General features: G+C 38.2%; 2 protein-coding genes across 4 annotated transcripts; one reads left to right on the top strand and one right to left on the bottom strand.

The window, feature by feature from the left end:
• Window positions 1-28,484: 28,484 nt before the first annotated feature.
• Window positions 28,485-96,379, bottom strand: cog6 (component of oligomeric golgi complex 6). The gene is made up of 19 exons (XM_026282690.1): window positions 96,178-96,379; window positions 94,199-94,342; window positions 93,240-93,311; window positions 92,970-93,028; window positions 61,745-61,856; window positions 61,342-61,424; window positions 61,116-61,186; window positions 60,736-60,829; window positions 48,361-48,489; window positions 45,638-45,729; window positions 44,460-44,524; window positions 43,675-43,766; window positions 43,358-43,475; window positions 42,000-42,131; window positions 41,428-41,595; window positions 41,207-41,314; window positions 34,198-34,251; window positions 33,786-33,865; window positions 28,485-29,197 (listed from the first exon to the last, which is right to left on the bottom strand). The coding sequence occupies exons 1-19, from the start codon at window positions 96,319-96,321 to the stop codon at window positions 29,050-29,052; spliced, it is 1,965 nt and encodes a 654-aa protein (XP_026138475.1). The 5' UTR covers window positions 96,322-96,379; the 3' UTR covers window positions 28,485-29,049.
• Window positions 96,380-99,613: 3,234 nt separating this feature from the next.
• Window positions 99,614-229,262, top strand: LOC113115249 (LHFPL tetraspan subfamily member 6 protein). 3 transcript variants are annotated; one of them, XM_026282688.1, is made up of 4 exons: window positions 99,614-99,800; window positions 101,121-101,679; window positions 211,391-211,489; window positions 228,355-229,262. In XM_026282688.1, the coding sequence occupies exons 2-4, from the start codon at window positions 101,295-101,297 to the stop codon at window positions 228,471-228,473; spliced, it is 603 nt and encodes a 200-aa protein (XP_026138473.1). In that variant the 5' UTR covers window positions 99,614-99,800; window positions 101,121-101,294; the 3' UTR covers window positions 228,474-229,262. The 3 variants fall into 3 exon arrangements, with proteins under 3 accessions (XP_026138473.1, XP_026138472.1, XP_026138474.1); XM_026282687.1 differs by having other exon boundaries at window positions 99,614-99,936; XM_026282689.1 differs by lacking the exons at window positions 211,391-211,489; window positions 228,355-229,262 and adding an exon at window positions 105,848-106,712 and having other exon boundaries at window positions 99,614-99,936.
• Window positions 229,263-244,584: the final 15,322 nt, after the last annotated feature.

Raw genomic sequence — 244,584 nt, 5'->3', positions numbered from 1 at the left:
AATCTGCCCCAAACTTCACATGTTTGATGAGACTCCTGTCTGAACAGTTTGACACGACCATATTCAGTTATAGTCATAGCGCACCTATTGGCAACAGGAAGTGACATATTTTACGCTGCGACAAACTACTCCTAGAAATTTTTGACATCAATGTCTTTTTTGTCGTCAGTCTAATCTAAAGGCCTGTAAGATGTTAAATTGAGAAGATCTTGAGTTTTCGTTAAAGGGCGTGTCCATGGCGCCATGTCAAAGTTCGATGTCTCGCCATGGGAGTAGAAGTTGTTGTAACTCAGTCATAAAATATTAGATCTTGCCCAAACTTCAAATGTTTGATAAGAGTCCTGACCTGAACACATCTGGAGGCTAATATTCCATTGGGTGTGGCAAAATGGCTCGATAGCGCCACCTATACATTTTCAATGGAGTGCGCCTCGAGCTACATGTCATGTACATGTACGAAAATCGGTTAACATATGTAACACACCAATAGCTACAAAAAAGTCTCCTGGTACGAAATCCGAATCCCAACAGGAAGTCGGTTATTTTAATTTTCCCTGCAAAATTGGTGTTGTTTTTGTCATTTTCAGGGGTTGTATTTTAACGAACTCCTCCTAGAGATTTATTCAGATCAACACCAAACTTGGTCAGTGTAATCTAAAGCCCTTTGCGATGTTAAATTGCGAAGGAATTGAGGTTTCGTTAAAGGGCGTGTCCATGGCGGCCTGACAAATTTCGATGATTCGCCATGAAAAATGATGGTGCTATAACTCACACATACAATGTCCAATCTGCCCCAAACTTCACATTTTTGATAAGACTCTTCACCTGAACAGATCTACATGCCAATATTCAGTTATAGTCATAGCGCCACCTATTGGCAACTGGAAGTGACATATTTTACACTGAGACAAACTACTCCTAGAAATTTTATGACATCAATGTCTTTTTTGTGGTCAGTCTAATCTAAAGACCTGTGTGATGTTTAGTTGTGAAGATCTTGAGTTTTTGTTAAAAGGCATGTCCATGTCGCCATGACGAAGTTCGATGTCTCGCCATGGGAATAAAAGATGTTATAACTCAGGCATAAAATGTCCGATCTTGCCCAAACTTCACATGTGTGATAAGGGTCCTGGCTTGAACACATCTGAAGGCCAATATTCCATTATAACGATAGCGCCACCTGCTGGCAACAGGAAGATTGGCACACATATGGAATAAACTTTGATATATTGCACTTATATTTATGAGTTTAAATGCATATTTCTCAACGTTCACCTTTTTACTAAAGCCACACGATGGCGGTGAGCCCGGGTGCGAGGGCCCGTTCATCGCTGCTTGCAGCTTTAATTATTATTATTATTCCGCTTCTCCAAAATGAATCGCATTTTTGAGGGCCTAAACATGCTCAAAAAGTCACCAAATTTTGCACACTCCTCCGAACTGGCGAAAATTTACGTCTGATATGGGTTTCAGAAGTGGGCGTGGTAAAATGGCTCGACAGCGCCACCTATACACGTTCAGCGGTGTGCGCCTCGAGCTACATTTCACGTACATGTATGAAAATCGGTACACACATGTAACACATCAATACCTACAAAAAAGACTCTTGGAGCAAAATTCTAAACCCAACAGGAAGTCGGTTATTTTTAATATTATGAGCAAATTTTGTGTCATTTTTGCCATTTCCATGCGTTGTATTTTAACGAACTCCTCCTAGAGATTTCTTCAAATCAACACCAAATTTGGTATGCCTAATCTAAAGGCCTTTGCGATGTTAAATTGCGAAGATTTTGAGTTTTCGTTGAAGGGCGTGTCCGTGGCGGCCTGGCGAATTTCGATGACTCGCCATGAAAAATGAAGTTGCTATAGCTCAGACATATAATGTCCAATCTGCCCCAAACTTCACATGGTTGATAAGACTCTGGAACAGAATAGATTGACATGCCCATATGCAGTTATAGTCATAGCGCCACCTATTGGCAACAGGAAGTGTCATATTTTATGCTGCGAAGAACTACTCCTAGAAATTTTATGACATCAATGTCTTTTTTGTGGTCAGTCTAATCTAAAGGCCTGTGCGATGTTAAGTTGTGAAGATCTTGAGTTTTCGTTAAAAGGCGTGTCCATGGCGCCGTCACGAAGTTCGATGTCTCGCCATGGGAATAAAAGATGTTATAACTAAGGCATAAAATGTCCGATCTTCCCCAAACTGCACATGTGTGATAAGAGTCCTGGCCTGGACACATCTGAAGGCCAAAATTCCATCAGGTTTGGCAAATGGCTCGATAGCGCCACCTATACACTTTCAACAGAGTGCGCCTCGAGCTATGTTTCACGTACATGTACAAAAATCAGTATACACATGTAACACAGCAATACCTACAAAAAAGTCTCTTGGCACGAAATCCGAATCCCAACAGGAAGTCGGTTATTTAGAATTTTCTCTGCAAAATTGGCGTTGTTTTTGCCATTTTCAGGGGTTGTACTTTAACGAACTCCTCCTAGAGATTTATTCAGATCAACAACAAACTTGGTCAGTGTAATCTTAAGCCCTTTGCAATGTTAAATTGCGCAGATCTTTAGATTTCGTTAAAGGGCGTGTCCATGGCGGCCTGACAAATTTCGATGTTTCGCCATGAAAAAGAAAGTTGCTGTAACTCAGACATACAATGTCCAATCTGCCCCAAACTTCACATGTTAGATAAAACTTCTGCCCTTAACAGATCTACATGCCCACATTCAGTTATAGTCATAGCGCCACCTATTGGCAACAGGAAGTGACATGTTTTACGCTGCGACAAACTACTCCTATAATTTTTTTGAGATTAACATATATTTTGTGGTCAGTCTAATCTAAAGGCCTGTGCAATGTTAACTTTTGGAGATCTTGAGTTTTTGTTAAAGGGCGTTTCCATGGCGCCATGACAAAATTTGATGTCTTGCCACAGCAAGAGAAGTTGTTGTAACTCAAGCATAAAATGTTCAATCTTCCCCAAACTTCACATGTTTGATAAGAGTCCTGGCCTGAACACATCTGAAGGCCAATATTCCATTATAATGATAGCGCCACCTGCTGGCAACGGTAAGATTGGCACATATATGGGATATACTTTGATATATTCCACTTATATTTAGGACATTAAATGCATATTTCTCAACGTTCACCTTTTTACTAAAGCCACACTATGGCGGTGAGACCGGGTGCGAGGGACCGTTCATCGCTGCTTGCAGCTTTAATTATTATTATTCTTCTTCTTCTTCTTCTTCTCCCGAATGAATCGCATTTTTGAGGGCTTTAACATGCTCAAAAAGTCATGAAACTTTGCACACTCGTCAAACCTGGTGAAAATTTTCGTCTGATATAGGATTCAGAAGAGGGTGTGGCAAAATGGCTCGACAGCGCCACCTATACCAAGAAAATCAACAGCCTTCCAGCTATGTTTCACGTACATGCACGAAAATTGGCACACATATGTAACACACCAATACCTACAAAAAAGACTCTTGGAGCGAAATTCTAAACCCAACAGGAAGTCGGTTATTTTTAATATTATGAGCATATTTTGTGTAATTTTTGTCATTTCCATGTGTTGTATTTTAACGAACTCCTCCTAGAGAGTTCTTCAAATCAACACCAAATTTGGTATGCCTAATCTAAAGGCCTTTGCGATGTTAAATTGCGAAGATCCTGACTTTTCGTTGAAGGGCGTGTCCGTGGCGGCCTGGCGAATTTCGATGATTCGCCATGAAAAATGAAGTTCCTATAACTCACACATACAATGACCAATCTGCCCCAAACTTCACATGTTTGATGAGACTCCGAACCTGAACAGATTGACATGCCCATATTCAGTTATAGTCATAGCGCCACCTATTGGCAACAGGAAGTGACATATTTTACGCTGCGACGAACTACTCCTAGAAATTTTATGACATCAATGTCTTTTTTGTGGTCAGTCTAATCTAAAGGCCTGTACGATGTTCAGTTGTGAAGATCTTGAGTTTTCGTTAAAAGGCTTGTTCATGGCGCCGCGACGAAGTTCGATGTCTCGCCATGGGAATAAAAGATGTTATAACTCAGATATAAAATGTCCGATCTTCCCCAAACTTCACATGTGTGATAAGAGTCCTGGCCTGAACAGATCTGCAGGCCAATATTCCACCGGGTGTGGCAGAACAGCTCTATAGCGCCACCTGTACACTTTCAACGGAGTGCGCCTCGAGCTATGTTTCACGTACATGTACAAAAATTGGTATACACATGTAACACTCCAATACCTACAAAAAAGTCTCTTGGTACGAAATCCGGATCCCAACAGGAAGTCGGTTATTTTGAATTTTCCCTTCAAAATTGGTGTTGTTTTTGCCATTTTCAGGGGTTGTACTTTAACGAACTCCTCCTAGAGATTTATTCAGATCAACACCAAACTTGGTCAGTGTAATCTAAAGCCCTTTGCGATAATAAATTGCGAAGGACTTGAGGTTTCGTTAAAGGGCGGGTCCATGGCGGCCTGACAAATTTCGATGTTTCGCCATGAAAAAGGAAGTTGCTGTAACTCAGACATACAATGTCCAATCTGCCCCAAACTTCACATGTTGGATAAGACTCTTGACCTGAACAGATCTACATGCCAATATTCAGTTATAGTCATAGCGCCACCTATTGGCAACAGGAAGTTACATATTTTACACTGCGACAAACTACTCCTAGAAATTTTATGACATCAATGTCTTTTTTGTGGTCAGTCTAATCTAAATACCTGTGTGATGTTTAGTTGTGAAGATCTTGAGTTTTTGTTAAAAGGTGTGTTCATGGCGCCGTGATGAAGTTCGATGTCTCGCCATGGGAATAAAAGATGTTATAACTCAGGCATAAAATGTCCGATCTTGCCCAAACTTCACTTGTGTGATAAGGGTCCTGGCCTGAACAGATCTGAAGGCCAATATTCCATCGAGTGTGGCAAAATGGCTCGATAGCGCCACCTATACACTTTCAACGGAGTGCGTATACACTTTAAACGGAGTACGCCTCAAGCTATGTTTCACATACATGTACAAAAATCGGTACACACATGTAACACACCAATATCTACGAAAAAGTCTCTTGGTACGAAATCCGAATCCCAACAGGAAGTCAGTTATTTCGAATTTTCTCTGCAAAATTAGTGTTGTTTTGGCCATTTTCAGGGGTTGTACTTTAACGAACTCCTCCTAGATATTTATTCAGATCAACACCAAACTTGGTCAGTGTAATCTAAAGCCTTTTGCGATCTTAAATTGCGAAGATCTTGAGGTTTCGTTAAAGGGCGTGTCCATGGCGGCCTGACAAATTTCGATGTTTCGCCATGAAGTAGGATGTTGTTGTAACTCAGGCATAAAATGTCCAATCCTCCCCAAACCTCACATGTTCGATAAATGTCCTGCCCTGAACACATCTGAAGGCCAATATTCCATTATAATGATAGCGCCACCTGCTGGCAACAGGAAGATTGGCACATATATGGAATAAACATTGATATATTCTACTTATATTTATGAGTTTAAACGCATATTTCTCACCGTTCACCTATTAACTAAAGCCACTCGCTGTCGGTGAGCCCGGGTGCGAGGGCCCGTTCATCGCTGCTTGCAGCTTTAATTATTATTATTATTATTATTCTTCTTCTTCTTCTCCCGAATGAATCGCATTTTTGAGGGCTTTAACATGCTCAAAAAGTCATGAAACTTTGCACATGCGTCAAACCTGGTGAAAATTTTCGTCTGATATAGGATTCAGAAGAGGGTGTGGCAAAATGGCTCGACAGCGCCACCTATACCAAGAAAATCAACAGCCTTCCAGCTATGTTTCACGTACATGCACGAAAATTGGCACACATATGTAACACACCAATACCTACAAAAAAGACTCTTGGAGCGAAATTCTAAACCCAACAGGAAGTCGGTTATTTTTAATATTATGAGCATATTTTGTGTAATTTTGGTCATTTCCATGTGTTGTATTTTAACGAACTCCTCCTAGAGAGTTCTTCAAATCAACACCAAATTTGGTATGCCTAATCTAAAGGCCTTTGTGATGTTAAATTGCGAAGATCTTGAGTTTTCGTTGAAGGGCGTGTCCGTGGCGGCCTGGCGAATTTCGATGATTCGCCATGAAAAATGAAGTTGCTATAACTCACACATACAATGTCCAATCCGCCCCAAACTTCACATGTTTGATGAGACTCCGAACCTGAACAGATTGACATGCCCATAGTCAGTTATAGTCATAGCGCCACCTATTGGCAACAGGAAGTGACATATTTTACGCTGCGACGAACTACTCCTAGAAATTTTATGACATCAATGTATTTTTTGTGGTCAGTCTAATCTAAAGGCCTGTGCCATGTTCAGTTGTGAAGATCTTGAGTTTTCGTTAAAAGGCTTGTTCATGGCGCCACGACGAAGTTCGATGTCTCGCCATGGGAATAAAAGATGTTATAACTCAGGCATAAAATGTCAGATCTTCCCCAAACTTCACATGTGTGATAAGAGTCCTGGCTTGAACAGATCTGCAGGCCAATATTCCACCGGGTGTGGCAGAATGGCTCGATAGCGCCACCTATACACTTTAAACGGAGTGCGCCTCGAGCTATGTTTCACGTACATGTACAAAAATTGGTACACACATGTAACACTCCAATACCTACAAAAAAGTCTCTTGGTATGAAATCCGGATCCCAACAGGAAGTCGGTTATTTAGAATTTTCCCTTCAAAATTGGTGTTGTTTTTGCCATTTTTAGGGGTTGTACTTTAACGAACTCCTCCTAGAGATTTATTCAGATCAACACCAAACTTGGTCAGTGTAATCTAAAGCCCTTTGCGATAATAAATTCTGAAGGACTTGAGGTTTCGTTAAAGGGCGGGTCCATGGCGGCCTGACAAATTTCGATGTTTCGCCATGAAAAAGGAAGTTGCTGTAACTCAGACATACAATGTCCAATCTGCCCCAAACTTCACTTGTTGGATAAGACTCTTGACCTGAACAGATCTACATGCCAATATTCAGTTATAGTCATAGCACCACCTATTGGCAACAGGAAGTTACATATTTTACACTGCGACAAACTACTCCTAGAAATTTTATGACATCAATGTCTTTTTTGTGGTCAGTCTAATCTAAAGACCTGTGTGATGTTTAGTTGTGAAGATCTTGAGTTTTTGTTAAAAGGTGTGTCCATGGCGCCGTGATGAAGTTCGATGTCTCGCCATCGGAATAAAAGATGTTATAACTCAGGCATAAAATGTCCGATCTTGCCCAAATTTCACTTGTGTGATAAGGGTCCTGGCCTAAACAGATCTGAAGGCCAATATTCCATCGAGTGTGGCAAAATGGCTCGATAGCGCCACCTATACACTTTCAACGGAGTGCGCCTCGAGCTATGTTTCACGTACATGTACAAAAATCGGTACACACATGTAACACACCAATATCTACAAAAAAGTCTCTTGGTACGAAATCCGAATCCCAACAGGAAGTCGGTTATTTTGAATTTTCTCTGCAAAATTGGCGTTGTTTTTGCCATTTTCAGGGGTTGTACTTTAACGAACTCCTCCTAGAGATTTATTCAGATCAACACCAAACTTGGTCAGTGTAATCTAAAGCCATTTGCGATGTTAAATTGCGAAGGACTTGAGGTTTCGTGAAAGGGCGGGTCCATGGCGGCCTGACAAATTTCAATGTTTCGCCATGAAAAAGGAAGTTGCTGTAACTCAGACATACAATGTCCAATCTGCCCCAAACTTCACATGTTGGATAAGACTCTTGACCTGAACAGATCTACATGCCAATATTCAGTTATAGTCATAGCGCCACCTATTGGAAACAGGAAGTTACATATCTTACACTGCGACAAACTACTCCTAGAAATTTTATGACATCAATGTCTTTTTTGTGGTCAGTCTAATCTAAAGACCTGTGTGATGTTTAGTTGTGAAGATCTTGAGTTTTTGTTAAAAGGTGTGTCCATGGCGCCGTGATGAAGTTCGATGTCTCGCCATAGGAATAAAAGATGTTATAACTCAGGCATAAAATGTCCGATCTTGCCCAAACTTCACTTGTGTGATAAGGGTCCTGGCCTGAACAGATCTGAAGGCCAATATTCCATCGAGTGTGGCAAAATGGCTCGATAGTGCCACCTATACACTTTCAACGGAGTGCGTATACACTTTAAACGGAGTGCGCCTCGAGCTATGTTTCACGTACATGTACAAAAATCGGTACACACATGTAACACACCAATATCTACAAAAAAGTATCTTGGTACGAAATCCGAATCCCAACAGGAAGTCCGTTATTTCGAATTTTCTCTGCAAAATTAGTGTTGTTTTGGCCATTTTCAGGGGTTGTACTTCAACAAACTCCTCCTAGATATTTATTCAGATCAACACCAAACTTGGTCAGTGTAATCTAAAGCCTTTTGCAATCTGAAATTGAGAAGATCTTGAGATTTCGCTAAAGGACGTGTCCATGGCGGTCTGACAAATTTCGATGTTTCGCCATGAAATAGGATGTTGTTGTAACTCAGGCATAAAATGTCCAATCCTCCCCAAACCTCACATGTTCGATAAAAGTCCTGCCCTGAACACATCTGAAGGCCAATATTCCATTATAATGATAGCACCACCTGCTGGCAACAGGAAGATTGGCACATATATGGAATAAACATTGATATATTCTACTTATATTTATGAGTTTAAACGCATATTTCTCACCGTTCACCTATTAACTAAAGCCACTCGCTGCCGGTGAGCCCGGGTGCGAGGGCCCGTTCATCGCTGCTTGCAGCTTTAATTTTAATTATATTTTCAATTAATTAAGGGCTAATCCAATATTTATTTTTATTGTAATTAATGATCAAAAACAAATTGTGCGATAGATTGTTTATGAAGTAAAAGCACTATACAATAGGGATATCAAAAAAAGTAAAAAAAAAAAAAAAAATGTATAAAACGTTGTTAAAAGTTAGTGAAATTTTCCCAGGTTCAGTGTAACCAATAATACTAGGTAACAATTTAATATTAATAAATATAATATCCGACCATTATTTAAATATGTATATGTGGTAATGTATTTAGACAATATGTAATTCATATTTAATTAATATATTAACAAATACTGTTTTTATAATATATTTATCCTATTATTATTATGTGAAATAGTTTTTACATCTCACCTCACACTTTATGCCGACCCACACACACACACGCACGCACACACGCACACACACGCACGCACGCACGCACACACACACACACACACACACACACACACACACACACAGAGAAAGAGGTGATGAATGCATGGGAAAAACATAGACAGAGACAGGGAATCAATCAGCTCCTCTAATGACTGTGCTCCCATGAACCTAATCAAAGATTTGTACATCTAATTGCTGTCAAGTCAGAGCTTGCCACCTGCTACGCTGTACAGCACATGTGATTTCCTCCTCTATCAGGAGCTTTCCAAACCAGGCCATCAGCGCCTGGTTAGAAAGAAAATACAACACAACCTATAGCGGGTGGCTTTTTTGAATGAATGAATTAATGAAAATTTTATATCCTCAGTTTTGTAATGCAATACATAGTTACATGCTGCTATTCATCATATTTTTGTAGTTTTTTGGTCAAGCAGTTTGACTGTAGATTAACTTGGCTTTTCCCACAAAGACTTTGTAAAGCCGGGGATCATTGTGCCCCCTGATCAGCTGCATTAGCATTATACAAGCTGAGTGAATGACAATATTACATTCACTATTACAAATGTTATAAAAAGTACTAAACAGCTTTACATAACCTGATTTAAGATTACCGTAATAAGGAATAAGATTGCACAGAATGTCCTGTAATGAATTAACCCAGGATGCACCTGTGGTGTTCTGAGTGGACTATTTAAGATCCAGTAGCCTCAAAGAAGAGGTGTCTGCATTCTCCTGTCCACACACACACACTGTCCCTCTCTCATCAGTCTGCTTTAATTAACACGGCCTGCCTTTGGCTCGCTGAATCCAGGCCACAGTAAGAGAGCCGTGGCCAGGTCTCGAGAGCTTTGAGCCCTTGAGCTGAAATACTAACCCCTCATTAGCCTCATAGTGTTACGCCTGTGGTCTGGAGCAGAGAATAGGCAGGTTACATCTATCCATCCATCCATCTCTCTATCTATCTATCATCTGTCCGTCCATCCATGCATCCATGCATCCATCCATCCATCCATCTCTGCCTGTCTGTCTGTCTATCTATCTATCTATCTATTTTACTAATGAGTATTTTCAATACTGTATTTTAAAAATTAATGTGTACAAATATCATTCAGTTATATATTTAGGATACATAAAATTACATAAACACTAAATTTAATAGGATAAAGGTAAGCATACAATAAAAAGCTAGATGTGAACATAAAAATAATTAATAAAAGTACATTAAATTAATGTTCACCACCATTTCAGTAACAGAATGCCATGAAACGCAATACATCATCTAAGGTGTGGTGTAAGAAAAAAAATAAAATAAAAATAAGAACAGACATGTACTTAGAGATAAACAGGCATATAAAATGAGATTTAAGAAAGAAGCTAGGTCCATCTGTCTTGAGTCAAAGTCAATTAATCATTCCCCAAAATAAAGATGATGCGAGTTACTCATTTCAAACCAAGTTAAACATCTCCACCTACAACTATAGTGTGGAAACCTTTCTGTCAACATCTAATCCATTTGATGTTACAGTAAACAATATAAAATACTGTACAGAGGTCTGACTTAGCCTGATTGCTCTAGTAAATATAGAGTTCAATAGTTATAGGCTACTACAAGACAAAAGCCTTGATAGATTCCAGCGGGATTTGGATTCGCTTCAGATCAACAAGTCTGAGCAGGATACTTTGTACTGTATCTCTTGGGAGGTATGTGAGAAGTGATCCTGTCCTGGTCCGCATCTGTGATCAGGTTAAAAAAAATAGCTTGAGGGCTGGTTGGGTGACAGTAAAAAGTGGCACTGACTTCTTAATCTGGTTTCTGAAAAACTTGTATGAAAAAAATGAGTGTTAGCGAACACATATTATGGTTAGCACTACGGTTAATAAAGGTTAAATTGCATGATCCTTATTAATTGCTGACTTTTCCAAATCAAATCATGATAGATTAATTAAAGCCCTGCTTCCCAACAAAAGTTCAGCTGCACTCTAAAAATATTCATTTACTGAAATTAAATCAACTGTTAGTAAGACTAGTACATATATTTTGGTCAACTAGTCATGTTTCATCACTCAAGTAAATGAATGAGTTGTGAAATGGCAGCGGTGATTCCCCAGAATTTTACGTCAGCACAACGTCATAGGACTCTATAATCCAAAATCTGAGTAATAATTTCTAGTATATAAAATGAGGAACATAACAGTTTAGGTCACAGAGACTGAGAATGACTAGTTTAGTACATGACAACCTGAGTAGCCAATACACTCTCATGGAAATTTGCAACTATGTTTGTAAAATCTCATTGTTAGCACTAAAGGTTACGTCTGCGGTGGACCTTAAAGCTTAGTTTCATAAGTTTATAAATAATAAAAAAAAAACTGATAATAATAATATAAAATCAGCAACTATATACAGCAGTCAAGATTGTGTTGAACCAGCAGCAGATTAATAGTTCTCTTGCCTTGCTGATATATAATTTTAGTTTATGAGTTTTCTAATGAGACACAGAAATGTTAAAAATGTATTATTAGTAGTAGTAGTATTATTAATAGAAAATGTTACTGTTCATTTGAAAAATTATTAAAGAATTGATGTGGGCTTACAGTAATTTAAGTCAATTACACAGTAATTTTAGTCAATGACCAAACATCTAATGTTCTATACAAATTCTTAAATTATATATTTACAGCTGAGATATATATTTTTTTTATCCTTAAATACATGTTAATTATATTAACTATATTAATTTTTAAAGACAGAGGTACAATTTTTGTATAATTTATTCACAGCTTAATAAAATTCTTAAATATACATTTATGGCTGAGATAGAATTTCTAATCTGTAGGAAATTTTTTATTCTAATAATTATACTTATTTAAAAACGGACCCACAGTTGGTTCACAGTTTAATTATTATTATTATTATTATTTTTTACAATATATTTACAGGTGATTTACTAAAAAAAGTGCAGTATTCAGCTCTTGTCTTTCTATAGCGTTGCCTTTGGTTTTACATTCTCAGTAATCGTTCTTGGTTTCGAGACCCTAATGCTCCTGATGGCTGCAGTTGGTGTACTATAATTTGATTTGCACGAAAAAAAAAGCATCTGTTAAAATGGCAAGTAATTATACGAGTCGTGATGGCAATTATGCAATCAGCAGCGTTCTCTTCTCATTTCGTGACAGCAGATGAGATCTGGGCAGTCACATCACTGACTCACTTGCTCGGTGGACCATCTGATCAACAGTTTCTATAACGACCAGAAAGCAGGACTAAATATGAATCTGGACTGGTCTCTCTTCATATGATTCATAGCCACAGTACATGACCACAACAAAGCTCTAAAAGAGCTGCTGCTTTAGAAAAGTGTATGAATGTAATTATTAATCTTGCATAAAAACTATTATCAAATCAAAATGTCATTTTAAATAGATATATAAAATAGATCAAATTTTCTCATTTTAATTTCTAATATTATACAAAACACATATTTCTTATAAAATATACTTAAATATATATTTTTTTAAATACATCATATAAAATATCCAAATCATTTGAATGATTAGTAAAGATGAAATAGACATACAATTAAATTACATTTTTTACATTATTATTTTTTTAAATATACAAAAATATAATAAACTCTTTCTTATGAATTACTAAACAGTGATAAAAGTTATATACAGTGAACAACTGAGCATGAATATCACTTTTTCCAAAATATTTTTTTCCCCCAGTTTTCATTTACAAGTGTACCATAGTGGAACAATTGATATTTGCTTACCAAGCTTATTTTCAAAACCAGCTTGGAGCATGTTTGCCAGCTCACAGGACTCACGGCCAAAAGTTAGTGGAGATCTGTCGCTGCTGAATGGCAGGAAATGACCTCAAGAGAGCTTTTCCTGAGTAACAGTAACTTAAAACAATACGAAGCATTTCTTAGCCAGTAAATGGCCATGTTTTTCCGAACGGACACTTAAAACTGTTTATTTTTCAACCTGTTTCGAAGCGGCCACCGAGTTCATTTGATATTGTGAAGAAGACCAGCTGAACTCTCTCAGGCCAAAAATCGAAAAAGGAATCCATAATACGCCCACAGATTGATAGCCATAAAAACACATCCCACCGTGAGTACCGATGGAGGCTCGTAACCTCAGTGTGTTGAGACAGCTGCTCTGATGACTTGGACTCTCAACAGGTTGCATGATTCATCTTGTGAGTCAGGACTCGAGACTTAATCTTCATCCGTGTGTGATTCACCCACGGCCATTCATTTACATGGCTGTCCAAAGCAGAGCAGGCAAAGGAACAAAACGAGGAGTCATGTAGAGCGTGAGATAGTCTTTTCACAGCGGCGGTGGACAGTAACCTGCTGTAATGGCTTTGCTTATTGTCTTTGCTCTGCTCTTCTTAGGGAAGTCTGTGAATGTAGCTTTTGTTCAATAGACCATTATTGATGCTACGCCAGGAAAGAAATGTGGGATTTCCATAGCATTAGCGTATGCATTTATGTGGTCATTTTAGAGAGCATTTGATTGGGCCTCACTTTGTATTCTCTTTGTATTTGGTTCATAAAAAAAAGATTTTTTCAACTTTGAATCTATACTATTAAATCTAAATTTTGATTTCTTTTATATCAGGGGTTTAGTTTATTTCAGTTAGTTCCCTTCCCCATTACAAACAGTACTCTGTATGTGGCAAATTTTCAGTGTTTTCCAGCCATGACTTGCCTAACCTGAAATTTGTTGAATCATTTCTAGTCTGCTTTTGTTACATGACTTAAAGCAGCAGACCACAACATCTTTATCTACAGTTTTTAAACTGTATAAATACTGTTCTTGAATTACATATTCTGTCTCTGGTTGTTTTCGTATGGTTTCCAATGTTTATAAAATCCAAAAAGTTAAATAAGAGTAATGGTAAACAGCATATTCAACCACCCAGAAATCTCCACAGACACTTTTCTGTAAAAAAAAATTCCAAAGTTCAGTTAAAGCTCTATTATATAATTAAGTATAATAAGTATAATATTAGTTTAGAAAATGTAGAACATTTAAAAGGGAAAAATCAGTAAAGTTTTAAATTAAGTTTTTTATGTCACTTTTTATCTAATGTTTTACATAATATTATTTATATTACATATTAAAATTATTTAAATGTCATATTTAAACGCAAAATATAATTCGTAAATAAACCAACAAATAAATAATTGTATACATTTTATTTGATTTTATTATTATCATTTTATAGCTCTGTTTTTGAGTTCAAAAATTACATTATTACACATTTATAAATATATTGTTTTATATACAAAATATATTATATTTTTCATGACTTTTATGACATTTTATTATCCCAAGAACGTCCTGCAATGTGCTATCATGACCTGGAAGAAATTGAGCTACAGAAACTATTAAAAAGACAATGCATTTATTCTAATTTATGTATTCATTTTTAAATATATTCTATGGCATCAAATAAATATTAAATTACTTTTCCAAACTTGGTGTACCCAAACAGTCCAGCAACATTTTATAAATATCATCATCATCATCATCATCATCATCCTCATCACTACAGTGTTTCTCAACCTGAGGATCACTGATACAGCACTATTATGTTGCCTTCATAGAAAAGTAAACGGCAAAAATTGGGGCATCCATCATAAGCAGCTCTTTTATTCGAGTCAATCCTAATGGAATTACCCTCACCAGAATCTTTGTGTTTGTACCATTCTGTGGGTTAGTCAAAATCCTGGCCTGCAAACAGCCTTCAGTCACACCCTCCCTGGCTGTGGAAAGCAGTCTCAGAACTTTGACTGGTTAAGTCTGGTTCCTCTTGCCACCAACCATTCAGCACCTCCCAGTGCTAGTCTGGACGTGTGTGTGTGACAAAATCCCAACATGCATCTAGTGCACAAAAGCCACGCCACTCCTCCAGTGAGTCATACAAACCTCTTGGGCCTCTGGATTATGGTGCATGCGGTGAAGATATCCGTGCATATTTCACTGTATTATGGCTTTGGTATTGAAATGCAGAATGTCAACACAATCGTAAGAAGAATTGGCTGATTTGACAAGCTGACATTTAACTAAAAGCTCTGATCCACCACACCCAGCCCTGAAAACAATTGCAAAGATCACAAGGAGGAAGTCTATTTATGATCAAAGTGTTTTAGTCATTTCATGAAGGCTCTATAAGTCTCTCCCTAAAGGGTAACCAGCCTTTAAGAGAGAAAGAGAGCTAGCTGGTTCGGAGCAGTCCCTCTTCACGTGGGCCTGAGGGTGAAGGGTATTAGGGGAGAGGTGATTGACAACTGTTGCTCCGGGTTACTGAGTAACCAGGGCGATTGCCTCCCTTTTAAAGGCCTCTACGGTAGTGCTTGTGCATTCACCCATCCTACTCTTCTAACCTCAGCCTTTCTGTCTTTCCTTAATTCAGTTGGTCAGCACCCCACTGAGTGCTCTAACCCTACTAATGACCAAAGAAACAGGTTTCATGATAAATGATTCAGTATCAGAGAGGGGAAATGGTTCTAAAACATGTTCCCCTTCCTTCTGTTTTGTCGTCTCTGCTCTGTTTATTGATTGACCTTGACACCCACAAGACGCAGCACAACAATTTACCTCACCTGTCATGACCCTGAGATATAGATTTACACCAGCGAGCTATTGACAAGGGGAACGGACTTCTGCGTGAAAAAACAGAAAACAGAGTATAAAGGATGAAGCTGTGTACAGTAGTTGTACTTGTAGTTATTGTTGTAATGACAGGAATAGTCGCTTAAATTCTATATGGAATAAAAAGGTTGAACAAGTCATAGATTTAAAAAAAATCTACTTTTATATTGATTTCATTTTTACATAAAATTACTGATATGTGTGTGACCAAGGGACCACAAAACCAGTCTTGAGTGTCATTGTTTCAAAATTGAGATTTATACATAATTTGAAAGCTGAATAAATAAGCTTTCCATTGATGTATGGTTTATTAGGACCGAACAATATTTGGCCACAATATTCAGAGGTACAATTATTTGAAAATCTGGAATCTGAGGGAGCAAAATTAATAAACAAATATTGAGTTTTGATATATTTACAGTAGGAATTTTACAAAACATCTTCATGAAACATGATCTTTTCACTTAATATCATAATGAAAAATCTATAATTGGCTATTGCCAAGAATATACCCCAGCGACTGAAAACTGGTTTTGTGGTCCAGGGTCACATATAGGTTACACTTTATTTTGATAGACCACTTTAGACATCTATTAACTATAAGTAACTTTGAACTAATGAACTGTGAACTAATTCTCATTCATTTGAAGCTACATGTCTACTAACTCTCCGAGTAGACTGTTAGATTAGGTTTAGGGTTAGTAGACATATACTTGCCAGTTTCTTCTAGTCAGTATGTTGTATGTTGTGGACCCATCAAATTAAAGAGTTGGAAGATATTAAAGTCTGCTAATACTCTAGTGACTGCTAGTTGATAATTGCAAACTTACTTGCTATTAGTAGAATTTCTAAAGTGGGTTATCAAAATAAAGTGTTACTTTATTTACATAAAGTAAAGTGATCAGAGGGTCACTGCAGTCACCCAGATCCAGTTCGTATCCAGACCAGATGATGGATCAGCACCTAGGAATGACCTTAACAGCCCGGAATGTCAATGGAAAGTAGGACAACTAGATGAGCCCCAGAGACAGATCCCCAGTGAAGACCTTGTCTCCTAAACAGCCAACAGGACAAGGCCACAGGAACCAGATGAGTCCTCTGCACAATGTGACTTTGCTGCAGCCTGGAATTAAACTGCTGGTTTCGTCTGGCCAGAGGAGAACTGGCCCTAGGACGGTTTCTCCCAAAGTTTTTTCTCCATTCTGTCACCAATGGAGTTTTGGTTCCTTATCGCTGTCGCCTCTGGCTTGCTTAGTTGCTTAGTTAATGTCGACTTGATTGCACAGATACTTTTAAAACAGGACTGAGCTGGATGATGACATCACTGAAATCAATGATGAACTGCCTTTAACTGAAAATTGAGTGTTTACTTTTGCCATTTTAGGTTATTGACACACTATATTCCTATTTTATACTTTAAAGTGCTTTGACACAATCTGTATTGTTACAAGCACTATATAAATGAAGGTTACTTGACTAAAAAACTTTATTAAAAAAAAAAAAATCTTAATTTTCTTAAAAATAAAAGCAACATTTTCATATTTAAAATGTATTTAAAATAAAAAACAGAATAACAATATCAAGCGTTAGAAAAAAAAGATCTTTATTGAAAAAGTATTTTAAAAATAGCAGTCTCCTACTGTAAATCCTTATTTTTAATGCTTTTTTTTTTTTATATACTATTTTATTATATTAGTTAAAATGTACAAAAGGTCATGGTTGATATTGTAATACATTATATTTTATTTATCTATTGAATAAAATATATAGACAGTCCTAATATCACCACAATATTAATATTTATAAACCAATTAGTCACTGTTATGGTGAAAGTAACTGTCAACATCATGGTTTTAAAATACCAGACATAAAGTCATGAATGAGTAACCCGACTCTACTATCAGCCCTCTGATGTAGTACACCATGTAATCATGACTCCGGCCAACAGAGATTATGCCGGAGCTCTCAGAGCTGAATATTTACAACTGCGTCACCCCCTTCCTGCCACTCAACAACAAACACAATAACAGCATCACAGAGAGAGAGAGAAAAAAAGCACAACAATGATCCACGACAGAGCCAAAAACAGGGTCTGAAGTGGCACTATTTTGAAATTATGTAAGTGGTTTTGTAAAGGTTCCAGGAATCCGGACAAAGTGTTCACATTAGCTAAGCAAACACAATTCTTTGGAGTCAAAAGCACAATATTTGCACAATAGGACATCGTTGGCATGTTCAGTACAGTAAAAGCATTCTGGGGCAGTGTGAGGGGCGTTCGGCTGTACTGTGCAATGTAGCACTGTATTAACACTGTCTCAGATGTTTCTGCTAAAATTTCTTAGGAGAAATAAAAGGTTCGGGTTTCTTGACCCTTTCGCCTTTGGCTTACTTAGTTGGGGACGCTTGACTGATTGCACAGACACTTTTAGAAGACAGCTGAACTCGATAATGACATCACTGAATGATCAATGAATTGACTTTAACTGGAAAATTGTCCTCTTGCATTATTGACAAACTATTTTCATGTTTGATATTGTAAAGCTGCTTTGACACAATCTTTAAATCACTATATAAATAAAAAAAATGAGGTCATGTCCTCTCAAACGTTTCTCCTACAATGCTTTTATGAGAAGCTTTAATTCATATTGAAATTCATGATTTGCAGGCTTAGCAAAATTGGAGATTGTTCGTAAAAACTTAATGTTTCATCTTTGTCTCAGATGTTTCTCATAAATCCTTTGGGACAACTGAGACATTTGCTGACATATAAGGGTATAGAGCAAGAAAATTAATCTCAATTTGCTTTTTTCAGTGCGTATAGGAGAAGCAAGTGAGATATTAATGATTTGTGATTCTTAACTCTAATGTGTTTATCTAAATGCTAACTGCAAAAACAAAAGTATTTTTCTCCTAAGTAAAAGTAGAGCGTCTATTTTTTGTCCTCAAATTAAAGGGAGATTGAAAACTGTAATATTGACGTGGCACTGAGTGGTCCAAATTAGTTGGAGAGTGTTATAAAAAGTTCCACTCCCATTTAATGTGTCAGAAATGCAGGCAAGGTTTTTTTTTTTTTTTTTTTAACAGCTCCGACCACAAGCGTCTGGCTCTCTGACAGAGCAATGAATAACCACATGAAGAAGAGACCCGAGCGCTCCACTGAGCTTCCCGCTACAGTCTCTGGGACACCATGTCTCTGTTTCATGTTACATTAGATAAGCTTATTTTCTCACTCTCTGGCACTCAGATGTCATTCCTGATGATAATAAAGGGCATAGGTACTGCATCTACTCATTCCCTGTCACCCGCTGGGTACAAGCTGCCTTTTCTTTTGCTGTGTTGCCTTTTGTTTTGCCGATTTTCTTTTTTTATTAAAGTGAAGATTAAGTTGTATTGGTTTTGGGTTTTGAGTATTATTTAATTTTTATGTTCTTTTGTCTTTATTTTTAATATGATCTGTGAGTTTGTGTACATTCGTTACTTTTCTGAAACCATAATAAATGTTTTTGGTGAAATTGCACCTTACTCCACGTCCTTACTATGTATATCCAAATCCGATTCCAAAAAAGTTGGGAAACTGTACAAATTGTGAGTAAAAAAGGAATGGAATAATTTACAGATCTCATAAACTTATATTTTATTCACAATAGAATATAGATAACATATCAAATGTTGAAAGTTAGAAATCTTGAAAGGTCATGCCAATTATTAGCTTATTTTGGATTTCATGAGAGCTACACATTCCAAAAAAGTTGGGACAGGTAGCAATAAGAGGCCGGAAAAGTTAAATATACATATAAGGAACAGTTGGAGGACCAGTTTGCAACTTATAAGGTCAATTGGCAACATGATTGGATATAAAAAGAGCCTCTCAGAGTGGCAGTGTCTCTCAGAAGTCAAGATGGGCAGAGGATTACCAATTGCCCTAATGCTGCGGTGAAAGATAGTGGATCAATATCGGATAGGACTTTCTCCGAGAAAAACTGCAAAGAGTTTGAAGTTATCATCATCTACGGTACATAATATCATCCAAAGATTCAGAGAATCCTGAACAATATCTGTGCGTAAGGGTCAAGGCCGGAAAACCATACTGGATGCCCGTGATTTTCGGGCCCTTAGATGGCACAGCATCACATACAGGAATGATACTGTAATGGAAATCACAACATGGGCTCAGGAATACTTCCAGAAAACATTGTCTGTGAACTGTGCCATTCGCCGTTGCCGGTTAAAACTTTAGAAGTCAAAAAAGAAGCCATATCTAAACATGATCCAGAAGCGCAGGCGTTTTCTCTGTGCCAATGCTCATTTAAAATGGACTATGGCAAAGTGGAAAACTGTTCTGTGGTCAGATTAATCAAAATTGTAAGTTCTTTTTGGAAAACTGGGACACCATGTCATCCGGACTAAAGAGGACAAGGACAACCCAAGTTGTTATCAGCGCTCAGTTCAGAAGCCTGCATCTGATGGTATGGAGTTGCATGAGTGCGTGTGGCATGGGCAGCTCACACATCTGGAAAGGCACCATCAATGCTGAAAGGTATCCAAGTTCTAGAACAACATATGGTCCCATCCAGATGTCGTCTCTTTCAGGGAAAACCTTGCATTTTCCAACATGACAATGCCAGACCACATACTGCATCAATTACAACATTATGGATGCATAAGAAGAAGGATCCAGGTACTGAAATGGCCAGCCTGCAGTCCAGATCTTTCACCCATATTAAACATTCTGTACATCATAACGAGGAAGATGCGACAAAAAGACCTAATACAGTTGAGCAACTAGAAACCTGTATTAGACATTCCTAAACTTGAGCAACTTGTCTCCTCAGTTCCCAGCTGTTTGCAGACTGTTATAAAAAGAAGAGGGGATGCCACACAGTGGTAAACATGGCCTTGTCCCAACTTTTTTCAGATGTGTTGATACCATGAAATTTAAAGGGGGGGGGGGGGGGGGGTGAAATGCTTGTTTTCACTCAATATCCTGTTAATCTTGAGTACCTATAGAGTAGTACTGCATCCTTCATAACTCCAAAAAGTCTTTAGTTTTATTATATTCATAAGAGAAAGATAGTCTGTACCGATTTGTCCCGGAAAAACAAATTTCATGTACTGAAACTGTATATATTTGCTTAGCGGTTTTGGAAAATGACTAAGTTCCACTTTATGTCGTCTTTTTTTTTTTTTTTTTTTTTAAGCTGTACATGTGGAAAGTGCAGTTTGATGATAACATCGCATGTTGTTTGCTCGATGTGCTTACGCGCCGATAGCTAAGTTAACAACACAGAGATATTTGAAGCAGTTTTACTCACCGCATGCGGTTCCAACACACGATCGTGACCCTTTTTCGTTGGGACTGCATTATCCTTAAGAAATAAATGATGTGCAAATCCGGCGTCAAACTGGGCCTTTTTTGTAAAACAAGCATCTTCGAAATGCAGGGAACAAACAAAAACACTTGCACAACTCCGTTGATGCTCTGTAAAAATAAACTCCATCCACTGGTCCCTTAATGATGGTTTTTTTTGGTAATCTGTGCAGGGTTGTCTTGCCCTGGCAACCAAAACCACACTTCTTTTGTGACATTTCGCGACGCTCTCGCTGTGCTCTCAGTGCTCTGCTATACGGGAACGCGCGCTCTTCCGGGGGAAGTGCCCTTAGGACCCATATAAGGAAATTCCGCTCCATCTAACGTCACAACAGAGCCATACTCGAAAAAAACTTTCCGAAGCTTGTGACAAACCGGAAGGAGTATTTTTGGAACAGAAATGCTCCTTCAAACGTACATCTTAATTTTTGAAACTTTGTCCATGTTTAGCATGGGAATCCAACTCTTTAACAGTGTAAAAAACTCAGTATGCATGAAATAGCATTTCACCCCCCCTTTAAAATCAACTTATTTGTCCCTTAAAATTATAAATTTTCTCAGTTTAAACATCTGATATGTCATCTGTGTTGTATTCTGAATAAAATATTGAAATTTGAAGCTTCCACATCACTGCAATCTGTTTTTATTCACAAATTGTAGTGTTTGGAATCGGGTTTGTATATATATATATATATATATATATATATATATATATATATATATATGCATGTATGTATATAAATATGCATGTGTGTGTTATTTTTTTTTAACTACGATTAAACCCATCACTGTCAACATGTCATTCATTGCATTTTGGTGCAATCATAGAGCATTTCAAAAATAATCCTAATTTACCTCAATAGCTAAAACAAGGGGTAATGATGTATATTGATTATCCAAAGCATTCATTATATTTTGATTAATGCAAAAGGGAGGAGACAGGTGCCAAGATTAGCCACAGAATATCAGTCTTAAGAATTTGGCTGCAATGGTTAATTCCCACAGAAAAAGGTTTGAAGAATCATGAAGAATGGGGAAGAACAAGGAGCAATGCACAAATCTATTGAAGGAGATTAAACAAACCTACGATATTGCCTTGGAAACAGATGAGTATTATTGACACAGATAGACTGGTTGTATTTCACTTTAATTAATTAGATATGCAATAGATCAAGATATCAATTGGATTCAGTCTAAAGGATGTCTGACATCATCCAGAGCTCGTGGCAGCCCTGGACAAAGTCCAACACCACTCAGTGATTAACCACTGCATCCTATTGAACAGCTTTATCACATCAAATTGAGCTGGCCTTTCTGTGCACTTCCAAAATCAGTTTGACCCAAATCTTGACTCTCATGCACCATTCCTTATTTGCATACTATTCATGTGTGTAAAAAACGAACAAGAGGGTATGTGGCTAAAGACACAGATTTATGACATTTAAGCCTGACCCAGTCATTTTGACCCAGAAACACATTTTTAATTACATGTACTAAATGAAAATGGTCATATTTTTAGTTTCTGCTTTCTAATGACGTAATTACTATGTTTATGCTCAAAATATTTGTCAATATGTCTTTTAATACAGTGGATGTTATAAAACAATTTTCAGGCATTGTAATGAAAGAGTTAGGAGATTTATTCAAACTTAATTAAAATAAATGAAATTCTAAATTAAATAAAGTCAAATAAATATGCATGAGAGATATACAGTAAGTTGTACTACATCTTTTCAACCCTCTGATATGAATTCATATTGTTTTTGTATAGTAAGAAGAACGATTATTAGTTTGCGTATGCTAAGTGCTGCCAATGGAGGCTAGAACAATCGGTCACACAAATTAAAGATAATAAATTATGTTTATTATTGGAATTTTGTAATAAGAATAATAATAAAAAATACATATATAATTGCATTTCTCCAATTTTAGTATTTTTAAGTGCTTTTGTGTTTTTTTATATTAGTTTGTTTAAAATATTTCTATTTACTGTAGCTTCATTTTTTATTTCCATTTTAGTTTTAATCAATATAGTATTCAGTTACATTTTTCATTCAGTTTTATTTTATTTCAACTTTTTTGAACTAACAAAAAATAAAGTTAATATTTTACTTTTAGTTAAAGGTGCTGTATGTAACATTTCGACTCTACTAAATCATAAAAATACCATAATATGTTTGCATATTTTTAAGAAACATGCTAAATTAGCAAACTTGGTTATCTGAAAAATCAATGCTGCAGTCAGTTATTCTCCTTTGAATGCTGGAATGTTGTTGTTTGTTTTGCTTTGTTAAACCCACCCACTGCAAGTTTAGCAAAATTATATTTCAGTACCCCGGGTTGCCAGTTGGCAATTTCATTCCATTCATCCTCAAGTGCGCTCGTTCCTGTTTGTGTCGTCAATCTGGCAACCTACGTGTGCTACAAGTCTGAGGAGGAGGAGCCGGGTGAATATTTTGAATTTGGACTGCAATACCTAGTTCAACCACTCTGTGTCAATCCTACATATAGCACATTTAACAACGAAAAGCCCACAAACGACTCTGTGACTTCCAATTCAAAATGATAACATCGCATATTGTCTAAGAACACACTCAAAAGTATGTACCTAATGTGAATTGGGACACAGTATGGGGCAAAGTGTTCCAAGCAAACTGAACTCCTGCCAGCTGTATCAGCCAGTTTAATGAATACAGAAACCGGTTCAAATGCAAAGTAGGTCAAAAGGGCAAATGCAGGGCATTTCTGGTTAATTAAGATATCACAGACAGAGAAATGGACGGATGAATGGATTGATGGATATGTCAGCTGTGTGCGCTGAAGTGTTAACCCTAATGGTTCCTCTTACACCTGTCAATGGAACACAACACCTGTTGCACACTGGTGCAGCCGCCATATAACACGTGCTAATGGGAAGGAATGAGCGTGTGTGCGTCTACTTAAATACGGCCATGTGCTTCATTGCACACTGATACATGTGCAAACCCAAACCACCAGCTGGTGTAATACTCATTAACACAGAACACTTTCACCGACATGAGCAGGTATAAATGTTTATAACACAGTTAAGCACTTTTTGCGAACCTTTTAGTGGGAAGTGAAGGTGTAAAAAAACAACTGATAACAGGTGACCAATCAAACGAGTCATGTTTGTAGGTGGTATTTATGTACTTGTTGTTGTAATAACCTGAGTTTGAGTCAAGAGCAGACAATACAAGACCTGGTAACACTTTATTTTAAGGTATCTTTGTTACACATTACATGTACTTACTATTATAATAAAAGTAAATTATGCATAATTAATTACATTCAAGTAACCCTAAGCCAAAACCTAATCCTAACCATATAGTAAGTATAAGTACAGTACATGTAGTTAATTAATATTACTCAGTACTTAAATGTATAATTAGGACACCTTTAAATAAAGTGTAACCCAAGATCTAGACCAAGACTAGATCATCCTAGACCAGACTAAAGGCTCAGTCTCAACAAGGAAAATAACTATAATAATACTTGTAACAATACAGTGTTAAAAGTCATTTTAATTTTGTGAGAATTAAAAAAATATGTATATAATAATTATAATAAGGTTTCATGTTTAAATAAGTTTGAAGGTTTTTAACAGGCTGCAAATCCCTATACAGTTTTTTTGTTGTATATAAAGCAGCCTTATTTTCATGTCACTGATATACTATTATAGTTTTTTTTAATGTTAACGTGATTGTCTCTTTTCCAATATATTATATATTATATATATGTGTGTGTGTGTGTGTGTGTGTGTGTGTGTGTGTGTAAATATATATATATATATATATATATATATATATATATATATATATATATATATATATATATATATAGTAGTATATCAATCCTACGAAAATAATTCTGCTCTATATCCAACAACAATAAACTCTATAGGGGCTTGCAACAAACCACAAAACTCGTCTGCTTACAATATAAGGACTACATCAGCTTTCATTTGCTGCAGTATGTTAGTCTGTGTTGATTGTGGGTTTGGACGGGTTGGGGTGGGGTTAGTCTAGATCTGAATCCAGCAGTATATCCACAGCCATGATGTCATCACATTACAGAGTCCAACACCTCAGTATTGACCCCGCTTAGATAACGTCTTATAGCGTAACATTAAAAAGCATGTATGGTTAAGAGTTATGGCTGTACAGTGCGGCCTGCAGGAACAGACTTAAAATAAACTTAAAGGGATACTCCACCCAAAATGAAAATTTTGTCATTAATCACTAACTCATTAACTATGTCGTTCCAAACCCGTAAAAGCTTTTTCATCTTTGGATCACAATTTAAGATATTTTGGATGAAAACTGGGAGCTTGTGACTGTCCCACAGACTGCCAAATAAATTACACCGTCAAGGTCCAGAAAAGTATGAAAGAAATCGTCAGAATAGTCCATCTGCCATCAGTGGTTCAATGAATTGTTGAAAAAAAGTCTTTATTTTTGTTTTCTTCACATACAGGTATTCTCTTTTCTCGCTTCATAATGTTACGGTTGAATCACAGATTTTTTTAAGCTTTTACAGGTTTGGAATGACATGGGGGTAAGTGATTAATTACAACATTTTCTGTTAATATTCTCTTAAAGCCCAAAGTATTGTTATACATTGGCCAAAACACTTAACACTTAAGTGGACACTTAAGCCACATTCACTCAAAGGGGATTTAAAAATAAAAATAATTATAAGACACCACAGTTGAAATATTTATATATATATATATATATATATATATATATATATATATATATATATATATATATATATTATTGTTTTAAATAAATAATACCATACTTCCCTAGTTGATTAATCACAGTAAATTGATGATGACACTCAACTCTACCTCTCATTCTATCCTGATGATCCGACGGTAGCTACTCACATCTCAGCTTGTCTAACAGACATTTCTTGCTGGATGATGGACCATCACCTTCAACTAAACTGTGCCAAGACAGAACTTCTTGTGGTTCCATCAAACCCATCGTTTCATCACAATTTCAACATCAAGGTATGCACATCAACCATAACTCCTTCAAAAACAGCCAGAAACCTTGGAGTTAAAATTGATGATCAGCTGACTTTCTCTGACCACAAAGCTAAAACTGTCCGGTCCTGCAGATTTGTTTTATTCAACATAAAAAAGATCAGACCCTTTCTTTCAGAACATGCTGCACAACTCTTCCTGCTGCAATGATCTCTTGGAAGGTCTTCCAGCCAGTTCTATCAAACCTGTACAATTAATCCAGAATGCAACAGCAAGATTAAAAATTAATCAGATGAAAAGAATACACGTCACACCTCTGTTTATCAATTTGCACTGGCTACCAATAGCTGCTCGCATAAAATTCAAGGTATTGATCTTTGCCTACAAAACCACCATTGGTTCTGCACCCCTTTAATTCAGACTTATGTGCCCCTTAGAAGCTTGCACTCTGCAAGTGAACATCGCTTGGTTGTGCCAACCCAAAGAAGCACAAAGTCACTTTTATGGACTTTTAAATTAAATGTTCCCTCTTGGTGGAATGACCTGCCAAACTCAATCCAAGCAGCTTAGCCATCTTCAAGAATCCGCTTAAAACACATCTCTCCCATCTTTATTTTTGTACTTATAATTACAAAACATACCTGCATGTAAATGCATCTGTAATTAATTTCTGTAATTACATTTGTAGATACAACACTGTTGACCCATACCTTATCCCTAAACCCATGCTTAAACCTACCCATACCACCAAAACTGTCCCAAACCTTACCTATATTCCACCTCAATGGCAGCAAAAATGTTTTGCAATACAATATGAGCACAACAAGTACATTGTATGGGAACCAGATGAGTCCTCTGGACAATTTGACTTTGTTGCAGCCTGGAATTAAACTGCTGGTTTCGCTTGGCCAGAGGAGAACGATGGAGTTTTAGTTCCTTCAACACACAATTTTCCCGTTTAATACTGTAAAGCTGCTTTGACACAATCTGTATTGTAAAAAGTATTGTGTATATATATATATATATATATATATATATATATATATATATATATGTGTGTGTGTTTTATATGTATGTATAAATAAAAAAGGTATACAAATAAAAAAAAATCACATATTTTTTTTTTTTACACTTTATTTTAAGGTGTCCTTGTTACACGTTACATGTACTTACTATAAAAACAATTGAGTATGCATAATTATTAGCAAGTAACCCTAAACCAAACCCTAATCCAAACCATATGCATAATAAGTACATGTAGTTAATTAATATTACTCAATATAAATAAAAAATTACATTTTTTTTTGTCTAAGAGTTCAATATATTGTACCATTTTTATTATTTCACATTTCAGGCTTTCCGGGTAAAATGTACGTGTTACACCACTTTACTTCAGTGTTCGAATACTTTTTGCAACCAATGAATGTAGAAAAAGCATGCACTTTTGAAACCTACTCAAACTGACCCTGCACCACACACAAAATGTTTCCAGTTCAGATGATGTGTTGCAGGTTTAGATGCTGTGCGATAACCAAAACGGGTTTCCGTGCCTCCCACAGATGTGATCTGGGCTAAAAATAGTCATCTATATTCATAACCCATTTCACAGTACACCACAGTGTTGCACTTGTACTTCACTTGACTTTGCTTTTTGCTAGCTGAAAGCCTCAAGCTGAATGTGAGGCAAGTGAGGGGCATCTTAGCTACGGGCACTGCGGGGAGAGTCACTTTAATGTGGCCATGTGACACGCTCAAAATATTCCAGCAGATGAGAGGTCATGTGGCCCCCAGCGACTCTCACACACTAAGTTCACTGTAGTCTCCTCACATCCTAATGGTCTTTCTCTGTCACCCTGTACTTCTGCTAGGCCTTACGATTCTTTCGGCTTCCATTTCAGAACTGGTACAAACTTCTATTAATAGTCTGAGAGTAATACTGCTTTTTTTCTCCACTGTTTTTCAGTGTTCTGCTAAATTTAGTTGACGAATGAGCACTGGCAGGCGTTTTGTAGGCAATTAAATGATGGCGTGACTGCCCATTGGGCCGATGACATGAAAGCACCATTGTCTGAGAGAATGCCTTCAACTTTCTCCCCATTGGTCAACTTCTTCACTGGGTGGCCGCACAATTTCTTTTAACTCACTGCTTCAAAAAAGTTAAGAGGGGAAAAAATGGTGAGACAGACAAGTCTGTGAACTTTTAAGTGTGTATTATAATGCAGTTTAAAAACAAACAAACAAACATTATTTAAAGGGAAGAAAGACAGAGCTGTTTCTGATTACATACTGATGCTGAGTCATATCAGGCGTCTGTGGTGGTGAACGAAAAAAGCCCCCGTGTATATAATGAAATTACTTTATGTATATTTCAGTGCATGTGAATCTGTTTGTGGCAATGAAATGGTCTATAGTTTGCGTCCCTGAGCCTGCAAGTGGAGCTCTCCATTCACATGGCATGGAAAAACAAATATTTTTTTCTCAGTGTGGGCTGTCCTCTCCTCTCCTCTGGGAAACAGCAGCATCCTCAGAGCAACATTTGAGAAATCTAGAAAGATATTTTTTCTGTACATACTCATTATCAATGGAGTGTCTTTGTTTTAACATAATTAACGATTAATAATGATAAACCCCTCCCCATCACCAGACGAGTATTTGAATATGGTCTTGTCTTGTGGCTAGAATCCAGTGTCAGTCTCAGAACACTGAATCCGGAAGCCAAATCCGTGCGTCACAGTTTGTAGGGTGTGCGCGGCACATTTCAGGACAGCAGGGTTTGTACCTGCTGTGGGGTTCTGTGCAGGACAGGCTCTGCATCTTTATAGGCATTTGTAGGGTTGGTGACACATTTGTACACCTCTCCATATGCACGGCACACCAGCTCTGTGGACTGTTTGAAGATCTGCTCCCTGTGAGAAAGAGAGAGAATTATTATGAATACTTTGTTAAATTTACACATTCAATTTGAGTTTACTTATATTAGTTACAGATCACATTACAGTACTCATTTCACACTTTTGATATCATTGTAATTAAATAAAATGGACAACTTCATGAATTTATTGTAGCTGACTACACTTTCATGTATCATGTTAGACACAAGAGTTCCCCAAATAAGAAAATGAGTAGCCATTGAAACCTTTTTACCATACATGGTTAGTAAACAAACCAGTCAAGGCTAACTTGACAAATATATTTTAAATTCTGTGACTGAGCAAACTAAGTGAATCAAAACAAATGACAAATGACTCTAGGAGGACTTTGGTAGTCATAACTTGGTGCCGTTTCCGTTTTTGAGGGTACTTCCGTTGATCTGGATTCTTGGAAACACATCACACACGAATTGCCTGAAAACTACATAAACTGGTCCGAATATTGCTGGATGAGTGAGCAAAGACAGTAGAGCCATAGAAAACACTGATCTGGGTTCAGTTCAGGACTACTGTAACACTGCCCTCTAGAGATGCACTTCTGCTAGTACAGCTACACATATGTATATACTACTAAATAAGCAATTAACATGTCATATACAAATATAACTCATATCAAATTAAGGCTTGGCTTTAAATTTACTCAAATATAAAATGTGTCCTTTACTCATTCTCAAGTTGTACCAACACATCACATTTTTCATTGAAACACAAAATGTCTCTTCCCTGTGACTAAAATTAAAAGAACTGCAAGCTTTACAAAGGCAACCGCAAACACACCATAAAATTATCATAAATGTATTTCATATATCTTCATTTTACACACCGGCCACTTTATAAGGTACATTTTGTCTTTAGAACTTTGCCTTAATGTTTCATGCCATAGATTCAACAAGGTGCTGGAAACATTTCTCAGATATTTTAGCATATATTAACATTATAGCGTCACACAGTTGCACCAGATTTGTTGGCTGCACATCCATGATGCAAATCCCTAGTTCCACCACATCCTAAAGGTGTTCTATTGGATTGAGAACTGTATAGTATATTGAACTCATTGTCATGTTCAAGAAGCCAGTTGAGATTATTTTAGAGTTGAGACATGGTGTGTTATCGTGCTCAAAGTAGCCATCACAAGAAGGGCCAGGAGGTAGAGTCAGAATTTGGTAATGTTCTTTGCTGTCAGGAATGTGGTCTTCTGTTGTGTTGTCCATTCAGAGATGTTCCTCTGCATAGCTTGGTTGTAACGAAGGGTTATTTGAGCTACTGTTGCTATTCTATAAGCTCAACCAGTCTGGCCATTCTGCTCTCACATTAACAAGCCATTTTTGCCCATGCACAGTATCAGCAGGTTCTGAAATCTTCAGACAAGCCCGCCTGGCTTCAACAATGATGATACACTTAAAGTCACTTTGAGTGACTATCACCTTTTTAATCACCTTTCTTCTCCATTCTGATGCTCAATTTGAGCTTCAGCAAATTGTCTTGCCATGTTTGTAGTCAGCAGTTGAACAAGTGTACCTAAAAACCTGGAGCAGCTGTGGCCTAATGGTTAGAGAGTTGGACTTGTAACTAGATGGTCACAGGTTTCGAGTCTGCTGGCAGGAGATGTAGGTTGCGGGGAGAAAGGCACTGAACCCCCACTGGCTCCCCGGGCGCTGGATATATAGCTGCCCACTGCTCCGGGTGTGTGTTCATGGTGTGTTCACTTTCTCACAGCTGTGTGTGTGTGCACTCTTTGATGGGTTAAATGCAGAGCACCAGTTTCGAGTATGGGTTTTTATGACTTTTTTACTTTCAAAAAGTGTCCAGTGAGTGTATATTGCTATATTTCTTCAGAAACCATCTGGGTTTGTACAAGAAATATAGCATTATCAGTGAATAATAGTCATTACTCACTGATAATCTTTCATTCTAGAGAGCTGTTAATCAGTGAGGAACTGGATCAAGATACATCTGATAACAGGATCAGTCAGATCCACAAACAAATCATTTAGAAGAGTTTTGAAAGTGAAAAAATGAAAGTTCAGACATTTGCCAAGTATGGTAACCCATACTCGGAATTGGTCCTCTGCATTTAACCCATCCAAGTGCACACAAACACAGCAGTGAGTAGTGAACACAATGTGAACACACACCCGAAGCAGTGGGCAGCTATATCCAGCACCCGGGGAGCAACTGGGGGTTCATTGCCTTGCTCAAGGGCACTTCAGCCATGGGTACTGAAGGTGGAAGAGAGTGCTGTTCATTCACCCCCCAACAAATCCTGCATGCACCGAGACTTGAACCTGTGACCTTCGGGTTACAAGTCCAACTGTCTAATAATTAGGCCACAGCTGCCCTCCTATTCACAATTGTTGGATTGTGAATTGGATCCAAACAATTCACTATAATACCTGACCCAAAGGAACAATTCCGATATGAATCAGACATGAAAATGCGTATATCAAGATTTTCAGCAAAAATTCCCTTTATGAAGTTTTGAAAGACACAAGTCTGATTAAATAATGGCAGAATTTTTATATTTGTTTGATCTCTTTAACATGAAATGTACAGGACAAAATTGTGTGTGTGCAATTTTTTTTGGTCTTTGTATCTCATGCAGAGTTCAGTCACGTGTGCCATGTTTATGTGTGGGAGAGATAGCTAGAAAGAGAGAGAGAAATGGACCAGGAGATAATTAGTTGTGCCAAGCCTGTGCACGAGTCCATCTCCATTAATAGAGAACATTAACCTGAGGGACAGTGAGTGCTCCTCAAGCCTGTTACATTTCCCAGTAACAATGTGACTCAGTGTGTGTGCTTCTCTACCGCTCAAATAGCAACATCACACTGATGTGCTGATGCTAAAAGCACCAACTACAAGGAAGATGGGGAAACAGAACCATGACAAATGCACGAGAAACCTCTCATGCTCATCGCTGCTTCATTAATGTGATGACGGCTGGATCGATTTTATGGACCAAAACATTATTTGTTTAGGTTGGATGTGACTGAGTAGTCAGAAATCGTGTAGCTAAATGGTAGCTAGTAAACTAATTCATGTGACAAAAAATTCAGACAAGAACAAAACTGTTCAGTTGAGGATTGAAAATGTGATGTGTGCTTTTTACAAAAAAAAAAAAAAAAAAAAAAAAAAAATTAAATATATATATATATATAATTTTTTTTTTCTTTTAAAGGGGCAATATTCTATGCTAGCAATAGACTGAAATTGCCAGTTCCACTTAAGATGAACTTAAAATATTTCACAATAATTTTCGGACTTGGTACTCAGAAAACATTTAGAAAATAATTTGTTGAAAACAGTATTGGTGCTTAATATTTTTTGCAGAAAACCCTTTCGAGATTCTTTTAAGAATAGAATGTTGAAAATAGGGCTGTGCAATTTAGCGATTTCAGCTTCAAACGATTATTAAAATACAATAATCAAGATAAAGGATTATTGCACCCCATTCACACCCTTTCCAGCAGTGGACTTTCGCTCCTCCATAAAAGCCCAATTTCACATGCAAATCATTAAAATCATGCAACTTGACTTTCATAAAATGGGGCGTGCTTGATAATGTTTATGTGATGTTGCATTTTCAAAAGCACTAAAGAGAACTTCCGCTGTTCTATGTATGTGCTCAGAGACGGAACAGAACACAGACAAGAAAGTTGAACAATTAGCTTAAGCTGTGCGCCTAAACAGTCAAATGCACAAAAAAAATGTGTCAAAATGCGGCACTTGGTGATTATTCATGTTAGGGCTGGGCGATATGGCCTAAAAATAAAATCTCAGATTTTATTTTTTTTTAATTCGATTTCCGTAAACCGGCTTTACTGACGAGATGCGCATTAACGATCGGGCTGATCGTGATCGGAGCAGCCCTAATCAAAAGCAAGACAAATGTAACCCCCATTTTCATATTCGGCTGGTGCTGCTACTTAAAAAAATTTGAATTAATTAATTCAATCGATTTTTCGCCCAGGCCTAATTCATTGAAACAGTTGAGAATTAATTTTTAATTTATAGCCTAATAAATTTCTGTAGTAGGCTGTTAGAAGAACATCTCTAAACTCATATAAAGTTAAGCTCATAATCGTGTAAAATAATTGTGATTACAATATTGACCAAAATAATCGTGATTATGATTTTTGCCATAATCGAGCCCCTCATATTCAAATTAAACACAGTTTTTGAAATTGACCTTTACATTTACATTACATTAAGCCATTTACCAAACGTTTTTATCCAAAGTGACTTACAAATGAGGACAATGGAAGAATCAAAATCAACAAAAGAGCAATGATAGCTATGATGATAGCTAGCCAAATAGAGTACACATAATAATTTTTTACAGAAGAAAGAAAGTTATACAAGAACAGACTGACATGGCAGAGATAAAATTTTCATGGAAGCCAACATTTTTTTGTAAACTTTTCATTTTACATTATTCTTGAGCACTGTTTATAAAAGCAGAAAAGTGTGTAATTGTAAAATTGTTTTGAAACAAAATGCTTAATGTTCTTTGAAACTGGCTGTATTATAGACAGAATGTGTGCTAAATGTGAGATGCTCCTACTTGATAGCAGCACTGAGCAGGAAGTTGAGTTGTGGCATCACAAGCGTATCAGGAGAGGCCAAATAACGGTCAAACTGGACCTGTGAGTACAACAGACAAAACAAGAATGCGAAGAAAAGACTTTCATAAAACTCTAAGTACTATTCATAAGGGACCTATTTCATTGATTTGCAATTTTTAACATGAGATGTCTGTGATTTAATCTAAAAATGAATGTGAAATATGATTTCAACATGATTTCACCTTTCCTAGAAAGGTGGTAAAAAGGTCTGAAACCACAATGATCTAAAATCATTTAGCTGAAAAGGCAGTGTGAGGAAAACACAGATATTTTCAATTCAGACCAAATATATGTATTTTTTTTAAATCACAAAAAACATTTGGAAGCATGAATTAATCTGACAGGTCTCACCATGGCTGTTTTTAAGGATGTGCTGTCCATTCCAGGCAGATTGGCCAAGGGACCCTAGGAGGGAGAACACAGCAAACCATAAGTGAAGAATATACGACTACTTTACTTCAACTTTGTGAACTGAGACAGCCTGCAGCACAAACATAACACAAACAAATAAGAGAAAGAACAGGTGCAACAGCTTGAAAACACACAACGTGAGAGATTTCACATTTTAACCAAATCCATAGCTGCTAAATTACACTTGAGATAAAAAAAACAACAACAACATTATTTTAGACGAGAGATAAAACAACAACAAAAAAGCTAAAACAAGTATAGACCGCTTACCAAAGGTCAAATTGTCATTTTGTACATATATTGTACAGTCTGCAACATTACAACACTGAAGATGACAACCCATCCTTGTTTTGCATTATGAATTGAGTTGACACATTCTGTGATGCAGCAATCATTAACTCTTTTGCTAACAAAAATGTGTCAATATTCGCTAATGTGATAACGCCTTTACTTGGTAGAACTGTTCGATATGATTAGCATTAATTATAAATTGTAAAACCAATTATTCACCATTGTCTTTGCTCTAGGATCGTTCAATATACTGGAACAATATTAGGCCATATTATTAAAAAAATATTTATAATTTTTTTTTTTTTTATTGTTTTAGGGTTTTATGTTTTATTTTAATAAATAGTAATGAACATACAGTATATCATATATAATATTGGCCATTATTAGTTAACAGCCATAACAATAAAATACTTATCAACTTTGCAGATTAATATAATACAAATGTAAAATTATTACATTTTACTTTTACCATATTCATTTTTCCACCACTTAATAACAGCAGTAAATATGCAAGGGCATTCATTACACAGATTTTTAATACAATAAAGTTTTAGGCACTCTGAAGTGCTGTAACGCACAACCTCTTGTGAAGTCCGGGTGCTTTATTATAAAAAGAACAATTCTGGTTATGGTTTTAGGAACTTCACATTGTGCCTGACATGCTACTGCAACAGTTTAATGCACAGAGTGTCAAACATCAACACAATCTTTATTTAGTGTCTAGTGGTCCATTTATTGTACACACAATTTGGAGAGTCATAACGTTTTTAAGATGATGCCATCAACATAAAAGACAAAGTTGGCTTTTGAGGGCCAAATTCATGAATCATGTCTGATGTGGGCAGCATGAGCCATATAAAGCAAGACAGGCCATAAAATTAACAGCATGAGTGGACAGAGAAGACATTGATGCAGTAGGCGAGACAGTTGTGCCCTGTGCTGTGGACAGCAGGTGTCCAAAGACGCTTAGTCACACGCCAGCCTTTTACGGGGGTGTGTGATGAGGACAGGCGTGGAAATGCCCAGACTGCACTCCTCTGCCAAGACCCACACAAACCCGTGCTTACTTTCAATGCTTCTGCATTCTCGCCTGTCTTCTGTAATATAACACCTTGCTTAAAGTGCCTGTACATGTCTTAAAAGGTCACAAAGTTTACTGGAATATTTTCACCTGACAGTTTCTCTACTGAACTAAAGAGACAAAGCTGGGTTGTAAACTCAAACACCCATAAAAGAGAGTGTTTCACAAGCTGCAGTAACAACATAAAACAGTAACAATTCAAGTCATGATGAAAGTAGTACATTTTAGTAACAATTTAGTATTTACTTTAAGTGATTTATTAAAGAGAACGGGCTCATTTGTACCAGTTCATAAGCCGAAGAATCATTCATTTAAGAATCTGACTAGACTGGTTTTACGGTTTTTCTGATTTACTAAAATAAATGTCTAAGAGTCTTTCACTTCAGAATTGGACTACATTGGCAGAAGAATGCAGTACATCTACACTGGCTGCACTGTATGTTTCTGATTTCCTAAAAAATCAGCTCAAAAGATTCATTCATTTGAGAATCAGACTACACTGGTTGAGCAGTATATTTCTGAGTCACCAAGACGATTGGATCATAAGAGTCATTTATTCAAGTAATCAGCCCACACTGACTGCACTTACTGTACAGTATGTATTAAAATGGCTTATAAAAACATTCAGAATCATTCACACAGATTGCACTGAATCCACTCTTTCACTAAAATGAAAATTCAGACTACATAAGTTTCAGATTCATTAAAAAATGAAGAAATCAGCTCATGAGAGCCACTCATTGTTCTTCGAAATGGCAAGTAACTTATTCCAATAATCTTTGTTTTATTTACAACAAAAATAAATTTAAACACTGTATAATATGCCATACAATTTTAGAGAGATGCTGAATGCACTTAACATCAGCTGTGTGAAGCCAAATCATTAATGATCAACAACAAAACAAAAATAAATAATGTACTCTTCATAATCCGTAAATGCACAGGTTGCTGTAAATGTGCACAAAGATGTGGACAGGTAATCGTGTTTACAGAATAAGCTCTATTTTGTGTTCTTTTTCAGTCTTAGCCCATTTCCTGCCATGTGATGAATTTGAGTGAAAATCTGCACTATGTGATTTTATTAATGAGTCTCTAACCATAGGGTAACCATGGTAATAAGGCCCAAACAGGAGACTTATAAACAATAGAGACTATTCCTGTGAAATGAGAGAAAGATAATAAGGACATAATGTGCGCTATTAGTGTGTGCATGTGGGATGGAGGTGATATGAAAGGGGAAGATGGCCAAAAATGGTGTTTTGCAAAGATGGAAATGTAAGAAGTTACAATGTCACAAACTTCAAAATACTATTAAATTAATAAGACGCATCATTTTGCATTTTTCCCCCATCTATATCCCCAACTGTGGTATAATAATAATAATAATAATAATAATAATAATAATAATAATAATAACATATAGCCTCTCAAAACTTCTTGATTTAACAAAACAGCTGCAAGAGCATCTGTTCAATAAATAATTACCAGTTATTAATAATAATTATAGATTTGTATTATTCATATTTGGTATTATGTGCATGAAACTAAAAATAATGTAATAAAAATAATGACTGGAAAAAAGTTACAAAATGTATTCTTTCACCATGTAATATTGCTCATTAGACCACTTGATGACAGTTTACATTTACCTTAACAGAAAAATATATCTAATATTTTACAACAGCTTTGAATATCCAATCAGAATATTAATTCAGTCAAATTAAACTTTCTGTTTTGTAACACGCATTTGCTCCTGTGTCCTTGATAAGAAGCAAGAAAAACTCAAAATGTTCAGGCCATCATATAACTGATAATAATAGTAAATCACCTGCTCTGTGGATAATTTCTTTAAAAGCTTTATTTCTGGGTCTTGTGAAACTGTGAATAATTCATATAATTCAGCAGTTTTAGAGCGGGAGACTGAGGAAAGAGAGAGAAGGAGAGTTGTCTGGACTTTAGCATGTCAATCACTGTATTGCTGCAGACAGTTGAAGCCGTTATTAGGGATGGCTCAGTATCACTTTTTCATCTCCAATAATGGTAACAATACAGCAGCTTAGAATATCTGCCAATACCAAAGTTTTGTTTTTATTTTGATCAGTTTCAGAATATCTACCTCATTAAACGTTAACCATATAAGCTGTCCCATGCATGTACCATAGTGCTTGTAGCTGAAGCTAATTTGCAACACTTGTCCCTTATATAAATTACAGTTATAAAAAAGCAAGTAGTACACAAATTTATAATACAAGTACACAAATGTGTATCAACCAAGATACTTTTTTAAAAAAGTATTATAATTTGCTATCGATTTTAAATAGTCAGGCAATGAATTCCAAAATCGTACAATTTTCAGTGAGAGGACAGCCTGAGCAAATTATGTTTTACAATGTATAACTTTACAGTTTCCACTAGAAACTGCTCTAGTGGATCTACTCCTCCCTTGCCATCTTTAAAAAAATGTCGCATAACAGGGGCAAAACTATCTAAACCTTTATATACAAACTTTACATGATGAAAAAAGACAAAGTGAGCAAAGATCAAAATCTAGCATTTACTTGGGATCTGACAATTATGGTATCTTATTTGTTTTCTATATAAAATTTTCAAAGCTCTATTGCAAAGACATTCAACATGATTAATTATGGATTGATTTGTCTGAGCCCTAATAGCTAATCCATATACCATATGTGATATCACCTAATATAACAACAAAAAAAGTATGATCATATGTTAAACAATTTCTTATTATTCTGAAGCTTGTAAGATTTACCTTAATTGTTTTATGCAACTTTTTAAAATGACTTTTAAAATTTAACTGCGAATCTAAAATCATAAAAATATATTTTTCTTCTGATACCTGTTCTATAATCATCTTTTATTCTAACATTTAATGATACATTATATACATTTAAAGCATAATGGACATTCTTTGTCTTTTTAGTATTTAAAGTAAAAAAAGAGGCATCAAGCCAAGCTAATTCCTACCAGATACGTAGAAAACCGTGCCATCAGCATACGTCTGAAGACTTGCATCAGGATACAATTCTGAATGATCATTAATATAAATGCTAAAAAGAATCTGACCCAAAATGGTTCCCTGAGTAATTCCTATATCAATATAATGAGTTACTGACCTCACATTACTAATGATAACACTTTGTTCATTACTTCTTTTTTTTTTTTACTACGAATCAAACAATAACAGACATCTTTTTGATATATTATGCTTTGTTATTTTTGACATTCAATATTATGATTTACAGATTACAGATTGTAATTTTCTTTTTTCAGTTCCAAGAGTACTGCAACAACAAAAATAGATCCTTTATCAAGTGATCGCTTAATATTTTCTAATAATAAGCAAGCAGCTGTTTCTGTGGAATGGTTATGTCTAAAACCAAATTGTAAAGTGAGTGTAAAAGATTATTAGTCTCTACGGGATGCAAAAATTGTTCTGATACAACTAGGGTTGGGAACCTCTTTTCTGTTTTTTTTTTCTTTTTTCTTTTTAAGAACCGGAAATGTGAGCAATTTTGAGGTTTCGTTTCTGAAAACGGTTCTGATGTGACACGTGATCAAGGGCTGTGAGCAGCCTTGCACCAGTGATCTGATGTATCAGCGTTTCCCGTAAAGGATGTCACAAAGCAAATAACATAAATGCTGCCCTGCCTCTTTAATTACTCAACATATTGTTTCAAATGAAGCGCACTCCACCGTGCTGCATTGGGACTTCAACTGTCGAACACATTTCCCTAAACTGTACCTGCACTTGCGCCTTTGATAACTGTGCACATAGTTGTCTGACTGTACATTCCACTAGATTACATTATATTTGTCCCATATTGTCATTAATATACATACTGACTTCAACTTGGACCACTACATAATAGACTGATATTGTTATGCAAGTATGAAGGATAGATTAATTAATGTACAGGTTATTTCAAGGGTGATAAACAAAGTGATAGAAAATATTCATTTTCATGCATTATGTTTAAAAATGTGGAAACCACTCATTGCATCACACCATCTCCTGAATGCATTATTTGTAAAATAGGGGCTTTATGGAGAGTATGTATACATGGTTATACGTATAGTAGCTTATAGTTCATTAATTTAGGGAAATGAACAACTGTCTCAGCCCTCAAGGGACTATTTGACCAACCAGCTTAAACCTGCTTGAAAAGCAAAATGTTATAGACAGTGTAAAAAACATCAACTTTGAAGCACATGCTGATTGGTGGACTAGAATTACTCAATATTACTTACTACTGTACCTTCCAGCAACACTACATTCAATGAAGGTAAAATAGTAAAAAACATAATAGTTCATTTAAAAGGAACTGGAATCGGAACCTGAAAATTTGTATACGGTAATATATGTTGAATTTTGACATTGCCAACTTTTACAATTAAGTTTACAGTAAGTAATATACAGTATTGAGCATTGAGTATTGTGCATTTTTCCATACCACTATTTTTAAATAGTTGTTTAATGATTTTAATGGAACTGGAATCTCGAAATTTTTCTAATGATTCTCAACCCTAGATACAACCCTCTCCAGCACTTTGGAAAGAACTGTAAGAAGACTAACTGGTCTGTAGTTAATAACAGAATCTAAATTCCCAGATTTGAAGATAGGCTTAACCAATGCTTTTTTTTCCCAACTATCAGGGAACTGCTCAGTTCTGATACAAAGATTAATAAGAGTAAAAGGCTTATAAAAAAAAAAAAGTATTTTGTAAATGTTTAATATTGTGTAAATATGGGACTAATGAATAATAGTTAGTAAAGTAAAAATAGTTCATTGCTCTTTAGTTACTGTAGGAATTTATGGTGTGGTCAACAACCATGAAAAAGAAAAAAAAAAAAAATCACTCGTCACAAAATAAAAACTTAAAGTGAAGGCCTAAATATTTCAGGGACCTTATAACAAGTTTTTTTTTTTTATTCCGTGTTAATTTTGCTATATTTTCACATGTAAAACAATGATTCATGATTCCTCTTGTACCACTGTCCGCTTTTGTGCAAAGTCTCCTGATAGTTCTCTCCCAAGTGTTTCCATTATGTCTGAGAATGATTCGGTGTGTTCCGCATCAACTTGGATAGAGTTTTAGCATGTTCACTGTCATAACCAAAATCAGCATGCTGTTTGTTAAACGTGACAACTGCAGTAGGGAGAAGAGTTTCTGGGAACATAAATTTGACAGCTTAATATACTGTCTGTTCCTCAAAATAAAGCTATTGAAATGTCAAGTGATAGTGTTTCAAAAAGGAAAATAGCAGAAACAGTAATGGAAATGCACCTATGGAGATTCTACTGTGAAAGCTCTAACAGATAATAATATCCTTATTTAGCTCAAATCAGTTCAGGATGTCTTCAGAAGGACTAGAATTGTTCTTTTATAATAGTTTTTTTGTTCTTTTTAGAGCATGACAGTAACAACCGTAACACATAGTACTAGATCTTTAATATTGGACTAATATCAACACAGAATATTGGATTGCACATCCCTAGCATCCCTTTGTATTCAAGAAAAACGTAAAGAAACAGTTTTCGTATTCATTCTCACCTGCTCTGCAGTGTACTGCTGGACACAACTGTAAATGTGGCTAAGCCCAGCTCTGGTCAGCACGAAAGATGCCTGCTCATTGATTAGAGTGTCCAAGTGAGCCTCAATCTAGAGTAAGTGGCCAATAAAAATACATACAAATGTATTACATTTTAACTCAGTTTGACTCATCACAATTTAAACTGATCTAGATTATCTTATAATTTTATAATGTAACACACCTGAAACTCAAGCATTTCTAAGCGTTTGTCTGTGAACTCAAAGAGCGCTAATGTGGTCTTCATCATGTATAGGGAGTTCACCATGTAGGTGGCCATATCTGCTGTGCCCAGGTTACTGGCTGATACTGTGCACAGCTGCAGCAATGGGTCAAGGATGCAGGACAATACCTGAGAAACAGCATTGAGGATGATGGGATTAACAAAAAGCAAAAAAAAACAAAAACAAAACAGTGGCATAAATGTTTATGTCTGACATTAACATGAATAGAGTACTCCATGCCTAAATAGAATAGTGTGTAATATTATTAGTCTACTAGTATAGTTTATAATATTGCACATGTATAAACATAAATTCAAATATATTAAGACAACCGATTCATTTCTTGCATGAAACAACAACAAAAATCCACTTCTTCCACAAAATAATTTACATAAATGTAAAGTAAATAACGTTGACAAACAAAAGAGAAACAGTGACCTTTTTTTCTGATACTTTCTTTATATCTGCCAAATTCCAGTCATTAAAAAGGTGGATACATACCGGATTTTTTGCCAAAAAAAAGAAAATTCACCTGTGCAAAGTCAGCCTGACGGGCATCAAGGGGCAGAACTGATGAATCATGGGAGGCCAAAACCTCCCTAAGGAGAGACAGAGTCTGAGTAAGGGAGGCAGTGGGACCCAGATCAGGAGGTGGAAGTTCTACCTGAGAAAACATGAAAACAAGAAGTCCTTTAAAAATCGAAAAAAAAAAAAAAAAAAAAAAAAAAAGTAATACAGTACATATAAATTTCACAGGAAAACTGAAAACGTCTATTGTAAGATGTATTAATATCAGTGTGTTTAAAGAGCATTTTTAACGAAAAAAAAAAAAGTGCATCATGTCACTGACCATCTGAAAACACATTTAGTAACTCCATACATTTTGACCTTTAAGAGCAGTATTTACAATTCAAGACCTTCAAAATCAAGCCAGGCATGTCTGACAGCGAGACTGGCACCTCTGAAAGCTGACTAATAAACAACCTGCTTGCGAACACTAACTAGAGCTCTGCTGCCTCTAATATATCTTATTAGCTCAGACTTGTGTTCCTGGCACCGAGCAGCGTCAGGGAGTGAAACGTAACGTCCTAAGCCTGAGGTGATTTGATTAGTGTGCTGCTAAGGCGATAATTATTTTAGAAGTGTAGAGCAGAGGCCATCTTGTTCTGGTTATTGATCCACTTATCAATGAAGTGTGTTTTTTTTTTTTTTTTACTAGCCTGTTCGTGTTCAAGGATATTTTGGGGATAATTTAAAATCCCTGGTATGAGAATGTGTTTTTTCAGCCTGTTAAAAATCTAATCCAACTGATGAATGAACGTGAGGCACATTTGCGCACATTTGTTATGTTGATCACTACAGAGCTATAGGGGTAAGATGCTGTGATCAGTTAGAGGACCTCAATGCTAGTGTATTCTGGGTTGTATTTAGACAGTTGCTAAAGTGTTTTCATTGGCTGGTAAGGCCAACATTTACTGATTTAATGGTATAAGAGTAGGTAAAAAAAAGTCAGAATTTTTACACATTTTACGATATGTGGGAAAAGTAGAACAAAAGGAGATATTTGAGAAAAAAGTATTGTTTGAATTCTATTATAGCATTTATAAAAATAATTTGTATATTTCAGAATATTTTTATATTTCAAGTTTCAGTAATATTATCTGTTTTTTAAAATCAGTTTTGGTTTTTTGTAAATATCTATATACAAGTTTATTTGAATGTTTTAGTGATTTTAGTACTTGAACTTATATATTTTAGTTAGTTTCCAAGGCAACATTTCTAATTTGTTTAACTTCAGTTTAAGCTTTCCATTTTATTCATGACAGCTTTATTTCAGTTACCTCACAGTTCTAGTTTTATTTAACAAAAACAACATTGAAAGGTACTTACTTTATCCATGAGGCGACTGGCGTGAAGACCAAGGCTGTTGAAGAACATCTTCTTACTGAGCATGTGCATCTCATCAATGGTCATCAACAGAGAGGAAACACTGGTACCCATGATACCACTGAGAGAGAGACTTATGCATTCAGAAAAACTGGAGCATCTTGCAATATGTTATACCTAAAACTGCATCTATATTTTTGGATCTCTGTTCCTCAGTAAAAGAGAAACGATTTGTCTTCCATCAAATGTAGTATAAAAGTATAAAATACAATAAAAAGACAATCAACCCAATAAAGTAATTCGCTGACATGTTTGTGTACCTGATGGTGTGATGGTAGAACTTGAGCAGGTTGGAAAGTTTATACAGAAGAACAGCACCTGGCTCTGCAATAATCACTTGCTCAATTCGCACCTGGTAGAGAGAGAGAAAAAAATATAGAATTATGATTTCATTATTCTCTGTTGAGTAAGTAAAGGGTTTCTTGAAATATAGATCATTCAAATATGTGAACCTGGACCACAAAAAACAGCCAAAGGAAGCACAGGTATATTTGTAGCAATAACCAATAATACATTGTATGGGTCAAAATGATTTTTTTTCTTGTATGCCAAAAATCATTAGTATATTAAGCATAGATCATGTTGGAGAAATTTTGTAAATTTCCAACCGTAAATATATCAAACCATAATTTTTGATTAGAAACATTCAATACTAAGGACTTAATTTGGATAGCTTTAAAAGCGATTTTCTCAATATTTTTATTTTTTTTGCACCCTTAGATTCCAGATTTTCATATAGCTGTATCTTCCCTAAATAATAACAAACAATAACCTTACATTCAATGGAAAGCTTATTTATCCAGATTTCGGGTGATGTTTAAATCTCAATAAAAAAAAAGAAAAGACCCTCATGACTGGTTTTTGACTTTTGTTTTGTCTGATATATGGGACTGAGAAATGTTGCAAGCAGAATTTAAACTTGAGCTAAATCACAATTAAATCACAATTATTAACAAACTGCTGTTATGCCACAGCTTCAGGCTGATATTTTTTGATTTTTTTAAAAGTTGAAATATCAGTCTTTATGACACTGTTTCAATCTCACCTTGAGTGGTCTGCACACTCCTTCAGTGATGTGGCCAACTACTTCCTGCATGTTTTCTTCAACCCCTATACAAACACAGCAGAACAAATTTATCTATAACGCAACTAGATTCAGAACAACAAGTATAACCCCAACATGAGTTTAACCAGTTTAAAATGTGTGTGATATTTTGTATGAAATCTAAGAACTTTCTAACCCTACACGGAGAGAAATGCAACTGAAATGTTCCCAGGCCAAAAAACATAGAAAGGACATCTGTAAAATAGTCCATGTGACATCCATAGTTCAACCATAATTTTACAAAGCTACATTAATATTTTTTTGTGCAAAGTAAAAAAGAAAACAAAAATACTTTATTAAACCATTTTTCTCCCTCGAGAGTTCCTTGTAAGCCTGCGTCACAGTACTCTTGATAAAGGTGGAAGATGGTAACTCCGGGGAGAAGAACAGTTGAATAAAGTCATTATTTTCGTTTGTTTTTTGCGCACAATTTTCTGGGCCTGGGAACATTTCAGTTATATTGCTGTCTATGGAGCATCAAAAAGCTCTTGGATTTCATCAAAAATATCTTAAATTGTGTTCTGAAGATGAACGAAGGCCTTGCAGGTTTGGAACTACATGAGAGTGAATAATTAATAACAGAATTTTAATTTTTGGCTGAACTATCTCTTTAAGGTTTTTGTCACATACAGTTTGGTCCGAAAAAAGGTATACTGTCCATTGTCAATAGCTTAGAGATGTATGAAGCTCATTTCACAAAGAAATGACTTTAACCACTAAGCAACATTCTGATGGTTAGTCAGCAAATCTGCAAGACCAACTTGGCTTCATGTGAAAGTTAAAATCTCACAATTCCTATTCGTTTGGCTAATATGACCACACTTTAACAATGGAGGCAAGACTTCAGCAACTGTACAATGAGTGAATGCATCCCACTTGGTTATGAAGAGAACTTTCTATGAGTGAAAACATTTTCACTTAAATACCTTTAATCTTTAGATGCACAGAAAAAAGTGAAGTGATAAAAAAATGGGGCACTAGTCAAATGTGACATGCCCAAATCTAGACAGATTTGTGCATATTGAAAGCAAACTACTGTAGTTCTGAACAAGAAAAACTCTCTTCCAGTGTATGCACTGTGTTTGTGCATTATGAGATTTAGGTGGAATGACATGTACCTTGCACTGTAACTTGCTTGAGCAAGGCTTCCATGTGCTCCTTCTCCGAGGCTGTGGCTTGGTGGAGCCAGGCCAACATGTCCCCAACATACCTGGTTGGATGATTGTATGTATAAGCATTAACAAAGATAAAAAAGCATGGAAACCCATACACAATATTACTTTACCTCTATAATGGCAATCATAATCATATTTGATTCACAAATTTCGAAGGCCCCTAAATACGTTTTTTCAGACAGTTGTTAAAATGAAATTAAAACGAAGAAGTAAAATGAGAAGAGCCATCTGTGCTCTCTCTTGATGTTGTAGTTTGCTTGCTTTTATCACTTTAGGTTTTCTTATGCACTGGTTCACCAAGTTAAACAAGCCAACCAGACTGATCTCTCTTACCAACTGCTCAAAATGCAACTGCTGCTTCAACATGCTTAAATGGCCAAAAAAACTGATTCAGGGTCCAACTTGTGCAGGCCGTCAAGAACATGCAATATAAACTAAAGCAATATAACCGTTAGCTTGTTGTGTAATGGCCTTAACCATATAACCCAAAGTATATTTAGTTTTTTTACATGTATGCTTGGATATCCACATAGTGCACAAAATGCAAATTTCCTCATCATCATAATACGGCACAGTCAGATCTTCTTAATCATACAAACAGTGGCACAAAAACGGGGAATGCTGTATAAGCAGTCCATGGGCGCCACACATAGCATTTTAGCATTTTTAATGAGTTAAATTTATTTACTATAAACTCATTAAAGGGGTCATATGATACAATTTCAAGTTTTCTTTTCTATTTTCTTTGGAGTTTTACAAGCTGTTCGTGAATAGATAAGATACCTAAAGTTGCAAATCCAAAGAGATATTCTTTAAAAAAAGTTAAGACTCATCCACGCCCTCCTAAAATGGCTCATTTAAACACACCCTCACAGGTCTATGTCACTGAGTGGGAAGAGTTGCATAACACCGCCCAAATGTTCACACAAAGAAAGAAGGCGTAACTTTGATTCTTGCTGTAGTATTGTTATTGTTGCTGCTGCTGCCACCGCCGCCATGTCATGGAGATGCTGTGTGTTTCGTTTTGAAAGCGAAACTACAGTAACTTAGTTTGGTCTTCCAAAAGAGGACACAACTAGAAATCAGTGGTTAAGTTGTATTTACAACACTGTTCCAGAACAGTTTAACCCAAATATTGAGATGTGTGCAGTACATTTTACTGAGGACTGTTTCCTGAATCTGGGAAGGCTGTGCATAAAAGCGGTTTCAATAAAGTGGGGCAATTCCAACTTTGCAAGGACAGTCTGGTGCTTCTGGCTCACAGCCTGTACGGTTTCATATTTAAAGAATTTGTTACTGACGATACCGTGATAAAAGCATAATCAATTAATCGCAAAAATCTTGCCAGAAATCTTCAACTTAGCATGGCAAATTTTCCATGAATTATCTCTATTGGTAAAAATGAAAATAATGCAGATGTTCATTAGTAGTAAACGATGAATAAAAGGCAAATTCATTTTATATATATATATATATATCTGTGTGTGTGTGTGTGTGTGTGTGTTCTACTGTCTGGGGTCCGCCATAGGAGTTAAAGGGGATGTTACTTGACACACTTCCCCCCTTTTTTCCACTTTTTTTTTTTTTTTTTTTACTCCTGATGATTTTGTATCCTGCCATGTGCAAGCTAGGGAATTGTTTTTTGCTCAATGACTTGCAGAAAGTTTCATGTGGGAGTTATTGCTAGGGGCTACTAGAATCCGAGGGTGGGGTGGGTATAACCCTTGGCAAATGTGCAGTTGCGCCCCTACATACATACAATGTACGCTCATGAAAACTACTGAAGACAACAACAACAGACACCCACATGAGTGAGTGCTTGTTTGAGGGAAATAAGAGATACTTGGAACTCTAGTTTAATCAAATACAAAGCCATTTTGAACTCTAGTGCACCTGTTGAGTGCCTGTCTTCATGTGCACATCAAATAGAGTATATTTTGAACATATAATGTGATGGAGACATAATTAAAAAAACAGCTTGGTGCTGAGTTGCACAGTCAGGAACAGAATGGCCAGATTAATAACTATTTGGAGTGTCTTCTAGATTTGTAGTTACATCTAATGGAGTTATAGATTTCCTGAGTTTTGAGGCCATCACACAGTCAGCTATCATTACATTGGCACCATATCCTTTAATACCAGACACCGGGGGAAAGTGCTGTTCTGAGAACCTGCGCTTCCCACTTTTATCGACGTTCTGCCAAGAACCTCATGTTCTCTCCTCAGGTTCCAAACGGAATGGGGGAGGAGGGCGTTCGAAAGCTTGACGGGGTACTGGCCTGGAGCGCGTGTGACAATCTATAGATTTCAACAGCTGACCTTTCGTTGAACCTGCACTAAGTAATTCTCTGAAAGAGGAAGCACTTCCCCTGAAAGAATCAGGTTGGGTTTAATGTGCTTAGACACTGAATTGGATTTTCAGCTTCGGGAGATGTGGCACATAGAAAGCATGGAGGCTTTGTGTGTGAAGATGTTAATCAGCAATGGAGAGGCTTTTAGCTGCTAATAACGGCGTGACCCTCAAAATGACCCCCCAATTATAGTCAGATTGAAGTGATTATTTTTAGCACGCTGAAGTGAAAATGTTATCCATTGTCTTTCCACAAGATTTTAAATGGAATTATTGGATGGGAGGGTTGGGATGTGCACTTGTTATAAGACTCTACCTCATTGGATCATGAGAGTGCATTTCTATGGGCCTTGGGGTGCCACCCGTTCCTCCGCGGGTCAGGGCGTCGATAAAGCCTCGGACAACAGCTGACCGCCGAGCTGTTCCAAACTCATCCAGTGTGTACCTGAGAGAATTAAAACAAAGAGTGATAATTAAATATGAATTCAAGAGAACATGGTTTGTCTGGTTAGCATGGCCCCATTAGCTAATTGGTAGATCTAAATACACACACTGCAGACAAAATGGATCTTTCTGTATGAAAGCTATTTAAAATTAAATGCTTTTCCAAAAAAATATTATTTTTCAAAGCCACATACAATATATACTACTGTTTTACTAATGTCAATGATTTAGCAGTGCCTGAAATAAATAGGTTATAATGTAAGATTAAACTGGTAATAATGTAAAATGTTCCATTCTTTAAAACTTTTTTCTTTGTGATATTATTTTTCAAATTTCGAGTCAAATAAATGCAGTCTAGGTCAGCAAAACAAATTTCTTAAAATAAATAGATACATTAATTTATTATTTATTATTAACATATATCAAGGTTTTCCTGCTTTTTATTCCTATAGTTCTAGCTTATTTAAATGCTTGTTTTGTTAAGTCATCTTAAGGCCCCTTGGCTGAGAACCAGTTCTGTGAGTTCTGAGGTCTCATAAGCAAAAATTGCAAGATTTCAAACCTTGCACTTCTGAGGGTCCTACTGCAGACCTCCTTGAATGACTTCAGAGATGCAACAACTTTGAACACCACAGCACATGCATATGATCATAATCCTAAAATTATTCAGGGCATCCTTAAGACCAACTAGTTGGAAAGACTAGTTGATTTAAAAAAAAAAAATGTCATTTTTTACATCTAGTAACAATAAGATTAAATGGGCCACGAAACAAAACAGACAAAGAGAAAAATACTTTATGTTAGATACACCCAGGGTCACACACACACAGACAAAAACAATGGAGGGCCCCATTGAAGTAAGGAAACGTGGCTGTGTTTTGATCTAAGGGCTGAGAACGGCCCTGTGCAGACTAAACAGCAGTGACCGCAGCAGCCAGAGAAAAAGGGAGGAGGGGAGGGATGTAGAAGTTTGGCATGGATTCCAGGAACTCTGGAGGCCCTGTCCTCTCACTCTTTCTCCTCTGTCCTTGGACTCCCATAGATAAAAAGGGGGAGTGAGAGTGCAGGACAAAAGACAGGGGCACACAAACACAAAGAGAGAGCAAGAGAACAATAAAACATAAAAGTGTGAGAAAAAAAACCCAGAATTGAAATGCACAAGCCATTGTTAAAATGTATGATGGTCCTGTGACACCTTGGTTAACAGTATGTTCTATGAAAAGTGTTACAAATGAAAGAAATACCAAACAGTGAGAGAAACTGAATATTTTGGAACTACTGAAAGATGCTTTCACAGATTGTCGTTATAGGAAGTATTGACAAGGAAATGAGATGAAATATGACAACTGCATAACTTTGCAAATATGTGACACTAAATATTCACTGTCTAATGCAAGGTTTTCCATTAAAATAAACAAATGGCACTGCACAATTATTTAAATTAAAACTGAAATAGCAATATACACTCCATACAGCATACTAACAAAGCAAAATCAAAATTGTCACAATTTCGTAAATTTATTAAAAACAAAAAACTGAAATAAGTACATTGGATATGTATTAATTCCCTAACTAAATATTTAGCTAAAGCACCTTTACTGCCTCAAGCATTTTTTGTTTAATGCGACAAGCTTTGCTCATCAGCATTTGGCAATTATCTACAATTCTTCTCCTCATCTCTTCACCTCTCAGGTCGTGTTGGATGGGGGCAGATGCACAATTTCAGGATTCTCCAGAAATATTTGATTGGGTTCAAACCCAGGCTGTGGCTAGGCCACTCAAGGTCATTCAGAGAGTTGTCTTGTTTTCGTTCAAACATGCTAAGAATTGAGGTTCATCAAACCAAAGAATCTTGTTTCTCAGAGTCTGAGGGTCCTTTGTTGTGTCTTAACTGAAACGAGAATTGAGTCTTGCACCACACTCCATAAATCCTAGATTGGTGGAGTGTTGCAGTGATGTTTGTCCTTCTGTAGATTTTTCCTATCTCCACATATGAACTAGAGTGACCATCTGGTTATTGGTCACCTTACTAACCAAAGCCCTTCTCCATCTGTTGCTCAGTTTGGCCAGGAGGCCAGCTTTAGGAAGAGTCCTGGTTGTTTCAAACTTCTTCCATTAGGGGTAACAGAGACTACATGCTTCTGTGACCTTTCAGTGAAGCAGAATTTTTTATGAACAACCGTGTTTCTGAGCTCTACAGGCACTCCTTGTTACCTCAGAGCTTGATTTTCAATCCTCCAATATGCATCAGCTGTTAGACCTTTTATTACGTCATGTCCGCCATTCCAAATCATACCCATTCAATTGAACTTGAAGTGTAGTATCATCTACAAGCAATATGAATGTTCCTGAGCTAAATTTCAACAGTCCCAGATATGCAATGGAATCATTCGTTTTTTTTTTTTTTTAAATTTGCAAAGACGTTAAAAAAACATCTTGCTTTACCATTATGGTGTATGGAGTGTAGATTGATGTGAAATGTATTTCATTTGGACATTGTCCTGCTGAGAAATAGCTGATAAAATGTAAGAAAAATGTGGTTGTTCAAGATAAATTTTTCATATCCGTCTTATTTGCAATTCAATATCTTAGGACAGAAATAAGGAAGGAGGATAATTTTTTTTTTGATGATGTTCCCTGGCATATTAGCTGTATTTGTTTCAATTTTGTGGTGATAGCATAAATTATCCAAAAGTTACACTATTTTGTAACAAAACAAGCATTTTAAAGGGGTCATATGATGTTGTTAAATATAACATTACTTTGAGTATTTGGTGTAATGAAATGTGTTAATGCAGTATAAGGTTATAAAAAAAAAAAAAAAACATTATTTTCCACATAATATATATTACTGTTGCTCCACTTTGCCCTATCTTTCTGAAACACATACATTTTTACAAAGCTCATCGTCTGAAAAGTGAGATGTGCTCTGATTGGCCAGCTATCCAGTGCATTGTGATTGGCCAAATGTCTCAAGCGTGTGACGGAAATGTTACGCCCCATACCATACTGTGTTGCCGTCTCCGGGCACGATGAGACAAAACCAATAAAACCTATTACAATCTAGGCATTTGTTGCATATAGGCTATGGCTATTTTGTTACAAACTACAAATACTGGCTCATGAAATGTAACAAAATAAAATACAAAATACTGATGTGAAAAATGTATTTAAATAAAATACAAGTAATTAGTATTTTGAAAATACAAAAATACTCCCACAATAATCTTAATATGTCTTTTTTTATTACTGAAAGGTCTATAACACAAATAGTAGCAATAACACAAATATGAGAAATGTGTAAATTCAAAATAAAAATAAAAAAGCAAAATAAAAAAGCATGGGCATTTCTCTAAATCTCAACAGGGCCTGAAATAGCTCCCTCTGACGTAAATGGTATGTATAGCTAAGTTCACATCAATGGTGTGGTAGGCTGCCCTTAATAGCAAAACTTTATTGAAAGGTCAGTAACAGAAATAGTAGCAGTTGCAATTTACACAGCCATAATTCAAATTACTACACACCAAGGAGTAAGCTCTATTAATAAAACATTTAGCCAGAATGAAATCTATTCACTTTAAATCAATTACTTCTTCATAATTACTACAGGAAAATGCACACCATATTCCTTTACTGAATGTACATTAAATTAATGCCTTTAAGCCTACTACAGTAGGCCTATAGCCTGACCTTTAAAATAGGTTTTGAGAGTGGGAGTATATATTATTCTCCCGGGACCCCTACCTCACTAGGTAATCAGCTCATTAGCTCAGATCAGTGGAGAACTAGCGTATTACTGCAGAAAATGTTGGGGATAGTACTCCGGGGGGGGGGATAACAGACCGAGAATTTTCATCGCAAAATCAAAGTTCCATTTTAATCATAATATATATGATTAATCATATTAATCATAATATGTGTGGGTTTGTTTTACGCTCGAGACTCTAACTGCCCTAACCACGTATGCCTTTTCCATAGTAAATTCATGAATTCACATCTATGTATATTTAATACAGTAAGTTTATGCGTATTTGGCATGCTGTCCGGGTGGAGGACTCCAAGCTTGCTTAGCATGGAGCGTTCAGTGGAGTTACGGAAGTCGCTCTGGCGCGGTTTCATAATAGGTATGATGTCCTTTTATTAATGACAACACAGTGCATTGATCTCATAAGGCAGAATTATTTTCTCTATAATGCCTTTCAGTGTGCAATATGTGTGTGTAGACTGTATAATTTTTCACATCACAAAACACTTTACCTTAATGCCGTTTTTAAGAGGAGCAGCACCACTTCTTCTCCTATGTTCAAAACTCATTCTCTTCTTGGAGGGATCTACAGGGTGTCACATGGTTTTCGTGCATCTAACCTGGACATTGCCATTGCCATTCAAAATCGAACCGAAAATATGGCAAAATTATTTACTATGGTGACAAGCATATGGTGATTTTTCTTAAGTATTTAAGTATTTGAAATACTCTAACTACACTCCCTCAAAATATTTTGTTACAAACTACATTTAATTTTTTCCACACCTACAAAATACACTAAAGTAATTAAATACGTATTTAAAATACATCTAATTGAAATACTGCCCATGTCTGCGTGTGGGCTTGATACAGTTTATTTACATTGCAGGGATATGTCATTTTTCTCTCTGTGTTCATTCATTCAAACCAAGTTGTTGTTGTTGCATTGTATTGACGTGGCTTAACTCAAACACTAATCAATCTTAAAACTAATCAATTTACATTTTATTTCTATTGTACAGACAGTTGGACTCTAAACAAAGGAAACTGCTTCCAAAGTATTGTGAGAGACTGACACCTTGTGTTATATATGATGGAATTGCAGTCTATTTCACTGCAGGTAAAAGGTACAGTATACATACCTGAAACACCTTTAGATTTATATTTAGTCATTTAGCAGACACTTTTATCCAATGCAACTTACAAATGAGGACAATGGAAGCAATCAAAATCAACAAAAGAACAATATACAAGTTATTCTGTACTGTGTAATAGTAGCTTGCTATATTATTTTTCTATTATATCTGTTTTCTTTTTATTTGTAATATAATAAAACATATATAACATATATAAAAGCGTCTGCTAAATGCTTAAATTTAATTTTAATTTAATTTAAAATTTAATATAACAAATAAAAAGATATAAAAAGATAATATAACAAAAAAAAACAGATGTAATAGAAAAAGAATAGAGCAAGCTACTATTAGATGCCTTTTTTGGTTTTTGTTAGTTGTACAATAAATAATTAAATAAATAAATAAATATATATATATATATATATATATATATATATATATTAGGGGTGTAACGATACGCGTATTCGTATTGAACCGTTCGGTACGACGCTTTCGGTTCGGTACGCGGTACGCATTATGTATACCGAACGGTTCGTTGGAGTATTTAATTATATTTGAAAAAAAAAAAAAAAAAGAGAGAGAGAAATATAATGATATGCGTTCAACAAGGTAGCCCAATAACCCAAACAATGTAACAGGCAACGCCCCTGACACTCCCGAAGAAGAAAAAAACACCATCTTATATGTTTATGTTAGGCTACTCAGCAGGCGCTCGCTCACTCAGTACGCGCTGAAGGCTCGTTGCAAAATAGCCAATGCGTTTAACAGACTAGAAATGAGAAGATCCTCCAATAACCAACAGGTCTGGTGTTTGGGTGCACTTTGGATTCCCTTTAAGCTATAATGGTGATGGCAAGAGAGTGGTGGATAAAAAAACAACGGTATGTCGCATCTGCAACATGACAGGGTACACCAGCGGGAATACAAAAAAAAAAAAAAAAAAAACCCCAGCGGGAATATCTGGGATATATGCGTCAGTACTATCTGGGAAAAGACGAAAAAAAAGGAGAAACATGCACGCAGCAAACTATCCCTGCAGCATTTAGACACTATAGCTTACAGGGAATCCAACCCAAACACTAGACCTGTTGGTTATTTTAGGATCTTATATTTCTGGTCTGTTAAATGCATTCGACATTTTGCAACGAGCCTTCAGCGCGTGCTGAGTGAGCGAGCGCCTTAGGGGCCGTTCACATATCGTGCCTAAAAACGCTTGGAAAACGCTAAGCGCGTCTTTCTCCTCCTTTCCAAAGCGCTCGGGCAGAAGCGCTCATGAGGCGTCTGTCTTTGCTAAGCAACAATGACGTGCTCTCTCCATGAGATGCGGAAATTTCAGCGAAGGATAAATGGATTTGCAGCTCTAAAAATCGCTTGCAGTAGCTCTGCTACTAAATTTATTTCAAAATTGCAATCCATATACAACTATGATCAGCTGTTCCTTCATCTTGGCTGAGCTCTCAACGTTGTTACGGGAAAGGATGAAGCTGATTGGTTGGTTCTTGTCACATGACCCGCGGTGCGCTTGCGGCATTCTGAAAAGTTGAGATGTTTTTACATTTTGCTGTATCTAAAACGTATCGAACCGAACCGAACCGAACCGTGACATCAGTGTATCGTATCGAACCGAACCGTGAATTTTGTGAACCGTTACACCCCTAATATATATATATATATATATATATATATATATATATAAAATGTTTTTAAGGTAATCGGTTGCAAACTATTTATTTTAGCTACATTTAATAAAAAAAAGTGAAAGTTAGTCAACTAAATTTGTTTATTTAAAAGTATCTTTAAAAAACTGATATTTTATATATTTTTTATTTTTGATACAATCACACCAGTGTGATTAAAATTTTCAGTGCCACATTTAACCATCTGCTAAATTCAAATCTGCATTCGCTGGCTGGCACAGAGCGGGAGACATACACGTTTTTACAGTGCTGCAAATTTGAACCAATAATAAATTTTTCTGTTGTGCTTATGAATACAATGGCATTTCAGATTAGTCATTAATGAATTCCCACTGTTTTGCTAACCGCGCACATTCACTGACTGAATGCTCTCATCAGAAACAACAACGTGCGGATGTACGAATGTAAGAACCAAAAGTAAGATATAAATTTTACACTGTAAACAGCTTTACTGATTACAATGGGAGTTTTTGAGAGTGCTTGAACTCTGAGACTGAAGTAAATGAAAATGTTCTTTGCTCTTTCGGTGTTGTTTGACTCAATATTCAGACTTTGTTAATGCCTTTTAACATAAATCAACAGCTTTCAGTTACATGCTCACTCATGTCTCTGGCGATCTCATTCTCGTTCTGTTCTCGCGATATCACTACACTACAGCTCTCTTTCTGTACAATGAAAGTGTTAAGGGGTACTTAGTAGCAAACCTTAAGTAACTTAAAATGTTTACATACAAATCAGTTATGACACCCATATCTGGTACTTATAAAAGACTGGTTTCTATCCATAGTTAGATTACACTATTAGGCTACTCTGCCCAAACGCAATCTATTAGGGCTGAATTTTGACACAGATTTCACGATTCGATTCTCATTCACAAGCTTGCGATTCAATTCGATTAAAAATTCAATTTGATATAAATTCTTTTGAATATATATAAGGTACAGTATATGGCTGTCACTTTTGAGAAAAAATATTTTTTTAATTTTTAAGACATAAGTGTTCATTGAATCTATTGTAAAATTGATTTTCCATGTCTTAAAAAAAGACGTTTCCTTTTTCAACGTTTCGGCATTAAGTTTCGTGCAGAATAACAAGCAGCAACAGGAGTGCAACATTCTCGAAAAAATACGGGGACGGCTGCCATTCCAAACAAAAACATCATTGCAGCCTTCAACACGGCTGCATTTATGATTTAGGCAATTCAACAATCTCCGAGATTATTTTAAATAATGATCAATCCATTTAAATGGACTTGAGAACAGGCCATGTGTGTTTTTTTATTGAACGTAACCGACACTTAGGCTAGGCGGCACTAGGCAGGCATAATGAAATGTGCAAAAAGGCTAGGGCCATTACAAATTTATTGGACAGGAAAACAAGTCGATCAACATTTTCAGGGTCCAGAGCAGAGCGTTTTTTATTCACTATACATCCTGCTGTTGAGAACACGCGCTCCGACCGCACTGATGTCCCGGGACACTCAAGTACAACTGCGCAAGGTGGGGGTATTACTGCCTATTTTCCATCACAAAAGCCGGTCGCTGTTAGCTTGCAATGGTCCTTTTCATTTCGTGTCTACTGCACCGCGAGACCTCCAGACGCGCGTAAACGCGTCTTTACATTGACTTAACATTGAAATTATTTGCGCCAGACGCTCTATTCACTTTTGGTGTGTACGCAGCACAAGAGGTCGCTTTCAACGTCACTGGGTCTTATAGGCGCGTAAAATTGCTGGTATTTTCTGTCTAGCTTTTGCAACACATACTGCACTTTTCGGAATTCTTTATTTTCTTTTTCTGCTTGTTTATGGGTTTTGTTACATCTATATTTTTTAATTTTTTAATTCTTTTAAAATTATTAGTGTACATATTTGGTTAAAATCGATTCCCTATTTTCATTTTCGAAACTTTTTTGGTTTTGGTTCGAACTAAAAGTGACAGCCCTAGTACAGTACATGCCAAATTTTCTCAAGGGAAAAAAGTCAGTTGGTACTACATTACTAAAATGTTAAAATTTACTGATGTTAAAATTCCACTTGATGTTTTTAAAATAATAATATTATATTGATGTCTTTGCGTGGCTGAAAAACTGATTGAGCGATTACATGAAACAGCTAGGATAAGGATTGTAAAGTTATACTCTCTCTTTTAACTTGCCGGTCACACTTTATTTTAAGGTCCAATTCTCACTATTAAAGCTGCAGAAGGGAACTTTTGATGCTCTAGCGATTAATAAACAGAACTGCTTGTGTCTTGCGGAAGAACATCGTAGCCGGAGCTACTTCTCTCTGTTTATGTCTATGAAGAATCACAAAGGTACAGGGTTAGTCTGCCGCGGTACCCCCGAAGCAATCTAAAATAGTCTGAATATAAACACTTATTATAGGTGCACCCTAGTGATTCAGGACAAGCTAAAAACATGGTTTGGAAAATGGATTCATGGTGTACTCGCTTATTATGTTCATTTTTCTACATTTTGAACGCAAACAAAGTTACGGACCGCAGCTCTGATTGGTTGTTTTTTACCGGGAGCGGATGACTTTCTGCAAATGGCAATAGGACCACTGGGAGGAGCAAAAGGAGCTTGATTTTTTTTCACAGATTATCTGTCTCATATTCTACTGTAAGGACATAATGACAGGTTTAACAATTATGTAAAAATATATTTTTACAAAAGTTCCCTACTGCCGCTTTAACTAACCATTAACTATGATTTTGCCTCAATTAACTCCTGATTTGCTGCTTACTAATAGTTTATAAGGTAGTTGTTAAGTTTAGGGTATTGGGTAGGATTATGGATGTCATGCATTATATGTACTTTATAAGCACTAATAAATAGCCAATATTTTAATAATAGGCATGCTAATAAGTAACTAGTTATTAGTGAGAATTGGACCCTATATTAAAGTGTTACCAACTTGCCCTTAAATGTTTAGTCAAGTCTATATATCTAAAACTGCTATTAATGTGGAGGAGATGATAAGTTCACATGAGCCTCGCGCTGCGGCATCTGTTAACAACCTCAGCATTGCGTGATTATGAGTATATTGTGTATTAGCATGTAGATTAAAATTTCTGTACAGTCTAACATTAATCTCTAAGGGAGCTTTCACACCTCTAGTTCGATTCATTTGGACCGAACCAAGGGCAAACAAAAATACATTGTAGCATTTTTCAGCTTTTTTGGTTCCTTTTCACACCACACTGATTGCTTTGGTCCGTACCCATTAAAACAAACCAAAATGCAGTCACATGACAAACATCTACATCACTCATTGGTAGGGGTGCTCCGATCACGATCAGCCGATCATTAATGCGCATCTCGTCAGTAAAGACGGTTCTCTAATCAGCGGTTAATTCCATCAGGTGCGTGATTTCACATAGAGCAGCTGTTACTACACAGAGCCGTTGTTAATTGAGAAGATGCGCCAAAAAACGCTGAAAATGAAGTGGATTTGCGCATCTTCTCTATTAACAACGGCTCTGTGTAGTAACAGCTGCTCTATGTGAAATCACGCACCTGATGGAATTAACCGCTGATTAGAGAACCGTCTTTACTGACGAGATGCGCATAACGATCGGCCGATCTGATCGGAGCACCCCTACTCATTGGCCATGATGTATTACCTAAACTGCTTTTCGATTGGTCAGAATTTACATGTGGGAAAATTCCAACATAAGAGGAAAAGTCAGAAAACAACACAGAGACAACACAACTGCACAACAACACGACTGCGCGGGCTGGTTTTGTCCCTGGCCTTAATCTATTACATTGTTTGTATACACCACAATATGCAAAAAATATATTTCTATAATGAAGCGCGGATGCGGCTTGAAAACAACGTTCTAATGCACTGCAAACGGCGAGTGGGAATCGCTTGTAACTTCAAGCGGAGGCGTGCATTAATTCTTCTTAACTGACATGCTCATGGTCATCTGACCAAATTTCTATGAGGCTCCGCACCTCTTCCTTACTCCAAGTTTGTCCACGAGCTACCATGCTAAAGTTCAAACTGTCAACAAACACTTCCTCATCCCATAATGCACAACGCAGCTGACTACGGCAGCTGGTTTAGTCCAAAAATGATCAGTACTTTTTGCAGTTGGGTCTGTTCCATGTCGGATCACATTCTCACCACAAACAAACCGCACCAGAGTTTGTTTGAAAGCGTACCGAGACCACCTCTTCAAGCAGGTCTCGGTACGCTTGTTTGGTTCGCTTTTAGTCCGTACCTGAGTGCGACTGCTGCTTTCTCACGTGCCCAATCGAACCGCACCAGAGGGGGAAACGAACTCTGGTACGATTCAACCGAACTAAATGAGGCAGGTGTGAAAGCACCCTAATTGTCATACCATTTGAAATTCTTTTAACCCAAAAAGCTAAACTCCCTTCGAACTGGATCCTGACATGTGATCGCCTGGTAGCCGGGACAAAATCTTTAGGTTTACAGACGTGAAACAATGACAGCAACATACTCAATTTCCTGCGAAAAAAACCTAACCGTACCACTCAAAATATAAAGCATTATTATAAGCTAACCATTGTGAACCGGGCTAAAGACGATAGTTTTGAACACTGGCTGGTTATATACTTGCTCAAATATTGATTTCAGTTCATTTTTAAAGAGGTCGTATGATGCAATTAAAATTTTTCCTTTCTCTTTGGAGTGGAATAAGATCTGTAAAATTGCAAAGACTAAAGTCTCAAATATAAGATATTCTTTATAAAAATTAAGAGTCAACCACGCATTACTAATGTTATTTTTAGAGACTTCATATGACCCCTTAAAAAAAAAAATTGTTACGGACTGCAGCTTTAACAAATAAGCACAAGTCAACCTGCCATACCAAACAAGACCACAGGGAGATGCCAAAGGAGTGCATATAAACTACTATACGAATCTATTCAGTGTCACTAAACACACCAAAACACAAATGAAAAAAATGAAACCAATTCTATTCTAAATTTCAATTTTGAATGTATGGAAACTAAGTGATCTGAAGGCAGATCATCAGTGAACAGTTCCTCTTTCAGAGCAAGTGATCGTATCTGGGATGCACCTACAGTATTTACATAAACACCACTTCTCCAGAACACGCTTCTTCAGCAAGCATCCATTATAAAACACTCACTGTACATTTATTTTGACAACTATGTGAATATACATAGCAGTGCAAGTGTGTTTGCTAGATTCAGTCCGGTGCTGTATGCATTTTCCCGTCAAGCACCACGCCGTTATAATTAGCAAATGTATTGGCGCTCATTTTTGCGCCCATGGGCGTAATGGTTATAGAAAAGGGCTGGCGCAATGCTATTTTATGCAGCTGAAAATAGACTGCGTAATAGACCAACTCAAACCTGGTCTAAAGTCTGGCGCAATGTTTTTTTTCTTTGTTTTTTAAAGAGCATGTTAGTATAGATCAAATTCAACGTTTTATTTAATTTAACGTTTGGGGTCAGTAAGTATGAGTAAAAGTATCGTTTCCAAAAGAACAATAACTGTTTTCAGCATACTACTAATAAGAAACCACCAAATCAGCATTTTAGAATGATTTCACTAAGAAAATGAAATACATCACTGCTGAAAAAAGATGTGTATTGTTATGCTCTATGGGCATTAGAAAAAAGTGTGTTTTGGGACAAGTGTGTTTGTAAGGGACAGAACTCACTTATAAAGAACAGGACGATCCTGGAGAGATTCCATAGCTTGACTCAACACTGGAGAAATATCACATGTTTCCTGAGTCAACCCTCTGCACTCATCTACAGACAAAGAAGACAGACACAGAAACATCTATAAGACATCCTATAATACAAAAACACATAAATACCTTATTACATTTTTTCATTATGCAACTAAAACATAATACTAAAGTAGTACAATAATAATGTAAAACAGGAGTGTCATTAGTCGTTCTGTAAGCTATGAGTCAGTTTTCTGTTTCACATTCTCTGGCAGAAGCAACTGTGCTTATATTTCAGAAACTTCTCGCCTCCGCTGTGTGTGTGTGTGTGTGTGTCTGTGTGTGTGTCCAGAGCACACACTCACTCTGAGCCCAGCGATAGAGCTGCTCGTATGCGGTCTCCTGTAACACAGCCATCTGCTCCATGATCTCCAGCCTGCAGTAAAGCACAGACATCACTAAACATCTACATTCAAAAAGTCAAGAAAGAATCAAGATGGTTCTTATATACAGTATTCTTGTATTTTAATTACATTTCTAATCTATTCTGTTCTATTTAATTCTATTCTATTCTAGTGTATTCTCTCTCACCCTGCCGTTTGCTGGTTAGTCCTCAGTAAGACCTTCACATCTTCATGGATGTTCTTCACACGGTTCAGTGCTGTGAAGAAGTCCTGTACAATACACACACAGTTCAAACTAACATTAGAGATGATTCTGTCTGAACTTATGGGATAATTTAACTTGTGAGTTTTATTGGTGTAATATAACACTACAAGAAAGTTTGAATACTGAGCTGAGAAGCTTTTTTTTTTAATTAAATATCTTGTTTTTTTTGTTTTGTTTTTTTTGGAGGGTGGGGGGGGGGGTTGTTATATTTTAAGATGAATATAATGTTGACAATCAAATCTCATGGTTCATTTATGTGCTTTGGTTATCAACTGAATTTTCATGGCCAATGACCAGCAGTATTTCTATAGGATAACATGGTTACCTCAGTGATGGGACCATCTCGTGCAGAACGTAATGTTGCCATTTCAGTGGCAGACAGCTGGAACTTTGACAGGAATGCCTGGGCCACCTGAGCTCGAACCTCCAACCGTTGACTAAAGAGAGAAGTTTAAATAATCATTTTAATAGGTATAATAATAATAATTTGTGACATTTACATAGCGTTTTTTCAAGGTACTCAAAGCCCTTTACATAGAAAGGGGGAATCTTCCTGGATGAACGCCCCTCCACACACCAGCTTATCGGTGGAGAGGAGACAAAGTGATGAAGTCAATCAGTAGATATGGGGGTGAGTAGTAGGCCATGATGATGGACATGAGGATGGAATGGGTGAATTTGTTCAGGATCAGGATTTTGTACATCCCTACATTTTTTTGAAGGACATCCTGGGACTGACCACAGAAAGTCAGGTCCTCGGTTTAATGTAACATCCAAAAAATGGTGCTTTCTGACAGTATAGAGTCCCCGTCACTATAATAGGGTGCTTGGACCCACACAGACCTCTGGCTGAGCACCACCTGCTGGCCTCACTAGCACTTCTAACAGCAGTGACCTAGATTTCCCAGGACGTCTCTCATCCAGGTTCTGACAAGGCTCAGCCCTGCTTAGCTTCAGTGGGCAAGCAGTCTTGTACTTGAGCGATATGACTGCCTACATTTATGTAAACATATAAATTCAAATAACAGCATACGCTTATACAGAAACAAAGATTTTATTCAAAGCAACTTTCCTGAGCCAACCACAAGATGGCACCAAAGCTCTTGTCAAAACTACAACCCATACTCGCACTTCAAAATAAACATATTACTAGTCTTTCGCCATTCATAACACTATTAGAAAAGAGAACTGTAAAAGGAATTGTAGAACACTAAAACAAGGAAAGATGGCTCGAGGCAACATTATTAGAACAAGAACATCTATAAAGCATGACATCAGAACAATAGCAGTCATGTCCTCAAGAGAGCAACTCTGCTGATTCAGCCCTCTTTCATTTCTTCACTTTCCTCTCACCACTTACCAGCAACTCAGACCATGCATTTATTTTGTGAAGCTGCTTGTAATTAGATACTGTCTCTTAGTGTTAAAGCAATACTAATGAAACAATAAAGTCCTCCATCCCTTTGACCCAAGGTTATTATAGTTCTGCTTTTTTTAAATAGTTTTCAATTTTGCTTTAAATTTTAGTTTTACTTATTTTCATGAATGGTTTTGTTTGTTTTAGTTTAGTTTTTATTTTGCAAACACATTTCTATTTAGTTTTTATTTTATTTAGTTTTAGTAATTATAGTTTAGCAGCTAACAGAACACTTCCAGTGTAGACCAAAGAAAGCAAAGCAAGACATTTATTTTCAGCAAAATGTAATGTTTGCACAGTTTACAGTTAACTTTTGATAAAAATAACAAGGATTTGAGATGCAAAAAAGTACCAAACAAATGCACCTTAAATTTTTTACGTTTGTGGGATTTTTCCCCTTAATTTCAACACCACAAAGTTTATTTTTCAGGGTGACAATGCATTTGCTTTTTCCTGTTTCGGAATTAAATTCGAAATAGTCCCAAACAGGGCTCTGTCGTTTCCTACCTTCTGCCATCATACATGTCTGTCGTATTTATCGGTAAACTGATGTTGCTGTCAGCCTCAGCTAACATCACATGCACAAAGCGCCATCTACAGTTAAATGTATTATACAGCCTGTTTGGTTTTAAACTAAAGCACGTCACGGGATGAAAGCTTATTAATTACAAAAACTAATACTTATTTTTGCTAATTATTTTATTTCAGTTAGTTTTTCTTTAACTGTTGCTAGTTTAGTTTAGTTTTAGTTTTTCATTTATTAAGAATTTTACATTTTATTTCAGTTAACGAAAATCTTATTTAAAAACTGATTTAGTTTTAGTCTTAGTTTCAGTATTCGTTTACGAATATAACCTTGCTTTGTCCTAGTGAGATTTTGAACCTGCAGCGTGCAGCATTTTTGAGCGAATCCATTTGCAATTGGTTCAGTCCATTCAAAGTATTGAAAGGCTTCATCTATTCTGACAGATCCTTATGATAATGTGTTGGATAAAAAATTCCCTATTTTCTAACTTGTTTGGCGAAAGATACAGAGCTGCTTGGTGATGGTGAAAGGGGCATTTTGATGGGTGAAATAAATGTAGTGGATTTCAATGCAATCGAATGCAAAATCTCAGTCTTGTGAGTGAACCTCAAAATTTGTAACGAAACGCAAAACTTTTGCAAAACTTCTGCAAAACATTACAAGTTTTGTGAGTGAATGTGAAAGTTTTATTAATAACACCCAGAGAATGTCCCTCTCTCAGACAGCCGACAATTCAGTTTGTTTAAATTTGTATTGCACTTGAATGGTCAATGCACACAGTTATATCATGTTAAATAAGCCTTTTGCATTTGAAAAACTATGTTTTTTTTTTTTTATCTCAGTTCAGTTGTTCTGTTTGTCCTTAATTAAATTTCAGTCCCTCCAGAAAAACGCGGATTATTTTTGTGATTGTTGCGGGCAAAAATCCTTGATTTTGCGGCAGGTTTTCTTAAAAAATGCGATGGAATATGCAGGATATTTTTGCAATCTTATGCAATGAAATTGCGGGAACTTGCAAAAAACTGCGGTTTGATGAAAATGAGAAAAAAAGGTGACCCCCCCCCCCCAACACCGTTCTCACTAGGCTACTACCTTACTGTAAAGAGTCATTTCTTATGACTTCCTATGATAAGCAAGCATACTAAATCACAGAATATTTAAGTTCTCATTCTGTTTTATTTCAGACCTTAATTAACACATGGCTCAAACTTACAAAACATTGTCAAACAAGTTCTCTAGCTTTACAAAAGGAATATTCAACAACTTCTGTAAAAATTAATACAAATAAAATATACACACAAATATACAAATGCTGTTTTACAGGAATTGCAACGTGCAATCTCTTAGTACTGCTACGTAAATTATTTTATATACTACTTATATACTTGTAACTAATAAACTGTAAGGTTTTGGTACTATTCTGTAACAAAAAAGTACAATCTTACAACTGTAGAGGTGCATCAACTTCTGAATGAAACTACAACAGTCCACTTTGAAAATGAAAGCTAACTGCGTAGCCTCTAACACTGGCCTATCATTCACCATCCTCATCCTCATCCCTCTGTCATAATAATTTGCCCCCACTGTCATGTAAAACACCGGGTAACTGCTTCGTGGGGTCTTTTGCGCTTATTTTTGTTGGCAGATGAGAATGATTTGCGTCCTTCACCCTGGTTTCACCGCGGGCTTCACAGATGATATTCACGTCGCGCAATTACGTCACTTCATAAGGTTATCATTGGAAAATAATGGCGATTTACTTGTGTGAAGTAAACGCAACATTTTTCAACTTTCTGCTAAGATATATTTGACTTTTTTTGCAACGTAAATTATTATTATTATGAAATCATGCTACCTCCACATATTTTGCTTCCTGAAATCGGCAATTTATGCAGCGAAAGTGCGGCGTATTTGAAAAAAATGCAACCCCGCATAAATATGCGGCCTTTGGCTGATTATGCATTAAATCACGCGATCGCATAATTGCGTTTTTCTGGAGGGACTGTAATTTTTGTTTTTACTTTTGATAAAATGCGTTTAGTCGTGTGGGCTTGCTTTGGGATCATACTGCCTGTTTCCAGTGTAAAAGTACATGACATTTGCTTTAGGTCAGGGAAAAGATATGATCTGACCTAAAATATTTGAATAATGAGAAGATATGAAAGGTGTATATTTATTATTATTATATACTAGCTTCTATTATCAAAGCTTTCATTACGGTTTGTTGACTTTAACCAGCAAGGCTAAAATAATTCCCTGTTAAAACTCCACGTAGGCTTAGTGATAGATTTTAGCTTAAAACCTGTGCAGTTAACTAAAAGGTGACAACTTTGAGGCACTGTTTATGTTGAACCTACAATAATTGCATAACTTAATTATCAAATGTGTTATTTTGTTGTTTCTTTTAGAAACTGCATTCAAAATCCATCTGGCTCAAGGTTGAAGGTTTGAATGCCCATGATGACACATATATTACAAATTTTTTAAGACTAAACTACATTTATTTCAGTGGAGTGCAACTGTGGAAAAAATGACTGATAAACGCGCATACAGTTTATTGAACTTATGGCTCAGATGAGCATGGGTGCCTTCATCGGACACCAAGCTGTGAAGGATTGTGTTTTGTCAATCATCCTCTGAATCCTCCTCATGAGCTATTAATGAGAACTGCTGGTGCCAAAAGATCACTGCAGAACCACAGGATGTCACATGAGAAGAAACATCAAAGTGAACTGAAAAAGGGTGAAACCATCCCACAAGTGAAGAAATATAACTATAAAAAAAGCAGAAAGTCACAGATGAAAACCTAGGAGCAGTCTGTAAAGCTCAGGACATAGGCCTATAATTGAAAAGAAAGAAAACTCCTGCCAGGGTGAAGATTTTCAAAAACTCTCAGTGTTATCTTGTAGACAGTGAAACCAGAGATTTTGGCTTGTGAAGTCAGAGCATGTGCAGTTATCTCCGCCTACTGGAAACATTTTTTAGGCTTCTGATTGGCCAATATGGCCGTTACCATTAAGATTATATTGCCATCTTTTGGCTTGGCATGCTCTTGATAGTGCTTCATAGCATGCTTTTGCATTTTCATGTGACCAGAGCTTTTTTTTTTTTTTTTTTTTTTTTTTTTTTTTTAAACAAAAGAATAAAAAACTGTTAAAAAAAAAAAAAAAAAAAAACCTGTGTACGTGTGGACATGGCCTCTGTTTTTGTGTTTGCTTTTGGTCTTGTTTTTCCTCATTCTCTTTTGTTTTAGCTATTGCTTGTTTAGTTACCATAGTACAGTGGTTCCCAACCTTTTTCAGCTCACGGCCCACACCACCACACACATATGTTTGCGCGGCCCACTTCAAAAAAGAATTAACTGGCACCGCTATTGTTGGGTTAATAACTAAGTACTCAGAAGCTAGATTGTTAACTGTATTTATTGAATGAACTAGGGCTGTACGATATGGACAAAAAAAAAAAAAAACTATCGCGATTTATTTGATCAATTTTGCGATTATGACACACACCTAATATGCTTTTACAGTCATAAATGCATTCACGATTAATTTGAAACATATTTCCAAAAGAAAACCAATTAGAGCTTTATCAAAAAGTTGTAACGTCTCTAGAACAGACATAAGTCAAAATTATCACTATAGTAAAGATGTAACAAAATGTATAGACTTTTGTCAAAAAAAAAAAAAAAAAAATCCCTTGTCCAGGGACTTTTTTTTTCTTTTTTGTCATGCATTGTTCATAGAGCTCATTAATTGTAGTGGTGCCTCAGGTGTTTGCAGTGTGCAGTATGTGTATGCGGTCAACAGCGAAAGCACATAAATATAACGCGAAAGCACATTAAAATAATGCACGAGTGTGAATCTCTCTGTTCGCACGCAGATTTCCTTTGCGCTGTCACAAATCCAGACGTGCTTGCTCAGTTACACACTGCTCTGCACGGAGAGAGTGTGCGCACTTAAAACGTGTCTCCTCTCACTTAAACTGCGTCCTGTGCACTCACAACACTCTCTATGCTCATGTGTTAGATATTATTTTCGCACGTTTTTATTTCTAGCCTTTTACCGCGTGCAGTGTGAACACGCTGATCCGTTAACATGGGCTTGGAAAAAAGGCGCATCACAGACAGTATGTGAACCTGGAGTAGGCATATGCCCAGTCTGTTCTGTTCTCGCGCTAGGTGCGTTGCATTCTGATTGGATTGGATAGCATACTACAGGAGGTCATTGCCACGGAAAATCGTGCTATAAAGTGAATTAGAAACGTGCACGCTCAAATCGTCATTTTATGATGATTTCTATTAATCACACAGCCCTAGAATGGACTGGAAATGAACAGAAAATAACTTGGGCTGGCACCGCTCAGCAAAATGGGAAAACCAGATCCAGGCAGAGCTCAGCACCGGATAGATAGTCACCGGAGCAAGCAGTTAGGAGGAAACACAACAGCCATTTATGCATGTTTGAATTTGTTGTTCTGTAGCATATGCAGCAAAAATATCTAAGATAAATTGGTGGTTTATTCTTAAACCAATCAGCGAGCTCGAATAGTGGAAGCATAGTAACAGTTTAATATTTCTTTTTTATTATTTAATTATATATATATGAAATGATGTTATGTTATGACTTAGACATTTTTACATATATTAACAATATTATTTATTTTAATAGTAATTGGCGGCCCACCTGCAATACCACCGTGGACCACAGGTTGAAAACCACTGCCGTAGTATATAGAAAGCATAGGTTGACCCTGAAGACTTTTGCTGTGCAGTGTTAAATATTAATGACAAATGTTAATAATTGAGGCAACACAAAGCAATACAGAGTCACAGCGCACAGCTCCACATAGAGAAGCTCAAAGAAAGCTCAAGGAAAGAGATATTGATGCATTAAATCTGTGCAATAGCATATTGAGCCTTTTCTTTTAACAGTTTTAAATCTCAGTTATTGTGCGCTCTTGGAGAGAGTTTCATCGTCTTGACTGTCGTAAATAAATATGACACACAGTTTGAATGCTGAATGGAGGATGACAGACAGCCGCAGCAAAGAGAAGAGTTTACATGAATTCAATGACTTAAATATTAATCTGTAGTTTCACTGCTATACAATACATACATTTAATAATATTTGTAAGCTTTATGGTGCACCCCAATAACCTTGTTACCACAGATAAATATGGCTGATAAATGATATTATGATTTTTTTTTTTTATGTCTGATCTACTAACGCTGAAATAACCATCCAAAGTGTTCCTCAGGCTAACGCCTCCTTTAATCAAACCTACTGATTATCAAGCACAACATATTACAGAAAATGAGTGAAGACATTAATCAATGCCTCAACCCAGAATAACATCCACAGAAGCCCACAACACAGTGCAGCAGGCTTGCCTACTTATTGACCTTCATTTATTTGCTGTGTATGGGGATATACTAAAGACAAAGACATTTGTGTGGGTTGGTAATAATGTCCCAGCTTAATTAACAGAATCAGATAACGAGCCCTTCTGAATATCAGAATTTTCACTGCAAGTCTTCACTTTCAGAAATATCACTACCAAAGAAAGGGACATCAAATAACAAATGACTTTTAAAATTATCCCTTCAGATACCATGACAACAAAACAACAAATTTTACTAGTGTTGTTAAAAGAGCCGATACTACTTTTTTTTTTTTTTTTTTTTTTTTTTAAGTACCAATGGTACAGAGTACCCGGTTAACCTGGTTCCTGATGCTGAAAGGTGTGGATTGGGCAGGTGAGAAAGCAGCATTCGCACTCGGGTGCGGACTAAAAGCGGACCAAACAAGCATACCGAGACCTGCTTGAAGAGGTGGTCTCGGTACCCTTTCAAACAAACTCTGGAGCGGTTCGTTTGTGGTGAGAATGTGATCCGACCTCGAACAGACCCAACTGCAAAAAGTACTGATCATTTTTGGACTAAACCGGCTGCTGTAGTCAGCTGTGTTGTGCATTATGGGATGAGGAAGTGTTTGTTGACAGTTTGCCCTTTAGCATGGCAGCTCATGGACAAACTTGGAGTAGTGAGGAGGTGCGGAGCCTCATAGAAATTTGGTCAGATGACCATGAGCATGTCAGTTAAGAAGAATTTATGTACGCCTCCGCTGGAAGTTTCGAGCGATTCCCGCCTGCCGTTTGCAGTGCATTAGAACATTGTTTTCAAGCCGCATCCGCGCTTCATTATAGAATTTTTTTTTTTGCATATGGTGGTGTACAAAATCAATGTAACAGATTATGGCCAGGGACAAAAATCAGCCCGCGCAGTCGTGTTGTTGTGTAGTTGTGTTGTCTCTGTGTTGTTTGCTGGCCTCTTTATGTTGGAATTTTACCACACGTAAATTCTGACCAATCGAAAAGCAGTTTCGGAAATACGTCATGGCCAATCAGTGATGTAGATGTTGTCATGTGACTGCATTTTGGTACGTTTCAACTGGTACGGACCAAAGCAATCAGTGTGGTGTGAAAAGGAACCAAAAAAGCTGAAAAATGCTGCAATGTATAATTGTTTGTCCTTGGTTCGGACCAAATGAATCGAACTAGAGATGTGAAAGCACCCTTAAAGACAGACACCCCAGATCAAATGAAAGAATTCAAGCAGGTAAGTTTAATTGTGTTTCCCATACATTGATTTATTTGAGTCAGCCTGCCACAATATCAAAACTGACCATCACAAATAGATTTTCTAAAAGGCTTTGACTTTGCTGAACAGTACATGTCAAAGTCAAAACCCAGTGCGGGTGGAAACCAGCTGTCTTCAGAAAATTATGGATTTCATTTTTATTTCATCTTGCCTGTAATGACTGAGCAGTGTTTGGGAGCGCTGGCTGAGCACTTATTTGATTACAGCTAGGGATGCACGATATATCGGCCATCATATCGATATCAGCCGATAAATGTTAATTTTCCTGTTATCATTATCAAACCGATAAGAGAATTTGGCCGAAATCTTAGAGCCAATAAATAATTGCATTATTTCCTGCAGAGACACTTCAGATGCGCTCTGTTCACCATGATAATTTTTAATTACTTTGAATATCATTGGAAATGCTTCTAAAAGGAAAATACAGTGAACTGCAACATGTGCAGAGCAAGTCTGTCATATTATAATTAGATTATTAGCAACTGTAAAATAATGTAACAGAATTTTTGTTTGCCTGTGTTTTAGTGAATTGTTAAGGGAAGAGCGCATCCACAATGGATCCACATGACTAGCACAGTTAAGTTCGCTTGTGCATTTAGTCTTTTGTGCAATTGTACGTTGTAATATTGTGTTTATTTTATGCATATAAATCAGATTTTACTCATATAGAATGCATTTGGTTAAGCTATAGCCAATAGAGGGTTAATAGAGCACTTCAGTTTGCTGGTGATCATCTTTAGCTCACCGCATGCAGCTGATTATCGGTTATCGGTATCGGCCAAAATTTTCATATCGGTGCATCCCTAATTACAGCCATTACCGGAGAAACCCAACACAAATAGAGTGCAAGACATGTTTTAATAAGTGTGTTTTTGTGTTTTGCTTTGGTACCGATACTGGTATCGAGAACCATGGATTTTCACTGGTATTGGTACCGAATACTGAAATTTTGGTACCGTGACAACACTAAATGTTACAATAATACAATCCATCATATGGGGTGCTGAGAACATCTGAGCACACAAGTCACTGATTGGGACGTGTTATTTAGTTTCCAAAAAAAAAATATTCTCATATTTCTCCACTCAACCGTGGACAATCGTTATAACTGATATAAACAAACTGGCTTCTCAACTGCTTTCTCATCTTTCCTCTAATGATCTTTTTGAGCAACTTCAGTCTAGATTCCGTAAACTCCACAGCACTGAAACAGCGTTAGTTAAGTTCACTAATGACTTGTTAATGGCTTCTGATTCTAGCCGTCTGTCTATGCAGATTCTTGTTGATCTTTCAACACTATAGATCACTCCATTTTAATCACCCGTTTCACTAGTTCACGCTTACATATAATTAGCTGAGGTATGGTATGCGTATTTGGCGTGCTGTCCGGGGAAGGGCTCCGAGCTCGGGAATGGCCCGAACCTAGAGTACCCCCCCTTCCCCATCTATTTATAAAGTGAACTTGAAGTGAGGAAATGGGGTGGAGGAGGGATGCTGATAAACCGTCAATGGATAGAGGTAAGTCAGCGATATTTATACTATTGGATTGATTACTTGATTATGGTCCACCTGTGTTGATTAGGCTAAGTATCTGACGCGCTCCTCCCGAATCTTATTAATAAATTACATTTAGAGACTATCTTTGGACTTTCTGATTTTGCATTAAAGTGGTTTAAGTTCTACCTCTCTGATCGCAAGCAGTTTGTTGTGATGGGTGATTGCAAGTCTGAGGTCGGTGTGGTGCACTCTGGTGTTCCCCAGGGATCAGTTTTGGGCCCTTTAATTTTTACTATTTACATTTTTCCATTTGGCCAACTTTTAAGAACTCTGGGTCTTAACTTTCACTTTTATGCAGATGACACTCAGATCTGAATACATTCAAAACCTAATGTCAATATGCCTGTGTCTCTTCTTTCTCAATGTTTTACTGAGATTAAAAAAATGGATATCTGAAAATGTTCTCTGTCTAAACAGTGACAAGACTGAAGGGATGCTTATTGGTTCACCTCATCAGTTGCGTAAAGCAGAGTGCATAACCTTAAATGTGGATCGCTCTGTTTTATGATTCCAAACTAAACTAAAAAATGATATTTGACACCAATTTAACATTTGAACATAATGTTCATAACACAGTCAAATCATCATTTTTTCATCTCAGAAGCTATGGCAAATTGCGTCAAATGTTGACTTTCTCTGGGGCTGTAAAGTTAATCAACACTATTTTTTTCACGTATTGATTACTGTAACGCTTTGCTGGTAAGTAAATTACAGTTGGTACAAAATTCAGCTGCTAGAATTGTAACTAGGACCAGTTAGGGCTGGGTAAAATAATAGATTTTTCAATTAATCGTTTTTTAAAATGTGGTCGATTCAAAATCGATTCTCAAAGGCCATGAATCGATTTTTTTTTTCATATTTATTTCCGCAGACATTGAATGTAAGATTAGCATTAATCTAATTACAAATCTTCTCCACTAGATGTCACCCTCTTATGTGCCTTTTGCGATGTTACCAACGAACCTGTCATTCATTCATTCAGTGCTTAAAGCAGTGGTTCTCACACACAAAAACTATATTTTACAATTAATTTAATTGTTTACATTAATTGAAAAAAATGTAGGCTACTAAAGAAATATAAGCTATAGCCTAATGTTTTTATGTGAAATTATTTTTTGTTTTTCATCAATTAATTTCATACATGAGCAGACTTACATACAAGCATGCACTTTGGCAAAATTTAATTCAAATAGTCATCAACAGCCATTAGTTCGGTACAAGGGAAAAATAAAATAAATGTGGAGAATGCCAGCGACTAAACACATACAAAAAAAGAATATCGCGGTATCAGTAGTGAAAGAGGATTTTCTGTTTGCCCTGTAACTCACTTGAAGAAGTTCAAGCAAATGGAAACACCATATACTACGCAGCAATTATCCTTAATTGAAGAAATGTTGCAAAACATCTCTTTAGAGAACCTCATATTATTAAATTTGAAAGTGCATTCCATGTTTAAATAATTGATTTAATAACTTAGTAGGGCTGTGCCACTGCCCCTGGTCCAAAATCATATATGGTGGCATGACCTTTTTTTGTTTTGTTTATTTGTTGGATTATTTTGTTCTTAGTCAAGTTAGTTAGTTAAATAGTTTATGTGTGTGTATCTGAATGCTATTTTACATTAATATTACGAGACAATTTCTTTTCTCAAATCTTCACTCATGTTTTGCACATGCTCACAGTTTTTTCAGGGTTTTTAGATGTTTTTTCCTTTGGAACATCAGGGGAAGACAAAGATTTTAGACAAGATGATTTCTGTCCTGCTTGTGTCCCACAGCCTTCAGAATTATCACTTCCTGCCTCTTACTCAGAATGTCTCTCAACACAAGCTAAAGCTTAAATGAGTGATGAAGGTTGTGGATAAACAGTTCTGCCAGGTGTTGGTCTGTTTGCTTGTCCTTAAGTTGGACCTTTTATTGCTGTCGCAAACTCAGTTATGCCATCACAAACAATACGGTATTTGTAGTTATTTTAAATGAAACCGTCAAAAGCAGTCAAACTATAACATTTACTTTTTCACAATGACATTAAAGTACTTCCAACAACTTTGGTACAAATAGAAAAAACAACATCATGTCATGGCACAGCAAGGTTTAAAATGCCAAAAATTGGGGGCTTGTGCGGAAAGACATCATACATAAGCACTGCTGAGTAAATGCATGTTGTAATACTCATCTCTTTTTACAGGTACTTTTGCAACACAATTTTCTCTTTTAATATCAGATGCAGAAAGGTAATCTGGCAGGGTGATCTCCAGATTTAGAAAGCTGCATACCAGCAGGTGTGTATTAATATTTGAGATCCTACTTTTGTCCTCTATGAAAGCTTGACAAGTCATGTCCTGACCTGTCCCTTGCACAGCTGTCCCTCTGGGGTTAAAAAGCAGCCGGACAAGCAGGCACAATCCCATCTGTCTGATGAAAATGTCACTGAGACATGCAATGTCCCTAACAGAACAGTAGGGCAACATAAGCAGAAGGTATAATCTATATTCATAGAATATCAATGTGATTCCATAGGGACAGTGCATTAAAAAATATATATATTTTTAGATGTAAAGTAAGTTCATCCTACACTTTCTATTATTTTGGTTTCTATTATTTTAAAAAACATTTATTGTTATTATTATTATCATTATTAATGTTGAAAAGAGCTGAGAAAATTTTTCAGTTTTTTTAGGGGGAATAAACTGAAAGAACAGCATTGTTTTTACATCTGTTACAGTTATCTATTTGTTACATTTATATTATTTACAACAATCTTTTGAATGGTATAGTATTGTATATTGTTATTGAAACTTCATAATGTTTCACTTGATTATACATTCAGTCAGGAATTATAGTTTGGAAAATGTCTTTGGAAAAAGTCTAAGTAGTAAAATGTTTACACGTTATGTGAAAACTAGTACATGTATATAAACAAATAAAAAGAGACTTACTCCTGTTCTATGATCCAGTGTTAATTTCGTTGACTAAATATTTTCGTCATTATTTTCGTCACGAATATATTTTTGCCGACGAAAACGAAACGAAAACGAAAATAGAAGGCACTGATGGAGACTAAAACTATGACTAAATTGATTGACATTATCGTCAACGAATAAAGGACGAGACGAAAATAGACTGTGACGAAAATCAAATCAGCAGACGGGAGAGATGCGAGGAATGAGCAAAAGAACCAGCAAAAAAGAACAGACTGCATGAGAGAAGAGAACCAATCAGAGCCTGACTTATTGAGACGTGAAGCGAAGGTTTTCAGTTTTTATGAGCTCCCGGGAAGTCGGCATTCGAAGAGGTGATAGGGACTTTAAGCAACAGCCTCTGGTGGAACGGCAACGCCAGAGCCATATAGAGATATATGGCTCTGGGCAACGCCATTCTGGCGTTGTATTGCGCCTGCGCGAATTTAACTGCTACTTTGTGACGTTCTAATTTAACGGTCTACTACGGGAGAACAGCTGATTTGCCAGAGTCGCTACAACGTGAGAGGTTAGGTAAATAAATGTTATGTTTTTAGACTTATTTACATCATACAATATTAAAAACTCCTCTTCTGACAAAAGATTGTCATTTAACGCCAAAAGCAATCCTTCTCTTGCTTTTTTAAATTATATATTTTTTTGGATCTCAATAAATGAATTAATGCTGCGTTGCGCTGTTCTGTTTTACCGTTGCTTAGTGACTTTTACGTTCTTGGCTACAGCGGTGTGACGGCAAACTTCCGGTCGCTGTAGCCGTTCCATTCGCAGCTGTTGCTTAAAGTCCCTACTGTCTAAAAGAGCGACAAAATGTCCACAGCTCACTTCACGTTTGACGACGAACAAAACAAAACAAAGTGTAAAGCACGCAGAGCGCTCATTCGTGGCAAGAACACAACCAATTTGAAAAGACATTTACAGACGAGCCACCCAGACAATTTCTCAAATGTAATTTTACAACGATGTTCTTTTGTTTATTGAGCTAAGCAAAATTGGAATAGTGCAGTGCGTAGATGTTGTAGCATTAAATATTACGAACTGAAAAGTACTGTAAAATAGCCCCTTCTTCAAATTAGATGCGAGCACAATACTAATACGTAATATCATGATAAATACATTTGATTAATACTAATGTTTAGTATATTTTATAATGTTCTACTTGTTGACAATTACACAAATATTTCTATATTAGTCATGTGAAACATGAATGTTCACATCCTATCATTATACATACAAATCTAGCAATATTGTAGTATTTAAAACATACAATATTGCTAGACAAATGAATACCTTATAAAATCTTGTTACTTTTTTTATCCACCTAGCTGCCAACTTATTAAATATTTACTTTAAATGTATGCACTTATTGTTCAGCTCAGCTGTAAGCTTTAAGGTCCTGGACCTAACTTTATGTTTCTTTTATTGATGGTCAATTGGCAGCTAGTTATTGTTTACATTATCATGACAGTGTTTGTTGCTGCATAAAAGCTTTTGAATCGAAATAAAGACACAGTTGTGTTGAAATAAAGTTGAATTTGTGTTTTATATATTTTGGTTAAGTTTGTTTCCTATACCAGCTGTAAAAAATTGTCTAGTAAATCTGTTATTGATTTTAGTCTTATTTTAGTCGACTAAAATACCAAGCAATTTTAGTCGACTAAAATACCAAGCAATTTTAGTCGACTAAAATAAGACTAAAATTAAAACAAATCAGATGACTAAAACTTGACTAAAACTAAAAAGAATTATAGTCAAAAGACTAAGACTAAAACTAAATTAAAATTTCGTGTCAAAATTAACACTGCTATGATCCCTGCTGAATAAAGTGCTTCATTCTTTTTTTTTTCTGAAGAAATCTATTTGTCAAATCCTCAACCACATCACATCTTTTTGGGGTGAATTATGTCTTATTCCTCTCATCGCGAAGCAAACAGTAAAATAAAAAAATCTGAAGAACAGTCTCGCTGCTTTTTCTTCTGTGTGGGCGTATTCAAGCCGCGCGCTTCAGTTTGAAACATTACACTTTCTATTTTTTTTGGTCCACCTAATGATATTCAATCAGTCACAATTTAATTTTTCATAATCTATGATTTCATAATCATAATTTTCATAATCATAATCTAGAGACTACTTTGCTTATGCTATCAGAGCTGTGCAACTGCTCTCTCTATGCAAGTGCACATTGTTAAGGTATATGGGTTGTTTTCCAGAAAAGTTTAATCTCACTGTAATCAGCACAAACTGGGCTATAATAATATGTGAAATGCATGCATGTACATGATTGTATTTTTGAGAAAAAAAATGTTACGCGTGGTAAGGGAAAAACTAAAAATGTTAAATCACTTGAATAAGGCCATAAAACACATACAAAACATTGGTTCTCGGGATTTTTCAGAACTGGAGCTTGTAGCCTATAATTTTTCATTCTAAATTATGTGAAAATCATCTTGTTTACTCACTTACAGAAAACAATATATTGATTTAAATTTTCTAAGACACATTTTGTTGGTAAAAGTCATGCGAGTAGGCGTCAACTATCATGAATATCATTGTGATTTACACCTGAGAAGACAAAAGCCAGCATAATGAGCTGCATAATGAGCCTCTCAGTCAGCTGTGCCACTGTGAGGGAGGAGTTACAAGAAAGAATGTGAGAACAAAATAAATGTATATAATTATATTTGTAGTTTATTTAGAATATATTTAATTATCCCACAACATAATTTAGGAGGATGGATACCCGGAAGCTTGGGAGGAGGTTCTGGAGGAGGATGGATACCCTGGCAGACAGAGACCAGGGGGGCAATGAAGGAGTGAGGAGCCAGGACAGAGACAGGACGGGACCCAAGCCATTGCCATAACAGCAACCCACGGTGGAGCTGATGGTGGGAGGAGCCATGGAGGAGGGATGGCCGCCTACTCCAGGGAGCCAATCAACAGCTCCGGGAGGAGTGGGTGACCAGGCATTTTTGAGGAGCAGGCCCTGGAGGGCACTTTCGAGGAGCAGATATTGGAACTAAGGATGAAGGTGGGCTGGACGGGACCAGCGGAGATGACAGAGAGAGGAGAGGGGGCAGTTTGTTCTCCAGATAGAACTCCCTGCCATACTCAACTCTCTCTCAGACGAGATGCAGGGGGCGGAGCTTCTTTCCGCATTTACAACGTCCATAGCTTGCTCCCGGGTGGGGGCCACTGGGTCAAGAGTGGATCTGCAAGAGTCCACTCCATGAAGGCGGTGAAATCCTCTCGGCATTCAGGCTTGTGTCATAGAAAGCACACAAGGTGTCATCCAGGTAAGTGGTGGTGTAAGCTACGGGCATGTCTCATGTGGTACTCGGGGCGAAGAAGGGGATACATCGGAAAGACAGAAAGAAAAAACACAGAAAAAAAAATGGAGGGGAAACTTGCAATAAACTATATTTTAGTTGGTTCTTCTGTCACACTTTCCCTCTAGGAGAGAATGAGGAACAAGAAAATGCTGAAGATAATACGAAGAACCGTTTAATAATTCAAAGTAGAGAAAGGAAACCAGGACGACCTCCAACAAATATAACCAACAGAGACAGACTGCACAGACAGGAACTTAAATACAAGTATTTGTATTCCAGATCACTTGAGTCTGCCGCATCCCATCCAGGAGCTACAGGTGGAGGTCCCAAACATCTAGATGTGGGTGCCATATGGTGCCGAGCCCATTAGAAAGGAAATCCTGTCATGAGGACCATGATTTTCGAAAAACAGGTCTGGGTGAGCCAGTACAGTGCAAGAACTGTTCCTCATCCTCCCTGACCTTGTACAGTGTCTGTGCAAGAAATCTCACTGGGTGAAACACATACTTGCATAGAGCCCAAGGCCACTGTGTCCATGCCAAGGGGGGGCCTCAGTCACTGAGTAATGCAGCTAGCCATGGGAGGATTCACAGGAAGCAAAAATGTCCTAAGCTTCCCCAAATTGACTCCAGTTCAGCTGGACTGTCTCGGGATGGAGTTGCCCAGAGAATGTGAGCAGTCATGAGAGCACACTGGCTGCATGATTGAGCTCCCCTTGAATGTGGATGGTACGCAGCAACTTAAACTTTTGTGGCATCATAAACCAGCAATATTTTGAAGAGAAAGCTTTTGCATTCAGTAGACCAAACTCTTATTCAGGAAAAAGAGGAAGGGAATTTTGGTTTTTCATGGCATGTCACCATGACAAATATTTCCTGACAGCAGTCCATTACAATACATTCCAGAAAATTGAACCCCATTAGAGTTTCATCAATGTCTATTTCTCTCTCCTCTCCCACCTGTCTGTCTTTGTGTTTCACTCTGTGGATTTAGTCAAACTTTTCTGCTGGATGAGTACATGACATGGTTGATGGCAATGGAGCGTAGAAAAGCCTACTGTCTATCACAGATGTCAGCATCTGTTCTGATTCCAAAATCTGGGGCCGTTCCACAAGGTCATAAATACTCTTGGTTCTCAAACAACAGGACTAATACCTCTTCCAATATCAGATTTGTTTAATCACTCAAATCTCTGAACTTCCGTTTCAGTTCATCTCTTAATCAAAATATGTTGTTCTGAGTCACCACAATGTTTTCTACCTCACTGAAGTCTGTTCCAAAAACCTAATCAGAAAACCTAGTTGAAAACCTACCAATAATAGATATAATAGACATAATAGATACATGCCTGTCATTTGCTCCAAAAGTTAAGTTGCCTTCTAACACCACTCTGTAAGCCAGTTTCTAATGCTGCAACAATATATTGCAGAAAACTCAAGGACAGATAAAACAACTACATGTCCACGTTGAATATATATAGTTCAGTGCTACATATTTTTTACATATTACACTACAACTTAAACATTTAAATTGGAAAGAATTATCAAAAAAAAAAAAAAAAAAAAAAAATAGAAATCCTTATTTAAATTCTGTTCTTTAAGCAAAATCAAAATATCCTTAAAAAATGCTTCCACAAAAATGTTAAGCAACACAACCCTTTTCAACACTGATAGTGATTTAGAAGATGTTTTCTAAAAGGATCATGTGACACTGAAGACATGAGTAATGGCTGCTGAATAGTTGATTCAGCTTATCCCTCAATGGAATAATTTTTTTTTTTTTTTTAGACGTTAAAATAGAACCCTTTTTATTTTCAGTTTAAATAATATTTCACAACTGGTTTTTTGAGCATTTTAAAAAATGCATGGTTGTGTATTTTTGTGTGTATCTGTATAAAGTTTGGACCCTTTATATATGGACACTGGCACAACTTTGATTATTTTAGCTGCTGACTAAAAAATATTCAAGTTACAGTTATATAATAAATATTATCATAAAGTGCACTCCAAGCTTTAATTTGAGGGTATTCTTATCACAATTGGAGGAAAGATCAACTAATTGCAGGTCTTTAATATTTACCTCCCCCATTTTTCAAGGCACCGTAAATAATTGGACATTTGACTCAAAAGCCATTTCATGGACAGATTTGGGCTATTCCTTCATTATTTCTACATCAACTAAGCAGGTAAATGTTCTGGAGTTGATTCTAAGGGTGCCATTTGCATTTCATAGCTGTGGCTCTGAACCAACATCATGCAGTCAAAGGATCTCCCCATGCAGATGAAACAGACAATTGTTAAGCTTCAAAACAAAACAAATAAATTAGAAAGATAGCAGGAACATTAGTAATAGCCAAATCAACAGTTCAGTACATTCTGAGAAAAAACAAAAACCCCACTGGTGAGCTCAGCAATATAAGAAGTCCACGATGTGTACATGTACATACACACACACACGCACGCACACATTTAATTAATGTTTACTTTTCGCAGCTTTTTAAATGCATGTTACAATCCGCTGTTAATCCCGCAATTCCCCGCACCTCCCATTAAACTGAAAACACCCACACAGCCCCAAACCAGTGGACACATAAATGCTGCCTAGAAGGTAGCTGCCCATAGAAAGCCGACAGCAAGGCAGCTCACTGGGTTTGGGAACAGAGTTATTTGTCTCTCTTTGCATCTCATTAGTTCACCACATGGCACACCACAGCCCAGCAGTGTCAATGACCTATCATCCCTCTTTTCAATCACTTCCACCCAAATGACTTTCACTGGAAGCCTCTCGATGGCCATAAACAAGCACATTTCACCAGTGAGGGCCATAAACCTGATCTGTGGGTGGCAGAAAATACAAGATATGCTGAAGCTAGAGCCTCAATGTATCATTCTGTGCCTTTACTTTGTGTCTGTGAATATACCCAAATTGCCCTATAGGATTTGGTTCAACCAAAGAAGTAAACAAGAAACCTAGTCGCATATACCAGAATCCTCTTCTCTCAGTGTCATTAACTTTTGTGTGTTAATGTTGTGGGGAACGAAGCAGGAGATTTTTACCGCGCTAGCCATGTAACTTTGTCTTCTGTCTTCTGGCCATGTGCCTCTCCGCAATTGCGGCAACAGTATTGTGGTGGAGATTTGTCTAATGCCACGGGGTATGTTAGCAACGTGGAGGCAAGGTGGGGAGTCGCAATGACAAGAGTAGTCCGAGCTGTGCACACTCGGCGCATGCAAGAGGCAGATCTAAGATACATGTGCAGGCAGTGTGGGGTGGGTCAATGTGTTGTGCCTTGCAATGAAAGGTACCAACACCATGAAACACTACAATAAATGTCTCCTGGATGGATAGGAAGTCATTATCTCTACAGCAAAATGCCTGCTACACAAATTATTATTATAATTTCTTTTGTCTGCCTTTTATTAGTAATTATTTATTTATCTACTTACCTGACCATTTAGTAGTGTAAAATGTGTTATTGTTTGTGTGTGTTAATGTCCTTGTGATGTGTGCGTCTGTCAGCTAATTAAAAAAAAAAAAATCAACAAAAACCACGAGACAAAAAAAATAATTACATTGTCTCTCATCTTGTCTCGTCATCTCACTCATGATCTGTGCCATACCGTGGTGAGTGAGCTTTTGAACTAAACAGGGCTTGTCTACTTGTGTTTGTGTGTCATATGAATAATATACACTCGCCTAAAGGAATGTTAGGAACACCTGTTCAATTTCTCATAAATGCAATTATCTAATCAACCAAATCACATGGTAGTTGCTTCAATGCATTTAGGGGTGAGGTGCTGGTTGAGACAATCTCCTGAACTCCAAACTGAATGTCTCAATGGGAAAGAAAGGTGATTTGAGCAATTTTGAGCGTGGCTTCGTTGTTGGTTTCAGACGGGCCAGTCTGAGTATTTCACAATCTGCTCAGTTACTGGGATTTACACGCACAACCATTTCTAGGGTTTACAAAGAATGGTGTGAAAAGGGAAAAACATCCAGTATGCGGCAGTCCTGTGGGGGGAAATGCCTTGTTGATGCTAGAGGTCAGAGGAGAATGGGCCGACTGATTCAAGCCGATAGAAGAGCAACTGTGACTGAAATAACCACTTGTTACAACCGCGGTATGCAGCAAATCATTTGTGAAGCCACAACATGCACAACCTTGAGGCGGATGGGCTACAACAGCAGATGACCCCACCGGGTACCACTCATCTCCACTAAAAATAGGAAAGAGAGGCTACAATTTGCATAACCTCACCAAAATTGGACGGTTGAAGACTGGAAAAATGTTGCCTGGTCTAATGAGTCTCGATTTCTGTTGAGACATTCAGATGGTAGAGTCAGAATTAGGCGTAAACAGAATGAGAACATGGATCCATCATGCCTTGTTACCACTGTGCAGGCTGGTGGTGGTGGTGGTGTAATGGTGTGGGGGATGTTTTCTTGGCACATTTTAGGCCCCTTAGTGCCAATTGGGCATTGTTTAAATGCCACGGCTTACCTGAGCATTGTTTCTGACCATCATGTCCATGTCCATCCCTTTATGACCACCACGCACCCATTCTCTGATGGTTACTTCCAGCAGGATAATGCACCATGTCACAAAGCTCGAATCATTTAAAATTGGTTTCTTGAACATGACAATGAGTTCACTGTACTAAAATGGCCCCCACAGTCACCAGATCTCAATACAATTAAACATCTTTGGGATGTGGTGGAACGGGAGCTTCGTGCCCTGGATGTGCATCCCACAAATCTCCATCAACTGCAAGATGCTATCCTATCAATATGGGTCAAAATTTCTAAAGAATGCTTTCAGCACCTTGTTGAATCGATGCCACGTAGAATTAAGGCAGTTCTGAAGGTGAAAGGGGGTTAAACACACTATTAGTATGGCGTTCCTAATAACCCTTTAGGTGAGTGTATATGTGCCCCATACATGGAATCAGAGAGCCTACTATATGTAGTAAATGGAAAATCTCTACAGCAAAAGGCCAACCGCTACATGCATTTGGTTTGTTTCTACCATTTATTAGTAATGATTTAAACAATTTGTTTACTACTTACTAATTACCTGAACATTCAGTATTGTGCAATATAGCATACAGAAAGTGAGGGACATTTTGGGGGGAAATAAGTGCTGCATTTTATCATTTAAACATGAGAGTTTTCATGAAAATTCTATAATCCAAGATGGCCGCCACAATATGACGTCATATTCAAATTATATGGGGGAATGTAATCCTTACATAACTTTTGGTCATCCTTAATATTTCTGCAATTCACAGAATCTATATTTTATAACTTTTAAGATATAGCCTTTTGAAATTAAGATGTCAAAATCGAAAGTTTTAGGAAAAAAACTCTGGCGCCTAAAGGGTTAATACCTTACAACAGAAAATTTGAAGGAGGCCAGGTAGGGGCGGTCATCCCTATGTCTTTTGGGGGATGGGGGGCTATAAAATAAGAAATTAAATTAAAAGGCATATTCAGTAGGGCTGGTAGAATAAAACGATGCATCGCGAATCAAGAAATGATTCAGCATCGATGTCATTAGTGTTTTCATTCGTACCTATCGCTGTTTTCTTTTCTCCTCCTCTCTCTCGCTACTCTCTCTCACTCCAGTTTTTCACAAGTTCATCAAACAACTTTGGTAAGAATATTTCATTAAGCACTGTGAGTAATGGCTTCTCCTGCTATTTTTATTTGCACCTCTTGCCACATGTACAGTTTATCTATCTCTGTCGCTGATGAGGGATTCACATGTGAAAAATGCAGGGAAATTGCTGACAGAGAAGATTTCAGAATTAGAGACACGCATCCAAACTTTAATTGAGTACAATAAAAATGTTAGGGCTCTAGATACGGCTTTGGATGTGTCTAGCTCAGGGATTCCTGTACATTGTTAGGTTCCGGCAGAGCCCCTGAAGCAGGGCAACTGGGTTACAGTGAGGCAGCATAGTCATGGGTCAAAAAACCGCTCTTCTGTTCCGATCAAAACATTAAACAGGTTCTCCCCACTCAGTGATACACCCACTGAGAAACCTGATGAAAGTGCTCTAGTTATTGGCAACTCTATTGTACGGAACATGAATATTGAGACACCAGCCACCATAGTCAAATGTTTACCAGGAGCCATTTAAAAGTGCTGGCTAATGCTAAACGTAAATACAGTAAGATTGTTATTCATGCCGGCACTAAAGATGTTCGACTTCGCCAGTTGGAAATCACTAAAAATAACATTAAAGAGGTGTGTGAACTTGCAAGCATGATGTCAGACACTCTAATATGCTCTGGTCCCCTCCCTGCTTACCGTGGTGATGAGATGCATAGCAGATTGTCATCACTCAATGGCTGGATGTCTAAGTGGGGCCCGCAGAATAACATAGGTTTCATAGTCAATTGAACAAGCTTTTGGGGCAGACCTGACCTGTAGAAAAGAGATGGTCTTCTTCCCTCCTGGGGTGGCGCCACTCTTCTCTCTAGAAATATGGCAAATAGTCTTAGTGTTTATACTTGACTAACTGGGGCCCAGGTCAGGAAGCAGACAAACTGGCTAAACCGACCGTCTGCTAGCTGACTCACGTCACAGAGGTCAGTTAATTCTCAGCACATAGAGACTCTTTCACCTAGATATCACACTATAGAGACTGTGTCTGTTCCCCGAACTAAAAAATACAAAAAATGTCCAAACCAAATTTAATTGAGGTTCAACAAACAAAAAACAGATGCAATACGGATAGACAAATGATAAAGCATGGCTTATTGAATATCAGATCCCTTTCTATGAAAACACTTTTTGCAAATAATATGATCACTGATCAAAATCTAGATGTGCGCTGTTTGAAAGAAACCTGGCTAAAACCTGATGATTACATAATTTTAAATGAGTCCACCCCCCAAGATTACTGTTATAAACATGAGCCGCATCCAAAAGGCAAGGGGGGGGGTGTTGCTTCAATTTATAACAATGTTTTCAGGATTTCTCAGAGGGAAGACTTCAAGTGTAACTCGTTTGAAGTAATGGTGCTTCATATAACATTATCCAGAGAAACAAATGTTAATGATAAATCCCTTGTGATGTTTGTACTGGCTACTGTATACAGGCCACCAGGGCACCATACAGACTCTATTAAAGAGTTTGGTGATTTTACATCTGAGTTAGCTCTGGCTGCAGATAAATTTTTAATAGTTGGTGATTTTAATATCCATGTTGATAATGAAAAAGATGCATTGGGATCAGCATTTATAGACATCAGATATAGATTTCAGTCAGGATTTAGACCATATCATAGTACTGAGATTGCTCTCCTTAGAGTTACAAATGACCTGCATCTAAACGTGGTTGCAATCTCTCTATTAGTTCTATTGGATCTTAGTGCTGCGTTTGACACTATTAAACACAACATTCTTTTGCATAGACTTGAAAACTTTGTTGGCATTAATGGAAGTGCATTAACATGGTTTAAATCGTACTTATATTACCGCCATCAATTCGTAGCAGTGAATGAAGAGGTATCATATCGATCACCGGTGCAGTATGGAGTACCTCAAGGCTCAGTACTGGGGCCACTACTCTTCACACTTTATAGGTTACCCTTGGGAACCTAGGTGTGCTATTTGATAGCAATCTTTCCTTAGAAAGCCACGTTTCTAGAATTTGTAAAACTGCATTTTTTCCATCTCAGAAATATATCTAAATTACAGCCTATGCTCTCAGTGTTAAAAGCAGAAATGTTAATCCATGCATTTATGACCTCAAGGTTAGATTATTGTGATGCTTTATTGGGTGGATGTTCTGCACGCTTAGTAAACAAACAGCTAGTCCAAAATGCAGCAGTGAGAGTTCTTGCTAGAACCAGGAAGTATGACCATATTAGCCTGGTCCTGTCAACACTGCACTGACTCCCTATCAAACATCGTATAGATTTAAAAATATTGCTTATTACTTATAAAGCCCTGAATGGTTTAGCACCTCAGTATTTGAATGAGCTCCTGTTACATTATAATCCTCCACGTCTGCTGCGTTCTCAAAATGTAGGCGATTTGATAATACCTAAAAATATCAAAATCAACTGCGGGCAGTAGATCCTTTTCCTATTTGGCGCCTAAACTCTGGAATAACCTACCTAACATTGTTCGGGAGGATGACACACTCTTGCAGTTTAAATCTACACGCTCTTGCAGTTTAAACCCTAACAATTCACAATTTTTACAATAGTGCTCTCATTATGAAGTTAGCCTATATGACATTAGTTATTAATGTTCTGCATTTCTGTTTTGAGCTGCGTGCTGAAGATAACCAGTAGAGTGACGCATTTGATACGTTTTTAATCAATGGGATTAAACTCATAATTTAATGTAGAAAACTTTGTTATTTATACAACATAACGTTAATATTAGGACTAATATGCTTGCTATCTGCAAAAAGAGCCCGAATGCTCATGAACGTGTCTGTGCGGCTCTGAATGCGAACTCCTTTTGTGGATGCGTTCTTCATGAAACAATGTGCAGAAACACGGCAGCTAAACTCAAAAAATTCAAAGCATTTTATTATAATTGTGTTCTGATTATAATGGTATGGGTGTGACAGTCCAGTCATGGTTAATAATATTCTGCATTGTAGCTTGTCCTGCTTGCACTGTTCCCTGAAGAGATATCACCGTAGTACTTACTACAATGAAGCGCTTGACTCAAAACCAAATGCATTTTATATCAGATTAATAATATATCCACGATACACTGGCTGAAATGGTTTGAAATCACTTGCACCCTACCTCTTGGAGACTTTAATATCCATGTTAATTCTCCCACTAGTCATTATACTACAGAATTATTACAACTTCTTGATACACTCAATCTCAGACAACTTGTGACAGTCCCTACCCATACAAAAGGGCACATACTGGACCTCATTATAACAAATTTTCCTGTTAACAATGTTCATGTACATGATTTAGGCATATCTGATCATAATGCCATATCATTAGACTTTTCATTCCTAACCTCACCCAACAAGCCTAATCACAAAATCTGCTTTCACAAAACAAAAGAAATTAACCCTGAAAGCCTGTCTTACGACCTACAAAACCTGGCCATATCCGCCCATCACTCTTCTCCTGATGCACTTGTCGATCATTACAATACTGGACTGCAAGAGATACTTGATGCCCATGCACCCCTCAAGACACGGACTGTAACATTTACACGCTCTGCTCTGTGGTACACTGGTGTGCTGCGTAGACAAAAGGCGGCTGGGAGGGTCCTTGAGAGACGCTACGTTGCCTCTGGGCTGACTGTCCATAAAACTGCTTATAGAGAGCACCAAAGATCATATTCCAAATTACTCAGCCAGGCACGATCACAATACTATTTCAACATCATTAACAATAATCCAGGAAATTCAAAACAGCTCTTTAAAACAATAAATCATCTTCTCAGTCCACCAACCCTGAGGCAAAATAACAGTACAGACGATCAGTGCAATAAATTCCTTGATTCTTTCACCACAAAAATAACTACCATCCGTTCTAACTTAACACCCAGCAATGTCATTCAATCCATCCCCTCAACCTCAGCACCAACATTCTCTCATTTCATTCTCCCCACACACAGACAGGTTGAGACTCTCATACACAGTATGAGACCCTCAACGTTCTCACTGGACCCCTTTCCCACTGCTCTGATCAAATCAAATATGACTTTCCTAAGCCCTCTCAACACCACCATTATAAACTCTTCCCTGCAATCTGGCCATTTTCCAATCTCTCTGAAAACTGCACTTATCAACCCTCGGCTTAAGAAACCCTCCCTCGATCCTGATGTTTTATCAAATTACTGGCCCATTTCTAACCTCCCATTTCTCTCTAAAGTCACTGAAAAAGTCATTGTCACCCAAATCCACAATCACCTCCACTCACACAGTCTCTATGAAAAATTCCAGTCTGGTTTCCGCTCCGCCCATAGTCAGGGTCACAAACGATCTACTTGTGTCCGCTGACCAGGGCTCTCCATCCCTTCTCCTGCTCTTGGACCTCTCAGCCGCCTTCGACACTGTTGACCACGCCATCCTTCTCCACCGTCTGCAACACTTCATCGGCATTTCACACACAGTATTTCAGTGGTTTCAGTCCTACCTGACTGATAGAGTTGAGTATGTGGCCCTGGGGGGAGCCAGGTCGAGGCCCCACACAGTCACATGTGGAGTGCCTCAGGGTTCGGTCCTCGACCCCACCCTTTTCTCCATTTATATGCTTCCCCTTGGCCACATCATAAGTAGGCATGTATACATCATCACTCCCCACTCTAACTGCCTGCCTGGAGGAGACAAAGTCATTGATGACTGACAACTTCCTTCAGCTAAACAGCTCCAAAACTGAAGGTCTCCTCATTGGGACCCCACACCAACTCTGATCCTCCACCCTGACCATTTACTCATTTGCTGGCCATGACATTTCTCTCACATCCTCTATAACAAACTTGGGGGTTTGATTTGACCCCCACCTATCATTTAACACTCACATCCAACTTATCTGTAAGACTGCATTCTTCCATCTCCGGAACATCTCCAAACTCCGCCCCTCCCTCTCCTTGAGGCTCGACTACTGCAATGCACTCCTCATCGGGATCCCTGCAGAGACTGCAGTACATTCAGAACTGCACTGCCAAGGTTCTGATGAGGGTGCATAAATCTGAGCACATCACACCCATCCTTCATAAACTTCACTGGCTTCCTGTTAAGTTCAGGATTGAGTATAAGATATGTCTCCTGACCTATCAGTGTGTCCGCGGCAGCGCACCAGTGTACCTCCAAGACTAGGGATGGGCGTTTTCCGCAAATATCACATTCGAATATTTGAGCTCACAAAAAACGAATATTCGAATATTCGTTTTATTTAAATTAAGTTTAATAAGACAGACGTTATTTTTCAGCAAAATTTATTGTTTCCGTCATTTTTGAACAAGCTTATACACAATAAGCTTGAACATTGCGCTACATCGTGTTTTGTAGCTGAAAACCTTTAACAATGTGTGCAAACAAACAAAAAAGTTAAGATTAAAAGCAAAAAAAAAAAAGTGAACAAAGAAAAAACTTAAATAAAGCAGCCTGCAGCAATTAGGCTATTGTACAGACCCTAGCCTACATTTAACTTGGAAACTTTTAAACTGTCTGCAAATCTTTTTTTTTCTATTGTTTTACATGTTCTTGTTCATTTGTAAATTGTGAGGTCCCGGAACAAAACGAGGTAACGGATCAGGTATGTAATTTCAGGAGGGAGAGGTAACGGAACATTCGTGCAATCACATTGCTGGACCAGTTTAAGTGATTTTAAGAGCGTGCACCAGCTGCATTTAGGGTCTGTAAGGTCATGAAAATGCCATGCAATTTTAAAACAACAATTTCCAGGCCTAAAAACATTTTGAAAAAGTTGTGGAATTTTATTTTTCAAATCTCTGTGTAATAGTTATATTTAATCAGGTCCTACATTTCTGTTGTTTTAATAATTCTCGCAGCTTTCAAGTTTATAATGAGGTAAATCCCTGCATTTATTCAACATAGCTTGTAGGTTTGAATTACGGCTATCGCAATATACGGGTATTGACGATAACTGTGATATTCAAATACACAATTATCGATATCATGTTAATTTAGTGTATGAGGATATACCGGTATTAGTGATAACCGCAATAATTAAAATGAACAGTTCTCTTATGATGACATCCCTTACGAAAATTAACCATGGTTTTACTACAAATAAAACCAAAAAACCATGGTTACTGTAGTTAAACCATGGTAACCACAAATTAACCATGGTTTTGCTATATTAACCATAGTTTAACCATGGTATTTGTAGTAAATCTGTGGTTTTACAAATGGCAGTCAATACGCCAAAAAACCATGGGTTACTACAGTTTTACTATAATAAAAATGGTTATTTTTCGTAAGGGATAACATGTAAATACTTGGTAACAATACCTGGTTGAGTGCCCAGGTGGCAGTATCGTGCCTTAACTCTGACACCTGTCACACAGGAAGAAGAAGCAGCACTCCCAGCTACTCTGAGGAGAGCTGTGTTCATCAGAGTAAGTTGTTATTATTTTACTAGTCATAGACTGGGAAATATTATATAACCTATTAACAGCGGTTTTCTGTGTTCATATACTTAAGTAAAGGGTGATTATTTTAATAAGTACTGCGTTTTCTTTACTCATCTTATTTTTGTATTTGCAATCAATACAGTGCGTAGTAACACTTTATTTCTTTCTTTGTTGAAATCTATGAACCGTTACACGATTAAAATGGATTTTGAAAAACTGAGCGACCACATTGCTACATTAAACTCTGTAAAATGTTAAGTTGGTCACAGTGCCATGCACTTAATACCTCATCTGTGGTCATTCTTCAATAAGGTTCATTAGTTAACATTAGTTAATTACATTAGTTAACATATATAAATAACATAAATAATAATGAACAATATTTCCACAGCATTTATTAATCTTAGTTCATGTTAATTTCAGCATTGTTTAATTTTCATTGCATTGTTAAAATCACAAGTTGTGTTTGTAAACATTAATGTAATATGAACATTAAATAACTTGATTTTTATTAACATTAACAAAGATTAATAAATTGTGTAATAAATGTATTGTTCATTGTTGATTCATGTTCGTTAATACATTAATGTTAACAAATGGCATCTTATTGTAAAGTGTTACCATTAATATTTATTCATCATACCGTTGAACTTGACAGTATTTTCTCTCTTGTTATTTCATAAGAGCTTCAAAGAAGACGGAGAAAAGCCAGAGTCCTGTGCCCTGCGTTTATCAGTATCAATATTATTGGTAAAAAATAATTTGACTGATATCTTCCCCACCCCAAGGTTTCTACAGATATCACGATATATCGAAATCGTGAATTCTTATGGCCACAATAACCGTGATTTGAAAAATCTAATATCGTGACAGCCCTAGTTTGAATAATAAAATAAATCCACACAAACAAGATTCAATCAGTCATTCGAAACCATAAACTCTCTCGGAGCGCTCTTCTCATCAGCGCATCTTGTCTGCACTTCAGCTTAGTTTTTCTTGTTGTTTAGTAAACTTGGCCAGTGTCTCGTGATATAAACGATAAAGCGCTTATCCACAGGATATTCAAAACTTACAAAAGTATATTGGCTAGATGTTAAATAACGTACTTCTCCAGTCTTCAAACACACAAAGACATAAGCCTTTACAGACATAGTGTTTGAGTAAAGATAATGCTGTACTATTCAAACAGTTATTTGTTTACCCTTGCTTTGCGAATAAGCGGAGATCTGTCTCCTCCAGACTGTGTGCGCGCGTCAATTTGAGTGGAGGCGGGGTGAAGTGATGAGGTTTCGCTTAGAGCTTGAGGATCCAATGGCATTATGAAGTTTTACTGACATCTGGTGGAATACATGGCTCCAGCAAGAACTGTTCCCACTCATTGCCGTTGCACTCACTCACACATTGCCGGTGTCAGAACACCAGATCCTCTTCATCGTTGGTAGTGGCGGCTGCATCCGCGCCACTCTGATAATGAAAATGCTCTGATAATGTTCCAAAAAGAAATTTTTCTTACTTCTCTCATGTTTTCGTTGAGGAACCTGAGACGTTTGTGCCGAGGGTCTAGGGCGGACATGAGAAGAAAACTTTTCCCTGCATTCTCCAAGTAAGCAGTGTTTATTTGTTGCTTGAGATATGCCGCAACAATGTTCTTAAATTCTTTCTTTTTCTGTGATTCTCCACAGCATATTTGAAGCACTGTAAAAGGCCGCACTTCTTATTCATTCATTAATTCTTTTTTGCTTACAGACATTTCCAAATATGCGGTAGAGAATCACAGAAAGTGACCGAATTAGGTTTTATTGTTTTTTTTTTTTTTTTTTTACGGCAAGCAAAAATATAACAGAATTAGAATCATTTATATTTATCGAATAATTACAGCAGAACGAATATTCGAATGTTCGACTTTCTGTGCACACCCCTATCCAAGACCTCATCAATAGGCAAAACCCAACCCAACATCTCCGTTCCACTGATAGCCACCAACTCCAGGTCCCCAAGTCCAAACTCCGCACTATGGGAGATAGGGCCTTCCAGGTGGCTGCGCCTCGACTGTGGAATACCCTCACCAACCACCTAAGGATGCCACAATCTATTGAGGTTTTTAAAAATAATCTAAAGACTCACTTATTTTTTATTGCATTTTCTTAATATAATTCTGTTTTATTGCTGTTTTTGACTGTTTTTATGTTCAGTTTTTTATCTGTGCAGCTGTAGCACTTTGAGATGTGTTCTTCATGTGCAAAGTGCAATATAAATAAAATGTATTATTATTATTATTATTATTATTATTACCTGATTGAAAAATCCAGTCTCTGCCTCTGTCAGTTTTAGTCTTGGTAAAGTTTTAAATCCCTATACAACATAAATCTATAGGGGTGGTTGGGTTTATTCACAAACTTATTATATTAATTTGAAGCTTCTTTCTTGTCAGATTCTTATTCATGGCTTTATCATTATAGGCTGCATATTACCTTTTTGGGAGAAAACCACATGTTCTATGTGAAATCAGACATTTGAGCGCTCACATATAGTCAGAATGTCATAATCATAACAGCCTGCGAATATTCGACTGGGAGATTGGTTGTCGAATCAGGCTCCTCGAATCGAATCGTTGACTATTTGGGGTCATCCCTAGTGGTAGTATATGTTTTTATTCATAAATTGTAAAATATGCCCACTAACGAAGATAAGGTAATGTAAGAAAGTAGTTAGAAGTAGCTTTTGTATTAGATAATTTATAAATTAACTAATAACAATTTTGTGTGTATTTAATTTGCTGTACATTTACCTTTGTATACATGTAATTATACAATCAAATTTGATTGGTCAAGTGGTATTCCATATAAATATTTAGTGCAACAGCATTAGGACTTTTGATGTTTCTTAAATTTATGCCATAAGCAAACACAATCTCTCCAGATCAGCAGATCATTTCTGAAAACCTCCCATCACTCAAACACCTTAGATAATTATATCAGACTCACTTCTCTCCTTGAAGTTTGTTGGTTTTCACAATCAAATCCTGGGTTTGTTCTTTGGCTGCCTGTTGACACAAAACATGGAAGCTGAGTTATGGGAAAAGAGCATGCTGGCCCTTCAACTATATAAATTTTAATTTATTTTTTCAATCCCTTGAAATGCTTTTCAAGCTTTTGAGGTCTGTAATCTTTGGTAGGCTGCTAATAATTCAAGTAAAGAAATTATGATTTTCCAAAAGAGAAATATGCTAAATAAATGCATACATGCATAATTACCTTCAACCTGTTGGTCATTTCTTCACAGCAGGAGCTCATGGCCTGAACATCTTCATGAACGCTCTCTAGTTCCTGAAGCAGAAAGACATACTCAAGTCTTATATTGCAGTAGAAGTTCACTTGTGATGCAAAGGTTGAATGCAAAATGTTTATTGTGTAAACCACCTCAACATCATCATCTTTATATTTATTTAGATGCTTTTTTTTTTTTACAAAGCCACATATCAGCATTATTTTATTATTGTTAATATACAACTATAGCTTTTGTTAATATTTTACATTTGTTATTTTTTTTATAGTTTTTATTTGAATATTAGTTAAAGTCTTGATTCATTGCGTTGTGTGCTTTTTATATATATTTCTCTTTAGCTTTCATTTATATTTATTTATTTCAGTTTTAGTAAATTTAGTATTTCAACTTATCTGTTGTATATTTTAATATATAGTGAAATGTTAGTTTCTGGAGATTTTGATGTATAGGGTGATCAAAAGAACATAATTTGATATATATATTGTAACAATGTAAATGTTTTTATAAGCTCAAATAAGCTATTTATTAAAAAAAACTTATTGCCAACCCAAACCAAATAGTTTCCAGTGTTTGCTAGAGTACAGAAGTGAAATGCATAAATAGACTTTGTAATTTAAATATAATATACCTTATAAGATGTTGACAAGTACTAAAATTACTAAAACTGAAATAAATATAAATGAAAGCTAAATATAAATTTAAAAACAAAAACTTACAAAAAACTCACAACAAAATTAAGACTTCAACTAAAATTAAAATAAAAACTATAAAATATAAACTTTCAAAATATAATAGTATTTTTTGATTATTTAACAGTCTCACAAGCATTTTATGTAATATAACAGGATGATTTTAAATATACATATACATACTGCTTTTTAAATATACACTTTTGAGCTCCTGTATAGAACCGTCATTCTGAATTTACCTCTGTCACTTCTTGAAATATCCGTACAAACTCTTCATTGATGGAAAGGCTGCGTCTCTCTATGTCTCCTCGGAGGTTCCTCCTGGTTCTCAGGCTGTTCTCAGTGAAAAACACAGAGAGAGATTTCAACGCTTCCAGCATCTCCTAGAAAGAAACAAAATAAGGAGATAAGTGAAGAAACTGCATGTTACCTATGAACATCAGAAGACATAACTGCATTTAAAAAATTATAATGCATGTTCTGATCAAAATAATATTACTGCAAACACCTTCACCAATAAATGTACTATAGTAGTACAATGGTACAGTACAGCGATGGTATGGCAATTGTTGGTTGTTCGTTAAAGACTAATGTTCAAAAGCTGATTCTTTTAATAAGAAGTATCCTAAGCTGCATTTATCCAATCAACGATACAGTAAAACAGCAATATCATGAAACATTATTTAAATTTTAAAGAACTGTTTTCTGTTTTATTATAGTTAAAATTTTATTATTCAAAATTATTTAAATATTTTTTTTTTCAGTGTCACATAACCCTTCAGAAATAATTTTAATATGCTGATCTGATGCTGAAGAAACATAAGAAAGTAACTTTACTGACCCTTACCATAGGCTACATTATATGGCACCATGATTTATGTTTGGAAAAAGAAAAAAACATGACATTACCATTGTAACATGTCTAAAAAAAAAAACATCATAATGTCATGCTTCTCCACGTACTAAAAAACCAAAAACAAAACAAACTACAAATATTTTTTCAGACATGAAACACGGAAGTACCATATATTCTTTTAGTACCTTTTATTTTAGTACCATAAAAACACCTAGTACAAGAATTTCAGTACGTTTTACTTAAAAGTATTATAAATGGGTTAGACAAAATTGTTGACAACTGGGAAATATTCAATATTTCTTTATTATTTACTTCCAACCCTCTTACAATAGATTTATGCAACTTTTGATTTTTCCTTCCAAATCTATCATCAGTGGTTTGATAATAGTCAAACCCAGTGATTAATCTGGCCGGGCTAGATGTTGAAGTTCATCCTGGTGCTCAAAATTTCCAGGTTTTATTATCATGGCATCTTTTTTTTCTCAATTTAGCATTAATGTCTGTGATTACATGTTTAGCAATTAGTGTTCTTTCTTGGATGTTGAATTTACATCATTCAATAAATTCAGTTTTGGGGGGAAATCAGGGTCTTCTCTTCAATGTGATTACTGAGGTTTGCTGTCACTTTGCTGCAGTAGTTCTGTGTTGTTCGGGCACAATCCTTATCGTTTAATTTTCACCCACTATTCCTTTATAATGAAGTCTTGCCAAGGTTTTTGTACATAGTCTTAATCGTATTCTTAAAACGAAGTTACAGATGCTCAGGCTAAACGGGCTTCCAAGATATGCCTTTCTTTTTTCTTTTTTTTTTTTTTGGAAGCCTGACAAGTTTCCTATTTCACCCATGGTGTTTACTAAGTACTTCTGAACAACCTTTACTACACGGAAATACAACCTAGAGAATATAGACAATGAAAAGTTATTAAAATATAATAATAAGAATTGAGCCCCTGAAGAGTTACCATGTTATAACATAGACGTGTACCAATGTAGTTTTCTGTTAGGGTTTGACATGCAGAACACCCCACTACTGAAATATATTATTTACCATTATTTTTAATAAAATATAATATCATGGTACATTTTGGCACTTATCCTATCTCTAATTGAGGACGGTTATATCATGCATGTTTGAATCTGAGACACGTTACTGCAAAACATTTTAATGAAAAATTGTATGTGCAATTTAATATAAAAATTAATGACTCGGAAATTATTTATTTATTTGTCGGTCTTATTATTATTATTATTAGTAGTAGTAGTAGTAGTAGTATAAGCATTACTAATTTCGTGCAAACAATCTGTAGTGTCAGGTGCACCACGATCTAAGAAGTTAGCAAATGCGAACAGACTGTCACAAACCTTATCATTGTCCAACCTGGTCTCCAGGATCTTGTTGAGTTTTCTGGATAGAGGGTTGTTGGGCTGTGAGGACGCATTCCCGCTGTTGTTAGAGGTGTTAAGGTTTGAAGCATCAATTGACAGCTCTGCTTTAGTCTCTGCCATTATCAACGTCCACGTCAACCTCCAGGAAGCTGTTTTGAGTAACAAGCAAAAACGTCCCACTGCAACAACCAGAGGTTGACACATTAGTTCCGCGCTTCGAGCTGTTGCCGTTAGCGCAAAAAAAAAAAAAAAAACTAAAATATCCAGAAATTACGGCGTCACCCTTCGAGTGTGTCATTGAAGTGAAATGTTACATGTTCTAATGTTCTAGATAGATAAATCATTATTTAAGCATTTCAGTATATTTGAATAAAACATATCTGGTTTCCAGTGTAGAAGAATTATAATATATATAATATGATAATGACAACGATATAATATAATAATAATTATTATTATATCATTTATATTGTTTATAGTCCATTATTAAATATATTTTAAATAAAACATTTTAGGGTTATTACTTGGTTTAGCAGTTTTATGTTTTTAACTGTATAAATACGTATGTGGGTCAGGTTTTGCATAAATGCAGGGAACAAATATTGTGCATAAAGATAGGATAATATTGTCACCATAAAGGTAAAACCTGAAATTACCTAGGTTGTGGGGAGACTATAATAGAGATGCAGAAAGATTTTCTCAATATAAAAAAGCACATGTAAGCAGTGACAATACTTGCTGTCAGTTTAATTCCCCAACCAATTGCAGCCATAACTGCCGTTAAAATGCAACAAATCACTTCAAACCAGTGCCTTGGCATTAACTTCACCTTGCCAGGGGAAAGGGGAGTTACCTTGACAATGAATAATCACAACAACTACAGATATTGCACCCACAAGGGCAAAAACAATTGAATTTCAACCCATTTCTCTTAAGAGAGATTAAATGGAAAAAGGAGGTGAGTCACAGGGTTACGCTCTCTGTAGTGTTTCTGGATGTGAAGCCTTTGTGAATTATTCACAACTGTGGTCACTCCTCCAGCATGCACCACTTTGCACCAGCATCTCTTGAGCTTTACACATGTTCCTCCATCCTATCAGCCCTACCACAACTCTCCCTAAGCAGCTTTTTAGTCAATGGCTTATTTTGCACTCATTAGTCAAGTCCTAATTTAGTGAATTTATTTTAATTTCTATATGAAAATGTAAATATGTGTAAAATATTATTTGGAAAATAATTTAGTTTCTTACATTTAGTTAAATTATATTTATTGTTTATTTTTGTCACATTATATTATCATGCATTATTTATTATTTACAGTTGGTTAGTTGGTTTAGTATATTGAGTTAGTTTAATCATATCAAAGTTATTTCAATACTATTCTGAGGTTGGACTTTCAAGTCACAAGCAAGTCTTCAAGTCATATCCCAAGTCCTCAGACTTAAAGTTAATGCAAAAATGAAGTGACTAATTAAATGATGATTTTGCATTAGTAATGAACATCTGCTGTTATTAAGAATTACAGAGGATTGGATCTTGATGTTTTATTGGTTAAAATGATGCCACCATCATGGAGATCAGTGTTTGCTTTAGTTTGGCTCTTGACACTTTTAAAAATGTAAGGTAATTTGCTACTAAGCAATTGCAGTGTTTATTTTGCACAGCGAGCATTTGTGCTCAGCTGACTTGAACTTTGAAGTAGTAGATGAGATTATGCTTTCTGTGTATAAGTCATGATGAATGAAGATAATAATTCCTTACATTTATATAGCTTTTCTAGGCACTCGAAGCACTTTACATTGTCAGGGGGTATATCCTCATCCACCACCAGCGTGCAGCATCTACCTGGATAATGCAACGGCAGCCATATTGCGCTAGGACACCCACCACACACCAGCTTACTGGTAGAGAGGAGACAGAGTGTTGAAGCCAATCAGCGGACATGGGGATTGTTAGGAGGCCATGATGGTCAGAGGCCAATGGGGGAATTTAGCCAAGATGCCGAGGTCACACCTCTACTCTTTTCAAAAGACATCCTTGGATTTTTAATGACCACAGAGAGTCAGGACCTCGGTTTAACGTCTCATCTGAATGAGAGTGCATGTTGACAGTATCGTGTCCCCATCACTACACTGGGCACTAGGACCCACACAGACCAAAGGGGGAGCACCCCCTGCTGGCCTCACCAGCACCTCTTCCAGCAGCAACCTAGTTTGCAGGAGGTCTCCCATCCAGGTACTGACCAGGCTCAGCCCCGGTTAGCTTCAGTGGGAAACCAGTTTTGGGTTCCAGGGTGATTGGTTTATCTTTAGTTTATTTACTGCCATTCAATAACTGAACTGATGGAGAAAAAAAAAATAAAAAAAAATAAAAAAAAATAAAGTAAAAAAAATTAAAATAAAAGTTAATTGGATTTAATTTAAATAAGTTCTGTTTTGTTGTAGTAATGTAAACTTAAAATGATTGCGTTTTCTAGTTCCCAGCATGCTTTGCATCAGAAAACAAGGGGGGGGGGGGGGGGGGGAATGTAGAAATTAAGTATTATTTTGTTTGTTTTTACACAAGATTAACATAGAGGGACATAAGTTAGTGCTTAAATGTTGTGTCATATTAGAATTTACAAAGGTTTCTGTTACGTTGGTTTTGTAGTGTTATTGTTGTGGTGAAGAGTAGAGCCTGTGGTTAGGTTGAAGAAGGACAACAAAAGACTAAATTTGAGTGTATTTCCCACATTATATGAGTTTTAAAAAAAGAATTATTCCCTAATTATAAATTGAGAAATATCAATATTTATAAGATAACATTGAGATAATTTAAGGGAACAGGAAATATAATTTTTAACTTAAAACATTCAAAAACACCACTTAAATGTTTTTGTGTAATTGTTAAATCTCTTATTTTTTTTAGTTCTGTGAACTTATTAGGGTTAATAGTGTGATATTAACTTAATTTATTACTTATTTGATTTTACTTTTTTGCCTTTGCCTCAGTAAACTTTTCTATTGACCCCCTAGTACTCCATTGTGTCCCATGGGGGCCCATGAACCCTTGCTTTGAGAGGACTATTTATTTTCTTTTCTTTTTTCTTTCTTTGTATTTTGCTTTTATTCTTATTCTTATTATTATTTTAAATTATTTATTAATTTAATAATATTATTTAATTATAATAATTATATTTTTAACCCATGTAGTCACTGAAAAGCATTAATGTATGATAAATGAACTGCATCTTTTACACCTAGGTATTTATGATCTTTTTTTGGAGGGGGGTCTTTAAGTAAAGACTTTACTTGTCTTTACAGAAACTGATTTCAAAACAAATTTATCATATGAAATATAAACTGGGGTAAAAAGCGTCACAACTAGCCCCGCCGTGATTGAAAGGCAGTAGAGCTGTGGGAGGAGCCTCGAGAGAGTGAGCCAAGAGAGCGCGGCTCGCGCTCGTGTTGTCTCTTAGCTGCCACAGTGCGCTCAGTGCCACGGACAGAGCTCAATATGTCTCGTGTCTTCTGAAATACACTGGGATTATTTTAGCGCTTTCCTGCAGGAGTGACAGTGAAATAAACAGAAAGGCACAAGCAGATCTCATCAGACTTCAAGTAAGGAATTAAATGCATGTTTCTGCGCGCGTACCGCGAGTTGCGCCCGTTCAGCGGACAAAGTTTATTTCTTCTCCACGGTCCCAGGCAGCTGGACCGGAATTTGAAATTAACACACCAGTCAGAATACATCTATGTAAGTTATCACATGAGATGTTTTTATGAATATTTATGGTTTTGCATGATGGCGTCTTTTGCATAGCGTGCATAATGTGTAATAGGACTGTCATGAATTGTCACTAATAATAGTCTGTTGAGATTTGTAGGATTTCTCCCCTTTATCTTCTGTAAATATAAGACGTTTGAGACTTTATAGTAATTTACATTCATATTGTTAATACATACGATTGCATTACATAATTCATAAAATCCTAAAATATAAATACACATATGATATATGAGCACAGCTGATATATCATGCATATTATATCTTATTATAAGAGATTAATATAGTAAAAAGTGAAAATGTGCAACTGTTACCATAAGGAGTTCCAACCCTTAAAATGAGTTTCTATTCAACTTCCTTTATTCAGATTTTTTTAGTCATATCAAATAGAAAAAAATTGAATAGGTGTTACCACATGAAACGTTTATTTTTTTTTCTTTTTCTTTTTCTTTTTCTTTCTTTCTTTCTTTCTTTCTTTCTTTCTTTCTTTCTTTCTTTCTTTCTTTTTAATCTAGTGACCACCTGTAATCTTTTGTGCAAATAGTAGATGTTAGACTTCACAATCAGCTTTTCATGAAAAAATTGGTTGGCAACTTTAAGTAACAATATAACAAATATTAAATTAAACTTCATAAGCTATGTTAGTTTATGTTATAAAACTTTGATTAATATATTTTCATATAATTTTGAACTACAGCTAATCACTAATAACACTTTAGGAATGAAAATGTGAAGCAAAATAATAAAATGAAGTGGCCAGATACATTTGGACACATAATCTAAGCTTAAAAAGTGCACTACTTTTCAGAAGTTTGGGGGCTGTTTGTATAAATCAGCTGTGCTGATTGCAGTAAACTATGACTTTCAGGATCCTTTTATTATTAGGAAGTTCAAATGAATATATATATATATATATATATATATATATATATATATATATATATATATATATATATATATATATATATATGTTACTGTAAATATTGATAAATTTCATCAATTCTTGTTGAATAAAAGTAATAATTTGAATTTGAATGACCCCAGACTTTTGACTGGTAGTGTACAATGCATATATAGTATAGCAGGAATTGTGAATCTAGTGAACCTTTACTGTGAAGACTGAGGGGACAATGTGTTTTATTGCTTCTTCTCAGGGGACTGCACACACAACAGCGGTGAAGAGTGTATGGAGATAGACATCATCTTTCCAGCAAAGCAAAAGGAATTATTATTTTATTATTTTAATGAAATTTTTTTGTGTGTCTGATATCCTCTTTTCCAAACTCTCTTCTGGAATTGTAGCCAATATTTAAAGAAATTTCTCCAGAATGGCATCCAGCCTCACGTGTACGGGTATGATCTGGGCTCTGGTGTCCCTGCTGAGCGCAGCAGCTTCCTGCGTGGGGTTCTTCATGCCCTACTGGCTGCTGGGCTCACAAATGGATAAGCCAGTGTCCTTCGGTACTTTCCGGCGGTGCTCGTACCCAGTTCGGGACGAAGAGAGGCAGGCTACGATCATGCTGGAGCAGTGCGGGCGCTATGCAAGCTTTCAGGGTATCCCTAGTATGGAGTGGCAGATCTGTACAGTCGTGACGGGGGTTGGATGTGGCCTGCTGCTGCTGGTGGCACTCACCGCGGTCATGGGCTGCTGCATATCAGAACTCATCTCCAGAACTGTCGGACGTGCAGCGGGAGGCGTGCAGTTTGTTGGAGGTGAGTAATAGTCTGTTGCCTGACGAGTATATTGGGTGGGTGAATCCTAACAAAGACATGTCCTGGTCACATTTCACTCCATTTTTTTATTTATTTTATTTTAGGTTGAAATATGACCATTTTATGTTAAAGAGTTCTTAAAAATGTTGTGTAACTTGCCCTATAACACCAGTCAGAAATAATAGCCATTATAAGCATTTAAAAAGTTTGGGGTCTGTAAGATTTTTTTTAATGTTTTTGTTAGAAAGTAACAATGTTTTTATGTTGACCAAGGCTGTATATATTTGATCAAAAATACATTAAAAACAGTAATATTGTGAAATATTACAAATACAAAAATCTATTTGAATATATACATACACTGAATACATATATATATATATATATATATATATATATATATATATATATATATATATATATATATATATATATATATATACATTCATACATACATATTTATATATATATATATATATATATATATATATATATATATATATATATATATATAGCTTGCATACTTGCTTCATGCATTATCAAGGTTTGTTTTCATGTGTATGGTATAGTATGAGATTAAAATATCTATGCTAAAATCAACATAAGCATATGTCAGGGTCATTACTGACTGGAACTGATATAATTTTCACGTAATGAATGTTCTTAAGTTACTCATATTCAAATCATAATGGAGAGGTCATCAACTTCAAGCCCCTTTTTCTTTGTCTCTAGTTCAGTGAACATTGATTCCATCCAGTTTAATTCAGGGTGCCTTTGCCTCAGTGAGAGAGAGGGAAGGGAATCTGATTGAGTTTAGACTGGAAGCTGGAGCCTGTAATTCTAAACTCAGTTTGTTAAGTTCTCACCTGCAAGGTGCCTTTTATTTGCTGCTCTGCTAGTCTTAAAGGCTTTTGGCACGTGACAAAGAAGGTTAAATAAATACAGCATGGAGGATCTTTGAATGAAGTTGGCTTTCTAATGCAGTGGCTCAAAGTGTGGAAAATTCTAGTGTGGCTCTTGGTTTCCTGATGTTTAAAATGCTTTATCTTCATTTATCTTTGTCTTCATTAATTCAACCAATTCATCTCATGTTCATTCTCATTAGCTCAGTGTTTGTGCAAACTTACATAGAAACTGCTAATCATTCTTTTTTATGGTCTACATTTAGCCTCATAATGCATATTCATGTTTAAACAAGCATGCACAATTCATTGAAACATAAGCCACACCAAGGTCATTGGTTTGATTTCCAAGGAGTACATGAACTAATAAAAAAGTATAAACTGAATGACATCCAAGTCGCTTTGGATAAAAGTGTCTGCCAAATAAATAATGTAAATGTAAATTAATGCTTCTTATTTTTAACCTTTGCTGCCAATTGCCTGCTTATATTCTGTTATGTGACAACCTCTTACACTATAAATACCACTGAAGATGGATATAATCAAGTTTGCATATATATATATATATATATATATATATATATATATATATATATATATATATATATATATATATATATATATATATATATATATATATATGTGTGTGTGTGTCTCTTTGTTTCCAGTTTCTATTCATATCCAGTTTCAGAAATACAAGGATGTAAATATTACATACTACACTAAAAGTCTCATTTCATATGGCAAAAACTCTGAACTCTGGACAATGCATCTCAAACCAGCAAGCAGAGAAAGTGAGCTGAATATATTCTATGTATATTCTATGTGAATTTTAAAAAGACAGACAAAAAAAATGTTTTGTCGTTTGAAATTCATGAAAATGCAAGAAATTGGCATAAAACTCTTTGCTGTAAAAAAGAAAAGAAAAAAAAGTTTATATAAATAGGCAATTGTGAAATGACTTTTTTTATTATAATGATTTAGTAAATTAAAATATTGTATTTTTGTGTGTTCATGTGCTGTCCTCATATATAAATCCTTTCAGGTTGCCCTAATAGCTGTATAACTGTTCTGACATTAGATTCTCCCCAAAGCTAACAGTGTCAGGGCAGATTTCACCTGATCTCCATTTGGCTACCCAGGTGCGTCATCATTCATTAATGGATGACAGCAGATGTGTTGCTGTCACTTCTAACTAGCAGACAGTGGGATTTGACTTAAGATACCAAGACACAAGGAGGTTACAGAACCGCAGGGCTGCTGAACGCATCACAACCTGCCATGTTACCCATGTTGCACTGCCTTCATCACACAGAGTAATCTAGTTAATCATGGCTTATGCAAGCAAGCATCATGCCCCTTATCAGCAGTTTTTCTCTTACAATCAATAGAAACTGACAACTAGTCATTTGCACATATGAAACTGACTTATGTGGTTTTGCTGGTCTTTAGAGAATGTGAGTAGGACTGAGAAGACATTGTGAATGTTTCTATTCCTATATACTTTGTTAATTTGAAGTAAAAATCTTTGTAATGTTAGCAAAGATTTCTATTTCAAGTGTTGTGTGTGTGTGTGTGTGTGTGTATATATATATATATATATATATATATATATATTTTTTTTTATTTTATTGCATTTGAGAGCAGCGGCTGAAGTGTTGACATAGAACTAGCTGCATGAAGTGTGGCATGAAACTAAAGTATGCAGGACAGAAAAAGAGAAAATGAGCAATATGGAAGGCAGTGGCTCAGTGGTTCATGTCGTTTGTCTACAAACTGGAAGGTTGGTGGTTCAATCCCCGGCTCCACCTGACCAAATGTCGAGGTGTCCTTGAGCAAGACACCTAACCTCAGCTGCTCCCGATGAACTGAATGGTGCCTTGAATGGCTGACACTGCAGTCAGTGTATGAATGAGTGTGTGAATGGGTGAATGTGAGGCAACTTGTAAAGTGCTTTGGATGGCCATGTGGTCTGTTGAAAGCGCTATATAAATGCAGTCCATTTACCAAGGCACCAGACGGGTTAAGAGAATGATGAGTGACCGGGGGATTGGGGGTGGAGAGAGAGAGAGAAACAGTTCCCTGATGTTAAATTACTGGACCACGGCTGTCCTCAACAATTGAGTCCCTTTAATTTCTATTGTGGAGTGTTAATGAGTGCTGTCTGGCAGTGAGCTGAGGGGCTTTGGCGATTGCAGTTCACATTGATTCATCTGATGCCCATTTTACTGATAATGAGTTTGATAAGCCCTTTATGTGTCACCAAAAGCATATTTGATTAGATCCCTCCTCTTGCTCTCTTGTTCAGAAGTTTGTCTTTGTTCTTTCAAAGATTAATTGTGTTTCCTTTTGTGATTTGAAATACTAGAAAGGCCTTCCAGAATTATGCAATTTAATCTCATCTTTTATAAATCATAGATTTCTTGTCATGATCTTGTTGGTAAGAACTGACTTAAGGTTCTTTTATGCACATCAATTATAGATTACTCAAAAATAATATTTTACAAAAACAATCTCTAATTATTATTAATAATAATTATTGAATCACTCCCTTGTTCATAATCAGTGTTGTTATTTTTTGTAGATAAAACTTAAAATAAATAACTATTAAAAATATTGTTTGGTAATTGAAATAAAGCTGAAATAATATTAAATATGAATATTAGATGAAAACCAAAAAATAAATAAATAATAATAATAATAATAATAATAATAATAATAATAATAATAATAATAATAATAATAATAATAAATAATAATAAATAAAAAATAGAATAAATAGAAATATCAAAAACGTAAATATTACAATATATAAATAATAATTACAATTAATAATATAACACTGTATAAATAATAAAACAATACTGTTACAAACCAGTTTTAACTGATTAATCAGTTTAACAGTGAATATAATTTGATCTATTGATTACTCAAATCTATGAAATCGCTCCGATGGCTTAAGATTCAGTCAAATTTTCATTGGCTGCTTATGTGATTAACTGTCTACAAACAAAAAAAAAATTAATTGGAAATTTGATAAGTAAAGGCTCTTTTTTATTATTTATTTGTTTATTATTATGATTTATCTATTTTTTACATACACTTATAATTAATTTTTGTTCTTTATTTAAAATTACCTTTTTATCCCCTGGATTACAAATGTACTGGCATGTGTCCTTTTGCACAGGATAAATATAAACATGCATGGGTAATTGCATTGTTTGTGTGTGTTAATGTGTGTTTGTTTGTCTGTGTGTGTTTGCCAGCTGGAATTGAACCAATTAAACCTATTGGAAAACCTTCTTCAGTCAAACTAATGGACATATTTTTCAGACTCTGCAGTGGATTTGAATTTATTTTAATGTAACATGCATATTACCGAAGAAATGTAATACCATGTTTTTGGAAATATACAATAGTAATTTCATAGTGTTTTTTTAAGTACATTTCAGGGGATCAGAGAACAGAAGTTTTTCCTGCATTGTGTCCTTTTGGCTAAGAGACAATAACTGCTTGTGGTTCCATCAAACCCATCGTTTCATCACAATTTCACTATCCAGTTGGGCACATCAACCATAACTCCTTCAACAACAGACAGAAACATTGGACATATGATTGATGATCATCTGACTTTCTCAGACCCCATTGCCAAAATTTCCCATTCCTGCAGATTTGTTTTATTCAACATCAAGAACTCCTTGTTCAAGCTATTGTTCTGTCCAGGCTGGATTATTCCAATGCTGTCTTGGCAGGACTTCCAGACAGTTCTAACGGACCTTTACAATTAATCCAGATGAGTCCTCTGCACAATCTGACTTTGCTGCAGCCTGGAATTGAACTGCTGGTTTCGTCTGGCCAGAGGAGAACTGGCCCCTCGAGTGAGCCTGGTTTCTTCCAAGGTTTTTTCTCTATTCTGTCACAGATGGAATTTTGGTTCCTTGCTGCTTTCTCCACTGGCTTGCTTAGTTGGCTTGACTTAATGTCCAGTGATTTTGTTGACTTGGTTGCACAGATACTATTTAAACTGAACTGAGCTGGATGATGACATCACTGAATTCAAAGATGAACTGCCTTTAACTGAAAACAAAAAACAAAACAAAAAACAATTGTGTTTACTTTTGACATTTTGCATTATTGACACACTATTTTCCTATTTAATACTGTAAAGTTTTTATTTATTTTTTTTTTTTTTACAATTTGTATTGTTAAAATAACTATATGTGCCCTCTAGAAGCTGCAAGTGAACATTGTTTTACTGTGCCATCCCAAAGAGGCATAAAATCACTTTCACAGACTTTTAAATTAAATATTCCCTCCTGGTGGAATGACCTGCCCAACTGAGTCCGAGCTCTTAGCCATCTTCAAGAATCGGCTTAAAACACACCTCTTCCATCTTTTTTTGCTCTATTCTTTTTCTCTGTTTTCTTTTTATTTATTATATAATAATAATTAATACTTGTTACATGAACTGCATCAAGCTAACTGAGACATGTTATAGCACTTGCATACCATTGCTCTTTTGTTGATTTTGAATTGCTTCCATTGTCCTCATTTGTAAGTTGCTTTGGATAAAAGCTTCTGCTAAATGTAAATGTAAAAGATCTTAGATGAGTCATTGGGAGAACTGTTTGTTGTAAGCAAATTGTTCACCAAAGTAAAAATATTATCCTAAATTTCCCTTTCATGTTTAAAGTTCTTTACCTGTATGTCTGACATCCCTCTTAGACACTTTCTTGATGTTATATTGAAAATTATATATTGATTCATTGTTGGTTGCTTTTATGATTCACACTGTGAAGAATAGCTGACCGTGTACTGTTGGATTAGGGCCAAGTAACTCGTACTGAATAGTTTATTTGTTTGTCAGTCAAAATATACTGAGTCAAATCTGAATAAGAGGCTTTCTGTTGTGAAGTGTACAATCCAGGGCCCAGATCATCTCTGGCAAGACAAAGATGGTGTGGATAGTTGTAGTTATTTTCAACTGGCGAAATTTTGGAGATCCAAGTGGACATGAAGAACTGTAATGTGTTAAGAGCTCAGTCAAGTACTGAGGAGCTAAACCATTTAGAGCGTTGCAGGATTTAAAAATATATGCAGTGTTTAATGGGAAGCCAGTGCAGTGCAGAAATTAATTATTTGCTATGTAGGCCTATGTTTGAAATCAAGGATTAAAATCATATTGTTTTTTTATGAGCAAAACCAGGTTATTTTTTATTTGGTTCTAAAGTTCTGAGGTCTCCTTAGGCCTGTTTTGATTAAATAAAAATGATTGGTTTATTTATTGAGTTACAGAAGTAATTTAAAATGTTATTTGTGTATATAAATATGTGTGTGTGTGTGTGTGTGTGTGTGTGTGTGTGTGTGTGCTCTTGTTTTTGTGACATATCAGGACACATCTCTGTATAATGACATGGGTATGACACAGGTATTACAAGGAGAGGGTGACTTATGAGGACATAACCCATGTCCCCATTTTTCAAAACGCTTATAAATCATACAGAATGAGTTTTTTTGAGAAAGTAAAAATGCACAAAGTTTCCTGTGAGGGTTAGGTTTAGGGGTAGGGTTGGTGAAGGGCGATAGAAGTTTTCTAGATAGAGTTTTTTGTTTTCGGTCTTTGAACTGTTTTAATCATCATCTAAAGCAGGCTGCAGGCTACCTCTTATAGAAAATTTAAAGGAGAACTGCTTGAATTTATGACATGATAGGCAGCATATCTTGTGTGATTTCTCCTCTTTATGTGTTTCTTGAACCAGTACTGTTTATCTTTCACATCTCTCATTTACAAGCTCTCTTTCTTTCCCCTTCTGTCCTCCTAAACTTTTCAATTACCCACATTCAGGAGGTGTTATCTCTTTGTGGCCTGATCTCCAGCCCTCTATTTCAGCTCTCTTAAACCTCTCTCAGTCAAAGCTCTGACACCCATGGGGTAGTCGAGCAGCTCGAGAGGAAGCATAAGAGAATAAAATATAAACAGAGGAAGAGAGAGCTTGTGAAAGAATAGAGAAAGAGAAACGTACTCATGGTGGAATGTCCAGCTTAAGCAAAGATTTATTTCAGACAAACAGGAATTCTGGCCTGGCAAAGGACAGACAGGAAGTGTTATTTTATCTCTTTAGGTTGTTAAGTCTTTGTTTTCAGCAGCACGGTGCCAAGCGTACCACACCGCTCTACCACCTCACACTCAGCACCCTGCAAAATGAACAGAGCTGACATAAGGGGATTGTTATTGCACAGCCAACCTTAAAATGAAAGGAGCAGTAGTGAGGAAAATTTGTTTCATAGCTGATTTATGGACTGTGCTTTCAGTTTTCTATTTTATGGAACTGTCCAGTTTTGAGAAAATGAGAGTATCTGAGAGGTTGATCATTAAAATAATTCAAATCTCTTTCAGGTGATATACAGAACCGTTTTACTTGTAATTGACATATTTATCGTGAAATTACCTTGGTTCAGAACAATCCTGGGCCTGAATGTACTGTATTTAAGCAATAACCGGAGAGACTGTGCATTAGTTTGATTTTTTCCTAAATAATCGGTGTTGTTAGGCATGGTGTGTCATTATTATTAGATAAAATTAAAACTATTGCAAATAGTTTTTTTTTATTATTATTGAAATAAAGCTAAAATAATATTAAATTTAATTATTAAGTAAAAAATAATATAAATGTTTCCTTGTGACTGTATAAAAGTGAAATACTAAAATGACTGAAACTGAAATAATAATAATAATAATAATAATATAGCTAAATTGAAATAGAAAAATATACTGTAAGCTAATAGTGTATAAATAATACTAAAATGACAATGACTTATTTGTAATTTTTTTCATGCATTCCATTAATTCAATATATTCTAAATATGGGGATCGTCTTGGCATGTTAGTATGTATATGCAAAACTTTTCAAAAGTGCAAATGCTTTTTTTGTGTAAACATACCCACAGACTCTCCTGTAAGAACAAATGACCTGTTTTAGTAAAGCGATCTCCAATGATAATCTGATACCTAACTGTGTTTATTATGTTAATTTCTTGTAATTTGTTTCTCCAATGATTCCCTGTGAATATATATTTTGTTTTATGTCTTTTTTTTTTTTTATTAGAAAAAAAATTTCTATTTTATGCCCCTTCTCCTTCCCCTTAAGGATTGGGACACCACTATCATGACGTCACACGCCATCATTCGTCGTCTAGCTCTTACAATCAAGTATAGGTCTCTGCAGGAAAGTAATGGGAGTTAAGAGATCAAGGTGTTTTTACACCATGATATCTGATTAGTTGATGTAATAGTGACGTTAGGTTTAGGGGTGGGGTTGGGTAAGGGGCATCATTTAGATTGCATGATTCAGAAACACCCAGCAGTTTCAAAACACTCCACATGGTGATAAACGCCCACTTTTGCTCTGCAGAGACCTAAGTCTCCTTACAATACGCACATATACTGGGGTGTGCATTACAGCCTTTAATTATCGTTCTGGATTAATGAGCTGCTTACTGACACACACACACATATCGGAAATTGCGCAGCTATCATATCCAGGAGAAAATAAACTTGTCAACTCTGCCCCACAAATTTTCTTAAATACAGTTTAAATACTGAATCGCTACATTATATTTTTCAGCAGCGAGAGGATACATAGCTGTTTTTAAGTCTAAAATGATAAATGGACAGACGCAAATACATGCTTCCATTTCTCTCTCTCTCTCTCTCTCTTTCTCTCTCGGATAGGCAATATTTGAGAAAATGGTTTAGCGATTTCTAATTATTGGGGGGATTAGCCTCCATCAATGTCTACGGCAGTTATCGCCCTGATCAGACATATGCTGTGGCACTATCATGCATTCTGTAATGATATGATTTGGCAAATATTATATTTTTTTGCAAACATTTCTTTGAGTAACATGACCATTAATATGAACTCACAATTGAATGTAACATAAAATAAATGATTACTTTTCGTTAAAATTTTTATTTATGCCAAAAAAGATTACATTTATGTGTCCTTTTGTTCGCTGTAGCAGCCGAGATTATTCATTGCCCTTCGTTTGAAGTGTGGTCCCGAAAAATCTTTGTTTGAAGGGCTATCTGTCCCTTCCCCTTTATTATATTATTATACAAAAACTTTTTTTTAAATAATAGAATTAAGACTGGTAAATGTACATGTTTTTAATGTTTAAGGAAAGCTTCTTGTAATTTTTCTTCATTGTCTTTCATGCACTATGTAGAGCAGCAAGAATATTGTTAACACAAAAGACCAAAAACCACACAGGTTTTTACCCTATGCTGCTCTGCAGTGACTCTTTGTAAAATGACAGGGGCGCTGCAGTGACCACTTCTCTAGTGAAATTCAGTCTTGTCAGCAGCCATCCGGAGAGCTCCGACAGCTCAGTTATCTGTCACAGCACAGTGTGGGAGAGGAATACACTTCACCCTCATCATCACCTCCCTCAGTTTGCACTCCATTTCTCTCCACTTCATCCAAACAGCATAAATAAGATGGCCATATATGTTCAAACATAGATTTACAAATACTGGTGATTAAGCAGTCATTTGTCACCTAAGAAGAGTATTTTGTTTTGAAGATGTTTTGAGTCTAAATCTACATTAAGGCATCTTGGACTCTTGTCATTTTAAAGGCTTATATGTGAATGGTTTGGGACCAGTAATTTCAGAGCTGTTGATGTGACCTGCAGTGATGCAACTCCACAGGGTTAAAAGAGAGATGCCGTTTTGGGGGCAAATCTCAGTGATGTTTGGCCAGATACCATCTAGAGCTGCATTATGTTGAGGGATAAAGTGTTGTTGGATTTGCTGCACTTCAACTGCAGTTGAATTCTCAAATCAATGTAAATGAGGGTGTAGACTAGAATATGTGTTTCCTGACTTTCCTGATGAAAATATTTTCTCAACTTGCAACATTGCTGGCATTTGTTGGCAACTGTATTGGCTCAACAATGAACTGACTCGAACTTGATAACTGCATTTTTGTAGTACTTATAATAGAGCTGCTTTATGGCAGTATCTGAATAATAAAACTAATATTAATTCATGGTGATTATCCCTGTAAAGCTGTTTTGACAATTTATATTACATAAGATGGTGTGTCTATAAAGGTGATTGATGACTATTTTTGCAGAGTCATATGAGATATCCATTTGGTCGTGGGATATTTTGTTGAGAAAAATGTGGGATCTTCAGATTTTAATTCCAGACTTTGTTGTCTTGTCAAGTCTGAGCACAATATGAGAAAATTGTTAAGATCTCTGCTAAAACTAGAGCAGTCACATAGTAGATGTTTTGGTTTTGGTATAATTCATGTTGAAATTTAAAAACCTGATTCCAAAAAAGTTGGGACACTGTACAAATTGTGAATAAAAACAGAATGCAATGATGTGGAAGTTTCAAATTTCAATATTTTAGTCAGAAAACAACATAGAGGACATATCAAATGTTAAACTGAGAAAATGCATAATTTTAAGGGAAAAATAAGATTATTTTAAATTTCATGGCATCAACACATCTCAAAAAAGTTAGGACAAGGCCATGTTTACCACTGTGTGGCATCCCCTATTCTTTTTATAACAGTCTGCAAATGTCTGGGAACTGAGGAGACAAGTTGCTCAAGTTTAGTTTAGAAATAGGAATGTTGTCCCTTTCTTATGTTTCAGAGATTTTTCCAGATTCTCTGAATCCTTGGATGATTTTATGCACTGTAGATGATGATAACTTCAAACTCTTTGCAATTTTTCTGATATTGCTTCACTATTTTTCACTGCAGCAATGGGGGAATTGGTGATCCTCTGCCAATCTTGACTCCCTGCGAGAGGCTCTTTTAAGTGTCAGCCACATTAAAAAAGTTAACAGCTTAAGTCATTTGTGGATTAATGGTTATTGGAGAGGCGAACCGTTTCAAAAGATTCAGTTCGATTTGGTGAACTGGTTCAAGAAGATCCGGTTACATCGCGAACCGGATATCATACACTGCAGTGAACATGCTCACAACAGACCCGGAAGAGAAGACAATGCTGAATAAAGTCGTAGTTTTTCCTGTTTTTGGACCAAAATGTATTTTCAATGCTTCAAAAAATACTAACTGACCCTCAGATGTCACATGGACTACTTTGATGATGATTTTCTTACCTTTCTGGACATGGACAGTATACCATACGCACAGTTTCAATGGAGGGGCAGAAAGCTCTCTGACTTAAAAATCCTAAACTGTGTTCTGAAGATGAACGGAGGTCTCACAGGTTTGGAATGACTTGAGGGTGAGTTATAAATGTCATATTTTTGATTTTTTGGTTTACTAACCCTTTAATACCCAATCATGTTGTCAAATGACCTAATAAGTTGCAAATTGGTCCTCCAGCTGTTCGTTATATGTACATTTAACTTTTCCTGGCCTCTTATTGCAACCTGTCCCAACTTTTTTGGAATATGTAGCTCTCGTGAAATCCAAAATGACCCAATATTTGGCATGACATTTATAAATGTCTCACTTTCAACATTTGATATGTTATCTATATTCTATTGTGAATAAAATATAAGTTTATGAGATTTGTAAATTATTCCATTCCTTTTTTTCACAATTTGTTCAGTGTCCCAACTTTTTTGGAATCGGGTTTGTAATTTGATTAGATATTTGCATATGTTGCCTTTGTGAAACAAAGAGAACACTTTTGAGATTTCTTCAAAATTTGCTTTTTTATTGTATGAATAATAATATAATTTGCTTAGCATTTAATCTCAGTGCTGTCTTTTAGTTATGGTAAAGACATTAAAGGGATCACCATTTAGATTTTTCTTTCCAACTTGTTTGTGAGAGTGGAGATATTTTTGTTCGAGAGAGATATTTGAATAACTGGCCGAAAAGAAACAGAGAAAATCAAACCAGATGTCCAGATAGCAGCACTTCAAATAGGATAAAAATGGTGGTAACATTATAGAATAGAATAGAAATACATTTCAGAATGCAATACATGTTGACTCATGCCACTCCTGAAATCATTTTACCTCCACATGACCGATCAGCATTGTGTGGGACGCTAGACTTATTAAACTTCACCTTAAACACCCTGGGAAACCTCACACCTAGCAACACACGCATTCCTACTATTAAACAGGTATTTGGAGATACTCTACAGGAAATGGTACAAATGTTGTGCGTATTCATAGGGGCATAAATTGCCACCAGCTGTGTATGGAAGAAGATGTGTCTTAGTTGACCTTTGATGACTGTCGAGTGTCACTGAGGGGGAGGTGTTTTAGGATAAACTATAAGACGGCTGGCTAAGACTTGCGTTAATGTGAGTAGGTGAATATATTTAAATGTCTGTAATCAAAGAAAATCATTATTTTAGTTTTGAAACAATATCTAGGCACCATGTTTGTGTTTGTCAATATTTGAGGAAGCTTTAATTTAAGGTTCTGTATTCCACAATGCAAAGTCGACAGCTCTTGAAATATCAAAATTGCATACTTGTCACCATGGTGATATAACACAGTGTAGCTGTGTGTGATTGGTGTAAAAAGCTTCTGTGAGCTTCATCAGTGCATTAGTGACTGACCTCCATTTAAAAGCACCACAGGCACTCATACCTCAAAGACCCCATGAAAGGTAATTTTCTTTCATGTGTTGACATATTTCAACAAAGGTGAAGGACATTTTTTCTTTATTTTATCTTTTAAAATAACCTGTCACTTTTAGTTTTTAAATTTATATTGTACAATACTATAATATAATACTTTAGGTAGCATATGATTTTATTCCTCAAACCAGCTTCTGTACCATAAATTGGTCATAGGTTTAGTACCAACGCCACTCTGGATCTCTCAGTGCAAAAGGTTACAGGTTGCAGGGAAAAGAATAATGAGCATCTAGTCAGAAAAGCTCGACACAGCTCTGGCTCACCCGCATATCTCTGTGGCGTTGGTATCCTGGGCTCTTGCTGGCTGGTGATATTAATAGGGTTGGTGGGAACAGGCGGTGGGGTGGGTGCAGCAGGCGATCGTAGCTGTTGAATCTGGGTAGTGAGCTCGGACACGTGAGTCAATAGAGTTTGTACAGCCTGAGCGGTGGCGGAGACCAGTTCCTCCTGACAATTCATACATTGATTGCTGGTCGTGAGGTATTCCTGAAGCTCTGCCATTCTCGCTGGATCCATGAATGGTCAGTTCGTTCTGTTACGTCTGGGGTGGAAATAAAAAGGCAAAGAATCCAATAGAGAGTTAAATGACAGACTCAGGCACTCATGAAATGATAATGTCAGTCTCGCTGGACGAAGCACAGATGAGTGGAGATGGCCTCTGAGGCAGGCAGGCAGGCCAGCCGGCAGGCTGAGGATACCACCACTCAGGACCGTGATGCAGGGAAGCAATGGGCAAACCAGACCGACGGGATCCAGGAATCCGAAACGGAGAGTGTAGACCAGGAAGCACATGAACAGCCGGAACCCCAAACACACTGTAACGAACTGACAACACGGCTGGGTGAGAGACTTTTTTAAATGTGGCTGACACTCCCTCTGAGTTAAAAAAAACCAATATCCCAGATTAATTCATGTACTCACACCCATCATTATGAAGTGCGACTGGTCCTAGCACACCTCAAAGACTGCCTCACACCCACACTGGACCCACACCAATTTGCCTACTGCAGAAATAGGAGCACAGAGGATGCAGTATGCACAGTGCTGCACTCTGCACTCCCACCAGTGTTAATTTCGTTGACGAAGACTATGACGAAAAATATTCGTCAGCTAACCTTTTTCACGGACGAAAACTAAATAAAAAGTCAGATATGATGACGAAAAACGTGACAAAATATAACTGACACTTTAGTCAACGAATAAAAATGAGACGAAAATATATGGGCGGGACGAATGAAGAAGAGATCCAATCAGAGCGAATCTTTGAGGGTAGGTTGATCTATGCAGAAGCAGCCGAGCCATTTTAAAAAGCCGCGGCAAATGCAAGCGCAACAGCTAAACAAACGCAGCAGCAGTTACACAGAAAAGAGAACAAAGATGAGTTTGCAGAAATTCGCACAGTTTCGAGGACGTTTTCATAACAGTTAAGTTGTTTACACAGGGAACTACACTGCGACCAAAATGGTCGCATATGCGACCTTTTGAAATGCCATTGCGACCCAAATTTTTATGGGGTCGTAAATGTATCACTGATTATTTTTGTACCTAACGTACTTATGTGTAATGCTATGTTTTAATATGAGCATTTATTAAAACAGAAATGTGTATTTTAAGAATACATTTTATAACGTGCTCCGAGCATTCAACACATCAAGTTGGTTTCAGCCCCGTGATGCGGGAAAGTTGAACTGAGCAGAGCAGCTGGTTACTCGCGCAACACTGAACCGAGCTCTCCTTCAGGACGTTTGCATCCTCCTGCACCTGAATGAACAAATACAAATCGCATTTTAAATAAACATAAGAAAAAGAGCGAAAAGTGAAAGAGCTCAATTCAGCAGCGCGGTGTTCTGTTGTTCAGGGAGCAAGCAGAGACGCGTCTCAAAGTCTTCTTGCTTTTGTACCGACAACAAATACATACTAAATATGTCGAAATACCCGTCTTGGAAAGTGTGTTCGAAAAAGTCTGTGGTTATGTCTTCAGTGAAAGTAAAGAGTTGGAAAGAAATTGGATGTGTATCTTTATAATGGATGCATTTGTCTCTTAAAGTGACCGCGCCTAATTTACTAGCTCTGCTGTCAGTGTCTTTAATGTATGAAAATGAAAGTAAATCACTCTTGATTGAATTAATTTGTAGTTTTAACAAGAATTTATCCAAAGTCAATCCAAAAATCAGATAGAATAGATTATATTGTTTTACTAGTGACTAAAAAAATACAAAAAAAAATTATTAGGGACCTGACCATGTTTTGCTTAAGTGTTTCTTTCTTTAATTGCTAATGCAACCTTTTCACACCACAGACTGAACCAAATTAAGCATTGCATTCGACATTATCAAGATGAATTTGTTGTTCTGACACAGTTTAACCCTGAGTTATTGTCATACTTTATTACCAATTTCTAAACTACAGCAAATAAACTGTGATATTGTAAGAAACGTTGAAGGTGTCTGAATACATTTTGGTTTGATTGTGTATTTTATTTTACAGTGAAGACTATGCAGTGCTATTTTAAATGAACAAAAACAAACTTAAAAAAATGTAAACTTTGTGTAAATAGCACAAATAAAGAAATAAAATGAACATACAATACAAATTAAACCCTTTTAAACAGGGCCCACTGTACAACCTGCACCGGGGTCCCTCTATCCCCAGCTACAAGACGGAGCAATGCACTGTGTGTACTGTAAGAAATAGAACAAGGCATGTGGTTTAAAAGATGGCAAGTAAAATAAAAACCACATCTGTATGCAATACAGTTTCATTATTGTTGATTGTTATCCAGTAATAACTATACTATAAATAATTTGTGCGACCAAATCATGTTTTGCGCCATTAACTGAAAAAGTTAGTAGCGCAAGTGCCACCAATGGAAAAAGTTAGTGTAGTTCCCAGTTACATTATATTTAGTTGTGGTTGCACAGTCTTAGTTACACAGCTTTGGGTGATTTCAGTTGACTTTTTTCATTAGCAACACGCTTACGTTTTGCCGTGCACCTGGTCCAAGGGCAATGACAGAACATAAATGTCAGAGCTAACGTTAGGTCTAGGACAAATTTTTTTTATTGTTTTTGAGAATTGCACTTTATTTTTCTTAATGTTTTTGATTTTGCACAGACAGTAGAAGACAGTAAGTTTAGAGTTAGGTGGTTGTCTATTTCAATAATACTGTACTTCATCTTGAAAGAATGTCATATGCATTGCATATCATTCAGGACGAATGCATATCTTTTTCAGAGAGCATGTATATTTTACATTGAGAGCAGGCCTTATGTTTATTTTATAAATACCATTCCATAACAGACTGATGGAAACATTTAGTCAAGTCAACTAAGTTGACTTTGTTCTACAAAAAAAAAAAACTAGACTAAGACTAAAAGACTTAAGACTAGACTAAGACTAAAACTCTTATGATATTTAGTCGACTAAAACTAGACTAAGACTAAAACATTTCAGATGACTAAAATGCGACTAAAACTAAAGGGTGTGTTATTCAAAAGACTAAGACTAAGACTTAATCCGAATTTGCTGTCAAAATTAACACTGACTCCCACACCTGGACTATAACAACACGTATGTTAGGATGTTGTTTGTTGACTTCAGTTCAGCATTTAACACCGTCATTCCCCATTAACACCGTCATTCCCTCCAAGCTGACCACAAAACTTAGAGACCTGGACATTAACATCTCCCTCTGCAACTGGATTATGGACTTTCTGACCAACAGGCCTCAGCATGTTCGGTCAGGCCATGATTGGCCTCATCACAGACAAAGATGAGACTGCCTACATGGAAGAGGTACAGCACCTGGCCACATGGTGCGCTGACAATAACCTGCTCCTTAACACCAATAAGACTAAGGAGCTCATTGTGGACTTCAGGAAGAAGAAAAGAAGCATGCATGGCCCCATCCACATTAACGGGATGGTTGTTGAACGTGTCTCCAGCTTCAAGTTCCTGGGAACTGTCCTGGGCCACAAACACCTCTAGCCTGGTCAATAAGGCTCACCAGCGCCTTTTCTTCCTCAGGACACTGAAGAAGAACCAGCTGTCTTCATCGTGGCTGCAAGGTGAGGCCTACTTCCAGCAGTAGCATGGGTGGTTCTAGGGTTACAGTGGTGGAAAACCTCTCAGGGAACCAGCCCTTGGGGGACCATTACTCCTGTAGCGCTGCTCGACTAGTTGAGCCTCCAAAGGAATGCACTGGGCCCTCTTCAAAGACTGTACTAGCAGTATATTTTAGTGCTCCTCCCAAGGACCAGATGTCAATCACTGCATCAGAGAGAGAGCTCTCTGGAGAGGAAGATTTGGCTGCAATGCCAACCTCCAGGGCGGTGGCAAGGCCAGAATCTGATCCAGAGATGTCGGCTTTTCCGCGCTGCCGAAATGCATCTTCAGGTGCATCCGTCCCAGAGACTGGTTTGCAGTGATCGACCTGAAGGACACGTACTTTCATGTATCGATGCTTCCGTGCCATAGACCATTTATGCGGTTTGCGTCCAAAGGCCTGCATTCCGGTACAAGGTTTGGCCTGTCCCTGTTTCCTCATGTCTTCACGAAAGTCACGGAGGGGTCTCTTTTTTTCCCCTTAGAGAGCAGGGTATTCACATCCTCAACTATATCAATGATTGGCTTATACTAGCACAGTATTAAGATTAGTTGGTTGAGCACAGGGACCTGGTGCTCCGGGACCTCAGCCAGTTCTTCGGGTCAACAGGGAAAAGTGTAAACTCTCCCAGATGCAGAGGATCTCTTTTCTCTGTATGGAGTTGGATTTGGTAGAACAGACAGCACACCTCACAGAGCAACATGCATGGTCGTTGCTGAGTTGCTTGAATTCGTTCAAGAAGAGGATAGTGGTCCCACTAAAATGACTTCTCCTGGGGCATATGGCAGCTGTAGCGGCACTTACACCACTAGGGCTATTGCATTTGATACTGCTTCAGCACTGGTTTCAGGGCCAACTCCGGAGGTGGGCATGGCAGTACGGAACTCAGCGTCCGAGTTACATTGGCCTTTCGACAAACCTTTTCCCACCTTAGTCAGATCTTACGTTCCTCTGGCCAGGATTGCCCATAGAACAGGTCTAAAGGCATGCTGTGGTTTACATGGATGCCTTCACCACCATCCAGCTGATTTGGAGATGTTTTGGAGCCGTTCAGGTAGACCTGTTTGCCTCTGATATCACAATAATTGATATGAAGAACGGAATATTGACATATTAATGAGTAAATTACAGTGCCCTGTAATGAGTTATTGTTAAATGCAATTGAGCTATTTTTCATAATCAATAAAATTTAGTGTAACTGTCATATGAGATATATATTAATCATATTCCTGATTAATTATTCAAATTCCCTATATATCATTTGAGTTAATTATTATGTACAACCCAGTGTGGCTACAGGTGTCAGAATTTTGTTCAAAATTATATACAATTAATATACAAATATACAAAGCTATTACATCAGGAGCAAATTCATTTAACAATAAGTGTGGTAAACTATAACAGGATAAATTTATGATGCACAGGGTACATTTAGACCAGGAGTGCCCAACCCTGCTCATGGCGAACCCTAATTAAACAGACCTGCCTTTAATGTTTAAGTAATCCTGACCTTAATTAGTTACTTCAGGTATGTTTGATTAGGATTGGAGTTAAACTTTGCAGGACATTCGATTACCATGAGCAGGGTTGGACACCCCTGATTTATACTCTATTGAACTACAAAGTGGTTTTGCCTTTTTGGTAGAATATGACAAGCACATCCACAACAAGGCTCATGCATAAGAAATGTCTTCAAAAATTATTATTTTGATAATCAGTTAATCTGTCTATCATTATTTGATTTGTCAGATAATCTGATGCTATACATTCACTGGCCACTTTATTAGGTACATCCGTTCAGTTGCTCAAATAGCTAAACAGCCAATCACATGGCAGCAAGTCAATGCATTTATGTATCTATATGTGGTGAATACGACTTTCAAACCGAACATCAGAATGGGGAAGAAAGGCGATTTAAGTGACTTTGAATGTGAATGGTTGTTGGTGACAGACGGGCTGGTCTGAGTATTTCAAAAACTGCTGATCTACTGGGATTTTCATGCACAACCATCTCTAGGGCTTACAGAGAATGGTCTGAAAAGAGAAAATATCCACTAAGCGGTAGTTATATGGACAAAAATGCCTTGTTGATGTCAGAGGTCAGAGGATAATAAGCAGACTGGTTAGAGATGATAGAAAGGCAACAGTAACTAAAATAAAAAATAAATAAAATACTTGTTATAACCAAGGTATGCAGAATACCATCTCTGAATGCACAATACATCGAACCCTGAAGCAGATGGGCTACAGCAGCAGAAGACCATACCAGGTGTAGGGCTGGGTATTGTTCAAAATCTTTAGATCTGGTGCCAATTTCGATACCTCAGTTTCGATACCGGATACCTAACGATATTTTTTTAGATACCATATGTTTTAAAATCCATTTCAACATCAACACAAATACATTAAACACAAAACTTTTATTTTTCACCTTAATTTAGACAAATTCTGGTAACATTTCACACTCAGGATAACATTATTAATACATCTGGTTGTGCTTTTTGGATAGGGGTGCACCAGCAGACATCAGGATTGGTATCAATCCTTACTTGGCCAAAATTAACAAAAAAACAGAAACCTTTTTGCCAGAACATGAACATATTATAAATAAATAAATAAACAAATTATATTGTGTATTTATTAGCCGCGTTTCCACTGGCGAGCTTAAACCGGGCTTGCTAGTGCGTGCCAGGGCCAGTCGCGTTTTCCACTGTCACTTCAGGGGCTTGATCGTGCCTCGTCGGGGCTTCCTCGGGGCCAACTATCATAAGTTTTCTCTCGAGAGTTTAGCTCCACGTAGCATATCATCAAAATATAATAATGACTTTTGTTCGGGAGCTTTTAAAAAAAATAGAGAGCATCTGCACTGCAGATAATTTCAGAAAGCCAACAGCTAAAACACCAGCATTAAACACTATAACACCAGCATTAAACACAAAATAAGTTGAGCTCAAAACTCACTTTCAGTCAGCAGCGAGTGTTTGAAATAACTTGATCCATTGTGGATTATATTCACGTAAACAAGGCAGAAATATTTTAAGCGATGTAAAAGACTATGCACGCTAAACATGTTACCATAGTAAACATGGTAAATATGAACGTTTGATGTAAATACAATCATGTATTTATTTAGTAACTTATATCACAAGTCTCGTCTCAAGAGTTTAGCTCCACGTTGCCTATCATAAAAAAATATAATAATGCTTTTGTTCGGGAGCTTTAATAAAAATAGATAGATTTTCATTCAATCTAAATGTGATGTATACTGTAGCTACAAATAAGCAGAAACTGACTCGACTGAATAAGAAGGGCATGTTCCAGTGATTTATTTCTTATTCGTTTTCTGATAACTTCTCTTTGTTGGTGAAATGATGAAGTTGCATTACGTTGTTCATGAGAGGCGTGTAAAGGGCGTGTTTTAGTGACGCGCAGCGGAGCTTCAAGCCCTGACTGTGGAAACCCTGCACTATTCTGGCCTCGGTGCTACTGGCCCGAGGCTCTTAGCCCCGCCCGGCCCACTTTAAGCCCTGGCTCGCACTGGCCCGACAGTGGAAATGCGACTATTGTGTGGGCTAATATTGAACCAACTAAAGGAATGTAAAAAAAATATTTTTAGTGCAAAATCAAACTGTATTTGCAGCAAAACTTTAACAATAAACGCTGTGACTGCTCTGTGGCACTCATCTCGTCTTTGCGTGGACATTTTCCCTCTTGCTGCCAGTGTGAAAGGATTGGCACCTTCTGGTATTGTCTTCCCATTCCTAACATCAGGGTGGACCGGTGCAGAGGATAATGTGAAAATAACAGCGCTAACGCTACAGCAACCGACTAGCAGCACAAGCTAACATACATAAAGTGGTAGTCAACATCATGGGGATGCATTCGGTTTAAGTAGAGAAATTCAGGGGCGGACTGGGACCAAAAACTGGCCCTGGACTTTCTGGCCCACAGCAGCCCACCACATTATAATGCATGATTCAAGCGTTTTAAACAATTCACGGGCGTTCGGAGCTTGCGAGCACTCATTCAAAGCAAGCGCCACGGGCAGCATTTCAGACAATGTGCGTACAGAGAATGAATTCATCTTTAGCGTATCGTAACTTCTGAATGAACACATACACACACAATTATCTCAAAATAATTGTCTCTGCAAGTATTCTTGTAAACACAGTCAGTTATGTTTTAAGTCAACATATACAGTGGCCTGCTGCTCAGAGAAATTCGCTGTACCGGATAAATCTGTCTCTCTCTCTGTTATTTAGACGACGTGAAAGGGGGCGTGTTTCAAGATACACAATGGAGTAGACCAAACTAAACAGGGAGAGAGGGCTAAACACTAATCCAAACAAATGCTTCATTAAATTGGTGGTATTGCCGGCTTTGGTTGCGATACTCTTATCGCATATATTGCCCTTTTCTGACTCGGCATCCACTTTAATGAAGTGTAGCCACACTTTAGACATCTTTGGCATTTTAAAACGGAAACGTTTTGAGAAAAAACAACTACACTTGTGTTGTGTGACTGCGAGTATCTTTAGAAATCCTCCCCGTCATGTCACGTGGTCAATCACGGCGAATTTAGGTCCTTACATGCTCGTATGCTACAAGCTCACACAGACACAGATAGACACAGACATTTTTGCTAGGCAAAAAAAAAAAAAAAAAAAAAACGCCGCTTTGCCTTTTGGAACCAAAATTTGGCTCCAAAAGGTAAATAATTTTTCGATATTCATAGTCAGGGTGCAATTTGCTGGGGGGGGGGGGGGTGCGTCAATGTATCCCTGGCTCTGCTTAATTATTTTTTAAATTATTTTAATTAATTTTTAATTATTTTTAATGATTGGTCACACCTCACAAGTAATAGCCTATCAACACTTGCGAGACAGTTAAAGCTGGTCCGCTGGGCAGTAGAGTTGCTAACTTGGCGACTAAAAAAAAAAAAAAAAAGTGACTAGTGACAAATAGCGACTTTTTAAACAACAATATTTAATGTATCTGCATTACTGTAGGTTTAGGGTTGTGGTAGGTGTAGACTTCAATAAAACACAGTCTAATTGGTAGAAAAAAAATATTTATTGTTGGTTTCCTGTAGCTGTTTCCCTTCTAGCTAAAATCTAGCTAACTTCTAGCTGTCCTGTCTAGGAAAATCTGACAGGACAGCCGGCTTTACTGACAAGATGCATTAAATATCACTTTCTTCTTTCAGACGAATCCAGTTGGGGTTATTTTAAAGTGAAAGTACCGTGACATACAGCCAAGTATGGTGACCCATACTCAGAATTCGTGCTCTGCATTTAACCCATCCAAAGTGCACACACACAGCAGTGAACACACACCCGGAGCAGTGGGCAGCCATTTATGCTGCGGTTCACAGGGAGGAGTTGGGGGTTCAGTGCCTTTCTCAAGGGCACCTCAGCCATGGTATTGCCGGCCCGAGATTCAAACCTTAGGGTTAGGAGTCAAACTCTCTAACCATTAAGCCACTTTGCTCAAAGTAGCACATTTTAACTTTCACTTTAAAATAACCCCAACTGGATTCGTCTGAAAGAAGAAAGTGTCTGAAAGAAAGTGTCTGCCTCCTGAATAATGTTAGGTAGGTTATTCCAGAGTTTAGGCGCCAAACAGGAAAAGGATCTGCCGCCCACAGTTGATTTTGATATTCTAGGTATTATCAAATTGCCTGGGTTTTGAGAACGTAGCGGACGTAGAGGATTATAATGTAACAGGAGCTCATTCAAATACTGAGGTGCTAAGCCATTCATGGCTTTATAAGTAATAATTAATATTTTAAAATCTATACGATGTTTGATAGGGAGCCAGTGCAGTGTTGACAGAACCAGGCTAATATGGTCATACTTCCTGGTTCTAGTAAGAACTCTTGCTGCTGCATTTTGGACTAGCTGTAGTTTGTTTACTAAGCGTTTAGAAAAACCACCCAATAAAGCATTACAATAATCTAACCTTGAGGTCATAAATACATGGATTAACATTTCTGCAATTGACATTGAGAGCATAGGCCGTAATTTAGATATATTTTTTGAGATGGAAAAATGCAGTTTTACAAATGCTAGAAACGTGGCTTTCTAAGGAAAGATTGCGAGCAAATAGCACACCTAGGTTCCTAACAGATGACGAAGAATTGACAGAGCAACCATCAAGTCTTAGACAGTCTTCTAGGTTATTACAAGCAGAGTTTTTAGGTCCTATAATTAACACCTCTGTTTTTTCAGAATTTAGTAGTAATTCTGAAAAAGTTTTTCAAATTGGTGTGTTTCACCGGGCCGCGAAGATATATAGAGCTGAGTATTATCAGCATAACAGTGAAAGCTAACACCGTGTTTCCTGAAGATATCTCCCAAGGGTAACATATAAAGCGTTAAGAGTAGCGGCCCTAGTACTGAGCCTTGGGGTACTCCATACTGCACTTGTGATCGATATGATACATCTTTATTCACTGCTACGAACTGATGGCGGTCATATAAGTACAATTTAAACCATGCTAATGCACTTCCATTAATGCCAACAAAGTGTTCAAGTCTATGCAAAAGAATGTTGTAGTAAATTGTGTCAAACGCAGCACTAAGATCCAATAAAACTAATAGAGAGATACAATTCAATTCAATTCAATTCAAGTTTATTTGTATAGCGCTTTTTACAAAACAAATCGTTACAAAGCAACTTTACAGAAAATTATGTTTCTACAATATTTAGTAGTAGCTAGTAGTTTGTGCACATTTGACAGGATTTTAGAAAAACTAAAAAATAATAATAATAATACAAGACGTAGTCAGCTAGACGATGAACTATCAATATTATTAATTAAGTTATTAGATGATTAAGTCACACATTTAGGAATAATTGTTAGTTCTGTTTGTTCATTCAGGGTTAGCATCATCTGAGGTCCTCTGAGGGTCAGCATCATCTCTTCTCAGGTGTTCTGGATCCAGACTGGAGCTTGTGTAAATCCTAGTTACCACGGGATGTGAATCCCGTGGCAAAACATAGAAACAAAATACAGACATCATTAGCATAGCTGCTGATCCAACAAAGTAAAATTAGTTTAACCCAAGCTAATGAATAAAAATGCACCTTTGATCAGAAGCAACTACACTCACAATTAAAAAGATACATTATTCGAATGCTTGGCGAAAGAGATGTGTTTTTAATCTAGATTTAAACAAAGAGAGTGTGTCTGAACCCCGAACATTATCAGGAAGGCTATTCCAGAGTTTGGGAGCCAAATGTGAGAAGGCTCTACCTCCTTTAGTGGACTTTGCTATCCTAGGAACTACCAAAAGTCCAGCGTTTTGTGACCTTAGGGTGCGTGATGGGTTGTAACGTGGTAGAAGGCTAGTTAGGTACGCTGGAGCTAAACCATTTAGGGCCTTATAGGTAAGTAATGATAATTTGTAACTGATGCGGAACTTAATAGGTAGCCAGTGCAGAGACTGTAAAATTGGGGTAATATGATCATATTTTCTTGACCTCGTAAGGACTCTAGCTGCTGCATTTTGGACGACCTGTAGCTTGTTTATTGAAGAAGCAGGACAACCACCTAGAAGTGCATTACAATAGTCCAGTCTAGAGGTCATGAATGCATGAACTAGCTTTTCTGCATCAGAAACAGATAACATGTTTCGTAGCTTGGCAATGTTTCTAAGATGGAAGAATGCAGTTTTTGTAACATTGGAAATATGATTTTCAAAAGACAAATTGCTGTCTAATATAACACCCAGATTTCTGACTGTAGAGGAAGTAACAGTACATCCGTCTAGTTGCAGATTGTAATCTACAAGATTCTGTGTAGTGTTTTTTGGTCCAATAATTAATATCTCCGTCTTATCCGAATTTAATTGGAGAAAATTATTTGTCATCCAATCTTTTACATTTTTAACACACTCTGTTAGCTTAGATAATTGGGAAGTTTCATCTGGTCTCGTTGATATATATAGCTGAGTATCATCAGCATAACAGTGGAAGCTAATTCCGTATTTTCTAATAATATTACCAAGGGGCAACATGTATATTGAAAATAGAAGGGGACCTAGGACAGATCCTTGTGGCACTCCATATTTTACTGATGATAAATGAGATGACTCCCCATTTAAGTAAACAAAATGGTAGCGATCGGACAGGTAGGATCTAAACCATCTTAGAGCCTGCCCTTGAATACCTGTATAGTTTTGTAATCGATCTATGAGTATGTCATGATCTATGGTGTCGAATGCAGCACTAAGATCAAGTAAGACTAGAAATGAGATGCAGCCTTGGTCTGACGCAAGGAGCAGGTCATTTGTAATTTTAACAAGTGCAGTTTCTGTGCTATGGTGGGGCCTAAAACCTGACTGAAATTCTTCATACAGATCATTTTTATGCAGGAAGGTGCTCAATTGAGCAGACACAACTTTTTCTAAAATTTTAGACATAAATGGAAGATTTGAAATAGGCCTATAATTTGCCAGTACACTAGGATCTAGTTTTGGTTTCTTAATAAGAGGCTTGATAACCGCCAGCTTGAATGGTTTTGGGACGTGTCCTAAAGATAACGACGAGTTAATGATATTGAGAAGCGGTTCTTCGGCTACAGGTAACAGCTCTTTCAGTAATTTAGTGGGTACAGGATCTAATAAACATGTTGTTGGTTTAGATACAGTGATAAGTTTATTTAGCTCCTCCTGTCCTATGGTTGTAAAGCACTGCAGTTTATGTTTGGGTGCGATGGATGAAACTGAAGTGTTAGATGCTGTAGAATCTACATTCGCTATTGTATTTCTAATGTTATCTATTTTATCAGTGAAGAAATTCATAAAGTCATTACTATTTAACGTTGGTGGAATATTTGAATCAGGTGGCGTCTGGTAATTTGTTAACTTAGCCACTGTGCTAAATAAAAACCTTGGATTGTTTTGGTTATTTTCAATGAGTTTGTGTATATGCTCTGCCCTAGCAGTTTTTAGAGCCTGTCTATAGCTGGACATACTGTTTTTCCATGCAATTCTAAAAACTTCTAAGTTAGTTTTTCTCCATTTGCGTTCAAGACTACGAGTTACTTTCTTGAGAGAGTGAGTATTACTGTTATACCATGGTACAGTACGTTTTTCTCTAACTTTTTTCAATTTGATTGGGGCAACAGCTTCTAATGTATTAGAGAAAATAGTGCCCATGTTGTCAGTAATTTTGTCTAATTCATGTGTATTTTTGGGTACAAATAGCAGTTGAGATAGATCAGGCAGGTTATTTGCGAATCTGTCTTTGGTGGCTGGAACAATAGTTCTGCCCAGACGGTATCGCTGCGACATATAGTTAATATCAGTTATACGCAGCATGCACGATACGAGGAAATGGTCTGTAATATCATCACTTTGAGGTACAATATCTATAGCAGTAAGATCGATGCCATGCGATATAATTAAATCTAGTGTATGATTAAAACGATGAGTGGGCCCGGTGACATTTTGCTTGACTCCAAAGGAGTTTATTAGGTCAGTAAACGCAAGTCCTAATGTATCATTTGTATTATCAACGTGAATATTAAAATCTCCCATGATTAGCGCCTTATCAACTGTAACTAGAAGGTCTGAGAGGAAATCTGCAAATTCTTTTAGGAATTCTGTATACGGCCCTGGTGGTCTATACACAGTAGCCAGAGCAAGAGATACATTAGATTTCTTTTGCGTGTCTGACAGAGTAACATTTAGCATTAGTATTTCAAAAGAGTTAAACCTGTATCCTGTTTTCTGGGTAACATTGAGAATATCACTATATATTGTTGCAACACCCCCGCCACGACCAGTCTGACGGGGCTCATGCTTATAACAGTAGTTTGGTGGAGTAGACTCATTTAGACCAAAATAATCATTTGGTTTTAGCCAGGTTTCAGTCAAGCAGAGTAAATCAAAACTATTATCTGTGATCATTTCATTTACAATAACTGCTTTTGGTGTGAGTGATCTAATATTTATGAGCCCAAACTTTAAAAATTGTTTTTGTTCATTTACTTTACATTTTTCTGGTTTAATTACGATAAGATTTTTTCTAGATCCTACATTATATTTATATTTTGACCTCACTATTCGGGGAACAGACACAGTCTTAACAGGTTTTACAGCACAAGTACTTTTATCATTTAAGCGGGTGGAACAAAACTCATCATAATGGTTATTTGAGAATTGACTTACTAGTCACATGGAGCGAAGTGTCCTGGAGATGTTGTCAGAGAGAAGCTCCGCTCCGACTCGACTGGGGTGTAATCCATCAGCGCGAAACAGCCTAGGACGCAGCCTAGGATACAACCACGATCAGTTGATAAGAGCAGATCATTTGTAACTCTAAGGAGAGCAGTCTCAATACTATGATATGGTCTAAATCCTTTTAGGAGCTTAGATGGTATAGGGTCTAACATAAATGTTGTTGGTTTAGATGATTTCTGTAGCTAATGGCTGAATGGTTGCAATTTTATCTCTAATAGTATCGATTTTAGAAGTAAAGTAGTTCATAAAGTCATTATTGCTGTGATGTTGGGAAATGTCAACACTTGTTGAGGCTTTATTTTTCGTTAATTTAACCACTGTATTGAATAAATACATGGGGTTATGTTGGTTTTCTTCTAAAAGAGAAGAAAAGTAATCGGATCTAGCAGTTGTTAATGCTTTTATGTAGGATAGGTTACTTTCCTGCCAAGCAATACGAAATACCTCTAGTTTTGTTTTCCTCCAGCTGCGCTCCATTTTTCAGGTGGCTCTCTTTAAGGTGCGAGTATACTCATTATATTCCTTAACCTTCCTTAAGCGTAAAGGAGCAACTGTATTTAAAATGCTAAAAAAAGAGAGAGTCCGTAGTTTCTGTTACATCATCAAGTTGTTCTGAGGTTTTGGATATGCTAAGGAATTTGGATACATCAGGAGGATAACTTAAAAAGCAGATTTTTGTGGTAGATGTGATGGTTCTTCCATACTTGTAACAAGAAGTAGAATTTACAATTTTGGCTATATGAAGTTTGCACAAAACTAAATAATGATCTGAGATATCATCAGTTGGCTGCATAATTTCAACACTATCAACATCAATTCCGTGTGACAGTATTAAATCTAGAGTATGATTTTAACAATGAGTAGGTCCTGAAACGTGTTGTCTAACCCCAATAGAGTTCAGAATGTCTATAAATGCATCTTTTTCATTATCAAAATGGGTATTAAAATCACCAGCTATTAAAGCTTTAACTGCAGCAAGAACTAACTCGGATGTAAAATCACCAAATTCTTTAATAAAGTCTTTATGGTGCCCTGGTGGCCTGTATACAGTAGCCAGTACAAACATAACAAACATTACTTAAATATATCTTAGTGTCTTTAAAATGCATTAGCTTTTTTTCGATCCACTTTTTGACATTTAAAAATATGTAGCGAAAATAGCAGAGGGGCTTATTGAAAAAGCAAATTCATTCTCTGCCAGCAGGTTTCACTTTTGGAGCTAGCAGACAGTTGCCCTGGTGGTAACCGCAGGTCAAAGCAGTGCGCCTGACTTTGAAACATGCAGCGCTCAAGTTTATTCAGTGAAATCATAGCCTTTTGAAGTTTAATCTACATACTAATCTATATTACAATTCTTTTATTTCCATCCCCAAATTTAAGACCTCTCTTAATAAAGACTTTCTGTATCATTTAAGAATTTACATGGCCTTAAATTGAAACGATTTAACTAAGTGGCTTTAAGGACCCGCGGAAACCCTAAGAACATAGTTCAGTGCAAAAAGTTCTGTCATGCACTTGGCAAAAAGCTTTTGTTGACAATGCATTTTACCTGCAACTCTGGTGTCCCCATTGTTTGTGCATAGTGATCTGATGGCGATTTAAATAACAGATTGCCAAACATATAAGTATTCCCTTGAAATTGTAAAAAAAAAAAAAAAAAAAAAAAAAAACGAATCTGTTTACAATCTTGACCGGAAAATGATGTTTTTATGGTCAGAGTGCACATCCTACTTTGCTGAAATTAATGTGGGGAGCGGCTGGAAACCTCTTCTGGCTGAAGATAGTATTAACGTTATAAACCGAAAGCAATCTTTACGTGACATTTCAAATATTTCCAAATTGATCATCTGAGTCTAAAATGATACAGTGGGCCGTATTAAAAGACACTGCAGGCCATATACAGCAGTTTCGGTTCCTTATAAGCAAAAATAGATTGCATTAGCGCCCCCTTTTGTCAACTGTCAGTATCAGAATCAGAATCAGAATGAGCTTTATTGGCAGGTATGTTTACACATACGAGGAATTTGTTTTCGTGACAGAAGCTCCGCAGTACAACAGAATGACAGCGACAGAACATAAAACACATAATAAAAGAATAAAAAATACAAATAAGTAGATAGTGAATGACAATATACAAATTGACAATTGTAGGCAGGTATATTACAAAATGCAGTTATGTATGTACATGTATATTATGTGCAAAATTTAAGTGTATACTAAGTATGTGTGTTAGATAAATAAGTGTATGTGTATATAAATATAAAGTGTAGTGTGTTCGCAGTTATTATCAGCTGTTCATAAGATGGATTGCCTGAGGGAAGAAACTGGTCCTGTGTCTGGTCGTTCTAGTGCTCAGTGCTCTGTAGCGCCGACCAGATGGCAACAGTTCAAAGAGGGAGTGTGCTGGATGTGAGGGGTCCAGAGTGATTTTGACAGCCCTTTTTCTCACTATGGATAAGTACAGTTCTTGAATAGAAGGGAGGGTTGTACCAATGATTCGCTTAGCAGTCCGGACTACCCTGCGGTCTTCTGAGGTCAGATTTAGAAGCTGAGCTGAACCAGACAGTTACTGAAGTGCAGAGGATGGATTCAATGATGGTGGAGTAGAACTGTTTCAGCAGCTCCTGTGGCAGGTTAAACTTCCTCAGCTGGCGAAGGAAGTACAACCTCTGCTGGGCCTTTTTCATGATGGAGTCAATGTGAATGTCCCACTTCAGGTCCTGAAAGATAGTGGTGCCCAGGAACCTGAATGACTCCACTGCAGTCACAGGGCTGTTCATGATGGTGAGCGGGGGGAGTGCAGGGGGGTTTCTCCTGAAGTCCACGATCATCTCCACTGTTTTGAGCGTGTTAAGATCCAGGTTGTTGAGAGTGCACCAGACAGCCAGCTTTTTACCTCCTGTCTGTAAGCAGACTCGTCACTGTCCTGAATGAGGCCGATGAGTGTGGTGTCATCTGCAAACTTCAGGAGCTTGACAGAGGGGTCCTTAGATGTGCAATCATTAGTGTACAGGGAGAAGAGCATTTGGGAGAGAACGCAGCCCTGGGGAGCTCCGGTGCTGGATGTGTATTTTCCCAACCTCACTAGCTGCTGTCTGTCTGTCAGGAAGCTGTTTATCCATTGAAAGATGGAGGTGGGCACGGAGAGCTGATTTAGTTTGGGCAGGAGGAGGTTTGGGATGATCGTGTTGAAGGCATCGTCCACAGACCTGTTTGCTCTGTAGTCAAACTGAAGAGGATCCAGCAAGGGCCCAGTGATGTCCTTCAGGTGGGCCAGCACCAGTTTTTCAAATGACTTCATGACTACAGATGTTAGAGCCACAGGCCTGTAGTCATTTAGTCCTGTAATTTTGGTTTTCTTAGGGATGGGGATGATGGTGGAGCGTTTGAAGCATGAAGGGACTTCGCACAGCTCCAGCGATCTGTTGAAGATCTGTGTGAAGATGGGGGCCAGCTGGTCAGCACAGGATTTCAGACAGGCTGGTGTAACACAATCTGGGCCTGCTGCTTTTTTCCTTTTCTGCTTCCGGAAGACCTGGCGCACCGCATCCTCGCTGATCTGAATTGCAGGTGTGGGGGAGAGGGGGGATGCAGGAGGTGAGAATGGTGAGAGTGCTTGATTGGAGAGGTGTTCAGGATGGGTTGCAGGAGCTGTTAATGGTGTGAACGGTTGTTTGGAGAGGCATTCAGGGCTGGTTGCAGGAGTTGTGAATGGTGTGAATGGTTGTGTGGGGAGGCATTCAGGGCAGGTGATGGGTGTTCTTTTAAACCTGCAGTAAAACTCGTTCAGATCCTCTGCCAGTCGTTGATACTCTACAGTGCTGGGGGATGATGGTGTCTTGTAATTGGTGATCTTCTTTAGACTTTTCCACACTGATGCGGAGTCGTTGGAAGTGAACTGAATCCTTATTTTTTCTGAATAATTCCTCTTTGCCACTTTAATCTCTTTTTCCAGTGTGTATTTAGCCTGTTTATACAAGACATTGTCCCCCTTCACGTAAGCATCTTCTTTGGCCTGACGGAGCTGTCTGAGTTTTGCAGTGAACCACGGTTTGTCATTATTGTAAATTAGTTCTTTGTAGGAATACACATATCCTCACAGAAACTGATATATGATGTTACGGTCTCTGTGAGTTCATCCAGATTGGTGGCAGCAGCTTCAAAAAACACTCCAGTGAGGTCAAAACAAGATTGTAAATCCTGCTCGGCTTCATTATTCCATCTTTTTACAGTCCTTGATACAGGTTAAGCTGGTTTTAGTTTCTGCCTGTAGGACGGTATAAGATGAACCAGAAGGTGATCAGAACATCCCAAAGCTGCTTGTGGAACAGAGTGATATGCATCCTTTATTGCGGTGTAACAGTGATCCAATATATTACTGTCTCTTGTGGGACATGTAACATGCTGTCTGTATTTTGGCAGTTCACGGGAGAGATTGGCTTTATTAAAGTCCCCGGGTGTTGTTGTTCTGTGTCTGTGATCTGATCAGCGAGTTTCTGTAAAGCTGAGCTCACATGCGCTTGCGGCGGAATGTAAACACTGACCAGAATGAACGAGTGAAACTCCCGCGGCGAATAGAATGGCTTGCAGTTAATGAAGAGTGTTTCGAGATTTGAGCAGCACATCTTCTTCCAGCCACCACGCGATTTCCCCGTTGATTCTGCGTCGCGATCCGCTCTAAACAGCTCTAACAGTCCGGCAGATGGAGCGCGCTGTCTGGTATGGTGTCATTCAGCAAGGTTTCCGTGAAACACAGAGCAGCAGAGTGTGTGAAATCCTTATTTGTCCGAGAAAGCAGAAGGAGTTCGTCCGTTTTGTTGGGTAGAGAGCGGAGATTTGCCAGATGGATGCTAGGCAACGGAGTTCGAAATCCGTGCTTCCTGAGTCTGACGAGCGCTCCCGCTCGTTTCCCACGTCTGCACGTCCTGAAGCATTTGATCAGCAGCGCTGCTCCTCCGATAACAACGTTCACTAAAACGTCTGAATAATTGAAATCCGGAAAAACATCTTGTGGTGCGTTCTGTCGAATGTTCAGCAGTTCATCCCTGGTGAAACTGATGGCAGGAATATAACTAAAGACAGGACAAACTAACAAAAACACAAAAACATATGCAGAGCACGTCACGGAGGCAGCCATCCTGTATTGGCGCCAGCCAGTATAACCCATTTTATCTGACACTTTTTCTTTGATGATGAACCAGCAGGCTGACGGCCTTCAGATGGACGGCCCTTCTGGACTTCTCCAGAACTTCCAGATTGCCAATCCGCCCCTGCTACAGTGTACCCATCTTCTGATGGCTACTTCCAGCAGGATAATGTACCATGTCACAAAGCTCATATCATCGCAGACTGGTTTCTTGAACATGATAATGAATTCACTTTACTCAAATGCCCTCCACAGTCATCCTATCTCAATTCAATAGAGCAGCTTTGGGATGTGGTGGAATGGGAGATTTGCATCATGGATGTGCAGCTGACAAGTCTGGAGCCACTGTGTAATGCTATCATGTCAATATGGACCAAAATATCTAAGGAATGTTTCCAACAGCTTGTTGAATCTATACCACAAAGAATTAAGGCAGTTCTAAAGGCAAAAGGGTTAAACTAATAACATTACATTGTAGCAACAGTCAATGCACAAGTCCCTTTACATTTTGCTCCCATAAAACTCCTTATACATAAAGCATTTTAACATACATGTAACATCCTTAATGTCCACCAGTGTTCCTTAACTGTCCATGTTGTGAGTCAAACTTGCATGTAAGATCAAAATGTTCATACACTGGAGAACATAGGCAGCTATGTACTAAATAAATCCTGCGATTAACTTGAGAATGTATTGTGCATTATTCAGCAACTAATTCTAGACTATTTTTAGTGAGCTGGATATATTAATATTTATAGTGCAAGGCAGATTTTATAATAATGGATATAATGGATTGTTAGAGTCTTGTTGAGTATAAATGTAAATTTTGTCACTGTGCATTAAATTAATGTCAGTAAAGTAATTTTGACATAGCACTTGTGTTTTCTCTCATGATTAATTGTTTGTAGATGTCTTTTTTTTATGGTAACATACAGTATGTAACCATATTTGCTCACTTCCTGTCCTTATTGAGATAAGATGTGACTGAAAAAAAAAACACTTCTTAATGATTTAGTAGTTCTCTATATTAGTGTAATACGGGATAGTCTACAGGTTATGTATATCATGAAAAACCCAAACACCTGCATTTGTTCTTTCCTACAGTACATTTGCTCTGCTGGTATTACACATTTGTGGAGGATCAACTTATATTAAAATGTTGACTCTGATCTAAGTGATTACGGAAAGCATCATGAAGTAAATAGATCAGCACATGTTAGCCTCTCTTGATGTTATAGGAAATAGTAGAATAAGTATTAATTAAGCTATCATTAGTTCTAGATAGACATATGCTTGTCTGATGTTCAGGGCTTCACTGTGTCAGAGCCAATCTTCTCTGGCACAGGCAAGATATGATCATTAGCTAGGCTGTCACTTGAGAATTCCATTAGCATTACTTTAATATACTCACCTTTTACCCGGGAAGGCGGTTCTCTATACTACTCATTTATCAAGTCACAAAGAACTTGAAATTCCAAAAAGGACAGGATATGTAAAAAATGGTCAACAATAAATAGGGAGTTCATCAACAATAACACATTTGTTAAAACAATGTTTATTTTATGAAATGAAACATGAAATGTTTGCTAAGCAAGGTTTGTTTTCATTGTAAATTAGATAATAAAAGGTGTCATGATGATAATTAAACACTATTAATGGAATTGTGTTAACCAATTATACTGCAAGATGATGATAATGCACCAAAAATGTGTTTAGAAGAATTAATGTTCTGCAGCTGTGCAGTAAAGTTGCTTTGTGCAAGTTGAATGTTCTTTCCCTTTTACTTTTTTAACAAGTAAGACTGCTTTTTTTCACCCTAAATAGAGCAGGTTTATCCCAGCCTCCCATTGCAGCGACCCTTGTCCCAGCATAATAGGCATTTACACTTCTGTGGCTCTGAATGTGGCCTCGGTGATAATGGCTCCCTTCTTTGAGACAGAGAGATAACCTTGCAGTGGGATGCAAGTGGGGAGCTGGGAACTCAAAAGCCTGGTTCTTTCAGAAGGCCCATGATGCACACAATCACGGCAGGCCACTAATGCCTAAATAGGAAGTTTGGGGCTAAGAGGCTGATATTAAGAAAGAGGACACACTTGGGGTCTCTGAGCCCTTGATAGTGCCCAGGGCTGGCCCCTCGGCTATTGTAGAGGTAAATCTCCCATCATTAATGGGGTTTGCGATATGCTGAGCCATATTTTATTTATTTCCAGCAATTCAGTTTCTCTAATGAAGGTGTTAGTCAAGGCCACGGCTCGGGTCATTTTCTTGTGGGGGTGAGAGGGGGAGATATCACAATGACAAATGGAGTTAGTATGATGTTGGTATTTGCATAATGACTTAAACGCTTTTGGCACATGAATATCAATGTGTTTTGTATACTTGTTGGCAGTGTTTTCAAAATGTAAATATATAACAGTGACTCTCAAAGAATCTAAAAGCTCTCATTTATGAGCCAGTTGACAAACATTAGTCAGTTTTACAAAAACCACAAAAAAGGAAGCAACAGTAAGGTATTTATTCTCCTCTTTTTTTAGCTTAAAAACTGATTGTGGTGAAAACTGTGACTTTACCATGTTAGGAAAGGAACATTACAGGAACATTCCGTTTGAAACCACCAGCAATGGTAAGAAGTCTAGGTAATTTCTTGTGATGTTCAGTCTGAAAACATTTTATATTCCTTGTCCATGTCTTCAAAAACCTGTTGGCCTTGACCTTCTGACCAGGGGATCCGGGGGCCTACAGAAACAAATTCTTTTAGAGGTTAAAATAATGTCACAACTTGTACTACTCCAAAAACAAAGACCACCGTTTTTATTTTTGGCCAGGTTATGGTGGCATACAATAGTCTGCTGGGTCATCTTTCACCTCTGACAAATTGCAAAGGCAGGCCAGAGAATTCTTAGGGAATTCAGCAGATCCCACAGCTAAGCAACAACTCTGACACTATTGCAGTGGAAATAGGGTATCAGTTACTAGCTCATAACTTTAATCCTTGGGCTCAAACTAGGGCTCATCTGGAATTTAACTGAAAATGTCTTTCAGCAAAAGAAGGAAGCATACCTTTACACCAGGAGTGTCCAATCCTGTTCCTGAAATCACAAAGTCCTGTAGAGTTTAGCTCCTACCCTAATTAGACACACGAATCAGCAGATCAATGTCTTTGGGTTCACTAAAACTTCCAGGAATGTTATTAGATCTAAATTCTGCCAAAGTTTGACACCTCTGCCTTAGACCAATGAGTCCCTACAAGCATCCTTATATGAAACTTTTAGCATGAGCTTCAGACTTCTTACTTTCATCACACATTTGTTTCTCACATCCCACCCAACAAACTCACCTTCAGATTTCCATAGATAAGAGGCTGATAAATGATGGAGCGATGTTTACATGGCAAAGTTAAGGATTGCTATGACCTTTCACAGCCTTGAGATTCTGCTGTGAGGTATCCCATCTAATGAGGGAATAAGTGTTCAGCCAGAGAAACAAAAGCAAATGAAATTTCAAAGGCTTTTGCAAAAGTCTAGCAGCTGATTACGTTGACTCTGCAGCCTGCTCTAAGCCCTGTGAAATGTTGTGTTTGGATTTGGGATTCCTGTCATTCTTAAGACTTGAGAAAGTGTTTATATAATGAGCACTGACTGAGCCAGAAGGCTAAATATTCTCTTAGTTTGTGTGAACCAAGCATTCTCTGTAACTCTCAACGAATGCATCAGCTAGGTTTGGCACACATTAATAGTTTATGCCTTTGTTCAGATCTTCATGATCAAGTGGAGGGAGAAAAGAGAATAATGCACAATACTCTTACACCGTTTGTTATGGTAATTTCCATTTTTTCTCCAACCTTGAATTGATGCACGCAAGAGCAAATTGAACAGAGTATTTTGCAATGTCTTTAATTAAGACTGATTCTCTGTTTCAAGACAGAATGCATTTAGGCCCAATCCCAATTCTATTTTATACCCCTTCCCCTGCCCCTCCGCCTACCCCTTCCCCTTGTCCCTTGAAACAGAGTGTCAAGGGGTAGGGGAGAAAATATTCCCCTAATAATTTATACACCACTACCATGACGTCACATGCCATCATTCGTCATCCAGCTCTTACAATACACACATATACTGGTGTGCTGGTGTGCATTAGAGCCTTTAATTATCATTCTGTATTAATGAGCTGCTTACTGACACACACACACACACACACACGTACACACACACACACACATCGGACATCACACAGCTCACACATCCAGAAGAAAATAAACTTGTCAACGCTGCCCCACGACTTTTATTAAATACAGTTTAAATACTGAATCGCTACATTATATTTTCCAGCAATGAGAGGATACAATCGCTGTTTTTAAGTAAACTCACTCTAAAAAGATAAACGCACAGATGCGAATACATGCAACTTTAATTTCTCTCTATCTCTCTCGAATAGGCAATATTTGAGAAAATGATTTAGCGATTTCTAATTATAGGGAGGATAAGCCTCCATCAATGTCTACGGCAGTTATCGCCCTGATCAGACATATGCTGTGGCACTATCATGCAGTCTGTAATGATATGACGTTAGCAAATATTAGCAATTTTTTGCAAACATTTCTTTGAGTAACATGACCATTAATATGAACTCACAATTTAATGTAAAATAAAACAAATGATTACTTTTCATTAAAATCTTTATTCATGCCAAAAAAGCTTACATGTATGTGTCTTTTTCTTTGCTGTAGCAGCCATGTTGCCGAGATAATTCATACCCCTTCGTTTGAAGTGTGGTCCCTAAAAATCTTCGTTTGAAGGGTTATCTGGCCCTTCCCCTTACCCCTCCAACCAAAAGAGAATCGAGACACCCCTACCCCTTCACGTGAATAAGGGGTAGAATTGGGATTGGGCCTAAGTTAGACCTCACTAGTGATTAAGAGACTGCTTTTAGCCAGTCAATAAACGTAAGAGGAAACCAAGAGTTTTTTTTTTAATGACTGAACCAAATGCATTGTGGGAGGGGCCCAATGTGTTGTGGTTTATGTGGTTTTCCCAACAGGTTATTCCAGCTATGTGAGCTTTGGCTTGCAACACTAATGTAAAATGTAAAAAAATATGACCGTAAGGTTGAAATGAGCGAGTTATTTGTAGATTTGAGGAAATATATTACCATATATTATTGTTTTTTCGTGAGGGAAGCAATAATGCATTAGCCTGACTACATCAGACTTCAAGCCCCGAATTTAAGATTGTATTTTAGTTAGGGAAATCGAAAACATGTATGTCAAAAATTATTGTTAAATGTAAGAAATATATATTTCCATGTATGTGTGTGTATACTGCATGAAGATATGATCATTATATTTTTACACATGCAGTACCATATCTTGTCACATGTACATCTATATATTATAAAGTGTATTACTGAATATAAAATGACATATATTGTGATATATAAGTAAATATAATGTCACATATATTTTTATTAGAGGTGGGCATAGATTAATTTTTTTAATCTAGATTAATCTCACTGTGATCTTTAAATGAATCTAGATTAATCTAGATTAAAATGGCTCATTCGAATTCTGCCGAAGGCATTCAGAATATGTGTTACCAAAATAAAATTGACAAACAGTAAGTCTTTGAGAAGGGGTTTATCAAGCTAGGTGGTACATTCGAAAAGGGGCTCATCTCCTGTTTCCAAAATGTATCACAAAGTGCTTGAAAAAGCTGTAAACTAATTCCACATTGCACAAGGTGCAAACAACATTACTCCTGTTTTACACCAATGTTTAAAGGGGGGGGGGTGAAATGCTATTTCATGCATACTGAGTTTTTTACACTGTTAAAGAGTTGGATTCCCATGCTAAACATGGACAAAGTTTCAAAAATTAAGTTTTACGTTTGAAGGAGTATTTCTGTTCCAAAAATACTCCTTCCGGTTTGTCACAAGTTTCGGAAAGTTTTTTTCGAGTATGGCTCTGTGTGACGTTAGATGGAGCGGAATTTCCTTATATGGGTCCTAAGTGCACGTCTGCCGGAAGAGCGCGAGCTCCCATATAGCAGAACAGAGAGAGGCTCAGACAATCACTGATCAGAGCTAGAGCGTCGCGAAATGTCACAAAAGGAGTGTTTTTGGTTGCCAGGGCAAGACAACCCTGCACAGATTACCAAAGAAAAAACAGCATTAAGGGACCAGTGGATGGAGTTTATTTTTACAGAGCATCAACGGGTTGTGCAAGTGTTTGTGTTTGTTCCCTGCATTTCGAAGATGCTTGTTTTACAAACATGCCCAGTTTGACGACGGATATGCGTATCGTTTATTTCTTAAGGATGATGCAATCCCAACGAAAAAGAGTCACGATCGTGTGTTCCAACCGCAGGCGGTGAGTAAAACTGCTTAAAATATCTCTGCCTCCTTGTTAGTGCGTCCGCCTCCCATCGGAGACCTGGGTTCGAGCCCCGCTCGGAGCGAGTCGTTGCTGCTGCTGCTCTCGTTCAGTTTCAGCCTCTGGATCTGATTCTGGATCATAAATAAACGACTGAATCTGACTGTTAGCCATGGTTTGTTTTGGATGATGTTTTTTTCCTCAAGGTAATGTCACAGCTTCCACATGCTCGCAACGCAAAAGCCTACTGGCGCTCGTGATTCTTTAGCTCCGCCCACACGTCACGCCTCCAGCCGCTCGTGTTTTTCTGGGAAAAATCGGTACAGACTATCTTTCTCTTATGAATATAATAAAACTAAAGACTTTTTGGAGTTATGAAGGATGCAGTACTACTCTATAGGTACTCAAGATTAACAGGATATTGAGTGAAAACAGGAATTTCACCCCCCCTTGAAGTTTTTTTTTCAAGTTTGTAGGTGTCAAGGTACAGAAACCAAATAATAGCACTGGATAGTCTTCAATGTAAAAATGAAATATACAATCAAACCTACATTTATTCAGACACCTTCAACATTTCTCACATTATTACAGTTTTGCTATATATATCAAAAATTATTTCTGGTTTCTGAATAATTTTTGGTTTGACTGTTAAAACTACAAAGAAATTCAGTCAAGAGCAGTGAGTGATTTTCATTTTCATTTTCTTGGATTAACATTACAGCAGCCAGTCACTAAATTAGGCGCGGTCACTTTAAGAGACCATGAACGCATCCAATATAATACACATCCCATTTTTTCCCTCACCTGTTTACTTTCACTTAATAAATAACTGACAGTTTTTTCGAGCATAATTTCCAAGGTGGATATTTTGACATATTTTGTATGTATTTGTCAGCACAAGAGCAAAAATGAGCAAATTCGATGTTCTAGTGTTTTGAGACGCCTTTCTCTGCGCGAGCCCTCAACACCAGAACACCGCGAGCCCTGAACACCAGAACACTGCGAGCACTGAACACCAGAACACAGTGGTGTTGAATTGGGCTCTTTCACATCTTTTTGTTTGTTCAAACTGCGATTTGCATTTGTTCGTTCGGGAGCAGGAGGAACTTCGAGGTGAACTTCGCAGAAGAGAGCTCGGTTCAGTGTCGCTGTCCGTGATACGCAGCTCTCTCTCTCGTGCGCGCCTAACGGCACGCGCTACTCTGTTCAGCTTTTCCGCGTCTTGTTTTTGGATGCTTTAATGTTTAAATCGACAAGCGGTACGGCTTGACAACACGTGAGAAAGATACGCTTTCGTGACGATGCACAGCAGTGGCCCGTCAACTGTCCTGAGCATCTTTTTAGGCTGTCCTCAGCCAGTCGGTTATATAAAATATCAAGGTGAAAGTCATCATAGCTTGCTTAGTATAGGCCCAGCTCCCAACCCAACTTTGAGAATAGATTAACGGCGATATTTTTTTTATTGCCCGATACGAGTCTCGCATTAACGCAGCACGTTAACGGCGATAACGGCCCACCACTAATTTTTATATATAAAAAGGACCAATTCCTTATGTATTATTCAGTATATTGTAATATATTTTCACAATATACTTTTCTGTATAATTTCTATTATACCATTATATAATTGAATATGTTGATCATTCATATATACTGTATGCAATACATTTTCTTTGTGTAAGGGTTTTCAATACATTAAAACATCAGAATGAAAAAAAAGAGAAATAATAATAATAATAATAATAAGTTTATTTTATATAGCGCCTTTCTCAGACCCAAGGTCGCTTTACATAGAAATAGAAAGAAAAAAAACCCTGGACAAATGCTCGAATATGACCAGTTATTTATACCATCATCACCCAGGTGTTGATGGCAAACTTGCACAGGTTGGACCTAAACAGCACACATTGCTATCTGTGTTTAAACTTAATATGAATGAGAACTCATGTGCACAGTAAGGAGATCTGTTCAATCATCCGAAACACGCAAACCTATGTCTCAGAACATGCACAAATATTGAGCTCTTTCAAGTTGTTTGAGTGGACAAATTCACACAAAATTTATGTCAACTTCCAGTCAGTTGAATGTACAATATCTTAAAGGAACAGCAAATTTGAATGTTAATCAAACAACAAAAGACAAGGAAATTACTCACTGCTTTTGATTGAATAGCTTTTGTAATTTTAAAGGGCTCATATGACATTGCAAAAAAGAACATTATTTTGTGTATTTGGTGTAATACAATGTGTTTATGATAATTCTACAAGGACTCCATGCCACATACTAAGACAGACAGGGTATAAATACACAGAACATGACAAACGCTAATGGGGAATTGAGTGAGTGCAATGATTAATGATTAGTGACAGCTGAGTGCAATGCGAAGACAGAGATTGTGGGGAATGTGGTTCAGGAAGTGACAGACACCTTGGGGAAGGAGGACATCTAGTGGTTACCCAGGGAACACAAACCAGACACTGTGACAATACCCCCTCACTATGGAGCGGATACCAGACGCTCCAAGACATGACTGACAAAACAAGACCAGGAGGGAGGTGGACAGGTGGATGCTCAGGGGGAGGGATGGAGGGCCAGGTAAAAAAATATATATTTATGGGGAAACCAGAGACAAGAGGAACATGTAAGGCGGGGAACAGAGACCAGAAGTGCAACACAAAAGGAAGGATCAGGGGGAGGAACGGAGGGCCAGGCTCACAGAGGGGAACAGGGACAGGAAGTGGACAAACTACCTAAAAAAACAACAACAACACAACAGGAGATCAGGGTGGGTCAGGGCGTTCAGGAACCCAGGACAGCACCGACCGGCCAAGACCCCAAGGCGGAGCAGAATACCACCACAACCCTGTGGTTGGGACGGAAGCCCCCCAGGGCCGAGCAGAAGACCACCACGTCTGTGTGGTCGAGACCGGAGCTCCCCAGGGCAGAGCAGAAGACCACCACAACTGTGTGGTCAGGACGGAAGCCCCCCAGGGCGGAGCAGAAGACCACCACAACCGTGTGGTCAGGATGGAAGCCCCACAGGGCGGAGCAGAAGACCTCCAGAACCGTGGGGTCGAAACCGAAGCCCACCAGGGAGGCGCTGAAGACCACCACAGTGGGATCGGACTGGAAGGAGAGCAAGTCTGGTTGGGCAAATCTGAAACAAAGAACATGAACAAGTTAAGGGTAGCCTCCGTGGCCACGACAGGATCAGTTGGGCACTCAGGGAGTTCGACTGAGACGTGACGAGGCTCTGGAAGTTCCGCAGAAGCGAGGAAAGACTCTGGTAGATCAGACGAGACATGACGATGCTCTGGAAGTTCCACAGAGGCGTGGAGAGACTGGTAATCCAGCCGAGACGCGGAAAGGCTTCAGTAGTTCAGCAGAGACATGGAGAGGCTCTGGTAATCCCATGGTGTTTAGACTGGATTCCAGAAGATCAATGCTGACTTGCATTTGTTCATGAAGATCATTGGTGACTTGCATTTGTTCATGAAGATCAATGTTGACTTGCCTTTGTTCCTGAAGATCAATGGTGACTTGAATTCTCCCATGAAGAACCCCGGTGACTTGACTCTGTCCTTGAAGATCACCGGTGACTTGACTCTGTCCCTGAAGATCACCAGTGACTTGACTCTGTCCCTGAAGATCACCAGTGACTTGACTCTGGAGGGTCCACGAGCACCTGACTCGATTCTGGAGGGTCCGTGACGCTGAGCTGGCGACCATCTTGTGCTGTGGTGCTGGGCTGGTGGCCATCTTGCATCATGGCTCTAGGCTGGTGACCACCTTGTGCTGAGGTGCTGGGCTGGCGGCCATCTTGTGCCATGGTGCTGGGCTGGCGGCCATCTTGGGCTGTGGTGCTGGCTCAGCAGACATGATATGAACAGTCTCTGGATCAGCAGACGTGACGTGAACACTATTGGGAATCTCTAGGATCTTATCCAGCATGGAGAAATAATCCAAGAATGTCTCAGCGGCCATCTTAGGCTGTGGCGCTGGGCTGGCGGCCGTCTTGCCTCGTCTTGCCGTTCGGTGGCTGGGGAAGAAGCATCAAACAACATACCGCTGGATCTCGCTGTGACGGAGTCCTTCTGTCACGACCGGGATACAGGAAAATACGGAGAGAGATCCAAATGCGGGTATGTCATTTATTAGGGGTAATCCAAAACGTAAACAGTCCATGCAGGGGTCAAAACCAAAGAAGCAATCCAACATAAACAGACACAAACACAAGAGCAAGAACAAGACTAGACTAGACTTTGACGGGATAACTCTACAAGGACTCCATGCCACATACTAAGACAGACAGGATATAAATACACAGGGAGATGACAAACGCTAATGAGGAATTGACTGAGTGCAATGATTAAGCAAAAAGTGTGCATGTAAACGTAGCCACTGATAGAGTTCATCCAGATTTAATTCTAAAGAGAATGTTGAATTATTATTATTATTTTCTTTTGGACTTGCTCCTACATACATTTCAGATCATTTATTTCTTCATTCTTCTTCACTTAGATGCTCCTATCTGCTATACTAACTGTTCCAAAATCATGCTTTTTTAATACAGGCTCCAAGGCTTTGGAATACTTTATCCTTCTGTAATCATCTGTAATCATCCCCTACTTTGTCTGCATTTAAATCTTCTCTTAAAACATATATTTTATTATTATTATTATTATTATTATTATTATTATTATTATTATTATTATTATTATTATTATTATTATTATTATTATTATTATTATCATTATTATTATTTATGTTTTCATTTTATTGGTTGATGTTGTCTTTGTAGATTTCCCCATATATCTTTATACAGCCTGTTTTTCCATGTTTTTTTGTTTTTTTTTCATAAAATGCTTATATTTCTTTATGTGTGTGTGTGTATATGTGTGTGTGACAAAGCAATTCACTTTCATACTCAGGTCATGGTCCTCCAGTGGCCTCATAAATGCTTGACCCTGGCACTTTGGTGCAGTCCCAGCCCTTATGAAACAAAAATATATTGCAGTATATTGGAAAATATAATGTAATATATTAGGCACATATTCTTATATATGGGATGTAATATTTATTTTTTCCAATATATTGTAATATATTGAAAGCGGCAATAATTTGCATATTTTGCAATATATTATATATGTATCATCGATATATTATTCAATGTATTCAAATATATAATATATTAGAAAATAAAAAGGGAAAATAATATATTACAACATATCACAATATATTTTAAGAAATATATTGGTAAATATATTTTCCTTTTGTAAGGGCCATTAGGAGAGACACCTACACCTTATGTTCAGATCAAGTATGATAGACTGCTACATTATATCAGTATACAATTTATCAGTCAGCCAGTGGGCAGCCTTGAAGTTGTAATGCTAATTGTTTTGCGTCAGGGGTAGACTGCAGCTCTAGTAACTTGGTTCACAGGTATTTCAATGGGTTCCAAGCCATTCATGCACAAAAAGAAAGCAGGCAGACTTATTTTGTGGACATAAGCTTGCCTACACTTGCCTTTATGCAGTACTGTGCCAGGTTGGTTTGAGTGGAAGCTATATCAAGTATGGCGTGTACTGTACTATTTTTTCTCAATGTGATTGAGCATCAACATTTCTAAATCACCCGAGTCTCAAATACCTGATTGCGGTACAGCTGTTTTCGTGGTCGAGTGCAGCAAGCAGACCCTCCAGTGCATACATCCCTCCCAAGGATGTCAACACTAATCCATGTTTAATCCAACAACCTGGTGCCCTGATCTCAGGGGGTCCAGAGAAACCCCAGACTGAACCTTATTACCACATCTGTCTTCAGTAGAGGAGGACAGCAGACTGAGCATGAAGCAAGCAAGAGGTCTGACTGTTCACAAGATGACCAGACAATAACTTCTGGTTATATACTTTATATACTTCTGGTTTATATACTTTATATATGGGGAAGTCGTGGCCTAATGGTTAGAGGGTTGGACTCCCAATCGAAGGGTTGTGAGTTCTAGTCTCGGGCCGGACGGAATTGTGGGTGGGGGGAGTGCATGAACAGCTCTCTCTCCACCTTCAATACCACGACTTAGGTGCCCTTGAGCAAGGCATCGAACCCCCAACTGCTCCCCGGGCGTGTGCTCACAGTGCTCCGGGTGTGTGCTCACAGTGTGTGTGTGTGTTCACTGCTCTGTGTGTGTGCATTTCGGATGGGTTAAATGCAGAGCACAAATTCTGAGTATGGGTCACCATACTTGGCTGAATGTCACTTCACTTTCACTTTCACTTTCACTTTCACTTTACCCGCTCTGAGGGGCAGAGCTCGCGATACAAAATCCCACAGACCAAGGTACTTTGTGTACCATTGGCTTGTTTTGTACCACTCGAAGGTGATTGGGCTCTCGGGCGAGATCCCATTCGTAACGTTGAACGTGACCGACTGAAAGGGAACTATGCTTCCACTATTTGAGCTTGCTGATTGGTTTAAGAATAAACCACCAATTTATTTTAGATATTTCTGCTGCATATGCTACAGAACAACAAATTCAAACATGCATAAATGCTGTCAACATGTCTACCCGCTGCCGCGCTCTGCCTGGATCTGGTTTTCCCGTTTTGCTGAGCTCCAATCAGAGTTATTTTCTATTCATTGCCAGTTCATTCTAGGGCTGTGCGATTAATAGAAATCATCATAAAATAACGATTTCAGCCTGCGCGATTTCTAAATCGCTTTATAGCAAGATTTTCCACTGCCCTGACCTCACGCATTATGCTATCTTATCCAATAAGAATGCAGCGCGTCTAGTGCGAGAACAGAACAGACTGGGCATATGCCTAACTCCAGGTTCACACACTGTGATGCGCCTTTTTTCCGAGCCCATGTTAACAGATCAGAGCATTCACACAGCACGCGGTAAAAAGGCTAGAAATAAAAACGTGTGAAAATTAATATGTAGCACATGAGCATAGAGCATTGTGAGTGCACAGGACACAGTTTAAGTGCGATTAGAAACGTTTTAAATGCGCACACTCTCTCCGGGTGAGAGCAGCGTGTATCTGAGCAACCTTGTCTGGTTTTATGACAGAGCAAAAGGAAATCTGCGTGTGAGCGGAGAGATTCGCTCTCGTGCATTATTTTAATGTGCTTTCGCGTTACAATAATGCGCTCTCTCTGCTGCTTCTGAACCGAACACACATACTGTATATATATATATATATATATATATATATATATTTATTTTTTTCCGTAAGTCTATAAATGTTGTTACACCTTGTCTGAGAGGACCACCAGGACAAGACCATAGGAAACAGATGATTCTTCTGCACAATCTGACTTTGCTGCAGCCTGGAATTAAACTACTGGTTTCGTCTGGTCAGAGGAGAACTGGCCCTCCAACTGAGCCTGGTTTCTCCCAAGGTTTTTTTCTCCATTCTGTCACCAATGGAGTTTCGGTTCCTTGCCGCTGTTGCCTCTGGCTTGCTTAGTTGGGGTCACTTCATCTACAGCGATATCGTTGACTTGATTGCAAATAAATGTACAGACACTATTTAACTGAACAGAGATGAAATCACTGAATTCAATGATGAACTGCCTTTAACTATCATTTTGCATTATTGACACATTGTTTTCCTAATGAATGTTGTTCAGTTGCTTTGATGCAATGTATTTTGTTTAAAGCGCTATATAAATAAAGGTGACTTGACTTGACACCTTTTACTATAGTAATCATTTTGACTTATGTCTGTTCTAGAGACGTTTTGAAAAAGCTCTAATTGGTTTTCTTTTGGAAATATGTTTCAAATTCATCCTGAATGCATTTATGACTGTAAAGCATATATGTGTGCATCAAAATTGTGATTAAAAGCGAAATATCAAAATTGATCAAAGAAATCGCAATATATATATATTTTATTTCATATCGCACAGCCCTAGTTCATTTAATAAATACAGTTAACAATCTAGCTTCTTGAGTAAGTTATTAACCATACAATAGCGGGGTCAGTTATTTTGCAATGGGCCGCGCAATCCTATATCTTTGGTTGTGTGGGCCGCGAGTTGAAAAAGGTTGGTAACCACTGGACTAGATGATGTGGAGGTTGTACAGATAGTTTTGAGAATTTAATTTCTGATTTAAGAAATGCACCAAAGTGACTGAGAAAAACTCTAAATGACTTATGTATATATACAGTACAGAACAAAAGTTTGGACACACCTTCTCTTTCAAAGAGTTTTCTTTATTTTCATGACTATGAAAATTGTAGATTCACACTGAAGGCATCAAAGCTATGAATTAACACATGTGGAATTATATATGGAATTATATACATAACAAAAAAGTGTGAAACAACTTAAAATATGTGATATTCTAGGTTCTTTAAAGTAGGCACCTTTTGGTTTGATTACTGCTTTGCACACTCTTGATTCTCTTGATGAGCTCACCCCTAAACCATCTCGATTGGGTTCAGGTCCGGTGACTGTAGAGGCCAGGTCATCTGGCGCAGCACCCCATCACTCTCCTTCTTGGTCAAATAGCCCTTGATGCCTTGAGTGTGACTCTACAATTTTCATAGTCATGAAAATTAAGAAAACTCTTTGAATGAGAAGGTGTGTCCAAACATTTGGTCTGTACTGTATGTATATTTATTTATTTATTTATTTAAGATTATTATTGTTATTAAAATAATTTATTTTATTTTAAATGTAAAAAGAATATTGCAGATTTTTAATAATAATAATTCCTTACATTTATATAGCACTTTTTCTAGACACTCAAAGCGCTTACATAGTCAGGGGTTATCTCCTCATCCTCCACCAGTGTGCAGCATCCACCTGGGATTTTTAATGACCACAGAGAGTCAGGACCTCGGTTTAACGTCTCATCCGAAGGACGGTGCTTGTTGACAGTATAGTGTCCCCATCACTACACTGGGGCGCTAGGACCCACACAGACCACAGGGTGAGCACCCCCTGCTGGCCTCACTAGCACCTCTTCCAGCAGCAACCTAGTTTTCTCAGGAGGTCTCCCATCCAGGTACTGACCAGGCTCAGCCCTGCTTAGCTTCAGTGGGCAACTGGTCTTGGGCTCCAGGGTGATATGGCTGCAGATATTACTGTTAATGCTTATGCTTTTGAAAGAAGTCTCTTTTGAAACTTACCAAGGCTGCATTTATTTGATAAAAAATACAGTAAAACAGTAATGTAAAATATTAAAATGAAAAATAACCGCAGTGTGAAGTACCGGGAAGATTAGCCAAATAGGTCTGCGCGTGTTTCTCAATACAAAGTGCGCTGATTTTGGACGTGCATCCTCGGTAGTTCAGACTTTGCGTATTCGACTTGGCAGTGTGATGTCCGCGATGACGCAAATCCGGTAATACTGCAAACAGCAGCGTACTTGATAACATCAGTGAGCTTGACTTGGTTGCTGCAGTTTTCCTCACTGTACATTTACAATAAAACAAAATATGATATAAAATACCACTGCCTCCTTTTGTTTTCATTTAAACATAATAACAGCTGCAGAAATGTACTTAGTTCAGCGATATGTGTATATATACAGCCATCACAATGAAAAAAAATATTATATAAAATTGCCCTTTTTTAATTTAATTTTAACATACAGATAAATTGAATACAGATCAAAGATTACCAGTTAGATTTACCCAAAATGAATTATATGTTATGTTTAACCACTAAAGATACTTCAGAGCCAGCGGCACATATCAGAAGGTCTAGCCAAGGTGAGGCTGGTCTTGGCGGATACATGAGCACTGAGCTCCCGCTGATCGCGTGGAGCTCACGTCTCCGAACGCGGCAAAACACATTTTTAAATAGGCGCTGTCTTTATAAATAAACCACAGATTTGAGTTTTAAACAACTACATTCTCGCCTGAAATACTTTTAAAATTAAATTTTATTACACAATAGCAGTAATATTTTGGAAAATGATCCAGATAAATGGTGGTTGAGATCACAATGCTGCGTGAACTCAACCAATCAGGATGTTTAGCGCCCAAGTCCCACCTCCAAAAGTACCTCGCCAGCAGGGATTTTTTGAGGGACATTTTTTTGTTGTTGTTGTTCCTGGTTCCTGCAATGGAAACACACAGATTACCTAGTTACTGGGGAAAGTACCTGCGGTGGAAACGCAGCTTAATTGGTCAGATGGACTTCAAAATACTTGTGTTGCTGATGTAAACAGTTTATCATAAGTGAATGTTAACAGAACGGACAAAAATAAATGTATCAAATATAGGATTTGTGCATCAGGCCTTGCATTGTAAATGTAGTTGCTAAACCATTCTTTTTTTTATCAAACAATATTAAGAAACAAACAATAAACCTTGAAGGGTACTTCAAGAAATGCAGTGGTCCCAACATAGCATGTCTAAAAAAAAAAGTGTTTAAAAAACGTGTTAAAAACGTGTTAAAATAAAATAAAATATTTTTTGTTAGTGAAGTTCAACCTCAACCTCTGTGGACACAAAAACAAATGTCAGGATCTGCTCCTTAAATAAAAACTGAGGGTAGAGGTGCCATGTCACCAAAGAGAGGGACAGACCGCAAACATCCCCACTGTGAAAGACCAGATGGAGAATCTAAATCAGGACGCAAGGTTATAAATACATCAGAAAAAGTGCACGGAAGCATACCGATGTATTCACGTTATTTTTGCTTCTACCACACTAGTGCATGCTGGAATTCAGCTACTGTGGATATTTAAAGCATTGCTTAGTCTACCATGATTACTTTCTGTGTTCTATAAATGTAAAGCATTGTTATACATTGTCAAGGCATGCTATCTAATAATCTGGGAAAGTAATGTTGAGATGCAGGCACACCAGTAGCTCTGGTTTATTATATCTCCCCCTGGTAGATTTATGTCCGTCTGACAGATGCGAGATTGAATGTGGAATAGGGGAGGTCCGGACGGTTGCTTATCATCCCTTATCAGGTGCTATAGTCTTTTAGAGGAAAGCTTCGTTTTTCAAGTAAAGATAAAAGTGCCACCCCATGGGTTTTAGTGACAAGGTCATCAGGAGAACCCTAGAGGTTCAATTAAGACAGAGAGCAAGTGGTAACAAGAGGTGCAAAGGAAGGTTTGAATCTCAAGGGGAAATTTTATCTATTCATCACCCTGCTAACATTTATCACGCTAAATTAAAGAGAGGCTATCAGTCACAAATGCTACACTTAGACAACAAAAGCTAGGGCATGGCAGGCCACACACACACACACACACACGCAGACACACACACACACACACTTTTACTTGATGAAATCTCAACACAGTGCTACACTGATTAGCATATACTACTTGCCCTATCTTACTATTTACAATAAGTTATTAGTATACTTATTTTACTTATTTTAAACTTAAAATATGAAAGTATACTTTGTCTACTTTTTATGTATTTCTCAGAAATAAATGTATTATTACATTTAAGTATACTTGATACATTTTTAAGTCTAAATTTATGTGAGATATAGCCTACTTGTGCTCCGAGAATGTTTTCATTGTTCTATGGTGGAGGGCGCTATTACACATAACAAGGAAACGGCGAAGAAGAAACCGAAAAACAACAGATTCTTTCACACATAATCTAACATAATCATCACACATTAAACAGCATTAAAATTGTGTAACTTTGTGGAATAAAATGTTGACCCATTAAAAGGTAATAATAATGATTGTCAAGCTTTTGGACTCCATTTACTGGATTTAATGGATTATCATTCTGAGTTAAATTCATAATCTTTTAGCTGCTTTTTGTTTAAAATGTTGTTTATTTATTTTAATTTTTATTTTTAATGCTTATTAAAAAAAAATGCATGAAGCTTGAATTAAATGTTTTTGTTTACAAGCAGATTGTAAACCTGCTTGTAAACACTAGATTCTCCCTCCCGTTTGATTGTCATTCAATTGGCCGTTTTTATTTTTATCCTCATTATTCTCTCTCCTGCAATCAGTCCACAATCACAATCACCTTTAGTCTCAGAATGCATGTACTATGCCGTGCAGCTGAGTCAATCAACTCCATCCAACCCTTTATCTGAGTCCGCTCCAGTGTCGGCTCCAGCCCAAACTCATTCAGAGTCCACCAAGCTGATAGAAGACTCCTGTTACCATGTTCGGTCCAGAGAGGGCCTTGGATCCTGAGTCTAGCCCAGAGAGGGCCTTGGATCCTGAGTCTAGCCCAGAGGGGGCTCCTGTCCCAACGTCCGACCCTAAGGGCAAGTTATTTGTTTTTCATCAAGTTAAAAAAATATATATGTAAATCTGAAAACTTTTTTTTTGTCCGGTCTCGTCGATGTGCATGTGTGGTTCTGCCTCCTACTCTTGGATTACCCATATGTGGATTATTAAATACTTTGAATCAACATTATCATCATCTGCCTCATTTACATGCTTCTCTCCTGCACCAAGTCAAGTCACCTTTATTTATGTAGCACTTTTAACAAGATACATTGTGTCAAACCAACTGAACAACATTCATTTGGAAAACAGTGTGTCAATAATGCAAAATGTCAGTTAAAGGCAGTTAATCATTGAATTCAGTGATGTCATCTCTGTTCAGTTTAAATAGTGACTGTGCATTTATTTGCAATCAAGTCAATGATATCGTTGTAGATGAAGTGACCGCAACTAAGCAAGCCAGAGGCGACGGCGACAAGGAACCGAAACTCCATCAGTGACAGAATGGAGAAAAAAACCTCGGGAGAAACCAGGCTCAGTTGGGGGGGCAGTTCTCCTCTGACCAGACGAAAACCAGCAATTCAATTCCAGGCTGCAGCAAAGTCAGATTGTGCAGAAGAATCATCTGTTTCTTGTGGTCTTGTCCTGGTGGTCATCTGAGACAAGGTCTTTACAGGGGATCTGTATCTGGGGCTCTAGTTGTCCTGGTCTCTGCTGCCTTTAGGGATGTAGAGGTCCATTCTAGGTGTTGATCCACCATCTGGTCTGGATACGTTCTGGATCCGGGTGACTGCAGTGACCCTCTGATCTGGATACAGACTGGATCTGGTGGCTACGGTGACCTCGGAATAAGAGAGAAACAGACTAATATTAGCACAGATATCATTCTTCTAATAATGTAGCAAGTACATCGGGTGTTATGGGAAGTGTTCCCGGTTCTGGTTTACCTAATTAATGCAGCCTAAAAATCCTTTAACGAATTTGGATATTAAAAGCATATTAGTATGTTATGTGTAAACCAGGTTAAAAAGATGGGTCTTTAAATTAGAGAAATGAGCCAAATAGGAAAAGGATCTGCCACCCACAGTTGATTTTGATATTCTAGGTATTATCAAATTGCCTGAGTTTTGAGAATGTAGCGGTCAGAGGATTAAAATGTAAAAGGAGCTCATTCAAATACTGAGGTGCCAAACCATTCAGGGCTTTATAAGTAATAAGCAATATTTTAAAATCTATATGATGTTTGATAGGGAGCCACTGCAGTGTTGACAGGACCGAGCTAACATGGTCATACTTCCTGGTTCTAGTAAGAACTCTTAGACTTTTTGGACTAGCTGTAGCTTGTTTACTAAGCGTGCAGAACAACCACCAAATAAAGCATTACAATAATCTAACCTTGAGGTCATAAATGCATGGATTAACATTTCTGCATTTGACATTGAGAGAATAGGCCGTAATTTAGATATATGTGGCTTTCTAAGTCTTAGACAGTGTTCTAGGTTATTACATGCAGAGTTTTTAGGTCCTATAATTAACACCTCTGTTTTTTCAGAATTTTGCAGTAAGAAATTACTCGTCGTCCAGTTTTTTATATCAACTATGCATCCCATTAGTTTTTCAATTTGGTGTGTTTCACCGAGCAGTGAAAAGAAATATAGAGCTGAGTATAATCAGCATAACAGTGAAAGCTAACACCATTTTTCCTGATGATATCTCCCAAGGGTAACATATAAAGTGTGAAGAGTAGCGGCCCTAGTACTGAGCCTTGAGGTACATTTGTATAGTGCTTTTTACAATACAAATCGTTACAAAGCAACTTTACAGAAAAGTATGTTTCTACAATATTTAGTAATAGCTTATAAGTGGTGACTGTCAGTTTGTGCACATATGACAGAATTTGTATATATATTTATACAAGTCGTAGTAAGCCAGATGATGAACATTATTAATATTATTAATAATTATTATATGATGCAGTCACACTTGTAGCAATATTTGTTAGTTCTGTTGTTGATTCAGGGTTAGCATCATCTGGGGTCTTCTAACATCATCTCTTCTCAGTTCTGGATCCAGACTGGAGCTTGTGTAAATCCTGTGGCAAAACATAGAAACAAGTAGAGACATCATTAGCATAGCTGCTGTTCCAACAAAGTAAAATGAATTATTTTAACCCAAGCTAAAGAAAAAGAATGCACATTTGATCAGATACAACTATACTCAAAATTTAAGATACATTATTCAAATGCTTGGCGAAAGAGATGCATTTTTAATCTAGATTTAAACAGAGAGAGTGTGTCTGAACCCCGAACATTATCATGAAGGCTATTCCAGAGTTTGGGAGCCAAATGTGAAAAAGCTCTACCTCCTTTAGTGGACTTTGCTATCCTAGGAACTACCAAAAGTCCAGCGTTATGTGACCTTAGGAAGCGTGATGGATTGTAGCGTGGTAGAAGGATAGTTAGGTACGCAGGAGCTAAACCATTTAGGGCCTTATAGGTAAGAAATGATAATTTGTAAATGATACGGAACTTAATAGGTAGCCCGTGCAGAGACTGTAAAATTGGAGTAATATGATCATATTTTCTTGACCTCGTAAGGACTCTAGCCGCTGCATTTTGGACTACCTGTAGCTTGTTTATTGAAGAAGCAGGACAACCACCTAGAAGTGCATTACAATAGTCCAGTCTAGAGGTCATGAATGCATGAACTAGCATTTCTGCATCAGAAACAGACAACATGTTTCTTAGCTTGGCAATGTTTCTAAGATGGAAGAATGCAGTTGTGTAACATGGGAAATATGATTTTCAAAAGACAAGTTGCTGTCTTATATAACACCCAGATTTTTGACTTTAGAAGAAGTAACAGTACATCCGTCTAGTTGCAGATTGTAATCTACAAGATTCTGTGTAGTGTTTTTTGGTCCAATAATTAATATCTATGTCTTATCCGAATTTAATTGGAGAAAATTATTGGTCATCCAATCTTTTAAATTTTTAACACACTCTGTTAGCTTAGATAATTTAGAGGTTTCATCTGGTCTCGTTGAGATATATCATCAGCATAACAGTGGAAGCTAATTCCGTATTTTCTAATAATATTACCAAGGGGCAACATGTATATTATTGAAAATAGAAGGGGACCTAGGACGGATCCTTGTGGCACTCCATATTTTACTGATGATAAATGAGATGACTCCCCATTTAAGTAAAGAAAATGGTAGCGATCGGACAGATAGGATCTAAACCATCTTAGAGCCTGCCCTTGAATACCTGTATAGTTTTTGAATCGATCTATAAGTATGTCATGATCTATGGTGTCAAACGCTGCACTAAGATCAAGTAAAACTAGAAATGAGAAGCAGCCTTGATCTGACGCAAGAAGCAGGTCATTTGTAATTTTAACAAGTGCAGTTTCTGTGCTATGGTGGGACCTGACACCTGAAATTCTTCATACAGATCATTTTTGTGTAGGAAGGTGCTCAATTGAGCAGACACAACTTTTTCAAAAATTTTAGACATAAATGGAACATTTGAAATAGGCCTATAATTTGCCAGTTCACTTGGATCTAGTTTTGGTTTCTTAATGAGGCTTAATAACTGCCAGCTTGAATGGTTTTGCAATCTAGAATTCGTCTAATAATCAGATGGAACGGTTAAACAAAGGAATAATGTATACATAAAATATTAAAATGATTGCTTTTGTATTATGCCTATTAGTAATAGGAAGGCAAAATTTATAATACTTTCTCGTTTGTTGTCAGCATTAAGCAAAATATACCATTTATATAATTGAAACAAATTAAAAAAAATACTTTTAATTTGAATTTAGCATCAGTCACTTGTGCTCTTGAGATCAGGTGAGTGTGGTTCACCTGCACAGCACTTACCCTCTGGCCTCCATTATACCAGCTATCTGAGTAACACATCCGGTTTAATGGCCCAGACATTTGAAGGGAACTTGATCAAACAACCGATGTGGGTTACATTCCGATAACGCAAGATGGCATGTTTTATATGTATGGAACCGCCTTTGGGGTTGTTAGCCGCCTGGTGACTGAAAGCCCTAAAACCCAAACTTGAAGGGCCAAAATCAAACATGATTTAAGACCATGGCAGTGGTATTATAAGTATTAAATTATAACTATTTTATTAAAATGTAATTACTTAATTCTTTTTTACTTCTATTCAATGTAATAATAAATCAAATAATTATAAAACTGAAAGATTGTCATTGTTCATGGGTCAGTGCGTTCATCTTGCGTCTCTGTCTGATTGTGTGCGTCTGTTAACTAGCAGCAGCTGCGTTAATGAGCACCAGCGGCTACTCATTTGCGCTGCCTTTAAGTTTGGCTGGAAATCCTGTTCGTGCTGCTGGTTCGTTGATTCTCGTCTGTCTCTCTTGTCTAGTTCTTGTTCCTGTTCCTCCAGCTAGCATTCTCTGAACCTTATTCCTTGCCCACCTGAGATTCCTTCGCTGGGTTTGAGTTACTGCAGCTTGAGCGGTCTGGAGGTGATTCATCTGGGGTTATGTCATCGTGTTCCTATGTTTCTTACTGCTGGCTACCTGAATTATGCAAATAAACCATTTTTGCCCTCGCACTTTGATTTCGAGACTCAATCATTGTGACAAAGATCACTTGGAAATGAATCTATGCTTCAATGGGACCCTCTCCAGTTATATGGCATAGTGAGCCAAATCAAAGGTCATCTTTAGCTGAGGACCCTGGTTTAGGAATCTCTGCTCTAGGACATATATTTTTAAGAATTAATATATTACAGATAACATAATAAATTATACGTTTTTTACAGTCAAACATTTTGGACAGAATTTGCTAGATCATGAAAGACAAATTTTTTTTGCATTTAAGCTCTCTTGTGTGCATATAGTATGAGTATAAGAAAGTCAGTGGAGCACAAAATCTAGTTTAAACACATCTCCATATGGATTTGTAAACATTGTAATGATATATAATATTGGGTCCAAGATGGTGCCTGTGTGTTTGGCTGGCCGTCGGTCTCTCTCATGTTTATTTATATAGATATATTTATGGATGTTTATCTGGGCTTCAAATTGCTGCACGCATCTGGTCTATGACCGCCAGTCACTACTGAACATTCGTACCTCTTTTAAGGTCATGTAGAAGCAGGATGTGGCGCCCAAAATGGCATGACTCCTGGAATACTATGTTCATTGAGGAAAGCCTCGTTGTCCCCCGATGTTATTCCTCTGCCTAAAATGGCTCTGATAAATGCCCAATCCTTGGTTAACAAAACCTTCCTGCTCGATGACATTTTCTCATCTCATAGTTTAAATTTTATGTTTATCAGTGAATCCTGGACTAAGGTTGCTGATCTAACCCCTTTATTTGAATTAGTTCAAACTGACTGAATTTCTCACTCCACTATTGCAGATGTAAGACTGTCTTGGTCCTATTCCCCCCAGTTAGGCTCAAATTTTGATGAGTACTTGTATGAAATCCTCCTTGTATTTGTTTTTGGATTCACAGCTATTGGAGTTAGATGCCGATCAGCATCTCGGTCTGTTAAACTCTGCTTGACTGAATGCCCTAAATGAAAGTTCCGCTTAAGCCTGATTAAACCTAAACCCAAATCAGAACCATGGCTCAACATGGATATTCTTTGACTAAAACAAGTTAGCAGAAAGGCTGAACGCAAATGGAAAAAGGACAAGCTACATATTTCACTTCAGCACCCCAACGCCCTCATCCTGAAAGCCCCTAAACTCGCACATGTCAGTTTACGAATAGATTAAATGAAACCGGACAAATTTAATCTTGACAAACTATGTATTATAAAGATATAAGCCTCAAGCATCGACGACAGATCGCTGTTTTTCAATGGAAAGCTTATTAAGACCACACTTGTGTAAGCAGTACACACACATAAAAACATGAGCAATGGAAACGCTGTACATACCAGATTCGTCGTAATAACATATTAAGCAACAGAACTGATTGTTTGCTTTATGGAATAACTCACGGTCAGAAACTGCGTCTTGGTAGTAAAAAAACCGCATGGTTTTGCAGCGTACAGTGTCACAAACAGAGTGAGACAATCCACCGGAAAAAAGAATGAATGAAAGATAGGCGAAAAATAGTATATTTGAATTCTCTGGCGCTCTGACGCACCTGTCAGCTGATGGAGGCGGAACTTATAGCGATCACCTTTTTCTTTGTTTCTTTTGTTTTACAACAGTTTTTATATATGTGAGAGTGTGTTTTATGTTGAATGTCTGCATGATTACCATCTGTTTGAGTGGAAATCAGCCCAAATCAGCTCGCTATTACTGTATGATCATGGCTATCAAAGTGAACACATCTATGTGAATAGAGAGAGTGGATTATTTACTTCAATGGCACATTTGTGTTATTACTATCTATATAAGTGGTCATCAGCACATCAGCACAAGGTAGCTACTATTCTCTGTTATAAACTCTGTTTTAAATCCTCCAGTAAATACAATGTATGGTGCTTCTGATGAGCTATGTGAAAGCTTCATGAGATTTTTCATTGACAAAATATCTAATCTGAGATGCAAAGGTAGCCCCTCTTATACTGAACACTCTAGTCAGTTGCTGAATTCTGTTACCTGGGATACTTTTGAGCCAATCACTTTGAATCTCCTCAAAGAAATTATAGCAAATTTGAAACCTTCGTCCTGCTCTCTCGACATAATTTCTCCTAATTTAAAAAGAATTAATTGTTGATTCAGTAGGGTCAGGATTGGTGTCATTTGTAAATAAGTGCCCCCTCATCGGCTCCATCCCTGCTGCCCTTAAGGTGGCCACGGTCACACCATTACTCAAGAAGCCCTCACTGGATCCTGCCGTGCTACAGTAAATAACTTCCGACCTATCTTTTTTAAGTGTAATAATATTTCTGAAAAAAATTCAACCTGGTTTTAAGTCTGCTCACAGTACTAAATCTGCCTTGTTGAGAGTTTTAAATGACATCTATTTATCCACTGATACTTGTGATTCTGTGCTCTTGTGCTTTAAGATCTGTTAGCAGCTTTTGATATTGTTGATCATGCTATCCTGATATCCAGACATAATCCTGATATAATAGAGTATTATGTGGGGCTAAAAGGTATTGTCCTCCAGTAGTTCCAGTCTTATCTCTCGGATCGACCTTTCAGAGAGTAAAGTTAGGAAATTGTTCCTCTTCAGTTGCGCATCTAACCTGTGGTCTTCCCCAAGGATTTATCTTAGCGCCGTCTCTTTTCTCTCTCTATATGTAACCACTGGGCAACATTATATGAAGACATAGGGTATCCTTTCACTGTTATGCAGACGACACACAAATGTATGTACCAATCAAGAGAAATGATCCTTCTGTCCTTTCATCATTACTAAGTTGTTTAGATGAAGTAAAAAATTTGGCTGGACCATTTTTTTTTTTTCTAAATGAAAATAAGACCAAGATCATCGTTTTTGGGTTTAATGTTAATCCTCAAACTGCCACCTTCACCTAGGCAGACTTTCGGCTTTTAGATCATCACGTGTACAGAACCTGGGCGTTATACTAGATATGCCTTTAAACTTTGAAAAACAAATCTCCTCTGTAATAAGCTCTAGTTTTTATCAACTTTGTCTACTGTCGAAAGTCAAACCCTTCCTTAACCATAAAACTCTTGAGATGGCTGTTAATGCCTTTATCTCCTCATGATTAGACTACTGCAATTCACTTTACTGGGGTATTTCCAAAACTCAAATTGCTCGTCTCCAATTAGTGCAAAATGCTGCTGCAAGATTCCTCTCAAATAGTCGAAAAAGTGACCATATCACCCCAATTCTGAGGTCTCTTCATTGGTTACCTCGGCTCGGATCCTCGGCTGTGAACAGTTTGTCCCTAGAAGTTAGGATAGCCCCTTCCGTGATTTCTTTTAAGTCACTTTTAAAAACGCACCTGTTTTCCTTGGCCTATAATTAAGGTTGGCTAGTTTTACTATTTCTCTATTGAGTCTGATGCTGTTTTTCCTTTTATCAAAGTCTTATACTGCCATTTCTGTTTTTTTTTTTTTTTTATTGATAAGTCTGATACTGTTCCGCCATTTCTGTTTTCTGTTCTGATACTGTTCTGCCATTTCTGAGAAAGGATAACAAATGTCTATCTGGATACTTTAGATCTATCATGGGCCCTGTGTCTTATCTTGTTGCCCATTGGTGGCAGCATTGCCCTAAGTTGCCCGGTAACATTGCTCAAAAAGTAGAATTGTGTATCATCAGTTTTAAACACTGTTGTGTTTCAGGATTATTTCCATTTTAAGCATTTTAAAATGGAAAAAGTGGCAGAGAGAAACAGATTCTCATATCAATCTGAAGACGAACGGCATTTTAGTGAGTAGGGGGCATAACAGGCCATGAATGACCTTCAGAGAGGAAATTGGCACTATAAAAGCATCGCAAATGGTAGGTGCCGACTGGCAACATACACCCCCTCTGCGTAACCTGAAGGGGATGTGACATGTAACTGTGGCTCTCTTGATGAAATGTCTTGACAAAACAAATTGATAACATCTATTTTCCTCCCTCTGTCTACACAAGTGTCTTATTGAATTGTTAAGGGCAGGCACCTGCGAGGGTGTATTTTTAAAGTGCCCATTTTTTCGCTAGATAACACAGCTGCCCTCACTATGAAGGGTTTGCTACTGAAGAAAATGAGGTATGAAACACAGGGAGACGCTGTCTTTGAGAAGATAAGGAATGATTTGTAAATTATGAATAACCTGGAGTTTGCATAGAGGCTATTGCAAAGTGAGTGACCTGTGAATGGGACCCACAGGACTTCATCCCCATCTGTGCTTGCTGGGCAACTCTAATCTCTCTGCCACCATCCTCAGCAGTAATTGGCACCCACACATTGGCATTGTGCCTACATGTTTGATTACCTTTTTACGTCTCGCTGTATTTTTCTTGATTTCTTAAAGCTCTTACTAAATTCATTGAGACATGGACAAAATATGTATTATTTTGAGATTAATTTTGAAATTCATGCACTAGTGGCACTAAAAAGAACTGCAAACAAAATTACTTTTAAAAAAAAATATCTTGTAATAAATCCATTAAGAAGGCTGATAATCTGTTTGGATGACCACATAACCTGAGTTCTTCAGCAGAAACTCACTTCTACTTAATCCATTTAATAGCAATCATGTTTACATAGTATTTTAAAAATAATGAAAAAATAAAATCAAACAATGGAAGGATAATGATGGCATTGGCTGATGGGTTGTTAACGTCAACTATAACTTGTGTTATTTACAGTATTAAACTATTGGGCATAGAATAAGAATGTGACGTAATGCTGCATTGAGTTATGGGAAACTGCTTTGTTTGTCCACCATACTTGCAGGATTGTGAAAATGTCACCAGTGTATGTCATTCATGCTGCATCAAGAATTGCAATAGCAAAACTGAACAATTTGGTATGATTTTTCGCCTTTCTATGTGTAAAAACACCAAGGGTAGATGGTCATGGAGAAGACCCCGAATAGTAAATCTGATAATCTCACAGATTAAACCCACTGGCTCTCACTCAAGAAAAGAATCCCTTTGCTGTGTGTTTTTGAAAGTTTTGGTTTTGTTGGTTTAATATTTAACATGACCTTCTTTGCGAGCATGACTATCACTAGGCTTGTGAATTAGCAGAACATGAACAGGGAACTTTATAAAATGCTTAAAGTGGCTTAATGTACCAAGACAGTGAGAAAGATACAATTGTAAAGCATATACTATGGGCAAATATTCATATAAGCTCAAAATGTGAATGCAATGCGCTTATTTACACGCTAACCATTTTCCTCTCATATAAAGAACACAGTTAATGAGACAGTGATATTAAAAGACCACATTCTGTACACACCTTACTAATAAAGCATAATATGTGCAGATAAACAGATGAGCTCAAAATATGAACTGTAAATATCAATGTCTTTATCCATAAGCACTTTTTACATTACATTTGTCTAAAGAGAGGAAACCACTTAACGTTTAAACATGAAGGTTAATATTCTGGCTCATCTGCATGTATTTTAGCATCCCTGTCTTGGTATATTAAACCAGCATTTTATTTGCTACAAAACTGTTCACAATCTCCCAGGGATTTGATTTAGCTTGTCATTTGTTGATATATATATATATATATATATATATATATATATATATATATATATATATATATATATATATATATATATATATATATAAACATTATCATGCAGTGCGATCAAATAGCTTCTCTTTCCTGCAGACGATACAATGAAGAATGAATGATTGTTTAACTTAAAGGCAAAAACCAAAAAAAAGATAAGCAGCTATCCTTATAGAGAATGAGAAGTAACCATGGGAACGGATAGCGTATCTGGCTAATATGGCAGCGCCTTCCCGAAATGCAATACTTGTACAACAGTATATCTTAAGTAAACATCACTGTAATGGCAGTATGCATGTATTGGCAGTAGCTAGTTCCCGTACTTGTTTTTCAGCAGCAATAACATAATCTACAACAACAGCAATAACCAGCAGCAGCAGGAATTCAGATCTGTTCCATCAATACAAAAACATTAACATTGTCATAACCATTATCATGCTAAAATCTTCAGAGAGAATGAAACCATTTTAAGATTAAACTTTGCGTTATTTATTTATAGTCAAGGCTGGTGAAAAATAATTGTGTATCTAAAAATAAAATAATAGTTATACCCATACATAATTTATTTGTCATGGTCCTGCCATCATGTCCTGACTTTTCTCTAGTCTAGAGGCAGGATCATGACAGACCCGTGTTTTGTGTACAAGCACATGGCCTTGTCTTTGGGCCATGTGCTTGTGTTGTCTCGTTCCCTTGCCCCACCCCCCTTGTTATCCTAGTCTTGTCATGATTGTCCTATCTGTGCCACCTGTCGTGTCTTGATTAGTTCCCCTATTTAGATCTCCTAGTGTGCTCTGTCTTTTGTCGGTTCATTGTTTCCTCAAACTGTTCAACTTATGTGTTCCTACCTGTCAGCCTCCTGAGCTATCTTGTCCTTGAAACCCCTCTAAGAAGTCTTTTGTCTAGCAGTGAGTGTTTATTTGTAGTTCGTGTTCTCCTGTTTAGAGTCCTTGTTTACCTTGTCTACTCAGTTTTTGTTAAATTATTTAGTGTCTACCCTAGCCCTTGTTTTCCCCCTCGTGGGTTTAGTTTTTCCCCTTTTTGTATATAATAAATCCTCTGTGTAACCCGATCCCTGTCTGCACCTGAGTTCCTCCTCGCCAAACCCCTGACATTATTTATCTGTTTGTTTGTTTATTTGTTTGAAATAAATAATTGCAAGCCAATATGAAAATAAAACATCTAATGAAAATAATTAAAAAATAATAAAAATATATTTGTAACCATATTGGAGGAATTTATTGTTTGGTTTTTGCTTTGGCCTTTAGCAATCTTTATGTGTTTGTATATTCATATCCATTAATATATCAGCCTTTCAAAACAACACTGATTTTTAGTGAAGTTTACTTCATGTTACCACAAATAAAAGTGCTCTTGTCCCTGCTTTCTCCATGAATCTTGATTCTTTGAAGCCTGTTGAAGCCATCGGAAGCTCACATGCCTTCAGAGGGCTGTCTGGATTTGTTTGTTTGCTAGTTCTTTAAACCATTGCGTTGCATTGCTATGCCTGGCATCATACGTGCATGCCTCATTTAAGAAGCAAAAGCTCCCTGCCAAGATAAATCCTATTTTACAGTTGAATGCACAACAAAAGTAAAATGCAGCCCAGATCTGGAGCCATCGCAGGCAGATGAGAAAGAATTACTGTCAGATTTACATTGATACCTAATCAAACCATTTATTTTCTGTCAGTGTTGACCTTGCACACCACATGAACGTCTATGTGTGTAGATACTTGTCTTAGTGTTCTTTTTTCAACACACTTTAAATATAGCATTTAAATCTAGTCATGTTTCTTATTTTCTGGCTGTCTCAAATACGATTCAGTCTGCGTTGATTTAATGCTCTTGGCACTGGTTTCTCTGTTTATTCCAGGCATGCATTTCATTCCATGACCTACTTTCTGCACTTTATTTTCTTATTTGTCTCCTTCACTGCCATTGGATGGAAGCTCCTCTTGCCCTCTTGTTCTCTCAGCTGTAGAAAGGTTCCACCCCATGATCATAGCATCTCTACCACATCCTGATGGTGGAAACAAAAAGACAAGCGCTGCTATATCACAGGAATGTCTCAGCATACATGCTCTGCTCAAATAGCTCTCGCTCACTTTCTTCGCTTCCTCCTGCTCAGAGAAAACTGAGCTTTATCTTTTTATAACAACCTCCTCTTATACTCATTACTTTTTGAAAAAATCAATAATGGTTAAATTGAACTTAACAAAAGAGACAAGGTTTGGTGTTGATGATGGTGTTGCTGTGTTATCGGTTACATCTCTTCATACATAAATATGTTGAGTATTTACTGGAAATCAAACTCATAACCTTATTGTTGTTAGCACCATGCTCTAACTGTTTGAGCTAAAGAAATACAAGAATGGATACCCATTAAAGTCAGTTGCTGGTTGATTTATTGGCTTGAGGTGCTCATGAACTGTAGAATGGGATTGGTGAGTTTCATTAAACTGGCTTAAGTGTGTTCCTTTGTATGGAATGATTCATTGCAAATAACAGAGAGCAGCCTGGACTCATAACATAATTTACGAATCATTAGAGAAGCCATCAGGATTTTTGAACAAGGTATCTTTCTGCCAACACTTATTCATTCTTCACCTTTTAGATTTTACAATGGGATTTTTCTGCAACACAAATTTCTACTGCATTATGAAGAAGAACCTCACCTGTTATGTAGCTGAAATAGAGCTAACATTAGCATCAATCTACATAAGACTATTTATGAAATTATTAGTACACTTTTACTCAAAAATAACTTCCTTCTGCGATCACATGTGGAATTTGGCTGTTTACTGTTGTAAAAATATGCTATTTATAGCCTTTTACATCGCTGGACAAGTAAGCATTTCAGATGTACATTACATTTTTTTTAAAAATGCCCCAAATCTCAAGAACATCACATACCAACCATTTACTAACGTAATCGTGTATTTATTATTAGGATTTATTATTTCGTGGGTACGGAGGATTCTCTGTGTTGTTGTGATCAGATATCAATGCGGAAGAGTGGAGGAAGCATGCAACAATATGTGAAAATGTCTTGTTATAAGACACTAAGATTGACAAGGTGAAGGACGAATCACAGCAGAGTTTGAGTCACAGCACGAATACAGAGCAGTGCACACAGAGAAAGCACTGGGAGAGGCTATTTATTATCCTATCGCGTAAGTCAGTGGAAAATTAATAGAAATTATTATTCTGTGAGAATAAATATAAAGTAACTATATCCATATATCTCCATGTACATAATTTTTTGGACTATAATCCCTTATTGACACTGTTCAGTGGATCTATGTGAACACAAATAAACCTCTGTTGACATGATTGAATATGAATACGTGGTGAATTTCTATTCAAAATTTGACATAATACAGATTTATTATTTTGCACTCCTGACATAAATTGCTAAATTCCTGTTCCTGCAACAGTTTTATAATTAAAAATTAAACAGTTTTAACAGTTAAAATTAAAATGCAGCTCTTGGAATAAATCTGACAAAGAACAATAGTAAGGCTATCAATAATAAATGTAACAACATTGAGTTTTACAGAATAATTAACTCAAATGATATATAGGGAATTTGAATAATTAATCAGGAATATGATTAATTTATATCTCAGATGACAGTTACATTAAATTTGATTGATTATGAAAATAGCTCAATTGCCTATACCAATAAATAATCACAGGGCACTGTAATTTACTCATTAATATGTCAATATTCCATTCTCCATATCAATTGTTGTGATATGCCTTACTGTAAATTACTGCAAATCAAACAGTGGTTTGACCAGCAAACCAAATTGACTATCAATTTCCAATAAAGTTATCACTTATTATAATTCAAGGAAAAATATTCTCTGGCCATGAAAACATTATCCTATCCTTATGATAAATTTAGTTTCTAAATTTAAAGCTTGTAGCTATAGATCAGACATCTCAGTGACTCGTAATGTAAGTGGTGTGGAGTCCAAGCCAATCGTCAGTATATGGGTTTTTAATAATTAAACTAGTAATACATCAAACTACAAATCACACAGAGTAAATATGCGTACGACAATACAAACAGTAAGCTTTATACAAGACATAACGGAATCCAAATAAAAGAGAGAGAGAGAGAGAGAGAGAGAGAGAGAAAATAGAATGAGATCACATAAGGAGCTCAGGTATGGAAATCATAGTCAGTAACTTTTGGAAGCCAACAACGATCAGATCACAGCAATAATTTAAAGCAGCATTTAAATCTCCATAGAGAAAGTGATACTTGCAAAGTGTCCAATGTGTGTGAGCTGGACATCGGGGCGTGCTGGATCTTTTGAAACCGGCGTGCGCGTGCTGGAGACCGGCGCATGCTGGAGCACGTGGTCTTTTGTTCTGTCCTCGCGCGGTATTTGAAAGATTCAACAAACCATGTTCCAGAATTCGTCTTCCTTGCCTGGAGAGGCGAATAGTTGAATAAACTTAGTAAAGAAAAGAAAAGAAAAGAACGAAAGCTAAAGCTTCCAAAGGAACCATTAAAATGGCTTTTTCTCTCAGCCCCTGTGCTGAAGGGGTTTGCGCGCGGAAGCAACGTTGGTCGCACAGGAGGGCAGCGTGTCCGAGAACGGAGACGGAGAAGAAGAGAGAGGGCGGACCTTGTTCGGTCGTTCTTATGGCTTGAAATGGTTCATGCCCCTTTTTCGCGTAAACAGCCAATGAAAGTCCGCGATCTGAAGCGGAGGGAAAAGTTCCTTTGTCTCTGTGGAGACAACCCCCTGGAGATCTAGGGCTTGTCCAAATTCCAGGGATTATTCTAGCAAGTTTGTAATTCAGATTACATAAATTTTTCATTACTTTGCTCTAGATAAATGGGTCTGTCAGAGCATGACGATTAGAACAATACTAAACATAATATATATATATATAAATGATCAAAACATGAAGTTACATTCAAATGCAGAATTACACATATTTAAAGATTTGATTAACACATGATAACACTGCAGATAGTCCCAATTTATATGGGAAATTTCTAATGCACCGCAAAATCAATAACATACACATTAAGACTACATTTGAGTACATTTTACCATTCTTTTGTAAGGATTAGGTTTCCTGTCCTGTGTAGTCCTGTGTGGTCGTAAAGTTTTACGACCTGCAGGGGTGGGGGTTGCAGAAACATGGCTCTCTTTGAGAAAGTTAAAATGAGGAGAGACATTTCCTAAAGTATAAGCTAGCAACTTATACTCTTCACATAACAAGAATTAACCATTTTTTGCAATCCATAAACATATTTAAAATACATATTAATAAGGACTTACAAAAGTAAGGAACTTTACGAAAGGTTTCCTTTGTCTCCAGTGTGTTGGAGGAATTTGGGGGGGTCTTCAGGTCTCCTTTGAAGCTCGCCCACGTGACTCTGGAATTTCTTGTCGTAAAATAATTTAAGTCCAGCCAGGCTGGCGCCAGGCTGAATTTAACCCATGAATCGATGACCTGCATATGTGTTACATAAATTAATGATTAATCTCATTATTTCCAACCAATTATTTCATTAAACACAAGGAAACAATTATATTATATTACTAGTTGAGTTTGGTAATTGTTTACCTTTGTGATTCAGTTAACATACTGTAATGTGTGACCTTTTCAACTTAATAACGTATTACATGAATTCATGGACTTCATTTTGACCTCCAACCATTTGTTAGCTGTTATAGTCCACTATAAGGAGAATAATCCTGGAATATTTTTGTCAAAAACCTTAATTTCTTTTTGACTGATGAATGAAAGACATGAACATCTTGTATGACATGGCGGTGAATACATTTTTAGGAAATTTTCATTTTAAAATGTGAATTAATCCTTTAAGATGAAGGGAAATAAATATGGATCACGTTAAACAATGTTGAACTGTTTCATCTCGGATCATAAGATAATTTATGGAGTTGGCAAGGACACTGTGACATTGAGCTTTAGGACAGCAGTGTGTGTGTGTGTGTGTGTGTGTGTGTGAGTGTGCGCTGTGAGAGTGTGTGTGTGTGTGTGTGTGATTAAGGGAATGGGGCACTTTTCATTGTTCTTGCTCATGTGAAAGGGGGCAGTCTTGGTGCTTCCTGGTGGGTTAAGTAAGGCTGCATATTCCCACAGATGTGTGTGTGCGTGTGTTAACTCATAAATGCATGGAATACTAATGAGCAGTCTGGGACAGAGGGTGTTGTGACACACATCCCAATCTATTTCAATTATATGTTCATTTATATATCATAACATATGTATGGAAATAAGATGCTTTTGCATATGAGGCATTTAAATGTTTTACATGCCTTTAGGAGTGTTTTCTTGGTTTGGATCAATAATCAACTCAGAAACCAAAGATAAAAACAATATGAGAGGCTTTAAAGGATTTATAAACTGAGAAACCAAAATTCATTTGAACATTTGAAATGTAAGATTTCATTGTACTATAAATACATCATTTAAGTTTCAGAACTCAATACTTAGTTTTTTAGTCTAAATACATCTTATATTGAAGGCAGTCTGCCAAAACGACAGCTTTTGTTCCACTCTATGATGAAATAGTGTGAATAAGCACCACCTCCACAGAAGAAGATCATTGCTTCAACAAAACTGCCTGTTTAGCCCCGATTTGTGAATGTAATGTTTACGAGAGAGGCAAATGTAGGGTGGACCAATCAGACACACAATTATTTGATATTTTCAACAAATAATGCCTAACACCCCACACCCAACCAACAAGCCAACTATGAGGGTCTGTGGATCATTCCTCTGAAATGCAACTAACATCTCAAATAGGCAGAGCAGGCCTCTGGTTCCATGGCAACCAATTTTTACTGCTCAGAGGAATGTGGGCAAAGCAACTCTCACTCATTTTTGTCATAGGAAAGACACATAATGCTAGCCTGACTACATCAGACTTTGTACTTCCGCTCAGTTTCAGTTTGCTTCTGTAAACAGTCTGAGATAGCAATCCCTCTCCTACATATCCTCCGGATCCGCAACAACCGTCCAATCAACAAACCGAGGGCGGGCTGAGAGCCGTGATGTAAACGCTAAGCGCTGAATTTAAGATTGTAGTTTAGGTTAGGGAAATCGAAAACGACAGCAGACATGGACACACGGGATACTGTTCACTATGTTGTAGAGAATATGCCCGTCATTTGCCAACTGAAGCCCAAACAAGAAGTGTTTGTTTCACATTTTGAATGGAGGTGAGGTGGGGCCCTACTCCCAACAAGTTTTGGGAAAAGTTAAATTTACAACTGTTACCAATCATCAGTGACAAACTGGGGAGGCCAAAGTCCGGCAAGGCAATAATTTTGATTGTGTCCCCCTTGGTTACTCGCATGCAGGATCAGGTTAAAGGGGGGGTGAAATGCTATTTCATGCATACTGAGTTTTTTACACTGTTAAAGAGTTGGATTCCCATGCTAAACATGGACAAAGTTTCAAAAATTAAGATGTACGTTTGAAGGAGTATTTCTGTTCCAAAAATACTCCTTCTGGTTTGTCACAAGTTTCGGAAAGTTTTTTTTGAGTATGGCTCTGTGTGACGTTAGATGGAGCGGAATTTCCTTATATGGGTCCTAAGGGCACTTCTGCCGGAAGAGCGTGCACTCCCGTATAGCAGAGCACTGAGAGGCTGAGCACAGACATTCACTGATCAGAGCGAGAGCGTCGCGAAATGTCACAAAAGAAGTGTATTTTTGGTTGCCAGGGCAAGACAACCCTGCACAGATTACCAAAAAAAAAAAAAAACTGCATTAAGGGACCAGTGGATGGAGTTTATTTTTACAGAGCATCAACGGAGTTGTGCAAGTGTTTGTGTTTGTTCCCTGCATTTCGAAGATGGCCCAGTTTGACGACGGATTTGCGTATCGTTTATTTCTTAAGGATGATGCAATCCCAACGAAAAAGGGTCACGATCGTGTGTTGGAACTGCAGGCGGTGAGTAAAACTGCTTAAAATATCTCTGCCTCCTTGTTAGTGCGTCCGCCTCCCATGCCGGAGACCCGGGTTCGAGCCCCGCTCGGAGCGAGTCGTTGCTGCTACTGCTCTCGTTCAGTTTCAGCCTCGGGATCTGATGCTGGATCATAAATAAACGGCTGAATCTGACTGTTAGCCATGGTTTGTTTTGGATGTTTTTTTTCTCACGGTAATGTCACAGCTTAATTGTTATGTATTTCTAAACTCATGGTTCCAGGGGGTTTATGTTAAAGCTCTTGTATGTTCAATTATTCTGGGAGCAAGAACCCCCATAAGGAACCATACCGCCAAAGATAAATTGTGTTTAAACTCAAGTAAACTTGCCAAAGTGGTTCCTGTCTGAAGAATAAAAAAAATTATATATATATATATATATATATATATATATATATATATATATATATATATATATACACATATATATATATATATATATATTTATATATATATATATATATATATACACATATATATATATATATATATATATATATATATATATTTATATATATATATATATACACATATATATATATATATATATATATTTATATATATATATATATATATATATATATATATATATATATATATTGTGGCGGGAGGAGCACAAGACAGACACAGTGGTTGTGCCGTCAGGCCTCGGAGGCTTTTATTAACTGAAAAATCAAATAAAACAGTGTCCAAAACAGGGAATCTTGTGTTCTCGTCTAGCTGTGGGGTTTTGTGTGGCACAGGCAGTGTTCATGGAGGAAGGGTCCAGGTATATAAAGTCTGACCAGTTATACAGCAACACGAGTCACACAAATCTGAAGATCTGAGCTGAATTTGGTGAAACATTAACGTTCTAGTTGGTGTCAATTACTCTTATAATAAATAATAATAATGTTCAAATATATGTTGGCTTTCTCAAGGCCAAAAAAGAAAACCAAGAAGAGAAACAAAATTCAATTTAGTAGGTAATAAAACAAATATTTCTAATTTATTTCATAAATGTAACTATATTAATTTCCACAATTAATCATTAATGTCACACACACATACCTAGAGCCTTTTGACTTAAAAGACGAGAGTGGTAAATGTTACAGACATATTATCATGGTACTGTTCAGTCTATTGTTGATTTTTATTTCCACTTCACTTCATTCCAAAGAGACAGAACTATTTGCACTGCATTTATCAGTTGGACAATATTAACACAATACTATAACCTATAAATAATTTAAAGGGGTCACTTGCAAGTTGCAGCTGAACAAATTATGTGCCCAGCCACATCTGTATCAAATATTATGTTAATTAACAGTGAGCGGTGGTTTCAGACATTACTCCTATAAGACTCTTATTCTGAAAGAATGAAAGACCAAGTTGAAGGCGGAAAACGGTTCGACCAATCAGACGAAACCAGCGTTTCAGCTCCGCCCACAAGTGTGAATTAAATATTGAAGCCATAAACCGTTTTTTAATCCCCAAACGACAAAATGAGAAATCGAGCCAAAAACTTGTTTTCCGTTTGTTAAACTTAATGGAATAACGAATAAACGAGCCATTTTTCAATTTATCGTTATTGAATTCATGTTCTCTCACTTGAATCCTCTTGAGTCTTTCCTTTTTCTGTTTTTTAATTGAAAACGGATTTGGAATGGACGGAAGATACCCTGATTCGGAAGATACCCTGATTCAGCATCAAACTGGGCCTTGTTTATAAAATGTTCGTCAACAAAAATGTTTGTGAAACTGCATTATGCTCTGGAAAACAAACTGCATCCACTGTTTACATAACGGTGGGTTCTTTAGGAAGCTTAACAAAGTTATATTTCCCTTACAACCAAAAACACACTTCTTTAGAGACATTATTTTTGAGTCCCGTGCAGCTGTGCTGAATGAAGTTGCTCTCGCTACGGTTGATCTGTGCGTGGGCCTGTTTTTTAGGGGGAAATGCCCATATAAGGAATTCCACCCTTGTCTACATCATGATTGGAAATAAAAAACTCTCAGAAACTTGTACGAACCCCGGAAGTAAGATTTTTAGCGCAGAAATAGCCATACTAATAGTTTTTTTTTTTTTTTATTCTGTCAATGCTTAGCATGAGAATACAACTCTTTTTAACAGTGTAAACAACTCTGAATGCATGAAACAGCATTGTACCCCCCACCCCCCTTAAACAATAACATATGAACAAACTTAAACTAAACAACAAGTCTAAATGTTGCCTTGACAAATAGTGGAAATATTTTTTTTTAGTTAACAATAATTACCCATAATTACCCTGTTCACTGGTGATATTCATGATAGCTGATATCTATGTTCTTATTATTATTTATAATAAGAACATAGTTTAAAATTTCAATGTGACCTTCATGTGACAAAAAAAAAAATTGACCAAATTTGAAGAAGCAACCAGTCATACATTAGCATAGTACAAATGCTTTCTTGCACTCCATCCATACCTCCCCCCCCAACCCCCAAAGAAAGCAGCGATAAATGTATATTATTCTGCTCCCGGTCAGGATTTTTGTCAGAATACTGCCCTTGATGTACTGTTAAGTCTTTTTTGAAAAGTCTTGCCTCAAGACATTTCTGTGTGCGTGGTTTTAAACCCAAAGGTTCTTATGCTATGTTGAAACTACCCAAAAACCATAAATAGCATCTGTCAGTCATATGCCCAGAGGTGAACAAACATCAGACATGACCTAAAAAAATGAACCCAGCCTAAGCACTCAGAGAGTAAGCTTAGAAAAGCGAAGCAGCACATGATGGCTTTCATCACAGTGACAAGCCAACAGCCAGTGTGGCTGCATGAAATGAGCAATTAGATATTCTTATATTTTTCTCATACATCTCATACATATTTTTATATATACTTCATTACATTTCAGTGTGTATGTTACCTAATTTTAACACAGTTATTTGCATAAGATGTAATGCTTATGCTTATGTAAACCATGTAAATGCATTCAATATCTATTTACAGAAACTAGATTTTCAAAAGAAAATGAGTACTATAGTGCTTGTAACTGTGATAGGGTGTCCTGGTTGATTCCAAGGGCATTTTGTGGTTACTAATGTGTCCTAAATGGTTGTAAATGGGTTTCTATATGGTTGCTAGGGTATTCTAGATGTTTCTAGGTGGTTGCTAACTAGCCCTCTGTAAGATCCCGGTCTCTAGATGTGACTCAGACCCCTCTTTTAATGTAAGACAAAGGGATATCTTATAGAAAGTGTTCAGTTTAGTCACAAGCATGTTGTCAGCTCAACTTGATGATTTAAGGATTTTTTTTTTATTTTTTTTGCCAGAAGACTTTGAACTGAGCGCCTGTCTGATCAGCAATTGCAAAAAGAGGCTTACTTTGATAGTCCACTGCACGATACAAAGACTAACCAACTTGGCAAAGCGGCTTAACTGGCTTGGAGGTTATTAATGTAACACAGAAGTGCACAGCAGGGATTTGAAATTATGTATTATGGTAAAAAGGCTTTTTGGGGGTTGAGATTTATTATACCCCCATCCCAAATCCCTGTCCATATGAACACAGTTATTTTTAAAACCACAGCTTTTTCTGCCCGGTTTGGCCGATCGTTCCACACACAAATGCAGCACCAGGTCACTGAAACCAAACATTTTTGAAAATGCCTGCCAGGGTGAAGACTTTCAAAAACTCTGGTTGCAGTGTTATCATGTAGATGGCAAAACTGGCGTTTTTGGCTTGCTATATCGGAGTTAGTGCTGTTATCTCCCCCTACTTTTTCAGGCTTCTGATTTGCCAACATGGCTTTACGGTTGAGATTATATCGCTGTTGTTATTATACTTGTTGGCTTGGCATGTTATTAACAGTTTATCATAGCATGCGTTTGTATTTTCATGTGGACGGAGATTTTTTTATTAAAAGGAAGAAGGAAAAATGTATAAAAATACCAGTGTATGTGTTGACATGGCCTAGGTGTGAAAATGTAAATTACATCCTAGTTGACCAGTGTGATAAAAAAAAAACTCCATGCATATTTTAGATTCTGTCCTGTATTACACTTTGTATCTCCTTTAGTCATCCAGTGTGGCATATTGCTGTATGTTCTGGCTCCAGCAGTGAAATATTGTTAAATGCAGTTTTAGTGACTTAGGCTCACCAGACTGCTGGGATAACATGGCCCCAACTCCAGTGGTGGAAGCGTCTACCTCCACCTTGAAGGGTGCTTAGGGGTCTGGATGTTGCAGAATGGGGGAGATGCTGAACTTTTCTATGATTCTTTTAAAGGCTTTGTGGGCGCTGGAGGTCCAAGACAGGGACTTGGTATTTCCATGTACAGTAGGAGCAAGGTGAGTGGAGCAGTGAGCATACTGTAGTTCTTAATGAATTGGTGGTAGAAGTTGTCAAATCCCAGGAAACGTTGCAGGTCTTTAACCCTCTGAGGGATGGGCTTAGTATGGCCCAGTAGTATGTATTCCTGTATGGCCTTAGCTTTTCCCTGGTCCATCTGGATGCCATTTTGGCTGATGATGTACATGAGGAACTGCACTATGGAGTGATGGAACTCACATTTCTCCAGTTTAAGGTAGAAGTGGTGTTGTCTGAGCCACAGGTGCAACTTGGAAAATATGTAAACTCCACAGAGTTCCTCCAGGGTGGCCGGGACCAGGGAAAGGGGATATGGGAGCTTCGCTGTCTGGGAATTCAGAGCACAATAGTCAATCCAAGGCCTCAAGCCCTCCATCCTTCTTGGCCATGAAGAAGCAGCTGGAGCCAACCAGAGAGGTGGGGGTTGGATGAATCCTTGACGAAGAGCCTCATAGCCTTGTACTCTGGGATGGACAGAGGATATACCCTTGGGAATCTTGATCACATAGTGAGGTAGTAAGCGGGTGGCTACCTGCTTGAAGAAGTCATTCTGGAGTGCCTCATAGTCAAATGGGATGGCATGCACTTCGGATTTCTCTGGGCTCTTAACGAGTGTGGATGCAATGTGGGCTGGAATAGGGGTAGAATGTGGCTTAGGTACCTCGGCTAGACAATTTTTTTAGCAGAATTCACTCCAGTGAGTGATCTCACATGGTTCCCATCTGACATCTGGAGAGTGGAGGGTGAGCCAGGGGCGTCCCAGGATGATGTTTACGGATGGTCCCTTCAGTACTAGAAATGTGACTGTTTCTTTGTGCAGACATCCACAGCGTAACTTCAAGGGGGGAGCTTTATATTTCACCTTCCCATGTTCCAGCAGTTTTCACTGGATGGTTTCGACTCAGAGCTCCCAGGCATAGTGCTTACGAGGCAGGTGGAGTCTGCTTAGCAGGTCTTGTGATATAAAATTACCCAGAAGAACATTTTCATTGCATCGACTTTGTATTTAATCTACTCGTGCAAATCGTTGAACTCACGTTTGGTATGCATGCCCAATTATTGTGTTTGAATTTACACAAATGTATATATTTGTTGAACAAGTGGTAATCGTTTTCATATTGTCTGATTGATGGCCGTCAGCGGTTGGTTAGAAGACAACAAATCCCATCATTCCATGCTCCTCCTTAGCGTCATCAAACAACGCAATTGTTATTGTTTTGGTAATGCGCCCTCTAGTGGCAGTTCCTACAACCTGTAACTTTAATATTTCAGTTAACAGTTTTCAGTTGTTTTCAGTGGTAGGCTACATTACCGCTGTAGACGATAATGTTTTCTCTTGGTTCTTGGTTCTAAATAAATGCGACTTATAGTCCAGTGTGACCAATATATGTTTTTTTCAACTTATACTTAGGTGCGACTTATAGTCCGAAAATACGGTAAATGACATAAGTTAATGTAGCCTAATTGTTTGCAATTACAAGGTTAACGGGTGTTTTCTGAGTAATGTAAATTTCTCTTTCAGGAGATTACTTCCTCTTTTTGACCAGGTTTCATTTCTGTGAAATAAACTCTAGGGGCGAGGCTTCTAAACCAATGTTTTTTTTTATATATATTTTCTTTTCTCTACTGGCCGCTACAAAGTTTCGCATTATTAATGGAATTCAGAGAAGCTTGGGGTCATTGGAACTTGGCGAAATACTCTTAGGAAGGATCAAGTCTTTGAGATACTGCTCTCAGCATTTAGATCAAAGGAATAATTAAGTGTTTACTAAAAGACTGTTGCAATAGAGAGACATTGGCTAGCTTTCTTCATGATGCAGATGTCAATCAAAATAGTAAAAGATGCTCACATTCATTTCAAATATCCTCAAGCATTGCGAAGTCAAGTCAAGTCGCCTTTATTTATATAGCACTTTAAACAAAATACATTGCGTCAAAGCAACTGAACAACATTCATTAGGAAAACATGACAACTAAAGGCAGTTCATCATTGAATTCAGTTATGTCATCTCTGTTAAGTTTAAATAGGGTCTGTGCATTTATTTGCAATCAAGTCAACGATATCGCTGTAGATGAAGTGTCCCCAACTAAGCAAGCCAGAGGCGACAGCGGCAAGGAACCGAAACTCCATCGGTGACAGAATGGAGAAAAAAACCTTGGGAGAAACCAGGTTCAATTGGGGGGCCATTTCTCCTCTGACCAGACGAAACCATTAGTTCAGTTCCAGGCTGCAAAGTCAGATTGTTCAGAAGAATCATCTGTTTCCTGTGGTCTTGTCCTGGTGGTCTTCTGAGACAAAGTCTTAAAGGGGATCTGTATCTGGGGCTCTAGTTGCGAAGCACCCCGTTGGCTTTAAAGCTCAGTCACTTGCACTTTGTATGAGTTCACATGGACTTATTTGGTGTCTGAGCTGTACCACAGCATGGATTTTAGTGACAACTTGGTAAGGCATGCAGACAGACATTTTTGCATTTTTGAAAAGGAGGAAAAAGTGCAGTATTTTACAAACACTAATGCATTCCTTAGCCCTTCTTTTTAAGTTTTCATGCACCCTCCTTTGAATATTCTTTGGACATGTCTGAAATAAGGCTTAAGGAGATAGATGTTCAGTGTGCAGTTGTAAAAATGGGTTCATATGTAGGACGGATTGTGGCATTAGTTTGAAGGATTTTACCATTCCTGTTCCTACCATTTGCACCTCAATAGCTCCACTCATCTGGTCTGTTATATCCGAGTTGTGAGCTTCTGATATCAATCTTAAAGTCATTTACAGTGAGATTGCAGTTTATCATCATCCCACACGCCATATTAACTCTCATCCAAGAATGGAATTTGTCATTATTTACTCACTGTCATGTCATGATGGGACATGAGAAACGACAGAGAAATTATGAAGGATGTATGGGTTCAGGAGCTTTCTTGTGAAGTTATGTATATATTATATATAAATGGCAAAGACAGAAATTAGTATTTATTAGAGAAGAAAAGGCATCAAATTATTTTGAAAGTTTGTTGTTTTTATTAGCAATTAATTATTTGTTCTGGTTCACAAGCAATAAATGATTATTTAAGTTTTATTATAATTATAAAAGTTTGCAAGAAACCAGTAATAATTAATTACGATTACATTACTGTTTCCAGATGCATTCAGGTTGCATGAAAAAGATCAGCAGGTAGGCTGCATTCTTCAAAATGTCTCCTTTTATGTTTAACAGAAAAAAAGCCATACATTTATGCAAATTATATGAGGGTGATTAAATAGAATTTTCATTTTTGAGTGAACTATCCCTTTAAATTAGATTTAACAATTTTTAATTTTCTATGAAAATATTCTTAGATAATTATCAGGGCTTGATTTACTAAGCCATGGTTTGATTTTATCAATTCGGCTATTGACAAAAAATCTCTGACATGTTCAGTGGACAACAGATAAATGAGGATGAAGTGGGGATTGCTGAAGTGAGATGTATTGGTTACAGGAATTACATAGTAGCCATGTGGACAAATTGATTTTCTGCCAAAGAACTGCAGATGTCTCTTTCAAGGGAAGTAGAATTGACATCTGCTTTGTATTGCTGAAACCGGCAATACTTTGTGTAAGATATCACTGCTTTTTATGGGGATTTATTTTGTATAAATCTTCCTTGGCTTGCAAACAAGACAGCATTAACTCAAACATCCACAAGAAATCTTCAAAGGTGAATGCTTTGTACCTGTGTGATATACATAATTGTTTAGTTCAAAAGCATGATAAACGGTAAATAAAAAGAATAAAAAAATAAAAAGGTTTCCACCAAAATCAGTATTGTATCTGGTCAGTATTTTTATTTTTATGCAAAATGTGATATTCGTTATTAAGTCATGTTTTCTTCCTTTTTTCCTTTTTTTTCCTAACGGCGACAAAGGCCTGTCAGTCTCCCTTTGTTTTTCTTTGTTTGCAGAATGCGATATAGCCACTCAACCAATCACAGCGCACAATTCCACGCACTGTAATCAGTAACAACCAATCACAGCTCCCCATTCCATGTACTCTAGAAAGTAATGGCGGCACTCTGAATACATCGGCATCCTAATTTCCTCATCTACTTTGTACTTTGAGATCAGCAAACAAGGGCTGCATGATAAATCGTCATGCTCATCTCTGTTTAGTGATTAATAGTACCGCTAAATCTCTTGCTTTCAAATGGAAATTATTCAGAAGCATTTAATACACATAGCTTTAGATCACTGGCAAGCTTTGCTGTATCGTGTATTCATTGTGAAAAAAGTGAAAGTGAAGTGACATTCAGCCAAGTATGGTGACCCATACTCAGAATTTGTGCTCTGCATTTAACCCATCCGAAATGCACACACACAGAGCAGTGAACACACACACACACACACACACACACACTGTGAGCACACACCCGGAGTCAATGCTCAAGGGCACCTAAGTCGTGGTATTGAAGGTGGAGAGAGAACTGTACATGCACTCCCCCCACCCACAATTCCGTCCAGCCCGAGACTAGAACCCACAACCCTTCGATTGGGAGTCCAACCCTCTAACCATTAGGCCACGACTTCCCCCAAGGTGACAATTTAATTCACCTCATAAGGTGAATCACTTTTATGTACGCGACATTGCATAGCTTGTCAATGTTCGTGTTTTTATTAATGCCATTTATGTTTTTGTTAATACAGCACATAACACCAGGCAGCTAAATGACTGTATCATGGCAAAGATGAATGTACTTTTGGAAGTTGAATGTAAGGAAAATATATTTTTTTTCTTTATGTGGTCTAATTTGATGGTATTGTTGTTCATGTTCTTGTTCATGATTACATTTTATTTTAATTAATTTATAGCATTAACAAGATGACCCGTTGATTTCATTTTGGAAGTGATGACTGATGAATGAATTTCTAGTCCAGTGCCAGTACAGTATATAAGATTAGTAACTTACTATGTTGTGTATTTTCATCAGTTTCCGTATGAAAAATAACTTTCATATTGATTCAATGGATTTATTGCATTTTGGGGAAGAAAAAATAATAATACATTTCATAATTTAAAAAAAAAAAAAAAAAAAAAAAAAAAAGAATTTTATTTTTTATGTTATTATAACCTAAAGATGCTATATGAGAATTTGAAACAAAAAATAGTGTTTTTTTCCAAATATAATCAAAAACTTATAATATAATAACATTGCCTAGTGGTTAGAGAGTTTGACTCCTACCCCTAGGATTGTGGGTTTGAGTCTTGGGCCGGCAATATCATGACCGCCAACTGTTCTCTGGGGGCTGCAGCATAAATGCTGCCCACTGCTCCGGGTGTGTGTTCACGGTTTGTGTGTGTTCACTGCTGTGTGTGTGCACTTTGGATGGGTTAAATGCAGAGCACGAATTCTGAGTATGGGTCACCATACTTGGCTGAATGTGAATTTTTTTTATGATAATATAAATATATTTTAAACATAAAACAACTTCCAGAAAACAAAATAACAGAAATACTAATGTATGTTGTTGTGTGAAAGCAGTTTAAATTAAATTGTCAAATTTATTAATAAACACAATACAAATTAATTTAAAGCATCTTTACAGAAAATTATGATGACATCATTTTGTTTTAATGATAACATAATTTTTTTGTAGCTGATCTGCTTTTTTTTTTTTTTTTATAGATCTAGCCATGTTCATTAGCATGCAATGACCTCTGTCTTCATTGGGTCACTGTCTGCTGAGATTAATGCAGTCTGACCCGACCTTGTTCTCATGGAATGACAGCCATTACTCCCTTTTAATACAGCAAATTTTATCTTTTATGTGTGAACTAATAAAGATGACACAAAAAAAATCAATGGCTTATTTATAGTGATTTGAACTTTAACTTGCCTCAAATCTCCCTCTAATGCCCTAAAGCCAGAGCTAGATTCCCAGACAGCTTCACGCAGAGATACAATCGGAATTAAAACACATCTGTCCCACTTAAATTCAGCTGTCTAATGGTATAAGAGTTTTAGCTATCCAGTCTTCAATGTGTAATTGCTACACTCTACTTACTGCACACCAGATCTAAACTTTCTCACCGAAGTAGCCCACCTCCATCCCCTCCCACTCCAAGCTGCTTTATGCATCCTTTCAATGACCATAAAAGATTCCATAGCACTCCCTCACAGGATTGTGGGAAAGCTTTCCGCAGTGATACATTCACTGTAGTAAAAAGCTGCTGCAAATATTCTGTTCTGATCCTGTTTGGACTGTAAAAGAAGGTGAAATGTTAAACAAATAGCAAGGGAATATCAAAGCACGTTGCAATAACAAAAATCATATTATAACCTGAAAAAGTGGATGGGCTTCTCTGGAAAATATGATTTTAATACCCTAAAGATATTCACATTATACAAGACTGTTGTGTAAAATGTTTTAAGAGACCTTAACCATAATGAAGACAAAATGGTATATTGAGAGTGTAAAATTAAAGCTAAAACAGTTTGCATGTTTGAGCAGAATCTAACATGAGGTAAAACTATTGTGACACGTGTCCCGAGCTCTCATCAGCGTCGCCCTGGAAACTGAGCAGTTACACCTGCGCCCCATCAAGTGCTGCTCACTTAAACCCCGCAAGTGAACACAGAGGGGAGAGATGTCTCCGCAAGACTCGGCTAAACCTTTCTTTCATTGTGCCCGTAGAGAGCAGCGTGTGACCGCCTGCCCCAATGCCCATGGGAGAGCATGGACCCACACTGCACCAGCGCACCCCTAACAAGGAAGCCGAGCACCAAGCCACCTCACAGTAACGCCTTTTCACCACCCTTTCCTTAATAAAATCCACCCTTCGGGGAACTTATCTTAATCCTCGAGTTGTGTCCTAATTCACCCCGCCACACTGGTGGAGAATGCGGGCAGGACAGTGAACGTCCAACAACCGAGTAACAAAGTCAGTAACACCAACGACCCCTCCCCACATGGCGTTTCTACTGATGGACTTGTTTGGATTGCTAAACAGCTATCCACTCCGCACTGCGGCCCACCTCCAAGATACAGGTACGGGCCTTTTTAGGGTTGGCGGGGAATTACCGCTGCTTTATGCCCAAAATACTCCTCCTTAGCTTCTCCCCTGACAGACCTGACCAGGAAGGTCCCGTGGACCCCCGAGACGGAAGCGGCGTTCCACCGGATAAAGGCAGCCCTCACGACGGAACCGGTCCTCTGAGCCCCCGACTTCAACCGCCCGTTCCTGCTGCAGAGGGATGCATCCGACACCGGGTTGGGAGCCGTCCTATCGCAGGGCCACGATGGTGAGGAACACCCGGTGATGTCCATAAGTCGAAAGCTGACCCCTGCGGAACCATGGTACGCCACGGTGGAGAGGGAAGCATTGGCGATCAAGTGGGCAGTCCTGGAGCTCAGGTATTACTTCCTCGGCTGCCACTTCACCCTCATAACAGACCACGCTCCCCTACAGTGGATGGCCCGAGCCAATGCCACAGGTGGTTCCTCTCACTCCAGGACTTCAACTTCACCGTGCAACACCGAGCATGGACGGCCAATACCAACACAGTCAGACTCTCCTGGCTATGGTCCCCTGATCTCCCCGCTTCTCCATGGGAACAGGATGACGCTTGGGAGGGGGTGGGGGGGTGGGGTGGTTGGGTTCTCCACAAGACTCGGCTAACCATTTCTTTCATTGTGACCGCAGAGAGCAGTGTGTGACCACCAGCCCCAACGCCCATGGGAGAGCACGGACCCACACTGCACCAGCGCACCCCTAACAAGGAAGCCGAGCACCAAGCCGCCTCACAGCAACGCCTTTTCACCACCCTTTCCTTCATAAAATGCATCCTTCGGGGAACTTACCTTCATCCTCGAGTCGTGTCCTACTTCACCCCACCATATAGACACACACATATAAAAACATAAAAACAAATTACTAAAACTTTAAGTAAAAAACTAACAATAAAAATTTAACTAAATCAATTGAATAAACATTTATTTATTTATTTTATTCATATTTATCATTTATATTGTATTATTATTTATTAATGGTTATATTAATTATAGGATATGTACTTTTTGTGATATATATATTTTCAGATGATAATATTAATATATTTATTAATTTATATAGCAATATTTCTGAGAAAAATACAAATGAAAGCTCTAAAATTAAAAATAAATAAAAAACATTAAAAAAATTTGGCTGACGTTAGCATTGAATACTAACAATGTTTTTAGAAGGCAGTAGTGTTTATATTATTTTCATTCCATTATTTAATCTTTATAATTGATTGTTGTCTTTAATAAAAAATAAATATATATATTTTAAAGTTATAAATATTATTTGTAATATTTATATAAAAACTATTCCTTATTTTGTAAAACTAGTGCCAAATGTACATTGCAAAGATGGCACAGAAGTACTTCTGAAGTGGCATTTAGGTGTCTATATACTGTTTAATGCTGCTCAGAGATGGCATAAATGCATTTACACATCAAATACAACTATATACTTTGATACTTAGGGGCTGAGATAGGTCTGAGAATTCAGTCTTTGATGGCTTTGATAAGGCATTGCATCTTTACACTGATTTTTAAGCCCTTACTTTGGCTTCTGTTGGTTCTTCCTCTTCCATCTTCATGTCTCTGTTTCTGTCAGTCGTTCCTTGTAATTCTCTTCTCATCTCACTTCTCCTCCATTTGCTCCCATTTACCCATTCTTTTCTCCTTCTATCAGTCTTCGTCCCTGTGAAAGTGTCTGAGGGGGAGGCAGGTCCTGACAGTTCATTCACCTCAACAGCCACCATGCTGCCTTCAACCCTTGGTGGGCCATTTTTCACTGTGCTCCTCATTCTTTTAAAAACTCTGAGAGCAGCCCTTTAAAACCAGCACTTACGTGACCTATTCACAGATCCCATTCTCCTCACTCCCTAAAACTCAACTAGGCTTATTTCTTTTTGCCCTGCCCTTTCCTTTCTGCCCCTTGAATGCTAAACTGAATGGTATTGTGTGGGTCAGAAAGCAGGGGTGAAAAATTCCTGAGGCACCATTGAAGAGGACCAAGAAAGGATGACAAAAGGATGACAAAAGGAACAAGTGATCCCGCGAGAGATGCAGAGAGATGAAAGAAAGCCTTGTTCTCACTCCAATGAGCAATTTAGTAGAGAATGTAAACCTCTGATGGCTGGATTAAGAACTCCCCTTTAAAACTTTATTACTTGGATAAACATAGAACAGCTTTTCATAAAGCAACATGCTTTGTGATTCACAGCATGAAGGCAAATATTTAGTTATGTTGGTGTCTCAGCGATATTTACTGCAAATATTGCCAATTAAAATATCCAACTAAAGCTTGGGAGTCCATGAACAAAATGTAATCTAGAAAACCACCATCTAGTCAGAAAATTTGCAACTCACAAATGATAATGGCTGGATTTCCTGATTCTCTCTTAGCGTGCTACAAAGACTCTAATGGTGTGCCTTAACTAAAGCTGTACCATTTCTACGGATGTTCCCTGAGCTATACCTTAGGATGCTGCTTAAGATATACCTTCTTAAGTGTGATTTTACCAGGTGCTGTCCATTTAACAAAAAAAAATATTAGATTCCCAGAGCACCTCCCAGTGGTCACCACAGAAAATACATTACAAAAAAACTTACATGAGACACTGCTTAATAATCTAACATTTCCTAGCAAAACAAGAAGAAAAAATGCTGGCAATGTATTATTATTTTAAATCTAAAGTTTAGTGCACATGTAAACTATATGGCATACACTAATCTTTGATTTTGCACAGCTATTATATTTGTATAGAATGAGAAGTACAGAACTGTGAACAAGGATCAAGGAGGACAAGAATAGTGACTAAACAAGAATCAGTTGCCATAAGAAGGCCAAAAGTTATTTTTATAAGTGCAGTTTCTGTGCTTTGAAAAGGGCGGAAACCAGACTGTAATTTACCAGTCTAAAAGTATGACTTACAGAAGGTATACTTAACTAAGAATGTTTTGGGAAACATATTAACGATAAGGTAAAGGTTGAGATAAATCTTAAGAACAATGTAGCATTAAGAAGATTTTGGGAAATGCAGCAATAGGTTACTAGAATGACTTTGTGAGAATGCTGAAAATGATTTTTGACACAATTTAAACTGATGAACTAAACAAATAAAAACAAGCAAGTTTTTATCACACAGCATTTGGCTGCTTTTCTTCGCTTTGTACTCTACATATTTGAATAATTTCAGGGGTAGTATTATTAATAATAATAATAATAATAATCAGGGGCGGATCTAGAAAATATTGGTGGGGTGGTGAGAAGGGAGCTGGAATTTTTGAGGGGTGGCAACATATGGCAGATGTATGCATACTGAATTTAGTCACAATCATCACAGTTTGATGATACATAGTATATGTACACACTAAAAAAGGGCATAGGCTGCCATTTACAAACTTAATCTCATGCAATCAATGTCTTGCATTTGAAATATATAAGGAATAAGTGACCATACAATGTGATCTCAATTAATAGGAGACAGTTAGATTTACACCATTTACACTAGTGTCACATTTTAAACTTTGTTTTTTGTAGTGAGTATACTGTGTTCCCCCCCACCTCACTCTCACCTGTCCCAGAGCGTTACCCCATAAGCACCACCACACTCACTAATGCATACAGTATGCATCAACATGTAATTGAGAGCATTATGAAAGATTAAGTGTTATCAGCATGTCAATTTATTATAAAACACACAAGACTTTAACAGCCAATGACATTTACAGCTGCGGAGACTCTGTTTAGTGTTAATCACCATCTAACTCAACCAGTCAAGAGCTACATTTAGCCTTAGATGTTATATGAATATGGTCCCTGAAGCAAAGATTTTATTATCTGACAATAATAATAAACAAATAAACATTATAGGCACAAATACAAATGTACTTTTAGAGAAAAACAATCCGAAAAACATTTTGGAGATATCATATTTCTCTCATCTGGATATTCAGAGGCGCTGTAGTGTACTGTATGTGATTACTTCAAATTATTGAAGACAATTTGTGTAATTGTTTTTACTATATGCTGCATTGTTTGTGTTTATTGTTCATACTCAGATTGAAAATATATTTCTCAGAAGAAGGAAAAAAAAACTTTTTTTGTTTAGTTTTGCTTTAAATGAAACTCTTGTCATTTTCTTTACTCTGATGTTTTTGGACACACCTCTGTTGTTATGTAACGAAATAGGCCTGTTTTTCACTTAAAAGCTCAGATAACAATATTGTAATAAATGGCTATAACTTGCAAAATTTTATTTGGAAGTGTAAAACACCCGGACACAACTTTCTAAAGAAAAATATCCAAACTTTAGGAGTTTCTGTTTGAGTACACAATAAAAAACACTCAACTGTTGCTTGCATTTTTCTTAAAATTCTGTAATCTCATTTATTCTTTGAGAAAACAAAAGTAAAATTGAGACTTTAAATTAGTTAAACTTAAACTGTAAGTATAGGTCTGCTAGAATAGGTCTAAAAAAGTTGTTAAATTAAAACAACTATGAAAACTTGTGTGATATTCCTTTAAAATAATGTTTTAGTAGATCTTTGTTTGAGTATATTTTACTGTGCAATTTCCTACATCATTTCTTTGAGTTATACCAATCTTTTATTTTGGTGGGTTGTGGACATTTGTAGTGGTGGGTTGTAGACAGAGTTTCTGTGTTTTTTAATAAACTATTATTATTATTAGCTATTAGGCCTCCTTGAAGTATAGCATACTCTACTGTGCAATAGTACTATATCTCTGTTGAAATTTCTTCACGTTATACAGAAGTTTTAGTTTAGTTTAGTTTAGTTTAGTTTAGTTTTGTGAGGTTGTCGTAAAGACATTGGAGTTTCTCTCTGTGAATACGATACAAATGAATGACGATAGTTTTATCAAATGAAATGGTGAAATCCTCTCATAGCGCGCTGGCGTGCACATGTGTAGCGTACATCATGTGTCAATATAGTGAAGAGCTGAAAATAACACGCATGCTTCAGTGTGTGTGGGTAGTAGAGCACACATTGAGCACTCATTCCCAGAGACGTGTAGAACAACACCTTTAATTTTCACAGACACTAGTCCACATCGAGATTTGATTAAATGTACAGCTCTACTTTTGATTTATTCATTTAAAATGGCCGAATTCCATGTCGTACTGCTTTATACAGCAAGTTCCATTTGTGACTGAATTCCGTGATTCAATCCCTGTCGCTTTGCAAACACAGACGGGGTGAATTTATGAATCAAAGTGTGAAAGTTCTGACACAAAAACTAAGTTGTTACGTATCCTCACGCTTTTTAAAAGTAGGTAATGTATCACTTAGTAGACTACACCACTGTAAAGTAAGTTATTTATCATCTCAAAGTCTGTGCTTTCATTATAGCTTAATTTCTTGATAGATAATCCATTTTTACCTCTTTCCTCCTGTGTCTCCTCGCGACTCCTGTTTCCATCGATTCGCGCACTATCAGAAAGTTTTCCAAACAAATCAGTCTCTTGCCACTCTGGCGTCCTCTCGTGCTGGCTGCATTCACTGCAGTCAGACATTGGAGATTCGCGCTCGCAAGTTTTCAAATTGGCGATAACTTTTAATTTGTTGCTGCCAACAGGGGTGGCAGCAGGGTAGGCAAGGCTTTGATAATAATAATAATAATAATAATAATAATAATAATAATAATAATAATAGGAATAATAATTAACAATTAAAAATCACTTCTTCACAATTCTTCCTACTAAAAACATTTTCATTAAAATAATGTTTGTTTTGAAGTTCTTGTTAATAGTCTTGTCTTGTTTATTGTTTCCTGTCTCTCATGTTCCTTTTTCCATGTTCTAACTTGTAATTTTATATAAACAGACAATCACATGCAATAGAAACAAGGGAGAAGACAAAAAAGCAAAAGCTCTACTAGCAACATTAAAAACAGAACCAAACAATGAACTGATATGTTAGGAATGTGTTAGGACAACAAGCCATTGATTTATTAGACAAATAATGCACACCTGGGGTGGTTTTTTTCTCTCTCTCTCTGTCTGTCTGCCATTTTCCAAGTTCAACCAATAGGCAACTGGTCTGGTAAAGTGTCCTAAACATGAGGTCTGTTCTTCTTTTCACATTTACCACTTTGATGAAAGATTCTAGTTCAGTATTCTGATCATGTGACTTAATCTTTAATTATTTGTAGAGATGTAAGAGGTAGTGTTTTTTCAAGCCAGACTGAATGAATTGAATTTAGATTATCACAGAGTGTGCGCATACATTAACAGCAGACTCATTATGACCCACTCAGGAGTGGATATTGAATGTTTCTGTAATGGACGACACTAATGGCAGCCTGTAATGGAGTATTTTTACACACCCAGTAATCAATGTCTTCTCAAATGCAGGTGTACGATATTAATAGAAGGTGAGAAATTTTTTGTAGATTTGAGATGGATAGTGAGGAATAGTTTGTGTTGACCTTTTGCACATAGAAGAACGCCTATTGCAAAAGTCTTTTTCATATTATGATTTCCCCCAACTCAAACTGTTTAGATGGTTGTCAACAATCTCTATCTGCTGGTTCCCATGACAACTTGTTTCACCGGTATATGTCAATATTGTCTGGCCAGCATCTGACTTTAAAGGCTAGCAATAATAAGTGTTTTGCTTTATGTTCAAAATTACAAACCCTGTTCTTAATTAACATGACAGAAGTCTTCAGGTAATTTTCACAAAATAAACATGCATTTGTAAGTAATGACAGTATGACAGTTGTATCACAGGGTCATTTTGAAATGCATAGGGTCCCCAAGCAAAATCCTTATTTTTTTTTCCCCACCCACAATATATATTCCTTCTTTATAATAATAATTGTCAAAGACACGCCAGGCTCCAACACCACCCAATCACAGCACACTCCCTCACCTGAGTACTGATCACACACCTGCCCCTTGTCAGCTCTCCAATCTACTGGCACATAAAAGACACTCACACACACACAGCCACTGTCCTGTCTTGTTCACATCTAGGACTTGCCCACCTGCTTACTTCAAGGACTACAAGTGTGATACTTATCTGTCTCCAGGGATTCCCAGTTCCCTCCTGTGTGTGTCTCCATTGCCCAACGTCTCATCTCCTCTACTGCCACTCGGATCTCTACTTTGCTCAATACAAAGGACAGTATCATTGCTCATTCACTCTTCAGTCACTATCAGCTCTGCTATTTACCTCACCTGTGTTCACTTAACCCCTTTGTTTGTGTCAATAAACCACCTTACCTGTGATCTCCCATCTCCGACCCATCTGTACTGTAACAGAAGACCGGACAACAACTGCCTGACACAAGCATGAGACATCCAGACCCCTTTCAGGACCTCGTTGACGCCTTGCATCGAACACTCACCAGTAATCCATCACCTTCACCACCTGCGAGCATTTTTCGGTAACAACGCCACCACTTCTTCACCTTCTGTGCACACCAGTCCCATGGCCAAACCAGCACCCTTCTCTGGTTCGGCAGAGGAATGCAGCGGATTCCTCCTGCAATGTATGTGGAGGAATCCACAGCTGACGTGATCCTGCTGCTTCAAGCTTCTTCTTCGTGGAGAAAAAGGACGGAGGCTTGCGGCCATGTATTGACTACCGATCTCTCAACAACATGGAGTTAATGAAGTTAACTAAAGTTCGGGAACAAGGCCACACCTCAACCAATCAGCTCGTCCCTCATCAGCTATTTATGCTAGACCAACCTTCTCTGAACTGTTGACTCAGTTCCTCGCCCCCCATCCTTCCCCTTCTAACACATCAATTCATCCCTCTTCAACCCCCCCCCCCCCCTCATATCCTTACATCCCACACTGCATTACACGGCTGCATCCACGGGGGTCTTCTAGTAACCTATTGCATTATCTACAGAGACAAAGCCCCCCCTCTGAGTCTCCATAACAAGACACCCTGGTCAGCCAGTCCAAAAGGATCATAACACCCTTTCTCATCCTATTTCCTCTAACCCTGACTTTATCCTAATAAAGTTTTATCTGCATATTTGTGGTGTGGCCTGTTGTTAGTGAATTCACAGTCAAGTTCAGATATCCACTTCCTCTTGTCCCAGCAGTTCTGGAACATCTCTGTGGTGCCACTGTCTTCACCTCCGCAGCGCATATAACCTCATCCGGATTTGTTAGGGGGACGAGTGGAAGACAGCCTTCATAATAATAGCTACTGGACACTACGAGTACCTTGTGATGCCATATGGCCTGGTCCACGCCCCCTCCGTATTCTAGGACTTCATCCACTAGGTGCTCCAGGAGTTTCGATGACATCTTGATTTATTCCCGGAGCTTGGCAGAACACCGTCACCACGTTACGGCGGTCCTGAAACACCTGAGGGAATCCCAACTCTACCTGAAAGCGGAAAAGTGCTCCTTCCATCAACCCTCAGTGCAGTTTCTTGGCTATAACATTGACAGCAGTGGCATCCGGATGGACGAGGGGAAGGTGGATGCCATCAGGAATTGGCCAACACCCTCTAACATAAAGGAACTCTGATGATTCCTCAGTTTCTCCGACTTCTACCGCCGCTACATCCAAGACTACAGCGCCATCACCAGTCTTACAAGCCTCCTCCAAAATAAGCCCAAGTCTCTGTCCTGGACCCCTGCAGCCACGGAAGCCTTCAATAACCTTAAGGTAGCCTTCACTACCACTCCTCTCCTGGTCCATCCCGACCCCGACAGGCCTTTCATCATGAAGGTTGACGCCTCCACCACAGGAGTAGGAGCAGTGCTTTCTCAGCAGCAGGGGAACCCCAGCAGACTCCATCCATGTGCCTTCTTCTCCCGCAAGCTCAACCCGGCAGAGCCGAATTATGACATCGGCAACCGAGAGCTTCTGGCCATTAAGTTAGCGCTTGAGGAGTGGAGGCATTGGCTGGAGGGAGCAAGACATCCGTATCTTATATTTACGGACCACAATAACCTGGAGTATCTGCGAATGGCTAAGAGACTTAACCCCAGACAAGCCCGTTGGGCCTTATTCTTTACCCACTTTAACTTAGGGATGGATTTAATCACGGACCTTCCATCTTCAAAATACTGTACCTGTATCCTTGTGGTTGTTGATAGATTCTCTAAATCCTGTCGTTTGAGTCCTTTAAACAGTTAGCCAGCACCAGAATGCGGGCATCCTGAACACCCCTAAACTCGCACGTCTCAGTGTTTACAAATAGATTAAATGAAACGGGACAAATTTTATCTTGACAAACTATGTATCATTATAAAGATCCAAGCCTCAAGTTTCGACGACAGATCACTGTTTTTCAATGGAAAGCATGTAAAGACTGTATTTGCTACATTTGTGTAAGCAGTACACATGAAACCATGAACAATGGAAATGCTGTACATACCAGATCCGTCGTAATAACAAGTCATAAACACATCCACAGCTGTAAATCCCACTTTAGTTAGGAAGGTAAGGGTCCACTGAACGACATCTCATGGAGCACGTTTGGTCCAACAAAGCAATAACGTTGTAATATGGATCATAATTCCTTTGTTTACATTTCAGTTCATCAGCGACAGAATTGTTTGCGTCTGTTCTGGAATATCTCACGCTCAGAAACTGCATCTTGGTAGTAAAAAAAATGGCATGGTTTTGCAACGTACAGTGTCACAAACAGAATGAGACAATCCACCGGAAAAAAACAATGAATGAAAGATAGGCGAAAGATAGTGTATTTGAATTCTGGCACTCCTTCGTGACAGCTCGTGACGTGCTCTGACGCACCTGTCAGCTGATCGAGGCGGAATTTATAGCAATCGCCTTTTTCTTTGTTTGTTTTATTTTCAACAGTTTTATATATGTGAGAGTGTGTTTTATGTTGAATGTGAATGTATCTGCATGATTACCATCTGTTTGAGTGCAAATGAGACCAAATCAGCTCGCTATTACTGTATGATCATGGCTATCAAAGTGAACGCTTCTATATGAATAGAGAGAGTGGATTATTTACTTTATGGTGTATTTGTGTTATTACCATCTGTATAAGTGGCCATCAGCACTTATTTGCATCGTAATTCATTGCAAATGCTGCATTTCTAGCAATCTCAAGATTTTCTGTTAAATATTATTTTATTTTTCTTATTATTCTTATTTTTCTTACTCAAATTATTCTCATTTTATTTTTCTAGAGCTCAAATAAATCACTTATATGATGTAAATGTTTCTGTCTATTTTTTATAATTGAAAAAGCTATGCAGTGGAATGTTTAATGACTAAATATTTTGTAGAAGCCTTCAATACAGTTCCTGTTCAGGAACTCAAGCTGTGTCGAACGCTTTGGAGAAACGCCTTTGGCAAGATCAACTCTGAATATCGTGTGCAATCTGTTCAATGGAAGGGCGGGACGTCACGGACGGGGTGACTGCCTTTCTTTCTCTGAGGAGATTGACATGGAGGGCATCGGCAAGCTTGTAGTTGTACAAACATAAATTTGCATAAGCACCAGTATACAACAAACAGTGTTATGCCTAACATTATACAGGCAGCGGTAATGAGCAGCTATTTAATCTCAGAGGGGATTAATATTGTTTTTGTGACTAAGCTATTCGCGTACTGTCGAGGCAACGCATGTATTACATCATTTTCAGTTTTGATGTACATTTTTCCATACACGACCGCTTGTCTGGTTGTTTAAACTCCATTTAGTAAGGATGTAGAGGCCAAAGTACAATTCATAGTAATGTGAATATGAATTAATGTTAAAAAGGTAAATAATTTCATTTAGAAGTTCATATAATGGTTAAAATGTTAAATACTACTTAAAAGGTTAAAAGCATCTTAGAATTCATATGTTTATAGGATTTGGTACATATTGGTAAAATAGTGTACTGCCTCTTTAAGAAAAGGCTAACTATATTAGGTTGATTCTCATTATGTTATTCAGATCTTGAGAGCTGTGGAAGCGAACGGTTTTCTTACCTGCTAACTGCTTACTTCTTGTTACTTTTATTAGTAATCTTTTATTTAATTAGCAACTATAGAATAAGTGTATTAGTCAGCTCACATTTTCATTTTTGTAAATTTGAAACCAAGGAATAAAACCGGAGATTTTCATCTTTTATATCAATAACGTTTCTGAAGTGGATTTATTGAACTGTGTTGCTGGGCTGACAATGGACACTACAAATGGGGGTAGCTACTAGCTACAGTTATTAGTGTAAGCCATCGTATATCCCAAGATTTCAAACCTCTATATTAGTAAGAATACCAGCTTGACATTGGACAAAGAGCCTTTTGAGAGGTTTGCGGAAAGTGGAACATGAATGAAGGTTCAATGAAGGGCTAACTTGTGTTGTACTCGTGGCTTGTGAGTGCTAAGTGGATTGCTATCGTCACATGGAGTTTGTTGTTGCTGCGGCGCTACTGTTGCAAGTGGAACCTGTAAAAAAACGGACTGACTATCAAAGCAATCATGACGGAGACAGGAACAGAAGCCACGGTAAGCCTAACTGAGAAAAACGAGTGGTCAAGCCAACACTTAAAGCATTGGAGTATAATCTGCAAACAAAAATGAGCTCCAGAAGAGCCATACTAGGACAACTTAATGAGAAAAAGAACGAATTGCATGGTTTAATGGATGCAAATGTGGAAATCATAGCAAAGGAATTGTTGGCCAAGTATGAAACACTGATAAAGGAATTCAGTGAAATAAATGCTGACGTTAAAGACATATTCTGCCAGATTGAATGCGTAGAGAATTTGAAAACAGATCAAAGGGATTGGTTTGAGCCAAGAAATAACGAGCACAAAGAATTTGTGCAAGAAGTGATTGCATGGATACAGAATGCAATACTACGCAGAGAAGAGGCTAACAAGGTTAATGAACAGATACATCCTGAAGATAGTGTGTCAGTCACATCCAGTAAGTCTAGAAAATCTAAGTCTGTTTCTGCTACTTCTGCAACATCGTCAGCTCATGCTGAGCACTTAAAGGTCAAATTAGAGAGAGCTGCTCTGTTAGCCAAGTCAGCTACACTAAGAAAAAGACAGACTTTAGAGGAGCATGAACTAAAGCTCAAGGTTGAAAAAGAACAGTTGGAGCTGCAAGCAGGGCTCGCTGCAACTGATGCACAATTAGCAGTGTTAAGAAAATATGAAAGTTCAGAGGTGTCAAGTAGAACCAAAGGCAGTAGGGTGGAAACATTGATGTCTGCGCCAAGGAAGCATGATGTCAGCCACAGTAAGAGAAGTGTAGCTAGCAGTGGAACTTGGCATAGCCACACTAGTGGAAGAGGTGAAGATGAGATACGAGCTCCTGTCACTTCAGATAATCACACAGATAATCTGGTTACCATCATGCAACGGCAAAACGACATCTACTACCAACGGCAGCAAAGGCTATCTACATTGCCATCAACGAACATTCCAGTTTTCAAGGGAGATCCATTAGAATATTGTCTCTTCATGAGAGCATTTGAGCACTGTATAGAAAGCAAGACTGAAAACAGCAAAGATCGGCTTTACTATCTAGAACAGCACACAAATGGGCAACCTAATGACTTAGTGTGTAGTTGTTTTCATATGGCTCCAGATCAGGGCTACCCTGAAGCCAAGAGACTGCTAAAGGAACGCTTTGGTGATAAATATAAGATATCCATGGCATACCTTGACAAGGCTTATACTAGCCTGCTAGAAAAGGCAACAAGGTGCTGACTTGTTATGCATTCATGGATCCAGGGAGTAACGCCTCCTTCTGCACTAACAAGCTGGCGAATGACCTTCACCTGCAAGGAAAAAATGTGAACATCCTACTCACTAATATGGGAGACCAAAAGACAGTTTCATGTAAAGCTGTATCAGACCTAGAAATGAGTAGCTTAGAAGGTGATGACTTTATCGAGCTTACAGGTGTTTTCGCACAAAAGGTTATCCCGCAAGTAAAGAGAACATTCCAACCCAAGAATACGTGGATAGGTGGCCACATCTACGAGGTGTACCAATTCCATTGATCAACGTGGATATCGGTCTTCTCATTGGGACTGATGTGGCAAAGGTTTGGAGCCAGAAGAGGTAATCAGCAGTGTCAAGGATGGGCCGTATGCAGTACGCACAGCTTTGGGATGGACAGTAAACGGACCACTGCGTGAGAACTTCAGAAGCTGGACAAAGAATGGATACCCGCAGATCCAGATGAATCGGATCTCAGTGGCTCGACTCGAAGACTTATGGACTCAGCAACTCAAGTATGATTTTCCTGAGAATGCTCAAGGAGAGCAGTTAGAAATGTTTAAGGAAGACCAACTGTTTATGGACAGAGTTTCCAAATCGGCAAAGCTGGTCAACGGCCACTACTCTATTGGTCTTCCGTTGAAGAACAAGGATGTGAAAATGCCCAACAACAGAGCAATGACAGAGCAATGAGTGCTCAACATGAAAAAGAAGCTACAGAGAGATCAAACGTTCAAAGAGGACTATGTCAGCTTCATGAAAGATGTGATAAAGAAGGGCTACGCTTTAAAGGTTCCAGATGAAGAACTAAAACGGAGTGATGGAAAAGTGTGGTTTATTCCGCATCACGGTGTCTACCACCCTAAGAAGCATAAAATGCTAGTGGTATTCGACTGTGGCGCTTCGTATCAAGGAACCACACTCAATGAACAATTACTGCAAGGGCCTGACATGACAAGCAGTCTGGTTGGTGTCTTGACTAGATTCCGTCAAGAGCGAGTCGCAATCATGTCGCATGTGGAATCGATGTTCCGCCAGGTCAAAGTCCCACCAGAAGATGCTGACCTTCTCAGGTTTTTGTGTGGCCAGACGGCGACACCTCAAAAGAGCTGCAAGAGTACAGAATGGAGGTACACTTGTTTGGAGCCACCTCCTCACCAAGCTGCGCAAGTTATGCGTTGAGAAGGTGTGCCGAGGACAACAAGAACATGTTTGGTGCAGCAGTTGTGGATATAGTCTTAAATAATTTTTATATAGACGATTGTTTGAGATCAGTTGCCACTGAACAAGAAGCAGTTAGACTACTACAAGACTTGAAGGCTATCTGTCAAATGGGAGGCTTTAGACTGACAAAATGGACAACGAACAATCGAAATGTGTTGTTAAACATTCCACTTGAGTACCGGGAAACAGAAGTCAAAGATCTCGATCTTGACCTGGATTCACTCACCATCAAGAGAGCTTTGGGAGTACAGTGGTGTATCCGGTCAGATCAGTTCAAGTTCCATGTGCATATAGAGCAGAAGCCTCTCACCAGGAGAGGAATCCTGTCTACGATGAGTTCAGTCTACAACCCACTGGGAATGTTGTCGCCAGTCATACTGCCTGCTAGAAACATCCTGCAAGAATTGTGTAGACTAAGAACAGGCTGGGATGACACTGTGCCAGATCATTTCGCACAACAATGGACAGAGTGGACTGAAGAACTCCAACAGCTTACTGACTTTGGAGTGGATCGGTGCTTTAAGACGCCTGAGTTTGGGAAAACAGTGCAAGCTCAGTTGCATCACTTTTGTGACGCGTGCGAAACAGGCTACGGTACTGTTACTTACTTAGTCCAGAAGAACAGTAACAATCAAATACTCTGCTCATTTGTCTTGGGAAAGGCAAGGGTTGCCCCTCTCAAACCACCAACTATCCCGCGGATGGAGCTGACGGCGGCTGCCTTAGCTGTGAAGGTGGATGTCATGCTGAAAAAAGAACTACAGTTGCCACTGTCAGATTCCAGGTTTTGGACGGACAGTACTGCCGTACTCAAGTACTTAGCAAATGAGAACATCAGATTTAAGACATTTGTGGTGAACAGGATTGCCATAATCTTGCAAGCATCAAAAGTGCAGCAATGGAGCTACGTCAACACTCAGTTGAATCCTGCTGATTGCGCCTCCAGGGGACAAAGGTTGAGTGTCTTCATGAAGAACGACGTTTGGATTGCAGGGCCTGTCTTCCTCAGTAAACCTGAAAGGGAATTGCCAGACAATCATGATTACCTAGAAGAGCTCACGACTGAAGATCCTGAGGTCAAGAAAGGCATACTTGTCAATGCTACAACAGCAGAAGAAAGCACTGATGCAATGCAACAACTAATTGGATAGTATTCTTCATGGATACACCTCAAGAAGGCTTTGGCGTGGCTCACACGACTCAAGGGAACCCTGGTAAACCTGTCAAGGAAGAGAAAGGAGATGAATGGATTGTACAGTGATCAACAATGGGTGGACAGGGAGATGTTGAGCTACAAAAAGAGTCTCAAACAGACTTACCTGACTGTGGACAATCTGCGACAAGCTGAGACGGATATTATCAGCCATTGTCAGCAAAGTAGTTTCCAAGAAGAGATATCTGCTCTTCGTAGAAATGACTCCATCAAAAAGAGTAGTCAAATCTTCAGACTGAATCCACAACTTGAAGAGGGAATCCTTCGTGTTGGAGAGAGGCTCAGTCGGGCATCCATGCCAGCCTGAAGCCAAGCACCCGATAATCCTGCCTAAGAACCATCGTGTGGCTGATCTGATTCTCCAGGATTCACATGAGTGGCTGGGACACAGTGGACGTAATAATGTCTTGTCTCATGTACGTCAAAAGTACTGGATTATCGATGCTCTCTCGTCAATCAGAAGAATGCTGTCACGGTGTACTGTCTGTCGAAGACAACATGGTGCATCAGGCACACAAATGATGGCGGACTTACCAAGAAACAGAGTTGTACCAGACGAACCACCCTTCACCACAACTGGAGTGGATATATTTGGGCCATTCAACATTAAACTTGGAAGATCATCTGTAAAAAGATATGGGGTGATATTTACCTGCCTTGCATGTCGTGCGGTCCACATAGAAATGGCAACATCTTTGGAAACAGACTCCTTTATTCAAGCTCTCCGTCACTTCATTGCAAGAAGAGGTCAGGTAAAAGAGATGAGATCTGATAATGGGACCAACTTTGTTGGAGCTAATCATGAGCTCAGAAAGGCAATAAAGGAGTGGAATACTTCACAAATCGAGAACAGCTTGCTCCAATGTGACATCAGATGGTTATTCAATCCACCATCCGGATCCCACCATGGAGGGGTGTGGGAGAGAATTATCCGCTCCATCAGGAAAATCATGGGTGCAACACTGAGAGAACACTGAGAGAAAACTTGGATGAGGAAGGTCTTCAGACGTTCTTCTGTGAATGTGAAGCCATTCTGAATAGTAGGCCTATTACCATGCCTTCCAATGATATTAATGATCTGGAAACTCATACCCCACAGCACTTACTCCTGCTCAAGACTAACCCCAACTTACCACCAGGACTCTTCCATAAGGATGATACTTACGTGCGTAAAAGATGCAGGCAAGTCCAGTATATGAGCTATCTATTCTGGAAGCGCTGGACCAAGGAATATCTGCCTCAACTCCAGAAGAGACAGAAATGGAGCCATCCATCACGGAGCTTCATCCCGGGAGATGTAGTCTTGATTGTCGATGAATCAGCCCTCAGGGGATGATGGGAAGAATCGTTAAGACTATGGAGGACAAGCATGGAGTGGTCTGCAAGGTTTGAGTCAAGACAAAGACGAATGAACTTAAGAGGCCGATAACTAAACTCTGCTTACTTCAGGAAGCAGTATGAGAAGGACTGTAACTGAGTTTTACTCAAAAGAAAGACATTTAAAGTTATAATTGCTTCTAGGACAGAAGGCAATTAGGGGCCAGGTATGTAGAGGGCAAAGGACAATTCATAGTAATGTGAATAAGAATTAGTGTTAAAAAGGTAAATAATTTAATTTAGAAGTTCATGTAATGGTTAAAATGTTAAATACTACTTAAAAGGTTAAAAGCATCTTAGAATTCATGTTGTTATAGGATTTGGTACATATTGGTAAAATAGTGTACTGCCTCTTTAAGAAAAGGCCAACTATATTACATTGATTCTCATTATGTTATTCAGATCTTAAGAGCTGTGGAAGCGAACGGTTTTCTTACCTGCTAACTTCTTGTTACTTTTATTAGTAATCTTTTTTTTCATTAGCAACTATAGAATAAGTGTATTAGTCAGCTCACATTTTCATTTTTGTAAATTTGAAACCAAGGAATAAAACCGGAGATTTTCATCTTTTATTTCAACAAAGTTTCTGAAGTGGATTTATTGAACTGTGTTGCTGGGCTGACAATGGACACTACAAATGGGACTAGCTGCATGGAATAATATTAGCCATCGCATATCCCAAGATTTCAAACCTCTATAAAGGAGGTGTTAGTTCTATCACTTCAATGTGTTTACTTGTCCATGTTTACTCGTCTGACCGTGTTTACTTGTCTGATTGTTTGATTACATTAAATTCTGAGAAATGTAATGACTTTGAGAAGTCAATATGTCACTTAAATGTGTACTTTATCACAATCTAGACCATGTTTACTTGTCTGATTGTTGGATTGCATTAGATTCTGAGGAATCTAATGACCGTTATCTAACTTCGAGAAGTTCAATATATCACTTCAATGTGTATTGTATCACAATCCAGACCATGCTTACTTGTCTGATTGTTTGATTGCATTAAATTCTGAGGAATAAAATTACAGTTATTTAACTCGTGAAGTTAGATGTACTGGAGGGACTGCTGGGCCCGCCCGTGTTCCGCGCTTCGGGACTAGAGGCTGAAGCAACGCTCTGGGCCAGTGACTTCTCAGCCTAATCCGAATCCGATGGAGCCGTACTTCAGGCTGGGAGGTCCACGGCCAAGAAGTCATGACACATTTCGCTCACGACTACAGAGGGCGGCCCCTACTGGGGTAGAGCGGTGAGCACATCATTACACGGTGACCGTCTCACCTCAGTGCCCTCGGGAGGTGGGTCTGCCAACCCTGCCAGAGTTTAAAGCATAGCGGAGCTGAGACGCTCGTCACCCCTTCGGGGGCCTCTTACACCAGAGGTCAGTCTCAAGAGACTGATTCCCTTAGTACATTAGTTAGCAGCGTGGAAAACTACTGCCAAATGTATCTCAATGGGTCCTGCACACAGTAGAAAGATGCTATCTCATTCAGTTCAGCCATCCACCGCCGACATTTAATGGGGATACACCGACAGTAGTCAGCCCCCAGCAGGCTCTGGTGATGGAACAAAAAGTGAATACCCTATTAAGGAAGGAGGCCATCGAGGTGGTCCCTCCTCTAGACAGGGAGTCAGGATTTTACAGCCAGTATTTCATATTTCCAAAGAAGGATGGGGGGTTGTAAAGCTCCATTTGAGCTGATTCATGATATCTCAGATAGACATCTGACCCTTAAGACTGCCTTATTACAGGCTATTACTTCTCTAAAGAGAGTTGGAGACCTTCAGGCCCTCTCGGTGGCCCCTACCTACATAGACTTTGCCCCTGGTATGGCCAAAGCATTTTTATACCCTCGAGTGGGTTATGTTCCTAAAGTTTCCTCTGTTACGCCACAACCCATAGTACTGTAGGCCTTCTGCCCTCCTCCCTTTCGGGAGCCAGACCAGGAGAAGCTAAACTGTATGTGTCCAGTTCGAGTGCTGGACGCTAGTATTGCACGGGTCGTCTCATAACCCGCGGGCCACGGCCAACTTGAGGGTCCGGTTGGGGCGGGTTAAGAAATTGGCACTTTATTGCGGGGCAGGTTGAGCAGGTCACTAAAAACAAAATGTTTAAAAATCCATTTATATTGCATGGAATTTAGTGGTGTACATTTTTATTCTTAAACGTGGAGTTATGTTCTGTATTCCAAACGTAAAAACAAACGTATGTGCACCAATAACTGCGCTTTGTATCTGCTGATTGCTGATCGAGATTTACATGCTTGGCCGACTGACCCTGTATACTCTCATTCATTTCATTCACAAATGATCAGTTTGTTCAACTCTTTCACCTACGAGAAGATCATATTCGTTCCCTACATTCAACAAGTCACATGCTCCTTCACATCTTGAGTAACTCTTTTTGACAGGATGAAAAACAGCTGTTCACGAGCTGCGCATGCGCTGCTATGAGCGCCGCGCTCACGCGCTACTGTTGGAGGAACTTCATTGAACGAGAAATGAGTCTTTTACTGTCTATGGTCAGTGTATTACGTAAACGAGAACGGTTCGTTCATCTGATTTGTTCACAAACGAACCATCATTGTGCAATTATCTATAGCCTGATAAGGTTACGATACGAAGGTCTAAGTAGCAACGTAACTTCCGTGATATCCCTGATGCGCGGGGTGGGGCGGGTCAAAAAATGTTACTTTATTTGCGGGGCGGGCTGGGGAGGACCAAATAATTTCATAAAAGCGGGACCCGTGGGTTGGAAAAAACCCCGACCCGCGCATCACTACTGGACGCATACGTCCACAGAACTGCCCTGTGGAGAAAATCAGACCAATTGCTTGTTTGCTACGGTCCTCCTAAAAAGGGTATTCCTGCCTCTAAGCAGACCCTAAGTCATTGGATAGTCGAGGCTATCAACGTCTCCTATGAGTCCTCTGGTCTTCCCCTTCCTTTGGGAGCCAAGGAGGAGCAGAAGAGAGCTCGGTTCAGTGTCGCTGTCCGTGAAACGCAGCTTTCTCTCTCCGCACCTAACACAGCGCACGAGGAACCAGCTACTCTGTTCAGCTTTTCCGTGTCTTGTGTTTGGATGCTTTAATGTTTAATTCGACAAGCGGTACGGCTTAAAAACACGTGAAAAAGATCAGCTTTCATGACGATGCACAGCAGTGGCCCATCAACTGTCCTGAGCATCTTTTTAGGCTGGCCTCAGCCAGTCGGTTATATAAAATATAAAGGTGAAAGTCATCATAGCTTGCTTACTATAGACCCAACTCTCAAGCCAACTTTAAGAATAGATTAACAGCGATATTTTTTTTATCGCCCGATAAGAGTCTTGTGTTAACACAGCACGTTAACACCGATAACGGCCCACCACTAATATATATATATATATATATATATATATATATATATATATATATATATTAGGGGTGTAACGATATGCGTATTCGTATTGAACCGTTCGGTACGACGCTTTCGGTTCGGTACGCGGTACGCATTATGTATACCGAACGGTTCGTTGGACTAATTATATTTGAAAAAAAAAAAAAAAAGAGAAATATAATGATATGCGTTCAACAAGGTAGCCCAATAACCCAAACGACGTAACAGGCAACGCCCCTGACACTCCCGAAGAAGAAAAAAACACCAACTTATATGTTTATGTTAGGGTACTACTCAGTCAGGCGCTCGCTCACTCAGTACGCGCTGAAGGCTCGTTGCAAAATGGCCAATGCGTTTAACAGACCAGAAAAAGAAGATCCTCCAGTAACCAACAGGTCTGGTGTTTGGGTGCACTTTGGATTCCCTTTAAGCTATAATGGTGATGGCAAGAGAGTGGTGGATAAAAAAACAACGGTATGTCGCATCTGCAACATGACAGGGTACACCAGCGGGAATACAAAAAAAAAAAAAAAAACACCAGCGGGAATACTTGAAACATGTCAACTCATTTACGCTGACATCACCTTATTGTGTCAGTATCTGGGAAAAGACGAAAAAAAGGAGAAACATGCACGCAACAAACTATCCCTGCAGCACACCGGTATTATAGCTTACAGGGAATCCAAAGTGCACCCAAACACTAGACCTGTTGGTTATTTTAGGATCTTATATTTCTGGTCTGTTAAATGCATTAGACATTTTGCAACGAGCCTTCAGCGCGTACTGAGTGAGCGAGCGCCTTAGAGGCCGTTCACATATCGCGCCTAAAAACGCATGGAAAACGCTAAGCGCGTCTTTCTCCTCCTTTCCAAAGCGCTCGGGCAGAAGCGCTCATGAGGCGTCTGTCTTTGCTAAGCAACAATGACGTGCTCTCTCCATGAGACGCGGAAATTTCAGCGAAGGATAAATGGATTTGCAGCTCTAAAAATCACTTGCAGTAGCTCTGCTACTAAATTTATTTCAAAATTGCAATCCATATACAACTATGATCAGCTGTTCCTTCATCTTGGCTCAGTTTTCAACGTTGTTACGGGAAAGGATGAAGCTGATTGGTTAGTTCTTGTCACATGACCCGCGGTGCGCTTGCGGCATTCTGAAAAGTTGAGATGTTTTTACATTTTGCTGTATCTAAAACGTACCGAACCGAACCGAACCGTGACATCAGTGTATTGTATCGAACCGAACCGTGAATTTTGTGAACCGTTACACCCCTAATATATATATATTGTATATTGTGACGAGCGTCCTCGGAGGAATCAGAATCGTCCTGGCAATCAACGCAGAACACCTGCACGTCCTCATCACCGGCTGATCGGTCACAGCTGCTCCCCATCAGCCTGCGCACTTTTAAGCAGCACACGCTGCACTCACAATTCGCTCTCGAGCCGAATGAAACGCTGGTCTAATCCTTCTCTCGTTTCTCCTCACAAAGCAGCGAGTGACCGACAGCCCACTCACCTTGGAGCACGTCTGGACACCCACTTTCGCTTTGGGTTTGCACCGAAGAGCAACCTTGGGCACAAGCCACCCGCCTGTTACCAAAGATGACAGCCGATGACTATGTGGAGGCCTTCCTACAGGTGTTCGAGAACACCGCCCACCGTGAGGAATGGTCCGAGGAGGAATGGGCACGTGCGCTGGCACCCCTCCTCACGGGCGAAGCACAAAGGGCTTACTTTTCGCTCCCCTTGACGGTCGCCGACAACTATGCCGAAGTCAAGCGAGAGATCCTGGCGAGGCTCAGCCTCTCCCCTGTCTGCGCCGCACAGCAGTTCCAGGAATGGAAGTACAAGCCCCGGGTACCAGCCCGTGCCCAGGCAGCCGAACTCGGCCGCATCGCCCAGCACTGGAGGGAGACCCCACCCCAACACAGGTAGCGGAACGAGTGTTGGTCGATCGCCTCCTCCGCACACTACCTCGCGCCCACCGTCAAGCCGTCGGTATGAGGAAACCGAGCAACATCCTGGAACTTGTGGAGGTGATCGAGCTGGCGGATGCTGTCAAGTCAAGTCACCTTTATTTATATAGCGCTTTAAACAAAATACATTGCGTCAAAGCAACTGAACAACATTCCTTAGGAAAACAGTGTGTCAATAATGCAAAATGATAGTTAAAAGCAGTTCATCATTGAATAACATATTAACCTCCTGAAGAAGTGGGTGGGGACCCGGGACCAAGTGGCGACCTTAAGCCTCACAGCAACCCGTCGTGGTGGACACTAACCCCCATCTCTTCATGGCCCAGAAGACGGAGCTACAGCACCTGGTCAGTCAGTTCCAGGATGTGTTCTCTCCCCAGCCCGGACAGACCAACGTGCTCCAGCACGACATCCAGACAGCCCCAGGGATCATCGTCAGGCAACGGCCCTATCGTGTCCAGGAAGCTCATTGGCAGGCTATCAAGGAGGAGATCCAACAAATGCTGAAGTTGGGGGTAATTGAGCCAGCCCCATCGTGAAGAAGGTAGAGGCTGTTCACTCCGCCCCGAGGCCCCGGACAAAAAGCCAGGTACGTGCCTTCTTGGGGTTGGCGGGTTACTACCGATATTTTATCCCCAACTTCTCCTCTTTAGCTGCCCCTCTGACAGACCTGACCAGGAAGTGGCAGCCGGAGAAAGTATGCTGGACTCTGTCGGCGGAAGAGGCCTTCGCCCAGGTCAAAGTGGCACTCACGTCCTCGCCTGTGCTCCGCACCCTGGACTTTAGCTGCCCCTTCCTGCTGCAGACAATTACAAAAAACTAATCTTGCCAATTATTAAAAGAACAAAAAGTTAAAAATAGTTAAATAAGTTACAGTGTTCAAAGGACATTTTTGCTCTTTAAAATTTCTACTAACATTTTTTTGCCATATCATGAATTGCACTAATTATGAAAATTGCTAAGATAAGGTCATAAGCAGAGTCCCTAAGAGACTCTTTATACCACTTCATCCCAAAAATGGTTAATTACTAAAGAAAGAAATGGACATGAAATTAAAATATATATTTTTTAATTCTATTGTGAGTAAAATGAGAGACTTTAAACTAGCACTGCTACAGGTATTTTGGTTTCCTGGTGCTACAGACAATTATACAGTTTAGCAGTTAATATACAAATATATTTGACTGCAGAATGCAACAACTGACCAGTCATAATCAGGTATTACTGATTAATTGTTTTATTGATTTAAACTGTCGTGTTTCTTCTGTTGTATATAACACTACATCATACATACCTCAATAAATCATCCCTGTTTAGTGTCTAGCCAGTGGTAACAATGGAATGCAAAATACCTAAAAATGCTACATGCTTGGGGTCTTTCACTAACCAGCAAGTGCAAGAGGGGCAGCGAGCAAAACATGCAATACCTCATGCAGTGCAGCCTAGCTCCTCAATGCTCATATCATGACCTAGCAAAGCCCAGCTACCATGCCATCAGTTGTGCTACACACTGGAAAGATGTAATATAAGATTGTAGGACACAGAAAAGTACCTCAATATTCTGTTTATGTAATATATTAATAAAATTACACATTATAATGACAGACATGGAGATCATTTGTGTACAATAAAGTGTAGCAAGTGTATACGAGATTCTCCAGAATAACCATCAGCAACACTGAAACAGAGCTGTAGAACAGAGCTGTAGATTTTCGTAGTAACTAAATTTTCCTTTTCCATGACAAGGGTGCTTCTAAAGACCAAAACCCTTCTTGTTGCATGTGTAAGGGAAACAGGTCAATTTAGCTCAAAGGGAATCATTTAAGATTTTATTTGAATAGAATCACTGTTTCACGACTGATCACTGAGATGCCCTGCGATTCACTGAACGAGCCGTTTAACATCAAATCTGCGCTGGATATTAATATCCAAAGTAGGTAACACTTTAGAATAAGGTTCCATTAGTTAATGTTAGTTAATGTATTAATTAACATGAACTAAGCAAGAACAATCCTTCTACAGCATTTATAAGTCTTAGTTCATGTTAATTTCAACATTTACTAATGCATTATTTAAATCAAAAGTTGTGCTTGTTAACATTAGTTAATGCACTGTGAATTACCATGAACTAACAATGAATAACTGTATTTTCATTAACTAACATTAAGAAAGATGAATAAATACAGTAATAAATTTATTATTCATTGTTTGTTCATGTTAATTAATACATTAACTAACATTAACTAATGGAACCTTATTCTAAAGTGTTACCCTAAAGTATAGTGAAAACAATATCAATTAGCACAGTAACAAGATCGGCAGTTTAAGACATTAACTTGTAAGCACAAAAAACAAGATTATTCTCCTTTCAATATGAATAAGGCTTTATTAGATAAATCTAAGATGTATAAACTAATCTATCACATAAGCACACACACTCACACATTTGTAGAAGTTGCAGGAAGATATAAAGGTAGGGAAGAATTAGTTCAAGAGAATGAAAATGTGGAATCCCAAGTTTACAGCAATATGTGAAATTGTATAGACATGAACAACCATCAGTCACTTAATTAACCCTTGCATTGAGTTCCTCAATGAGGTTAAAATTATATTAGATACACCAGTATAGATCAGAGTCTGGAGGTACTTATTGGGTCTCCTGTGTAAAGTTGTGTTGAAAGGGGGTTTCCCGATGTCTCTGATTGACTGGAAGTTCAGTAGATGCCGAAGGGACATCTTGGGAAGCCCGTGGTTGGGCGTTGGCTGAAGACGTGGAGTTGTGTGGGCTGGTTGAAGTTGAACGGGCACTCGAGGTCAGACTCGGAGACACGGCGTTACAAAACGTAACTCAGAACACGAAACTCTCAAATGGAAAAGAAAAGAAGTAAAGTTTGACGAGACTAGGTGGTGTTTCTTTTCATCGTGGATAAGTAGCAGCAGGCGTGCAGGCCGAAGCATGCTGTAACCGCGCTCAAAGAACAGCTAGCAGTGATGACTAAAAGCATGGCTAAAAGCTAAAGCTAGGAAGCAAAGCTACAAGCTAAAAGCAAACTAAAAGCATACTAAAAGCTGGGATGACTGGTAGCAAAAGCTAAAAAGCCAAAAGCAAGATTTTATGGTGTCCTAAGTATTTAAACTGGCCTGTTGGCCACACCTCAAATGTTGTCTTGACCAATCAGATATTGTCTTGGCGCGGGGGTATCATAAATCATGTTATCTTATCAAGCACATGGTCCGAATTTTCCTGCTCTTGCAGGGTATAATTTTGGACATGATTCCTATAACAAGAATAGGATACATTTGACAAATAACTGATGGTCAGGAATGTCTCAAGCAAGCAGATTGAAGCACAAACATACTAAACATGGATATTAATCCTTAAGCTATCCAATAGTTATTAAAAGACATACACAGTAATTGATTATAACATGATAGTTAAATGTGTGAGTTACGTATAAATTATTATGGAGTTAAGCGATGGACTGATATTCATTTATAAGTCATTTTGAGGTCATTTTGGTCCATTTATATCTAGAAAAGACATTCTCTGACATAAAGATTTCTGTGAAGACCAGAGGTTGAAAGGTCCCCTTAGGAATTTAAGTCTGGTTCTGCTAGATGGGGGAAGTCAATCAAAGGATCTTTTGTAATACTCTCATGGGTTTACATGTGATGTCCGGCGTTGCATCTCAATTACTTGCCCCAAATTTGACAATCTCTTCTCCGAATTGAAATAGTCAATAATTGTTCTAGTGGTGTTATTGTTAAAAGCTGTTCTGTGAAAGAATTGTTTGGTTATCTTGCTTCAGACTTGTGGCACAGAATGATTTATGACCTCCTGTTGCCTTCCTGAGGAATTTAGCTCATGTTCCAACCACAGTCCTGATCGACTCTTTAATTTGTCTGGTCGGGTCAGATAGGCTACACATGTTAAAACCTCTCTGAAATAGATGGAATTCATTACAACATGTTTATGGTGGTTTAGAACTTGCCACTTTCCACCTCAAACAAGTAATTGCATGCACATCTGGGACACTGACGTGAGGTGTATCATCAATGCTTTTGCAGGGTTTTTGTTTGTGTCTATCATTGAAGTAGAAAAACAGACATAAAGAGGTCACAAAGTTTGATGTAACAGGAAACAAAGACAAAAGACATATCATAGCCCAGTTTTTGGAGAGCAACTTTGGAGGCCTGTGAAGAAGTGCTTCTCCTAGCTGGTTCTCAGAACATCCACCTCCCTGTGGTTTCTTGGCACATCAATAAAGTTGCTTGTTTCCATTCTTGGTAATCTCCACCCACCCTCTGTCCCTGCTCTTCCCATCTCAGTCTTCAAGTAACCCACATAGTAAGTGTGGAGGATGGGATTAAACTTCAGGGGGAAAAACACTTCATGAAATGCAATCAAATAAAATGGAAAAATGACAGACTTTATATGGTGGATGCTAGTTTTAAAACACAAGCCTTGCGGTGGGATTGGATATAGTTATACTGATGCAGATTCAGGTGTCCAGCTGGTTGGTTAATTTACTTGAAACTGAGTTGGAAACAAGAATTGATTCTCCAAGCTCTGTCCACTCAGTCCAATAGACATTTAAGGAAATACACTGCAGTCTTGAGAGTAATATGCATCATTTACATTTTTGTGGTGAAGGAATATTACTGACTGAATTCTTTGGCAAACAAAGTGTGTGAACAATGGGGAAAAATTAAAAGATAAAAGCCAGAAGCAACACTTTGGTCTTATGGTCAATAGGCCATTTCTCTTTGTCATCCTGCTCCAGAAGAGGAACAGGATGAGAAGAACAGCCTTTGTTCTTCTATACTACCTGCTTTACTTTATCATCTTTTGTAAAAAAAAATACAATAAAATAAAATTACTGAATGTACCAAATGTTCAACAACAATAATTTCATTTTTCATCCACTTTTTAACCTTTAACAAGCTTTATGCTACGAACAGCTAAAATTTAAATGTCCATAACTAAATGAAGGATGGATAACAGAAATACAATTTTATCACTATGCTAATTACCAGCATTAGTGTTATAAGTCTCTCAGTGCTAAAATGAGGACAGCACCAACTTTATGATTAATAAAGACCAAAAAAATCTCTCATGCTGCATTCCTTTAATTTTTTAGGATGGAGGAGGCTGTACCCCTTTTGTTTTAACTTTTGAGTGCTGCGGGGCATTTCTAGCTGATTACACGCCTCTTTATCTCTTGACATTACTGATGACATGAAAGAGAATTTATGATTTTGTTTAATATTCAGCAGGAATACATTAGTGTCACAACATGGCTGGGCTGTTGGCAAACACATTTGTGCCACTGCTGCAGCAAAAATTAAATATACGCAAAAATGTAAAATTTCTGCAGTACTAAAAATTTTTGTGACACTGATTCTTTTGAATGATTTTGTTTGTTTATTGGGGGAAAAAAAGTAGTATTTTTACGTTTCAGTGCTTTCCACTTATTTAATGCTGTACAATGTTTTTGGTGGTTACTAATGTGGTCTGATTGGTTTTGAAGTATATTGGTATACGGGCAGCATTCTTGCCTAAGTCTCAGTGTTCTTTTGCTTCTTAAAGCTGCAGTCCGTAACTTTTGGAGCTCTAGCGGTAAATAATCAGAACTGTTTGTGTCTTGCAGAAGAACACTGTAGTCGGAGTCACTTCTCTCTGTTTATGTCTATGATGAATCACACAGGTACTGGGCAACTACGCAGCAGTACCTACTAAAATAGTCAGAATTTAACACTTATTAAAGGTGTACTATATTTTTTCAGGACGAGCCAAAAACATGGTTTGGAAAATGAATTCATTGTGTGCTATATTAATTTTGTAAATTTTGAACACTAAAAAGTTACGGACTGCAGATTGAATCTGTGGCTGCAATTGCTATTTTCAACTCTGTTTTAGTTTTAATGAAATTTTAGTTTGTGATACGTTGACGTAACCATGCAGCATGCACAGTCCTCACTAGGATGCAGACTTTTGTTTGAGGTACACCTATTGTCTTGTCTTGTTTATGCTGCCTCGTCATTCTTCTGCATTTTTTTTTTGACAAACTCCTAAATTTGCGTGTCTTTGTGTGTGTGTGTGTGTCTGTAAGGACATCTCCCACCTTGCTCAAACTGTGTATAGCAGTGTTTATGTTAACCTAATTCCTGTCAGTAAGTCTGACTAGTGTGACAGGGGTTAATCATCGAGCTTCACAGTACCTATCCCTCTCTCTCTCCGGTCCCACTAAAACTGATGAGGGAAAAATTGGAAAGGATTAGGCTAATGTGATAGAAAAGCCCCTTACCCAAGGACTTATGTATCTATCTGGAGACAGCAGTTGGAGTGTGAAGGGAGATTGTGTTAAGACCCCCATCTATGGCAATCTGGAAAAAGGCACACTATCTCTATGTGGCACAGGGGATCTGGCCGCTGCCCACTAGTTTTAGCAAGGATTCAACTGATCTCATCCATTTTTATTCTATGGAGGGTTTATTATTATTATTATTTATTTATTTATTTATTTTTTGTCACTAAGAAGCTTTAATTGTTAGTGACCTCATTTTTGGATTAAAAAATGCATATTTGACATCTCTCTCTCTCTCTCTCTTGCTGGCGAATGGGAATAAAATACTTTATGAAAAGCTCCATCATACTTGCAAATATCAGTTGCGGACAGTGTTTTTCCTTAATTTAATTTCATTAGGTGTTAGAACTAAATGTATGCGCATAATGGATGCATAATATCCCACTTTTTACGCATTTAATTAAAAAAAAAACATTCCACTTTATTTTGAGCAGAAAAAATCACCACCTCCTATGAGACCCTCTCCAATTTGTGAAAGAACTGATTATTTTTCATGAACCTGTTGAAACAGTTAAAAATTAACATTGAATAATCCATTTGCAAATTGAACTGATCTGATTGCAACTGTTCTTGATTTAACAACACTGATATAGTGATTCATCCAAAGTGACTCAAAAAGAGTCAGCGAAGCACAGCATGATAACAAAGCAGGTGATTACAACATGTACCATAAGACTAGCTTAGCTGTATGAACAGGATTCTAGAAGGGAGTGATGAGGGAGGACATGCCAAAGCTTTTAGAACCAAAGCTATGCCCCAAGTGGGGATAGTAGATGGGTGAGGAGGGTTAAGCCATCTCGTACCACATAGAAATCTGATTACCAGATGGTTTGTTTGGCCATGCCCACTTTGAGCACTCCTGTAAGAAGGACAAGATAACTGGAATTGAGCAAACAACTGTGTCCTTCTCTGTTAAGGTGCACCAGCTCTCAAAGACTTTCCATTTATAAGCATAGAAGTGTGTGGTAGAGGGAGTTCTCACTTCAGCAATCATTGTTGCAGACAGCCCTTTGGAAGCTGATTGTAAACCCCAGCACTGAAGGTGGTTGATGAGCATATCCCTTTATATGGCATTTATCTGATTACTTAAAAAATAAAATATAAAAATATAAGCACAGGCCAGATTTGATATATCATTCATGTTTATAACACAAACTGTGTGATTTGAGTTAAACACACACACACACATACACAGACAAAATAAATAGTTAAAATACTTAGGGTTGGGAATCTTATTCTTATAAAACACAGCTAAAACATTTCGCATGTGTTGAATCTATAATACAGTACATGATCAACGTTATTCATGTCTTGTTCTCTTTCTGTTTTTATAGGTCTGCTCATCGGTTCAGGATGTGCTCTGTATCCTCTAGGGTGGGACAGTGAGGAGGTCCGGCAGACATGCAACAACAGCTCAGATCAGTTTGAACTTGGTACATCCTCATGTCACCTACATTCTGAAGTTTTCATACATCTTCAAACATCTGCATTAATTACACAGTGACAGCATTAAACAATAAAAAAATTAAAATAAAAAGTACACTTTCCAGCATACTTTTAAAACTGAACACTTTTAAAAGAATAGTACTTAAATGCAAACTGAATGTGACATTTTCAGACAATGAAAATATTTTTATGTAATTCAGCAGTACATATTTTTATGTAATTTCATAATTATTTGTCTTTGGTTAAATATGGTTAAAATGTATACCGACAATCATTTATAATAAATGAAAATGTACTGTAATGCATTTTACTTGTATGTCTTGTTTTAGTTTTATTTGTAATTACACTTTTGTAATGATGAAGTAGCAGTTTAGTAGATTTTAAATATATTAATTTTAAATGTAATATAAAATAAAGCACCACAGTTACACAATAACAAAACAGTTCCATAAAACATTAAAGAATTAAATTATGTTTTAGGTGAAATATTATGCCCCATTTTTTAATTATGTAATGTAAGTCTTTGGTGTCCCCAGAATATGTCTGTAAAGTTTCAGGTCAAAATACCCTACAGATCATTTATCTTATCATTTTGAAAATGCCTATTTTGAGTTGAGGCACAAACTTTAAATGCAAATGAGTTGCTGCTCCCTGCCCCCTTTTCCAGAATAGAGCTGTGTCTTTACAGCTCAGACCTGCCAAAGACATCTTTTTTGGTTCTGATTATCATGTTTACCCCGCTGAAATCATGCGTTTTAAACCATATTAGTTAAAACTTCTGATATAGCATTTTCTGAGTGCACAAATCCGAAGTACATGGACAGAAAGTGGCTGCCACAGCATGTGACATGTGATATAGACCAAGATGGCGGCATGAACACATCGCAAGGCTTAGCATCTTACCAGATTTCGGAAAATAGTGTTCATTTACCTGGTTATTTCCTTTGTGTTCGCTCGATTCAGTTATGGAAACTACATCTATAGTAAACAGTGACTTTTGGACAACAACAAAGTGTTCCAACATAGTTTTAGATCATCCTTTCGAAACAAGGGTGGTGGAGTATGTCTTTATGTAAACAAATCATGGTACACAAGACTCTGTTATTGTTGATACCTACTGCTCTACTGATCTGGAGTTCCTGATTATAAAGTGCAGGTCATTCTATCTACCACGTGAGTTTACTTGCATTGTTGCTGCTGCAGTTTATGTACCGATGGACACTAATTCTAATGTGGCTATGAAAGAATTTTGGGCTGCTATTAGCAAATTACAAAATTTGCACCCAGAAGAAGCCTTTATTGTTGCTGGGGACTATCCAGCTATCATGAATATCATTGTGATTTACACCTGCGAAGAAAAAGGCCCGCATAATGAGCTGCATAATGAGCCATTCAGTCAGGTGTGTGACTGATAGAGGTCTTCACAGTGCACCCGAGACCCGTCGACCCCGGACCCGACCCGGGACCTGTACAGGTTCGGGTCTATATTTTAAATCATCAGCCGGGTCCGGGTCGGGTCCGAATCTATTACCTCGGGTCCCGGGTCTGTTTAACATTGTGTGTAATACCCGTGCGATCACCGATCGGAGTCATCGGACTCGGAGAACATCCGGCCGTTATCAAAGACTGCTTGTGTTTCTTGTAACTTGCAACTTGTAAAATTAGGAAAAGAAAAGAGTGAGCCAAAAAAGTGATCTCTCTCTCTCTCTCTCGCTCGCAGACTCAAGAGTTAATACAAGTGCACACACGGTAATGCTTGCAGACTTGACACACTCATGTTTAATATATTTCAAATCAGCAACACAATCTGAGGTGAACTGTCACATGAATGTTTTCTATTACGCTCAAATTGCGTTAAGGCATTTTAGGTTGATAAAGCTAGCACGCATGTGCAGTCATGTTTCTATGGCAAGCACTGAGGGACACTTCGACCGCCAAACCGCGTTTTACATTTTCTCCCATTTTTATAATATTATAAATGAACCGTTTAATCTTAAAGTTTTAGTGGTTCAGATTCAGACTCGATGCTGAGCAGAGAGCACAGACAGAGATCAGATGATGGTAAATAAATAATGTCAGCGGCCATGGCATTGCACGAGCGATCGTTATTATAGTTCAAAAGGCAAACAGTGTAAGTTATTATGCGAATTAACTCGAGTCAGAATGTACATGTGCACAGTAGCATTTGTCATCCGTCACCGTGACATCAAGTGGACTTTTGAAGCTGAAATAATGAGCTTGGACTTGGAATAACGAGAGGAATAACATGAATAACTTTCTTGACGGAGGATTGTAATGCATCACAGGCAGTCAGGTACAAGGAAGAGAGACCACGGCTCTTTAAATTAGGTAAGACAAAAAGCTGTATTTTTCGCAACAGGTTTATTGACTTGTAATAGCAATTTAAGGTGGAATATTATGTCAACGTCGGGTCCAGGCGGGTCTGTGTCTTCCCGGCGGGTTCGGGTCCAGATTTCAAGTAATATACGGGTCCGGGTCGGGTCCGGGTAGGCATTTCTCGGATCTACATGGGTCCGGGTCCAGCTTTTGAAATAATAGACGGGTCCGGGTCGGTTCGGTGTAGTACATTACGGGTCTCTGTCGGGTTCGGGCAAGAATTTTTGGACCCGTGAAGACCTCTAGTGACTGAGAGGGAAGAGTTACAAGAAAATGTGAGGACAAAATACATTTATACAAACTATTTCTATAAAAATATCATTGCACAGAATACATTGTTTAACAATACATTTGCACACTCATCCAACTGTTTTATTGCCACTGTCCTTATGTTGCTGCTGTTTATAATGTATATATAATCCTACATTGCTCTGTTCATAATGTACATACAATCCCTACATTGCATTCCTATTTATATATATACAAGTATATACTCTGTACTTATACTCTGCATAATGACAATAAAGTTGAATCTAATCTAATCTAATCTAATCTGAGAACTACAGATGCATCTCAATAAATTAGAATGTCGTGGAAAAGTTTATTTATTTCAGTAATTCAACTCAAATTGTGAAACTTGTGTATTAAATAAATTAAATACACACAGACTGAAGTAGTTTAAGTGTTTGGTTCTTTCAATTGTGATGATTTTGGCTCACATTTTAACAAAAACCCACCAATCTTAACAAATTTGAATACTTTATAAGACCAATAAAAGTGAATTTTTTCAGTGAATTGTTGGCTTTCTGAAAAGTATGTTAATTTACTATAAATGTACTCAATACTTGGTAGGGGCTCCTTTTGCTTTAATTACTGCCTCAATTTGGCATGGCATGGGGGTGATCAGTTTGTGGCACTGCTGAGGTAGTATGGAAGCCCAGGATTCTTTAACATTGGCTTTCAGCTCTTCTGCATTTTTTGGTCTCTTGTTTCTCATTTTCCTCTTGACAATACCCTATAGATTATATATGAGGTTCAGGTCTGTTGAGTTTGCTTGCCAGTCAAGCACACCAACACCATGGTAATTTAACCAACTTTTGGTGCTTTTGGTAGTGTGGGCAGGTGCCAAATCCTGCTGGAAAATGAAATCATAATCTTCAAAAAGCTGGTCAGCAGAAGGAAGCATGAAGTGCTCCAAAATTTCTTGGTAAACGTGTGAGGTGACTTTGGTTTTCAAAAAACACAATGGACCAACATCAGCAGATGACATTGCACACCAAATCATCACAGACTGTGGAAACTTAACACTGCACAAGCAACTTGGGCTATGAGCTTCCACTCTTCCTCCAGATTCTAGGACCTTGGTTTCCAAATGAAATACAAAACTTGCTCTCATCTGAAAAGAGGACTTTGGACCACTGGGCAACAGTCCACTGCTTCTTCTCCTTTTTCTTCTCTTCTCGTCCCCAGGTATGACACCTCTGAAGTTGTCCGTGGTTCAGGAGTGGCTTAACAAGAGGAATGCGACAACTGTAGCCAAATTCCTTGACACATTTGTGTGTGGTGGCTCTTGATGCCTTGACCTCAACCTCTGTCCATTACTTGTGAAGTTCACTCAAACAAATTGAATTTGCTTGCCAATTCTCATAAGGCTGCAATTCTCTCGTTTGGTTGTGCATCTTTTTTTCCCCACAGTTTTTCCTTCCACTCAACTTTCTGTTAACATTCTTGGATACAGCACTCTGTGAACAGCCAGCTTCTTTGGCAATGAATGTTTGTGGCTTAGCCTCCTTTTAAAATGTTGTCAATGATAGTCTTCTGGACAACTGTCAGATCAGGAGACTTTCCCATTATTTTGTAGTCTAGTGCAGTGGTTTTCAAAGTGGGGGCCGCGGCAAATAATTTGTTGATATCTGAACATTAAATTTTAATGCTAATCTTTCTGATTGGCTGGTACACGTAATCTGTCAGTGTGGCCTTGGTAACAACCGCCAGTGCTCAGCTATTAAGCTATTTATTTACTTAGCTGGCTAACTCTGTCAAACCTCTATCAAAATGGATAGATTTTTAAAAAGGAAAAAACCTGACGAGCCAGCAATCGAAACCTCAGATAAAAAAAAATCAGAAAACGAACTCCTGGCCGATTAAGACTCGTAGGTATGAGGCAGCATACATTAAGTATGGATTTACCTGCGTCACACACAAGAATGGACACGAGTGCCCCAAATGCGTTCTCTGCTTCGATATACTCTCCAACGAATGCTTAAAACCATCAAAACTTCAACGTCACCTGAACCAGAAGCATCCAGCAGAGGCCGAAAAACCAAATGACTTTTTTAAAAGAAAGGAAGAACATTTGAACAGGCAGTCAGCAACATTCGTGCGGCAAGCTACTGTCCCTGAGAGAGCATTGAGGGCATCGTTTTTGGCTTCCTTTCACATTGCGCGAGCTAAGAAGCCGCACACAATTGGAGAGGATTTGATACTACCAGCTACTAAAGACATTGTTAAAGAGTTACTGGGTGAGGATGCTGCCAAGAAAATTGACGCTGTACCACTCTCTGATAACACTGTGAGCAGACGTATTGGAGACATGGCTGAGGATGTGTCTGCTCAACTGTTGGACCAGGTGAGAGCTATCGAATATTTTGCGCTGCAGCTAGATGAAAGTACAGATGTGGCAAACGCTGCCGAGTTGCTTGTGTATATAAGATTCATTTCCCAATAAATGTTCATTGAGGAAATACTGTTTTGTAAAGCACTTGAAAGTAGAACCACCGGGAAAGAGATTTTTCAAGTGCTGGACGAATATATTAATTAAAATTGACTTGACTGGTCTCGGTGCGTGGGTGTGTGTTCTGACGGGGCCGCGACTATGACTGGGAAGAACAGTGGGGTGACAGTTCTCATCAAATAGAAGGCCCCGAATGCGGCGTTCACGCACTGTATGGTCCATCGAGAAGCACTGGTGGCTAAACGGTTGGATGATGAGCTTAACCAGGTACTACAGGACGTAATACACGTAGTAAACTTCATTAAAGCACGCCCTTTGAAACACAGACTTTTTACTATTCTGTGTAAAGAAATGGGAGCCCGTTTTGATGGATTGCTTCTTCACTCAAACATACGCTGGCTGTCACGAGGGGCAGTTTTGAACCGTGTGTATGATTTGCGGAGGGAGGTTGCAGAGTTTCTCTTGTCTGAGAAACATCAGCTGGCTGACCATTTTACAAATGAAGCCTGGATTCTCAAACTTGCATAAATGGCTGACATTTTTTGTCATCTGAATGTGCTTAACCAAAGCATGCAAGGGCGTGACACATACATAGTGTATATGCAAGACAAAGTGCGTGCTTTTTCCCTGAAGATTATGCTGTGGTCAAACAAGCTCAAGGAGGGAATTACATAAATGTTCCCACTTTTACACCAAGAGCTGCTGTCATCTGGTGGTGAGTTGGACACCATTTCTTCACTGATACAATCACACCTGGAGCACCTCCAGGGATATTTCAGAGAATATTTCACATTGACAGCACCCATCTAAACTGGGTAAGGAACCCATTTGCCCCTGATGTAGGCTCTTGTCTGGACTTAAAATCACAAGAGGAGCTGATTGAGATGACTTCGTCATGGGATTTAAAAATGAAATTTGAGACTCTTTCTCTCTCTAACTACTGGATGTATGTAAAAAAGGACTTTCCCATCCTAGCTGAGAGTGCTCTGAAATTCCTTTTTCCTTTTGCAACCACTTATTTGTGTGAGTCTGGTTTTTCAAATTTAAAAGTACTTAAAACAAAACACAGAGCACGTCTAAATGTGGAGAGTGACATGCGTGTTGCACTGACAGACATAAAGCCCAGGCTGGACAAACTTTGTAGAAGCCACCAGGCCCATCCGTCCCATTAATATCCTCTCTCTCTCTCAGTGTTGAATGTTGCAACCAGGCCAAGCACTCCCATTGACACACACACGCAAGCATGCACGCACACGCACGCACACACATACAGACACACACACACACACTCTCTCTTTAAGATCTTTCTTTTTCCATTCACTGACTGACACACACAGATACAATGTTGAATGATGAAATTACTGTTCCAGATTTTAAGATATTGAAATCACCATATATGATGATCTGACAACATCCACTCACACCCCCCCCCCCCCCCACACACACACACTCTCTCTCTTTAAGATCTGTCTTTTTCCATTCACTGACACACACAGATACAATGTTGAATGATGAAATTACTGTTCCAGATTTGAAGATATTGAAATTACCATATATGATGATCTGACATACAAATGTTGTTATTACAACACTAATAAATGTCAATGGATGTTCACCCAGATGTTTTATTTGTTTATTTATTTACATTTGCAGTAGTAGGTATTGTTGATGGGTTCAATAACACATCATGCAAAAGGGGGGCCTTGGCCAGAACCTAGTGGTATTATGGGGGCCTTGTCATGATAAAGTTTGGGAACCCCTGGCCTAGTGTACAAAACGGAGAGACCATTTTTAATTCTATGCATATAAATCAGATTTTTCTCATATAGAATGCATTTGATTAAGATATGAAGGTTAATAGAGTGCTTCAGTTTGCTGTTGATCATCTTTAGCTCAGCGCACGCAGCTCAAACAGCAGCTTACAACATTAAACCTCTGGAGTCTAAGGGTATTTTTGGGGCCTGGAGAAGTTTTGTCATGCCCTGATATTTGTGCTTTTTTTCAGTTTCTTATAAATATCTAAATGGGTAAAGTCTAATCTCACTGTAATCAACACAAACTGGGCTATAATAATATGTGAAATGCATGTATGTACATGATTGTATTTTTGAGAAAAGAAATGTTATGCGTGGTTAGTGAAAAACGAAATATTTTAAAACACTTGAATAAGGCCATAAAACACATAAAGAACAATAGTTCCCGGGTTTTGAGAACTGGAGCTTGTAGTCTAGAATTTTTCTTTCTAAATTATGTGAAAATCATCTTATTTACTCACTCACAGAAAACAATATATTGATTTACATTTTCTAAGACACTTTTTGTTGGTAAAAGTCATATGCGAGTAGGCGTCAACTATCATGAATATCAATGTGATTTATACCTGAGAAGACAAAGGCCTGCATAATGAGCTGCATAATGAGCCTTTAAGTCAGCTGTGTGTCACAGAGAGGGAGGTGTTACAAGAAAGAATGTGAGGACAAAATAAATCTATATAATTTTATGTTTGTAGTATATATATATATATATATATATATATATATATATATATATATATATATATATCGTATTTTCCGGACTATAAGTCACAGTTTTTTTCATAGTTTGGCTGGTCCTGCGACTTATAGTCAGGTGCGACTTATTTATCAAAATTAATTTGACATGAACCAAGAGAAATTGTGACGACTGGGGGAAGGGCCTTAGTTTGCTCTCTCATCCGGAGCAGAGTCTCGCGGGCTCTGGTCCAGGTGCGGCTGCACCTCTGGACAAAAGACGTGATAAAGAATCGGGTTTAACATTTTTGGAACCCGAGCGGTACAGTTAAATAAAATCAAAGCGACCGGAAAAAAGGTGCCCACAGAGCCTGTCTGGAATTGAGTCTTTTGGCAGTTCTAATCTATTCTAAATTCTTATGATCGGTCCAAACAATGAAAGGTATCCCTGAGCCTTCCAGCCAGTGATGCCACTCCTCTAAAGCTAAATTGATGGGTCAACAACTCTCTGTTACCAATGTTATAATTGCGTTCAGCAGGAGATAATCAATGGGAAAAAAATGTGCAAGGATGTACCTTATCGTCCGAGACAGCAAGTTGGGACAATACTGCTCCTACCTCCACCTCTGATGCATTGACCTCCACCACTAACTGTCGTGTGGGATCAGGGGCCACAAGGTTGGCAGTCAAAATGAAGTGGCTTTTGAGGTTAGTGAACGCAGTCTCAGCTGCGTCTGACCACCTGAATGGAGTACTGGGAGAGGTCAAGGCTGTCAGAGGTGAGGCTAGTTGGCTGATATTGCGAATGAAACGTCGATAGAAATTGGCGAACCCCAGAAACCACTGTAGGGCCTTATGGGAATCTGGAGATGGCCAATCTATCACAGCCTTAACCTTGTCAGGGTTCATACGTATTCCCTCGGACGAGACAATATACCCTAGGAAGGGAACAGACTGTGCATGGAATACGCATTTCTCCGCCTTGATAAAAAAGCCCATTCTCAAGTAACCTCTGGAGCACTCGTCTGACGTGTTGAACGTGTTCCTGGAGAGGCGAAGAAAAAAATCAGTATGTCATCCAGGTAAACATATATAAACTGATCTACCATATCTCTCAACACGTCATTAACGAGTGCTTGGAAAACCCCTGGCGAGTTGGAGAGCCCAAAAGGCATCACCAAGTATTCAAAGTGCCCTCTAGGGGTATTAAAGGCGGTTTTCCAGTCATCCCCCTTCCTGATGCGGACCAAATGATAAGCATTACGTAAATCCAATTTTGTGAATACGGATGCTCCCTGTAACCTCTCGAAAGCTGAAGACATGAGTGCTAATGGATAAGTATTCTTTATTGTAATGTTGTTCAGCTCTCAGTAATCAATACAAGGTCGCAGAGAACCATCCTTCTTACCCACAAAAAAGAATCCCGCCCCCGCTGGAGAAGAGGAAGGGCGGATGAACCCAGATGCTAAGGAATCAGAAATGTATTTCTCCATGGCCTCCCTCTCAGGAATAGAAAGAGAGTATAATTTGCCTTTAGGCGGAGACTTACCTGGCACTAAATCTATGGCACAGTCGTAGGGACGATGTGGAGGAAGATAAACAGCACGGGACTTACTAAACACCTCCTTCAGGTCCAGATACTCTGTGGGCACGTTTCACAATACCATGTTCTCCTTCTGAAAGACAGAAACAGGGACAACAGGACAAGCAGAAACCAGACAAGACTCATGACAACTTTCACTCCACAATGTGACTGTGTTGGAACCCCAATCCACTCGTGGATTATGTTTCATTAACCAGGGGTGACCTAAAACAATGGGAGCTACAGGGGAGTCCATGAGGAAAAAGGATATGGTTTCACAATGATTGCCAGAAGTGAGCAGAGTGATGGGTTCTGTGTAGTGTGTAAGGTGAGGCAGTTCCTGGCCGTTAAGTGAGGTGACATGGATGGGAAGAGACACAGGCAGGACAGGAATGTTCAGGTGACGTGCAAGGAGTGAGTCGATGAAATTACCTTCGGCTCCAGAGTCCAGAAGGGCGTGACTGCTTGTGGAGGTGGGAAGAGTGGATGAGGTTCTGAGGGAAGACACGGACATCCAACGCAGAACAACACAGAAGCAAGAGACAGAGATCAGACATGAAACACGTTCTCACAAACACAAGACGTGAGACAAGCCAATATATAGGGAGAGTGTAATGAGTGACAGCTGCTCCTGATGACTATTAACGGAGACGCCCAAAAAATAATCAGTGCAGACGAGAAACACACAGACTTCAGCACAAAGTGCAAAACCCAGAGATCACGGTTTACCAACCATGACATAAATTAACTAACAGAAAACATTACCAGCTACAGCCGCGAGAGGGCGCTCTATGCTGCTCAGTGCTCCTGTAGACTACACTGAAGACATAGAGCGCCCTCTTGCGGCTGTAGCTGGTAATGTTTTTTTTCCTCGTCATGATGATTTTTTGACTGATGCGACTTATACTCAATTGCGACCTATAGTCCGAAAAATATGGTGTGTATTGTGGCGGGGTGAGGAACTACATGACAACCGATGGACAGAAAAAGTCCCCGAAGGGTGGATTTATTAAGTGATTAGTGCTCTTGGTGAAGGCGGTGTTCTCCGTGGCGCTTCAAGTCCCTCGTGCTCGCTGTGTCCTGAGTGGTGGATCCCGTGCTGTGCTCTCCTTGGTGGGGCTGACGGTCACACGCTGCTCTCTGAAACAGAGGAGGTAAGGGTTAGCGTCTTTGTTGGGAGACATTCCTCCCCACTCTGTCTTCCTCCTCTGCCTAAGTAGGCGCCGCTTGATGAGCTGCAGGTGCGGCCGCTCAGCCCGTGATGAGCTCGTGCCGGTGATTCCAGTTTGTTGCCAGGGCGACGCTGACGAGCGCTCGGGACGCATGTCACACTCCCCCCCCCTAAGCGTCGACCTGCGCCTGCGGTACAATGGGGAGATATGGGGAGGGTGGGGAGTGGAGCCTGACAGACCTGCGAAAGCTGCCCCTATCCTGGAGAGACCGTCCGCATTGGCGTTGGCCGTCCCTGCCCGATGTTGTATGGTGAAGTGGAAGTCCTGGAGCGCAAGGAACCACGGGTTACCCTGGGGTTGGTGTCCTTTGCGCGGGCCATCCACTGCAGTGGCGCATGATCTGTCAGCAGGGTGAACCGGCGTCCGAGGAGGTAATAGCGGAGCTCCAGGACTGCCCACTTGACGGCCAGTGCTTCCTTCTCCACGGCGGCATACCGTTGTTCGGTCGGGGTCAGCTTCCGGCTAATAAAGATCACCGGGTGTTCCTCGCCGTCCTGGACCTGGGAGAGAACGGCTCCCAACCCGGTGTCCAAGGCGTCGGTTTGCACCAGGAAGGGGCAGTTGAAGTCGGGGGCTCGCAGGACTGGCTCCGTGGTGAGGGCTGACTTCACCTGCTGGAACGCCTCTTCCGCTTCTGGACTCCAGGCTATCTTCTCCGGTTGCCCCTTCCTGGTCAGATCTGTCAGGGAAGAGGCTAAGGAGGAGAAGTTAGGGATAAAGCATCGGTAGTATCCTGCCAACCCCAAAAAGGCTCGTACCTGGGTCTTGGTAGAGAGCCGCGGTGCCGAGAGGATAGCTGTCACCTTCTTTTCCTGGGGGCGGATGAGGCCACGTCCCACGCAGAAGCCCAGGTACTTGGCTTCGGAGAGAGCCAGGTGACATTTCCGGGGGTTGGCGGTGAGCCCCGCCCGGCGGAGGTCCAGCAGCACCCTCCGGAGCCGCTCTAAATGTTCCCCCCAGGTCTCTGAATGGATGACCACGTCGTCGATGTAGGCCGCGGTGTAGGCCATATGGGGCCTCAGCAGGACATCCATGAGCCTCTGGAATGTGGCGGGGTCGGTCGATCACCACACGCTCAGCTACCTGGTGTGCGGAGGGACCCCCGGTCAACAGCCAATGTTGGGCCAACCGGGATAGTTCGGCCGCCTGGGCGCGAGCGGGCTGTCGAGCTCGATATTCCCAGTCATGGAACTGCTGCGCCGCACAGATTGGGGAAAGGCCTACTCGGCTCAGGATCTCCTTTTTCACCTCTCCATAGTGCTGGCTTCTCTCGGCCGTCATGGTGAAATACGCCCGCTGCGCTTCCCCGGTCAGCAGCGGCGCGAGGAGTCGGGCCCACTCGTCCTCTGGCCACGCCTCCCGGACTGCGGTGGCCTCAAACATCCGAAGGTACATCTCCACGTCGTAATGCGACGTCATTCGTGGCATCAGCTGGACGGCTTGGACACGGGGGTCAGGCAGCGGCGTGCGGTGGGCGGCGGCGCGGAGGGCGGCGAGCTCACGTTCGGCGTCTCCTTAGGGGTCGGTTGTCGGTGTCCACCTCACACTCTTGCCCGCATTCTCCACCAGTGTGGCGGGGTGAGGAACTACACGACAACCGATGGACAGAAAAAGTCCCCGAAGGGTGGATTTATTAAGTGATTAGTGCTCTTGGTGAAGGCGGTGTTCTCCGTGGCGCTTCAAGTCCCTCGTGCTCGCTGTGTCCTGAGTGGTGGATCCCGTGCTGTGCTCTCCTCGGTGGGGCTGACGGTCACACGCTGCTCTCTGAAACAGAGGAGGTAAGGGTTAGCGTCTTTGTTGGGAGACATTCCTCCCCACTCTGTCTTCCTCCTCTGCCTAAGTAGGCGCCGCTTGATGAGCTGCAGGTGCGGCCGCTCAGCCCGTGATGAGCTCGTGCCGGTGATTCCAGTGTGTTGCCAGGGCGACGCTGACGAGCGCTCGGGACGCATGTCACAGTATATATATATTACATTGCATTACATTTAGTCATTTAGCAGATGCTTTTATCCAAAGAGTCTTACATATGAGGACAATGGAAGCAATCAAAAACAACAAAAGAGCAATGATATATAAGTGCTATAACAAGTCTCCATTAGCTTGAGCGCAGTACACATAGCAAGAGCTTTTAAATAATATAATAAATAAAAATAAAACAGATAGAATAGAAAAAGAATCTAGCAAGCTATTGTTAGAGGTCTTTTTTTATAATTGTGTTATAAATGAAAATTAAATAGATAGAAAACAAAAATATAAGAAAAGTGGATTTTTTTATATAGAATAGAGTAGAATTAGAATAGTTAGTGCTAAAGATAGAGGGTTAAATAAAGATGGAAGAGATGGGTTTTAAGCAGATTCTTGAAGTTGGCTAAGGACTGCTCGGATTGAGATGGGCAGGTCATTCCACCAGGAGGGAACATTTTATTTAAAAGTCTGTAAAAGTGACTTTGTGCTTCTTTGGGATGGCACACTCATGCAAAGTGCACTTGCAGAACGCAAGCTTCTACAGGGCACATAAGTCTGAAGTAATACATTTAGGTAAATGGGTGCAGAGCCAGTGGTGGTTTTTATAGGCAAACATCAATGCCTTGAATTTTATATAACATTATAATGATTATTATAACATTATAATGAGAACACTATTATAATAAAATTGTATTAATTTTTCGGTTTGGTTTCCGTGTTTCAACTGGTTGTTGTGGGAAGAGCCAAGTTCACATCCACAACAGAAGTTGCACATTCTGATTAGCATGTAACTTAGTTTGAGTCCACGTGTGCATTGGGTCTTTTTGTACGTAATTTGTTATTTTTGTAATATTATATTTATGTTGTACTCGATTGGCGCCGCAGATGGCTGCTTCAGTGCTTGGCTCTCCAGTGTTTGTGCTGTTTTTGTTCGTTTTTCCTGTTTTAGGTTTAACAAACACGATCAGTTTCACCAGGGATGAACTGCTGAACATTCGGCAGAACACACCACAAGATCTTTTACCGGATTTAAATTATTCAGACGTTTTACTGAACGTTGTTATCGGAGGAGCGGCGGCGCTGATCAAGCGCTTCAGGACGCGCAGAAGGGGGAAGCGAGCGGGAGCGCTCGTCAGACTCAGGAAGCGCGGATTTCGAACGCCGTTGCCTAGCATCCATCTCGCAAATCTCCGCTCTCTACCCAACAAAACAGACGAACTGCTTCTGCTCTCTCGGACAAATAAGGATTTCTCTCACTCTGCTACTCTGTGTTTCACGGAAACCTGGCTGAATGACGCCATACAGGACAGCATGCTCCATCTGCCGGGCTTTCAGCTGTTCAGAGCAGATCGCGAATCAGAATCAACTGGGAAATCGCGCGGCGGCGGGACATGCTTTTACATCAATGAACCGTGGTGTACAGATGTAACTGTGTTAAAGAAGATGTGCTGTCCTGATCTAGAAATGCAGTTTGTCAACTGCAAGCCTTTCTATTCACCGCGGGAGTTTCACTCGTTCATTCTGGTCAGTGTTTACATCCCTCCGCAAGCGCACGTGAACTCAGCTTTACAGAAACTCGCTGATCAGATCACAGACACAGAACAACAACACCCGGACTCTGTTTTAATCATTCTTGGGGACTTTAACAAAGCCAATCTCTCCCGTGAACTGCCAAAATACAGACAGCATGTTAAATGTCCCACCAGAGACAGTAATATATTGGATCACTGTTACACCACAATAAAGGATGCATATCACTCTGTTCCACGAGCAGCTTTGGGACGTTCTGATCAGTGTCTGGTTAATCTTATACCGTCCTACAAGCAAAAACTTAAATCTGCTAAACCTGTAGTAAGGACTGTGAAGAGATGGACCAGTGAAACAGAGCAGGATTTACAATCTTGTTTTGAGCTCACTGATTGGAGTGTTTTTGAAGCTGCTACCACCGATCTGGACGAACTCACAGAGACCGTAACATCCTATATTAGTTTCTGTGAGGATATATGCATTCCTACCAGGACTTATTTAACATTCAACAATGATAAGCCATGGTTTACAGTAAAACTCAGACATCTTCGTCAGGCCAAAGAGGATGCCTACAGAAATGGGGACAGGGTCTTGTACAATCAGGCCAGGAACACACTGAACAAAGAGATCAAAGCGGCTAAAAATACCTACGCTAAAAAGTTGGAAGACCAGTTTACTTCCAACGACTCAACTTTAGTGTGGAGAGGTCTAAGAGCCATCACAAACTACAAGACACCATCCCCTTGCACTGAGGCTAATCAACGACTTGCTAACGACCTGAATGAGTTTTATTGCAGATTTGAAACCCCCATCACCCATTCTGACCAATCTCCCTACACGACCATTAACACATCCTGCATTCCCACCCTCCACACCTCCTGCTCTTCAAATCTGTGAAGATGATGTGCGCCAGGTCTTCAAGAAGAACAAAACAAGAAAAGCACCAGGCCCAGATGGTGTTACACCAGCCTGTCTGAAAATCTGTGCTGACCAGCTGGCCCCCATCTTTTCACAGATATTCAACAGATCCCTGGAGTTGTGTGAAGTGCCTTCCTGCTTCAAACGCTCCACCATCATCCCCATCCCAAAGAAACCCACAATAGCAGAACTTAACGACTACAGACCTGTGGCTCTAACGTCTGTCGTCATGAAGTCGTTTGAAAAACTGGTTCTGGCTTATCTGAAGGACATCACTGGACCCTTACTGGACCCCCTCCAGTTTGCTTACCGAGCAAACAGGTCCGTGGATGATGCAATCAACATGGGATTGCACTTCATCCTGCAACATCTGGACAAAACAGGGACTTATGTGAGGATCCTATTTGTGGGATTCCAATGAACAACAACTCCCATGAGCCTTACGCTCTTTCCCGAGGTCATCAAAGTGCGTCTTATGTTATTATTTTGATTGAGTGACCCCTGGTGGCCAAAAATCCCATACTGTACGTTTAAGTCTGTGTGCACTGAATTTATTTAATAAACGAGTTTCACAATTTGAGTTGAATTACTGAAATAAATGAACTTTTCTATGAAATTCTAATTTATTGAGATGCACCTGAAAAATAATGATAGGATAGGCAACTTCGGTCCTGGAGGGCCACTATCCGGCAGAGTTTAGCTTCAGCCCTCATAAAAACTCACCTGCCTGTAACTGTGTCCAAATTCAGGGTCTACATCCTTCGGAGTACTCATTTGAAGGATGTTACTAGGATGTTTGTATCTATCTAGTAATCCCGAAAACACTGATTGCCTTGTTCAGGTGTGTTTAATTAGGGTTGGAGCTAAACTCTGCAGGATAGTGGCCCTCCAGGACCGGAGTTGACCTATCCCTGTTTTAGGACATCCTCAGACCTCAGTCATTAAATGAAAAGGCGTCATGCCTCAGACTAAAAGGCTTCAGTAACCAGACAAACATACACCATACTACAGGAGTGTTTTCATTCCCCATGTGCTCTGTGTGACCTAGCTTCTGTCTCGTATTGATTGTGTCATTATTTTCAGGTGTGTTTTCTCAATTACCCTCATTAACATTCCCCTTATAAGTTGCATTCTGTTCATTGTTTTGTTGTCCGGTCTTGTCAATGTGTAAATTTGTTTTTGCTTTCTCTCTTATGGATTACCCCTATGTGGATCATTAAAGACTATGTATAATTATCTTAATTTACATATTTCTCTCCCTCACCACACTGTGACAGGTATGCTGAGTGCCTATGTGCTATGAGTAATGTGTACCTACCTTTTCTATGCCAAAAAAAGTTGAATGTCTTCAAAATACTTTTAAAATTAGCTTTGCTTGATAAAACATGAAAATACAGTTAAAGTGCAACACTACATTATTTTAGTCAGCAAAAGCATGTTTCTGCTTGGGTGAACAATATGCTAAAAGATTTTCTTACACATGAAATCGCCCACATGCCAACAAACCAATGAGAATGTGAAACAATGACAATTTATATTAACAGAGTGTAGGAGCCAAAGCTGATGTGGATACACACCCTAATCTCTCCATAAGTGGCACAGATTTTAAGAAAAAGAGTGACAAATATGTTATGGCAGTTACATGTGTATTCGGAACATTTTATTATTTAAGCTATGTTGCACCTCAAATGACATGGGAATTTATTAATGTTAATTAGCCACTCCCTGAACTCATTTTCCCAGATGAGTTAAAATTTCTCTGGTTATTCAGTACATTTGTAGCTTATGTGGACTGAACCCCCCTGTTTACAATGTTCCTAATCAGTGTGCCAAATTTCACAACATTGTTTTCCATAAGCGAAGTAAAAAAACATCTATCACATACCATTTCTTCATAAACTTAATCTATCATACATATGATCCCTTCATTCATTGACAATTGAAGCTTTCAGAAGTTCATGTACTGTTTATGCATTTATGTCAGTGCTCTTTCTTTATTACTTGTCTTCAGGCTCTTGTCAAATCGGCTGGGCGTACTACTGCACTGGGGCTGGCGCCATCTCGGCCCTGTTGCTGTGCACCTGGCTCGCCTGTTTTGCAGGGAAGAAACAAAAGCAATACCCATACTAGAAGAACTGACCTCAACTACAGCCTGAACCACAGCAGGACAGATCCCTTAGACTCAGTGGAGACTGGCTTTGCAGTCAATGGCATGACGGCTTTTCTCCATTAATGCAACTCTGACTCATTATAGACTCAAAATGCTCATATTGCCTTTTGTGTGATTAAAACGAGCATGCACTTTTCAAAGAGACATGACTTTTGGCAGTACTTCCTCTTCTCTCTAAAAAACAACTAGAGAGTATATTACATGAAAGGACCAGTTATTGTGTGTGTATTTTATGTCCACTGTTGTGAATATTACAAGTGTGCTTGTTTTCTTCTTCTTTCTCTTGAATTGATATTGTAAAATTAAGTTTTGGTTTAGATGTACAACAGACACTTGATGAAGTCTGCATATATAGCATATTAATATTACTATGCCCTGAAATACATATGTCAGTACTATACTTTAAATATTATGGTGCATTAAAACACAAATGCTTATTTGATTAAAATTATATTTAGTTACATTTAAGACTTAAAAAATTAAATAATTTGTCGGCACAAATAGCCTTTTTGGCAGCGTGTCGACATGCACTTCTGTTAAGCTTTGGGCGAACCCATGTTCGAGTCTTGGATCACAGACCTTTCTTGATCCCAATCCCACTACCAATTTGCTTTCTGTCTTACTACTGTCCTATCAAAAAAAGGCAAAACCTCCAAAAATAAATCTAAAAATTGTTATAATAAAAAAAAAAATATATATAGTTTAGTAATCATTATCTAAAAATATTTGACCACTCCATAATAAAGTATTTCAGAGTCGTGTTATAAAATGTATTAATTGCTTACGTAATTATATACAATTACATAGTGTATTAAAACTAATATTAAACATTATATATGTATACAGACTTCATGTAAATTATCAAAAAATATATTCATCATTTTTATTTTTACATATTTATTGTGAATTGCAATAATATTCATGATTTATATCTATATATTGCCTTTTTTGTTTCAAAGCTTGATCATTACATTAATGTATGCTAGAAATATAGAATACAATATATGTTCTGATGAAATATCACTCATTGACATATTGTGTTGAAAAGGCAACAAAGAGGAATCATTGCTTATTTGATCTGTACCCTATCGATACTTCACTCATACTGTGTCTGCTAAAATGCTATGGTTAACTCCTTTTTTTCAGACTACTGAAGCCTTTTTAATAATGCAGTGTAACTTTACAGCCATTGGTTCATGCAGTAAATTAAAAACTATCCAATGGGTCAGCAGCGGAGATGCATGAGCCAATGGCAATGAAGCCCACTAGAATGGGTGGGGCATTTGTATATATATGTGGGCATTTCACCATAGTTGTCGCTTCAGTTGAAGTAACCTGAGGATCTTGAGTCATGCAGCTCCATAGCAGAGCTAGCAACGCAGTACTTGTTCCCATATCTCATGGAAGCAAGGTTACATGGGTACGATCCCTATCAATACTTCATTTGTACTGGGTCAGCTAAGATGCTATGGGGAACCAGTACAATTCCATCATGCTGTGGTAGAGGAATGACTAAAACTTGCCTTAAGCACTAAACGGAGACAAGCGTGAACAAGTATTTTGCTGCGAAGCCCCGCAGGAGGCAATAGGGCCAAACAGAGGTCGGCCCGGCCTTGAGTAATCGTTCCAAGATATTTTCATACAGCCTCAGAACTCAGTGAGGGCCAAGAGCGTACAGTAATGAAGGCAAATCCCTGAAGCACTGGCTTTACCATATAGCAAAAGTGAGCCCGTTATGCAGAAAGGATCCGGGCCTGTAATGCCAGGACATCCAGATTATAGAACCTGTTAAATGTGGATGGCGAGGCCCAGCCAGCCGCTGCCGAAAAACTTTGGAATGGACACACCGCTAGACCAAGCCCCGTCGCAGTGATTTTGCCAAGTAAGACATGTTCCTGGATCAACATCTTCTCATAAACCTGGATCAACATTTTTGTCCAAAAATACAGACTTAACCAAATCCCTACCCTTAAACAAGGATGTTGATCCAGGAACATATTGTACTTGGTGAAATCATGCTCGCCACCAAGCCTAGAAAGAGGTGACACCTCTTGTTAAGTGGGCACTTACTCCCATGGGGCACTGTAGGCCCAAAGAAGAGTAGGCTAGCACAATAGCATTGATTATACATTTGGAAAGTCTCTGCTTCTGGTGGGCTTCATCACCATAGGCTTGTGCAGCTCTGCTACCGACCCATTGTCTCGTTTTTAATTCACTTTAGTTACACTGCATTATTGAAAAGGCTTCAGTATTCAGACAAAAAGGAGTTTTTCCCCATAGCGTCTTAGCAGATGCAGTACTTGTTCCTGTATCTCAGGAAGCCTAGGTTACATTAGTAACCAAGTACTTTTATCAACATTTTAGTTTTTATGTTAATCATACACACTATTATTATATATTACACACTACAGTACATTAAATCTCTCTCCACAGATGTGTCAGAATTAGCTGTTGTGAGGATTTAGGTATCTGCTCATTAGCACTGCTACAACCATTCTTCAAACAAGAACTTTTTACACACCATTTGCATAATGATGGTTATCAAAAGTTATTATGAAATGGCATTTTCAGCCAATTATGCTTCCAAATCTGACATTTTTCAGAGTAAAACAAGACACTCAATGGAATTAAAGTAGGTTGGGACTTTGATTGGATGCTCCCATGTTAGTTGTTACATTTGATAAAAGATTGTAAATTACTTTATGCTTTCTTTGGAATAATGTGCAGCACATCCTTTTTTAATGTTTATGTTAAATCTTATTCCAATATAATCTAACATCAGTTGGTAATGGCAGGTACCACTAACCATGTATGTGGTGTTTATAATTAATATCCTGAGCTCACACACTCATTAGTGGGGCATGAAGCTGCTCCTGTAATCTGTTCACATTATGATAATGCCCACAATACCTTATAGGCTAGTGACAATGCCCCTGAATTTTCGAGATACCCCTACCGGAGGTAGAACTAAACCCAACAATGTTTTTCCTCATCTCTAAGGTCTCCCATATATGAAATGGATTCTTGGCTAAAAATATTTTACTGCTAAGATTGTTAAATTAACAGATATTGTTATACACCACAAAACCAATAAAGGACTAAAATATAGCCTGTCCGTATGGGAGTTAAGGCATATAAACTAATGCAGATCAATCACACAAGCTCTGAGAGCTTTGAAACTTGACATGTTTGTAGTCAGGAAGTTGATTTAACTACTAGAAAAGACTGGATGTGAATATCTTGATGTATGGAATAAATAGACACATGTAAACACATATCTAAAATAAGCGGACATGCACAAATTTAATATCTATGCAGAATGTTTTCATTTACTTTGTGCTTGCTTTGCCTGGCATTATCATAGAAACACATATGATGGCTTGTTGGAAAGGTGGGGTTGTGCTGAATCCAGCAATACCAAATATGTAAATATATAATAAAAGAGAAGTGTTCTGTCACTCAATGTATGAGGTGTCCAAAATGAATGAAAATGGAACACTGACATAATTGAGTCCAAACCCATTCATTATCAGTGGTGAGAAGAATGTTGAGAAATTCAAATATAAGAGACATCAAAAAATATTTAATATGGCACCTTGTACTATATGGAAACAAAGATTGAAATCGAAAGATAACACCTTGCCATAGCACAAACAGGAGACCAGGAGTTTTAACTTAATGAGCTTTTTAATAAAACTATAACTTAACTTCACACAATACAACTTAAATTACTGTCTTAAATAAAACAAATGGCAATCTAACTAAAGAAACAAACACTCTTCGGGGAAATGAGCCCTGTCTTCTCAGGCTGTTTAGTTGATTTTCTAGCAGCAACCATTTGGAGCATGAACTGCTTTTGGTAACCATTGGAGAAGGGTCTGGCTGCAGACTTGCACTTGCACTCTCAGACACTGCTTCTGCTAGCGACGTCACTTGCAGTCTTTATTTTTTATTTTGTTCTATTTATTGATAACTTTTTGTTTGAATTTCCCAACATTTTATAACAGTTGCCATGTGGCGAAGACAAGAAAAAATAAACTAAATTACAATGTCAATTGCAATCGCTACTTGCACTCTCCGCTACCTGTGACTTCACTTGCAATCAACACAAATCTTGCATGTTGCCAGTGGAGACAAGACGCTGTGGTTGTGATTAAACGATTAAAACTAATTTAGTACTATAACGTACAGGGGGGTCCTGCAAGAAAAAGACAGTGACCTGTGACCTTGGCCACAGAACAGCAGAATATGAACGCAATGCACAAAGTCTTTCGTTAAGCGTTTTCCTCCTGTAGAAAAAAACTAACACTTAATGTGGCATAATGTATTCAGACACATTAAGTTCAATTAAAAGACCAAATTCGATATATAGTTATTATTCAATGTACTACAAGGCACGCAGATGGCTATGAACACAATGTGCAAACTTTGTCCTCCCATACAACATAACGCTTAATGTGGCCTAATAACAGACTAAGATGATAAAGAAAATTTAGTAGGCCTAGCCTAGCCTATATGTCTTGTTTTTGACTCTAAGTATATACAGACCAGCAAATATGAACGGGCATTATGCATTAAGTGATTTTAAAAGGATCAATTCCGTACAGGCAAGCAGACAAGTACAGAACGCAGTGCGTTAAATTGTACATTAAACGTTTTCCTCCTATAGAAAATCATTATAAATAAAACACATAATGTAGGTTAATGGACAAAGACAGTGATATAAACAAGTTGTAGACAGTTTATTCTATATGGAAAAATGCTTAATGTGAAACTTTGCGTGTTGCGTTTATTCTGGGCTCACCTACTTGCCTGTACATATTATGTATGTTAATAAAGTAGAGAAGCTTGAGTTTGGCCTTTCTCATCTATGTCCATTATGGCACATTTTGCGGTATGTGAGGAAAATACTATATACATATTCCTTATATTAATGAACTGTACATTTAATTTGATATTTTAATAGCATCTTAATATATTAAGCCATGTTAAGTGTTTTTTTTTCTACGCATAGCTAGAGACTTTGTGCAAATGTTCATATTCTGGTGTTCTGGCCATGGATTTGTCGATCTTGTCTTTTTCTTGCAGGACCCTGTACGTTATAGTACTAAATTAGTTTTAATAATTTAATCACCACCACAGTGTCTTGTCTCCATTGGCAACATGCAAAATTTGTGTTGATTGCAAGTGACGTCACAGGTAGCGAAGAGTTAGTGTAGTAGCAATTGCAAGTGACATTGTAATTTAGTTTCTTTTTTCTTGTCTTCACCACCTGGCTTTATAAAATGTTGGGAAATTCAAACGCAAAAGTAATAAAAAAAATAAACAAAATAAAAAATAAAGACTGCACGTGATGTCACTAGCGGAAGTGCAAATGTCTGAGTGTGCAAGTCTGAGAGTGCAAGTACAAGCCTGCAGCCAGACCCTCTTGAAACATTTTGGGGTCAACCCCCCATGATGTTACAACTGCAACACACCACTCATCCACATTGTCATCAGTGACAAAGTGGGTCATATTTGGACAGTCAGGGCAAGAGCAAAACCCTGTGCAGGTCAAGCCCACAGAAAGACACTGGCATTTGGTGGCATCGGCACAGTTTCCGTCTTTATGTAGAGGTGGGTGAGGTCTCTAACTCGTTTAGGTGCTGGTGCCTTCTGGAACATCACAGATTAAATGCAGCCACCTTCTCTGAGCCTCCATCCTCTACCAACTGGGTTCCAGAGAAGAGGTTTGGCCAGGTGGCTGTGATGCCACACTGCTGTTTGGTACACGGCTCTCAGCACATGTTGCTGGAAGCCATCTTCTGTTGGGGGTAGATTTGCTGCTGACACCTCAGCTCATCCAGGTTGGTGCTAGGATGCCCATCTTGGTGCCTCTTCTTTGTCTTTCAAGATCTTTGATTGAGTGTTCATATCTATCAAAAACTATAACGACACAGCTGTTACCTTCCTTTCCCATTAAAGTTGCGATCTTTTTCCAGACACACTCACCCAGGTCATTGTATGTTTGAAAGGCTGAATCATTGAGCATTTGAAGAAGATCCATGCCATCAATGATATATGCTGATGGTTCTTTCACACTTGGCAGCTGCTGTTGTCTTCTTTATGCTTCCATCATCATAAAACAGAGGGTGGGACAAAATCATGTTTAATCTGAGATACGAGATTTTTATGATTTGGGAGCGGGGAGATACGAGGTTATGCACTCATTGATAAGAATGATACAGACACAGACGTCGCTGCTACCAGCAGAGTTCATCAAAGTCTGCGGTCGTGTCGAGCCTTTTGACAAGAGATAAGGCTTTAAGGGGTAACTAAACCCCTGGTCAGAGCCTGACTCCACCCACTGGCAATATTTGAAAAATGCTGAAAAGTGGGCAGAGCACAGCGGAGATAGAGGGGACAAACCAAGGGCAGGGCTGAGCCGGTGGGGCGTGAACCTGAGACCCTCAGTGACAGATTAATTGACAGCTGCTGTTAGAGTCGCTAAAATGGAGAGTGACTCTAGTGATGCAAGTAGTTTTGCAACAGAGCGTTCATTTGTAGTAGAGGACTTTTCTCCCCCACCTTCACCTGAAGTGGAGGACGTCGAGGTGTCTGAGGACACAGGGCCAGGGCCTGAGCCATATCAATTCAAGCCACTGGCTCAAACTGCGGTCTTAACTCCCGGATTCTGATAGGCATCCGATGATGCTAGCGAAGCAGCCGTGCAAGAGAGAATGGGGCCAGTCTCCGAGTAAGGCACTGCGTCGCTTTTCAGCGTGAGCTGTGTGGAGCATTACCGAAGCATTACAGCTATGGATTTTTAACAAAACAAGCCTACTCAAATGTATCTAACCTAACGATTTTCATTCGTTATTGTAAGAAATGAAAAAAAAAAAAACAGAGTTATGCAAAAAATATGGTTTACTTGGCACCAGTAGACAGACCTTTTTTTTCCCATAAATAAAACCTGTAGGCCTACTTGGGGCATTTTACATGCACAGTGCCAACTTTGAGTCAGTAAAATAATAATAAAAACAATAATTTAATGCTGGTATCCAAAACATTTAATTCAATACAAGTAGAATTAGAAATTAGATAGATTTTAAAACTTCAATGCACATGTATAATAAGCCTAGTAATAATAACCCTAGTACTATCGATCATAACATACTTCTACAGAGACTGGAAAACGGGGTCGGGCTTTCTGGGATGGTACTCAAATGGTTCAGGTCATACTTAGAAGGGAGAGGCTATTATGTGAGTCTAGGAGAGCATAAGTCTAAGTGGACGTCCATGACATGTGGAGTCCCACAAGGGTCAATTCTTGCACCGCTCTTGTTTAGCTTGTATATGCTTCCACTAAGTCAAATAATCAGAAAGAACCAAATTGCCTATCACAGCTATGCTGATGATACCCAGATTTACCTAGCCTTATCTCCAAATTACTACAGCCCAATAGGAGGATCTTTGATGACATCTTTGTACGCATACACGAGTGGTTGTGTGGCAACAAAACAAACAGTATGGCGGGCTGTAAAGACGCAACGAGCACTTTCAAGTGAGTTAAGGCCCGTTCACACCAAGCACGATAACTATAAAGATAACGATATTAGCGTCCACCCCAGCGAACCATATTGTCTGTGTATTTTAAGCGGACGCGGCACGTCTGCTGCTTTAAATTCTCGAGCTCATTACAGCAGGATTGATTCTGATTGGTTGGCAATGTTTTATCGTTAATCAGGGGGAAAAAATCGTTCTGAAAGTGATTCCAACGATATCTTTTCTCTGTGCCTTTATCGTTATAGTTATGGTGTGGACTCTGCTATTCTTTAATATTGAGAACGATTTTTAGAACTATATCTTTATCGTTATCTTTATAGTTATCGTGCTTGGTGTGAACGGGCCTTTAGCGGGCAAAATCCTCAATATATAAGCACTTTAACATCTGAAGACCGGAGGAGGTTTGGAGAGAAGCTCAAAATTTGTATTGGTGACAAAATCGAAGCTATTCAAAGCCCAAACGTTGGTCCGACTCGCCCGTGTCTTGGCCACCAATCTGCTGGGGAGACATTTATTCTTATTTAATAGAAACCCCTGGACCCTTCACTCATGAAAGATTAAAGGCTTTCAAAAGTCTGAAGGCCTATGATTATTTTGTTTCTCGAAAAGTTGGGCCAATCTTTTCTGCCAAACAGAAAGCAGTGATCGTGCTAAAAGCAGAGGTTAGACCTGGCCAAGCAGAGTCACAGCATGATTCGCATCTCCCGTGGGTGATCGCCAAAGAGAACGGCGAAATAATCACTGCTCACTGCGACTGCAAAGCCGGGTAAGTCTTCATTGATCAGTGTTCTTATTTACTTATTTATTTACTGAAAATGTAGTGACTGTTGTACCAATTCAATTGTTTTCAGTGTGAGACTTTCAATGGCGTCTGTACTAATGGTGAAAAATTGTATATTTTACACATTTCTCCTTCTTTCAAATCCAGTCTTGGAGAAACATGCAGTCGTGTAGCAGCTTTAATGTTTAAAGTAGAAGCAGCTGTCAGGATAGGACTTACAAATGCTGCATGTACTAGTGAGGCTTTCAGCAAAGCACAGCTACAGAATGATGTGAGGAACATAGTCTGGGTGCTGTGGATTGCGGTTTGGGACACCTGAATCAGAAAGCGAAAACATATGACTCGGTTGATTTGACTCAGTTTTATTTATTTTTATTCAATCTTCTATAAATACATAGTCACTAAGACTTACCATGAACAAAATGTGCCTCACAAACTCGATCAGAAGCTGCAGGCTTTCTTCGGAGCGTCCAGGTTCAATCCCCTAATTGCACTCAACCATTTCTTTCATTTTTCGCTATCCTTTTCGGAGGGAATTCGAAAAAACTTTTTATCAGGCCCCTAACTAACCGTACAATCGACCACACAGCAAGAGTGAACCATCCTCTTCTCTAAATCCTCCTCCAAACGTGCAAAACAATCAAATTACAGGTATCTAGCGGTGTTTGCTGCCACACGATTCCCATGATGCAACGCGAAAAACATAAACAATGACGTCACAAAAGATCCGCCTATTGACTCCCTCTGCCAATGCATTGATAAAATTAATAGTTGGATGTGCCAGAGCTTTCTTCAGCTAAACAAGGAAAAAACTGAAGTCATTGCATTTGGAAACAAACGTGAAGTGTTCAAGGTGAATGCATACCTTGACTCTAGGGGTCAAACAACTAAAAATCATGTCAGGAATCTTGGTGTGATTCTGGAGACTGGTCTGAGTTTCAGTAGTCATGTCAAAGCAGTAACTAAATCAGCATACTATCATTTAAAAAACATTGCAAGAATTAGAGGTTTTGTTTCCAGCCAAGACATGGAGGAACTTGTTCATGCCTTTATCACCAGCAGGGTGGACTATTGTAATGGGCTCCTCACCGGCCTTCCCAAAAAGACCATTAGACAGCTGCAGCTCATCCAGAACGCTGCTGCCAGGATTCTGACTAGAACCAGAAAATCTGAGCATATCACACCAGTCCTCAGGTCCTTACACTGGCTTCCAGTTACATTTAGGATTGATTTTAAAGTACTTTTATTGCAGATATGTTCACTGAATATAAACCTAACAGAGCACTCAGATCACTAGGATCGAGTCAGTTAGAAATACCAAGGGTTCACACAAAACAAGGGGAGTCCTCCTTTAGTTACTATGCTGCCTGCAGTTGGAATCAGCTTCCAGAAGAGATCAGATGTGCTAAAACACTAGTCACATTTAAATATAGACTCAAAACTCATCTGTTTAGCTGTGCATTTATTGAATGAGCACTGTGCAATGTCCGAACTGATTGCACTATATTTTCACTGTTTTTTATGTAAAATCCTTTTCTAACTGTTTTTAAATTCATTTTAGTTAAGTAGTTTTTTTCATAATTTTAAAAGTTTTAAAATTGCTTGTCTTTATTTTTATTATTTTTCTTCATGATTATTTTACTTTATTTTATGTAAAGCACTTTGAATTACCATTGTGTATGAAATGTGCTATAGAAATAAACTTGCCTTGCCTTGCCTAGTAATAAGTAGACATTTAAAATACATCAATAACTGATATCATAGTTTAAAATAGATAAAATCAGAGTTAAGGCTTGCTTTATGTGTTGCTCGACGAGGATTTCTCAACCGTTGCGACTTTAAATCCTGAGGACACAAAATGCCGTGGAAGTTCCTGCCGCAGAGTGAAGAAGAGGTGGCGTTACGAGGATTCTCAGACAGTTGAAGTGTCCAATGGAGTTAAGAGATTTGCTCTCAATCTATTTTCAACACTTTAGATTGTTTACCACGTGGGGTTGGACCAATAGCATTGAATTGTGAAAAAATATGAAATAGACAAAATTTGGACATGCGAGGATTCTGCCCGTCAGTGACGATATTTTAATAAAGGTGTTCCATTCCAATGTAAAACTGATTCAATTGGATCTGTGGTTCATATGAATTGTATAATATACTGTGCCTTATGAAATGTATCATTATTAAATGTATCATAAATATAGATCAGCACTTACCTAATGTAAGTTACTTTTCAGTAACCATGATTTTTTCAACATTCTTCTCACCACTGATTTTGTGAATGTGATTTGGACTTGAGGCTATTTTGTCCAGTGTTCTTTCATTTTGGACACCTCATACATTGAGTGACAGAACACTTGTCTTTTATTATATATTTACATATTTGGTATTCAGCACAACCCCACCTTTCCAACAAGCCATCATATGTGTTTCTATGATAATGCCAGGCAAAGCAAGCACAAAGTAAATGAAAACATTCTGCATAGATATTAAATTTGTGCATGTCCGCTTATTTTAGATATGTGTTTACATGTGTCTATTTATTCCATACATCAAGATATTCACATCCAGTCTTTTCTAGTAGTTAAATCAACTTCCTGACTACAAACATGTCAAGTTTCAAAGCTCTCAGAGCTTGTGTGATTGATCTGCATTAGTTTATATGCCTTAACTCCCATACGGACAGGCTATATTTTAGTCCTTTATTGGTTTTGTGGTGTATAACAATATCTGTTAATTTAACAATCTTAGCAGTAAAATATTTTTAGCCAAGAATCCTTTTCATATATGGGAGACCTTAGAGATGAAGAAAAACATTGTTGGGTTTAGTTCTACCTCCGGTAGGGGTATCTCGAAAAATAAAGCACTTTTTGACCATTTGTCACTAGCCTATTATACAGAGCAAACCTCCATGTTGCTTTCATTCTCACTTCTCAGATATCCTGTTCTTTTGGTGCTAAGTGGCTTGCAGTTCTGTGTAAGATCTTTTTCTCCCATTGATATTGTTGGGAGTTTGAGGTGCGCAGCATGACACATTGGGGTCAAGTGAACAGAGCACTTCACTCCTCTATTATCTCAGCTTGACATCTCACCACTGGCAGTGAGAGAAGATACAGCAAAGAAACTGTTTGATATCGTTCTAGCCATTATATGCAGCAGTTTCACTGAACACATTGTTATTATTAACCCTGACAATGTGAAAGAGATGTGAGCGTGCAATTTCTGATGCTTATAAATGTATAATAAATACCCAGCTGGGCCAATGATATAAAATTAAGCGTATCAAAAGAATTGTGTTTTCACAAGTGTTTTCACAAGTGTTTTCACATTAGCAAACTTAGCAGGAAAAAAAAGGTCCATTGTCTACTGTCAGTTTTGTACAAATTTATTAAGTGTATCTCATGCACAATTTACTTTTACTTTTTTAATTCTTCAAGCCAAGTCAATTTGCCTTTATTTACGTAGCGCTTCATACAGATTGTGTCAATGCAACTTTACAATGTCAAACATACTGGAGCACTTGTGTGATTCGTTTGATGAGAGAAATAACGACTCACCAAACAACTTAGCATTGGACATCCTCTTACGTTATGAATAATATGCTTCTAATTTCCAAATCCGTTAAAGGATTTTTAGGCTACATTATTAGGTAAACCTTTCCAATCCTGTTTGAGAAACTGTTTCCTGCTCAGACGTAAGTTAAATTGTTTGTGTGAAATGTTTGGGGGAACGGATGGGGAATCTATTTAGTAATTGATGTGTGTGATGTGTTTCTTGTAGAGGATTGGTTTGGGGATGTAGCTATTGTTCCTCAGGTGTGCATGTAGCTACGTGATGGGACCAAAACATACCCTAATTAGGTGAGATCAGTCAGAGAAAGGGTGACCTGACTAAAGTTCTGAATGAACTGCCTATAAAAATTGGCAAACCCTAGAAATTGCTGGACCACTCTACGACTATCCGGGTGGGCCAATCAGCAACTGCTTTTATCTTGGCAGGATCCATTCAGGTACCCTTGGGAGAGAGGATAAATCACAGGAACGGAACTGACTGTGTGTGAAACTCGCACTTCTCCATCCTGGTGAATAGCCGATTCTCAGGTTGCCACTGGAGTACTCGCCTAATGTGCTGGACATGATCCTGTTCATTCTGGGAGAAAATTAGAATATCGTCCAGATATAATAAAGCAAAATGATTGACCATGTCTCTGAGCACATCATTTATGAGTACCTAGAATACCGACGGAGAGTTAAAAAGCCTAAACTGCATGACCAAATACTCACAGTGCCCAGTGGGGGTGTTAAAGGCGGTCTTCCATTCATCCCACTCCCTAATCCGAACTAAATGATAAGCTTTGCAGAGGTCCAACTTCGTAAAGATGGTTGCCCCCTGCAGAGCCTGCAAGGTGGAAGACATCAACAGCAAAGGATAACGATTCTTCACCATGACGTCATTCAACCCATGATAGTCTATGCAGGGGCGCAACGAACCATCCTTCTTTTCCACGAGGAAGAACCCTGACCCAGCCGGAGAGGAAGAGGGTCAGATGATGCCAGCTACCTTAGAATCGTGAATATACCTTGTCATGGCCTCCCTCTCAGGACCGGACAGAGAGTAAAGATGCCCCTTTGGAGGAGAAGTGCCAGACAAAAGGTCTGCACTCCATGTTGATAATGAAAAAGTCAAGTCAAGTCAAGTCACCTTTATTTATAAAGCGCTTTAAACAAAATACATTGCGTCAAAGCAACTGAATAACATTCATTAGGAAAATATTATTTCAAAATGATAATTATTCATGCAAAATGATAGTTAAAGGCAGTTCATCATTGAATTCAGTGATGTCATCTCTGTTCAGTTAAATAGTGTCTGTGCATTTATTTGCAATCAAGTCAACGATATCGCTGTAGATGAAGTGACCCCAACTAAGCAAGCCAGAGGCGACAGTCCTAATAACCTGTGGAATAACAGTGGAATAACCTACCTAACATTGTTCAGGGAGGCAGACACACTCTTGCAGTTTAAATCTAGATTAAAGATCCATCTCTTTAACCTGGCTTACACATAACATACGAATATGCTTTTAATATCCAAATTCGTTAACAGATTTTTAGGCTGCATTAATTAGGTAAACCGGATCCAGGAACACTTCACATAACACCCTATGTACTTGCTACATCATTAGAAGAATGGCATCTACGCTAATATTAGTCTGTTTCTCTCTTATTCCGAGGACACCGTAGCCACCAGATCCAGTCTGTATCCAGATCAGAAGGTCACTGCAGTCACCTGGATCCAGGACACATCCAGACCAGATGGTGGATCAGCACCTAGAAAGGACCTCTTCTGCCCTGAAAGACAGCAGAGACCAGGACAACTAGAGCCCCAGATACAGATCCCCTCCAAAGACCTTGTCTCAGAGGACCACCAGGACAAGACCACAGGAAACGGATGATTCTTCTGCACAGTCTGACTTTGCTGCAGCCTGGAATTTAACTACTGGTGTCGTCTGGTCAGAGGAGAACTGGCCCCCCAACTGAGCCTGGTTGCTCCCAAGGTTTTTTTCTCCATTCTGTCACCGATGGAGTTTTGGTTCCTTGCCGCTGTCGCCTCTGGCTTGCTTAGTTGGGGTCACTTCATCTACAGCAATATTGTTGACTTGATTGCAAATAAATGCACAGACACTATTATACTGAACAGAGATGACATCACTGAATTCAAAGATTGACACACTGTTTTCCTAATGAATGTTGTTCAGTTGCTTTGACGCAATGTATTTTGTTTAAAGCACTACAGTATATAAATAAAGGTGACTCGACTTGACTTGACATTTAATTGTTTAGTAATACACTGATGTATTTGCCACTGCAAAGATGAAGTTGACGATGCAGACTCGCCATGAACGCCAGAGAGAAATGCACATTTCATATGGATTACATAATCAGAGAGTAGCCTATTTATTTGGTTTGAATATTTTCGTATAAAAGTAGACATTTCTAGCTTTCTGTAATATATAGCCTAAATTTCTGAAATCTTTGTGGCACAAACTGATTTTAGGCACCCTCCAGTTCACGTGCAATGCAAGTTATCGCACTGGCGCCTCATTACATTGTCTGCTATATGTTTGCTTCTTATTTATTAAATACGGGCAACTGATTGATAAAACATTGACCGAGGGTAACCACGGGTGACCGTAGGTGACCGCAGGCACCCGCTCATTTTGGATCAACTCGCGCATCACTGGCAATCAGCGAAAGGTGGAGTGGAGGCAGGCAGTGGTCAGTGAAGCCCCACCGCCAGATCAGCACTAATTGCACTGATCACAAGCTGCTAAAAAAAGACATGACAGCAGAGGGAGCCAGATGGCAACCTGACCCGTGACAACAAGAAGTAGAATTTACAGTTTTAGCTATATGAAGTTCGCACAAAACTAAACATCGCTTGGCTGCATAATTTCAACACCATCAACATCAATTCCATGTTACAATATTAAATCTAGAGTATGATAGGTCCTGAGACGTATTGTCTTATCCCAAAAGAGTTTAGAATGTCTATAAATGCTGATCCCAATGCATCTTTTTCATTATCAACATGGATATTAAAATCACCAACAATTAAAACTTTATCTGCAGCCAGCACCAACTCGGATGTAAAATCAGCAAACTCTTTAACAAAGTCTGTGTGGTGCCCTGCACTGAAAAAAGTAATAAGTAAATTTACTTAATTTTTATTTGGCAAGTTTTTGCACAAGCATTTTTCAAGTAAATTTAACACATTTGGAAATTAAGTAAATTTACTTAACTAAGTCTAAAAAAAAAACAAAAAAAAAAAAAAAACGAATAAGTATATTTTATTGAGTAAATTTTAATTAAATAATATTAAGTTAATGCATTTAGCAGACACTTTTATCCAAAGCAACTTACAGTGCATTCAGGCTAACAATTTTCACCTATCATGTGTTCCCGCGGAATCGAACCCCCAACCTTGCACTTGCTAATGCAATGTTCTACCACTGAGCTACAGGAACACTTCAAGATCTAGTGAAAAATAAGTGAAAATTTCACTTACTTACTTTTTTATTTTGGAAAAGTTTTTACACTAACAAAAAACCCGAAACAGATATTCTAGAAATTTCTAAATGTAAAATATTTTTTTTCAAAACAGTTTTATCAAATGAGGGTAAATAAGTCTCTCACTTCTGTCCCTTTAAACCAGTTTACAGAAAAGACAGCATGAAGGACTGGATGCACATGATAAATATTCTGCAGTTAAGAAAACAGACAAAAGAAATAGCACTGTAAAACCCGATTAGTAAACTTTACTCAAACCGTTTGAGTAAATAGATTGCCTTGATTTAAACCATGTAAGTTTTAAAACTTTGCATTCAAGTAATTAAGTGATTAACTGAGTGCTGATTGAGAATTAGTGATGAACAGCTGCTGTTAACAAACAGAATAACTGAAGAAAAGAGAAACACAAAAATTACTACAACTGACTTCAGACACAGCCTTAGATGAAATCAACTGAAATAAAATACATGAAATCTGTAATGACGCTGAAGCCGAAGCTGTGTTAGAATCCAATTTGCAGAAGTTTATTTAAAAAACAGTTCAACCATCCAAATCGTGAAGCAGAAATCAGAGTCGAGGTCACAGGCAAAGGGGTCAAAATCATAGAAAACAATCCAACCAGCAAACAAGCAAAAGGGGCAATCCAAAGGCAAAAATCCAGAGAAACAGGCAAAAAGTCAAACA

The sequence above is a fragment of the Carassius auratus genome, chromosome 15, assembly GCF_003368295.1.
Source record: "Carassius auratus strain Wakin chromosome 15, ASM336829v1, whole genome shotgun sequence".
NCBI lineage: Eukaryota > Metazoa > Chordata > Actinopteri > Cypriniformes > Cyprinidae > Carassius > Carassius auratus.
Note: the sequence above shows the minus strand (reverse complement) of the source record. Positions and strands in the feature narration are given on the sequence as shown.

Excerpts from the sequence above, each read along its gene's own strand:
- LOC113115249 (XM_026282688.1), top strand. The coding sequence starts at position 101,295 with ATGGCATCCAGCCTCACGTGTACGGGTATGATCTGGGCTCTGGTGTCC. Across the intron at positions 101,680-211,390 it reads AGGCGTGCAGTTTGTTGGAG|GTCTGCTCATCGGTTCAGGA; the intron begins GTGAGTAATAGT and ends CTGTTTTTATAG. Across the intron at positions 211,490-228,354 it reads CTCAGATCAGTTTGAACTTG|GCTCTTGTCAAATCGGCTGG; the intron begins GTACATCCTCAT and ends ACTTGTCTTCAG.
- cog6 (XM_026282690.1), bottom strand. The coding sequence starts at position 96,321 with ATGGCAGAGACTAAAGCAGAGCTGTCAATTGATGCTTCAAACCTTAAC. Across the intron at positions 48,490-60,735 it reads GATCGTCCTGTTCTTTATAA|GTACACACTGGATGAGTTTG; the intron begins GTGAGTTCTGTC and ends TAATTCTCTCAG. Across the intron at positions 43,767-44,459 it reads GAGTGTGCAGACCACTCAAG|GTGCGAATTGAGCAAGTGAT; the intron begins GTGAGATTGAAA and ends TCTCTCTACCAG.